The 288,358-nt window shown below is 38.2% G+C and overlaps 6 protein-coding genes across 13 annotated transcripts; 4 read left to right on the top strand and 2 right to left on the bottom strand.

Annotated features, from left to right (window-relative positions):
• Positions 1-30,061: 30,061 nt before the first annotated feature.
• On the bottom strand, positions 30,062-32,714 carry her6 (hairy-related 6). Of its 2 annotated transcripts, none has more exons than XM_053242269.1 (4): positions 32,301-32,714; positions 32,033-32,128; positions 31,799-31,904; positions 30,062-31,496 (listed from the first exon to the last, which is right to left on the bottom strand). In XM_053242269.1, the coding sequence occupies exons 1-4, from the start codon at positions 32,406-32,408 to the stop codon at positions 30,976-30,978; spliced, it is 831 nt and encodes a 276-aa protein (XP_053098244.1). In that variant the 5' UTR covers positions 32,409-32,714; the 3' UTR covers positions 30,062-30,975. The 2 variants fall into 2 exon arrangements, with proteins under 2 accessions (XP_053098244.1, XP_026801234.3); XM_026945433.3 differs by having other exon boundaries at positions 30,087-31,496; positions 31,799-31,886; positions 32,301-32,470.
• A 95,100-nt stretch (positions 32,715-127,814) lies between these two features.
• opa1 (OPA1 mitochondrial dynamin like GTPase) lies at positions 127,815-182,220 on the bottom strand. 6 transcript variants are annotated; one of them, XM_053230963.1, is made up of 31 exons: positions 182,017-182,220; positions 180,289-180,595; positions 178,856-178,952; positions 178,645-178,752; positions 177,314-177,361; positions 174,580-174,662; positions 170,480-170,626; positions 168,077-168,130; positions 167,782-167,886; positions 166,130-166,216; positions 165,872-165,985; positions 165,211-165,291; positions 165,039-165,113; positions 164,840-164,911; positions 163,399-163,498; positions 163,166-163,296; positions 162,005-162,077; positions 161,832-161,904; positions 159,668-159,783; positions 156,727-156,791; positions 156,538-156,614; positions 155,041-155,206; positions 153,306-153,458; positions 152,016-152,124; positions 150,522-150,601; positions 150,110-150,250; positions 149,905-150,021; positions 148,450-148,543; positions 148,211-148,321; positions 130,038-130,110; positions 127,815-129,918 (listed from the first exon to the last, which is right to left on the bottom strand). In XM_053230963.1, the coding sequence occupies exons 1-30, from the start codon at positions 182,043-182,045 to the stop codon at positions 130,046-130,048; spliced, it is 3,078 nt and encodes a 1,025-aa protein (XP_053086938.1). In that variant the 5' UTR covers positions 182,046-182,220; the 3' UTR covers positions 127,815-129,918; positions 130,038-130,045. The 6 variants fall into 6 exon arrangements, with proteins under 6 accessions (XP_053086938.1, XP_053086944.1, XP_053086949.1 ...); XM_053230969.1 differs by having other exon boundaries at positions 170,480-170,623; XM_053230974.1 differs by lacking the exon at positions 177,314-177,361.
• A 5,256-nt stretch (positions 182,221-187,476) lies between these two features.
• Positions 187,477-192,436, top strand: lnp1 (leukemia NUP98 fusion partner 1). Its single transcript, XM_034299462.2, has 4 exons — positions 187,477-188,065; positions 189,793-190,020; positions 190,442-190,552; positions 191,224-192,436. Exons 1-4 carry the CDS (start codon positions 187,952-187,954, stop codon positions 191,365-191,367), a joined length of 597 nt encoding a protein of 198 aa, XP_034155353.1. The 5' UTR covers positions 187,477-187,951; the 3' UTR covers positions 191,368-192,436.
• A 3,548-nt stretch (positions 192,437-195,984) lies between these two features.
• Positions 195,985-211,485, top strand: tmem45a (transmembrane protein 45a). Of its 2 annotated transcripts, none has more exons than XM_053232209.1 (6): positions 195,985-196,136; positions 202,306-202,513; positions 204,442-204,654; positions 205,314-205,498; positions 206,787-206,929; positions 208,029-211,485. In XM_053232209.1, the coding sequence occupies exons 2-6, from the start codon at positions 202,318-202,320 to the stop codon at positions 208,123-208,125; spliced, it is 834 nt and encodes a 277-aa protein (XP_053088184.1). In that variant the 5' UTR covers positions 195,985-196,136; positions 202,306-202,317; the 3' UTR covers positions 208,126-211,485. The 2 variants fall into 2 exon arrangements, with proteins under 2 accessions (XP_053088184.1, XP_026801396.1); XM_026945595.3 differs by having other exon boundaries at positions 202,302-202,513; positions 208,029-211,458.
• Positions 211,486-215,327: 3,842 nt separating this feature from the next.
• sft2d2a (SFT2 domain containing 2a) lies at positions 215,328-222,544 on the top strand. The gene is made up of 8 exons (XM_034311228.2): positions 215,328-215,574; positions 215,996-216,085; positions 218,644-218,729; positions 218,807-218,888; positions 221,078-221,113; positions 221,313-221,371; positions 221,480-221,509; positions 222,058-222,544. The coding sequence occupies exons 1-8, from the start codon at positions 215,506-215,508 to the stop codon at positions 222,119-222,121; spliced, it is 516 nt and encodes a 171-aa protein (XP_034167119.1). The 5' UTR covers positions 215,328-215,505; the 3' UTR covers positions 222,122-222,544.
• Positions 222,545-222,810: 266 nt separating this feature from the next.
• Positions 222,811-260,621, top strand: chd1l (chromodomain helicase DNA binding protein 1-like). Its single transcript, XM_026945643.3, has 27 exons — positions 222,811-222,985; positions 224,232-224,344; positions 225,996-226,102; positions 226,190-226,301; positions 226,406-226,437; positions 226,531-226,612; positions 227,686-227,848; positions 228,594-228,749; positions 230,361-230,453; positions 231,660-231,756; positions 232,439-232,512; positions 233,922-234,032; positions 234,143-234,257; positions 235,481-235,631; positions 236,348-236,522; positions 236,604-236,749; positions 238,735-238,898; positions 240,513-240,724; positions 242,008-242,106; positions 242,185-242,255; positions 243,838-243,952; positions 244,273-244,381; positions 245,303-245,599; positions 246,707-246,788; positions 247,818-247,904; positions 259,388-259,489; positions 260,453-260,621. The coding sequence occupies exons 1-27, from the start codon at positions 222,892-222,894 to the stop codon at positions 260,471-260,473; spliced, it is 3,180 nt and encodes a 1,059-aa protein (XP_026801444.3). The 5' UTR covers positions 222,811-222,891; the 3' UTR covers positions 260,474-260,621.
• The last annotated feature ends 27,737 nt before the right edge of the window (positions 260,622-288,358 follow it).

The raw sequence follows: 288,358 nt of genomic DNA, 5'->3' as shown, positions 1-288,358 counted from the left end.
CCGTCAGGGAGTCAGGGAGTCAGGGAGTAAAATGATACCGTGGCACACGGCATTTTGCACATGCCTTTCCGCAGAGTTCCCACACTCGCAGCCATCTTGGACTGTCTGACCTTTGCCAAGATCCCTCGTTCCAGCACTCGTTTCTCCTCCTCCCCTTCCTCAGGCCCTGCGGTTTGGACAGCTGCGGCTCGTGGAAAACATCCGCCACACATGGAGGCACATCCATCGGCCTCTGCCAGACTCTGGGAGAGGGAGATGATATGCATGCATGTGTGTGTGTGTGTGTGTGCGTGTGTGTGTGTATTTGATGTGTGTCTATGTGATGTGTGTGGGTAGCACTTTTTCCCAACCCCTCAGGACACATGTCTGCTTGCTTCCCTCCGTCCCACACCATCCAAACTCCTTAAACACTGACACACACACACACACACACACACACACACACACACACACACGTCCCAGGGTTCATAGGCCTAATCCCCTGCAGCATGGATCCAATTTAAGGCCTCCCCGCCGTCAGAATGTGGAACATAAACAGGGCCAAGGTTACACACTGCAACCCTGCCTCTCCCTGTGCCCCGTGCCTCAGTCTGGGCCTTCAGCCAACACTCTCCTTCTGAGACTCGTTCACTCCTGGAGCTGGATTCACTCCATCAGCTCTTTTTTCTCCTTTCGGTTAGGTAGCACAGCCCTGACTGTTTTTTTTTTTTCCACTCTTTTCTTTTACAGACTCTGACTGCTTTAGAAGATGACTTGGTGTCGTAAATCCCCCTCACGGCTTCTCTGTTTCAGTTCCTCACCTCTGCTTGTTCAATAAAAACATGGAGCTGAATAGAAAAGAAGGTTATTTAGAGGAAGAGAGTGAGAAATCAGGATTCGAACATTGTAACACAATCATGCTTTTATGGATGCAGTTAAATGATCTCGCACATGATCAATACACAATCTTAGAGCACATCCACATGCTGGACACAGATAAATAGAAACGTATATAATATGAATATATAATATATATAATATATAATATGAACATGTTCTTTGGTTGTCTCTTAAAGATGTCTCTATGTAGAACAATACAGCTGTTATTAGACAGTGTTGCAAAAGTAAGATTTTTTTGTCAAACAAACAAACAAACAAGCAAATGAATGAATGAATAAATAAATTTGGAAAGAATTTTAGAAAATGAAAAAAGGGGTTATAGTTTTCAAATGGTGCTCTTTTTAACCTTTTAAAAAGTTTTTGTCGTTTTTTTTATCTGTTTATTCTCAAAACATTGCCTGTTTGTGATCAGTCTTGAATCGGGAAAACATGGGGAACAATTAAGGAAAATTGGGAAAGAAATTGAGGAATAAATTGCGTTGAAGTGGCAACAATGAGGGAGGAAAAAATGGTTATATTTTTCAAATAGTGTTCTTCAAAGGAACATTTAAAAAAGGATTTGTAGGTTTTTATCTGTTTATTCTCAAAATTGGAAAAAAAGGAAAAAAATTTGGGAAAACTGGAGAAAGAAATTGGGGAAAATGGTAAAAAAAAAAATTGGGACAAATTTGGCAGAAATCTTTGGGGAAAATATTTGGAAGAAATTTGGGGAAAAACTACAAAAAAAAAAAGAAAAAAAAACAGGGGAATTGGAAAAAATAGTGGAAAATAAGTAAGGGGCTATAGGTTTCAAATGGTGCTCTTCTAGGAACCTTTTTTTGTAAGGGTTTGATAGATTTGTATCTGTTTATTCTCAAAATACATTTTGGATTTTTTGTTATTAAGCTTAAATTGGGAAAGTGTTGGAAACAATTGGGGAAAATTGCAGAAATTGTGGGAAAATTTGGAAAATTCAAAAAATGCATTTGACTAGGTTTATTATTCGCCTTAAATTGGAAAACAGTTGGGACGAATATTAGGGGGAAACACTGGGGAAAAAAATTCGGAAATAATTGGAACAATTAGGGGGAAGATAAGAAAATTTTTTTGAAAATGTTTTGTATTTTTGTTTCTTTGTGCATAAATTGCTTTGTTAATGGTAATCCATAGCACAAGATATTACATTATAATGCTAGGTATGTAATGCAACATGAGAGCGAGTTTTAGTGCCCAATTTATTTAAGACCATTTTCATTATTTACTATTCATTTCTTTGTATTGCAAATTTGCCTTTTTTGTTATACAAATGTGCTGAGAAATATAAAGGCTTTGATTCAGATTGCTTGAAGAGGAAAGAAGGAATGAAGGTCACTGCTTTTTGACACACCACCTCTTCCTATCCAGAGATCTGCCTTATTCTAAAGACTCGCTGAACATGAAACCGAAAGGTGATAAAGGCTTGTTAAAAAAAAAGCTGTCGAGAGGAGAAGGCAGCGCTGCGATTTGTTGATATAAAAAGATCAAACTGATGACTTGTGAGAGCGCTTCTCTCCTCCGCGTGGCCTCTCTGAAGTGCGGGTCATATCGCATCGAGGCTGCAGCAGTCCCGCTGGATCAGATACAAACTACTCGAACACAACCCCATCAAAAAGCAGCCTCATCCCTACCACTGTATTCCTGCACAGCCGCACCGGGAGCCTTCACCCCGGGGTGCTGAACTCCTAAACCTCGCCCGTCTCTCTGAGATTGCCTGGAAAAAAAAAAATGTTAAGTTGAAAAGCAGGCTGCAGCTTTTTCGCTCAGAGCTCTCGGCTTAAGCCTCCCCTGTGCCAAGCGCTTTCATCATTCAGAAGTCTGGCGCTTGGATCGTACCTCCTGGCCGTGGGCAGCTGAAACATCCCGCCTTTTCCACCACACAGTACTCTGCTTTCATGCAAAACAACCTCTGGAGTAAATCACGTCCAGGTTTTAAAGTTCTGTTCGCTTTTTTTGTCCAAGCGCTCGTCCTTAAAAATAATACTTTTATTATATAATCTCTAGTGTACTGTATAAAGGTGGTTGAAGTTTTCGTGTGTGAGTCTCGCATCACTGGTGATATCATCTCTGAGCAGAAGAAGACATATCTAAATATACTGATTTTAGCATTCATTTCTCAAATTCATTTATTATAAAGTAAGAAATAAACCACTCTGTGTCATGCTGTTATAGGAAAATAATCAACGACAGAGTGGTGTGATATAGCGGAGTTACTTTTATCAGCCGGAAGTTGATTATTTTCCTATAACAGCGCTCCGCATACCGTGATTGTGTGTCATAGGGTGACATCACGTTATTGCTAGCGCCGTTACAATGGAGTTTAACAAGAGAAAAAATTTCAACAATCGCAAACATGAGAAGTGAGAACAGTCGGGTTTTACTGTCAGCTCCTCAAAACAAAACAGCAAGAGCTTCTTTTCTCAGTCGCCATTTTCCAAAAGACGTTCAACATCATATTAATTAGAAATCCAACGTAGAAGTCGGAGAAAATGCTGGACTCAAAGTCCCAGAATGCAATGCAGCTATACGACGCTGAGTTACGGGAGATACTCGGCTAGTTAACGATCCACGAGATGATGAAAATGATGGCGATGATATGGTGTTAAACTGGGTGCAATATAAGCAACTCTAATAAACAACAAAACCTTCAGTTAATCTAAATGAACTCTCGTAGTGTTTATTGGTGTCCAGCTTGAGTGTGACCACAGAGGGTGAAGATGAAGATGAAGATGTTTAGTAAATGAAAACAGGGAAAGAGACATTATAAATGCAAGCAGGGTGAAGGCCAGAGTTGGCGTCAGCACTGAATTAACACATACGGTGTAGAATTTATTCTTATGTAGTGTGTTGGTGTGGACTGCTTTGACCTCTGTACATGTTGATTCAGCACTGGAGTTTTTGGGTCAACAAAAGGGCTGAAGTTTGACAGCAGATGCCTTTATAATGTATATCTGAAGCCGCAGGGCTCTAGAAAGGGTTAAGAGCATGCAGAAAGTTTAATAACATGGATCTGCAAGAGTGGCTGCGTGAAACCAGAAGGTCTACAACCTAGTAACACTTATGAGGTTCGCCAAAACTAGACAATTGAATACTAGAGAAACATCACCTGGGCTTTTTTCCAATTTTCAACTATCTAGTTTGGATTAGCCTGTGCCCTCTGTGGCCTCAGAATCTTCTTCTTGGCTGACAAGCTTGAAACCCAGTGTGGTCTGCTACCCCAGGATTCGACATGTTGTGAATTGAGATGCTTTTCTGCTCATCACGGTTGTAAAGAGTGGTTATTTGAGTTACCATAGCCTCCCAGTCTGCCCTCTCTCATCAACAAGGTGTTTCCACCCTCAGAACTACCACTCATTGGATGTTTTGTGTTTTTTCACCACTCTGAGTTGTTGTGAAAACCTCAGGAGATCAGCAGTCTCTGAAATACTCAAACCAACAGCCGGCTGCAATACTGCAAGGTCTGCATGAACTTAAAAGAACGTTTTATTAACTGTTTTCTCTGAATTAAACCCCAAACTTTACTTCCAAAATAAGATTTGCAAAGCTCGGATATTTTCCTGTTTTTTTTTTTCCCATCTAGGCCAGATTCCCTGGGTACCTGGGCGTAATTGACTTTAAGGGCTTGATAATTAGATGTTAAACAGATGTATAACAGCTGATGGTGTAGTGTTACTGCTCTCTGGAACTGAAGCTGGGAAACTCTCGAAGAAGGTTTGACTTTTTCATTAGTCAAATATTTTCATAAGGAAAATCCAACTCAGTCATTCTTACAGGTGAGATACGACTGAACTGGCTACAGTGTTATCTACAAAGTATGGACAGTTCAAATCCATAATCAGAGTTGTTTTTCTATAAATTGTAAAATTGCATATTATAAAATATATTACATGTTACAATATGCTTTGTCACAATATCATAATTTTGACTTCAACATGGTAGCAAGTAGAACTGCAATTCCTGAAACCAAATAAATACTGTGACCAAAACACAAAATCCTACTGTTTAAAACAAAATATTAAATGAATTATATGGAATACATTTTGCATTTCTGTTTCTGTGTACGTTGTTTCCTGGCTCTATTGCTAGAAAGCGAATTTTCCTCACTTTGCCCTGCAACAAATCACATGACCCTGTCACATGCCTTCCTGATGACTCTCACCTGTTTTGTGTTTCCCTTAATTAGTACCACTACTTACTGTAGGTTCTGAGTTTTCTGTGTGTACTTGCTAAACCTTTTGTTGTTTAAAGCCTGTTGTTGTGTGTTTCTGATACCCAATGGGTCACCTTAAATGGCGTGATATTTTTAGATTTAAGGTGTAATTCTCCCGGTCACACAAGTGCTTTAAACACCAAGAATTAGACGATAGAATCATTTAAGAGTGCTTTTGTTAAAAAAGACTTTTTGTTGCTCAAGCTTTACAGATGTCACATAAGAATTCCTAAATTGTCTTAGAAGTGACTGTTGAGCAGATGCCCCATGGTCTGATTTAATGCAGATGGGATCGTTGAAAGGACGAGCTTTAATTTCTGATTAAAAAGTCATCTATTGTCTTGCTAATGAAGGATGTGGTGATCTAAGCAACGGTTGAGACACCTGGGCTCCCGGAGACGTCGTAGAGTTAGATATGATGAATGTTCTTATTTCTCATGACTTAGAGGAGATAGATTGGCATGTCAGTGACTTCACAGCAGGGACTCCATGGCACCCTGCTAGGAGGTTCTGGGAACCCACCACATGCTGCTCATCTGTGTCTGTGTTTCCCCTCACCTGGTGATAAAGCCAAACTGATCTCATGAGAAAGTCATATGAATTTGAACAAACGAGAGCGCCGTGGCTGGATTTCATTTGTTTTCATGTGGAATGAGACTGAAGCTATAACCTTGATGTTTATGACAAATGCTTTTTTTTTTCTAGGCTTGACATTAAAGGAAAAATCCACCTTTCATGTTAATCTTTATTATGACGTCCATTTGACGTCCAAGACTTATATTGTAACAAAATTGACTGTTTTTTTTTTAGTTTAAACCTCTTTTGTTGACGTGTTGGTCTATGGTAACCTACATTACCCACAATGCCATTCAATTACCTGCTCATAGTGGTGCAGTAAGATTTAGCCCTTGCATCATCTCTACCTAAAGAGAGTGATGCAGCAGTGCTTTAGTCCTTTAGTCTGTCCAGCTTTCTCACCTCCTCGTCTGAACTCTCTGCTTAAACAGATCAGCTTCCAAAACTTCATATGCTAATATCTTCGACAGCGCCATCAGCTAGCCAAGCTGAATCACTGCTGTAATGCCGCATTCATGACAACTCAGCATTTTCCAACTCAGAACTTTCCATATTAGAGCGTCCCAGTATTTAGAGATTATAAACAGAAACTTAAAAGACTTAAAACCTTAAATCACGCTATTATTACATGTTCTTACTTTTCACTATGAGCGCCGCCATGTTGAAGTGATGTCACAAAATCACAACTCGTCAAAGTCTCAAAAAACTTATACTCTGGAAGAGTTTTATACTGGGAGGTCGGAAATGTCCCAGTTCCCACTTGGTCATGAACGCAGCATAACTCTGCTGTAACTCTGTACAACTGCATCATTTAGCTGCATTGCATTCTGGGACTTTGAGTCCAACATTTGCACCATATCGTCTCCACCATTTCTATGCTGGATTTCATTAATATGATGTTGAACATTGCTGGAAAATGGTGAGTGAGAAAAGAAGCTCTTGCTCTTTTGTTTCAGGTGCTAACCGTAAAACCTGAACATTGTTCTTTATGTTTGAGCTCATTAGCATTAGCACCACAATCACTACACACGTCACAAATATTTCAGTATGAACATATTTAATGTATGTCAGGATGGAGTTTAACCTTTGTATATACATAAATAAACCTTTTCAGAAGGACATAATCAGTCTTGAAGCTCTAGATTAATAAAACCAAACCAGTTTATCAATCTAGCTCATTTAACACACTTGATTCGGCTTATTATTATTATTTCATATGCAAAATATGGTGCGTTAGGAGAGGAAAATTACATTTCATTCTCACAGAAACTCAGTTTGAGGCTCCTGTTCTAGATTTAGACAGAATGTCTGGGTCACACACCAAATACAATGAATAATGAGTAATGAAATGATGGCTCAAACTATCACAAGAGTTATCAAACATGACATAACCAAAAGACTTCCAACTAAAAGGTTCCTCAAGTACCTTAAGGAGTTAAAGGTTCTCCACTGTCTAAAAGTGTTCTCCTTAAAACTCTGTCTGTGAAGGAAACACTCTGTTGTAGAGATCTACATAAAATTTTAAGGGTTATCCCAAAAAGACAAACTGAGTAATCAGATAGCTAACAGAACCTAGCTAACGCAGAATGTATATAGTTAAAAAAAAAAGTTGTAATATTTCGAAAATAATGTTTGTGCAAGTTCTTAAATGTCATAAATATAGTTTTCTTCACAATTTCATTAGAAGGTTCTTTCATTAGATGGTTTTCATGAAAACTAACATTAAGGAAACGTTGCGCAACAGACTGTTTACAGAACTGCAGATTTTTAAATGTTATGTTAAATATTAAGAACGGTTCTAAATGTTAGATACAAATATTTTCAGAACACTCAGAAAGATCGAATGTTTGTAGAAGGCTGCGTTTCTAAAACAGTAACGTTAAGAAAACGTTCTGCTAACCTGAAATTGAATGTACGTAGAGCCATACATATCTTGAACAGTAATGTTAAGTTAAGAAAAAATTCTGCTAACCTAAAATTGAATTTTCTAAGAAGAATACGTTTGTAGATCAGACTAACTGAATAATGAAACTGAATATTCTTAGAACAAAACATATCTAGAATAGTAACGTCTTTGCTCTCACAAAGCTAACATTGTGGAAATGTTAACATTATAAAAAACGAATATATTCCGGATTCTTAGAATCATATGTTTCCAGAAATGTAACAGTAAGGTAACTTTTGGTAATCTGAAATTGATTATTCTTTGAATGATACGTTTCCAGAACAGTAATATTATTAAAATGTCCTGCTAACCTGATATTTCATTTTCTTAGAACCATTTTTTCTAGAACAGAAAACATTAAGAAAATATTCTGCTAACTGGAATTATAATGTTCTTAGTACAATATTCTAAAATTCTAATTTCTAAATAAATAACACAAAGGAACCATTCTGCATTTTTCTAAAATGTATGCTAGCCCTGAGTTAGAGCTAAGAAATGGAACCATCATGGAACATCTCATATTATACAATATTTGCTCATTGAAGTAACTTAGTGAAAGCCATTATGATGTTCTATTAGTCTGTTCCTAAAACTCAAACATGAGCTGAAAGTTTTAAAAAATTGTAAGCTATATAACGTTGAAGTATTTCTGTGTGACCTTCACTGCCTGTAGAACGTTCACCTTTGCTGCTTAATTGTTGTCAGCTGGTCAGTGGGACATTTTTGATTAATGGTCCATTTCATCAATCTATGCGATACCTGCCACAATCAAGAGTGGACAAAAACGGAGGGCTGTGGCAGAACTAACTTAATTCTTGTCGTCCGCCCCTTTGCAAGGTATGGGAAAAATAGCGAGGTCTGAAGTTTTGTGGATGAGAGAAGTGTCCTGAATGGTGAAAAAGGAGAAAGGAGCTGAAAGGAAAAGGAACTTAGTCAATGGAAAGGGGTTGGAATGGATGAATAAACTGATCCCCCCATCCACAGTGTTGATATTTCCCTCAATGGCTCCTTCTAAAGTGAGCATTTTAAGCCATCCCGACACACTAAATTTGCCCATTGTGCTGACAGAGGCCTCTGGCTGTCGAGAGGCTAGGTGAGGAGGCAATGGGGGGCAGATGGAACCTGCCCATCACCTCAATGGCCTCTTTCTACCCCAGAGTCTACCCCCATGTCCCCTCGCTGCCATTCACTGGGTCCAGTGGGAATGTCTCTGGACCCAGAGCTTTGGGAGCAGTCCCATATAATGAGCCCCTCAGCGAGGTTGAATGTGGCCCCATTGTTCTGACCAGGGCCATTAAACCACCTCCTGGGCAAACAAGAGCGTCCCTTTTCCTTTATGGAGGCTAAGAAGGCAACAAAGAGAGGAGCCATCGAGACAGAAAGGGGCTGGCCTTTGTTGGATGGCTTCAATGGCCAGGCTTGGAAAGAGGAGGCTCCTGTTTGGTCTTTAGAGCACACATATTGCCGGACACTGTTGTTTGGCAAAACGGAGATGTGAACTTAATTGACTGAGTGGCCCCTGAACACCATGCCACAAATAACCTGTGGAGAGACAGACGTATTGTGTATCAGCAAGGTAGCGCTGAAATTTTTGGTCATAGAATAGTGTATAGAAAGTGATATGCTTTCTATATGGTAGGTATAATGGATGACAGAAGACAACAAAACTAGTTTCTTTATTTTAGCATAATGGTTTTCCATTTCCCACCAACGCAATCTACTCTATCATGTTTTACCATCCAAGACATCAGGTTACCCTGAGTGCCTAAACCTGTTGAGGTCAAGTTGTAGGCTTTCTCCAGAAGACCCATGGGCAGAAGATCGAGATCAGGGCCTCCCTGGTCTCTGCTGGTTTTCTGTCACCCCGTCCTACACACTGAGGCCTAATCAAGTTATCATATCAACAAATCTCTCATCAGGGACCCACGCCTGACATGAGCAGAAAGAGAGGCCAGCCGACGACTAATTTCCAGCAGCAGGATGCTGGAGCTCGCCTGCTAGGAGGCTTGAAAGGTACCTGCAATCTCTGGTCGGAGCTGCCCAGTGCGACAGCTCTCATGCTGGGCACCATGCTGGGGCTGTTATTCGATTAGCAGCAGCACTAAGTGGGGAGCTTCATTCTCCGGCTAGCTTGTCTCCCACAGTGCTGTCGCTCTTGCTAACTGCAATGGAAAGATGAGGGGAAATCAAAGGGAACAGGGCACAGCGCTATAAATAATGCAGCTGTCGAGAAAAGTGAAACAGGCCCGGTGGTATCACCACAGGCAGCAGCTTTTTTATCGGGTGACAGCGGCACAGTGCCACCCTGCCAGGATCAAACCGATGCCTTGATGTCAAATCGCTACTGGAGTGAGTAAAGCAACACATCTCCTCATATATATGTGTGTATTATGCAAAAACTGCAGCCTTCATCATTACAGTTGATAGATATATTGGTGACTGGTACTCAAATCTACTGCCAGTCTTGACTAAATAGTGACATAAGAGTCCATAAACTGAGGGATCTGTCCTCGGTTCCTCAGTACCCCCAAGCAGGTGGAATGAAGAACGGGTTGGTAAGGAAGGGGGGGTGAACCCTCAGTTTGACCTGACACTCCACTGCTACCTGCTGTGATACACAAAAGGAGCCAATCCCAAAGTTCTCCGGAGAAGGCCGTGCAGATAATGAGAAGGCGAGATCTCTAGAAAGAGCTCAGTCTCTCGCTTCTAATCGGCCTCTCACCACTTTGTGTGCCATGAATAAGATTTATGCTCTTTATTTGAGCCATTATTTGACACTTCTTTTTTTTTTTTACACCCCCCCCACACTTGCCTCACTCATTCTCATTCTCTTTGTGAAATCGTTGGATTCGCTCTGTCTTTAAAAACAAAGTGAATTCAAGAAATGCTCCTGAGAAATGCATTGCAAATTGATTAAACCCTCAAACATTTATTAGATTGCCACAGCCAGGGATGAAACTCAAGAGGGCGAGAGCTGTCAAGTGGTGCTGCCATGCCACTTCTTATTGGGTAGACATTTTAGATTTGGGGTTCAATAACTTTACACCTAGTGGAGCGGTCACAGAAGACCTGCAAATCTGGAAAGAGAGCTATTTTGGATGATGTATCTCAACCGAACTACAGTATGTACCCACATGTCATCTTTCCCGTACTAACATCTCATTCCTCCATGTAGCCTGAGATGTCATAAACATTTTTCTGCCTCTATAATCTTTAATTTTAATCCCATTTGTGGCACTTCTCTGAAGTACAAAGAGAGACGGCCTGTCAAAAGCATCAGGCTTTCTTCCTAAACATCCATAGCATTGAGGTTATGATTAGAAAGTCACAGCAGAGCTCGTGCTCACCAGGACGCCAGCATACTGACTCTATAGCAACTCGAAAGCTCTAAAAACAAGAATGAATATTCAGGAATTTTTTTTAAAAAAAGCACTTAATCTTAAGAAACCAACAGTTGGCCAACTGTTCCTTTTTCTCAAGCTTCATTATCCACTTTGGTTCAAAAAAAGATGCCGAGCTCTGCAATTCCGTCACCTTGAAAAGGTCAGGCTAAATGGATTGGCATGCGCTTGCAAGAAAAGAATTGGTCACAGCTCGCATGCGGAGGTGCTTCGTCCGTCAAAAAGAGTGGCACAGCCCAGGCTTGTGACAAAATGTTAGCAGCTAATCCCTAATGAGCTGAATCAGCAGGAAAAAATAAAACAAGGGCAACAATTATTAGTTTAGAGAGTTAGCGGGACTGAAAAGGAAAGTCCAAATAGAGTCATTACACATTGACTCGAGACCGGGAGGTCAGGTGTGGTTCAGGATTTAACAAATAGAGAGCACTAAAATAATTAACCAGGAAAAACCATTAATCTCATGATTAGACAAGTGGGAAAAAAGAAAGACGAACACTCCATCACAATCCGCTCAACAGCGTTTACACGCATCCTTATCTCCTTTCAGAGCTTCGGGAGTTGACGAAAAGATGTTTTTAAAAATAAATAATGAATTAAAAATGATATATTTTGAATATTATTATTTAATATCATAAGCATTTATTATCATTTATTAAATAAAGAAGAAGATGAGTGCATAGAAATAATGATAATTGTTGTAATTGTATGTAGAACTATCTGTTACTATGTTGGTTACATTTTTTGCAATGATTTTAAAATTAATGTTGAAAACAGTGAATAAAATTAAAGTACAGCGCTGCTGAATTCTGGATCCCGATTGGTCAGAAGGTGGGTGTTGATTAATTTTCTATAACAGCAGCTCTGACAGTAGCGCGGCTGCAAAACACACGTTTATATTAATGCACTCATTCTAATACGTTATTATTTCTATATATTTCTGTGTGTGTGTGTGTATATATATATATGTATGTATATAGTAATAATAGTGTATATTTCTATAGGAGCTTGTACAGCGAACGCTCTACATAAACAGATAAACAAAAAAAATGTGTCATTGTTTATATGTTGAAGTTTTCTGTATTTATTTACTATAACTCTCATTAACTGAATGAGAGAGAAAAATTGAAAGGATAGTGAGGAAACGATTGTTTATAGCTGCCCTAACAGGAACTAAACCGTTTGATAACACTAACTATAAAAGGACAAATGTATAACAAGTTTAATACAAAATATAAATGTTGTCAATTTGCTTTGGTATAAGAGGAATAAAACACTTCGGGGCATGCTGTTATAGGAATGTTGATTAAAGTTGATTTAAAAAAGTTGATTATTTTCCAGTAACAGTACATCCTGAAGTGTTTTATTCCTTATTTGGTTGTAGATGGATGTACAAATAAAATTATTTGAATGTAATTATTATTATTATTATTATTATTGTTATTGTATGATGAGTCCATGTTCTGTATTAAACTTTTTAAATTGCCTATTTTTAACATTGAGAGCTCACTGAGGTGTCAAAGCCATAGATCACACTTATCACTCCGACCTAAAGAGAAGCTCGAGGTTTCTCAGTTCTCAGATCCCGAGGCGTTGGAATGTAGCCCGTCTGAACGAGGGGAGGATGCGGGGGAGACGTCGGCTAACACTCACGTCAGTATATACGCATACATTCTTGACTGCTGGTGGGAAAGCTATGCCTAGCTTGGCGTGGGACAGGAGGGGGTGAGTGGAGCCTCTTTGAGTCTTTGTGCCAAATCTTTGTGCTCTTTCTTGAATGAGACAGAGCACCCACCTCGCAGAGACAGCCCAGGCAGCCGGCCCATGAAAGACGGGTTGGCAGCCGCGCAGCGTGGAACCAAAGCTGCTGTAAAAAGGGGGCAGCGTGGTGAGGATACGATATGTGGCAGAGCCCCCCTGGCATCTCACGCCAGCTCAGCTTTCCACGCCACTCACTCTTCTCCCCTTCGTCTGCCACCGGCAAGAGCCCCGACCAGCCAGCACACACATCCCGGATAATCCAGTAGGAAAATGAGGGCTACGCAGGTGGTCCCGCCCCCGACAGCCTCCGCCGCGCTACGCATCTTTACCCACTGTCTCTCTTCCACATTTACAGTCAGCAGGAAACAAAAGAGTGTTTAAATATCAGAAATCTGTTTTTTTTTAAGGATGATATGGGGGAGATTCGTTCTCCTGGGGGTTCCACTGATCTTTTTCACCCTGATGTTGGTTCTGATAGTCAAGCGAGGAGGTTCAAGCCTCTTTTTCAGCTGAGGTGCCCCAACTGCCCCCCCACCCACCCACCCACCGAGTGAGCCCTAAAAGTTTCCATGTAAAACCTTTAGAAGAAAGTTTTTCCCATCAGGGTAAAACAAGGGTGCGAAGTAGAATCTTTTTTTAGAAGGTCCCTTAATTCTCCAAAGAATAAGGGACACTCCTAAAGGTTCTTTAAGGGTTCGTTAAGATTTTACTTGATGTATAATACAAAGAGTGTACACTGTATACTATAAATTCATTAATTACAAAAAGTAAACATTTCAATCTAGACCTTTAAAAGGTTCCTGGGATTTTCCCACTGAGGGAACCCTCTGAAAGTTCCATGCATAACAACATAATTAAGCATTGTTGATGTAGAACCCTTAACAGTTCTAAATTATTTACAAAAAGAGGGGGAAAAAAATGTAAAAACTAGCTCCCTAAATGGTTCTTGTTTTTCTTCCAGAGAAGGAAATCTCGATGGTTCTATGTAAATCCATATAATAAATTGTTTTCCAATCAGAAAGGCTTCCAAGTAGGTTCCTTTTTCTTTATTTAGATACTAAGAACCTTTTTTTTTTAAGTTCGTTTGTGTGCAATACAAACTCCACATTATTGCTTTTTATTTTGTCTGAATTTCTAGAACCTGTCAGGAGTTTAATATTTAGGTTTTTTTATTTATTTATTTATTTTTTGCAATGGAATTGCAATGGAATATTTGAGTTTTTTACCCTTTCTGAACAAGTTTCAGCCCATGAATCCATGAAGAACCCATTTTTTTTTTGAAGAATGTTGTTTTTCTGTATCATTAATAAGGATGTACACGTACACGTTCTAAAAGCCCCCCGAAAAAGTCCCAAGTTCCCCTTGGAGTTCACGACTCAATCAAAACTTCAAAGTTGTGCTGGAAAGTATGTTAAAATGGAAACCATTAGCGGTAATTACTCAGCTCCTATGCAGAGAACCTGTGGCCAAGTGTGTGTGTGTGTGTGTGTGTGTGTGTGTGTGTGTGTGTTCAGAGGGAAGTTTCTCAGGATGGTGGGAAAGACAGTAGACCTGCATCTTTGTTTTTTGTATGTGATGAAAGAGGCTCATTCTCCTAGCTCATGCTCCACAGGCATTCTTCAGGCTCACTTGAGCAGAACCACACACACACACACACACACACACACACACACACACACCACCCTCGCTCCTGTCTCTGCATTTACCCCAAATCTAATAACACCCACAAACTACCCCTCCATCAGGGCAAAGCTTTATCTTGAAGTACCTGAAGCATTTTCTACATCCACCATCTGAGTTTTTTTTTTTTTTTTTTGCAGTGTGTCATCAGCAGTGTGAATAAACACCTGCATAATCCCAAAAAAAACAAAGCATTTTCCTCAGAAAGGGTTCCCTGTAGAACCTTTATGGAACATAAGAACATAACACACTACTTAACACACTAAGTAGAACCAATGGAGGGTTCTACAAAGAACCTTAGAACATTGTATAATAAAAAATGCTTTAATTACAGAAAGAAAATGTTAGATCCTGATCCCTAGAAAGGTTCTACATAGAACCCTATATCAAAGGTTTTTATTATTAGTAAGCACTCCAAGTATAACCCTTTCAGGAGGTAAAGAACCCTTGAAGAACCCTTGAAGAACCCTTGAAGAACCCTTGTTGTAAGAGTGTATGTAGAAACTGGGTAAGTATGTGGTACAAACTCCAAATGATTGGTAATGAAACTGTCAGGATTTAAAATTTAGCTACTTGGTGCTTTGTGCACTAGAAAAAAGGGTTCTTTAAGGGTTCATTGGATAATTACGGGTTCTTAGAGGTTTTAAAAGGGTTCTACTTGGAATTTTTTCTGATAGAGACTCTGTAGAGACAACCGAAGTGCATGAAAAACAGAAGTTTTAAGGGTTCTCCCAGGTGGACAAGCTGAAGAACCTTTAAGGATGATCATGTATGTAATATGTAAGAAAAAAAAACCAATCAGTGTTGCGCATTTGGGGGAAAATAATCAACGATGGAGTGGTTTGATGAAGAGGAGTCACTGACACTCAGCCAGGAGACAGGTTTAGTTTGGTGGAAAATGATCTGGTCTCACACACACACACACACACACACACACCACACGGAAACGATACCTATGCCATTGCTATCCTTCACATAAAGATGTGCTGAGTGATTTCCTTCTCCCGCTGCAATTTTCCCTCCTTAACCAGCCCGAGGTCATGCAGGCACGAGTCACGGAGCTTCGGAATCTTTTAATACTTCCGCAGGAGCAGCGAGGGAAAACAATCGATGGGATCGTATCAGTGAAATCGACACCAGATGATGCTCGCTGTGCGTTTGCGATGACCACCTGTTCGAGCCGCAAGGAATCAGCCGGTTCTTTTGTGGCGCGTTTCCACACATTCTTTACTCCTCCTTCAGCCTCAGAAACTTAACCTTTTCTTTTTTTTTTTTTTTTAAACAGATTTCTCTCCCTGTGTGTTGGTACACCATACACCTTGTCATGGTTACCTCGTCACTTTTCTGCACAACAAACAATTTAAGGGAGAATTCTATAAGTCTGGTCCAGACAGACACTAAAGACGCTTACAGGATCTACTCAGAGCGTTTGGCTCCGCTATAACAAAAGGCTTCGATTTAAAGGTTTTACAGGACGCTCTTTTTAAAAAAAAAACTCCAGAATTAACTGTAGCATTGAAAGGTTTATGGAAAGAAGCTTCACTTTAACAAGGTGATCTGAAAAGAAGTTCTCATAGACCGTAGATTCCCTTGAACGTCCATAAAACTGGCTTTAGTGAACAGTATTAAAATGCAGACTACAGCCAGACAGTGTACTTATTAAAAGAAAGGATACAGGATGCAAATATATTCTTTGGATTTATCCCCTTGTGGGGACGGATGATCTGGAATTAAGGAATACAACGCAATTTTAACCTTGCGAGGACATCTCGTTTTCAAAAAATTTTCAAAAAGGTCTTGATTACTTTTCTGTAACAGTGATGCAGCTCCAAATCACAGGTTTATATTAATTAATGCACTCGTTCTAATACGTTATCGTTTCTATGGTAACAGCTCATTCGTATGGACTTGTACAGTGGACGCTCATTCATGAAAGGATCGATAAAAAATCGTTGATGTGGTGAAGTTTTCCGTAAGGAGATGTTTATTCATTTATTCATTTATGGAAGGAGTCTCCAGTGTCAGAGGTAAAGCTGTAACTTTAAGTTCTCCAACGTCTTCAGGACAGAGGAGTTTACGTTTTGCGGTTTCTAACATAACAAGCTGAGGTTTCTTTTTTTGTCTATTAAATTAAATTCAAGAGAGAGAGGCTTGTTATAACTGCTATAACGGAAGTGACATTTGTTTTGGGGATATTCCACACCATTAAATATAACTATAAATGGATAAAAAGTATGACACAACTTCATTTAATAAAGAAAAATTGTAATCATTGGCGAACTGATGTGCTATAAAGGGAATAAAACACATTGTGACATGCTTTTGTTCTGAAATAATCAACTTCAGGGAGGTGACAGTAACTCCGCTTCATCACACCACTCCATCGTTGATTAGTTTCTTATAACAGCATGACGCTGAGTGTTTTACGCCTTACTTAGTAAATAAACACTTAAGGATTCAATTATTTAAGAATTAAATACAAATGAACAGCTATTAGAATTAAATTATTCTCATTTGCAACCTTGTAGTAGTCTCTTGTTTATATTTCTTATTAATTTACTTGTCGAATGGCGTAATATCTAATATCATTAGTAAATATTGATGTAAATGTATTTCCATCCAATAAGAAATAATAACTATGCATTATGCTAAGCTTATGTAATATTCAACTACTCCATAAAATACATTTTATTTAAAGAAATCAGAAATATAAGTTAAATTAGTACAATAAGCACTATTTTTTTTTTACTGAAATAAGTAAAAATAAATGGAACCAGAAATCAAAGAAGAGCCAGAAGCATGAAAAAAAAAACATGAAGTTACACAAAGATGATCATATTAATGATTAAAATTATGAATATTATTAATATTCTGCCTTGTCTAAAGAACAGAGACAATTCAAACGTGTTCACAGGGACAGACTTTGACCTGCGAAGGTTAAAACACAAACTGAATAGCCGCGATGACGCTATGAGACCACGATCACCTCAAAGACGCATTATAAAGCCATTAGTCACAGGGTGCAAGTCTGAATGAAGCTGCATACTTCCAGTCAGTGGAGATTATTCTGAGGCCATTCGTGGAAGTCCAACACTTTCAGGGACACATGAGACAAAAATGTGTGACCTCAGTTCCCAGCATTGGTCGTTCGAGATGCTTTCTCATTTCCAATAAAACTTTTGTGCAGTAAACTTTCTAAACTTTCTAAATTAGGAATAAATTACAGGAAAAAAAAAATCACAAAATCTCTAGTTGTGTATCAGATTATGTAATACTTCATCATTACCTCGGTGAAAGATATCCTGCCCCTAAGGTTACAGTAATCTCCATTCTATCACTGAACTCTGCATTCTGATTGGTCAGAAGATGTTCTATAATTATAATCTTTGATATGGTGACGCTTGCTGTAAGGAGACATTTATATAACGTTTATGGAAGGAGTCTCCAGTGTCAGTGCTTTGTAACAGTCAGAGGTAAAGCTGTAACATTTTCCCCGAATCTTTTTTTTGTTCTACAAGGAAAATATATACAATGACCAAGATTGGCATTATTTCTACAATGATACAAGAACATTAATATGGTTACAATATGTGTATATTAATATGTTTATCATCAATCCTGGATACAAAATTCCTTGATTTTCCAAATGTTTTGTATATATATATATATATATATATATATATATATATATATATATATAACATTGCATTTCATTTTCCATCAAATGCCTTTTTTTCCAATTCAATAAAAGCCTGATTGTATAGGTTTCACATATTCAGTCCATTTATTCCAAATCAAAAAAAAAAAAACATCTATTCTATCTGGATCTTTAAAGAAAAAGAAAGTCTTTCCATCACATATATCTTGTATATTATATCTATCCATTCATCAAGCCTAGGTGGCTCCATTTTCTTGTAACCATTTTAACCATTTTGTAACCCAAATATATGGATTTTTCCCGACATCTTCAGGACAGAAGAGGTTACGCTTTGTTGTTTCTAAATAACACGACAAGCTGTGTTGTCTTCTTAACTTCATGAGAAAGAAAAAACTGGTTGAGGGAACGACTCTTTATAGCTGCTAGCGAGAACTTGTTTCATGGTCATTTCACAAGACTAAATGTAACTATAAATGGAAATAAAAGTTTGTATAATAATTGTTGCACAATTTACTGTGGTATGAGAGGAATAAAACACTTCAGAACATGGGGTTATTGGAAAACAATCAACTATGGGGTGAAAAACGATAACTTTGCTTCATCGTACCATTCGGTTGTTGGTTATTTTCCTCAAAAACACACCCCATCATGTTTTATTCCTTGCACACCAAGTTGTCCAGACATCATTAGAACATTTGATATTGTTATAGTATGTAAATGATATCTTGTTCACGTCACATCGATTCTACTCTGCTGTTCACCTCGGGTCAACCAAGGAATCCAATCCAAGCAATCCAAAACTCTGAAGGTGCTGGAGAGCTCCACAGATCAGATTAGAGAAGATGTTCACATGACAGACACAAAGCTGAGCTTTACAGAAGAGGGAAAATCACAGAATTGTTAAACTGCACTGTAGATGTAGAAGATGTAGATGATATAAGCACAATTTGTTTTCTTCACCTTAGATGATTAGCTTGCTTTTAAATCTCCTCATTGACTGTAAGCAACTCTAGAACTCAGTAAATGATACACACAACACATTTGGTGTGTTTGTTCACTGCAAAATACCTGATTTCTCATTTCTGATGCAAAAGAAGACTGTCATGACAGCAACCTGTGGGTGTGAGACTAAATTCCTCAACAAAATAACAAAAGGCAACAAAAATGCCCAGACACAAATACATTGAATGTCTTTTTCCTCTCTCTCTCTAACACACACACAAAGGTAGCATGCACAGCGCTTTAGACGCTCTAGCTGCTCGTCACAGTGGTGTGTTATCGCTCCAGCCAGCGATGTTAGCGGCCGTGCCATGACGTTTCCTCAGGAAAGCAGATTAAGCCATGGCCCACAGAAGCCATGGCATTGCTTAGGCTGTTTTGTATGGATGGTGAGAGAGGCGGTGAGATAAAAACGTTTCACAGCCCTGTTTTAAAGGTTCTCCAAAAACTGGAGTTGCAACGTCTACTGTAACAGCACGAAATCTATCAAATATGCTCCTCGGATTGTACGCAACCTCAAAGTGAAATGTGTAAACTGCTGCTTTTATTTTGAAAAACTAAAAGGGACAATGTTAAGGTTAGGTTTAAATTTAGGTTATGTTGACCGACTATTTATTTATATATTTATTTATTTATGGGCTCAGACAGTGTCTGCGATGTCTAAACAGCCCAATCCTGCAATCCTGAAGTGGCAGTTTCTGGTGCATCTCATGAGAAGGTTGATGGGGCTGGATCAGCAACAGCTTTGCTCTTTTTCTGCAGTCTTTGGCCAGTGATGTTTGCTATGTGCTGCTCTTCTGCTTGTCTAATGCCTTCCTGCACCATCTCACTCCAGAGGTTGCAATCCTCTGCAATGTTCTTCCACTTGCCCACATCAATCGCAGCAGCAACAATGTCTCTGTTGCAAATGTCTCTGTAGTGGGGATAGGGATGGCCTATAGGCCAGGGATCATATTCCAGCTGACGACAAAGGAGGACTTTTTGGATAAGTCCACTCTCCATCCTTCAGATGTGATTGAACCATCTGAGACGTTGCTTACCGTCAGTACCTCAGTGTTTGGGACATGAACCTGCCAGGATATATTGAGGATATGCCAGAGGCTTCGCAAGTGGAAGAAGTTGAGCTTCTTTTCTTGCCAAGAGTAGGTAGTCCAGCTTGCACTGCTGTACAGAAATTGGCTGAGTATGCACCTCTGGTAGACCTTCAGCTTGCTGTTTGCTGTGAGGGAGCTGTTCTGCTCTCTTGCTGAGCTTCCCCACAACAGTAGCAGCCTTTCCAATTCAGGTGTTTATCTCAGCATCAAGGCAGAGGTTGGCAGAGATGATGGAGCCCAGGTATGTAAAGTTAGTGACAACCATGAGCAGGAGCTGTTGATAGAGAGCATATTTTCAGCATCTTGGCCCATAAACATTGTCTTATAGGTGCTGATTTTTGATCAAAACTCAGACCTTGGATAATCTGTCCATAAGATGCTGAAGTCCCTCTTGCATGTGAGTGGCAAGCAGCATAGGACGGAAATCAAAAAATGTCCCATACAGTGTCGGACCTATGACACAACCTTGTGTAACTCCACTGGCAATGCAGAGGACATCTGATGTTTTTTTTCGTAGAAGATGATCATGCTCAGGAGTTTTGAGGGTCAGTGAATAATCCACTCCTAATGATGAGGTTGAAGGCCATGTTGAGGTAAACAAAGGCCAGATACAGAGGTCTCCTCTGTTCCTGGCATTTCTCCTGGAGTTGTCTGATGGAGAAAGTCAGGTCAGCAGTGGACATTTCTGCCCTGAAGCCACACTGTGATTCTGGATAGATGTGGTCTGCCAGTGTCTGCAGGCTGGGAAGGATGACTCGAGTAATCCTAGGGACTGATATCCCCCAGTAGTTGGTGCAGTCGCTGTGGTTGCCCTTTTGGTTAAGCAAAGTGAGGATCTTTTCATGTGCTGGGAGACAGGGCCTTTTTTCCAGCAGATCCAGAGGAGTTCATGCAGGTGGCGCAGCAGAGCTGATTTCCATGCCTTAATAACCTCTGGTGGGATGGCGCCATTTCCCCGGATGCTTTACCTTTGGCTAGTGCCTTAATAGCTTTCTGAAGGTCTGCTGCAGTTGGTTCCTCATCCAGCACCTTCATGACAGGCAGCCAAGTGATGTGTGCAGTCTACTCCACTTTGTTTCTGCACTGTTTGAGGTAGAGATAGATGGAATCAAGTTGACCATGCAGACGAACTGCTTTGTCTTCGCAACATCAGCTATGATGACGAGATCCAGCTGGTGCCAGTGTCCTGACCTGGGGTGCATCCATTTATTACACATAGGTCGTGGCTGCAGCATCGCTCCAGTAGCCTCTGCCCATTTTCACTGATGGTTCAAATTCCATAGCATCCAAGGCAGGATGGCCAAGTCTTGTGGTACACTCCCACCCTGGTGTTGAAGTCACTGTGCAGGTACAGATCTGGGGACAATGGGTATCTTGCTGATGGAGGTTGCTGTAGAACTATATTTTACTCTCTGGGTTTGACAAGTGGGTTGGAGCATATGCAGATATGATGTTCACTATCAAGACTTGCACTTCCGGGTCAGTGGCCATTTTAGGAGGAGCACTTCCTGTGGTGGCCATTTTGTATCTCCAGCACTATATAAGGCCTCTACCAGCATGCGCTCATCTCCAGATGGTCTCCTCAGTTTACCTCGTGTGCCTGAGTAGCTATCCTGCCCTGTTTCCTGTGTTAATCTTGACGGTTTTGACCCTGCCTGTCTTCGGTATTTCAGTTAAATCTGCCCTGCATTATCGTTTGTCTGCCTGTTGGTTTTTGGATTATTTGGAACTGTTGCACTTGGATTTCTGCCTCCTCCTTTGGATTTGGGGATTAGCCCTGCTGCCGCTAGGGAGTCAGCCATTAGCGCTACGGAACTCTGTAATCTGTTTCATACAGTTCATTTGGATATTGAGTACCATGTTTGTGAGTAATGACTGTGAACCTGCTATTGTTTATCTGCCTGTTGCTGGTTGGTTGGATCCGACTCCGGCTTTCTGACAGTTCACCATTTATGAGATGTTTGAAAGGCAAAAGAGGAGGATTCCCTCAGAATGATTTGTCAGGGGCTCCACTGCAGTGAGCAAGGAGTTCTTTACAGAAACTCCTACACCATGCTAAAGTTTTTCCTTGTCAGAAAAAGGTGTTAAATTTTTTTCATGAAGAAGCTATTATTTGCTACTCTTGTGTCCTGCAAAGCAACAATGTTGATGTTTAGTCTGTTGAGTTTAGCATTTATTATGGCTGTTTTGTGGGATCCATCACTCTGTCAATCTTTTGAAGGTCGCTCTTCAGGCCCATGGTCATGGTACACTACACTACACTGACTCCCAAGGCTGTTCACAAGGTAGTTTTATTTGATTATTTAATTTATTTTTATTTTATTTATTTATTTAGCCAGGAAAGTTCCAATGAGATACAAGATCTCTTCTTCCAGGGGGTCCTGGTCAAGATGGCCACACAACCAGTTTCATAGAAAAGAACAATTTCACGCAGAAAAACATATACAATTCATAAAAGAGGCCATACCAGCAATATCCATAACATATACTATGCGTTGTGGCTTATTATTTTATTTATTTATTTAGTTATTTTTCATTTATTTGTCTCATATTCTGTTCTTCTCTCTCTCTTTATTTACTGGTCTATTTATTTATTTATATGCTATTCACTTTTTTTTTTTTTACATTTACATAAGAATTGTGTGTGTGTGTGTTTGTGTGTACATCCTATTCACATTTTGTATTTCAGTCAGGATTTCTTTCTTTTTTTTTTTTTTAAACACAAACTGCTTGACTCTGCCACTCAAACGTCTCCTTGCTCCTTGTTACTTGTTTCAGAATAAAGACACTTGACAGAGCAGCATTCTTCTATTAAACAGTGAGAAACTTGTTTACTGCCTCTGAGCTTGACCTGGAAGCACAGAGTGAGAAAGGATTAGAGGTGATGAGAGGAGAAAAGACGCCTGTATAGGAAATGATTTTATCTGGTGTTTGGTGAGAAACTTGGCAGCGGTTGATGCTGATTAGCATTATTAGCCTGGTGTTTAATTGAACGTCTCTGTACAGTGAAACTTTGTGGTGCTGAAACGTGTGTTAGTACTGAGATGATGGCGATTAAAAGAAAAAAGCGATAAAAGGATAGAGTGAAAAAGATAGGAAGAAAAAGGAAAAAAGAAAATAAAGGGAAAAGGAAAAAATGTAAAGAAGTGAAACAAAACGATATGAGAAGAAACAAACTTGGGGAAATTCTAGATAAAGAAAAGAAAAAACTCAGGAAAAGGATTAGAGTTTACTAAAAGAAAAGATGAGAAAAAAGAAAAGTAATGGAAAAGGAAATAAGTCAAATGAAAAGAAAAAGAACAAACTTGAGAAAAAAAATTCTAGCTTCGGAAAAGAAATGTATGGGAAAAAAAGTAAAGAAAAAAAGAAATGAACAGAAAAAAAACAGAAAAAAGAAAAGACTGGATAAAAGGACAGGCAAAAGAAAAAGGAAAAAAATGAAAAGAAAGAAAAACAATAAAAGGAAAAGAAAAAAGAAAAGGAAGGGAAAAAGGAAAACAGTAAAAGGAAAAGAGAAGGAAAGGAAAAACAAAAGAAATGATAACAAAAATGAAAGAAAAGGAGAAAAGGAAAGGAAAGCAATTAAAAAAAAGAAAAGAAAAAATGAAATATCTTTCAGAATCCGTTAGAAACGTTACTGTCATTTGGAAGGATCTTTGTGGTAGAAAAGAATTATTCATGTTAATATGCCACTCACAAAAAAACTGGCTCAAGAAAACCAAAAAAATTTTTGTTTACAGTAATGTTATGAATTTACGGGGTTAATAACGCTGATCTCCGCTCGGTGTGAAGATGTGGAATTCCTCCCGCTTTTCCCCGAGCTGTGGAACGTGAGCTGTGGAACGTGCCGAGTGTGTGAGTGCTAACATTCAGAGGAAGAATGAGGAGAATCCGGCCTACGCTTCCTTCTGACACAGAGCACCTGTGCAGTCACGGGCGTGTAGGTACACGTGTAATGTGTGTGTGTGTGTGTGAGTGTGTGTGAGTGCGTCTGTGAGAGCATGTTTATTGTGTTATGGCGTCTGAGTGAATGTATACTCCTCCTTGTGTGAGCCTGTACACACTCTCCGGTCGACCCTGCTTTGCCCTGCTTGGCTCGGGCCATGTGTGCGTGCGTGCGTGTGTGCATGTGTGTTTGAGTGTGTGTGTGTGTGTGTGTGTGTGAGTGTGTGTGGCAGCGGGCTGCTCGTCCAGGCAGCAGGAGAGTTGATGCGTGTGTCAGTGAGGCGCTCTCCCACATTCCCCCGGCGGCTGGCAGCGCGCCGGCTGCAGGAGGGGGGATCGCCTCTTTCTCACGACCTCTCAGGTTCCTGTGCTCATCTGGGAGCTATTCATTTCCTGCCAGAAAACAGCCTTTCCTCTGCAACTGCAGGAGGGAGAGCGAGAGAGAGAGAGAGGTGGAGTAGAGTGGAAGAGAGGATAAGGAGGGGGTTTTGGCTGCAGAGCGAGTCTGGGCCTTGGTACAGCAAGCCCTGGGCTTAAATCATAAAGCCCTGACTTGTCTGAGCTGCAGTCAGCGTGGTAGTGACTGAGCCAGAGGAGAGAGCAAGAATGAGACAGAGATAGATGGATGGAGAGAGAGAGGGAGAGATTATGCCATATGGTAGCACTTAAGAGCTGAGGAGGAAGCAAAGAGGGCTCTTTGGTCTTTTTCCCCGCTTTCCTCTCAGTGCGCGTGGTGGAGTGTGGGAAAAGTTCATCGACACGCATGCTGGCTAACCCCACAGCCGTGTTGTGACATGTGCACGGTCAGCACGCTCGTAACCTGACACACTCATAAAGCTGTTTTTCAGCTCTAACGTTGAGGTTGAGAGGTGTGTGTCAACATCTGCACACACACACACACACACACACACACACTCGGTGATACAATACTGTGATACAGAGAACTGGTCCATGCTTCAATACATTCCATTTATATAGTAACTTTCTAACATAAGCAGGGAGGAGTATTAGATGATAGGACGTGTACTTGAAGATCATAATTTTAGGAAATTGAGGATTCATTCAGGAAAAAAACAAGGAAAACGCCTCGTCAACTCGGAATTCCTACTCGGGAACTCAGGAAGGTCTCCTCGACCCTGAGTTCAGCAAGTGACGTCAACAGCATGGACAGTAAACACAGCAGCACTTCTTACCTTTAAATAATTAGTAATACTCGAATAGCTCGAATGCATGGGGTCAGGTAAGTCGAATGCAGCATAAAGATCTACCTATCATTGATGTCAGTCTGATCTTACACACCACCAGTCTGATCTTACACACCACCAGACTGATCTTACACACCACCAGTTCAAGTCTCACGTCGACATAAACAACAAATCAACTCTCAGAAAAGTAGAAACTAAACACTACCCTTCCTTGCCCCTCAGGTGCTACTCTCAAATATACCACCGGTTCTACCTTTAATACACATCTTTCACCTGAAAATGTGATTCGAATGAACCTTTAAAAATAAATTCATATACATAAATACACTTTAGAGTAAATATTAGAGATATTAGAGAAAACATGATACCATGTTTTCTTTTCTGATACTGATATTATCGTAAAACTATTATAAACGATATTGAGTATCAGTCAGAAAAATTCCAAATCCAATTCCAATCTTTGCCGTTTGGTAACAAAATCCAAAATCGATATGTTTTCTCCAATCTACCCTTTTTTTTTTTTTTTTTTTTTTTTTTTTTTTCTGAGTATCGGATCAGTGCCATCTCTGGTAAATAATACCAATTTGCAAATGCAGTGACTCACTAAAATAAACACCAACTTGTATCAGAGTCTCAAAAATGCGCATGTAAAGAAATAATAAACTATAAAACAAGCTGTTTTGCTTTATTATGAATATGTCATATATTATTTATACTAAACTATACTTTTAACTTTTCACGTCGCTAAGCTGTAGTACATCTTTTGCACCTTTAAAATGATTTAACATCGTTTAGTTTGTAGAGTAAAGCTTTAAAGGTACAGCGACAATGAAAAGTATAGTGTAGCAGCAAACTAGTGATAAACACACACCATTTTACATTTACGTTTAATTCTGTTGCAAAATGGCTTCCAGGAAGTGACTAGCGCAAGAGGCTAAATCTCAAAAACGATGAAATATACTGTATATGAAATTTATTATTATTGTTATTATGCAAAATAGCATAATATTAAAGGATTTGAAGGATAATGGATTTAAAGGACTGTAATCTGGATAATGGATTTAAAGCTGTTTTAGTAGTTTTAATAATGCAACAACTTATTAAGCAAAATATTGGAATATTAAGCAAAATTTGGTCTGATAAAATAGTACTTTAACGCTGGTTTACAAAAATGGTTTAACGTGTTACATGAACGGACTGTAATTAAAGCTTTAAAGATACACCACAAGCATCTTTCTAGGCAAACGATACACTGGGATCTGAAAGTCTAGTAGAGTGCTAATGGAAATGCTTCCATTTTGCATTCTTTTCTAATTTAACACATACGCCTGCGTTTGTGTTAATGACTCGAGCTGGCGTGGACTCCACAAGTTTGCGTCAGATCATTGTTAGATCAGATCGTCCGAGTGTGCGCGTGTACGAAGACTCAACGACAATCTGATCTTCTGTGAAAAGGAGTTAACATGGCCGATGTTACAGAATTCAAATTTTAATTGAAATACCGATCTCGATTCTTAAATCTGTTCAATATCCTTTTTATTTCTTTTCTTAAACATTGTTTTCGTTGCAGACTTTTGGAGCCTACTTCCCATACCAGCCGTACAAAACGTGTGCTTTTGAGATAAGGGAAGTTATACTTTAGTGACGTTTTATTTCTCCAACACTGTGTGAACGAACGTAGCAGAACGTCCCACTCTGTTCGCTCAGTCCAGGGTCTTTTCAATGCAAGGCTTCCCTCACACACACACACACACACACACATACACACAAACACACATATGGTTTCTATCTCCCTCATCCTGGAACCATAAAAGGTGTGATGGAAATTTGAAATGAACACACTCAGCCATGAGCCTCTTAGCAGATTGGTAATTGCAAACAACTGGACGGAGACTTCCCCGATTCTCTGGAAAGGACGGCCACACTGGAATGGCTGAAGGCGACGAACACCTGGTTTCACTCAAAACGTTCTTTTTAGCCATAATTCTATAATAAAATTGAATAGAATTGTTCCTCATGCACCATACTCCAGAAGAAATGAGATGCAATGAATAGATGCTATAATATCATCCACTTCCATGAAAAAAAGTATTAAACTGTATCTTTCCTTGTCACTAGGGTCAGGGATCCATCAAGACCGATTTGTTTCAGACGGAGTACAAGTACGAGTGAATGTTCGATAGTGATACTGAAATTGAACAAACTTACTTAAGTAGCAATTAAGGACTTCGCAAGAAACGTTATTTAGCTCTGTTTACGTTTTCCTCGGTTTAAATAGCAGCAATGAAAAACACTCAAGTGTGCGTATTCATGCACTAGCTAACACTAGCTAGTCGATTTTAAATGAAGTTTATGAGCTAGCTACGTGAATTAGCTTGGATTGAGCCGGGTTGCACTACAGATTGGGTTGTGTTTTAATTCGTAAAAGCGTTAAAATTAAAGTGTTTTTTGTTTTCATCGCATCCGAATCCCTCGTTGTCGATGACCGATAGCTGCAGGTTGTCAAGAACAACATACTGGCGAAGAGCTAGCATAGATATCGTTTTCTCACCTAGCCAGCGTTTGGTGCTAGCGATGAACTCCTCGTGCTGAGTTTTATGTTTAAGGTGTTTTACCAGGTGACTTGTATTATACAAAGATGCTGTAGTTCCTCCTCTTAAGTTTTCACAGAGCACAGTTTGCAGTTTGCTTTGCTTTGATTGTCATTGCTAATCATTAAAATACGTCCAGATCGCTGTCATTTCATGTCGTCTGTTAATTAGTGTGACAACGTACACTATGATTACATCACATAGCATCACCTGATATCTGATGCTTGTATATTGGTTTATATATTTAAACTTTTTTTAGATTTCATCTTTCAAAAAAAAAATATTAGAAGTTATTTTGCTCACCCTTACGGAAAAAAATCACATACATTGTACATTTTAAAAAAATCATGTTTTTCACATATGAGTAATATGTGATTTCTCCATCTTATGCCTTTATGTGGATAATATGATATAAAATGAACACATGAAAACAAATGAATCATGTGAAAAGGGTCATTCCACCATTAGAGTACTACTGATGCGTCAACAGTCTTCAAAAATCAGCTTTCAACATCATGACAAACGCACTTTTTTCTCCAATAAATAAAGAAATTTTTGAATTAATATTCTTTATAGCTATAATCTTAGTAACGCAGTTGTTGAGCTCAGCAATGCTGACAATATTTTTTAAAAATATACCAAAGGGGTCTTGAGGGGCCTTACTTTCCTCTCTTCTGTCAGAAAGGGTCTTGATGATGACACTTCCTGTTTGTCATGTGACTTATTGGTTTCACTCTTCCTCTAAATGGGTAACTGGGTTTCAGTAACAGGGTGGGACGTACATTATGGGTATACAGAGATGCTTAAATGTATAATTATTATTACTTAAGATAAGTTAATAATGAATGCGAAGGAAGGTTGAACTTAAATGACACATATGATAAAAAAAATTGTTTTAATTTAAAAATGTTTTATTTTTATTATTATAAATAAATAGATGCAAAATGATTGTCAAGAAGGCGGGACAAGAGAAAACACTCTCACTAAGGTTATTGGCATTATATATATATATATATATATATATATATATATATATATATATATATATATATATATATATATATACATATGTATATGTATATATGTGTATACACACACACACACACACACACATATACATATATATATATATATATATATATATATATAGTTTTATTTGGATTTTGCAGTAGGACAACTGCAGTTTATACAACTCTCCCTCTCTCTCTCTCTCTCTCTCTCTCTATATATATATATACATATATATATATATATATATATATATATATATATATATATATATATATGTATATATTCTGTGCAAGTATTCTTTGGAAATTTTATGGTGGGCCACAAATGGAATGAACGCAAATGAAAGTTGAACTTAAAAGACACATATGACAATTGACACATGTGATAAAAAATAAAAATTGAAAATTGAAAAATAAATAGATGTAAAATAAATAAGAAGGTGGGACAGGAGAAAACAGCTTTCAGGGGTTCACTAAGGTTATTGGTATTAAATATATCTATTTAAATATATATATAGTTTTATTTGGATTTTTATTTATTTATATTTTTTTATATTTATTTTTTTATTTTATTTTTTGTTCATACAACTCTCTGTCTCTCTCTGTATGTATATATATATATATATATATATTCATATTCTGTGCAAGTATTCTTTGGAAATTTTATGGTGGGCCACAAATGGAATGTCCCCAAAATTATGTCCTGTGGATAAAACAAAAAAAATACACACATGCACTACATTTGCAAAGTCCACATGTGATAAAAGTGTGCAATAGTCCTAAAAAAAAAAAAAAAGTCTGACAAGTGTGTGCCTTTTCTAAATGTAAAATATAAGTTTGTAAGTGTGTTTATCCCCAGTCCGCTGCTAGATGGCGCTGTCTGTTCGTGTCATCCAGCCAAAAGTGTAACGCAGCACCCCTGCCTCTGGATCTGTGTGGTTTTGGACGCGATGGCATCCTCGGTTGGTTAAATCGGCTCATTTTGGTGGCTTGGCTGATTTCCCGTTTCCGGGTCTCTCTCTCTCTCTCTCTCTCTCTCTCACACACACACACACACACCCACTCTGTGATTGTGTGTGTGTGTGTGTGTGTGTGTGTCTCTTTCCGCTAATTATCCAGCTCTAAATATACACACTCCGAATTGTTTACTTTCCTTTTACTTTTAATAAGCCATGCTTTGTGGATTTTTTTTTAGAAACTTTAGATTGCTTCTACACTCTGATCCATCTAATTTAATGAATGAATGAATGGATGGATTGACTTTTAAAGCTTATCTGGAAATGAGTTGATGAGTTTTGTTGTGCGTATTTGCGCATTAATCCATGCGTAAAGTACCTAAAAAAATCTATTTTTCTTTCTCCAAATAACAAAAGCTAATTAAGGTACTGCATGCATATTGCTCTGCCTAAACAGACATGTTACAGTCTGGCTGAATTTGGGAGATGTCTGTCCTGTCTGTGCTTGTTGATATTTAATCATCTTTACACCCTGTTCCGCAGCGCGTGATTAACCACTAATCCCCGGGTTTATTTTAGTCCTCTGTCTCGGCTTAATGAGTTTCCAGTCTTGTCAGTTGCGGTTCTGAGTTTGGCAACTGATCCCAAGTTTCCCAGATACACTTTAGAAAGCGGGAATATTACATCATCATGACATTTTTTTTTTTTTAAACAAATTTATTAGTCTTCCAAAAAGAAGAATCTCGCAAAAAAAAAAGCATTCCACATATCTTTGGCATCACCTTTAGAAAAAAAAGATACCGCAAATATAAAAAATGCAACCAACAGACATTAGCTATAAGTATAAATCTCATTTCAATATGAACTTCTCTCCCTTTCGAGCTGTACAAATATAGTGCATAAAAAATCTCTTCGTAAAACACATTTCCATACAAAAAAAAAGAAAAAAAAAACACAAGTGAAAGTTTATCAGACGAAACACATAGCATATGAACAGTGTAAAAGTCTTTCAGAAGTGTCTCTCTCTCTCTCTCTTTCTCTCTCTCTGTTTTTCTACCAAGGCCTCCAGACGGAGTCTGAAGTGAGCGACGCCTCGCGCGGAGACGCGGCGGCTGCAGGGAGGGGCGTGGCCGCGCCGCTCGCGTACACCGGGATCACGGGGCCGCCGGGCGTGAACGCGCCGCTGGGGATCAAGAAGGCAAACTGTCCGTCTGTGGCTGGGACGAGCTGGAAGCCGCCGTATACCTTGGCAGCGTCGGACGGTGACGCACCGGATGGAGGCGCGCTCTTACACGCCGGCACTGAGACAGGCACGGGCACGTGCGTCGCGCCGGGGATCTGCACCACGGGCTGGCCGAAGGTCGGAGGAGGCGGCGCGGGTCCGGCGTGCGCCTGCGTCGGGTAGTTCATCGCGTTCAGCTGGGTCATGCAGTTGGCCAGGTGGCCGAGCAGCCGCGTGCGCACTTCAGCGTTCACGCCCTCGCACGTGGACAGAAAACGGGTCACCTCGTTCATGCACTCGCTGAAGCCCGCGCGGTACTTGCCGAGCACGGTGGGGTCCGCGTTCAGAGCGGCTGCAGAGACGAGAAACGGAGATCTGAGTTTCATCTTAACACAACCATCATCACAACATCATCACGACAGCATCCGCACCTAGCGCGCGCTCCTAGCATAACTTCTAACCAGTAAGTTATCTTCTACACTGTGCGCTTTACTACAGTGACCTGGCTCGTGCTTATCATACACTTTTCTCAAGATATGAGTGTAATGTCGGACATTAAAGCGTGCGCGCGGACACTGTTATCTGTTCGCGCATGCACATCAAAAGCCTGCAAAAAAAAAAAAAATGTATTGCTTGCAATGAGCGGACACTCACCGGTCATCTGCGCGCGCTGCATGTTCCTGAGGTGCTTCACGGTCATCTCCAGGATGTCCGCCTTCTCCAGCTTGGAGTGTCTGGAGCTCTGTGGGTGAAAACAGCGCTGAAATGATCAGTAAAGGGAATTTCAAATTCCATAAATCCGATAAAGCCGTGCAAGTATGCACGTGCAATCTCTAGGCTATGTGTGTGTGTGTGTGTGTGTGTGTTGTGATGTAGTCTGCTACTTACGTCTTTTTTCAGTGCGTCCAGGATGAGCGTTTTGAGCTGACCCAAGCTTTCGTTGATCCTGGCTCGTCTCCTTTTCTCCATGATGGGTTTTGATGACTAAAAAAAAAAAAAGAAAGAAAGATAGAGTGAGTGAGTGAGTGAGAGAGAGAAAAGGTGTAAAATGCAATTGCAATATCTCTAGGATTGCAATGTTGTGCTTCCGGAATATTAAAGAGAGAGAGAGTGAGAGAAGAAGGAGAAGATCATAGTTAGGGGGATAAAAATCTACCTTTCTGTGCTCGGAGGCTGTCTTGGGTTTGTCCGGGACGGTGTTCATGCTCGCCGGGGTCGCAGCCACCGGGGAAGACGAGTTCTTTTCCATCATATCAGCAGGCATCTTTTTGTTTTTGTTTTTTTTTTTTGCGTAAAATATCCACGTGAAAAAAAAATGCAAAAGTTGTCCTTAAAGAGGAAAAAAAGAAAGGACCGTGCGCAGTAAAAGTCCAGAGTGAAGTTATCCCCGTCGCAGTGTTTATCCCGAGTTTTAACGAGTTTCAGTGTCACGCGCGCGCGCTCTCTGTGATAGTCGCCGACAGACGCAAGCGGTTGACTGTCTGCCCGCGCGCTGCCTCGCTGCCTTATTTATATCCCCGGCCGCACGCGAACGGCTCGTGTGAAACTTCCCAAACTTTCTTTCCCACACTAACTTTCTACCAATCAGCGCGAGGGACACGCGGCCCGGACGGAGGACGGCTCGTGGTCGGCGCAGCGCCATTGGTTGTTTGGCTCTCGAGCGGGTGGCCAATGGCGCGCGGCCGGCCGGGTTTAGGGCACGAACCGGGACTGCCTTCCGTCATCCCAGTTACACATTAACACTTCAGATCCATGGTGAAAAAAAAAACAAAAAAAAACACAACTTACACGCTCACGCACTCACGCACAGCGCAATAAACATCTAAAGTCGCTGAAACCAACCGCAATAAACATTTTATTTAAATCATGAAGGTTTCACTCGGGATATTTTGGGGCTTAGGATTATTTTATTATCATTATTATTATTTATAGATGTTTTAAAGCCATGCAACTTCTAAGGATGAGACAATCCTAAGGAAAGTTGTACATATTTAGGAGTTTGTTGTTGTTGTTGTTGTTGTTGATGATGATGATATAGAAAGCTCAGATGAAATCTAGGGACATTGCAGGGATTTTATTACAATTTTATGAAATTCTTAAAAAAAAAAAAAAAACAATGAACTTTTAAGAAAAGTGAAATATTGTATATATTCGAGCTGCTATAATATTATAACTAACTAATGACCTCCGCGTGAGCTGTGAGATTTAAATTTCATGCTATGAGCGACTTTATTTATAGACTGATTTTTATGTATTAAGAAATGAAAGAAGGAAAGGAGGTGAAAGTTAATAACTGTGTTTATGCAGCTCAGGAGTTGCAAGTCAGACATGTGCAGAGTTCAGGAGTGCAGAATTATTCCTCCTCCAGTCGTGCAAGTCATGCAGCAGCGCTTTAAATTGCCCTTCAGTCATAAGCGATTTAGCAGCGCGACTGCTGCGCGAGCTCTGGCATCCTGACATGGGTCGGCGTGCATGCGAGCGCCGCCGTGAATGTGGAGCACGTGCCAGGATGTTTTATGAGCCGCAGTGGTTGAGGTTTGGCCGCCTGGTGGGCTCTCTCTCTCTCTCTCTCTCTCTCTGTGTGTGTGTGTGTGTGTGTGTGTGTGGAGGAGGAGGGTAGTAGTGTGTGTGCGGCGGCGGTGCTGGTTTACATTAGAGGGAAGGTAAATAGCAGCTGCTGTTCTGAGAGCCTGGGAAAACCACGCCCACCGAGAAGCTCGCGCGCCCTTACCGGGAACGCGAGCCAGCGCGGAGAGAGTTCAGCGGGAGAGCGCGCGCTCACCGCGGCGCTTAATCTAACGTACAGTTTCCGAAGCGTGACTCTGCACTGAGATACTGAGATAGTGAGATAGTGAGATACTGAAACCCTGGCACCGCACTGTTTACAAGAAACCAGAAAGCAGAAATGATTATTGTTGTTCGAGCATTATGATTATTTAATGCGAAATCCATTTCCAGCACTTTGTTCACGCGCGAGCGTTTTTTTTTTTTTTTTTATGTGCACCACTCTCTCCCAAAGTGTGTGCGCATGTGTGTGTGTGTTCATCAACAGTATGCTTTTGTGTCTTTTAAGTGAGAAATGCATACACACACGCACGCGCACACGCACACACACACACATAAACACATACTTTTTTTTTTTTGCATGAGTCAGATAGATTAAAAATCAGACCATTCTCTCTCTCTCTCTCTCTCTCTCTCTCTCTCTCTGTGTGTGTGTGTGTGTGTGTGTTCATCAACAGTATGCTTTTGTGTCTTTTAAGTGAGAGAAATGCATACACACGCGCACACGCACACACACACATAAACACGCACATTTTTTTTTTGCATGGGTCAGATAGATTAAAAATCAGACCATTCTCTCTCTCTCTCTCTCTCTCTCTCTCTCTCTCTGTGTGTGTGTGTGTGTTGGTTGTGTTAAAAGTCACACAAAAATGAATGTTGCTCGCTTAACCAAACACACTGTAGTGTTAAAAGTAACACACTCCGTGTCGTGTTTAACACCCGTAGTGTGTGTCCGTTGTTTTATCAGCTCTACCATGGAGAAAAAAAAAAAAATCGTGCACGCGCACTAATGGGGGGTTGGGGGGGGGGGGAGGGGGCCGGTGTTGCTCGCGCTCGTGAACTGAGAAGCCGTGCTGAAGACTGAAGTCGCCGCCGCCGCTGCACGCACGCGCTCAGATAAGGGAGGAAGGGAGGGAGGAAGTGGTGGCGCGCGCGCTCTCTCTGTGCAGGCGCGATCTCCAGCCGCTACCGAAACCCCGAGACACGTGGCGCGCGCTGCGCCTGCATGTCACGTCACGTCACGTCATGTCATATATATATATCACTTTGCACGACACTAGGAGCTGTCACGAATCCTGGATTCTGGATTCTGATTGGTCAGAAGGTGTTGATTAATTCTCTATAACTGTAGCTCTGGCAGTAGTGCAGCTTCAAATCACAGGTTTATATTAATGCACTCATTCTAATCAATTATTGTTTCTATAGTAACAGCTCATTCACAGGGACGTGTTACGGAGGACGCTTCACGTCATCGGTTCACGTCTTCTTTGGTCCACGTCCCGGCACTGCATCCAGGTTCTCCTACGGCCGCTTTCAGCCATTTCTTCGGAGATCTGTTCAAACATGGAGCGGTTGCGTCCTGTTTGTACAGCAACATCACCTCAGATGTTCACGAGGTCCGTTACCTCACCTCGATATCCCGCCTCTGAAATCCTCCTTCACCGTTATCCTCCATCGTTCCTTCCCGGAAGCGTGCGATTATTAGGAACGTCAAGTTGGATTGACGTAAAGGATGCATGAATTGGAATGAAATGAATGAAAATATCAGCATCAGTGTGTTTTTTTGCTGTTTACACAGACATGCAAGTAACAAATTGGAGTCACATTTGAAGAAAAAGATTCGGATTCGGGACACTTTTGCCTGCTGTAGATTTTGCCTGCAGATTTTTATCACTTTTCCGACATGTTAAAAAGTCAGGAATGAGTTTTTTTTCACTTCCTGGTTTCTCTGTCACATGATACTTCATTTTTAACCTCAATGTAGACAATGCTCGCCATGCTGATGCTTCAGGTCGGGTGTTTCGTCTCAGGACAGACGTGGATGCTGATTGGCAGACGACGGCATTCTTATGTTCATCCTGAATGATGGTGGAACCTTATAAATCCAGGTTTATCTCTGAGTTTGGAGATAGAACATAGATTTCTTTCAAATACTTTCCAAACCAAATCACCACAGGGGTGTTACAGAACCTTATAATAATGAGGTCACGCTATTTAAAGGCCTCCGTTCTCCACATGAGGGACTTTCCCATGCTCGGGTTGCAGGAGGGATGTGGAAGGAGCAGCGGCGTGTCCCGAGCTCTCTCTCTCTCTCTCTCTCTCCCTGCCTTTATCTCTACACCTGGCTACTACCTGAGCCAAGACTTTTCAAATCCGAGTCTGATTCAGATTCAGTTTGACGAGTGGAGTGAGGATTAATAAAATAAAGCGCTGTGTTAAAACGAGGAAGTAGCTGAACGGATCGTACAGCTCTTTCACGATGGAGATAGATCAGTCTTCTAGAGCAGCTGGTGCTAAATGCCATTCATTTTGACAGTTATCTCTATATCCGCTCTCTCTCACTCTCTCTCTCTCTCACACACACACACACACACACAGGCCACTCTAACAGATTTCACACCCTCTCCCACACTCATATCTTTATTGACGCTCCTGAACGGACCTCCACACTGCAATAATGCAATCAGGTCCCCGATTGCAGGGCTAAAGTACGTGAGAAAGTCAGAGATTATACGCTCCCAAACAATCAAACCCTCAATCACAGACGTAACCTACGCTTAATGTGTAAGCTATTGATGGACACTGGCTTCTTGTGAGCCGCCGGAGAACGTGACCAGAGTGTGACCGGTATCATGTGAGGGATTGTGTTACGACCGCATGAAACGACAGTTTTATTGATTGTCTGGTGGACCGAGTTAGTTTTAAAACAGCGCCGCAGAATTCTAGATTCTGATTGGTCAGAAGGTAGGTGTTGATTCGTTTTCTATAACAGCAGCTGCAAATCACAGGTTTATATTAATGCCCTCGTTGTAACATGTTATCGTTTCTATAGTAACAGCTCATTCACAGGGCAGAAGCTCTTTTCTTCTTCTTCTTATTTAACATTTATGGAAGGAGTCTCCAGTGTCAGCGCTTTGTAACAGTCAGAAGTAAAGCAGTTTAAGTTTGAGTTTTCCATCGTTTTTTGTCTAAATAAATTCAAAACAAAAAAAAAAGAGATGCTGGTTTAACCAATAGGAACGCCTATTTAAATCTGATGTGAGAATAGAAAATATCTTGCTTCATGGACGTTCCACGGGTTTAAATGTAACAATAAATGGATAAAAAAAAAGCATGTCATGCTTTTCGAATTAATAAAAATTGTAATCATTGGCATGTTGCTGTAGTATAAAAGGAATAAAACACTTTTGACATGCTGTTATAGGAAACTAATCAACACAGGTGTGGTAACAGTAACTCTGCTTTATAAATCAAGATGTATGAAGGGTTCTTCATCTTGCTTAACTGGAGGAACCCTTCAAAGGAACCCCACAACAGTGTTTTCCTCCAAGATAGAGTTTCAAGTTGAATATTTTTAGGACCCTAAGATTAATTTGTGAATTATAGGCAATAGGGAAACACTCAGTTGTAGACTTTAATATAGAATGTTTAAGGATTCTCCAAGAGGAACAACTAAAGAACCCTTGTAGATACTTTCCCTTCATTCTAGTTCAAGATCATCAAGATCTGCCAGTCACCTACTCCTGGAATTCCTATGTTCATACACACTTAGGACAAAAAAAAGGTAAACGTCATGCTTGAAGGGTTCTTCAGCTCTGTGGAGAACCCTATAAAAGAGGTTTCAAGTAGTATTTACAAACTGAAGAACGGTTTGTAATAAAGAAACACTCGTTTGTAGGATTCTACCTAGAACCATTAAAGGTTCCTACAGAGAGATAACTGAAGAACCGAAGAAAAAAAAGGTGTGTAACGTTGATGATGGTGTTTCACTTCTTTCTTCTTTCTGTTATTATTATTATTATTTTTTATTTCTTATATGTTTTATGTTTCTTCGCCGTTTCTTCACTTATATAAATATATTAGTAACGCTTTTTCATACAAATACAAACTAGCTCTCGACTAGCTAAACTTGGCGGCTTGTTCCTGAGTGCATTCATTTGCGTGGGCATCGACAATATAAATTTATGCACTCAAGCCAAACGGGCAGCGAACAGAAAATAAAACGTGCAAGAGCGAGCGAAAAGAGCGAGCGAAAAAAAAAAAACAAATCAAAGTTGGAACTGTTTTGCAAGCAAGTGATCCTTCAAGGAGTGAGAGAGAGAGAGAGAAAGAGAGAGGAAGATGAACGAGTGGCTTTGGAGGCCCTCCAGGAGTCTTCCCATGAAGCAGACGCTGTGCCGCCTCCCCACGTTGGAGCGGGCTGTGGAACACACACCACACACACACACACACACACACACACACACACACATACGCACACAGATAAATATGACTAGTCCAGCTCATCAAGGGCCTGAGGGGATCAGAGGCAGGGGAGTGCTAAAGCATTGATTCATAGTCGACTTCACACACACACGCGCTCATCACACAAACACAGATCACTCAGGGTCACCAGCAGCCTTGCAGACATTATCGCTCGGTGGATGTTCAGCTCAATAGCGGCTAGGGAGCTTTTCAAAACCTAACGCGTTGGTGATTCAGGCCTTTTCCAGCTCTGGCTGCTTGGGAGGCTGGGGAGAAGTGTGTGCCCTGGAGGAAGAGCACTACTGAAGAGCTGCTACGCTCTTTCTCTCTCTCTCTCTCTCTCTCTCTCTCTCTCTCGCTCTCTCCTGTGGCTTGTTGTGAAGCCGGCCCTACCGGGGGCTGTGTGCTCCTGTGGAGGAGGCTGTGGAGACCGGGTCACAGGTCACACAGGATGTGCATCCGGCTGCCAGACTCGGCTGGTTTGGTTGGTTTTTGAGTTAACAAGCCCGGGGCACTGTATCTACCCGAGTAGCCCAATGCTCACAACAACAACAACAACAACAACAACAACAACAACTGCGTCTTCTCCTCCTTCTTCTTCTTCTTCTTCTTCTTTGCAGTAAAAGTTCTGTCTTAATCAATACATTTCATTTGGTATCAAATCAATGGGACCACACTCAGTTACACAGCAAAATCCCCACGCGTAGGTGTTTAAATTAACACCTCCGTTGTTCATGCATGTCCGGCTGGACTTATATAACCAGTGTAGGTGTTAAAACAGTTTTTACATCACATTCCTGCTTTCTGAATGCGAATATGGTCCTGCTCCTGTGCAAGATATTCGATCTCTATTTGACTTACAGGAGCGTTTCTATTGCCTCCTCATCAGGCCACTTTGTTTACAGGAGATAAGGGCGGCGCTTTGAAGATGTGGATCCGCTACAGTGATCAGCAATGTCTGGAATAATTGTCTCTAATAGGGCTTGGTTTAGTGTAAACAAACCGAGAACGGCAATCAAGATTAGCGGCTATTTTCTTCCTTTCTGTCTCCGTAGCTGCAAATTATAGGTTCATTTGCAAAGCTCTTGAGGAAAATTCAAGACAAATAAATTCCTGAAGTCTTTCCAGGTCCCAACATTTACAAAATCTTTACACATCTTTACAAATTACTGCATTTAACATCAGGCCTGAGACAAAACCTATATTTCTGACCAGTATATTTACATCTAATAAACCTGTTCTGGTCAACATGGGACCATGGAATGGTAACACACGTCTAAGTAAGTCAGGAATGAAACATTGTGTTGTGCTTTTATAGGAAAATAATCAGTGATGAGGTGGTGTGATGAACCGGAGTGAAGTTTTACCTCTAAGTGGATTATTTTCTAATAGTATTTTATTCCTTTATTCCTTACACCACTAAAAGATGTGTACTCTGACTGTTACAAAGCAATGACACTGGAGACTCCTTCCAGTAATGTTAAAAAATAACATCTCCTTACAGAAAACCTCACCATATCAACGATTACACATTTTTTTTAATCCATTTCTGTGGAGCGTCTATCGTACAAGTCCCTATGAATGGGCTGTTACTATGGAAACGATAACGTATTAGAACAGACACATTAATATAAACCTGTGGCTTGCTCATTAGGGATCTACGTCTACATCCAGATTTCTGTAAAGCTGCTTTGTCGAATCGAATTGAATTCAGAGGAGGAGAACTTTAAAACCGTGGCTAGAGCTGTACCAGGAACCTGAAAGAGTTTTCTCTGTGTCTCTTTTCACTCACCGGCCCATGATGACCCCAACATTAATCTATTAAACCTTATCCCTTTTCCACTCGGTGTCATTTTCTAACCAATTATGCATATGTATCTCCTTATTTCTCTCTCGCTCGCTGTCTGCGATGGCTTAAAAATCCTCACCATTCACATCTCCCATGAAGCACGCTGTTATCTGTAGACTGTCGAGCTGCCAATTTCAATTTTACTCCCCTGTTATCAGGCCCCGAAATAAATGCCTCATTTGAAAAGTGGAAATCAAACTGTCTCCACCGAAGCGATGAGTGACGTTGATTGCAAACTAACTATTTAGCACCAGGAAGCACTTCTGTGTGGCTTTTGTCTCTCGCTACCCCTTTTTTTTTCTCGAGCTTCACGGATGTCATATTGCTTTAGCGCTCAGGGAAGGTCAAGTGCTGCTGCCTGAAAGATCTAAAGCATTGGAAATGACTCAGCGCAACAATGCATCTTGTTCCTCTACCCTGCCGGAGCGTCTATATGCATCCGTGTACGTTATCAGCATGTTATCTCTTGGCAAAAAAGGTAAATCAATCCTGTATATATCAGTTAAGGGTGTAACCAAATAGAGATACATTATAAGAACGGGTAATGTAGTCTAAACAAATACAAACACGAATAGCAGGCGTATTATTCATTGCTTTTTTTTTTTTTTTTTTTTTCCAGAATTTGTCTCAAGTACACAACTAGAGCATGGGATGAAGCAAAAGAGTTGCAAAAAAGTGGGAGGTTTTTACTTTCATACAAGCGCAAGTGTGTGGTCGGGTATGAAGCTTATGGAACAAAGAAAGACTAAGTTTATTAACCTTAATGTTTGACACTGCACATTTACAGCATTCTTAGTAACTGCCTGGTCAGGGTCGTAGTGGGGGTTGAAACAAAACCAACGGGATCAATAAAACAGTCCCATGCACATCTTTAGTTGTTGGACCAATTATGAATTAGAGTGCTGTAGCTCTAAGGGTTGTAGTCAAGACCACCATCGTCAAGTCCAAGACCAGGACTAGCCAAGATCGAGCCAAGTCTTAAGGGGGTCAAGGCCAAATCAAGATCAAGTTGAGAATGATTCAAGATTCTTTTCAAATTCTTGGGCCAAGTTGGATTGGGCCAATGATTAAGCTGTTTTCTAGAAGAATGAATTACTTCTGGTCACACTTTGTCCATGCAAAAAGAAACGACAACACGGACAGTATTTTTACGGACTCTCAGTTGAGACCCAGACCACAACTAGCAAGACCAATGCCCAAGACTGAGAAAATTCCAAGTACAAATGCCAATAAAATGGAGTTGACTTCTACAGACCTGGGTTGGGGAATTATCAAAGCCACAATTCAAACACCAGGCTTCTACATTTCAGGTTTTTTCCCAGGGTTTTTCAGTGCTTCCAGGGGCAGAGTGGTAGCTGGTAGGGTACATATTTAATTAAAAACGAAAAAAAATACCCTTCTGGTTTAAGCCACTTCTTAACAGATACAGAGTCAGATAGTGTCACTGTGTTACACCCATAATATCAGTGAACAGTGGCATTTATTAATAGCTATAGATGTTAACGGTGAACCAGTGCTTTGATAATAGCTTAACCACTTACACGCACCCGAAACAAGACAAAAAAACACAAACAAGTAAGGCACAGCTTTCTCACACTGCCTCCTGTTCTTTCTCTACCCATCTATTATTCTGAAGTTCCCATGCCATCATATGCCACCTTTCACTGCCTTGTGTGATCTTTTTTTGTGGCACGGGCCATTCATACGCACACAAATACACACACATGACCTCATCGCTGGCACATTCTCTCCTGGTTTCACCTTGCACCTGCCATGCATTCGCTCAATTCGCGTTCCCCTCCAGCTATATTAACATTGAATCTGCTTGCTCTCTCTCTTTCACCCCACCCATTCACAAGCTATTGTTCTGCACCAGCACAACGTTTGGCTTAGACCTGATCCAGCATCAACTTTCACCCTCAGCACTTGCCACCGAGACACACAGCCTGCTCTTAACTAATGGCCCAACAGCTAATGGTTGGTTTCACTCTGTGGTTTCACTCATGTTGCCCATCAGGGACAGATCTGAATTGGATAATACTCTGCGATATTGTTAAAATAACAAAGCATGTATGAGGATACTACACTCTGCGTACAGGAGATAGCTCTGCTTAAAAGACAATCTGACAGCAAATTTAAATTAGGAAGTAAACAGTTACTGTTAACACCCTGAAGTAGATTATTTTCCCATAACAGAACATCCCAAAGTGTTTTATTCTGATTACGGCACAGCAATTTGCCAATGCAAACAATTTTGCTGTCAGAGATTTTGCATGTGTTTGGATGCAAATGCAGGGTTTTATTAAAAAATGTTCAGCAAACAATCCAAAAATCCAATATCGTGGTCCAACAGGCAAAAAAGTCAGGCAATCCGATCCAGGCAAAACAAGAACTGTAGTGGCAAAACACGTAGACAATAAACATAAGCCTTGGAATCGTCACAAGAGCAAAGATGGGAGACTTCTCAATGAACTTTAATTTAAAATTAGCGTGTAAAGATGAACAGGGCTGTGAATAGTTAGTAATCCAGTGACCGTGCTCAGGGATACGTGTAATGTGACAGGTCACATGGTAGAGGTTGTAGACTCAGCTGTTGGGAAGTGATTCAGAAGTTGAATCTGGTGGCGCCAAGGATTTCTGGGAATTTGTGAATTTACAGTGGGAGAGGATAGAAAAATGGTGGCTCTACATTGCTAGCTGATTTATTCATTCATTCATCCATCTTCAGTAGGCTTATTTTCCTGGGCCAGGTCATGATGGATCCAAACTCTATCCTGGGAACACTGTACGTGAGGTGGGAATACACCATGGATAGGAGGCACACACAATTCACACGTTTATTCACACCTTGCGGCAATTTAAAGTCGCCAGTTTACCAACTGGCATGTTTTTGGGAGGTGAGAGGAAACCGGAGAACCTGGAGCAAACCCACACAAGCACGAGTAGAACATATAAACCTCCACACAGACAGTAACCCGAGCTCAGGATCAAACCGGGAACCCTGGAGCTGTGAGGCGGCAATGATACCATGCAGCGTGGTGCCAGCATGTCCTGGCATGACCTTCCCTTTTCTCGTATGAGATCATCAACTCAAGATTGTCTCTTCCAGGATCAAATGTGACTGATCCTCCTTTTCATAGCTCTCTTTGATAGAAGTACAGCAGCGCACATTGTGTCCCAAAGAATTACAAAGTGTATCACCCCCCTGCTTTTCATCAGCAAAGTTCAAGCACCCGGGAAAGAGTGAAAGAGTCAGTGTGACAGTCATGTGTAGCAATGAGATTTGGTACGTCTCCTAAATTGGATTACAACACCGCTTTAACGACATCTGTCAAGTCAGGTCCTTCTCTGATAAGGAGGGATTCACTATCTCAAAGATCATCAGTCCACTCGCTATCTTACACGGATCACACCTTTCCCATAATAGTGCAATAGGCCCTTAGGGATTTGAGCTGGTGATAGTGGAGATAGTAATTGGGGCGAGCTTGGAAGAAGAACAGGTCCAGAAACACTGATCAAAAGTCAGGATTGTCCATTGACAATTGCCTACTCTCCTGCCCCCAGTCACGGCTCACCAAATGTGTATTAGCAGGCAGCTTGGACCCACTCGGATAGGATTTAGCAACTCAGCGGCCTATTAAATCAAGCAGACAGCAGCAGAAGATTATTGGGGTCGATTTTTCCCACACATCAGCCAATTAGCCCCCTGAGAAAACTGGCAGTACACCTCCATCTGCCAGCTGTACCATATCTAGAGAAGTCCAGGCATCCTTTCCTCCCTCTACCCTCCCTCCCACACCCTCCCTCTCGTCTTTGCCCAGCGGCCCCACCTCTTTCCTTTTCTTCAACTAAGTAACTTTAATTGTCCTGGGAAAGTCAAGGCTGGTCCTCGGGGCTCAAAGCTCGAGCCGCTAATGAACGTTCCAGCCGAGGGATTAGGTGGAGTCGTGGGCAGCCAAAATGAGAGGGGTTGTGACAGGGAGAGTGTGTAATCTTCCTGACTAATGTGTGCATGTCTTAGCATTATCACAGTGTGCTTTCTGAGCCTGTGTTGGCATGTGAAAGTTCAATAGGACATAATGAAACAGATTTATCTAAATACACAGATACCAATCACGAGGATCTAGCAAGATCTAGGAAGTGTATTGAGAAACCAGTTGATCTTCCTAAGCATGATTACAATCAGATGTATTTAGAAATGGTTCAGTGGCCTTTAGCTATTGTCATCAGTAGCCTTTGATAAAGGTACCAGCAGTAACATAGTCAGAAATACATTACCCACTGCTTACACTTGCAAGCCTCATGTTAATTGCAGTAATGCAGTAAAATGCAGTAAAGCAACAAATCCAAACGATTGCCAGTAATATGGCACGTGTGGTCCAACATTTCTTTTCCCCAGTTCCCCACTCACAGCTTTAGTTCCTACCTGGAATTAGTTCCCATTTACAGTTTGACTTATAACTATGGTTTCGTCTTATATACGACCTTTCATTACCTTTTAAATACGAAGAAAAATAAAGCTTGAAAGGAAGCAGCAGAGATCACCAGGATGAATCTGGTGAGTGTACATAGCTACTGCTGTTAGCTTGATTTGCTAACAAAGCTACTATGAAGGAACCTACACAGTTCCTGAATGAGTTTGCGTTTTCACTTAAAGGCAGGAAAAGTGATCAGTATAAAACAAAACAAAAAAAAACCTAAGCTAAAGACACAAACTGAGTAACTTATCAACTATCCTGCATGTGGCTAAGGTCTTGCAAACATGGAGGAGATTGGTCTTGCAAATGATGGTAACTGAAATGCAATTTCACACTTCAATCCTTTTTAATCTTGTTATTTACTTGCCAACAAAAGTCTCGTGCAAACTTTGCTAGTCATTTTCCGTGGCCTCTTGTAGCTTGTAGCAAACAGTTAAACGTCTCGCTAAGATTTTGTTTGAGCCATTAGCACCGTTTAGTATGGAAGGCCCACCCCTGATTGCTCTTAATAAAAGAAAAAGTGTAAAAAAATTGGCCATAGGTCCTGATTTCCTGAACCGTTAAGTTCCTGAAAAGGTTCCTGTAGCAGAAACACAGCTCTAGTCTTTTGCTATTAGGATCCTATAGCATGCAGACCTAAATTACATTCAATCCTAATTGTAAGTAAGGTATAAATAGGAAAATAATCAACAATGTGGTGGCGTGATGAAGCAGGGCTACTGTTACCATCCCGAAGATGATTAATTTTCTGTAAGAACAGCATGTTTTTCCTCTTATATCCATATATTTGCCAACAATTACAGATCATTATTATTATTATTATTAATGAACAACGTTCTTGCATTTTAAGCCTGTCTTAGTTTGTGTGGGAAGTTTTCATGCTGGTGTTAGGGAATGAGTCAGAACAGCCCAGGCATCCCTTATTTCTCTCTCTCTCTCTCTCTCTCTCTGTGAGGTATGAAGCAGACCACAGGGAAATGAAATCAGTATCGACGCTATGCAGAGGCAGACACTCGTTCTGAGTGGACGGAGGGTCAGCGTCAGATTGACCCTGAGATTGCCCTGCTTTCTTTTTCTTTCTTTGCTGTCCATGCAAGACATCCTCCATCTCACATCCTTCCCTCCCACACATACACACACACACACACACACACACACACACACACACAGTGACACACATATACACACACACACCATTATTCCACCCCCTTCTTTTTCTCTTCTGCTACGTGCAGGTTCCCTCACTGTAATCTGTGCTGTGCTACTGAGTAATCTGTCCTTGAGCTACTTTTGTGCAAAAAAAAAAAAAAAAAAAAAAATCTGGACATAAATTGCAGCTATGTTGAATAGCGTGCAATAATAGCGATGTATTAGACACTCTTTGTGTTTCTGCTGTCTGGATTTTTAAATTTTAGACCTGTTAGACCTGGAGGTTGTGGGGTGTAGACTAGTGATAAGAGTATAATCTAAGAGTATAATCTAATAATCTAGTGCTTATTACATAATCACCTAATCATAAAATTGGCAAAATACTTCTAGAAATTTGCTAATTCATTTCCTTTAACATGCAAACTATTGAAACCCTGCAAGTTTTAACACTATTAGCACCCAATTAAATCAAACCAACTGAAGCCAAGGGTGCCAATACTTTAATCTCAGTGATAACAGAGTGCAAACTTTAACAAGACTTGAAAATACAACAAAGAAACTCATTTTCTGTGGCTGAATCTGAAAGGTGTCTGTTCATCTCTATGAAAGTGTGTGATACCCCATGTAGGGAGCAAACACAGTGAACAGGAAGCAAGATTTCACCTTGAATTTGGAAGATTTTTTTAAAAAACACAAAAAGAAATGTAAAATCTAAGCTATATATATATATCAGAGACGAGAAAACATTAGTGTGGATCAATTAAATAAAAAGAAATCTGAAGCAATTGATTATAAGATAAAATCGTGATTGTCGTAAGAAAAATTAGATTTGAAAAGAGAAATAAACTTTGGCAGACAGTCGCTACGTTACTGAAGACCGTTGTACTGTCCTGTAGAAAATCTGTGACAATCTAGGACAAGCAATGGTCGTCACTTTTCCTAGCTCCGCCCACATATCCTTATTGGCTCGTGTTCTACCTAAGCAATACACCAAACCAAATTCCTCACTACTAAGCAAATTGAAAACATTCTTGTTTAACAAAGATAACGCGTAATTGTTTGCTATGGTGAAGTTTTCTGTAAGGAGATGTTTGTTTATCATATAAGGAAGGAGTCTCCAGTGTCAGCGCGTTGCTGTGCGTTTTCAGAACAGAAGACGTTGTATTTTGCGGTTTCTTGGCAACAAGTTGGATTATTTTTCTTGTATTATTTGTTCAAGAGGAAGTAAGCAAAGCAAGTTTTTATAGTAGCTATAACATGATAACGTTATAACTTTTGTTTTCGTGGACGTTTCACAACGTTAACTCTAAATGGATAAAAAATACGATGTCTTGTTCTTTAACAAATAAAGGATTGTAATCGTTGGCAAATTGTCGTGGTGTAAGAGGAATAAAACACTTCAGTAGGTGCTGTTATAGGAAAATACGTCATGACTTCGTTGTGGTAACATTGATTATTTTCCTATAACCACATGACACTGAGTGGTTTATTCCTTACATAGAATCATTTTTTTAACCACACCGTTATTGCCAGATTATGTGTTTTATATATAGCAGATAATGAAGGACTTCAAAGATCACGCAGATGAAAGATTTCAGCACTAAAGGCAAACACTCGACAAGGACACGACCGCCTCCCAAAGTACTTACCCGAGTAGGCGGCACTTGTTACGTTTTGGACGTGTGAAAAATAAGTTTCAATGAGCTGTGAGTCAGTGCATCAAAGCGGGATACCCACACAGAGAAGGACCTCGAGAGCTCTTTTGAGTGTAGGCTCTCTCCAGGAGTCTGGCTCCAGTGTAGAGGCCGGTCTCAGCGTGACACCGCCATAAAGCCCGCATTCACCCACACACCCAGGCCACCATTTTGATCTCGCAAATATGTCAGAAATGTTTTCATACTAGCCATTCGCGGGAGCACCGGGGCCGAGCGACCTAATTGCATAAGACATGGAATTAAAGAGAGAAGCATGGAGGTGCTTTTTCAAAAAAGGGAGGAAGGTAAAGGAATGAAGTGGATGAAGAGAAGGAGGGAGGGAGCGGGCCGATGAAAAGCGTTAAAATGTCTCAGTGTGAGAGAGAAACTGTATTGACGGGGAAAAAAAAAAAAAAAAAAAGCAGAGGGGTGCTATGTCACGGCTGTCAAGTCCATGTAATGTTGACAGGCCAGGGCTTTCTGCTGCGTTCCTCCCTCTTTTCCTTCCTCCCTCCCTCTCTCGCTTTCTTTTTTTTTTTTCCTTCTTTCTCCGTTTGGCAGAGCGTCGTGCAGAGTGTGGGAAAAGACGGCCCAGGCACGCGCCAGATAAGATCGCACAACAAACCGCCATGGCCTCTCCAGGGAGCGCCGCGCATGCTTTCCGAGGCAAACAAGCCCTCACTGGCACGCAGAGGAGAGGAGAGGAGAGGAGAAGAGAAGAGAGGAGAGGAGAGGAGAGAGAACACCCCCCACCCCATCCCTCCAGGGCCTGGACACACACACACACACACACAAACATACTCAATCACCCACACACACACACACAAACCCGCCACTGTGTGATCCAGCCACGAGGGATGAGTGTGTCATCCTCTGTTTCCTCTCTCTCACTCTGTCTGATTCATTCCTGCTAGCTCGCCACTCTATTTTCTGACTCTTATATTTTTTTTCCCCTTTCACACACACACTCTATCACTTCCCACCTTCACAATTTCGTCAGTTTTGGGTGATTTGTTCTCGTTACCAGCCTGATTCGTTTTCGGCACCCTTATTATCTCGTAAGGATTATAACGCAATTCCTCTGTCTACGTACATCTGGATCTGGATCCGGATCCGTATTCGGATTTAAACCCAAAGTGGGTGTGGCTTAAACCGGAAGTCGTCTTCTTTCTTTCGTTTCTTTTTTTAGTTAAATATACATTCATATTCATTTACATCCTTATTATCTAACACTTATGGAATTTCAGTGTGTCACTCTTTGTGTAATAAGGTTGGTTTTATTTTACGTATTTTACGTTTTTATTATTAGAATTGCGTACGTTTGGTGAAATATTGGTGCTGAAATGCTGTTTCCGATCCCTGGTCCTCTTAAGCGCAGTGGTCCGGGGCTTGCTTCAAGCGAACCTTGGTACAGTCCGGTATCAGGTGTGGAAGCTATAAGCTTGATGCTTGAAGCAGCATCCCGAATAATATGATTGGCTCAACTTGCCATGTTACTTCCTGTTTCTGGTTATTAAGGTTATTGATATATAAAACCAGACATCCATAATTAGCTCTCTTAGCTTTATGGCATGAGCGCTTGCACTGAGAGCGTGGTGATGCATGCATGCATCTAAAACACCTTTCTCTTTGCGTTTGAGCTACAGAAAAAGAATGACGCAAACTGGTGAATATAAGCCCCGCCCCCAAACAAACCCAGAATCGGTCCCGAGTGAGGACTCAAGTATTTGGACCAAGTGCATTTTTTTTTTCTTTTTCATCGCACATCCAAATACAAAGTTTAACTTCTTTATTGTCTAATTACTGTATTCCAGGAACGACTGAACAACAACGCCAACAATACGACACGCTTTTTCCCCCTAAAAAAAAAGATAAAAATAAGATTAATTATCAAACAGTATCAAAAACGTTCTATCATGTTTAATCGTGACGCAATTGGATGCAACGTAACCCCTAAGAAATAGAGCAAGCTGACTAGAAGAGGTGTCACACACACATACACACACATACACACACACACACAAGTACACCCATATCAACACATTTCACCACACAGTTGAGGATTCACCATTATGCCGTATGGGGTGTGTGATGCGTTCGTCAGAGAAGGAGAGATCAGCCCATCTGTCAGCGTGAGCCTCCCTCCATCGCTCGTTATCCCTCCTCGCTGTTTCACAGAAACACACACGACACACACACACACACACACCTCGACGTGCTGAAGTATTTTGTCATCGTTCTCGATTTCGCGTGAGCAACACAGAAGCTGAGACGATTTCCATCCTGTCCTACTGGTCACCGTTTATCATCTCAAAAATGAGAAAAGAAACAAGCTAGTGTGTTTCTTTAGCAAGGAAACGGAATATATGAATAATATATATGAATATATATGAATACCTACTGCTGTGTGTGTGTGTGTGTGTGTGTGTGTGTGTGTTTAATATTATGAATACCTAAACACTCTGAAGTAGCAGAGGTCAAGTCAAGAAACACTGTTGTTTCTTGAAAAGACTGTGTCCTTTTCCCACACACACACACACACACACACACACACAAAAGAGGTTTTACACACTATTCTCCCAGGTACCTGGTCCTTATGACAAACAAAGCACACCCACACACACGCCTACTCACTCAGATACACACAGTGAGAAAAGTCCTGAGAGACAGCCCCACACACACACACACACACACACACACACACACAAAGCTTCATTGACCTAATGCAAACATAACATATTCACTCATGTACACGCTCTTGCTCCTGCTATACCCACCCGACCCAACCACACACACACACACACACACACACACACACTCACACACACACACACACACACACACATATAGACTGCACTTTTATCCAAAGCCTTCATATCCCAAAGTGCTGTATAGAGTCTTTTAAAGGTTCCTTTGTACCAACTTGTTCAGGTGTTTTAATAATTTTTTTAGAACATCTTAAATGTTAAATTCTGGATTCTGATTGGTCAGAAAGTGTTGATTAATTTTCTATAACAGCAGCTCTGACATTAGTGTAGCTGCAAATCACACTCTGTCATTGATTATTTTCCTATAACAGCACAACATGGAGTGTTTTATTCCTTTCTTATATACAGCAACGTAATAATTACACACATTGATGAATGAGGAATTTAGACGAGATTTGAGAAACAGATTCAGAATGAAACTGAGTTTGCGTGTGTGTGTGTGTGTGTGTGTGTGTGTGGGTGTGTGTGTGTGGGTGTGTGTGTGTGACAGGGTCAGGGTCACTGGCAGGTCTGTACTGATGGGTGATCCTGCGCAGGGTAATTGGGGCCCTGAAGATCAAACGGGTGCCATCATTAGCAGCTCTTGAGCAGTCACTAATCCAGCCGCGTTCTCACACAAAAGGAACGGGAGGGGGAGCAGGATGGTGCTGACGTGTGTGTATGTATGTGTGTGTGTGTGTGTGTGTGTGTGAAGGGTGTGGGTGTGGGTGCACCGCCTGGCGCCCGCCAAGTTGAGCAAAACATCTCACCCACAGATCAAAGGGCCTCAACATCTCCGAGCCATCCAAGGAGAGAAAAAGAAGCAGAGAAGGAGGGAGAGGCTGTGGGAGAGACAGAGAGAGAGAGAGAGAGAGAGAGAGAGAGAGAGAGAGGAGGGGAATGGTGCTTCCCGTGGCTGGCACAGAGAAACTCATCTTGTGTCTGCGCCAGTGAGGGACTTTTGAACGTGAGTCAGTGAGCATGGTTACTGCTTTGCTCTTTGCAAGATCTTATGAATCATATCGTTAAAAAAAAAAAAAAAGAAAGGTGCAAGGATTCCGGGTCAATACCATTCTCCTCTCTCTCTCTCTCTCTCTCTCTCTCTCTCATCCACAAACACATACAAGAAAAGGAAGTCAGGGCCTAGTTAGAACATAGCCTAGATAATTTACCAGGCAAAGTGACTTGTTATAAAGAGTTAGAGTTATTCCACCCCAGACAGACAGACAGACAGACAGACAGACAGACGTTAGTGCAGACAACAGGATCCTGTTACAGGAAAATAATCAACATCAGGGTGGTGTCATGAAGAGGAGTTCCGACTACCACCGTGAAGTTGATTATTTTCCTACACCAACACACCCCAAAGTATTTTATTCCTCTTAAACCACAGCAAAAACAAATTCATTCACTGAATTTGTATCCATTTATAGTTACATTTAATACTGCGGAACATCCACGAAAGCTATTTCCTGTTATCGCGACTCCTCTACGCTGAAGATAAAGATCAGAAAAAGTAACGTTACAGGGTTCTGAAACCTTCCATAAATGTTAAATCAACATCTACATGTAGAAACGATAACATTCGAATGAGCGCATTCATAAATCATTGAAGCTGCACCACTGTTGAAAATGAATCACCTTCTGACCAATCAGAATCCAGAATCTAACAGCGCTGTGGATTGATATCATGTAGTGAGAATGTGTGATATCCTAAGGATTAGTGAGGCAAGTGAGGGACACGATAAGAGGACGAGAGGGACTAATTATTCAGGAAGTTCCCGGGTCAGAGGGTCGAACCAGGGATCCAGTTCCAACCCCTTTATCACTTTTCTCCCTTCGTTGATGTTTAGGAGCTACTTAAAATTAGCACTGAAAATATTTTAAGCTTTAAACGCTTTTTTTTTTCCCCATCTGTTCATCTGGAGATGTTTTAATCTTGACCCCGAGCGGTGGAGAGGTGACAGAGGGGTCCACGGGGGTTCATTGCAATTTGCGATTCATTCAAAGGCAATAGCAGAAATGATTTTAATCATCAGCGCCACTTTTCTCCTTTCTGTTGGGTGTCGGTTCTCGCTCTGCTCCTGTCCTGAATCTTGTCCTAACCCTGTGTTTTAAATCACAGCTGTATGGGTGGTCTGTCTGTCTGCCTGTCTGTCTGTCTGTCTGTCTGTCATCTGACGAGGCAGGTCGAGTTTTCCCAAGCCCTCATCTGCCCAAGCCCGGATTCTAATTGCCAGGAGGCTGACCTCCCGGTTCCTTTAAAATCACACCATGCAGAACGTTTATTTAGGGAAGTGCAGGGGAGAAGGAAGAGGCTGATCCATGCGGCCTTGGCTGCCGCTTCAAAGCCTGGTCACGGACAACGAGAAAACGAAAAAAAAAAAGACAGAAGAGCTGAAATAGCTTTCAAAAGTGGGTTGACAACTGAAAGAAGAGTGACATTGGGATTCCCAAACATCTGAGGCATTTGAGAAGAAATGGAACGTGTGCACATGTACGACGCGTGTTTTCAGGACACTCATTGGACACACGTTTACATCCAACATCCTCCTTGACGTTCATACCAGATGAGCTGAGGAAAAAAAAAAAGAGAGACAGGATGTGGAGCTCAGAGATCAGCTGTCGAACAGGAACCTCGGTCGACTCTGGAAAAGTGATCATGGGGGAAAAAAGTGGTGTAGATCGTAGATGGCAGTAAGTACTAAAAGGAAAGAAATGATAGAAAAGAAAATCGAACGCGTTAACGTTTCTATAGCGACGTCTCAGTCACAGGGACGCGTACGGCGAACGCCGCGTTAAAACACGTGTCGTCATTGATATGGTGACGTTTTCTGGAAGGAGGCGCTTATTTAACATTTATTTATTTAGAGGTGAAGCTGTATCTTGGGAACGTCTTCAGAACAGACGACAAGAACTACGTTTTTTCATTTAAAAGTAAAATTCGCTGAGGTATAAAAGGAATAAAACACTGCTGTTAGAGGAAACGAATCAACTCTGAGGTGGTAACAGTGACTCTATATCTTCACTCCACCCTGTCGTTGATTATTTTCCTGTAACGACATGCTCATGTTAGTGTTTTCTTTAAAAAAAAAAAAACATCCTGTAGACAGGAAGTTTGTTTGATACGGAATACGCCTAAGATTCATTTGATTGGCTGTTGCTCATTCCTGAACACACCTCATGTGTGCATAAATAACTCATCCGCTGTGTTCACTCCCACATGCTGGAAAAATGTGTTTCACATCAGTTGTTTGCTTGAAAGAGCACACACACACACACACACACACACACACACACACATCTATCATGTGGTCATATGAGGGTTAAGAGCACTACATGAGATACACGCGAGCTTCTCCTGCTTGACTCCACACTGCTGCAAATGCCAAGGGTTGACCCCCTCCTTCTTTTCACCCCCCTCTCTCCCTCTCTCTCTCTCTCTCTCTCTCTTTCCTCTCTTCTCTTCGGCCTGGCCCGGGCTGTGCTGCGGTCCTGGCTCAGGCCCTGTAGGCCACAAGCTGTGGAATGTGTGAGAGCCATGTGTCAAATCCCCAGACTGTGGGAAAGTGTTGCTCTCTGCTGAACTCTCCCCCTTTCCTCCTCCCTTACAGCACTGCTTGCTTCCACTCTCCCTCCCTCGCTCCCTCCCTCCCTCCCTCCCTCCCTCCTTCGCTCCGGCACTCTCCCGGCGACTGCCCTGCCCCGCGCCGGCCGCACACAGGAAACTGAAGGGGCTGCCAGAAGCGCGTCGCCTGGAACTACGACTTCCGAAGAACATTTTCACGCCAATAACTCCCTCCTGCCACCACCGCCTCCCCCTCTCACATCCCTCGCCTTTTTTTTTTTTTTTTTTTTTTTTTTTTTTATACCTCCCACCCAATCAGTGTTTTTGCAGACATGGACTGTGCATCAGGAAAAGAAAAGAGCCTTGTCTGTTCTTTAAAATCTGTACTTCTGTGCATGGAACGATTTATAAACTTGTGCTTTAAACTATTTATATCTGGATTCTGATTGGTCAGAAGGTGTTGATTCATTTTCTATAACCGCAGCTCCAAATCACAGGTTAATATTAATACACTCATTCTATTACGTTATTGTTTCTATAGTAACGATTTGTATGTTGTAAGGAGATGTTTATTTAATATTAATATTTATGGAAGGAGTCTCCAGTGTGAGTGCTTTATAACAGGCAAAGATAAAGCTGTAACTTTTTTACTGTTTCCAGTTTTTTTTTTTTTTGGTTGTTTCTTTGTTTTTTTTGTCTTATTAACTAAACTTCAGTGTAATAACAATAACTCTGCTTCCTCACACCACTCCATTATTGATTATTTTCCTATAACAGCATGTCACATTGTGTTTAATTCCTTACTTAAGGCATGCGTACTAAAAAGTCTCCATGCCTAGGCCATGAGTCACGTAGTAACTAAAACTAAAACTGATTTATTTCTTATGAATAAAGTTCTAAGGAAATTTACAAACACTAATCCCACGACAAATTCCGCTCCTAACCCTAACCTTAAGCTTCATACTGTTTTTACTTTAAGTTGATCAAATTGTTAGAACTTTAAAAATGTGATACAATGTTGGAGGAACAATAAGGAACAATATTTTATGATCTATGTAATGTAATGTAAAGTTGTAAAGCTTGAAGTATTGGCTTTTCCTGCATGTCTTTGAAAGGAACCTTTTGGTTTCAAGTAGAGCGTTCTGAAGAATGCATGACTCAGAGCTTGTGTAAGGGTTTGGAACTCTGGACTTTCTCTCTTCTGCTCGTTTGACCTCAGTAATGCTGACCAGGCAACAGATGCAACAGATGAATTGCAAAAGACAGTGTTTATGCTTTAGCCTCTTCCAGACCATTCTAAAAATACCCACACACACCTGCTACGGGTCGGCCAAACAACCTCCATAAGCTCCGGTCCCTCAAACACAGAGAAAGTCCAGAGCTCCAGACACAAGCTGTGAGTCATGCATTCTCCAAATCGCTCTACGTGAAGCCAAAAGGTTCCATTTTAATGAGTCTTGGTTTCTCACAGACATGCAGAAGACCCTCACGTTTGTAGAACATACTTTCCAATTTTACAATACTGTTCCTACAACAATATCGTTCTCCAACAACGCTTCAAGTTATTTGAAGTCTAGAAGGTTCTCGATTTAACTTTGTTCAGGTTTGTTTTCAAATAATCAAGGGTTCTTAGCTTCTTAAAAAGGTTCTACTCAAGGTTTTCTGAGGTTCCTCTGAGATTCAACATAGAACCTGAAGAAGTTCACCCAAAGTGATGACTAAAGACCCTTTACAGGTTATAGATTTAACCTTTTTCCTGATTTAGAAGCTAACACACACATGGTGTGTGGTACACTCTTGAAAAAGGTTGAATCCTAAATGTTCTATGTAGAATTTTCCTAGCAGAAAAAGGTTCCTCTTGAAGCATCTTCTTAAGCATCTACATGCTCAGAAAGAAAGGTTCAATCTTTAAGGGTTCTTAAGTTGTTCTTAAGATGTTTCTGTCAGAAAAGGTTCTGTGCTGAACTCTTTTAGGAAGTCTAAAACCTTTAACTATCAAAGGAACCCTCGAAGAACCTTTGAAATGATGGTTTTGTTGTTGTTGTTGTTGTTGTTGTTGAGTGTATGCAATTTTTAAAAAATGTCTTAGACGAAGCCTAAAACTAATAACTAAATCTCACAAACAGTTTTTTTTTGGTTTATTATCAGTTCTGAATGACAGTTTGCTGTAGGTTCTAGCATCTTTGACTAGAACCTTATTGAAGGGCTACAGAAGAATTATATGAGCTTAAAAGACCTTTGGTGCAAATTTGTGCCAACATAGTGGGAATACTGTTGCTAAGCAACTAATGACTGATGCCACCTTCACGTGATGTGGGAGAATTCAGGTGGAACTTCCCGATATTCCAACTTGAAAGTGTTTCCACATTGCTATTTTGTATACAACATAAAAATGGTGGATGTGGTTGTTTATTTAACGTTAGCTAGCATTATATAGTATATAGTTATGTTTATGTTAAACATTAGCACATCTCTTCCTTATCTTTAATAGACCTGAAGCAGGTTGTGCAATTGTAAAGTTAAATATGAACTAAAATTCCTATTAACACTGCTTGTTTATGTAGTCAAGTCCCTCTGGAAACTCGAGGCTGTCAGAGATCATTTAAAATTCTGATTGGAAATTTCCACTCGGCATTCGACTTGAGATGTTTTTTCCAATCAGAAGGTGGGGTTTCAATGGTTTTTTCCCATATGACAGGAATACCAAATTAGTCTACTGAGTTAGCTAGCTAGTAGCTATTAAAACTTGTATTATGCTTTCATACAAACAACATAAAGGCACAGAAAATGAGGCAGAACCATTGAGAATATCAACATTTTCCTCAGATGTGTTGGTAAATTAATACGTAAAGCTCTACACCTAAAATTACACTCTGACTACATTTACCTGAGCTTCATATACCTGAGCTTGCCATATTAAGAAAAGTGAACATCACAAAAATATGAATCCAAGGTGTCATGGGATCTATAATTTGTCAACAAGAACTATTATGAGGTGCAAAGGAAGCTTTTGAGCAGCAAAGAAATGTTTATCTTCCTTCGAATATAATAGGTTTTGCCTAGAACCATCCAAAGATCCCCTTGAGAAACCTTTTTTTCCTAAGAGTGTCTGATTGTAGTACGTCTTGAATGTTTGGTGTCTGCCCTCCTGCCTGGGAGTGTGGCATTTCAAAGGCTATAAAACTGGCACAGCAAGAATCAGCTCTCTGTGAGAGTTTGAACAGAAGCCCACCAGTCTAACGTTCTCCACTGACCCCAGAGTTCACACTGGTAACTTCATCACCACTCCTTCTGCATGGGAAAGACTCAACATAAACCCTTGCATATTGTGTAGTGCACTAATATCTACCATCTGCCAAGTGGAGAACCATTTTAATGTCTCTCTCTGTCTCTCTTATACCTGGGACTTTATTGTGAGAACATTACAATTGAGATTTGATTGGCATATCGCTTTGGAGAACATACAAAAAGAAAAATGTGAATGGTTCTCTGAGTTAATCGCTAGACAGATAAATATACAAGAAGGTTCTCTTGGAGGAGATCTGATGTTTAATGTTGGAGGTCAATCTCCAGGGTGGTGGTATTTCTCAAGGAACACAAGAACCAGATGCCAACCACAAGAAAACCTTCAGCACTGACCATGACCATGCAGAAGTTCTTCACAGAATCCAAATGAATAAACTGAAGAACACTTTACAGTGTTGAATCACCCCTTTTTAGTGCAGTCCCCACCAAACATACTCTGAAAATAAATGGGATCACCAAGATCTGCAATCTTAAATAGAGTTCTTCAAAGGTTCTTTGTATAGTTAAGGGTTCTTAGCTTCCTCAGAGGGTTCTACTTGACTCTTGACTCTACTTAACTCTTTCTGAGAGGGAAACACCATTGTAGGGCTCTTCACAGAATTCAAATGAATACACAAATAAATAAAGAATACTTTATGGTTTTAAAAGGAGACTTTTATTTAGTGTTGTCTCTACCAAACAGCACCATTTATATTCTGTAACTTATGGGTAATCAACAAGATCTGCACGCTTCAAGGGTTCTTTGGATTTTATATGGAACTCTACAAATGGAATGTTTCAGAAAAGTGGCCAAATAAAACCACTTTAGAAAGCTAGAACTATTAACTATTTTTTAAAAAAAAAACTCTTAAGGAACGATTTCCTTGAGCGATTTTGGCTAAAGATGATTTATTCGAACCGTGAAGAACTGAAGAACACTTTAGAGTGTTACATAGAAGTGTTTTAGTGAAATCTCCACCAACCAGAACCATTTGTATTCTGGAAATAGACATAACAAGATCTGCACTCTGCACTTCAAGGGTTCTTTGGATAACTAAGGCAAGGGTTCTACTTTAAACTCTGATAGAGAAACATCTTTAAGGGTTCTTAGGAGTGTGGTATTCCTTTATGTAGACTTTTTAAAGACTACATCGTTTAGTTCACCTGTAGTTAGCGCCTCATCTAAGAGGCCATCTGCTCCACTGGGCAGCAGCCAGTGAGAGGAGGGGTAGCTCCGGGGCAGTCCGGAGCGCAGTGTGAACCTTCAACTTGCGCCCGAGAAGTTGAATAACCACCATATGCTTGACGTTGGCTTGGCATTCTGTCACTAGCTCAGGCCTTGTCATGGTGTGCCAGCTTTCAGCCACTTTTCCCACACTCTCTCCCAGGAGAGGGGCCAGTGGGCATTCCCATAGGTCGCCCGCCTGGTCTGCCACCAGCCAACCCACCCCCTTCCCCATTCCCACACACCTCCTGGTGTAATCCTTTTCAGTCCTCTTGGCTGGGTGCAATTCAGCCTCAGTGACTGCTTCACAAAAAGGGTCGGGCTGGCCGAAGACACGGAGCCAACGGCGGGGCATTGAACTCTCCACAGACGGAACGCAAGCGCCCGTCATACAATGGCTGAGAAACAGAGAGGAACGAAACGCTTGTCAGCCTTGAGTGAATGCATGCAAGTGTGTGGATTTGGATTTTTCCATGCCACCAGTGAACTCCATGTTCTCAGCAAGACACAAGACAATGCTTTTAATAAGACAGAAAAATAAACTTCTCCTGAATAGGTCTGAACATAGTGAACACCACAAAATTACAGCATGTCCCTGAGAATAAGAGGACTAACAGAACCCTGTGTATCAGGTGGAACAGGAAGTGTACAAGGAATGGTTAAGAAGCAAGGCTTAGGATGTGGCAGGATGCCAGACTGCCCTTATCAGCACCCGGGCTTGGATCATGACCACGCACCAGGGGAGAGAGGAGTGCCTTTGTTGTGCGCTCAGATCTACAGCCGGCCTTTATGGCACGCTCCAGATGCTTATCAGTGTGGGAAAGTCTCAGCTAAGTTCCAGCGAGGGTATGTGTGTGTGTGTGTGTGTGTATGAGAATGTGCTCAGTGAGATTACTGACTCTAACACAGCTAGTCCTATCATAGGAGCCTCGCTGCCTCTCTTGATAAAGACCATAAACAAGGGCAGGGAGGTGGTCCAGAGATAATGGTGAACCTTGACCTCTTAGTTTCACCACGAACGAAAACAAAGCACCAATCAGAAACAGAGACGAGTTGTCAAGTGTTTGCACAGACACGAAGCGCATACGAGCAGGAAGCGAAGAGCACATTGCAAGACATGAGAGTACGTGAGAGGCTCCATGTTTATCTAATCATCTAAACTGTACCATCATGCCAGGTTAAAAGCAAATGAAAGAGGGACTGCAACTCCTGCGGCACTTCACCTGCACTGGCATGCCATTAAAACAGGTTTAATAACTAATGAGAGACTAAAAGACAGGGTCATGAGGGCAAGGTTGGTCCTACTACTTCATTTCTTTCTGAGTTTGTGTTATTGGAAACTATTTGATTCAGTAGCTGAAACAACTGTAGCAAGACAAAAACAAAATGTCTATCAACGGTCTTGATACCATAAAAACCAAACAAGCGTTCCGAAATTATTTTATGGAACGTCAATTTCATTCTTTCGGTGCTTAATTAACATGCACCATAAAGCCCTAAAGCCCTCAAGATTATTACACGCGCCTCGACACGGACTACTGCTAGATGTTTGATGGTCTGGAAAAACCTTTGTATACACATGAGAGCAAAAGTTTGTACACCCCCCTTTTTTAAAAATAGAAAAAATGAAAACCGTTCCTCCATTTTCCAATAAATTTATTTTAAATAGAATTTTACTTCCTTGGCTCCAGACCACAGATGGCTCATTGTAATTGCATCATTGTGATTTGAACTCACAATCTCCTGGCGAGAATTCTTTCCTGTTGCGCAACTCTGTTACGCAGAACAGCATGGGTGTCAGGTGTCTCCCCTATCGCCATAAGCAAGGGATCAAAATTCATAAATGCTACAGCAAAACTGTAAATGTTTGGACCTCTGAAATTGTCTGAAAAACACCAGGAAGGATTAAGCGTACGATTGGGACAAAGGACAGGTTACTGAAAAATTGCAAATGTCTTTACTATTGGTAAACAAGCCACGATGTAGCTTGTACAAAGCACTTGAGTGCTATCTGTTTGGGTTTTTACAAGAATATACGTCTCCATACATCACATAGATAAAGGAATTTTGCTGTAGAGCGTCTCATGCTGGAGTAAAAAGACGTGAGGAAGCCAGCCAGACTAGACGCACTTTCCTCAGCCTATAAAACCAAATATAAAGTCCTCATTGCTCTGAGGTCATGAGTTAATCTATGGCAGCTTGGGCTGTTAGCTGAGTCACGGATGAGTTCATGGAGACACTGCGAGTGGGTCCCTGTAAATCACCATCCACTCGAGCCCTACGATGCCTAAAACACTCAATTAGAGACCTTGTGAGTCAAGCAGGTTAGGCACTCAGTGAATTAACAGAGCAGACTGAGCAAGGGTCTGGCACCAGTGATATCACAGCCATTAGAAAACACAATACGGTCATCAGACAACCAAGGACCTGATGGTGAAGATGGGGTTCTTCTTTGACCCGTGGAACGACGGGATGCTCTGATCCCTCCATTGCTTTGCTGTATTTAAACTTTTAAGTGATTCTCAGAGGGATGCGGGACAGCGGAAATTTACCATCACACGCCTCACACACATGCGAAGAGAACGAGATTTGTCTTACCGAGTAGATTTCAGTGACCTGAAATAAACCAACCTGCGCTTGAGTCACGGCGTAAATCAGACACATGAGCGATGACACAACTGGGTACATTTTATAAGACCTTTTGTGAGCACATTAATAAATAGGGGGAGAGACGGTGTTTTATTACACCTTTAGATACAGAAATGTACAGTACAAATATAGTAATAAATGAAAAATAACAAAAAAATGTAGATCAGTCACCTTTAACATTTATATGTAACACTTACATACACATTTCATATATACATATATCATCAGGGTTGCCAGATTGGGCTGCTCTCCACTTCCTGTTATTTGGTTTGAGATTGGATTTTTACACACTTTAGATTAATTCTCTCGACATTTTTATATGAATAGCTGATTATTTTCCTATAACACCATGTTTCAAAGTGTTTTATTCCTCTTATACCACAGCAATTTACCATAAGTTTCAATTTTTACTGATTAAAGAATGACATGTACTTTATAACTATTTATAGTTATAATTAATATTGTGGAACGTCCGCAAAACAAATTAATTCCTGTTCTCACTTACATTATAGCAGCTATACACAATCGCTCCCTCACCAGCCTCTGTTTCTCTCTCTCTCTCTCTCTCTCTCTCTCGTCAAGTTAATAAAGGTTGCGGCTTTAGCTCGGACTGTTGCAAAGCGCTAACACTGGAGACTCCTTCCATAAATGTTAAATAAACGTCTCCTCACAGAACATCCTTATGAATGTACAAATCCCTGCGAATGAGCTGTTACTATAGAAACGATAATGTATTAGAAGGAGCGCATTAATATAAACCTGTGATTACTGTCGGAAAATTCATCAACACCCTCTGACCAATCAGAATCCAGAATTCAACAGCGCCATGGTGTTTTAGTAAATGGATATAAAATAAAAGCTGTAAATTGCTTGTTGTCGTTCTCATAGACATTCCAAGGCCTTGATGTTTTGGGAAAAATGTCTGCTTCTAATGCTTCTTTATTAAACTGTATCACTTGGTAAATATTGCAATATATCTGGCTTTGATCAGGGTTAGATTTTGGATTTGGACTAGTGTTATTGACCATTAGGATGAACCTGGCAACCCTGCACATCACACCTTTTCCTCTAGTGCATGCTCATGAGCAGGATGTGATTTTTTTTTGCCATTTTTGTAGCAAGCAAAAATACCATGCACATACAAGAGTGTGTGTTCTGTGGGTCTGGCTGCAGGTTTCGCATCAGTCCAGCGGGTTTCGGGAGCGAAGCCCAGGAAGAGAAGACGATAGTGATGCGCTATCTGATGGAAGCGTTATCTCTGGGAGGTTTGGGAAATTAACACATCCTGACCACACACGAAAAGGCCACCCAGGTCATGCTACGGCACAAAATCAGCAAACATTATAAAAAAAAAATTAAAAAAAAACCTCATCCACTAGTGCATCATAAATCTCCACGCTAACTGCAGCACATGTCCGCTTTACACGGCGTCACGTTTCACACGATGCGGCCGTGCAGCTGTAGAGAAGCAATTTCCTTTCACAAACAGTCTCATCGGTCACACCCGTGTCCTCAGGCAGTGTGTTTCAGAAATGACTTAGCAAGAAGGAGACATGCTTTCGTCAAACGAATTCCCAAGAAACCATGTGACATCATCATCATATCACCATATTATCATATCAGATATTCATTTATTTGCTTGTTTAAGTTGGATTAAATATTTATTTTTTTCTGAGCTGTTATTTCTTTCTTTCTTTCTTTCTTTCTTTCTCTAAATGTGTATTAAATATTTAATTTTAATGGATTACAGTGTTATTTCTGACTCTTACTCTAATTATTTATTATTTGTTTGTTTGATTGTTTGTATGTATGTATGTATGTTTTTAATTTATATTAAATACTTACATTTTTGTTTTTTTATTCCTGAGCTATAATTCTATAAAAAAAATTTCTTTCTTTCTTTCTTTCTTTCTTTCTTTCTCTAAATGTATATTAAATATTTAATTTTAATGGTTAAAAGTAATTTTAATGGTGACTCTAACTCTAAATATAATTTAATGTAAATTTGAATTTAATATAAATTAAAAACATTCATACAAACAAATAAATAATTATTTATTGGTTCCTTTTTCTGAGCAAATATTTTCTTGTTTATTTATTTATTTAATTAATTACTTATTTATTTATTTATTTATTGCTTACTTAATTTAATTTATTTAAATATATATTAAATATGTAATGATTTTATTTATTTATTTGTTTGTTTGTTTGTTTGTTTACTTAATTATTATTATTAGAATTATTTTAAAGGTTGATAATAATAATAATAATAATAATAATAATAATAAGCCTAGAAATACAGAGGAAGGAAGTAAATTCTCACAGACATCCACAAGATGAGGAACTGTACATTGATATCTAATAAATCTTTCAGTGTAGTTATTGTACGTAGTCAGGACTGACACTGTAATAAGTCATAGTTAGGGACATGGAGACGTTTGAAAAACAAGATCATGATTTACTGTCATTGTAAAAAAAAAAAAAAGAAAAAAAAAAGACCTCTGGAACTCGAATGCTCCTGTCACTGCCTCCAGCTCAGCTCGTGGTCTTTTGTAATTCGTACCGAGTCGTAACACGTGGCGTCTCAGGCCTGACCCAGATCAGACGACGTTATCTGCGCCTCAAATCAGTGGCAGAAGATAGCAGTTGGAAGCAAAGTCTGTTTGCTCTAAACAAACTTCAGGATGTAGAGATGTTTTAAGGAAGTGCTGATGTTATTTGGGTACGAATGTCCTCGCACTGACATCAGACACGGCAGTTAAAGTGATGCTCCGCCACCTCTCGTTTACACCAACGGCAAGCGGAGTCAAACCTCAGGACTATTATTTTAATCCACAACATGCCATAAAGGCATTAATAACAATAATAGATGAGTGCTTTTATTTCAAAACTGTAAGTTAAATGTACTACCACACAATACTGTATGTACACAGCTTGGAGTTTATACCACACTGCAGTAGAATTCACAAATCTGATTGGTCAGAAGATGTTGATTAATTCTCTATAACAGCAGCTCTAACAGTAGTGCGGATGCAAATCACAGATTTATATTATTACACTCATTCTAATACATCATCGTTTCTATAGTAACAGCTCATTCACATGTATGACAGACGCTTGACATTTTCTATAAGGAGATGTTTATTTAACATTTATGGAAGGAGTCTCCAGTGTCAGTGCTTTGTAACAGTCAGAGTTAAAGCTCTAATTTGAAGTTTTCCGGCATCTTCAGGACAGAAGAGTTTACACTATGACAGAGAGAGAGAGAAGTAAAAGAGAGAGTGGTGACTGTTTATAGCTGCTATAATGTAATGAGAACAGGAACTAACTTGTTTCATAGACTTTAAATTGAACTATAAATGGATAAAAAGTATGATGTGTCATTCTATAAAAAAGGTTGGGTTATAAGAGGAATTATACACACACAAACACACACACATAATAAAATAAAAAAACGTCTGCTGTGGTAACAGAAAGTCTACATTATACCGTCATGCCATCCTTAATTACTTTCCAATGACTGCACAACACTGAGTGTTTGATTCCTTACTTAAAATGCTAGTTTAATGGCTTTACTGTCGTGCGTCACGATATCAGGCTTCCAAATAACAGCTGTATTCACTACTTCCAGCTGACTTCACTATTGTTTTCAGGGTAGTCACTAAATAATTTGTTGTAGTTACTGAATAAACTGCGTTCTGATTCACCGAATAATAAACCCAATCTTTAAAGATGAGCTATTCTTCATCTTTAACCTGACACCCACAGCTGGAAACAACTGCAAGCAGACTGTATCATTACAGACCGAGTTAGTAATGTCATTCAGACAAGACTCGACACTCTGATTCATTCATGACACATCAGGAAGAGACAAAAGAAAAATGCTCTTGTGGCTTTTTGAAATGTTGGTATAAGATTCAATGGCGGGACAAAAGAGCAGAGCCAGAAGATTCGTAAACATCCAAATCATCTCAATGTACTTTCCGGAGTACGATTATGGACGAAAATTGGCGTATATACTGTACAAATATACAAAATAGGATGTATCAGTGCATCAATGCAGACTGTACGTCGCTCCTACGAAGCAGGATCTTTACATTTTCATTATTTCATACATTACATTATTTAAATGATTACTATAGATTATAATCAGACTCTTCCATTGACAATGGAGTCTTAATATAGTGTTATTAACTAAGCATGAGTTCTCCTTATTGTACTGGAATAAGGGAAAGAGTCATGTTCATAGTGTTCATAGTGCTACATGACACCTACATAAGCCTGTCATAGCATCTGATATGATATGAAACCTGCGTAATCATGTAGAAGTCTTATTTCATACTGTGTGTGAATTGAAATAACATCTGAGTCATGTGACGGATTTTTAGAACAGGTTGTGTGTGACACTTTGACATACATTAGCATGCTACGACAGCTGACTTTGTAGCTCAGTGCACTTCTGGTATGTCATAATATCCCGTAATGGCGGTGACGTGATGTAGCTTGCCAAGTGAGGATTAAACTGAAAAAACAAACAAAGAGATGTGTCTAAAGAAGTTGACACTAATGTCATATTATGTCATATGTCATAATGATGTCATAATAACATCAAAATGAAAACCTGCTATATAAAACAGTTACGTAGTGAAAGTAATCGATGTTATTGTTTCTATAGTAACAACTCATTCACAGGGACGTGAACAGCAGACGCTTGACACAATGATAAATGGATTTTTTTTAAAAATGTGTTGTTATTTAACAAAGAAAAAATGTGTAATTGTTGATGTGGTGATGTTTTCTGTGTCTTTATCTAACGTATATGGAAGGAGTCTCCAGTGTCAGTATAAGACGTAAAGCTGTATCTTAAGTTATCAAGTGTATTAAGTGTTAAATTTTGAGGATGAAGGACATCGTGTTGTGGTTTTTCACTGTTCTGTTTTTTTAAAAATTATTATTAACTTTAAGAGAAAATGAAGGAACGACTGTTTATAGCTGCTAATGTAAGTGATAAGTATGACATCATATTTTAATTAAAAAAATTATTTGGCAAACTACTGTAGTATAAGGTGAATAAAACAGTTCAGGATGCGCTGTTATTGGAAAATAAACTTTGGGGTGCTTACTTCTAACATGTTACGCAAGATGTTTATGAACACTTATGAAAACTTTACGACACTATAATGTCTGTATGAGTTTTCTTATGATTTCTAAAATCTAGTGCATGTCTATAACAAAGACACTCATAAATAAATATAGATATTTACTGTATATTCTAACTTAGAATAGAAATACATAGAGATACTATAGACTTTAGACTTTTACTATAGACTTTTGATTTTAATGTTTGATGCGTCACATCATCGCTATTACAAAGTCAGTTGCCAACAAATAAAGTATGTCACTTGACTTAGGCATTATGTCAACTTGACAGCGAAATGAACAGCAGTCCTTATGACATCTCATGCAAGAATAAGCCTTTCTACATTTACAGTATATCAGTTGTCATAAAGGGCTTATGCAGGTGTCATGAAGCTCTATGAATGCGACCCTTAAGCGAAATGTTAATGTTTAATATCAGTGTTTGTCCACATGAACAAACTGGGCTTGCAAACTATTTTCACAGAAAATCGAACTGAAAAGCAACAATGCTCTACATGATGTTGTTGGATCGTGGGTTTAATACTGAACCATGTGTTAAACCGTCAAACAACAGACTGCAACAGTTCTTTAAATGAACAGAAATCCAAGCCCGAGACTAAAGCAGAGCGCGCATACGACTGATCGGCAAACACCGTGTTCAATCAGTCCTGAGGAGGCCGAGTGTGTAGTGTTCATCAAAGACAAAGCCTCGACGCTGTTTAAAAAGAAGGCTGAAGCACAGAAATAGAGCCGTGTGTTGACCGAGAGGATCGGGACAGCAAATAGAGAGCAGCTTGGCCCTGATCCCACATCTGTCCCCCTCTGCACTGGCTATTGGGCCAGCAGATTTGAAGGATTGGCCTCTCTCAAGTGGGCTGAAGCTGGCCTTTAGCCTGCGCTGACACAATGTGATAAAAGGTTGTCATTAGCAATGCGGCCAGCATCAAAACCAGAGCTGAACATAGTGAAACCGGGGCTATTTGGGGAATCACAAGGACAGATTAGATGTGTGCATATTTGCGTATCTGTGTGTGTGTGTGTGTGTGTGTGTGTGTGTGTCCTATCAACCCTAGCTCAGTCTGTGCTACTAATCCGAAACACCAAGAAAAAAAAAAAACACAGGATTATCGGGTGTGTGAAAGAGAGAAAGAGGTGCAATAATGTAGCACCTGTCTGGTTTAAAGTCAGATCCTTTACTACAGTGAAGAATTAAAATGTTAATGTTAGCTTCCTGAGATGAAATACACCCTTCTAATCTGCTCATAAGTGGCTTAACAGTCTCTGATTACTGAATCGTGGACTCTTATAAAGTTTATTATAAGGTATGAAGATAAAAGAGTTCATTGTAAAAACTACAAATTGTTACAAATTGTTTATATTTACACTGCTTTTTATATATATTGAGGTCTCAATGAAGGCCATATGTATAATGAGCTATGAATGCATATACATTGCATGTACATTATTCAGCATTATAGTTTATAGCAGTGTTTATAATGCATTATAAGGTTTAGATTACATATGTTTAGCCGTACACACACTGACTTTGTATTTTTCAGAAGTGGTAACCTTGTGTACTATGATTTGTCTGGTATTTTTCATTAAAATATGTTAAAAATCAAAATCAAACCATGTCTCGTGATGCTCCATACAAAGGTGCTCGGTTTCTATGTTATTGGTGTTATAATGCGTTATGAACACTACTTATAATATACTGTATTATGTTAATAATTTATAATGCGTATTAAAGATAGCTAGAAACGATGCATTTGTGAAGCATTTTCATTTATGATTATAATGATCTGTATAATGCCTTATAACTGCATTATAACACTGTCTGAATATGTTCATAGTTAAACTTTGTAGAAAGTTTTTTTATGCTTAATTACAGCTCACACATTATCACCAGTTAAATGCAGAAATATTAACAATTTCTATGAAAATCATACCTATAATAAATTATGAACACATCCACATCATGTCATAATGAATTCATAAGGCATTAGAAACATTCTTATAATTAATTCATGAAAATAAATTACGCTTTGTGTACACTTTCTTTATTATGCATTATGAATTGTTAATACATAATCAATCGCATTATATCACCGAGCCCCACTTGACATAATGCTTTATGAGAAGACATAATGGTGATATAATGTGCTATAAGCACTACTTATACCAGTTTGTAAATACATTACAAACAATGCTACAATCTGTAATGCTTTTTTCAGAAATAATAAGAAGGATGAGCGTAATGCCTTATGAATTCATTATAACACATTATGAAGGATAAGTCATTATATTTATGGAAAGTCTTTGTGGAAAGTGTTACTGAAAAATTAAATAATTTTCCTTAGGACTTTTTCTTCATCCACTCTCAGACTGGAAAGAGATTCTTGTTTAGAGTCTAGAGATCAGGACTGGGATCCTATGGGACGCAACACGTCGCTTAAGTGTGACATATAAAGCTCGCAGGACATTTACATCTGTACATTTAACTTTAACTAATGTTACTAGTCTTGCTTACTTTTAATATTTGAAAGTACTTCACTGAAAAACAGAAAAAAATTTTGACTTCAAACAAGTTAGGGTGTTGTGTTTAGATTTTATTCAGTTTTATACAAAAAGGTATAAACACTAACCCTACCCCATGACTCCGCCCCTAATCTTAATCATAATCTTAATCTTAACATTTGTATCATTTCTATCAAACTGACATGTGTAAACTGTTACAAGCTTCCAACTGTGCACAAAAAGTTACACCTACCTGAGCAAACTTGACCTATGTGTTCAACCGAAAAGCAAATCCAAACAAAGTTAAACAAATTTGCATTCAAAGACAAGTGAGGAAAACTTGAGTACATGTAAGAGCTAACACTTTTTACCTAGCTACAGGTTATCTTCTATTTAACATTAAGTAAAATTTCATTTTTACACCCATAAAACAAATACACAACACAAACCCATTTGCATACCATAATCGACAAGTGATGAATTTCTGATGCGATGTTATAACAAATTATGTGCTATATACATAGCAGTCCTTTCACATACATGAGTACATTTGCTCTTTTAAGGTAACTGAAGTATGTATTCTCAAAACGATTGGCCACTTTTCGAGAAAATGAGTTGCTAAATGTGAACTAGATAAAGTGTTGAAGAGGGGCTCTTGTGGCCTGAGGGTCTTTGAGTACCCCGGGTCTCTCTAGGACCTGTTGCTGGAGGTTCGTCGAGTAAAGGGGCTCCTCTTTAAAAACAGAAACCAGAAGGAGAAAGGAGGGAAATCGAACAAAAGCCTCTTTCGCTCAACAGCCTGATCGAAAAGTTGCCCTGTAATGCTACGATCTGCCTCTGCAATAATCTGCCCCTGAAACCCGACTGTCCTCAGGATGAATTAGCATACGGACAAAGGTGGTGCGGTGTAGAACGTGAGCTGCACCCACTTTACAGTCTATCAGCCCTGAGCAGAGGGGCAATCGCTTTCCCTAAAGACCCTCCTCTTTACATCTCTATGGGACAACTCATTAGCTAAGTAGAATCCCCTCTTTTCTCCCTGCACCCGGCCTTTTGTGCCACTCTCGGCCTTTGTCTCTTTTAAATGATCCCAAACAAGGCCCATTTTCTGGTTAATACATATTTACAGCCATGTAAGGTTTTTGTGAGGATCCTGTAGTTTTATTTTGCACGGCGTCATTCCTCGAGCCATAAAATCATTAACAAGCTGTTAGGGAGCAATTGTGGATCTATTTGAAATGGAGCTTTTGAAGAGTTCAATGAGTCAGTAACTCTCGGGGCAGACAGATGGTCGGACAACACCATCGCCGTGAATTCCTGAATTAGGTGCGTCAGGATGAAGCCACACCCAGAATTTTTCATCTGATCCCGAGCTTACTTTATTTTTATCCAGATTGTATTTTTAGCTCACTTCTTAAATGCTTTGAGACAGGCAGAGTCAATATATTTGAGAAGTGTGAGGGATGCAAGCTGTATATATATATATATATATATATATATATATATATATATATACATGATTACAAATGATTAAATTGAACAGCAGACTGTATAACATCCAATGTTTGGAGGAATATGTCTTTATACATTCCTGTCAGTCTTTGTCACTTCTCATAAAGGGCTTATGCAGGTGCTATGTAGCCCTATGAACACTGCTCTTAAGCAAAGTGTTAGCACAAGATTCTCTACTGTTAGTTCATATTGACAAACTGGGGTTCTGTAGTTCACAAATTTCACAGAAAACTGAACTATGAAAGTGCAAAATAACTGAATACAGGAAGTAAATTTAAAAAAAGAACTATGAAGGAACTATGGAGTTCCATGATGTGGGAAAACTGTATTGACTGGCGTCAATTTGAAGGCCGCTAGCTGCACATTGCTAATTTTGCGTTTGGAAAATAATTTTATTAATTATTCTTGCATGTTTTCATTTCTTCTCTTTACAAATGCACATTCCTGTCACTGGCTTCTCAAACCCCTTTCTCCGTCTCTAATGTGTGTCAGCTAATGAAAGCTGACCAGTAGCTAAAACATGCTAGCATATAGCTATGACTGTGGCTCTTACATGGAGCATTTAGTACTTTTATTAGCATTACTCTGGTGAGAATATTTTTTTTACTCTGCATTCATTTGATAAATTCATTTCAGTGACTTTGAAATTGAAACAAAATGTCATCATGTATGCTAGTACTAACTAGCTCGTATTATATTAGCTTAACAAGATGGATAATAAAAGCATTTGGATTATGGATAATAAAAAGCATTTATTTTCAAGGGATAAAACATTTTATGACAAAAGTAACATCACAAACAAGTTAGAAAGTGTTAACGTTAGCATGGTTGTGTAGATCAGAGAAGCTAGCATTACTGATTAAACTGAATCCGAACATATAGCTAAGAGCTAATTACTTAAAAATGAACAAAAATTAAGCATAAAGTGAGCATAAAATGGATATTCTAGTCATAAACTGTTGGAATATTTAAAGTTGTGAAGTGTAATAAAAACCAATTTAATGTTATGAGGGTGTCCATTATGTAAATGGTGCTTAAGGATGTTTTCAGACTGAATAGTGTATCATATCCAAGGTTTATTTTCTCTTTTTTGTTTGTCAGAATTTCCAGAAAAAGTGATATTTCTGCATTTTAATAGCACTGCTATATCAGCACGATCAAAACAAGATCCATCATGATCCCTACATGGCATTTCCCACAGATTCCCAGTAAAAAAAAAGCCATAAACAAGACAAACCAATGGTTCTTGATTAAAGGGTCTTCTCCTGCCCCTCCTCTTTACAGTAGACCCGGGGTGAGGGGTCATCAGCCGAATGAAAAGGGCATCTGTGGTGATCCATGAAAGGGGACGAGAGGAGAACAAAAGACAGAATCCCCTCGCCAGCAAAGACAAAAGAGCCAGGCACAAGACCCGAAAAGATCACCCAAATCATCTCCCGTCAACAATGACTAGCAAAGTCAGGACAAGAAGGGATCAGGCGGGGGATCGGAGGGAGATAAGCCCAAGGTCTCGCTTGGAGATTTGAGCATGAGCTGCTAATTCCACTCTGCTTAGCACACAATTCATTTCCCTCTCGGCCAGTGCAGTGTGGGAACAAACGAGGCTGCGGAAAATCAGCAGCAGCTTAAGCGATGAAGAGGTGGAAAGGAAAACTGAACAGATGCTATCATATGAGACGGAAGACACGGCACATACCGTCATAGCTACGAGAACTTTGGAGGAAAAAAAAAATACAAAACAGTAATACTCATATCAGGGCTGAGCAATAAGTAAAGGATAAAACATGACAGTGTGGGTTGTTACAGGAAAATAATCATGAAAATGTTTTATTCTTTATTTACTTTATTCTTTATTTACCTTTATTTCTTTATTATTTATTTACCACAGCAATTTGCCAGCAATTACAACATATTTTTTAAATATTTTAATCTTTTTTTATAAAGATATACTTTATTAAAGAACAATGCATCACACTTTTTATCCATTTATAGTTACATTTAATGCTGTAGAACATCAGCTAAACAAGTTCATTCCTGTTCTAGCACTTATGTTATAGCAACTATAAACCATCACTGATGTCAAATTTTTTTCTCACTTGTAGTTAATAAGACAAAAATCGCAGCTTGTTATGTTAAAGAAAAAGCACAATGCATGACCTCCTGCCTCTCTGTCCTGAAAATGTCAGAAAACTTAAAGCTACAGCTTTACTTCTGACTGTTCCAAATCCCTGACACTGGAGACTCCTTCCATTAATGTTACATAAACGTCTCCTAGAATTTATTTATTCACATAGAAACAATAACGTATTAGTTAAGTGCATTAATTAATATAAAACTGAGATTTGTAGCTGCACTACTGTCAGAGCTGCTGTTATGGAAAATTAATCAACACCTTCTAACCAATCAGAATCCAGAATTCAACATTCGCCAAAATGATCATGATATGATTTCTCCTCCGTTTATGATGTAAAATTTAGTAGTGACACCAAAACTGAGAAACACTCAATTCAATAATACTTTTATTTAACTGTTATGAAAACAAATGATTTAAAGCAGAAATGGACGAAAATATTAAACATTCATCAAAATTGACATTTTTACACCCAATTAGCAGCTAAAAACGTGGTGAAAATAAAACAAAGTGAAAATATCTTAAATGCACATGAAATTGACACATTTAATCAGAGATTATTATTAAATAATTATAAAAAGATTATATAATAATTATAAAAATTAAGCCTATCTCTAGACATGTTTATTAATTTTAAAGTTCAAAATAGTCTAATTAAAATGACAATTTTTTTTTTATTTTATTTTAAACTTTCCTGCCAATTTCAAATTAGTAAAATTTCTAGAAATAGGCTTAATAACATTATAATTTTAATTTTCACAATGAGGAATATTTTTTTTTTTACTGTGTTGCATGTGTTAAAAGTACTGACAATACCTGCAATATAAGTGTATCGTGATTGCGAATTTACCATGATATCGATATTAAATTCTCATATCACGCAGAATGGCATTGTCATATGTGTCATTAATGTAGAAACCTGGATTTTAAAAATAAATTAACATCTATTTTAAGGTCTCATTGGTCATGTTGCTCTGAATTTTCAGTTTATCCACCAAACATGGAGAAATGATGGCTGCCCAAAGGAATTTTCCATCCAGTTAACATTAATTCTCTTACTTATCATTTCCTCTCCAGGTATAATTAGCAAGTTAGCTTTGCTTTGTGAGTGGCTTCATTCACTGGGATTTTAAGTCTATACAATTCAAGCACGTAGTGTGATAATGTTACTTTTGTTTTAAAAAAAAAAAAAACGGTTTGTTGACATGCATTGGGTCTAAATCCAGACTTTCAGGAAGAGAGGAAATTCTTTCCCACAACAAAAAGGGAACAATATAGCTATCCAAGCCGAAAACGATGCCCCTGCTGACTTTTACATTAGGGCCAATGTAGCAAGAGGCTAATGCCCGAATAGGCTTAGCTAGTAACAAAAGTATCCAACCTCTGGGAGAGCCAGACAGTGGTTTGGGTTCTATTAGAGCACCTGCCAGTGAGCTCAGTGGCCCAGGATCTCCTCTTTTCCGGTACACAGCTCAGGAGGACTAGATTAGGCTCCTGGAGGGTAGCCACTCCCCCCCGCCCCATGCTCCCCTAGTGCTTTTCCATAATGGCCGCCCTACGGGGCATCAGGTCCTGCATCCACAGCCCTGCAGCTACGCTCAAAGCCAAAGAGGATCTGACTCTCCAACCCTTCAATTACCTCACTCTGGAGTCTGGAGTCCAGATCACGCCAACGTCCACAGCACTTCTCATTCACCATAGATGTCTAAAGAGTTTCGAGATCTATTCAACAATGTCTTTTATTTTTGAAATACCAGTGTTAATTGGATTTAGTTTTAGTCCTTTTGTCTTTTGACAAAAAAGTACATTATAATTGTTGTTATATTTTAGGAATTTTATTATTATTCATTCTAATCAACTTAAGAGGTTTTAGTTCATTTCAATCTAACACATTTTTTTACAAATCACTAGAAGGTGCATTTCTCCGTCTGTGATGTTCATCTGCTAAATGAAAGCCGTGCACTAAACATGCTAACGTACGACTACGACTGTGTCTCTAACATGCAGCATTTAGCACATCTAGTAACATTACCTTTCTGAGCAGTTTAGCTAGCTTTAAATACTCTTTAAAACTCATTTAATATGAGGTAAATAGTTCCTATAAGTTTGTTGAGGTGTGAGACATCAGCTATGCTAGTTCTAGCTAGCTAGCATTGTACTAGCTTTATATGATAGGCACTAAATAAATCTATTTTCAAGGAAGAGAAAATTTTATCACAAAAAGAATCATAAAGAAAGTAGAAGAACAAAGATTTTGCACCCAGAACGCTGTAAAATTAGCATGGCTACGCAGAACAGAAAACCTAGCATTACTGATTAAAGGGATTGCAATCATACAGGAAGTTTTGCTCACCTTTCTCGATCTAGGTTGAGTTTCACAAAAGATCATTATTAAATGGCAGAGGGAGCATCAAATTAAACACTCTCTGTCCCAGTTAAGGTTGAGATCTTAACGTTACGATGCTTTTAGGAAACTCAGTCCTGCTCATTTTTGAAAATTTTGACAGTTCATCATAGATTTTGAGTGAATTTTTACTTAGAATAAAAAGAGCGACACTGAAGTGCGACAAGTGCGAGTCGAATCAAATTTGTTTCTAAAGGAATCCGAACACTTGGAAAAATGACACCTTTTAGAAAAAAAAAGCGAAATAAAAAGATCAAGGTTTTTCATTTGACTCACTCTCAAAGTTATCAGTTGGTTTTGTTTACAGTTTTTGACGAATTTTGAGTTTGTGTCAACAAAACGAACTTTCCATTTGACCAGTGATGATGTTTTTAGTTTCTTAATTATTTTCTTTTCTTGCTTTCTTGCTTTTACATCTTCCTCCCCTCTCCTCTTTTATAAACGAGTTTATATAAAGCGTATGAATGCATGGATATAGCCTGCTCTGGCCTCTGATCCTCCGGCACGTGACGAAAAGCTTCAGCCCTGGAGTATGAGTGATCGTCTAAAGCAAATCGATTGCCCGCCGGTCACACATAAGTTAGTGGTAGTTTCAGCAGGCAGCAGAAATGACCTGATCTCCATTAATCTCTGTCCTCTCGTTCCTTCAGGATACACATGCTGTCGGATTCCTCCATCCAACTCTCCTCACACAACAAAGACGGCAGATGCTACCATCAGCACTCTTTATGAAAGAGGCCACTCAACCCTGCGCCAAGGCTTTTTAATCTTCACTTAACACTGAAAACATCTGACAAAAATATGGACTGACTTCAGATGAACACTGGCCTGAAGATGTCAAAGGTTCATATGGTCTTATAAGCATGTCATAATCCCTATGTACCAAAGCTGTTTGATGTTCGCTCAGTGTTCATAAAGTTTTAATTGATAATCCCAATAATATTGAATACTTCTGTAAAATGTTATCTAAGTGTGATGTTCATAAAGCTACATAACACTTACATAAGCCTTTCAAGACTACTGACATAAACCTACATAAACATTTAAACATTCTTATTCCAACAGTAGACCTAAAAATTGCTTTTCTATATTTTGATGTTAATTTGACATAAGGTTGTTATGACTGACTTATGTCAATGTGACATATCCAAAAGATGCCAAAACACTTGGTGGTAATAACATGTACAGGAAATTTGATGTGTAAAGCATGCCATAATGATGTTTCATTCATACGGCTACATGACATGTACATAAGCCCCTTATGGCACCTGACATAAACCCACATAAGGCTTATTACAATAGATGTCAGATGACATGAAACCTACTTTCTTAATATACAAGTCATATCACAGATTTCTGGTGACATGACACTTGCATTAGAATATCACATGATGGTTATAATGAGACATAACTTGCCCAATCAGTTTGATTTAAAAAAAAACAAGACGTCTAAAAATTGCTTTACTTCATCTAAGGCTGATGTTCATAAAAGTACATAGTATCATAAGCCCCTCGTGACTACTGACATAAGCTTACGTGTGATGTAGCAAGGCAGTGAGTTTGACTGGGGAAAAAAATGCTTTACTTTACTTATGGGTGACATTCATAAAGCTACATAACATCTGCATAAGCCCCTTATGACTACTGACATAACCCTATATATAACATTTACAAAGATCTGTTCCAACAGACTCCAGCAGTCCTAAAATCTGCTTTCCTTTGTCCTATGTATTTCCAAAGTCCGAGTCAAGTCACAGATTAGGGTTGTTATAACTGACTTATGTCAATGTGCCATGTCTGAAAGATGGTATAACACTTCATAATAATAATATGTATATGGAAAAGAACTGTGGCATAGTGATGGTTTTATTAGTATTAATTGATACATAACTATTGTAACATCAGAGTTATGTATGAATGTTTTCTCTGGCTAAAGTTAATAAAATGTAATATATATGTTTTGGTTTATAAGATTAATATGAATCTTTATAATAATGTCATAACAGGTAATTATGTATAATTTATCTGTTCCTAAATTAGAGTTTATTTTACTATTTATAGGGTTTTAATATGAAGAAATGGTAACCATGTCTAGGAAGATATCATATCTACAGTATAATAACCTATGAACATATTCATATCATGTTATAATGCATTTATAAGACATTATAAGTATTGTTATAATTATTTATGAAAATGCATGTTTTAGAGCTATCTTTATGATGTATTATGAATTGTTAACATGAACATTATAAGTGGTGTTCATAGCACATTATATCATCAAGCCCCATTGGCATATTGCATTATGAGAAGATATATTATATGTAGGTTATATAATGTGTTATAAGCACTAGTTTTATCATTTTTAATAATTCATAAATGCATTGGAAAACAATGCTACAAACTGTAATGCCTTTTCATAAATAATTATAACAATGTATATAATGCCTTATGAACGCATTGTAACATGTTATGAATGTACTCATATGTTATTATACATGTGGCCTTCATAGAAAGTGTTCTTACATAAAACCTACATAAGGACCAACGTAGATTGTAAGGAAATGTAAGGACTAGAGCTAAAAATTTTTAGAGCTAACCTTTACTTAAGGGTGATGTTCATAAAGCTATATAACATCTGCATAAGCCCCTTATGACTACTGACATATGTATATAATGCCTAATGAACGGATTGTAACATTATGAATGTACTCATAAGTTATTATGCATGTGGCCTTCATAGAAAGTGTTAAAAAAGAGATCTTTGAATGTTGGTTTATGTCAGTTGTCATAAAGGTCTTATGAACACTTTTAACACCCTTAAAGTGCAATTTGAGGATGAAGAAATTTAAACAATAACAGATATAAGACTGCAGAGCAGCTTATTTTGTGTTCAAGGTTTATTTTCTGTGTAAACCAGGTGGAATGCGATTGTGATATCAAGGCAGGGGTCCGTGGGACAGGGGGAAGAGCACCTGCATCCATACCTACACACACACACACACACACACACACACACACACATACCTTAAGGACAGGACGCAGGGGGTTGAGCGCCATGCTGGTAGGGTCCTGCAGGGCTATTCACAATTAGATTTAATTGTTGTAATTACGCTGCCAGCATGCGGCTACGGCTACAAACAACACAACTGACAGATAAGCTGAGGTTTTAAACAGCTCACAGATGGACGGCTTTACAAACGGTGAGGAAAATTGTTCAAATCAATATTTTAGAACGGACATATTCAAAGATTCAAAATACTTTATCACATTTTATATGTTGCTCTATTTGGATTTATATTTATTTACTTTGTCAGTTTTCCTCATATAGCCAATTCTCTCCAATTCTCTCCATTTATTATTTACTGCATAAACATATTGCCAAACAACTTCCTGGAAATCTCATTAGAGACGAGCCGTCATTAATGTTAAACCCCAATTAACAAGTGCATCACATGACCATTCGGGTTCTTCATGACTCCTAAAAAAAAAAAGACAGCAGTGGTTTATTCATACTCTTTTTTAAATAGATATTACTGTCAATTGTCACAATAATTGGTAAATTGGAAAATGTAAACAGTGTGTTTTTAGAGCTGGAGCAGTTTTAAATGGTGACTTTAACAAATAAGGACTATAGTCTTTAATACTGGACCTTTTATTTATGTTCTAGTCATATTGGATTGTATTGAACTGAATATTATATACATTTGAAATTGTGCAAAAAACTTGTAGCTCAATAAAATTCAATAAAATCTATGGAAGTGCTTATGTAGGTCTTATGTAGCCCAAAAAAATAAAATCATAACTATGTCACACTGTTATACAGCATGTTATTACACTTTGTATTCGTTTCACATTAATGCCTGTTATTACTCCTAAATGTTGAACATCTTAAATCAATCTCAGTTGGTATAAGTGCTATGTCACATTATAACTGTCATAGTCCTGTGAAATACGTAGAAGAACCGCCCTGGGAAAGTCATTTAACATGACGTTCTAATGTAAGTCAGTCATAACAGCCTTATGTCAGCGAAAATCTGTGACGTGACTCTGGTATTGTGTCAAGTCACATGACATCAAACTTGAAAAAGGTTTTTAAGTCAGCTGACATTTCTTGTAACATAAGCCTTATGTAGGTTTATGTCAGTTGTTATGTGGGGCCTGTGTAGGTGTCATGTAGCCCTATGTATAAATCATACAGATACATAAAACCTACATAAGCACCTACGTAGACTGTAATGAAATGTAAGGACAAGAGTTAAAACTTTTAGAACGAACCTTTACTTAAGAGTGATGTTCATTAAGCTACATAACATCTGCATAATCCCCTTATGACTACTGACATATGTATATAACGCCTAATGAACGGATTGTAACATTATGAATGTACAGTTATTATGCATGTGGCCTTCATAGAAAGTGTTATCAAAGAGATCTTTGAATGTTTATGTAGGTTTATGTCAGTTGTCATAAAGGTTTTATGTAGCCATATGAACACTTTTTTTTTTTTACAAATTTTCACATTTTCTTCATTTACATATTAAGTCTACATAGCTTTCGAGTCAATAAGACTAATACATAAATGAAAGCTCCAAAATTCCAAAAATATATTCCTTATTTTTTAATTGTACCATAAAAACATGTTTTTCAGTTACAAATTTATAGTTTCCAATACAGGATGAGAAAAATAATATTAGTCAAAGGATCAAAGGAAATTTAGACTAGTCAAAGTCCAAACTGAAATGATTAAAATGCATCACTGAAGCGGCAGATGTGTTCAAACTGAAAAAGCCTTGATCTTCCTTGGCCTTTTGTAGAAAGGAATCCCACTATCGGAAATGAACCCACAAAGTCGTCCATGAGCATAAAAAAAATAAAAGAACGTCCTTTTTTCTGCAGCGCTGTCACAGAGCTCCTTGCGTGGCCGTGTGTAGTGGTCATTAGTGATGTTGGTGGAGTGGTCAGCATTGCAAATCTGCTGTCCTCCATCATCTTGAAAGCTGTGTCCAATCGTATTCATCCTCAGCAGCAGGTAGCCCACTCGCCTCGGACACTGCATTACGATTGGTCCGAGCTCTCGGACCAGGCCATGGGTCATCGGCCTGGCCGCACAGAGGCCACGTTCCTGACTGAAGTGCTCCAGCGTGGCTGAGAGAGTGATTAATGAGCGGTCAAGGCAGAGTGGCACGACACACCCGCTGGGCATGAGACCGCAAAACAGCGAGGTCTTTGTCCGGCGACGTTTGCTCTGTTCCTGATGTGCAATATGTTCCTATAAACCTGTAGTAATACACTCCACTTCAACTCCGAGCTAAACGAGTGTCAGGTTGTACGTTTTGGCTTCAGGAATCACTCTGAAGGTGATTATTTTCCTATAACAGCATGCTCTGAAGTGTTTTATTCTTCTTATACCACAGCAATTTACCAACGATCACAATTCTTTATTAATCAAAGAACAACTTTTTAACTGTTTATGATTACTTTATGTTTAACATTGTGTTACATCCATGAAACAAGATAGTTCTTTGTTACTTGTACTTATGTCATAGCAGATATAAACAGTCATTCCTTCACTAATCTCTATTTCTCTCTCTCTCTCTCTCTCTCTCTCTCTTCAAGTTAATAAGACTTAAAAAATGCAGCTGGTTACCAAGAAACCGCAAAATGCAGCATCCTGTTCCAGATGTGCAGTCTATGTCAGAATTAAAAGGCGTCTTTTTTTTTTTTTTTTTTTTTTTTTTTTTTTGGACGTACGTTAACATCGTATGTTGCGGAGACAAATTGCCTTTGAAGTTGTAAAGCTAGATTTTCATCATATGGTGTAGAAATCTACCCAAAGGCTAAGGGTGTATCTCATACAATGTTATTAAGCATAATTTATCTACTGCCAAGTGAATCCGTGGTGTTAGTGCGGTATTAGAGCAGTATTAGTGTAGCATTAACGCACTTCAGAAGCAGCTAAAACCGAGCAAACTGTGATTGCCCTAAAGGCTGTAGGATATTAAGACCAGATGTTTTGTTTTCACTCATTTTTCACGTTAAAGCACACGTTCCTAGCAAGAAAAATCTTTTTTCAATTATCGCACATGAAAATTAAATTCACTGCTTTCCAGTCTTTTGTGATTTTATTCACATTACGCAACTTCGAATGATGAAATCCTGTCTATATCTTTGTGACAAACCTCTTGACGACTTGCAATGAATAAAATCACCACGGCTCTCATGAATCTCTACATACTGCAAACTTTCGGAGCTCAGTAAGCCCTCTGCAGCTGCTTGAGTGTGTGGGTGGACTGCTTGTCTCCGGTGGACCTCAGAAACAGGCCTCGAAAGCTCCGCGCCCTTTCAGCTAATTGGCCGTGGGATGGCCTTAAAAATTATTGACAGTTGTGTGATATACTGCCTGCATTGTGTCTTTGGGCCATTGTGTGTCACAGTAAATAATCCCCCTGCTCCGAGTATGGCGTGCATCCTGCCTGTGGAGCAGCATGGTTCCTCGGGTGACAGAGACTCTCTGCGGGGAATCGGGGTCCTCGACAGCATCCTGCTGCTGGAAATTAGCCGTCGCCTGGCCTCTCTTTCTGCCGCTGTCAGGCGCAGGCCCCTGATGAGAGATTTGTTGATATGATAACTTGATTAGGCCTCATGTCTGAAGAACAGGGTGACAGAGAACCAGCAGAGCACAGAGAGGCACAGGTCCTGCTCCTAAAACTCTACTCAGGAGAGCAACACTTGCCCTAAACATTTAATAAGTAAAGTATAAAACACTCCATGTTTTGCTGTTATAGAAAAATATAATAATCACAATATTTTCCCGTTAAAGCACATCCATCCTGAAGGCTTTTTCCTTTAATAACACATCAATTTACCAAGACTAACCATTTTTATTCATTATAGAATGACATATTGTACTTTTTATAGATTTACACTTACATTTACATTTCATATTTCTATTCCTCGATATTTTTATCATCCTCTTGTAACATCACTGATCATTTAACATATAGCCTCTGCTCACACGAGCTCTTAACTGTCAAGAACCCGCACTGAAGGAACGCTTCGGAGGAACGCTTTAATGATCGCCGCACCTACAACCTGGAACAATCTTCAGGAAGTTTGGAAGCTAAATTCTTTCATTCCTCTTAATGCCTTTAAATACAGAGCCACTGAAAATGTAACTAATACCTTGGGATACTGTTTCAACACATGAATTTATAACCCTGTTGCACTTTTTTCTTACCTAATGTATATGTGGTACTTTTTAAGTCTGTATTTTACTTTACTAATGTGTATATCTTAGTGTGTATTGTTTTTGTGTCATGGGATGTATGTAATTGTCAGGCCATTTTGTCCTAGACTCTCTCACAAAAGAGACATTGCTAATCTCAAGAGACCTCCTGGTTAAATAAAGGTTATATATATATATATATATATATGTATGTATGTATATATATCATATCATAAGCATAAGTTCTTAGTTCTATAACAAATTCTCACTTATGTTATAGCAGCTATAAACAATCGTTCTCTCCCCAGTCTCTCTTTTTGCTCTCTCTCTCTCTCTCTCTCTCTCGGATAAGACAAAAAAAATGCAGATGTCAGGAAGATGTTACCTCTGAATTTTACAAAGCGCTAACATTGGAGACTCCTTCTCTTAATATTAACTAAACGTTCCCTTAGAGACAACTATGCCATATCAACAATCATATAAAAGTTTTTCTTTGTTATATAACAGCAGTTTTTGATGCGTTACCAGGCAACAAGTCACTCATGTCATGACTGCTATTGCTGTCGCTTTTTTTAAGCTATGGAAGTAGTAGCTATATATATATATATATATATATATATATATATATATATATATATATATATATATATATATATATATATATATATATATATAGTTTCTAAAGCTGACTAGTTAAATTAAATAAAACTTATCTGACTATAAACTAGCAGAGTGGGATTGGATAGTGATGCGCAACCCGCGGCTCAAAATTGGTTCTTTGATTTACATGTTCGGATTCATATTAGCTTTGTTGGCAACTAGCTTTATTTTTCTTCTTAATGTCTCTACATATGTTTAATAACTGGATAAGATGAAACCACAGTTAAAGATTTTTTTGCATTTTTGTGCATTAAAGAGGAAATGGAAACTAAAGTTGTGAGTGGGGAACTGAAGAAATGTCACACCATAAGATGGGTCCGAGGAATCATTCGAGCAAATCGTTTGGATTTGTCACTGCGTCATATGTAATTTGCATAAAATTGAAAAAAATCTCAATTCAAATGTTGCTTGTCACTGTCACTGTAATCACGGCTCCGTGTCGCTCATGTGCATAGAAAATGAACCTCTAGTGTGAACCTTGGTTTAGATCTGTCTCAGTCTTGGATAGTGAAAGAGCTATGGCTTTAAAATAACAGATAAAACTCTTCACACACTTTTCTCTCAGACTAATCTGGTCCTGTTAGTGTCAGGAGGAGGTTTTTTTTCCTCTTATCCTGCTCATTAAATTGGAATCTGAGAAGATTTATATCAAAATCCGGGATGAAACAGTCACGGAGAAGCTCTTGTGCAACGGAGGGGCATATCCCACTTAATTAAAAAAAAATAAAAAAAAAAAAGAAGAAAGAAATAGGAGTTAATGTACAGGCAAAACTGGCATAATGAGCTATACATTCACTGATCTGCATCACATTCAGGCCACGCCCATGAATAGCTGTCCATGAACGCACACACACACACACACACACACACACACACACGTTAACCTGACCCTGTGGCTCCTAGCTGCCCCGAAAACACACGCGAGCCCCAGACAGGATGTAGCACATGTGTATCATATTAAGGACGTCTCTTCCCAGGACCTGTAGGTGCTATTGGATAAACAGCTGCCCCGCTCTGAGGGCTCAGACTCCCTGAGCTGATATTTCACACATCTGTACCAGGCCCAGCACAGGTGCGAATGCCTTCAGACATGATAAGCACAAGTCACTGTTGTTTCTTTCCACACAGTGAACGACAACAGAGGAAGCCATTCAGCTAGTAGAAGGTCCGTGTGGTCACACTGGGTCAGGACACGGACGTAGACGCTGAGGTGCTTCGAAAACACACAAAGCTGGACGAGCAAGAAATTTGGAGATTCCTTACAAAGGCTGTAAATCATATATTAGCTAGATCTCTGAACTACAGGATTACAGTCATTTCCTTAGATCCAAAATACTGCACACTGATTTGCTTGTGCAATAACAAATTGTGTGTGTGTATTAGAGGCTGCACGACTAGTAATTCAAAAAAGTAGTCGACTAGTCAACTAATCTTTTCCATAATTAAAACAAAAACTGTTTAGGGACCTCGCTATTTTTAGGTTGTTTTATTCGTGCAGCAAAGAATGCATCAATCCACACTTCAACAGCTGTACACAGGTGGCAAAACACATCTCCAGCTTGAGTGCATGTTTTTTTGGTTAAAAATAATGAAATTGTTGTATTTTTTTTTTGCAGAATAATAAATCCGTGTATCATATTACACTATTTAAGGATGCACCAGTTCTAGCACCAGCTAAAATCATTAGCCCTAGTGGGATTGGATTAGTTTACACATGGACGTCTGTGATTAATTTTTTTACGCTTCCTCAATGATAAAACTCTTGCGTCCGGCCAGCCATAAAAGGACCACAGGAGGAGTGATTTTTTTTAGCAAACCTGGATGTTTGCGTCGCATGGTCATGTGATCATGCAACATTCACAACATGGCGTCCAAGCAGTCGAAGAGGCGCTGGATAAGAGAAGAGACGCTGGCTCTTATTACAGTTTGGGGGTGAACCATGGTTACAGCAACAATTTGAAAATAATAATAATAATAATAATAATAATAATCACAACGTATAGCAGAACCATCCATTTTTCGGTTCGTGACTTGAGGAACTGTTTAATATCTGGCAGAGGGTCACTGATATGTGCACTATGAGACTGAATGCATCAAGTAAGACATCAATTTTTTTCAATGCGAAGCGACGTCTGCATAATTTTCTCAGAGGAGGACAGAGAAAAACACCGACATGACCAATCTGGACAGAAATAAAATCACAGAGGAGCTTCAGTATAACAGGAAATTACCCCAGGACTCTATGTACCCTATATGGATAGAGTTATTGAATACGAAGCTCCTTATAGCTTAATATTGGATGGATTCTATGATGTCTACAGCAGCGTCTGGAAGGTTTTTCCGGCCATGTTCAACTCCAGCCTCAGTAGCATCTGAAAACAATTCTGGATCCGTGTGTTTGAGCCAGTATGCACCGCTGATCTGACTGTAAACTAGCTGAGTAGGATTGGATAGTGATGCGCAACCCGCGGCTCAGGACACGCACTCTTTCACACAATGCTGGTCAGAATTCAGTCTGGTATAGAGCGTGGGTTTAAGTTACAATATATCTAGGTCCTTTATTGTGTAGTTCATGGGATGTTTTGTGGATTATTTAAAAGGAATAACTGTGTAAATGACATTATGTGCAAAAATTATGTTCCACTAAATGTCCTGCTACACTGTTTATGATTCATTTCATTAAAAGAAATGGTAAGACAAGTTGGAACTTGCCTGGGCATGGACAGCCTGGGCCATGTCCTCTATTGTCCAGGATGATCCTTTGGTAGCAGCTGAGTTCAATACAAACTGTCAGCATTTCCCTGCTTGCTGTCACACCCTCCCGAATGATGGGTCTGACAAACAAAAGGGGGTCAGGGCAGATTGGCAAGGGGACTTTCCAAGGGGTTGCATTGTAAATTAACACTGCATGGAGGTTAGAGGACTCGACAAGCGCTGTAAACATTACTGCTTACTGTCAGATCCTCACACGATCCTTACTGCCAGAAGGATCCACATCCCTACAATACGTCTCAGTGGGAGGAATAACAGATGAGACAGAATACTCTCTGTCTGTCATTGGGTTTTCATTTCAGGGCACAATTTGGTAATCCGAGTCCAGAACTATGCACTCTGATTGAGCTCCTGTGTCTGTTTCCCTTCACGTAACAATACCCGTAAAAATAGGAGTGTTTGTGGAGGATTAGTGATGGGCACGATTAGTAAAAACTTTGACCGTATATATTTCCATTACATATGTTCTCTGTTCGTGTAAAAGCAGGAGATATTGACCTATTTTATTTGTACTCCTGACAATAAAAGCATTCTGTTCTCTTCTATTATCATTAATGAGCACAAGATACAGCGACACAAACAAAGCCAAGGGTGCCAATACTTTATTAACAATAAAAATAGAGATGTTAAAAAGACGAAATGGAAGAGAAACACAATAACAGCAGAAGATGCTAACCTGATTTATTTGTATTCTTGACAATAAAAGCATTCTATTTTGTTCTATATCATTAATGAGCACAAGATACAGCGACACAAACAAAGCCAAGGGTGCCAATACTTTATTAACAATAAAAATAGAGATGTTAAATATCCAAATGCAAGAAAAACACAAGACGTCATGCATCTTGTGTGGCTGAATCTCAATAGGCATTCCACTCTGAATGTAGTGCACTAAGTAGTGTGTACATCACAGTTCTGTAATATACCATGTAGTGAGCACATATAGTGAGCATATGTAGTGAATAGAAAGCAATTTGGGATTCTGCCCTAACCTGAGGATGGTTGATTTTTTATGTGGATCATGAGAAAGAAATGTAAAGTTGTCCTAAATAGCAATGATAAGAAAATAAAAATGGAAAATATACAATTTTATAATGAAATTGTAATTTTTTTTACTCCTAAAGCTACCAGATGTAGGAGATTAGAAAAGAGAATAAAATCTTGGACAGACTGTCAATACAGTTCTAAAGGTTGAGTGTTGATTAAAGTTCTATACAATTCTATAGTACATTCTATAGAAACTTTCTCATTGTTTCTATGGTAACAACTTACACACGGACTTGTACAGCAGACGCTCCACATAAACACATTGAAAAAAACGTGTATACTTGTTGAAATGGTGTAGTTTTTTTGTAGGAAGATGTTTATTTCACATTCATGGAAGGAGTCTCCAGTGTCAGGGCTTTGCAACAGTTTTCAGGACTTTACAGTTTACAGTTTCTGGGTGACATGACAAGCTGCGAGAGTGTGTGTCTAACTGCTATAACCTAAGTGAGAACAGTTCACGGACATTCCACAACAATAAACGGATAAAAACTATGACTTGCATTCTTTAATATGTGACAGTTGTTATCACTGGCAAATTACTGTCATGTACGAGGAATAAAACAATGCTGTTAGGAAAATAATTTCAACAACTTATTTGACAGTATTTCCTGTCATGTTTTAGCCTTTACCAGTTTCTGGCTCCGCCCACTTTTTCCTGTTCCAGACTGTATTAGACACGTGAGTCTGAAAAACAAGTGTGATGATGACAGATGTGTGTCAGCCCCTTGTGTTAGACTTACTGAGTTTGTGACCTGGGTTTCCTTTTGTGTCTCTACCCAGGACTGTGTGTGTGTGTGTGTGTGTGTGTGTGTGTGTAGGAACAGACACACTGGCATCATGGTGGGAGACTGACAGGCTGACCAAGTGGACAAGGACACAAAATCTGTTTTATCACTCTCTGTAAGGCATCTGTTGCTTTTCATCAGAGGAACATCCCAACTCAACATGTCTGAACAAGTTAGAAATCAGTCATTCATTATAAAATCATCACTTTATAACACGGGACACCTTTTATTTTACGATTATACATAAAAACCCTGAATTGTGTAATTAGGGTTAATTAAAGCACTAAAGCACTTAAGGATGTGCGTTATAGTTATTATATCACGTGTACGTCTGTTCTTAGGCATGACGAAAAGTGTAAAATAAAATCTTAATTATATTAATATTAATCATTTTTGCAGTAAAACAATTCTTCCTCTATGCAATGTTTGGTTTTAACAGTAAGCTTTGGTTGCTAAGCAACATATCAGGCAAAGATTATGGTACACTATGGACACAAGCGTACCGTTTATTGATTTAAAACCTGCCACATTAATACAGAATTCAGTTATTGTGATGCGCTCACAGGTGTGTGTTGAGAATTTACACACACGGATCAGATTTTATTAATGTTGATTTTTACCATAATGACTAAAATCCAAGTAATGTTGCTGGAAATGTTGATTATTTAAGTGGACTGAAATAATGTCTATTTTATAATAAAAACATATCAAACATAATAATAATTTAGAATAAAATGCACCAATTTACCTATTTAATTTGATTAAAATTTAAGGTTTAATATAAACACTATGTATTATGTATATATGTATGTCAATTATATATATATATATATATATATATATATATATATATATATATATATATATATAAAATTGACAAAGTTAACTATATATACTGAATCAAATAAATGATAAACACATCTATAAAAGAAGTCTTTACATATAAATGTGTTTGTGTATCACGAAATATAAACCAAAACAGTACGACTGATTAATATCCAGGTAACACAATATCTATTAATGGCTTATTCATACTTTATTAATAATTATAAAAAGTATAATTCCTTTCGTGTACAGGTTGCTAATTATTAACTAATAGTGAGCGAATGGTTTATAATCAGAATTGTATCATTATTAAATGATTAACTCATTATAAGATAAAGTTATTATAAATTATAAATTATTGTCCAAAACTCTTCAGCATCAATGAGCATTAAATGAAACCAGAAAGAATGCTTTATGACTGGCTAAGCGCATGACTTACATGGATCCTTATTAATATCGTAATAAAAATGTTTTGCGAATGGTTATTAAAGAATAAAATCCTTATTGACTAGTAATACACTAATAGCATACAAATGCTTTGTAACTAGGTTAAAGTATGACTAAAAAGTAAATATGGCATCTATTAATAGTTTATAAACACTTCATAAGGTGAGAAAATCTACAATTCTGCTTCTTTACCAATCGAGTACAGATGATTTGTAACATAATTTAGTCATTAATACATTAAAATTACATCATGTATTACAGGCTTATGATTGTATTAATATTGTAATAAAGTTTGTATGGGTGGTTATGTAAACTTAACACACCATCTATTAATGGTTTATGAACACTTTATAAGGTGAGATTGTTACTGAAATGTAGAATTTCAATTTCAACGTTTGTAAATGTGTTACTGCTTTTTTGTAGTCTTTTACATTATAAATTGCCTAGTACGTATGACCTATATGTATTCTTATTCATACTGTAATAAAGCGTTTATGAATGGTTTTGTAAACTTAATTAAATAAATGCTACTTGTTAATAAGAATAAAATCTCTAGGTGTAAATTTTTGTATATGGGAACATGTTATAAAGTTATTATGAAGCATTACTAAAAGATTTATGAGTCTTTAGATAAATGGCTAGTCCATGACTTATATGAATCTTTATTCATACTGTAATAAAGGGTGTATGAATGGTTATGTAAACTCAATCACCTAAATTATACTTGTTAATAAGAATAAAATTTTTAGGTATGAATGAATGAACGTTATAAAATGATGTTGTTACTAAAAAAAATGTTAAAAATAGTATAATACGTATATGAATCCTTATTAATAGTGTAATAAAGGGTTTAAATATGTATGTAAACTGAATTAGATCATTTATGCACTGGTTATGAAAGTCTTTAGTACAAAAAATATATATAGTTTATATAGTTTGTATACAGGTCACTAATGATGTAATAAAAGTCTTGTAACTTGGTTTTAAGCTTGCCTGAATTTTTGAACGTTAATAAAGGCTTATGAACATGTCATAAGGTGAAACATTCTTAAGAACCATCAGCTCATTGTTTCTATTATTTCAAATTTGGAGAGTTGAGAGAAAATTTTGAGAGAAAAAAGTTTGAGAGAAAATTTTTGCAAAAACCTTAGACTTTATATGAAGAGAAAACATAAACTGAAACGAGCGAGCTTGTGTGTGAGTGCTTTGTGCTGTGGGGAAGGGCAGTAATGTGAGTGGGCGTGTCTGTCTGTCCATTTTACAACATGCAACAGATGAGTGTAGCTGCGAGCAGGGGAGTTGACCGGGGTGTGGGAGTGATTGATGGGCGACAGGAGCTGAGCGGTGGAGAGCCGTCACTCACTACAGTGCCTCCGACAGCCTCCGGGGCTCACCTGGGTGTTTGCGCATTTTCATGCAATTAACCCTCTGTAACAGGAGGTCAGCATGCGGCGGTGGAGAGAAAACCCAGGGCTGGTCCGGGCTGAGGACTTTACTACACTTTACAGCAGGGGCTAATTGTGGCCTCCTCCCTCACCTGCATGTTGTCTAACTTCAAACACATCTCTTCATCCATCAGATTAGACTTGCACTTACTTTTATTAAAAGAGATAAGAGATGATAAGCTTGCAGTGTTTTCTAACCATATCAAACGCACCAAAGAATCTAAAGTCAACTTCAGACAAAAATATACAATTCAATTATATTTTATTATTATTTATATTTAACGCATATCTAATTTTAACAGTTTTTAATCATATTTTTAGCACATGTAGGTTGATGACACACACACACCTGTAGCTGCATGCCCGGATTTCTAATAGGTATTGATAGGAATTGAAAAAAAAAAGGTCTGTGGGACGTCTGTTTAAAGCACAACTAACTTCTACTGTTAAAAATCGAATAGTGAATAAATAAAAACAAAAACTTTGTGACTTTTTTTCCACATTAAGCTACAGATCTGGGGAAGAAGACACAATTTAAAGTACTCCAGATGCTCCGTAATTATTAAGCAGTATGTTAGACATGACCTTTCCTGGTTTTCGTAGACATTTAAGGGTTAAGGAACACATATAAGGGGTTAATTAATGTTCTATTATTTGTCCAATAAATACATAACTAGACATCTGATAGGTGAAAATGAGTATTTATTGTATTATTAGTTGTGATAATGGTTGTGATTATTGAAAATGAATCAATAAGCTAAGATGTTTTCAATAAACGCCAGTCACGTGACACAACCTCGAACTTAAAGGTCAAACATGGACATTAAAGCGTAATAAGATCTGAATTTCGGTTATTAATTCATGCACAATATCACAAGTTGTATCACAAGTTTTTTTAACTGTTTATTGTTTATTGTAATTTTGCAACTTAGTGCTCCAAATCTATATACAGCTGCAAAGTAGTTGTGAGAAATAAAACATTGGAAATGCCACTGTTTTTAAAAAAAAAAAAAACCCTTAAACTTAATACAGTATGCAAACTGGGGCTGTACGTCTTTGGGATTTGCGATTGTAAGTGTTATAAATGTTGCTTATAATGCATTATGATAATAATTATTAAAAGCATCATACACATGGTTATAATCTGTAGAGCCTTTTCATAAATAATTATGACAGTGTGTATAATGCCTTATTATGTTAATGCATCATGACATGTTCAGATGTGCCTTTTATACAACGAAGTCCAGGTCACAAAAGCATAGATAAGGAAAAAAAAAAAAACAGGAGTGTTATGATTCATTTGTTTTCCTGATTCGTCCATTAAAACTCCTCACAATGCATCAAAATGAAACGAAATTCATTCATTAATGCTAAATTTTAAAAATGGTCAAAAATAAAATCCATAACAGATCATATGCCTGAGAAAAACTAGTGGAACTCTTTTAAGAATGACTGAAATGCTTTATAATATTTCAGCGATTCAAGAAGCATGACTCACTGAATCGATTCAATGTTTAATGTATTGAAGTGAATCAAATTGTTTCGGAATTGAATCAGTAAATCAGTTAATTGTGAATCGAATCAATTCGCCGTCAAAGTCTTACATGGATATTCCTGCATAGATTCATTAATGAGCTGAAGGTGGAACAGGTGTGTGTGCGTGTGTGTGTGCGTGTGTGTGCGTGTGTGTGTGTGTGTGTGTGAAGTCACCAGGATGTGTGAGAACCACGTGTTTAGATATGAGTAAGTAACACACAACACGGTGTTGTCCACCAGTTCTGGCTTTAATACACCACTTTCCCGAAGAGCAGCTGTTTGAGTCCGAGCTCCCGCCTCTCTGCAACACTCTTCCTCTGTACAACACACTGCGTCTGTACAACACGCTTCCGTTAGCCAGCGTAAAAAAAAAAGAAAGAAAGAAAGAAAAGGCTGAGCCGAGTGGGAACAGATCCTGACAGGAATTATTTGGGTTTGTATTAACAAAATAAACAGCAGCCTGTGCAGCTGCAGGGGTCTATCTCTCTCTTTCTGTCTTCCTCTCTCTCTCTCGGTTTCCCGCCGTCTGTCTCTCTGTCTTTTGCTCTCTTTCTTGTCTGTCTCTTAGTGTGTCACTCACTCCTTCTCTCTATTTACTGTCTATCTCTGTTTCTGTCTGTCTCAGTCTGTTTCTCTCTCTCTCTTTGCTTCTGTCTTTTTCTTTCTGTCTGTCTCTCTCTTTCTGTCTGTCTTTCTCTCTGCCTCTCTTTCTGTCTGTCTGTCTCCGTCTTTCTGTCTCTCTCTCTCTCTCTGTCTGTCTGTCTCTCTCTGTCTGTCTGTCTCTCTCTCTGTCTGTCTGTCTATCTCTTTCTGTCTGTCTCTCTTTCTGTCTGTCTCTGTCTGTCTGTCTGTCTGTCTCTCTCTTTCTTTCTGTCTCTCTCTGTCTTTCTCTCTGTCTCTCTTTCTGTCTGTCTGTCTCTCTGTCTTCTGTCTGTCTGTCTGTCTCTCTCTTTCTGTCTGTCTTTCTCTCTGTCTCTCTTTCTGTCTGTCTGTCTGTCTCTCTGTCTTTCTGTCTGTCTGTCTCTGTCTTTCTGTCTGTCTCTCTCTGTCTTTCTGTCTGTCTCTCTCTCTCTCTCTCTCTCTCTCTGTCTTTCTGTCTGTCTCTCTCTCTCTCTTTCTGTCTGTCTGTCTCTCTCTCTCTTTCTGTCTGTCTCTTTCTCTGCCTCTCAGTTTCTCTCTCTCTCTGTCTTTCTCTCAGTCACTCTCTGTCAAAAAAGTCAAAAGTCTCTCTCTCTGTCTCCCTCTCTGTCTCTCTCTCACCCTCTCTCTCTCTGTCTCTCTCTCTCTCTCGTCCAGTCATGAGGGATCATGGGAAGGGTCCAGCACGGCATTGTGAGCACTGAGTTAGAGCTGCTTATTGTCAGATGGACGTCTTTCCCACAGCTGAGCTCTGACTCACAGCTTACACAGCTCCAAGTGTTGAAATGATCCACCACTCGACAGTTCCCTCCCTCCTGCGCTCCATGACAGAAAAGCACAAAGTTTTGCCAAAATTTCCAGTTCCTGGAATCTGATTAGCAGCTGATGTGCTACTGGGTCCAATATTTATGGCTCTCACAACCAGATGCTGCAACAAGAATGAACTCTTTGGATAGAAAAGCATGCTGGAACAAAATTACAGCAAATTATATCGACTTTTACTCTTTTTTTTTTAGCTAGTTAGGCAATCCAGGGCCTTGCCGTTAACTGACCATCTCATTAAAAATGATTTAAAACAGTGTTACATCCACTCCCTCTCTTTTCTTCCTTCCTTCCTTCCTTCCTTAGTTAGTTCCTGCGATGATCTCCGTTTCCTCCCTTAGCCACGGCTACCAATTTCTGCCTAAACTGGACAGATGGGGTGAGAGAGTCCCTGGGCAGGTAGGCATCTCCAGAATGCGTGGGTGGCTTGGGGGGTCTTTGCGTGGGCTGAATTGCGAATAAGTGCCTCCCACCCACACCCACGGAGAGGAGCAGGATGGGGTCATTGTTCCCAGTCTCCCTGCATCCCTTCCTCCTCAGATCTCTCCGGCCCAGCCCAACATGCTGAGTGGGTGAATTCTGGGGGTCCTAACGCCTACACACACCTGCATGTTCACACACACACACACACATGACTCATTCCTGTGACATTTCTCACGGCTTTTGTGTTCAAATCCCCAAAGGTAATCCCAAAGTTCTGAGAAGAAAAACAAAAGATCTGCGGACAGATGTCAAGGCATTAAAACAAAAAATGCTACAATTCTCATATCAAAAATGTGCCTAAGAAGTGATACAGCATAAATAAGGAAATAATGCTATAAGGATGGGGTGTGCTGTTATAGGAAAATAATCAATGACACAAAGTGGAGTGTGTGTTATCACCTTGAAGTTGATTATTTTCCTGGACTGAAATAATGTCTTGATTAACAACAAGTCCTGAAATGTTTTATTGCTCTTACACCGCTGCAAATTGCCAGCACTAACTATTTTTATTCATTTCACAATAAAACATCACACTTTTTATCCATTTATAGTTACATTTAATGCTGTGGAACATCCACAAAACAAGTTAGTTCTTTATATCCTTCCCTCACTAGCCTTTCTTTTTCTATCTCTTGAAGTTAAGCCAAAAAGAAGCAGCTTGTCGTGTTACCGAAAAATCGCAAACTCCTCCGTCCTCCGCAAACACCTTTGACTGTGACAAAGCACTGACACTGGAGACTCCTTCCATAAATGTTAAATAAATAAACATCTCTTTACAGAAAACTTCACCAGATCAACAATTACTTATGTTTTTAATCCATTCATGTGGAACTTCCATCATACCAATCCCTGCGTATGTTCTTAGAAACAATACCGTATTAGAACGAGCACATTCATAGAAACCTGTGATTTGCAGCTGCGTTACTTTCAAAGCTGCTGTTATAGAAAATTCATCAACAGCTCACGACCAATCAGATTCGAGCATTCAACAGCTCTGTAGCCCTGACAGATTACTGCAGTCTGGGCTACATAAACAGCGCTCATTTTTTTTGGCCATCTCAACCGAACATGTTTCCAAGAGTGCAATTTCCTGCACATAAAGAATCCTTGCAGAACATCTGACATCGGACCACAAACACCAAAATCTTGGACTGTGTTTTAATGCCTTTTTTTTTTTTTTTTTGCGGAGGACGTTCATGAGCACATATGATTAGGTCCAAAAGAAATGGAGGGGCTTTTAATCTTGGTGCAAATGGCCTGTCATCACCTCAGAACCATTTGAATGCAGGTCTAAATTACATATCTGGCCCATAAGCAGGCAATTACAGAGGTGCTAGCGGGGTTATGTGCAACGGCACGGAGTGCGTGCGACTGCTGCTTACGATCAGGGCTCGCCACAAAGCACTTGGCAATTTGCACTTCCATTTTTTATTCCTCAGCTCCCATTTTGCAATGGCACACCCTCGGTTAGATTCCCAAGCCTCGCATAAAACAGAATGATTTAGAAACTGGGCCCAAACGTTTCAGGGTAGGAAAGAGGAGTGAGGAAACGGGATGAGGGCTTGTGCCAGAGGCTCCGTCTGGGCGCGGAGGCTGGCTCACTTGGCGCGACAGACAGTGGCGTTATGTGGGCGCTTCCCAGGAACTAGGCTGGGTGCCCTTTGCCAGGCCAGACGGCTCGAGAGATGTGATGGGTGCACCCACGCATGGCACACGAGTTTGTCATGGGAAAAGGAGAATGAATGTGGTTACCAAGCCTGGAGCGAACAAGTCAAGAGGTGAGAGATGAGGAGGCTAAGTGTTTTACTCTATCACCTCGCCTCCACCTTCTGCACCTTCCCTAACATCTAACATGCTTCCTCACCAGACACACACCATGCCAAGTGAGTCTGTTGGCTTGAATCTTGAAGCATTTTAGGCCACCATGAGTCTCCAGAACAGTCGGTCCTACACATCGAAATTGAGCACCATTCTTCCAAAATATGTTCCCTCAGTTGGGATTTTGTTGAGCGTTGCTGCTCCAAAATCTCCCACGGGTTTTCAATAAGGTTGCGATCTGCTGAGTTTCAAGGCCATAGCATCACTGATCATTATTTTTATCAGTTTCATCCTCATAAACCCATTCTGTGAGACCTCGTGCCCTGTGGATGGGGGCGGAGACATCACGGAAAAGCCACACCCATCCATCAGGATAGTAATGTTTCATAGTAGGATGAAGGTGATCATTCAGAAGAACTTTGCATTGATTTGCTGTAACGCTTACCACTAATCCAAGGAAAGCCAGCAAAAAAAATAAATGCACTCCCCTACACACATACACACACAGCATAATAGCATATATTCTCTTTAAAATATGAATTGTCAATGGCAGCATGGGGTGTGTCATTTTTTTTCAGGTCTCATCAAACCTTTGCTGCTATTTTTTTCCACGTACACAAGACAAAGACAGACAGAGAACAATCAAAGATCCTGTTGGAAAGATCTGCTAATCTCAACACATCACAGCTGCGGTTAGAGAACTAAAATCCGTCATCCCCCCTCCCGGAAAACCCTGGTTTAAGGTAAAGTAAAAGTAAAAACCCTGATTTAGAGCATGAACATTGCTAACACCTCCAGCTCCGGGCTCAGGAGAAGACATGTGACCCTGGAGCACAATACTTTTGCCTTGATCCCTCTGGCCTTGCCCAGACCTGTGCCCTAGAGTGACGTGACAAACGGGATTATCTCTTGTCGACAAGAAGCTGATCCGAGCCTGGCTACTCTCTCTCTCTGTCTCTCTCTCTCTCTCTTCTTTTGGAGGGAACTTCTTCCATGGCATGTCCCTCCCCCCTCCTGACCTGAGCTCTAATCAGTCAGAGGGAGTCTTGCTGCTCCGCCCCGCTCACAGGTCGGCATTAGCCTAATCCTCTGCATGCGTAGCCCACGGCAGTGGAGCTCCATCACAGAGACGGCCTGCCCTGTTTACTCTGCACATCTGAGTCAACAGGAGTAGCGCCACATGCAGCTCTCATCTCATTAAGGCCTGGAATCGGTTTGCGTTTGACATTTACAAGTGTGCAGCTCTATAACCGAGGCTTACGGTTTGGCTGTAATGTGTTAATGTCCTTTGTGGTTACTTTTTGGTGAATCATTGTGTAAATGTTGTGTTACTTACTGAATTACTGTAGCATTGACGAGATTAATGATCATCAAGCACAGAATTTAAGACAGATAAAGAACAAGAGGTTTGTAAAATTCCTTGTAAAACTTATTTAATCCTAAATTATTTACAGCTTAGTTATGTGAGTAGACAGATTTTACTCAACAACATAAACTTTGGAACATTTATCGGACAATTTATGAAAACTTCATAGTCAAAACTTGCACTCGTTCTATTCGACGCATTTGAACAATAAAAAGAAATGATTTTAATTATTTAAAGTCTTCCAAAACGAAAGTGTGAAGATTTAAACTTTCCTCCACCCTCTTGTAGATCTTACAATAGGACACTGTTATCCCAGCGCTCACAGCTGTGACCTTTGACACGTTTCCATCTCCTGTGAACGTGATATAAACGCTGAAGGACAATGTCATTAACATATCATCAGTAGACCATTTAAAGATTGGATGTACCAAATATGGCTGCTGTATCTGTATTATAACATTTTATTTCCTTCTTTTTATCTCAGAAATCTAAAAATTTTTTTACTTTTTCCTAAGGTACAAGCTGGACCTCAATGGCTGTGGTCATGTGACTTTTTGTATCACTTATATCATTGTTTAAATGAAATTAAGACAATGTCTATGTGTATCTATAGTTTGCATTTCAACATGAAATACATCAACAACTTTTTTAAAGGTTTACTAATTCAAAACAGTTACAGCTGTAGAATAAATGCATTTTAATTGAACTGAACTAAACTTTTCAGACATCGTCCACCATTTTCTTAATCATTACCCAAGTTCTTAGTCATTAATCTGGTTTGAATGAAACTGTTTTAAAGAGTGACGTGTCTGGCTAGTGATGGAACCACTGGATTTATCCTCAGGAGAAAAAAAAAGCCAGTTGAGATCACCAAAAACCGCAGGAACATGTTTCCCTCCTACTTCTCTATTGTACATTGTAGTTCAGTGTACTGGAGTTTCCTCCATGTGGTTGCACTTTCCGCACTGTATTGAGCCTTAAAGAGACGACAGCTCCCTCTTGTGGTGAGTTGGCAAACCCATATCAAATTCAAGCATGTCTGGCAAACAGAGGTTTTTATAGTATCTTCTAATCTGCAGTCTTCATTTCTTCAGCGTTATTCGTACACCGCTTTTAACAGTAGACAATGTCAAAAAGGAGCTTAGCAAAAAATCCAGATGATTTAGATCCCTAACAAACAAGCCACATGTGACGTTCTTGAGGAAAATATTTTTCTGAGATGGCATGAAGAAGAAACCTCGAGAGGAACCAGACTCAAAAGTAACCCTCTTCTGATTATAAATCATTCCAGTATACAGATGTGAGTGTGTTGAAAGGAAATATAGGTACCAAACCTGTCACTGGGGTGCTACCATCAAAGGGGACATATTTTGTACCTACAGTGTGTATAATCTTACCTGAAAAACTTTAAGGTATCTAACTGGACATTAAGGACCATTCATCTAAAAGCTAATTAAAGCTACTTAATATTAATAATAGACCCAGTAAAAGATAAAGGTACAAAACATGCACCCTTGATGGTACCACCCCAGGAAAAAAGTACAGATACCTTTATTTCTAAGAGTGTATGAGCAGATTGTGTATAAGAGTCCTGGGTATGAGCAAGGGACAGTCTTTAGGATTAAAAAAAGCAGTTCTTAGGTTCAAATCTGCAGTATCCAGGCTGAGATTTGGGAATTTATTTTAAAACTATCCAGTGACCAGATTCTGCCTGAGTCATCATTCATGTCAAGTCCAAAAAAACCAAGAAACCAACCAAGGACCTGCCACAAGAGGCTTTATTAACTGCAGACATGTCCAATTACTAAGACACAATATGTGTGTTATGAGCAAGATTGCAGAAATATTGAAATATTGATCTGAAGCGATTCTGAGCATTTACACTCCTCCTCTCACTTGTGACAGGATCTTTATGGTGAAAAATGATTATTAAATCCTTTTTTAACCCAAAAAAGGTTCTTCTATAGTGTTGCTCCAAAGACCTTTTTCTTGCACCTTTCATTTTTAAGAGAGTACTTCATTAATAGTAATGATTAAATACTGTACATATATGACATGTTTGAAATAATTGGTTGATATGTTGTTGAGAATCGCTTATACCTGCTTCATGACAGTCTATAGATCGCTTATTGACTGTACAATTATTGACAATTGAGTTCTTCAACTGGGGAATCTGGGGGAACAATTCTTTGTAGATCCCTACAATAGATCAAGTAGAACCAAGTAGAACTGGTTTAGGAAGCTAAAAAGCCTTAATTATCCATTAAACCCTTAAGGAACCTTTGAAGAACCCTTAAATATTACTATTATGAAATAATTAATGAATGAATGGATGAATGAATGATGTTTATGCACATACAAATAGTTTACAAATAAATGAAAAATGAAGTGCCATGTCAGCAGCAGGTCTTTGGACCATCTATGAAAAGTACTTCTCCAAATCCTGAAGTGTAGGAACAAAGTGCTTGACTGCTCTTATGGACTTTTGACCATGAAACCAAGCAGGACAACTCAGGATCACCTTACACACTTAGCCATGCTACCAAGAAAACAAGCTACCAGGTAAAAACAAGCCTCCTTGTAACACAAGAAGGTGTGTAAAAGAGAGGATATGGACTGTGGGCCACTTTAGCCCAGCTAGAGCTCTCAGCATACTTCAGGTGAAGATGAAGAACAAACAATATGTACAAGACGTAGCCGCTGAGCAAACCAGGCATGCCCAAGCTGATTCATTCCAAGATGAGAAGCTGCAGTCTCCTTCCTGATAACATATCAGAACGAGTGCATTAATATAAAGCTGTGTTTTGACCAATCAGAATCCAGAATTCAACAGCACTGTGGTATAAAAATTAAATAATGTCATGATGCTGCTCTCAGCCTCTTAGAAAGCTTTCTCGAATTCCTTTTGATGATAGTTCCTCTTTTATCTCCACGGATTAGGCAATGGACTTATTTCATTTTTGGTCTCCAGGTGGTCGAGATCTCAGTGTGCGTCTCATTTCCCGTCCTCTCCTCCTCTCACCCTTTCCTCATTTGTAGAGTATCTAAGTGTCATAAACGGAGCAGCCATGCTGTGTTCGCTATTCTGGAGGCCACAGAGAGCCTTTAATCCCTCAATACATATCCCATAAAGCTGCCTCATGTTGTGTAGTGTGTGTGTGTCTGTGAGTGAGAAAGAACCCACAAACAAAAAAAAAAGAACGCTTTAGTGATGGTAACCGGGCCTCCCTGGACCTTCATCTCCACTCCCAGTGCTGATTGCATAATCCATTAAAGAATTTCTTTTGTACATTTTCATTATCTTCTTTTAATTTTCAAAGAAACAGGTTACGATCTTCTCTCACACACACTCCGTGATATACAGCGTATGACATGTGCCCAACGACAAAGGACCAAAACACACACGCTTATGTCTGAGAGCCGTTATATGGCCTTCAAATGAACAAAGAAAAGATCATATCAGTGGATCTTAATTCAAGGTCATAGCTTTTTATTCAGCTGGACATCAAGGCTCTGATTTACTAAAGAGTCATGCGTGTAAAATCACGAGCTAAAATTGAAACACCCGCAAAAATTATATAATTGGTTATATAATTGGGTCTATGGAGATTCAGGTATTTCAGCACATCTGTCTGTTTTGTGTGTTTGCTGAATTTAATATGTAATATGAAGCTTTTCTACCTAGAAGTGTAAAATATGGGGCGGGGCCTATGCAAATTTGTGTATTTTGTAAACATTCAAACATATAAAAACAGTTTCACGAATGATGTGTTACAATAATGAGAAAGTTTCTCGAAATGAAATTAAAAACAAGCATCCAAAATTCTACAATTCTCAATTATTTTGAGTTTTTTTTTTTTTTACATCCCCCTTTCCCAGAAGACAATAAGGACTTTATTAGCAGTAGATAATGCTAATTTTGTTTTTGACTGATAAAGTCCCCAGTAGAGAGGGAGAAAAAAAATACAAAAAGAGAAGGAAAATGAATAGAGATAGAAAAAATGGATAAAAAAGTTTTAAAGAAAGTTTTAAATTAAAAAATATAAGTGAGGAATGAAATCAAGAGATATTAAGCACATTATTTCTGCAGATTATTTTGAGTTAATGTTTTTGTGTTTGTGTGTCACTGCTTTTTATACATTTTATACATGATTAAACATAGGCTAGTCTCAGTTTTTCAAACTTCAAACACTAAGGACATGCAAAAACTTTATTTACATGTTGCTCCCTCCCCCTAATTTGCATATGATGTCATTACACAGTTATTCTTTGTAAAGGAGTCACAACACTCCTACTAACTGCATACACATATTAGTACTTGTCATTTGGCACTTTATTATTCACAAATGCACAATTACTGTAGATCTGAAACCAGGTGTACACAGCTCTACTTTGTAAAGACTGAATGATGACGATTACCTTCGGATACCTAACTTTGGCTACTTAACCATTAATGATTAGTTTAAAGCTATAAATAAGACATTTCGAGGTGGTTAGTGCTTGTACCTGCCTGTGATATTTTCCAATAAACTTAGTTGGCACCAATCATAAATCGATTATAAGTCATTATAAAATTATTTCATATTGTATATATTTTAAATCATTCATATTTGCATTTATTAGTGTGTAAATAATTTAATAGGCTAGCAAGGTGATTTGCACGATACTTTTAAAATAGTCCTTCACCACATCATCATCATTATTTGTGAATTAATGGTAGGTCTACCCCAGATTCTGAACAAAGTTGGTCAAATGTATGATATGGTAGCAGATTTGGTGGTATCATCAAATATCAAATATCAAATATCAAATATCGAATATCGAATCACTGCCTTATAATCATATTGTGAGGTTTATACTCCTAGCAGTTAATGAAGATGAATGAATGAATGAATGAATGCAGTAACTACGTCTCACAGTGCCGCACAAGCAACCTGTACATTCCCGTGTCAATGAACACGGTCTTTCTTTGTCCCGCAAGCTTCATATCTAGCCATCTGTATTAAAGTAAAAACCATCCATGCATTTTCATCATAAACCTGTACTTCTCTATTTGTTCGTTTTTTTTAAAAAAAAAAAGTCTTGTTAAAAAAATCATCAATAATCAGACCAGAAAATGTGAACGAAATTTAAAAAAAAACCATTTCTATCCTCTCTAGCTCTCTCTGTAGGTCTGACCTGATGAGCCGCCTTCAGGTAAATAATTTACATAAATGTATATGATTTTTTTAATCAGCCGTAACAGAAGCTGTGCTAGGTCATGTTTTGAAACCTGGGGTCACGGAACTGCGTACGCATTTTCTACACACATCCACGGAATGATATGGAAATCTCCAGAAAAGAAAAGAAAGTACAGAAAATTTTCATAGAGCAATATTATTTGATAGGACATTGTTTTTCCTTGACGAAGGATATTTCTTGGAAATATAACCATGATGCTCGACTCCCTGAAGAAGTGCTTATGATGATATTCAAGTTAAGGGCCAGATTAAGCAAGTCAAGTGAAAGTTGAAGAAGCTGAGCTCCGGCCGTCGTGTGTAAGTGAGAAGCCGTGGATGAGTACGGCTGAGCCACCCTGAGGGCCAGACAAAGAAAAGAGCCACTCTGGTTAATGTGCCTCTCGAGTCAGGAGAAGAGCTCAGAGAGGCAGCAGCATGGGGGTCCATCGAGCTAGCGAGCCATCGAGCCACCGCTCCATCACTCCGCTGGCCCCCTATTGTCAGCGTGGCAGGGTAGAGGAGCAACACGGCCTCCATTAGGATGGCTAGAAAAGAGCTTTACTATGAGGATGGCAGACCAGATGTGGTGACGAGTAAGATAGAAGATGGTGGACAAAAAAAATAAAAAAGAAGAAGAGTAGGGAGGGCAGTTTCAGTGTATTCAGAAAGAGAGAGGAGGGGGAATCTTTTCTTTTCCCGCACCACTTCCTTTTAAGAGGGCTTTTCCGAATGCTGTCTTCTGTCCTCCCATAGCAACCTGTGTGGCAGCCGTGCACTTTTTTTTTTTTCTTCTTTAGCCTCCCTGGTAGGCCAACCTCCCCGTTCTGGCTAGTAGCTAAAGTTTCTGCTCCAGTAGGCATGGACAAGGCTACCATTAACTGCGGCCCTGTGTGAGGAGCACGTGGGACAAAAGGCGCAACACGGCATCCCAGCCCTCAGACAAGGCTGGAAACAAATGTTACAGGGCCTCGGCAGAATAGAATCATCCGGCCGATGTCACTGAATACATTTACCTACCTCAGAGCGCTTTCAGGCGCCTGCCTTTGTTTTACGCTGAGAAGAAGGGGAGGTGTGAATGACGGGGTGGGATAAGGGGGCCGGCGAACGATGAGAAATAGCACGCATCTCCACAGTGACCATCCGAAATGTTCCAGATGACAAAAAAAAATCCCTTCCACTCTCACGTCACTCTCAAGACACAAGAGCTGCCGTTTCTCCAAAACAAGCCCTTTTTTTCCAGAAGTTTTGTCCATTGTTTTGTCTCATCTTGTTGTTTTTACGTCCTCTCCTAACGTGAGCTTTACACTAATTACGCGTTTTAAGAGGAAGTGTAAACTCTCCATCTCAAACTCTCAAAGCTTCTGTGAAGAGTTTGGACAAATCATTACGATCCATGAAACCAGTTTTGTCAACAAACTGATCAAAAGCTTCTCATGTGCCGTTGTTCTGTCAGTGTTTATAAGCCTAAAGAATATCAGGATCATAAGAATAAGACAAAACAAGGACCTTAATGAAGGAAGGAATGTGTTACGTCTTGTGCAGATCTGATTGTTTGTAAAGAATTTACACTTTTAAAGACTTTAAAGACTTACATCCAATCAGCAGCTTACATTCAGTGTGTATTTACTAAAAGCATAAAAATGTTAGAAAAAGTTATCACAATACTAACAATATCTCAGAAAAGTGTATCACATTATTGCTATTATATTGTCATATCACCTAACGTCAACTTATGCTTATGAGTGTGTAATGAAGGCCCGGTTTAGGTCCCCTTTAAACAAATCAAATAATCAAATTTCTTTTGATTTCTGATCATATGACAAAGCTGTAATAAATATCAGTTTTACTTTTTAGTACATAAGAAATTAATGATCGCCAATCCCCTGGAAAGTCATTACTTTGTACTTTCGACTGTGAGATTTTTTTTTTTTTTGTCCTGGTAATCTCCACAATCCACTGGCTTTGATTCAGTCATCTTTTCACTGATATTCTAATCCATTTGCTCTTTGAGGCTTTGTAGAAGTCACAGTCTGCAGTCGGACGCACAATGACAACTTGCTGGTGTATGACATTAAAGGTTTTGTGAGTCGCGCCATACTTGAATGGGTCGCTATTCTGCGCTTTAGCCTGTGGAAGTGTGTGTTTTCAGCCTGGTTGTCATGGCAATTTCGTTTCCTCGTCCTCCTCGTCCTCCTCCTCGTCCTCCTCCTCCTCCTCCCGCCATCACATGCATCCTTGCGCCCAATTTGGAGGATATGAATTCCAACAAATTCGAAATAAATCCAATTGTAAACTTCGAAAGAAAGCAGTATGTTATTTTGGTTTAATAAGCTGTAGTAATGTTTCGAGAGCAAAAATAATAAAAGTGTAACATTATATATTATTAGTATTATTAGTATATTAATATTGCTGGATTCTGATTGGACAGAAGATGTTGCTTAATTGTCTATAACAGCAGCTCTGACCATAGTGTAGCTGCAAATCACAGGTTTATATTAATGCCCTCGTTCTAATACGTTCTTTTTTCTAAGAACATACACACATCTGTAACTACGTACTTTGCTCCTTTTAATTACAGATAAAATAATTCGGTTTTATGTAGTTAGTGGACGTAAAGCTTATAGAAGCTCTAGTGTTAGCAATCCTGCAATACTGTAGAAATATTATGAAAAAAAAACCTCTCAGAAGGTTCAAAAACATTTTGCTAGCATAAATTTGTTAGCTGGGATGCTATTTAAACCTAAAATTAAAATGCAATGCAACTATCTGTATCTGCATCTATATTCAGATTTAAACCCAAAGTGGGCGTGGCTTAAACCAATCATGCAGTTATTATTTTTGTTTGTACCAACCCATGATATTTACTACTAGTAGCCAAATGTAAACTATCATGACTCTGACCAGGCAGTTACTAAGGATGAATGAATGAATAAATGAATGAATGAATGAATGCTGTAAATGTAAGACATGTTAATGAACGTGGTCTTTCTTTGTCCTAAGAGTTTCATATTTTATGAAAGTAAAAACTTCACGTGACTTTTCAAAATCCCAGAAGTGATACAAACTTATAGTCTCAACCTGATGCCGTATAAAAACAACTAATGTACCTACTATTAATATCTGTATTTATATGTGATCAGAACACATTATTGGTTCATTCTGGATAATGTATTCATATTCAGTTACGTCTCTAATCTGTATATATGCTGCATTGGATTTAAAAGGACGAAAGTGTTCTACTCTTCTCATACAAACCACAATCAGAAAACCTTTTCAGTCAAAACACTGTCATCAAACTGGCGTCGACAATATTAATGGGACGGGACGCGTAAGCATAATCAGGCATAATTAACATGCTAAATGAGACGTCTTTTATGCTTCTGGCACCTGCATTGTAGCTGCACGTTGCCTAACTAGATTAGGTTGTAGATTTTTCCAGTTTTCCCAACGCACATAAAAGTTGTGTTTGACGTATCTGAAAAGGACCGACTTGTCACCGTGTCAACAAAAGGCAGACAAGGCCTGGCCTGGTGTACTGAGAAAAGGGACAGAGCCTCAAGCAGACGGCGTCCTTTCCTCCCTCAATGGGCTGGTGTCACTTCTGACAAATTGGGCCCTTTAACCAGACTACCTGTGTGGGTTCTGAATGTAGTCCCTAACTGACTTCACACCCATATCCCCCCTACATTTTTTTTTTTTTTGCTTGTTTTCTTTAGGCCTGCCTCTCTGCTCTTTTCTGTCTCTTTCTGACGTCGCTCTGTCTCAAGTGGGCTGGATGTTTCCTGGGAACCTGGCAAGCGGCTCTGCGGTGCTCCGAAGTCGGCTTGTGAATTAGCCCTTATTAGTCTGCAACCTGACATCCAGACCAGCAGCGACTTGTCAGAGGAGCTGCAGCTGACAATGAGAGTGCTCTTAACAAGGCAAATAAAGCAGGAAGGAAGGTTTGCCAAGCAAGTGGAGTTAAGTGCACCCTCACACACACACACACACACACACGTTGTCTTACTATCCTTGAGAGAACATTCCACTGCATAATTATTAATGAGGCTAATTTGTGCTTTGTTACACCTAAATCTAACTATAACCTCAGAAACCAAAAAGAAACCTGTTTTCCCCACAAGGACAAAATTGTCAGATATTCCTGTCTGACACAAACTATATATTATTCAGATACACTAAAAATGCCATTGCACAATGGGATTCATTAGAGCTAATATAACGATTTGATGTACAGCATAAACAATAATGGGATTTAATTTAAAATGCGATTCTTATCAGGGCATTTGAAGATTTTGCTACAACTTACAACGAATATTAGACTCAAAAAGGGGTTTCATCCAATCTCCAAAGTTCCATTCATTTACTTAAACAGACTTCATGTGTGAGTAAATTTTGCAGGCAGAACCAAAGACAGTCAGTTAGACCAAGACTCAGCATGTCTGTTGCCTGTGGGACAAAAAGTGTAACAGTTCCACTCTAAATAAAGAGCAAATAAAGGTCCCTAAGGCTCTCGCCAAAATACCAGAGCATTGGGGGACTTTATTTGCGCTTTATTTAGAAAATGCCAGTTCACTGTAAACTTTTTTTTTGAATGAATGAATGGGGAAATCCTGTCTATTGGTTGATGATGGGGAATTTGCATCATCCACCAGTAGGCAGACATGAGATTTTTTATTATACTTTCCCATCTGACTATAAATTACCTAAAATAAAATGTACACAGTCACCAAGAAATCTGGATTTCACTGTAGATGAGATTACACTGTAATGTTTATGGTTGGTGAGTTAGCTAGCTTCCTAGCAACCAGGTTGCTAGGTTGGCAGGCAAGTGAAAAACTATGCATACGTAAGACTTACTTGAAGTGCATTTATGAAACTGAAAAAAAGCAGAGTTAATTAATAGCCACAGCCAAAATGCTAAGTCATGGCTAAATGGCTATGTATAACCCAATAGAGGACCAATCTTGGCCTGTGTTTTTATACCTACTTTTCATGAAGATTGCTACGTTGGTTTAATATTTCAGGAAAAAAAAAAAAAAAAAAAACTTAAAAGTACAGCTCATTTAGAAAGTTATCCTCTTAGAAAAATGGTTCCTCAACAGTTCTTGGGATAGTTACGAGTTCTTAGCTTCATAGAGGAGTTGTACTTGAATAAAGAAATCAATGGTTCTAGGTTTCTACAAGGAACCCCTTTAAGGGTTCCCCTGTGAAACAAAGGGAATACCTGAATATCATCTAGGGCTCTGGGAAACTTCTTAGACTGCTCACTTTAAAAAGGTTCAGGCTAGAACCCTAAAGAGTCAACAGTTTGTCTCTTTGGAGAAACCTTGAAAGGGTCTATGTAGAACCTTACAACCAAGGATTTCCCTGTCAAAGACAGGTCCAAGTAGAGCCCATTTATACAGCTTCACTTTCTAAGATTCTTGAAACATTTAAGAGTCCATAGCTTCTACAGGGGTTCTACTTGGAGCACTCTATGATAGGGGTTGTAAGGTCCTACATAGAAGCCTTAATGGTTACCCCAAAAAGACAAAATGAAGATCTTTTGGGTTCTAGATTTAAACATTGTTAAGACTGTAGAACTATTCAAAATACAATCCAAAAAAACCCTGTCAAACCTTTTTGTTCAACAATCTTAGAATAGGGTTATCCCTCTGGGTAACCATTAAAGGTTCTGTATAGAACACTACAACAGAGGGTTTCCCTTTCAGAAATCTCCTAATCTCCTAATAGAACCCCTTTATAAAAAAGGTTGACTATCTAATAAACCCTTGAGGAACATTGTTTTTTTTTTTCTAAAAGTGTACCTGGCACTGACAAAAGGATAAAAGGTTCTTGCAAATGAAGCAGTGAAACCTAGACAACTTTCGCTCTCACATAAACTCATTACCCAGAAATTCACTGTTCCACCCTCTACCACCTCCAACTTCCTGTCCTCCCTCCACACAGCATCCTGGACCAGAGCCACATGTGGTTCTCAACAACAACCCCACATTTTTCCTGCTGAAGCAGCAGTTGAGGTATTCAAGTTTAGTGGTTTGTTTGCTTTTAAGTCCTTTTCCCAGCAGTTCATTAACACCAGAGAATAGGAGGAGCCTGACAGGAGCCACCTTCATTCCTGTACGATGCTGCCACTGCAGGAGGCCAGGGTTTCATTTCAGATGACTCACTCGCTCATAAAGCACGGTACCCAGCAGGGGATATGACGCCTCCTCCACACGGCAGAAATGATGTCACGACTCTGTCACTGCACACAATTGATTTGACTCCAAGCTTTGCTAATTCTTACTTTAGTGTGGGCTGTGTGAGGTTAACCAGACTTGCAAGCTGGTTTTACCAGTCAGGACAGAATCAGTACAAAATTGCTGATACTCGTGAGGTTGCTGGTTGTATATGAGCTCAGATTCTAGTATCTTACACTGTTCCAATAATTTTTTGGATGAGCTTGAGTTTATGTTTCAGGAAGTGGCTTTGTTTTTACAACCAGATGGGGTGGCCAGGTTATGGTGGCCAGGTTATGGTGGCCAGACTTTATTTCGTGGCAATCAAGGGTGGGGAAAAAATACTAATCTGCATCCATAGAAAATGAGATAATGTAGCAACCCAGTCTGTCCCTGGCCTGAGTAGGATCCTGATCAGACTTAAAACGTACACACCTAAGCAACATTTCTTTGTTGTCTAGCTAGCTACAAAAAAGTCACAGCTAAAATAACATTAGGTTATATCTTGTGAAGTATGCCAATGAACAATGATGAAATGAAATTTCCCTGAGATGTTGTAGTGGCCATGCTGTTATTGTACAAACGAGGCAATCACAGTGAGATTTATCAAGTTTCCCAACATATGACATTGGTAATTAAGCATAAGAATTAGAATTGGCCACCCCTTAGCTACAGTACGTCCATGCTGGTATCCTGTTGGTAAACACACAGATTTACTTGTTTACTCAATATGAACTGTTTCAACTAAAATCCAGTAACTTTTAAAGATGGGATTCTGTGAACCTTTTCAAGTCTAGTCTTATCTTCAGCAGGTGATTTATCCTGGTCAGGGTCTCAGGATATCTAGAGCCCATCCCAGGAACTCTTGCCGAGATGCGGGAATACATCCCGGATGGAACTCCTGTCCATCACAGGGAAGTTCCTGAAAGTGCAGTGAGCCAATCAGATTGCCTCCTTCAAGAGTCTGGAGCTGGAGAAAGCTTATGAAAGACAGAAGCTCTGTGAATGACAGATGGCATGGAATTCCACAGAGCAAACAGGTTGTCCTGATCACACTCGGCAGCGAGATCCATCACAGCTCTGCCACGCTTCTTCTCCACCACCTGCATCACATTAGCAGATCTCTGTCTTCACTCCGCGTGCTGAACAGAGGGCTGCCTTCCATCAGCAAACATATAGGTTCACTGATTTCCATCTGTTCTACCAGCTGGAGCAGGAGAACAGCAAGGCTGTGCATGGCGAGGGTGAAAAGTGCGCTAGAAGACCCCACTCTTGAAGAAAAAGTGTTCATTAAGGGTTCTTTGAAGCTTTTCTGAAAGAGAAACACTGTTTGGTTTAAAGGGAGAAACCAAAAAGTCCTTAAGAGTTTAGAAGTTTCCTCAAAAAGGTTCGTCAAAAATGGATGATTAATGTCTCTATGCTATTAAAAGGGAAAACTTAAGGTTGTGTTCTCCCTAACTTCATTAGGTAGCTCAGAGCCTTTAATTCTTTAAAGAATCCACAAGGAACTTTCTTTTTTCTAAGAATGTAGCTTTTGAGTCTTGAATCCTTGGGTTGCATCCCAAACTGGATAATCATGTACTTCGGTGACTAAATGGTATTTTAGCACACCAGTGGTGTCATTACTATTAAGACTATGGAGATGGAGATGGAAAAGAATGCAGCACAACTCATATTAAGATATCCTCTTCTCTAAGTAGCTCCCAGTACCATTTTTCAAATCTCGAATATCTCCAAATCTTTCATTCAACAGCTTTAAGTTGTTCCACTTAGAAGCTCTTTAAGCAGCTCAGAGCTCTTAACTCCCCAAAGAATCTGAAAGGAACTTCTCTTTTTTCCTCTAATTGTGTAGCTTTTGAGTCTAAAATACTTGGGTTGTGTCCCAAACTGCAACTGGATGCTACCATACATCATTCATTCATCTTCAGTAACCACTTCCAGGGTCAGGGTGGCGGAGAGGGTCAGAGTGGCCAGAGCCCATGCCAGGACCACAGGGTGCAAGGCGGGAGTATCCCCCCATGCAAAATCCCCAAATCTTACCTCCAGCAGCATTCAGTAATAAATATAGATAAATTGCACCAAATTTACACCAAATGCAGGATTTTGCTCATCTTCAGTTTGGTCCCAACCTTTTATTTCACATGGAGATGGTGACTTCATGCTCTTCTGCACAACACGGTTGTAAAGAGTGGTTAATTGAGTTATATTAACGTCAGCTTGAACCAGTCTGGCCATTCTCCTCTGACTTCTCTCAGTAACTAGGTGTTTCCACCCACAGAACTGACTTTCACTGGATGAGTTTTGTTTTTCACACCATTCTGTGTGAACTCTAGAGACTGTTTTGTGAAAATCAGCAGTTTCTGAAATGCTCAAAGAACTTACTTGCAACAGTCAAAGTCACTGAGCTCACATTTTTCCCCATTCTGATGTTTGAAGTGAACATTAACTGAAGCTCTTGACCTGTATAGGCATGATTCGGAGCATTGCATTTCTGCTGCATGATTGGCTGATTGGCTGATTGGATGATTGCTTGAATGATCAGGTGTACATGTGTTCCTAAAAAAAAGTGGCCAGTGAATTGACAAAGAGATTGTCAAGGGTGTATTGAGGAGTCCTGGTGTGTGTGGCAATGTCTAAATGCTTATCAGGTGCAGATGGCGGCTGGAGAGGTCTGAATGACTGCAGAAAAGATCTCCACAAACATCATTGTGCTGCCAAGTTTCAGAGGGAAAATGGCCAGCACGGGCATCCTGCCAAATTAGGCTCTAACAGTGGGGAGTGCGCATTCTCGCCTTTCATTCCTCTGCCTTCTCGTCTTGACCGTTCGGTCCCATGGGGCCTTTTGTCACTGGTCAGAATCGTGCACAATAAGAACCGACCGAGGTGCCCAGGAACCGCAGGAGAGCAGCGAGGGTGATGGAAGTAAGTGCTGCGGCTTCTCAGTGGGGCTGTTGACACATAGCTGTGACCCTGGCCTGAGGCTCAGGAGGTCAGCGCTGCTCTGTTCAGAGGAGAGAAAGGAAAGATCAGCGCACACTCGTTTGTGCACTGACCACCCAGGGGACGACGGGTCATTTGGGTTAGAGATGTGCCATATTCCTATTAATGCCATAGAGCTTAGAAAAGAATATGAATCCAAAAAAAAGAAGCTTTGGAGCTGCACAATTATTCAAATGATCACGCGAAACATGATGACAATATGATCCTGGTCCTGGTTCTTCACTTGTATGGAAAGTTTAATAATATCAAGTTCATCCATTTGAGCTCCATAGACCTTTTTACACACTTCTGGGTTCTACAAGATATCATACCAGGGAAAAAATGAGCGCAATGGAATAAAATTACACACAAGGACATGAGGATATTTTTCAATCTCATGAACTCTTTCGCCAAAAACTCGGTAACTCAGAAGAACTTTGTTGTGTTTTTGATTTTAATAATATTTGAATTTCAATGATTGATATTTTATACCACAGCGCTGTGGAATTCTCCATTCTGATTGGTCAGACGGTGTGGATTAATTTTCTATAACAGCAGCTCTCGCTCTAATACGTTATTGTTTCTATAGTAGCAGCTCATTCACAGGGAATCGTACGAAGGTGCTCCACACAAACGTGAGTAATGGTTGATACAGTGACGTTTTCTGTGAGGAGATGTTTATTTAACATTTATGGAAGGAGTCTCCAGTGTCAGTACTTTGTAACAGTCAGAGGTAAAGCTGCAACTTGAAGTTTTTCTGATATCTTCAGGACAGAGGAGGTTACACTTTGTGGTTTCTCGGTAACTGAGACAAGCTGCGTTTTTTTTTTTTTAACTTCCTGAGAGAGAAGAAAGACAGGCTGGTGAGGGAACGACTGTTTGGAGCTGCTATAACATAAATAAGAACAGGAACTAACTTGATCTAACATGATGTTCCACAACACTGGAGGTCACTTTTGACTATTCTAGATGTTGCTTCCGGCGTCTGCAGCTTTTCCCTCGTTTTAGTCCTTTCCCCGATGATTAATCAAACCCGTGACTTTTTGAGATGAATGTCTTCCTTCCTGTTTATCTGAGCCCAGCGCTCTCATCTCCTCAGCATGGGGCTGATAAGGTTCCTGACATGAGAAACCTGTCCTTCTCCATAATCAGCTCTGGTGTCCTGCTGAAGAAGGGCTGTGTGATAAGAGTACAGAGGGCAGCTGATTGCCTTTAACCTCCCCATCAATCCTTCTCTCATCCATCCTCTCTGACAGTGTGTGACTGCTCTCAAACGTTTGAGGAAGCCCTGCTGGAGATACAGGCCTTATCACGAGCCAGCCGAGCTGCCATCTCGTACTCATCCATCCATCACCTGCTCAACAGCCTGGAAGAACGCCTCTCTTTTATTTCTCTCATTCACTGCTTTGTCCTGTCTTTCTCTCACACACACCTACACACATGTACACACACCTTGGACCACACGGTAGATCTACTTTCTGTATTTATGCTCAATTCTTTTTAAGGCTTGAATGTCCTAAAAAAAAAAAAAAAAGAACTGTCAGACTTCTTAATTTTTAAATGTTTAAAGATTTAAAATTTTGAAAATTTAAAGAAAGAAAGAAAGCAAGCAAGAAAGAAAGATAGAAGAGTGGGTGAAATGAGAGAAAGGAGGACAACAGAAAAAAAGGCAACTATAGAAAGTGACAGTGGTAAAAGCAAAAGAGATATTTAATGACAAAAGAAAGAAAGAAAGAATATGGAGTAAGAAAGTAAAGAAAGAATATGGAGAAAGAAAGAAAGAAAGAAAGAATAACAGGAAAAAAATCAACTAGAGAAAGTGACAGTGGTAAAAGCAAAAGAGAAGAGAAAGAAAGAAAAGAAAGAAGCTAGCAAGAAAGAGTGAAAGAAAGAATGAAAGAAAGAATATGGAGTAAGAAAGTAAAGAAAGAATATGGAGAAAGAAAGAAAGAAAGAAAGAATATGGAGTGAAAGAAAGAAAATATGGAGTAAGAAAGTAAAGAAAGAAAGAGAAAGAAGAGTGGGTGAAAAGAAAGAAAGGAGGATAACAGGAAAAAAATCAACTAGAGAAAGTGACAGTGGTAAAAGCAAAAGAGAAGAGAAAGAAAGAAAAAGAAGCTAGCAAGAAAGAAAGAAAGAAAAAAGAAAGAAAGAATATGGAGAAAGAAAAAGAAAGAAAGAAAGAAAGAAAGAAAGAAAGAATATGGAGAAAGAATATGGAGAAAGAAAGAAAGAAAGAAAGAAAGAATATGGAGTGAAAGAAAGAAAGAAAATATGGAGTAAGAAAGTAAAGAAAGAAAGAAAGAAAGAAGAGTGGGTGAAAAGAAAGAAAGGAGGATAACAGGAAAAAAATCAACTAGAGAAAGTGACAGTGGTAAAAGCAAAAGAGAAGAGAAAGAAAGAAAAAGAAGCTAGCAAGAAAGAAAGAAAGAAAAAAGAAAGAAAGAAAGAAAGAATATGGAGAAAGAAAGAAAGAATATGGAGAAAGAAAGAAAGAAAGAATATGGAGAAAGAAAGAAAGAAAGAAAGAAAGAAAGAAAGAAAAGAGAGTGGGTGAAAAGAGAGAAAGGAGGACAACAGATAAAAAAATCAACTGAAGAAAGGCACTGTTACAGTCGTTGTGTGTATGAAGTCCACTAGAAAGCGTAGGGTCCCTAGAGAGGGAGCATGCAGAAGTATAAAGTCTAGAGATCTATGTGACTTTCAGCTCGTCGGAGTTTTTTTGCTAAATCACTGGGCTAATTAACACAGAATAACACACTGAGCTGCTGAACTGTCTCAGATTAATGACCAGTCGCGAGTTTCACTCCATGAGGCCATTCATCAGACCGCACATGTAGGTCGGTTCAACAGCGAACACACACTCCAACACACACTCCCACACACACTCCCACACACACTCGGGCACACACACTCGGGCCTGCTGAGACCCCGTCCACCTGAACCACAGAGTTCGGCTGCATTTAATTTCCACTCCGAGTTTGTGACCTGAAAAAGCTCTTTACTCATCACGCCTGATCAGTGAGACTGAAAAGCTCACGCTGCCTCACACACACGTAACACGATCAGGGGAGCAGAATGTTTACTCTGTGTTAGCGTTTTCCCCGAAGAGCTGAGAATATTTTTACATAATAATTATAATGTATGACACAACAGCTGCGACATTTTTAATTTTAGAAATATTAATACTAATAGAGTTTCTAGCTCATTATAGCTTTTAAAAGGAGGGAAGGAAGGAAGGAAGGAAGGAAGGAAGGAAAGAAGGAAGGAAGGAAATGGTGAAATAGAAAGAAAGAAAGAATATCGAAGGAAGGAAGGAAATGGTGAAATAGAAAGAAAGAAAGAATATCGAAGGAAGGAAGGAAAGGAAGGAAGGAAGGAAATGGTGAAATAGAAAGAAAGAAAGAAACAAAGAAAGAAAGGAAGAATATGGAAGGAAGACAATAAGGAAGACAACAGGAAAAAAATCAACTGGAGAAAGTGACAGTGGTAAAAGCAAAAGAGATATTTAATGACGAAAGAAAGAAAGAAACAAAGAAAGAAAGAATATGGAGTAAGAAAGTAAAGAAAGAAAGAAGGAAAGAAAGAAAGAAAGAAAAGAGAGTGGGTTAAAAGAGAGAAAGGAAGACAACAGGAAAAAATCAACTAGAGAAAGTGACAGTGGTAAAAGCAAAAGAGATATTTAATGACGAAAGAAAGAAAGGAAGAATATGGAGAAAGAAAGAAAGAAAGAAAGAAAGAATATGGAGTAAGAAAGAAAGAAAGTTTAAAGAAAGAAAAGAAGTTTAATTTTGTCCTTTACTTTTAAAAGCTATTTTGTTTTTTTTATGGGTTCTACACATTATCAGAAAAAATATGGATTGAAAATGCTGTTTAGATGTGTTTACATGTGTGTGTGTGTGTGTGTGTGTGTGTGTGTGTGTGTGTGTGTGTATCTTTACGGTGAACATGTGATGAAATGATCAGTGTTTCAGGGCCGACAGTTGAATCCGAGTGACTGGGTTTGCGAGTCCTCAGAGAAAAGAGGCTAACAGCATTAGCAGCACTTGTTCACTCACTTGGCCTCGACATTTATTAGCTCTAATTGAGCGCTGCGTCAACAAGCTGACACTGTCGGGTGGAGAAAAAAAACTCCCGACTGCTACAACACAACGGTTAAACTGAACAACAGCCTCAGAGTGGTTTAGAAATATACAATTCAATTCGATTTATAAAGAGCTTTTATATAGTGTTTTTAGCAGGTTGAGTGTGTTTAGTGTGGTCAGTGTAGTCAGTGTTTTCAGCATGTTCAGTGTGTTTAGCGTGGAGTGTCTTTAGTGTGGTCAGCATGTTCAGTGTCTTTAGTGTGTTGAATGTGTTTAGTGTGGTCAGTGTGTTCAGTGTGTTCAGCATGTTCAGTATGTTTAGCGTGGACAGTGTGTTTAGTGTGTTCAGTGTCTTTAGCATGGACAGTGTGTTCAGCGTGGTCAGTGTCTTTAGTGTGTTCAGTGTGTTCAGTGTGTTCAGCGTGTTTAGTGTAGTCAGTGTAGTCAATGTGTTCAGTGTCTTTAGTGTGTTCAGCGTGTTCAGTATGTTTAGCGTGGACAGTGTGTTTAGTGTGTTCAGTGTCTTTAGTGTGTTCAGTGTTGTCAGTGTCTTTAGTGTGTTCAGTGTGTTCAGCGTGGTCAGTGTCTTTAGTGTGTTCAGCGTGGACAGTGTGTTTAGTGTGTTCAGCGTGGACAGTGTGTTTAGTGTGTTCAGTGTCTTTAGTGTGTTCAGTGTGTTCAGCGTGGACAGTGTGTTTAGTGTGTTCAGTGTCTTTAGTGTGTTCAGTGTTGTCAGTGTCTTTAGTGTGTTCAGCGTGGTCAGTGTCTTTAGTGTGTTCAGCGTGGTCAGTGTCTTTAGTGTGTTCAGCGTGGTCAGTGTCTTTAGTGTGTTCAGCGTGGTCAGTGTCTTTAGTGTGTTCAGTGTGTTCAGTGTCTTTAGTGTGTTCAGTGTGTTCAGCATGGACAGTGTGTTCAGCGTGGTCAGTGTCTTTAGTGTGTTCAGCGTGGTCAGTGTCTTTAGTGTGTTCAGCGTGGTCAGTGTCTTTAGTGTGTTCAGTGTGTTCAGCATGGACAGTGTGTTCAGTGTGTTCAGTGTCTTTAGTGTGTTCAGCGTGGTCAGTGTCTTTAGTGTGTTCAGTGTGTTCAGCGTGTTTAGTGTAGTCAGTGTAGTCTATGTGTTCAGTGTCTTTAGTGTGTTCAGCGTGGTCAGTATGTTTAGCGTGGACAGTGTGTTCAGTGTCTTTAGTGTGTTCAGTGTGTTCAGTGTCTTTAGTGTGTTCAGCGTGGTCAGTGTCTTTAGTGTGTTCAGCGTGGTCAGTGTCTTTAGTGTGTTCAGCGTGTTCAGTATGTTTAGCGTGGACAGTGTGTTCAGTGTTGTCAGTGTCTTTAGTGTGTTCAGCGTGGTCAGTGTCTTTAGTGTGTTCAGCGTGGTCAGTGTCTTTAGTGTGGACAGTGTGTTCAGCGTGGTCAGTGTCTTTAGTGTGTTCAGTGTGTTCAGTGTGTACAGAGTGTTCAGTGAGGAAAGCATGTCTTTACCATTCTGCCTCTGGAGCTCTAATTTCTAATCCCTGGTGCAGTGGATAACATTTCAAAGCTGTGGTCAGTCTGACCTTTACACTTCTCATCCTTTCAGCGTGTGTCCTGCGTCCGAGTCCTGGACAAAGCACACAGAGCTCAGACTTCTGAGCTGATTAGAGTAGAGTCCCCTGTACCGCCCCACTCTAATACCCCCCCCCCCCCCCCAAAAAAAAAAACCCCACCCCCCACGACCCCATCACCACCCCAACACTCACCACGCACTGGGCTTCTCGGGGGCCAAGGTCACCGTCCAGCGTGACCCCGGCCAACTCCAGCCATGTTTGGACACGTCTGAGCACAAAGCAGCACCAGCGCTAATCCATCAGATTAGCATACGGGACAGGACAGAGGAGGGCAGAGGGCTCCGGACCACTGTGTCCAGCGTTGGCATGGAGACGGGCGCATTGTCCGAGCAGGGACGCACCGTCTCGCTGTTATGCCGGGGATGATCCGCGTTCTGCTGCCGGTTAATCTGGGTTCAGTCTTCATCCTCACAGCTAGATGATCCGCTTTCATCTTCTGCCACACACAGACTGCTCCGAAGGTGTTGATTAGTTCTCTATAACAGCAGCTCTGACCGTACGTCCAGCTGGAACTCGTATCACAGCTTTATATCAATGCACGCGTTCAAATACCTTCTCTTATCTTCTCAGAATGTTTAGAGCTGCTGTAACGTAAGTGAGAACGGGAGCTAACTCGTTTCACAGACATTCCATAACATTAAATGGAACTGTAAATGGATAAAAAAAATACAAAGTGAAAAGAAAGAAAAGATGGAAAGAAAGAGTATTTAAGGAAGGAAGGAAGGAAGGAAGAAAGAAGGAAGGAAGGAAAGGGGAAATGCTGCAGAAAGAAAGAAAGAATATTTAAGGAAAGAAGGAAGGAAGAAGGAAATGCTGAGAGAAAGAAAGAAAGAATATTTAAGGAAGGAAGGAAAGAAGGAAGGAAGGAAAGGGGAAATGCTGCATAAAGAAAGAAAGAAAGAATATTTAAAAAAAGAAAGAAGGAAGAAGGAAGTGCTGAAAAAGAAAGAAAGAAAGAAAGAAAGAAAGAAAGAATATTTAAGGAAAGAAGGAAGGAAGAAGGAAATGCTGAAAAAGAAAGGAAGGAAGAAAAGAAAGAAGGAAGGAAGCAAGGAAGGAAGGAAAGGGGAAATGCTGCAGAAAGAAAGAAAGAAAGAATATTTAAGGAAAGAAGGAAGGAAGAAGGAAATGCTGAAAAAGAAAGGAAGGAAGAAAAGAAAGAAGGAAGGAAGCAAGGAAGGAAGGAAAGGGGAAATGCTGCAGAAAGAAAGAAAGAATATTTAAGGAAAGAAGGAAGGAAGAAGGAAATGCTGAAAAAGGAAGAAAGAAAGAAAGAAAGAAAGAAAGAAAGAACATTGAAGGAAGGAAGGAAGGAAGGAAGGAAAGGGGAAATGCTGCAAAAAGAAAAAAAGAAAGAAACATTTAAGTAAGGAAGAAAAGAGGAAGCACTCCAGATAGATAGATAGATAGATAGATAGATAGATAGATAGATAGATAGAGTGACTGTTTATAGCTGCTATAACGTAAGCGAGAACAGGAACTAACTTGTTTTGAGGACCTTCTACAACATTAAATGTAACTATAAATGGATAAAAACTACAATGTGCATTCGTTACTAAATGAAAGAGTTGGAATCACTGGCAGATTGCTGCAGTATAAGAGGAATAAAACACGCTGGGACTCGCTGTTACTTTACTGTTAACTCACACCACTCTGTGGTTGATTCCTTTCCTATTACAGCACGACACCAAGTGATTTCTTCCTTAAAGTCGCTGACGGTTTATTAACGATATTCGTGTAAATCGTTAGCAATAAATGTAATAAAATGGATTAGCGTGTTGTTTTATTAATAATGTCTGGTCTAGTGAATAATCTGCGCACAAATCCACAGAATATCCACAGAACTTTTTTTTTTTCAAACTACACTGAGAGCATTTAATCATTAATAAATAATTATTAATAATAAGTGCAGGCTGATGGTGGACCACCAACCTCGCTCTCCTCCCGAGTCCTGAGCCGATCGTCCACCAGCTCATTTCCTGTCAGGCATGCAGGGTGTGTGTGTGTGAGTAGTGGGGGGGTAGAGTGTGTGTGTGTGTGGGGGGGGGGGGGGGGGGAGTCAGGCGGTGTCTCGCTCTGACGATCCTGTGTGTTCTCATTCAGCACCGAGGTCGTGTGTCAGGGGTGAGAGTTCACGCCGGAGGGTGTGCAGGGGTTACGGTGGCCTCGGGCAGGTAGACTCCTAATTGGCCCGTGGAGAATTTCTGTGCTTTTGGCAGGCTGGTTGAGGAACAGACTCGGGCAGACTCGCACTGAACGGGTGAGAAATATCATCGGGTTAAACGTTTATCCTCTGAATAGACTGTTGAAGGAAAATGGAAAACTGGCAGTGATAAATGAGATGTCCAGAGGAACATCCTGATCAGTGCAGGGTTATATAAAACAATAAAAAGTCTTCATCCAACTAAACATTAGGAAAATATTACGAGAGAAGGCCATGGGTTAAATTAAAGAGCAGGGCAGAGTGCAGCGCTGGTGCTCTAATTTAAAAACCCTTCCACGTTAACTCTTTATACTGTCCTCATCACTAACTAAAGAATAATCCACTTCATGTTGTGCTGATACGGGAAAATAATCAACGACGTGGTGGAACGAAGAGGCAGAGTTACTGTCATGGCTCATAAGTTGATTATTTGATTCCTCTTATCACAGCAATTTGTCAAAAGTGTGTTAAAGAATGTACTTTTTATCCATTTATAGTTCCATTTAATGTTTTGGAACGTCCTTGAAAGAAGTTAGTTCCTGTTTTCACTTACGTCATAGCAGCTATATTTTCTCTTTCTTGAAGTTAATAAGACAAAAAAAAAAGGCATATTCATGAGAAATGTCAGTCCTGAAGAAAGAAAGAAAGAAAGAGTTGAACTTCAGTCCTGAAGAAAATGAATCAACACCTTCTGACCAATCAGATTCGAGAACTGAACAGCACTGTGGTACGAAGTGTGTAAAAATGTGTTCGTTTTACATGTTTAATGGTTTTATGGCATAATAAACCATTAAATTATGCCATAAATATATTATTATGCCAAAACTGACAAACCTCACAATCTTTCCAATCAATTTGACCTAATTGCGTTAGAAAATATTGACAACTTGTTTTAATTTCCATAAACATAAAGATTTTCGGCAATAATTAAAATTAAAGGCAATATTTAAAAAATTTTTTATAATGAATATGCTTAAATTGAGATTTATTTAACATTGTTCAGCCAAACAATAAGCCAATAACTTCTAACATTCCTACAACCCTTCCTACACACACACACCCACACACACACACACACACACACACACACACACGCACACCCTATAAAGCCTCCTTATCCATCCGTGCCAATTTGTTGACATAACTCTGCCATTACCTCAGCGGAGAGCCATCACAGAGAGCTAGCTAATTTCATTAACAAGAGAAGAGCTGCAGCTGGAGAGTAGGAGAGCAAACGATAGAAAAAAGGGAGGGAGCGATAGAGGGAGAGGGAGGACTCCCTGCATTTTTTCCCCTGAGTGAATGACAGGAATGTGTTGAGTAGTGTGTGTGTGTGTGTGTGTGTGTAAAAGGCAGAATATGCAGCTGTATGGAGTAGCAGCAGCTCTGAGAGAGAGAGAGAGGGAGAGAGAGAGAGAGAGAGAGAGAGAGAAAGAGAGAGAGAGTAATAAATATTGTCACATTGCTCCATAATGCACTCTGTAAGTGCTCAGTAAGTGCAGGCCGTGGGTCAGACATCAAGCCATTCCCATCTCCGAGTCCTGGGAACGCCGGCTGATCCGATTCCCAGCTACACAACACGGAAAGTTCAGGAAAAAATTAATTGATTAAAATTTCAAAAAATAAATAAAAATTTTTCTGTCATTTTTAAGATCTTTAAAGAGGGTTTGTGGTTGTAGCTTAACTGTTTTTTTTTAATCCTGCCTGAAAAGTGCTATACCTTTTCACTTTTTTCAATATTTTACATCCTAATAATCCTCTATGTACTGTGTCTGTAGTGCGTGTGTGTGTGTGTGTGTGTGTGTGTGTGTGATTACCACAGATAACAATTTCATCACGTTTCATCACAGAAACCCTGTTCACTCAAAAATCACTTCTATTTAAAATCTAAGGGCAGATGTTGTACTCTCTCAATAAAGGTTTTTTTAGCTGACTACAAAACATGGAATTTTTATTCTTATGGAATTTTATCCAACTTTCCAACACCGAAGCAACACAATAACAAAGTAGTTCCGGGTTTATGGCATCCATCCACCATCACTAAGTAGTAATTTTATCATAACCTCTGAAAGGATTAAGTTTACAGAATTAGATTTATTCACAAAAACCTTTGACATATGGAGTTCGACGTCTGCCCTTAAACTTGCACTATACGTCAATTTGTAGTAAACAGACTTTCTGTTATTTTCTCAGTGCAGGGAAATGTACAAATCCATGTCTGAGATAATGACTGACACACACACACACACACACACACGTTACAGATTTCTACAGCGGGTAGTAATTAGTCTGGAGTACCCCTTTAAGATGACAGAAATACAATCCATTTCCTTAGATATTATTTACAATGCTAAGTCGGTGGTTAGTACTTTGGATCTATTGAGACCTGGGACATATAAGAGTATGTTGTGGCAGTGGATTGTCCTGTTTGCTCAGGGTGAGTCCCGGCACCCGGGGAGCACATTATCCATCTATTAAAGCCTAGTAATTATTTACCTTCCTCCTCTTAAAAAAAAAAGGGCAACGTCAGCCGGATAAAGAAGAGCCTCTCGCCTCACAAGTGCTGTTTAATTTGAGGCAGGAGAGGACTCAGGCCAGAGTGACTACAGTTGCTCGGTATTGTCAGAGCAAACATTCCTGAGCGTAAGATCACAGCCATGCATACACACACTCACAGTCTGCTAACCCTCCTCCCACACACACACACACACACACACACACACATTCTCGTCCTGGTCTGGCAGAGGCCAAACAGTCAGTGTGGACAATAAGGACAATGCCCATCAAGCAGCAACTGTCAAAGGCCACAGGGTGTGTACCATCCAGTCCCAAGGCTTTGAGACAATATTTGAGCAGATTCGTGGGCGTGTTGGACGCAATAGGGGCAGCCTCAGGGGGCAGGAAGGGCAAGAAAAGTGACCTAACAAGTGACAGGCAGGTGAGCAAACAGTTACAAGAAATGACGTTTAACTCGTGCGTAGAGAGAGAGAGAGAGAGAGTAGCTGTTTCAGTGCTGAGATTTTTTTGTTTGTTTCGTGAGTACTTGGACTAATCTAGTGTTGGCTCATCTGAATCAAACATGGGCTTCAGTTTAGAGGAAACCTGATCTCACGAGGAAACTGTACAAAGTGAAATAATAAAGAGCGGACATGGTGTTCAAGTCATAAAAAAAATGCTACGAACCTTTGCACTCTTTCATACTGTTAAAAATTTGCATGTTGTAATGCAGTACTATGCAGTACTGAGCTATAACATTAAAATACAACAAACTGACAACAAATTTCATTTTACAACAAACAACCCCAAGAAAATACTGACTACTACCATAGCTACTGATCTCACGAGAAATGAGAAAGTCGAACCAAAATTCGAATCAAAAAGCGTTAGTATGCTGTGGTGTGAAGTCATAAAACAAAGCCACAAATCTTTGTCATGCGAATTGTAACGCATCTGCAAGATGTAAGACGTTAAATCTTGCATCTTGCGTATACTGTCCACGTAAAGAAAATAGATAGATGACAAGAAATGTTAATATTTGCGTAAATAAAATAACCGTGTCTAAGGGAGATGTGGAGTATTGTGTGCAATTCCGCAAACTACTAAAAGCCCAAACAAATACTGATTACTACGAGAGCTACTATCTCTTTACTATCCCATTTGTTCTATTTTGTGAAATTTGTACGATTTGTAACCAAAATGTCTGAGCATGGATTCGACTTTCCTCGATTTCATATCAGTCATAAAAAAAAAACTTTTCGTAACGTATCTTTTGAATTGAGTCGGGTGAATTGTTAAAATTTGCAAATTTGCAAATCTAAGACATTGCAATGTTGTATATTGTTTGTATAGATGAAAGCGAGAGATGACATTAAAATAAAAAAAAATTACAACGAATTATGCGGTTACGTTTAAACCTGCGTAAAAAAAAAGCGATTGCATCTTAAAGATGTAATGATATTGTATGCAATTCTGCAAACAGCCCCAACACCTACTTGCTACCTCTACAGCTACAGTATTTTATCCCGCTTCTTTCTAAGCGTCAGCGCTTCTGATGTTTAAAGGCCCCGGAATCAACGCAAAAGCTCTGAGCTTGTTTGCGAAGGGTTTTAGCAACTGCTAAGATACCATTCTTGCCAGTCAAGTAATGTCACCAGACTCTGTTTGGTGCAGCCACGCTATCCCACTTACAGAGTGAATGTGGCCCTTGGATTCGCTCATGCTGGAACAAGTGGCAGGACCCTAGAGGAACCACTCTGCGGGGAGGGATCAACAAGCCCGTGGATACACTTTCATCCTGGCAACGGATTCCTCAGCCTTCTCTGCTCGGTCCCAAACAGCCGTGTTTACCCAAAGGATAAGGAAAGCTGAGGGGGACCTCACCTGCTGGCCCTGAGGTTGCTATGAATACCCCAGTAATCCCCCTAAGTCCATGCAAACTCACCCAGCCTGGAGTTGCCAGGGCCAAAAAAAAGAAGGACTCTGTTGCGGATCTGTCTTCCATGGCAACAGGCCTTATCTTTGTCATCGTCTGTTTCAAAGCCTTGCTGTGTTTACCTCCCTTGCTGGAGCACGGCTGGCGTGTTAAATTAAACCTCCCTAACAGTGAAGCTTTAACGTTCCTTTATGAGCGACATAAAACAGACGTGTTTTGTCTTGCGCGAAAACAGCCGTGGTCGAGGGATTAGCGAGACGAAATATAGATTTGCCATCGGGAATCCATTAAATCGCCTCGTTCCAGCAACAAAGGGCCTAATTCATTTATGGCATTCCAGTCCATGAGACGGTGAGGTCATCTTATTGATTTTTCCCACTTTACCCATTCAGATGAAGGGTGAGGAAGAAAGGAGCTCCTGGCCCAGTCAGGATCACATGAGCCTACCACATGAGAAAGTACTGCATCCACAGGACGACCATTCAACTCTTCCCCCTTACGTATTCAAGAGTGAATGCTCCAAGTGGGGGCTAATATCAACGCTAAATGGTTATAGTAATTTATGGTGTACGTCGAGTTGCAGGACAGGGGGATGGGGAAGGGAGATAACTGACCTTTTGTGACTCAGCCAAAATCCCCATGGGCCTAATTCAGCAGAGGGAATTGGACCCCACAGCAGCAATGGGAAGATGCCTCAAACATAATGCACACAATAGACAATTGTGCTATGGGTTTCTCTCTGTCCTTTAGAGCATCCAGCCCATGGGACAGTAAAGTAAAGGGAGAATTCAGCCTGTTGCTTTCTCAGGCAGGACAACAGTGCAATGGAAAGGAAAAAAAGTGTCGACTCAGCCATCAAGAGAGGTACTGATGAAATCTCATTAGTCTTTTCAAGCTCGGAGGAGAGCGAAGGAATTGTACTGAGACACAGGGTAACTCTCTGAGACACAAGTAACTCATATAATGGAAAATCTGGCACAGATGATTCATCATTTGAAGGTTGTTCCAAAAAAGATTGGAATTGGAAAACCACTTTTTTTCTTTGAAAAAAGTTGAATTCTTCACCTTGCTCTTGTGTAGATCCCTACTACAGACAGTTTCCCGATCTGGAGGTTCCAAAGAGAACCTAAGTCGCATAAGTGTTGCTAAAAAATGATGTAATTCTAAGCAAAATAGGCAACTTTTGTCAAAAGTGCTGGCTTAAATTTCACTCATGGCTTTCGTTCTGGTATTGATAAACCATATTTGTTGTAAGTGCCACAGAAACTAGCACAGGACAGTTATTGCATTTATTGGAATATGACAATAATTTTTTTTGTCTAAGGATATCAGACTAAAGGTCAGACCTTCCTGAGCATTAAAAAAGACTTGCCATTTTGCTACATTCATATCCAAGTGAGTACTTGGAAATGGGAAGTTTCCAACCTACGAGAAGGACAAATCATTACTGTGGCCTACATCCTGCTTTTAAAGGAAATAAACAAATATTTCCGAGTGTTTGTAAAGCTATTTAAGAGTTTTTAACATCCACTCATAAGTCCATTGAGAGCGAGGTTGCTCTGAACATCCAATCTTACGTTCCCAACAGTCTGCATGAACGAGTCAAAGAAGAGTTCCCAAGGGTCACGAGGGCAGCATTTGATGCAGTGTACGGCATAAATACATACAGTATCTGCCGAAATACCAGAAAGAGGAATGAGTAATTGATATTTGAAAAAGAAATCCCAGACATGTCAAATCCTTGCATTGTTACCTTGGATAACACACGATATTCACACTAATCCTGCTTGATCACTTCATTGTGGTTGATATTTTAGCGTAAGATCTGAAATTAAAACTAAACAAATAAGAATAAAAATGTGGTGCAGTTAACAAGTCAATCCCAGTTATCTGCTTTTGATCCTATCTTTGTGGGTGGCGTATAAAACACTGAACCCTGCCCTCACATGGCCCTTCATCAACTGCCGTCTGCATGGGACGGAGACACAGCAAAGCCCGAGGGGGAAGACCCGCTGCCAAAGACAAGCCTGCGAACAAATGGTAACATGACCAAAACTGCCCGAGCACTACTGAATTTATTTCTTTTTCCCAAGCTTTATTCACCGACTGACTCACTCTGCCCACCCTGAACGCAACCCCCTGGATAAAAAAAAAGGGTGGGAGGAAAGTGAAAGAAAGAGTCAGAAAAAGAACAAGTCCGTCCTTTTGGGCGAGGAAGAAATAAAGCTTTGTGAGCGTCGGCAGCGGTGGCACATTTGACAGGTCTTTACCAGTCTTCGGCTCTTTTGTGTCGCTCATATAATGGAGCAAAACACAAACTGAGCCAGTGTAGCGTTGTGGCCCGGGCTATTAGTCAACGTGACGGCCTTTGGAGATGCTAATGGCCATATAGTGTGTCCTCCCCCTCCTCAGAAGCCGGTTATCTGATAGCACAAAGGCATTCTGCTGGAGGTTGACTTCTCTTTCTCTGGTCTATTGAGACCGTACAGAGTCATTAGGTTAAGGTCTCTTTCTCGAAAAATGCCTCCAGTTCCTCACTTTTACTCCCAAACTGGGAGTATTAGCATTCTCTGGAGGAGCACAAGCATCCAATCAAGGCTAGCTGAACCATATATGTACAGGATGTATGTATATATGTATGTACTGTATATGGCCCCTCAGGTGCTGGAGATACAAAGTCAGGAAGACTAGAAAGGAGGAAACAGAAATCCCCCCGTCACGTCCCACCCCCTCGATTCCCTCTGCCCCCCTCCAGCCATGTTGCGATGCCAGTAACAATCAAATCCTTGTGAAACGCGAGAGGATGCCCAGGAGTTAAAGACCTCTCAGCCCCCTGTTTTATTCAGCAACCCCACACTTACACACACCACGGCTCATATTCGCGCCGCTTCATTAGCTGCAGGACATGTACCTCAATAACACGGACCTCTGCACACACACACACACACACACACACACACACATAATCCCTTTCAATAACTAGGCAAGCTTCTCATCACGAACGTCCAACCCTAATAAGATTTTATACATTTTTAAATATGTACCAAACTTTTAAGAGGTAGGTCTGCAATTCAAAGTCATTTCTACAAAATCAAGATAACATGTAAGGAGGAAGACACTCAGCGTCACGTTGTTATACGGAAAGTAATCAACGACGGTGAGGTGTGACGAAGCCGAATTACTGTCACCACTCGAAGTTAACGATTTTTCATTAACAGCACATTCCGAAGTGTTTTATTCCTCTTATAGCACAGCAACTCACCAATATGTAAAGTCTTTAGTTGTTGAGAACAATACAATGTCCTTTTTTTATCCAATTATAGTTACAGTTAACATCCAGACCATCCAGGAATGTATATTTTTTCATTTCGACAGTGGGCAGTGGGCAGTGGGGGCTCAATGGTTAAGGCTCTGTGTTGCTGAACAGAAGGTTTGGGGTTCAAGCCCCAGCACTACCAAGCTGCTACTGTTGGGCCCTTGAGCCAGGCCCTTAACCCTCTCTATTCCAGGGGTGTTCATTGCCAGTTCATTGTCAAGCATCTCACACACTCATTCTATTCAGCATACACCTGAATTTAAAGGGTTCTAATATAATAAACAAGCAAACAAATAAATACAAAAATGTTCTCAGGTACTGGGGGAATTTTCCAAAACATGGTCAGTTTCATGGTCGTGAAATCGCAACTAGTCACGTGACTTAAACACGTATGAAAAGTTGGTGGTTAATGACAGTTTAATGATGGATAAGGTTAGGGAAAGGATTAATATCACGACCTTTAAATATAACTGACCAATAAAATTATTGGAAATCTAAATGGAATATATACTCATGTATATATACATTGTATATATATATATGAGTTGTGACAAGCTCTTAGAAGATTGGAGTGAAACATTCTAATTAGGTCATATGTATAATGACCTATGAATGTATTCATAACATGTTAGGATGCATTTATAAGTCATTATACACACTGTTAAATATTGATGAGAATGCATTGTACTTTATAGCAATCAACTATATATATATATATATATATATATATATATATATATATACATACAGCAGTTGTGTTTATAATGCATTTATTTGTTATCAGAATGCATTATGAGCAGTGTTTATAACATTTACAATCACTGAGTTCAGCTCTAGTTTGCTTAGTGTTATGTTTAATCTGACTATTGTCTTTTTTTTTCCCCCATTCGAAATATTGGCCTGGATTTCTTCGATATAAGTGACAATGTGTTATGAATTCGTCACGTTGACCATTCATAATGTATAATAACAATGTATATATATATATATATATATATATATATATATATATATATATATATATATATATGTATGTATGTATGTATGTGTATATGCCTTAGGAAGGCATTATAGCATGATATGAATGTGTTCATCAAAAGTGTTACCAATTTTTTTTTTTTTTTTTTATAGAAATGTAATTGCAAGGACACATATTACTTTTTTTGAATTTCACTAATAAACATTATAAAATAAAATGATAGTTATACTAATATTTTCTTGGAATAGCGACTACGTGTGACTAATATGACTAGTCTCCTTTTCTCGTATGGGAAAAGCCGAGTTTAAACAAGGCTGAAATGGAGCAAAAAGGCAGAGAGACGTATTTTTAGACAAATTTTACCTCAGAAAGGAAAAAAGTTCAAATATTTTCACGTTTTTATTTCCATGAATCAAATCAAAAAGCATTGAATTAATATCCATTTTATTTCACCTTCAACACCAATTTAATAAATAAACCGATGGAACATGACATGCAAACATTACAATCTACACCAGAGGAGAAATAATGTTAGAGCTGCAGAACGTTTCTGGATATTTTCAGTTGTGTTATGAGCATCACGGTGATACGAGCCCCTCGCTGCGATCGCTGATCCATGATTTCATAAACTTCTACATGTATACAATGTATATTGACCTGTTTATACATACAGAGTGTTTGGAATAAATAATATTCCTCCATGTAGTTAGGATGAATGTTAGCGAGAGATTATAAAAATGTGCAGAATGGCTGGGAATGAAGGGAAAAAAATAAGAACAGCAATGACGCGGGTAAAGCAGGGCGAATTTATCTCATAAGCGCCGCGTTAAGAGAGATTGTTGTAGAAATAAGGGCTTAGAAACGTTTCTGAACAACAGAATCATAACACAATGACACACTGTGTGTGAAATTCTGCAGAAAGCATGAAACTCTTGTGTTTAAGTGCTTGTTTTTGTTTTTAAATAAAGGACATGCTAATTACACGAACCTCACACTAGCGTTACAGCTCGGTGTTATTTCACCTACAGTGTGGGTCTGAGGTCACAATAATGATCGCTCGCTCATTAACCAAGGAGCGAACGCTGGCCAAAAAGTGCACGAGGTCTGAAATAAAGAGAAAAATGTGGAACGCTCCAGCTGGGATATGAACAGCGTGTGAGGTGAAGCACGAGGGCTCGTAATAAACAGCGCTGCAAATTAAAGAAGCAAAGACGAGGAGAAGAACAGTACGAGAGCCGGACTTACGGGAAATGAGGGAAGAGACAACACACAAAAGCTGTCTGTCTGTATCTATCTGTGTGTGTGTGTGTGTGTGTGTGTGTGTGTGTGTGTATATATATATATATATATCTGTCTGTCTGTCTGTATCTGTTTGTCTGTGTGTATCTATCTATCTGTCTGTCTGTCTGTATCTATCTGTCTGTATGTCTCTGTCTGTCTGTGTGTGTGTTTCTATCTGTCTGTATCTGTCTGTGTGTATATATCTATCTATCTATCTATCTGTCTGTCTGTCTGTGTGTATATATCTATCTATCTATCTGTCTGTCTGTCTGTCTGTGTGTATATATCTATCTATCTGTCTGTCTGTCTGTCTGTGTGTATATATCTATCTATCTATCTATCTATCTATCTGTCTGTCTGTCTGTGTGTATATATCTATCTATCTGTCTGTATCTGTCTGTCTGTCTGTGTGTATATCTATCTGTCTGTCTGTCTGTGTGTATATATATCTGTCTGTCTGTGTGTCTCCATTTGTAAATCTATCTATGTGTGTATGTGTGTGTGTGTGTGTGTGTGTGTGTGTGTGTGTGTGTGCGCGAGTGCACGCTTTGGTTCCTCTGTCTGTGTGTGTGCATATGTTTGCACACCTGTGGTTGAGTGTATGTACGTTTGTACGTCTGTCTGTGTGTGTTTATGTTTGTGTGTCTCTGTCTGCCTGTGTGAGTGTAAGTTTGTACGTCTGTCTGTCTGTGTGTGTCTCCCTGTCCATCAGTGTGTGTGTGTGTGCATGTTTGTCTAGCTATCTGTGTGTACATTTGTATTTCTCTGTCTATCTGTGTGTGTATATTTTTGTACATCTTTGTCTGTGTGTGTATGTTTGTACGTCTGTCTATGTTTATGTAATTTTTTATCAACCGTGTGCACTTTTGTACATATGTGTGTGTGTGTGTGTGTGTGTGTGTGTGTGCGTGTGTCTATCTGTACATCTATCTGCCTGTCTCTGTGTTTGTCTTTCTCACCTGTCTGTGCTGTATAACATGTCTGATGATCGGATCAGACGCTGGTGATCAGATGCTGCGGCAGGACAGAATGAAGCAGAGTTGTGAGTTGTGAGATGGAACCTAAACAGGCTTACACATGTGTGTGTGTATGTGTGTGTGTGTGTGTGTGTGTGGCAAAGTTTAAAAGCAGGAAAAAAAGCAGCAAAATGAATGGGTCTTCTTGGATCAGTGCGTCTCTCTCCGAGGGCTTTAATGGCGTCTGCAGTTTCTGTAAAAGAGAGCGACTTGATCAATATTTCATATTTAACTGTTGAACGTTATTCTGATATATCAGTGCGTGTGTGTGTGTGTGTGTGTGTGTGTGTGTGTGTGAAATAAACCACGGACCTGCTGCACTACTTCTCCTTGTGAAGAGCTTCTATGAAGGCTTCAAGTTTCTCCTGGATTTCTCGTACTTTTTCTGCAAAACAGAAATATTTCATTACAGCTCCAGCTCCACATTACCCAGCACACACACACACACACACACACACACACACACCCCTGACCTTTACTGTCTTTACCCTCAGTGACTGCCAACATGCTGCTCACCAATTAGTTTATTTGTTGAATCATAGTGAAGCGGATCTGTTTTTGCTCGTGGTCCATTTGGCCAATTAGGATTCACACTATGCTAATTAGAGCCGAGGAGAAAAAGTTAAATAGGAAGGAGGAGTGTGAGCCGAGACCGGGCTGGGAACACACTCCAGAAAAGTATTTTACTATAAATCAGTGGCACTATCTGTATCTGTTTAGTGATGAAAATATCGGGATTCAGATTTAAAGAGCGCCTCCTGACCACGGTACGCGCTAAATCTTCCAGTAATGCAGCTCAGCCACCGCAGCGCATCTGCTATCACAGACACACGCTAATGCTTCCTCCTTATTACTTTTTCAACTGGAATGTCTAGTCTTATTTCGCTCAGTTTATGGATTTAGACTTCTTTCTTTCAAGTCAGTAATATGAAATGACTAAAATATAAAAAAATATATATTTAATATAAAAGTTTGGCTGTTAGAGACGTTTGTCAGCCATTTTAGTCGTTTTTTTGGGCCGTAAAAAATAATTTATTAAAATAGACACTTTATAGTGCTCAGGAAAAGAGTCTATGCATGTTATTGCCGGACATAAAGCAACCACAGTGGTTCAACTTGGCTTTTCGCATGGACGATCAGTTCGTGTGTGTGTGTGTGTGTGTGTGTGTAATGTAATATGGTGGTGCGAGGCTCGTGCAGCCGCTTTATAACTGTTATGGTCCCGGGGTTCCCCTTTCTGCTGAGAGGTGAGGGATGAAAGGAGTAAGACAGCCTTTGTGGACGCTCTGACACCTCTGTGGTCTGAAATTCAACACTCTGAGCCCTCACGCGCACCCACGCATGCACGTGTGCAGAAAAAAAAAAGAAAGAAAGAAAAAAGAAAAACAAGTCCCGAGCTCTGAAACACAACTCCACACACTTACACGCGGACACTTTTCTGGCAGGTAGCAGTAAAAGGCTGGGCTTTGATACGGTGCTGCGAGCAGATGAAAGAGGGAGATGGTGGAGATTAGGGAGGGTAATGAAGGCATTAAGGACCGAGAGGGGACACGCCGACGCGACAGGTGCGGAGCTGAAACTCAAGCTGGATAAAGATTCTCCCCAGAGAACGACAGGACGACAAAATTCCCGACACCTTAAGCTTGGGAAAAGCGGGTTAAACACCGTTACATTCTCACCACACGATAATGAAACGTGAGCGTTGCTTAAAAACGACTTAGACGTAAAAACGTACCACGGCACGCTTACAATCTCAATTCCGATTGGTCAGAACGTGCACTCGCTCTAACATGTTATCGTTTCTATAGCAACAGCTCATTCATGTTGACTTGTACGGTCCACTAATAATAAACTGATGTTAAAAAAAAAAAAATGTCTGTAATCATTGATACGATGAAAGAGACATTTCTGGAAGGAGTCTCCAGCGTCAGCTTCTTGTAACAGAATTAAAGCTGTAACTTTAACATTTCGGACATCTTCAGGATAGAGGAGGTTACGCTTTGTGTTTCTCGGTAACACGACAAGCTAACCTTTTTTTTATTATTCAAAAAATGAAATAAATAAATAACTGAACACTGTAAAAGAGGAAAAATATATATTAGAAAATCATGTTATGTTATGACAATTGGGGGAAAAAAAATTAATTTAAAAGTGAAAAAGAGGGAAAAAAAAATTAAGAAAACAATAATTTAACACTCAAAAGGAGAAAAAAATTAAATAAAAAATTAAATAGGAGGAAAATTTTTTTAAAAATTAACTGTGAAAAAGGGGAAAATAAACAAATTAAACTCTGAAAAAAAAAAAAAGTTTTTTTTATACCAAAAAGGGAGAAAATAATAAAATAAATCATTTAACAATAAAAAGGAAAAAAATAACACTGAAAAGGATTAAAATATTGTGTAAAAATTGAGAACAAAATTTTAATATCAAATTTTTGTCAGTCAGAACCTCACCTCTGACCCTGAACAACCATCACCCTCTCTCTTTTTCTCTCTTTACGTGAGAGAGAAAAGAAAAGAGGCTGATTAGTTTCCAATAACAGCGCAACACCAGGTTACTTAACATATGGTTTAGGAACAACTTTACACTTTGACTTGTGTTTGACTGGCTGAAGATACTTCCTAATGCTTAACACACGCACACACACACACACACACACACACACACACACTCACACACACACACACACACCGTCAGCACATTTTAGACACCAAACTCTTCCAATCTGGAAAAAAAAAAAAAGAAAGAAATCGCACTGAAGGATGGCAGACACATTTGCGTGTGTGCAGTTTGGCTTAATGCGTCTGTGAGAAACAGACATTTATTTCTTTTCACCATCTGTTTGTCCCGAACGTGAGACGTAGGACGGCGCTTTTTCTTTTCAGCCTGACGGAAACGTGACACAGGAGCGAGAAGCGAACGGTCGGACGGTCCTGCGCGTCCGGGAGCAGGATCTAAACTCCATTTACGCTGCTGTTTACCTAAGAGATGAGCTGCTGGACACATCCATTCATGAGTCCCATCTCTTTATCTGGTCATGAATATTCCCATAATCCTTTGGCCTGTATCCCAGAAGCCCCCACTCTCTTTTTTTTTTTTTTTTTTTTTTTCCTCTTTCAGGGTTCTTCCTCAATCCCTTCTTTGAAAAGAGGCTCTCGCCTGATCTCCACATGAAATGATATCTCTTTCAGCGGCGCTCTTACGGAGCTCTAAGCCTCGTGGGCCGGCACGGCGAGAAGGCCGGAGAAAGCCTTTAATTGACCTGTAATTAGACTGTGAAACAGTGTGGCCGAAAAGAATGCACAAACACGAGAAAAGAAAGAAAGAAAGAAAGAAGAAGGAAAGAAAGAGAGAGTCAGGGCATGTGGGATACCGCCCAGGAGCTGGACGAGGAGACTCTGGTGAAGTGAAGTGAAGGAAACTCAATCTCAATCGTCTGTGCTCTAGAGCAGCTTCTCTTCAGAGTTTGCCATCCAACAGGGAGAAGAAAGAAGAAAGAAAATAAAAAAAGAAATGAAAATGTGGCAACAGCACAGGCTATTGCGAAATCTCAAACAAGGTGGACGAGAGAGAAAGCTCTGGAAGTCAGAAACGGGCGTCTGAGACAGATCTCGAATTTGTGATTTCTGAAAATCCAGTCAATAAAATTAGCTAGAGACGACAGCGGTAGTAGCAGCAGGGAGGGAGGGAGGGAGGGATGGATGGATGGATGGAGGGATGAAGGGATGAAGGGGGCGACACGATGATGGAACATAAACCAACACGTCGTCAGCACGACACTGTAGCAGCGACAGCGCTACAAATCAGCACGCAGACTTTATCTCTAAAACAGATGCTGATGAGGCGACTCAACGCGACGAGTTCAACAGGAGGGGAGGGGAGGAAGAAAAAAAAAAAAAAAAAAAAAAAAAAAAAAACCTCTCTGGACTCGGTCAAAAGAAGATGAAAAGATTCCTGATGGAAAAAAAAAAAGACTTGAAGTGTAGAGATTATTTTGCTATTTATAAACACACCTATTATTATTATTATACGCTTCCTTTATTTCGTTATGGGATGAGGGCTGGGTCATGTGACCAAAAATATCATATCCTGATACCTCATAAGAAATTTCTACGATATGCAACAATAATCACAATATATACGAAATTGCTAACGAACTGACAGCAGAACGGTAGCGGTGCAATTATTTGAAGAAAAAAAAAAAGAAAAAAAATAACGGATTCGATGATATTTTTTAATTGAACGTCCCTTAAGACTGAAAAAAAAATAAATAAATAAATAACACTGTTAAAGAGGAAAAATATATATTTGAAAATCATGTTAAAAAAAATTCATTTAAAACTGAAAAAAAAGGGAAAAAAAATTAAGAAAAGAACAATTTAACACTGAAAAGGAGGGAAACAAATAAAATAAATAATTTAATAGGAGGAAAATTTAAAAAAAAATTAACAGTGAAAAGAGGGGAAAAAATTGTTTAAAATATTGAATTTAACACTGAAAAGGAGAGAAAAAAAAATAACAGTGAAAAGGGGCAAAAATAAACAAATCAAACGCTGAAAATAAAAAAAGCTTTTTTTTTTTAATGCCAAAAAGGGAGAAAATAATAAAATAAATCATTTAACACTAAAAAAAAGGGAACATTGAAAAGGATTAAAATATTGTGTAAAAATTGGGAAAATTTTAATATCAAATTTTTGTGTCAGTCAAAACCTCAGACACTGAACAGCCATCTCCTCTCTCTCTTTCTCTCTCTCTTTCTCTCTTTCTTCTCTCTTTCTTCTCTCTTTCTCTCTCTCACCCTCTCTTTCTCCTTCTCCTTCTCTCTTTCTCTCTTTCTCTCTCACCCTCTCTTTCTCTGGGCACGCCCCATCACTGAGAGCCATAAACATGAAATGGTGTCTGAAAACATAATACTCTCTCACACACTAACACACTCCCAAATATTCCCCTTCACACTCACACACACACACACACACACACACACACTGCCGTGAGCCCAGGTGTGTAACTCCTTACCTGAGTCTCACTCCTGTCCTTTAATAAACACTTAATTACACACTCAACATCGCTGTCAGCTCAGGAGGCGAGTGAATCGCCAAGAGACAGCCTGAGGGACAAAAAAGAGCTGTGTGTGTGTGTGTGTGTGTGTGTGTGTGTGTGTGTGTGTGTGTGTGTGTCATAGTGAAGGTTTCAAAAAAAAAAAAAAAAAAAAAGTGCATGTGTGAGGCATCATATCTTCACCGGAGGGAGTGTTCCAATAATCACACGTCAGTCAAAACCCCACCTCTGACCTTGAACATTCCACACACACACACACACACACACACACACACACACCCACACGCGCACACACGCGCACACACACCACGTCATGCCATTACAGGAGTTGCTGTTACCATCCCGGTGTTAATTACTTTCCTGTAACAGCTCATCTCAAAGTGTTTTATTCCTCTTACACCACAGAAATTTTCCAACAATTACAATCTTTAAAAAAAAAAAAAAAAAAAAAAAAAAAACGACACTTCATACTTTTTATCCATTTATAGTTACATTTAATGTTGTGGAGCATCCAAGAAACGAGTGAGTTCTTGTTCTCAGTTACGTTATAGCTTATAAACAGTCGCTCCCTCACCTCTTTATTTCTCTCTCTTGAAGTTAATAAGAAAAAAAAAAAAAAGAGAAAATCTTGTCACGTTACAAAGAAACTGCGAAGAAGCGGAAACTCGTCTGACGCTGAAACGCTGGAGACTCCTTCCGTAACCGTTAAATAAACATCTCCTTACAGAAGAAAGATCACGTTAATATAACCTTGTGATTTTTAAACTGTCTGATGCTGATGATGATGATGATGATGATTAGAATGATTATTAAAATTTATCAAGATTTTTAAGGACAACTCTTCGATAAAATCTTTGACACTGTCAGTATTTAACACGTTGTTATAAGCTGAAAGAGAGGCTTGTGTTTTGATTTTCTTTAATAAACTTATTGAATTAAAGGTGAGATTCCTCTCATATTTCTCTCTCTCTTTTTTTTTTTTTTTTTTTAAAAAAATTCCAACTCACGTACAAACGTGACATGAATTCGATAGAGAAAAAGTTCTCTCTTTTGCGCAGGGGTTTTCAGAAAATGCTCAAACCAGACACGCTAAAACAAAACAAAACAAAACAAAAAAAAGCAAGAGAAAAACGGAACGTGAGCTGCAGAACGCCTGACGTGATAGACGAGTGCGTGTACGCGAGACTGCTCTATTTTTACCCTGCTGAACAGGAAGTGTATGGTTTTGATATTACCTCATAGCAGGAAACATGACAGATAAATGATGGACTGTGGAAGAGTCTCTGTTTGAACAGCTCTCTGGTGTGTGTGTGTGGGTGTGTGTGTGTGTGTGTGTGTGTGTGGAAGCGGGGGGGGAGAATCACAGAGGTCTGAAAACCCTGGCGCTGGTTCATATGAGTTTGTGCTTCGTTTCCTAGCGTTTCCAAGCAAACAGAGAGCGAGATGAATCGGGACAGAGATAGACTGAGATCCTCCCTGAGTTCTTCTCCTTCATGGGGCAGATGGACGCTGAGAGATTTATACGCATGGCTGAGATTTATAAGCTGTGCTGCTGAGAGCCGCGAGGGAGAGACGGGGGACGTGATGAGGACGTGTCAGACAGAGAGAGAGAGAGAGAGAGAGAGAGAGAGAGGGAGAGAGAGATAGAGGACGAACAACAAGGTTTTTCCTCCAGCTGAAGCACAGACGTCTTCCTGCGACCGAATCCGACACATGCTTTTCCCATCAGAGGGCCGGAAAAAAATGGTGGGAGTGAAAGAGATGGAGGGAAAAAGAAAAAGAACGAGCGAGACAGATGAGGCCAAAAGGCTGGACAGGGATCAAACACGGGATCTGAATTTAATATCTCCGAGTGTGCTGTTTGTGTTTGGCCTTTCCGGATGAAACGCAGTAAATTTACAATAGAGGATAAATCCATTAAAAAAAAATTCCCTTTTACGAGACAATAATTCCGGATGTTTCTCTCCACAAATGCAGACACGGGCCTTGGAAGAGAAAAGCCTGGATTTATTTATAGCACGGATTTATTTATAGCCCTAAAGCCTAACGCTTTTGTCGTATTCCTTCACGTAAACACGAACAACGTCAGTTAAGATCTTACTTAAGAAAGAGAGGAAAAAAAAAATCTGATACGGCGTCCAACAAGGCTCTGTTTTAGGACCTGTATTGTTTTCCACTTTTTCCAATTTCCACAAAAAGGCAGACTAAACTAAAGTTACTGAAGTAAATGCACTAAACACAATGCATTATGGGTATTCTGGGGTCATTAGGATACATTCACTACATCCCAATTTGCCTACTTATACAATGTACTAAAAGTATGTACTTATTTTGTGAAGAAAAAGTACATACTTTTGAGTGTGTAGCAAAAAAAAGTACGTAAGTACTGGTACACACTAACACGTAACGGAAGAGAGCGTTGTTGCCTAGTTACGCACACCGTCATCGTAAAGCTTTCAGCTTTTCTTCCTTCATTATTGCGTACATAATTTATACGATATAATTTAATTTCCCTTGATTTATTTTCCCACGTTTCATTTACACCTCTCTAAAAAGGAAAAAAAGAGTCGCAAAATGGCGGCGCGCCGTTTTATTAGTCGCTCGGTCTTTTCGTCTGACCGTACCAGATAAACGTGGTACTCTTTTAAAAACAACATCCAGCCGTTAATGTTACGTGACAATAAAAAACTTCGGTTGGCGCTTAACATTTACGCATTCTTACGCTTAAATACTGAAAACGCATCACCGAAGTTTCACTCGTCCGCCATGTTTGCAGGTTGAATTCGGAGAAGCAAACCGTCACAAAACTCCTCCTCCCTCGCGCAAGGAGTCGTGGGTAATATTAGCTGAAAAAGTGGCCACGCATAAACACTTCGAAAATTTACCGTAAATAGTAGACCATCTGGGTACCTTTGAGATCCTCATTTCAACAAGCTACGATTTGGGACACACTAATTCTAATCTCGGATACTATTTAGGACGGATAGGTGGATTGGGACTACCCCTGTCCATCACGGTGCATTATGGGATTTGAAGAGTGCACTGGATTAATGCTTCAGGATAAAAAACGGACGACTCGAAACTAAAAATAAAAATAGCGCACTATATAGCGAACATTACGTAGTACAGCTATCAGAGGCAATAAAAACAAACAAACAAACAAAAAAACAAACAAAAAACCCTTCAACTCCATAAACTATCATTTGTTTGTCGATCGAGGAATTTAATAGCATCACTGCTTTTTTTTTTTTTCTGCCACAAGCTACCAAAGCTAACCTTCCCAAAGCATTTCCTGTATAACAACATTATAGTTGTATGAAGTGTTTTATTTCCCTAATTCCACAGACATTTTCCAACAATTACAATTTTTATGTATTAAAGAAAGACAGATTGTGCTTTTTGCGTGTTTATAGTTACATTTAATGTTGAGAAAAGTCCGAGAAACAGGTTAGTTCCTGTTCTCACTTACGTTATAGTAGCTATAAATGGCTGTTCCCTCACCAGCCTCTCTTTATTTCTCTCTCTTGAAGTTAATAAGCCAAAAATTTACTTCGCAAAGTGTAAACTCCTACCTAATGAAAATATCGGAAAACTTAAAGTTCCAGCTTTACCTCTGACTGTTCAAAGCGCTGACACTGGAGACTCCTTCCATATAAACCTGTGATTTGAAGCTGCACTACTACTACTGAAAATTAATCAACACCTATTGACCAATCAGATTCCAGAATTTAAAGAACCGAAACGTTTTTTTTGTTTGGTTTTTACAATTTTCGTCATCAATGCAGCGAATGTAAGAAAAGTTACTGTTTGAACAAATTGGAAATCCCGTTTTTTTTTTTTGTTGTTTTTTTTTTGGAGCGGTCATGGCTAGGTCAGCAGACAGAGAAATAAAAGCGTCTCTGAAACGCTGGGCGGTTCGGGGAACTCTGTGATGTATCCGCCCTGTCGAATTCACGTCCAGAAGATAAGACACGCGCAGTCAACAGTCCACATCTGATTCATTCTCCGCACTGCGCTCTGATAAGACGCGTACAGTCGGGTCCCTCAGCAGCCGCTGATTAGATAGAGGGATATAAAAACTCAAAAACTGGAAAATGCAGAGGAGGTGCGTGCCGAGTCGAGGCGCGAATGGAAGCACAAACACGCTCGAACCCTGAGTACACACAGAGCTGAGGTCGTGCACACACTGAGCCGTCACCGGCCCAGGCGCAGGAAGTGGAGGAGACAAAGGCAAAGAAAGTAACCTTTCTTCTGTCGTGCTTTCGCGTGGAAAAAGGAAGGAGAGCAGGTTCAGGCAGTGCCACGTCTCGGAGAAGAGCAAGTCTTCAAAGTATCTCAGGATTTATAATCACTGCTGTGTGTTTATTCATGAGTAATAAAAGTGGAATAAAATCTCCTAGAAGGACGTTGAATAAATATTGTTCTACTGGTGCAATATCACTGAAAATATATATATACATAGACATAATACATACACACACACACACACACACACACACACACACACAAGCCAGACTACAGCTAAGAATAGAAGCACATACATAGAATAAATGTTATACTTTTTAATAATAATAATAATAATAATAATAATATATTATACCCCAGCTTCATTGAATTCTTGATTCTGATTGGTCGGAAATTTTCTGACAGTAGTACAGCCTCTACAGTCGTTTCTATAGCAACGACTCCTTCACAAACAGATCGTAAACGCGTGTAATCCTTCACACGGTGACGTTTTCTTAACTTAATTGACGGAAGGAGTCTCCAGTGTCAGCGCTTTCTAAAAGTAAATCTGCGACTTTATGTTTTTTTTTTTTTTCGAAAGCTTCAGGACAGAGCAGTTTGCGTTTCTTTGCGGTTGCTTGGTAACATAACAAGCTGCGTTTTTTTTTTTTTTATTTATTATTGACTTCAAAAGAAAGAGAGAAAAAAAAAGACAGGGTGGTGATAGAACGACTGTTTATAGCTGATAAACAGATAAAAGTATGACACGTGATTCATTAATACACCGTTAGAAACATTTTAATTGTTGGTAAATTGCTGCAGTGTAAGAAGAATAAAACGTTTTCCGATGTGCTGTTATAGGAAAACAATCCACTTAGGAGACGTAACGGTGACTCCGCTTCATTACACGACAACGTCGTTGATTATTTTACTATAACTGCATGCCACGGAGTGTTTCATTCCTTACAGAATCGCTCCAACTCATTTCATACAAAGAAATGACACTTAAAAGGCATCGTTTCAGTGTGTGGATAATTACGAAGGCAGTTTACGCAACAACTTTACAACACAAAAGCAGGAAAGAGCCAATGTCACAAGGACTAATGTGATCTAAAATGAAATAAAAAAAAAAAAAAAAGTGTGTGGTTGTGCGGCGTGCTCCGATAATTAAATCAGGTTCATTAGGAGAATTAAAGGAGCCTTTTTTTTTAAAAAAAAAAAAAAAAAAAAAAAAAAAAAGCTCCTCCTGACATGCCTGAGGTCACATATTAGCAGCACAAGCTGCGCTCCAGCACAGGCTCGGTGCCATGCAGCTGCCCTGGCACACGCCACACACACACACACACACACACACACACGGCATGTCGATCCACCCACCCACAGCGGGCTGCGAAAGTGGCAAGCCTGAACGCAGCCCAGCTTGCGCAACTACACCAATGTATTCAGTCTCACACACATACACACTGTCTCACACACTTACACACCCACACTTACACACTCCCCTGCGGTCTGAAACAGGAGCAGCTCTTTACCTGCCTGGCTGCGAGTAAGGGCAAATCGCTCTTAACACCAGACTGAGCCGCAGGGGGTGGATTTTTCTCTTTGTTAAGGGAAGTACCCCTGTTCCCCCTGTCCCCCCTCCCCCTGCCCCCACCCGCCCAACCTCCTTTTACCCCTCCTCCCGCCTCCTCTTTAAACACTCAGCCAGGTGAGTACGAGGTCATCCACTCAGCTCCATGCACCTGTGACGGGATTGGCCCCGGTGGCCCGCTGTGCGCCGGGTTCGACACCGCTGGCCCTGCCTCGGGCCGTCTGCCCCATAAATCTCTCGCTCGGTGACTCATCGGCGTTTGTCGCCCACTTCCACGGGGCGAAATACCGGGGAGAGGGTGGGAGGGGGGATGAAAGAGCATGTTCCAACAGCTCCGAGGTGATTCACTGCCCCTCTCTTCAACCCTGCTGGCTCGAGAGCAATTTTATTACTACGTTTTTTTTATTTATTTTTTTTTCCTCCCACATCGGCTTGTTGTGTTAACGTGCCGACCCAGAACTTCTCTGATAAACTACGACGTGAGATTTATTAGCTTTGGCTTCTGTGTGCGTGCAAAAAAAATGACGTCTTTACAAGCGAAAAGAGCTTGAGTATAAACAAACTGATCTATTATTTCCTATTATAAGATTACACTAAACATTAAATAAAGGATTTTCAACCCTATTTCTAGACATTTCTTACTAATTTCAAGCTTGGAATAGTCTTGTTCTCTTGTTCTCTTGGCAACTGATCTTTTATTTACTTCTGGAAAGAAGAAATTATCTGCTAAAGGAATAAGAAAATGGAAAGTCTGAAATGTGGAAAAGCTTCTAAAAACAGGCTTCAGATTGAGGTAGAACGAACTCATAAGAAACATGAGACCACTTTCCCTATATTCAAGATATTTTTTTTTTTTTTTTTTTTTTTTTTTGCAGTAAAAACAAATCACTTGTGCTTCTACGCTTCTTTCGCCGTTGATCTGCTCGAAATTTCAGGGCAAAAAGTGTTTTAATTATGGTTTTTTTTTTTAAAATGTTAATTGTTTCTAATTATCATTACCACTAAAATCATTTGAAAATTGTTAGATTTTTACTTTGTTTCCTCTAATTTTTTTTTCCATTCAAGATTTTCTGTCTTTTGTTTTTTTTTTTGGACCATTTATGGCTGAAATGTTTTGATGGCATCTCTAAAAAATAAAGATATATAACTGATGTTTACTATACACTTGTTTAATGTTAGCTCAGTCGATCACACGTTGATGAATCTTATTTCACGTTCTCAAAAAAAAAAAAAAAGAAAAAAACAAAACTCAAAACGTTTTGGACAGAAATCGAAGACGGCGCGTCAGAGCGTCTCTCAAGCAGGAAAAATCCAGTCGAAAAGATTACGAATTTGAGTTTGGGGAAGGGGGCGGGGCTTCCAAGGTGTCCGTTATGCTGCGTTCAACGTACCTCGGAAGCTGGAACTGCGTCACTTTCAACCTCGAGCTACAAAGGTGGAGAAAAAACATGGACGCCTCCGTGTTCGTCTTTTGTTAGCAAAAGTTACTGCTCATGCTGTGAGCAGCCATGTTGATTTGACGTCACTTGCTGAACTCGGGGTTGAGGAGACCATCCCAAGTCGAGGGGGCGTTTTCTTTGGATTTCTTTTTTAGTCTGAGGTAGAAAATTTTTGAGTTTATGAATTATAAGTTTTAGTTAAGAGCTCAAAAACACCTGTCAATCATTCCACATTCATATATCAACTGATTCCTCCGCTGTTTTTTTCTGGGAAAAAAAACGATGGCTAATTTGGCGTATTTTTCAGCGATAACTCGTAGCAGCGTGCTCTGGTGTTAACATACGCAGCTCCTACGCAAAACACATGAAGGCTGACAGCTCTAGCTCTGATCAGAAATCGTAGCTAGTCTACTGATATAATTTATACGCGTGAACATGTTACAGCCGTTGATGTATTTCGAAACTGTATCAAAACCAATGAAAAGAAACGTACGATTAGTCAAAAACCTGTGCCATTGGATTCAGTCCAAGGAATTTAAATGTCTATACGCACACAATAAATTAAACTAAATGTCTTTAAATAACCTCAGATGACAGGATGTGTGATATTAATGATTGGTTATGTATTTACACTTTCAAATAAAGGCCTGTGGAATTTGCTGCTTGTGTCGTAACAAATTTGCATAAAAATCTCAGTGTAAGTCTTGCTAGTGTGAATGTGGGTTAATAACAGCGTCAAAAAGCCAAAATCTACACCAGAGTGACTCTGAATTTAAACCAATCCTTTAAACCTTCCTGATTATTTTCCTCATTTTAGTTCTCCAAGAGTCCTTCGTTCAGCCAATTTTTACGGGCTCACATCGAAACATCAAAACATCAAACCCCGGGCTTCAGCTGTGATTACTGGAGCAAGACCGCGAGCACGCCGACGCCGCTGAATAATAAGGCAGACTTTTAAAACTCTGAAGAAAAAAAAAAGTCCTGCGCATGGGAGAAGCTTGTCTTAATGACACGAAAGACGCTCAAGTCTGGAAACATGTACAGACTCCGTGCCAAGTTTCTTACGCTTCTAAATCGCTCGACTCTGTTTGCTTGAAGTTCACCGAAGGATAAAGAATGTTAACCTGAGGCTTTCGTTCATAAAGACGTGCATGCTCTGGACCAAAGCGTCTGCTCAATGTCAATGATTTCTTAATGAAATATCCTCGTGTGATTAAACAAATAAGGAATAAAACATACCGTAAGTGTGCTGTTACAGGAAAACAATCAACAGCAGGGTGGGGTTAATGTTACCATCAGGAAGTTGATTAGTTTCCTATAACTACATGTCCAAGCAAGCGTTTTATTCCTCTTATACCACAGCAATTTGCAAAACGATGACAATTTCTCATTTATTATTAAAGAACGACAGTTTTTTTATCCATTTATAGCTACATTTAATGTTCGTAAATGTCAGCAAAACAAGTTACTTTTGTTGTGTGAGAACGTCCTAACAGCTATAAACAAACTTCCTTCACGTTTTTTCTCCGAGTTAAAGACAAAAAGAAACCAGAAAGCGTAAACTCCTTTGTCCTTAAGATGTCTGAAAACTTCTTTCTGACGCTTCCGAAAACGTTCAATAAACGTCTCCTTGTCAAAAAAAAACGTCACCATGTCTACAATTACAGATGTTGATATGGAGCGTCCCTGTGAATATAGTGTTTCGGCGAGGACTCGTTCGCACACCAGAAGCGACTCATTCATTCATTTTATTCATTCATTCATTAATTGTTGATTTTTTTAAAAAATTTTGATCGTTTAATATTCAGTAAACCTGAACTTTTTTTTGTTTTGGTTTTTACGTTGCCTTTCCTTTGATCAGCTGAAATATCTATTGAATAATATCTGATTCATTCATTCATTCATTAAATGACTCACTGATTCACTTGTTAATCTCACATTAAGGCTACGTTCACATGAGCAGGGTGAAATCTGATTTTCTGTCATATTGCGACATATTTTCAGAAATTACAAAAATCCGATGTTTTGGAATCAGACTTGAGCTTCTAGATTGGATACATATCCGATAAACGAATGAGAATGAACAGATCGGAATTTATGCAGCTTTTACACCAAATACATTTCACCATCGTCATCATCATCATCATCATCATCCAGTGTCGGCAAAACAACAACAGCAATAGCAGTGACTATATTCAGTAGAAAGATACGAAATTGGTGATTTACTTTATATTTCCAGAATCAATTCAAGCTAATTTAGAAAGAAACCGCCCAAAACTGCCCAAGAAACCAACGTACACATGCAGGGCGTTTCAAGAGACACGTGTGTTCACGTTAAAGACAGATACGAGTCAGCTGCAGTTCCGATCCGATCAGAATTGTTCAACAAAGCTGTAATGTGACGTGAGCGTGTACTTCATGTATCCTAAATCTGATCATTTTACAAACTGTCGCTCCTTATTCGAGTTCTGTAACACCTTCTCTTTGAGGTTATCATCCCTCGTTCAGGAAGCTGTCAGATCCGAGCATGCTGCAGCGCACAAACCTCTTCAGTCCCACGTCAACATCACCACGGCGGCGCGGCGGCACGTGCAGGACAGGCAGCAAGGCCGGGCAGGCCCAGGAATTCCTCCTGACTTTCTGATGAGCTCAGTTTAGGAAACGCGGCATGTCTCTCTAAAACAAGCGCCGAAGCCCTCGGGATGTGAGAGATGTCACAGTGTCAGGCTTCATCGTGATGTGTTAGGAGCGACGGAGGCGCTAAAAGTTCCCTAAACTTTCATTTAACATCTTAAATAAAGCAAACGGCAACGTTACCAAACGGCAACGATACTAATAATCCTAATCATCCTTCCTTATATTCACATATTACATAAAAGATTACAGTGAAATTATATCGGTTTATCATTTACTGTTGTTTTTTTTTGTTTTTTTTAACAACAATACATCAAAACACTACACTGATGCGATTAGTAGGTTTTTACACCACACTGCTGTTGAATTCTGGGCTCTGATTGGTCGGAAAGTGTTGATTAATTTTCTAGAACAGCAGTTCCTACACTAGCGCAAGTTTATATTAACGCGCCCGCTCTGATACGTCACCGTTTCTATAGTAACAGCTCATTCACGGGGACCACATTATTAAAAAAAAAATAAATAAAAAACATAATCGTTGCCATGGCGACGTTTTCTGTACGGAGAGGTTTATTTAACGTTTACGGAAGGAGTCTCCAGTGTCAGTGCTCTGTAACAGTCAGAGGAGTAACATGACAAGCTGCGTTTTTTGTCTCATTAACAGTAAAAGGAAGTCAGGAACAATTCCACAACAATAAATGTATCTATAAACGGATAAAAATGACAACAATGCACGTCTTTAAAATTGGTAAATTCCTGTAGAGTAAGTGGAATAAAACACTTCCGGCAATGCTGTTGTTAAAAAAATGAGCAACTTTAAGATGCTAACTGTAACTCCCCGCTTCATCACACCACCCCAGCGTTGATTATTTTCCCATAACTGCATTTAGACGTAGTGTTTTATTCATTACACGCCAAACACACCTACTGAAGAACACACGCTGTCACTACTAAACCCAGCCTGGAGGTCCAGGACCATCAGTCATCGGATCACTGGTCCGCAGCACACCCTCTTCTGTAAACACACACTAAAGAGAATGGCTGTGTGTGTGTGTGTGTGTGTATTGTGTGTATCGTGTGTAATCAACCACACACACGCGTAAGCATGCCTGAGCATGTTTCTTTGAGCTCAATGACCACCGCGGTTTGTCTTCTGGTCAGCGTCATGCCTTGAAGATCAGGATCCAGCATCCTGTGTGTGTGTGTGTGTGTGTGTGTGTTGTAAGTTCAGATGAGAAGTGTACAGGTGAACTGTCGGCACACGCTTGTTTGCGCATGCAAATCTTTCCTCTTACTCACGGCTCACAGCTAACCACGAGCTAACCACGAGCTAACCTGCGGCCGTGTTTCTGCACGATTAGCTACAAGCAGAATAAAATTTTAAATAAAAAATAAAAAATAATGTAAATTTGCCTATTAATAGATTTATCGTTCATTCATTCATTCATTCATATTTATAAATTGTTACAGTAATGTGTTTGCTGTATTAAGGAATACACCACTCTGTGTCACGCTGTTATAGGAAGCTAATCAACAACGTGCTGGAGTTGATGATTTTTCCTAAAACTGCACGTCCTGAAGCGTTTTATTCCTCTTACACTGCAGCAAATTGCTAACAAGTTCAGTTTTAAATTTTATTAAAACATAACATATATTTTTTTTTATCTGTAAACAGCTACATTTAATGTCTCGCTTACATTACGGCACTTTACAGGCTCTCTTGTATTTTCCTCTCTTGTAGTTAACGAGATTAAAAAAAAAACAAAACACGCACACACACACAGCTTGGGATGTTACACAGTAACCGCAAAGAAGCGTAAACTCTGTTACTATAGAAACGATAACGATAACGATAATGACACTTCGGCGCTGAACAGAGAGTCACGCTTTATGACTCACAGCTGTAAACACACCGATTATCTATTAGCTCACTTTCTGTTAGACAAAATGACACTCACATGGTCAGTTATGAATGTGTGTGTGTGTGTGTGTGTGTGTGGGTTCAAGCCTGGGCATGTTAGCTTTCACATCCATAAATTCCTTTCCTAATCATTACTGTGACCAAAGCTGTGAACTCTCTCTCTCTCTCTCTCTCTCTCTCTGTACTCTCGCTGTTAATCCCGATTAAGCCGCGTTTAGTTTTAATTTATTTTAAAAACGAGAAAATGAAACAGGAAGACTCGAAGCCAAAGACGAGTCAGACCTTATGAAGAATGAAGAATGAATGCTTCCTGTTGCATTTGTGCTGCAAATTCATTCTATTGATTTCATTAAACTCACACACACGAGTTCATCTGACAAGAATAAATCACTGTAACTGATAAAAGACGAGATCTTTTCAGAGTGTAACGTGATTATTGTGTAATCCGGAGAATAATCCGAGAGCGTCAGGATGAGGAGTGACTGATTTGCGGAATGTCATTGCCCTCTAGTGGTTTTCAATAAGTGACGCTCCGTCAGTCCAAACCTCCTGTAGCTTAACAGACTTTTTTTTTTTTAAACCTGGATGCACCAATAGATCTCTTTAATCTCTTAATTTAATCTTTAATCTCAGGATTCTGGTTTCTGATGGAGAGATTACAATTTGACAAAGGAAATCATTTACTTGTGTGTGTGTGTGTGTGTGTGTGTGTGTATAGTGCTGGAAATACATGTGCATTAATGTGTATGAATGTGTGTGTATTTATCCATGCTTTTAGACGTAACTTGTTTCGCAATTCTACGAAAAGTAACTGAAAACGGATAAAAAGTAAGACGTGTCGTTCTTTAATAAACGACACGTTTTTTTTTTCTTAAAATGTCATGTTTTATTCATCTTACACACTTAATTAATTAAATTAATTTCTTCTTATTATTTATTAATTATTATTTATTTATTTATTTATTTAAGAAAAACACGTCATACTTTTTATCCATTTATAGCTACATCTTATATTAGTTCCTGCTCACGCTTACATTACGGCAGATATAAAAAGTCGTTCCATCACCAGCCTCTGTTCTCTCTCTCTCTCTCTTTTACATCAATAACATGTCAATAATTAAAAAATAAAAAATAAAAAAACATCGCAACTTGTCATGTTTCCGAGAAACTTTACTCCTCTGACGTTCTTGCTGAACTAAACGCATCATCATCTTTTCTTTTTCTTGCTCACGTTATGAAACCGATCAAGGAGAGAAAAACTATTGAGTAACTAGCATTTATTTCCGTTTGTGACAGCTAAGACCAATGCGCTATCTGGCGATTAACCCGTTTTCTTTGAGTCCGATGCATCGTTGGTGTAGCTAGCTAGCCAAAAACGCACAACTTAGCTACAACGTAGCTAGCTAGCCAAAACGCACAACTTTTTGGCTAACTCTTGCTAACTCTTATGGTTACCACAAGGTTGATTATTTTCCTATAAGAGTATATCCTGAAGTGTTTTATTTCTGTTATACCGCAGCAATTTGCCATCATGGGAGAGAGAAAGAGAGAAAGAGAGCGTGTGTGTGTGTGTGTGTGTGTGTGTGTGCACATGTGTGTGTGTGTGTGTTGCACTTACTGAGGTCTTCAGCCAGCTGAACTCTCCTTCCCGTAATCAGCTGCACTTTCTTCTCGCTGTCCTCGCCGAAATCCTCCAGCACCTCCTTCACGTTCTTCTCCAAGCGCCGCACTGCGAGAGCGACAAAACCACATCACCTCTCTCGACATTCACAACCAAACCTCACGCACGCACTACACACACACACACACACACACACACACACCCGAGCGTGGCTTCTGCCTTTCTTCATCACGCACCTTCTGTATTGGTGAGCTGCTGGCGGAGAGTGTTGGCTGTGATGCCCAGCATCCGCTGAATTCTCCAGAACAAGACCACATCGTTGCACTCGAGCTGGAACACACACAGAAGAAATCTCAGTGCTGGAACCTTAAACGCTTAGAACCCTAAACGCTTAGAACCCTAGCTTGATATGAACATACACATCCTCTGATTCACACTTTACCACGTTTTGATAAAGTTTTTTTTTTTTTTAAACACTGGACCAATGAAAGAGAAGTGATTTTAGATATTTTTTTAAAAACATCCAGAAAAGATGTCTTTTTTCCCCCCTGAATGTTGCGATGACGTTCTGACACTAATCACGTAAATACACTCGCTTACAGAGAGACACAAAAACACACACACACACACACACACACACACACAAAACGAGAAGTGCTGTCAGGTCTACAGAGTGTGGTTTGAACACTTCCGTATTTTCAAAACTGGATTATTGGCTGATAGTTTATTACACAGCAGAGGTGCACGGAGGCTTATAAAGAGTAAATGCTTCTGTTTCTGATGATTTGTGTCGTGTTTCTGAGAGATAAACGGTTCCTGTGTTACGAAAACAAGAAAAAATGTACAAAACTGCACGCGAATTGTGTTCACAAGGTTGTAAGGGTTAAAACTAGGGCCGCACTGATACCGATACTGGTACTGATACTGGTACTGGTACTACTCTGCTCATTTCCTCGTAAAGTCTAGGTGGGCCTTGTGTATGTCATCACGCTGATGAACAGATGACATGAAATGACAGTATCTTTCACGATTAATAATGCCAATCAAATCAAATCTGACTGCGCTCTGCGAAAATATCAACGGCATTCGTTTTCTACAATACAAGCGATAAATCTTATACGATTAAAACATAAAACTCAGCACGAGGAGTTCTTCGCTAAGTGAGAAAAGATATCTACACACGACGCTACGCTAGTGACAATATCAGCTCTTCGCCAGTACGTTGTTCTTGACGATCAGCCGCTTTCGGTCATCGACGGCGAGGGACTCGGAGTGAAAACGAAACGAGGGACTTGGACGCGGTGAAAACGAAAACGTGCTTTGCTTCGAGCTGTAGAGAGACGCTTTTCCGAAGCCAAACAAACCTGCTCTTCTCCATCCGAGCTAACTAACATAGCTAGCTAATGCACGTCATTTAAAACGTTATGAAGAACGATCCGATAAACCAACGTGCATGGTTTTTTTTTAATGGCCATTTTTAAACCGGAGAAATGTAAACAGAGCTGAATAACATGTTCCCTGACGTCGCTGATTAATATTAGCATACGTAGGTTACTCGTTTTGGGATCACTGAGTACCAAAAAAACACTCTGAAGTAATATATTGAATTAAAGTCGGTTTTGCGAAACAGGTTCCTCAATTGAAAATAGTGTTTGTAAAGCAAGCAGACGCAGCGCATCTTTAATCCGTACCTCAGAATCTACAAAGTGCCTCTGGTAGTAGTGAAACCCTCGTCGACAGAGGTTACAGTGGAACAAGGCCTTCTGAAGGAAGTGACGTCGGTACAGCTGGTGCCACGTGTCCTTAATCTAGAGCAAATAAATCCGTTCAGCCCACAGACAGATGTTTCATTCAGTATGCAGTATTTCTAACAGGGTTGTGTAGGACGTCACTGACCAGCACCGGGTCCACCTCTACTCCCCGGGCCTCCAGGTTCTTGCGCACGGTGGTGACCTCGTCGTTGGCCAGGTACGCCGTGTGGTCCTCGTGCAGCTTCAGCAGACGCTCCAGCTCGTTTTTGGTTTCGTTACGGACGTGCTGGGAGAAAGGAATCAACATGTTTCACTATCTGTGTCTATTTAGTTTTCATATTTGGATTGAGAAATGAAAATGGGCGTGGTCTGCACTGGAATTTTTCCAGCTTTGCCCTGGAAAATTATAACAACAAATAGCAATTTGTGGAACATTATGTCTTCCACAGTACTGACCCATTAAACACGAAACTTATTTTTAATAGCTCAGGGCTTCGAGGAGTTTTGTGTGAATTCAGTAATAATGTTAGCAGATGCAGGAAAACTTTCTTTCTTACCTGTTCCGGTGTGCGATTCTTCCAGTTTAGCCATCTCTGCTTCCAGTCGGGTCCCACCATGTCGGCTATCACTGACTCAGCTGAGAGGCAAAGCAAAAAAAATATGTACATATATATATATATATATACACACACACACACACACACATACGTATATGTAACATCCTTCTAACTTCCTTCACGTTTCTCGGAAAACAGATCTCACATAAATAATAGTAATAATAAAAATTAATAAAATATAACGCCTCCACAGCGTTTTCTTTAAGTGCACAAAAGTACAAGTGTAAATAGCAATCATTTTAAAATCGATTTCGAAAAATACTTTTAAAATTAATAAAACCTAATGGACCCACAGATCGTCCTTTAAGTGCACACTGTACAAGTAAAAATAGTAATAACTTTTTTTAAATTACTTTTAAAATTAATACAACGTAACGGCGCCACAGATCTTCCATCAAGTGCAGACTATACAAGAATAAATAGCAAGAATCGAATTTTTTTAAAAAAGAAATGAAATTAAATATAATGGTCTCACAGAGCTACCTTCAAGAATAAATAGTAATAATTTTAAAAATTATTTGTAAAATTAATAAAATATAACGGCTCAACAGAGCATCCTCCAAGCACACATTGTACAAGTACAAATAGGAATAATTTTTGAAAAAATATTTTTAAAATTAGTCAAATATAATGGACCCACAGATTATTCTTCAAGCGCAGACTATACGGGTATAAATAGCAAGAATAAAAAATATTTTAAAATACATAAAATATAACAGTCCCATAGAGATACCTTCAGGTATAATAATTTTAAAAATTACTTTTAAAATTAATAAAATATAACGGCTCAATAGAGCATCCTCCAAGCACACACTGTACAAGTATAAATAGGAGTAATTTTTAAAAAATTACTTTTAAAATTAATAAAATATAACAGCTCCACAGATCTTTCTTCACACTGTACAAGCAAAAATAGCAATAATTTTTTTAAAATTACTTTTAAAATTAATAAAATATAACAGCTCCACAGATCTTTCTTCACACTGTACAAGCAAAAATAGCAATAATTTTTTTAAAATTACTTTTAAAATTAATAAAATATAACAGCTCCACAGATCTTTCTTCACACTGTACAAGCGAAAATAGCAATAATTTTTTTAAAATTACTTTTAAAATTAATAAAATATAACAGCTCCACAGATCTTTCTTCACATTGTACAAGCAAAAATAGCAATAATTTTTTTAAAATTACTTTTAAAATTAATAAAATATAACAGCTCCACAGATCTTTCTTCACACTGTACAAGCAAAAATAGCACTATATATATATATTTTTTAAATTAATAAAATAAAATGGTCCTACAGAGATTTCTTGAAATGCACACTGTAAAAAGTATAAATGAAAAGAATTTCGAAATGAAAAAGTGAAGCACAACTCGAGCAGGAACGCTCAGAAGAAGAAGGAGAATGGAAATAATCTGCTAACGGACGCACTGTCTTTAAGGCGAGACTGCAGCGTCTCCTCCATGAAGTGGATGGCGGCGTCCCACTGAGGTTTGTCCGTGATGGAGCGGTCCTCCAGTGCGTTGTGCTGGATCACTCGCTGTGGCCGGGGGGGGAAAAAGAGAAGAAATAAATAAGAAAAAAAAAAATAATTCTATGATACATGATACGCATCACGAGATTTATTAAAAAAAAAAAAAAAAAAAATCAGATGACAAAATAAAAGGTTAAAAATGACAAATATTTTAAATTGTACATATATTTATAACATTTATAACATTTGTGAATCATTTATAATATTGTGAACAATTTATACGATTATAAATAAAAAACAAAGTTTCATTTATTTGAAAAAAGTATTTTTTAACAATAATAATAAAAACACTTCTATAACTGCTTTATATTGTATATTATATATACATTTTAGATTCATTTAAATAAAAATAAGGGATTGCAAAAATAGAGGTCTATTTCGTCTGAAACTGCTGAACATTTATTAATTTTTTTATGTATTTGATTTTATTTCCAGTTTTAATTTTGTGCCCTTTTTTTTTTTTTTACCATTTTTGAGGATAATAATAATAAAAATAAAATAAAACATAAAAATAATAAAAAATATGACTGTTTTATGGCGTATTTTAATTTTATATTAATTTTAACTTTCCTGTGAAAACATTAGGTTATTTCTTCATTTATTTATTTATTTGTTTGTTTGTTTCCAGGTTTAATTTAGACGCCAATTTTTTTTTTTAATTTATTTAAAAAAAAATTTAATATTCTTTGGAAAACTAATAAAAACACGTCTATAACCAGTTTGTGGCTTATCTTAATATCTTAAATTTGATATTAATTTCAGTAAAAACAAAAAACTGCAAAACACAAACTTATGACTGTCCTTTCTTCTGAAAGTTATTATTAATTTTTTTAATTTCCAGTTTGAATTTTGTGTACACTATCATTTATAATTTTTTTCAGCTTCACTGAAACTCTCCAGTTGCTGAATTCTTTCCTTTTATTGGCTCACTGCTGCAACTCCTGCATAAATCAGGGCGTGTCCCATGCAAATGAGATGTATACTAAGGTAAATCGGGGCGTGTCGTATGCATATGATATGCTAATAGATCATTAGTGGGCGGAGTTTTTGTTTGTATGCAGGTTTGGTGAGTAAGAGCGGATAAATGTCAGGAATTGTTGATGATAGAGGAAGAAGGAGGACGTGATTGGGTGAGACGGCGGTGCAGGAGTAAAGACGCTCGTGTACGCAGTGTGTTGTGTGTTTACCAAACTGTCCATGGCTCTCTCGTTCCACTTGTGCCTCTTAATGCTCTCCTCCTTCACCGCTTCCTTCAGCTTGTCGAAGATGTCGTCCTGATCTTTCCCTTTGTACTCGGCCATGAAGCGAGCGAACTCCTCCTGCAGCGTCTCCCACGCTACCTGAGCACCGCCACAGCGAGGACACACAAGCACAGGTGACGCAGGTGACGCAGGTGACGCAGGTGATGCAGTGTTGTAGCGTGGTGCAGGACCGAACACTTCACACTCACACACAGCTTTAAACAGTGAACGTTAATAATAGAAAAGTACTCTCTTACTCTTCATAACTTAAAAAAAAAAAAAAAAAAAAAAAAAAACCCAAGCTCATATCATCAATATTTAAATTTATATTTATGCAGCTTACACTGCAGAATGTCTGGGGTTTTTCGTTTTGCTCAAAATGTTTTTTTTTGTTTAGTTTTTGTTTTGCTCGTAATGAGAAGCACAAAATTTCTAGCAATTTTTGCTGCATATTTTTTCTTTTTTTTTTGTTATGCTTAATTTATCCAGCAAAATGTTTTTCATTTAATTTTTTTATTCTCATATTATTATTTTTATTATTATTATTATTATTATTAATTTCTAACAAAAATATTTTGCTTTTGTTTTTTTTTTCTTTATTGTAATGCTCAATTTATGCTGAAATAATTTATTTTTCATTTTTTCTTTTTTTTTTTATGCTTAATTTATCTAGCAAAATGTTTTTCATTAAATTTTTTTTAATGCTCATATTATTATTATTATTATTATTATTATTATTAATGTCTAACAAAAATATTTTGCTTGTGCTTTTTTTTCTTTAGTGTAATGCTCAATTTACACTGAAATTATTTATTTTTCATTTTCTTTCCTCATATTACGAAACATTAACAATTTGTAACAAAAATATTTTGCTTGTGTTTTTGTTTTTTTTTTTCCTTTATTGCGATGCTCAATTTATGGTGATTTTTTTCCCCTTTTTTTCTCATTTTATGAAACAATTTCTAACAATTTCTGTGAAATGATTTTATTTTCGTTTTTTCGTACGATCATCAAACTTAATTTCTAATAGTTTACGCTTTTTTTTTTTTTTTTTTTTGCTCTCATATGATGATCAAACAAACAATTTATGCTGCAAAGATTTTAGGAATTTTTTTTTTGGCTGTTTGTTTTGTTGTTGTTGTTGTTTTGCTTATATTAACAAACTTTAACCTTTTCTAACAATTCCTGGTGCAATTGTTTTTGTTTGTTTGGTTTTTTTTCGTTATGCTGTTATGCTAATTTCCAACAACGCTTCACGCTTCAAATATTTGTTCTTGTTTTTTCTAAAAATCGCAAATTTTCTATTTTTTTTTTTCTTTTTAAATTGTATGCAAAGCACATTCTAACATTACTCATAACATTATCAAAGCTAACCTTAGACACGTTAATGAGCACGCTAACGTTTCGGACAGGAAGTTAATATTAGCCTTAAGTGAAATTTGCTAGCATGCGTGACTTTTATCGCAGGTTTGCATTTTTATAAAAGCGTCTATGTAGCTAGTGGTAGCTTATTTACACGAGTTTATTTTCAAAATAGTGATTATCTCTCGGGGTTGTGCAGCTACACGCTACAGGTTTATATCTGTAGCTATAGATTGTATCTTTATAGTTTATTTAAATAAGGAAAGATTTCTGACTTACGTAGAGAATACGCGTGTAAATATAGTGAGTGTGACGTTACCTCCAGCGCTTTGTGGGGCAGCTGTTTGTCCGTCCACTGCTTCAGTTTGATATCTACAGTGGTGTTGAAGGTGCCCGAGTCCATGGTCTGAGCGGCGGGAAGGTAGATGTTCTCAATGACGTGAGTGGAGACTCGTTCCCACAGCTTCTTCTGCAGGATGGACTCCCTGGATGGAGCGAAAGATCAACCCAGACATCAATCACTCAGCACCTCAGTAACACGAGCTGGTCTCCAGACAAACAGGAATACATTTTTACGTGTATGTGTGTGTGTGTGTGTGTGGGGCTCATTTATCATCAAGGACAGCTCATATTTCACCGTTTCCTGTTTGCTTTGTTCAACTTCGGCATGTCGATGCGCGCGACTCCGATGCGCAGAGAAAAGCAGCCTGCGGCTATTCATCATAGCATCGATCTGAGAGGATGATGAAGCTCAGAGGAGACGCTACACACTTCTGATCTATTCCGTTTAGCCGTTCCTCAGGGCTTTGGATTCAGGAGCTACACGTCCGCGCTTCGGGCTCAACGAATCCCGAGGTAGAAGCACAGACAGCTGGCTCTTTTCTTACGGAACAGAAAGTTCTGTCAGAACTCGCTGGATTTTAATAGCCGAGATATTTGATCATACATGTGGCTTTAATATGGGTGTGTGTGTGTGTGTGTGTGTGTGTGTGTGTGTGTGTGTGTGTGGGGCTGTACAAGGGATTAGCAGCAGGGTTGCCAGATCTGCAAGCTAACTATCAGCTTTTTAAAAAAAAAAAAAAAAAAAAAAACGCAATAACACACAAGCGAAGTTACTGTTACACACACCCTGAAGTTGATTATTTTCCTAAAACACCACGGCCCTAAGTGTGTTATTCCACTTACACCATTGAGACTTGCCAGCAATTACAACGTTTAATTTATAAAACAGTGACACGTCGCAATTTTTAGCCATTTATAGTTACTTTTAATGTTGCGGAAGGGCCACGAAACAAGTTTCTGTTCGTGTCAACGTATCACTCACGTTATAGCAGCTATAAACAGTCGTTCCCTCACCACCCTCTCTTTGGTGAGGAAAAAAAAAAAAAATTTAATAAACGCAGCTTGTCATGTTACCAAGCAACTACAAAGAAGATCATTTCCATAAACGTTAAATAAACATCTCTCAATGATTGGAACGTTTTTGTCTTTGGCTTTGATTGCATGAAGCGTTCGCCGTACGATTCCCTGTCAATGAGTCGTTACTATAGAAACGGATTAGAAAGTTCGTGTTTCTAATCAATATGTTGTGGAAATAGTGCAAGAGTAGAGGATTGTGGGTAATTTGCCAGCTCAGGCTGCTCCATCTGATGGGAAAACGGTATTCAAACAGCAGAAAGCTGTCAGCGTTGGAGCTCTGGTGACCCAAAAAATAAATAAATAAATAAATAAAAACAATAAAAAAAAAAGCAGCTCCAGATTTCTTGGGAAAAAACGAGATAAAAACGAGATAAAAACGAGATAAAAAGACACTCACCAGTGTTTCGGAGTGACTTGACTCAAGCTGATCACCTCATCCAGGATCTCGTTCTTGGCTTTTTCATACAGCTCGTTCTGTGGAATGAAGAGAAATAAAGATCTGATTTTCATCAACTTGTACAAAATAAATCAGCTCCTCTGTGTGTGTGTGTGTGTGTGTGTGTGTGTGCGTCGCTGACTCTCTCACCCTGTCCAGCTCTCGTAACCGGGGGTAATTATTTTTCCACTCGGTCTCCAGGTTAAAGCGAGATGCTGTTGGATGAGGAAAGCAGAGTTCACTATTAATATCTATTAATAAATATAAATAATAAAGAAATATAATTAATAAATTCACAATTATCATTCAAATCTAATTAGAAAGAAGAAAAAAAAAAAACATAGTCAGCAATCATGAGTTGAGTTTAGCGAGCATGGTCTGGCCACACGAGTTTAAATAAATAAATAAATAAATAAATAAATAAATAAATCAGTATTCAGAACTCGGATATTCTGATCTAATCTTGCTTTCTTCAAAAGAATTTTTTTCCACTTAATATTTGCTCACATTGTATTATTATTATTATTATTATTCATTACTGACTGCGTTGCTGTTCTGCTATTGTGATGAGGTGGAGTTACTGTAACCACCCTGACACTGATTAGTTTCCTAGAATTAGTACACCCTGGAGTGTTTTATTCCTCTTGCACCACAGCAGTTTTAACGATTACAATCCGTAATTTATTAAAAATCATTGCGTGTTTTTTTTTTTGTGTTTATAGTTACATGTAATGTTGTAAAACGCCTTTTAGTTAGCTAGTTCCTCTCACTTACGTTATAGCAGCTATAAACCTTTTTTTTTGTCTTTTGACGTTAGTAAAAATACAAAAACAAAAATAAACTCAGAAAACTTAATGTTACAGTTGTTACAAAGTCCTAAAACTGGAGACTCCTTCCACAAATCTTTATATATAAACGCCTCCTTACAGAAAACGCCAAAAAGTTTATCTGGAGTGTCCACTGTACACGGTTTAACGTTTTTTGGTCATAATTTCAGCACTGAATTTTTAAACTTTCTCAGAATTCTTATGATCTGAATATTTCTTGCGTGAGCTGTTACTATAGAAACGATTACGTATTAGAACGAGCGTGTTAATATAAACCCGCGATGTGCAGCTGCACTACTGTCAGAGCTGCTGTTATAGAAAACTAATCAACACCAGATTTGAGATTTGAGAATTCGAAATTATTTCATCGTAGTGCTCTTACTGTGCGTTATTTTTCAAGGCAAATCTGATAAAAACCCAGAAGGTGTGATGAAGTCGTGTCATTACTGTAATAATATCCTTCTGCTTCAAGTCGTTAACTGGGATTACAGTCTTGGTTTATTTGCTGTTGAAATAAAATAAACGCTAGAAGTAAGTAGGTCTAAAACTTCTTTAGGAAGGACAGGGGGATTATTTTTAGGTCTTTCCCCTCCTCTGCACGGCTCGTGTCCCTGAGGGCCTGCAGATGCAGCACTCTGGCCGTGATCAATGCCCCTGCAGTTGGACGTGCTCTATATCAGCGTCCCGTCTCGGCCCTGTGGGACCGCCGGCCCTGGGACACACAGGCTAAGCTGTCTGGCCTGCACAATGGAGCTGACGCTAATTGCTCTGGTTATTGGGCCGGCCTCCGGCACGGCGGCTCCCATCGATCGGCCACACAAAGGCTCGGGCGCGTCCCGCCATCAGGTAATAAATCTAGCAGCACGCCGTTAATAGGAGAAGCCGGCTAATTGGTGTGGAGGATTTTCTGAACCGTCCTGGATTGAGACAGCACAGCAAAGTGGACACTGTCCTGCTATCGGGACCCTAATGATAAAAAAAACCCTTTTATAATTATAGTACAATTAATCCGTCTGCATTCTGATTGGTCAGAAGGTGTGGATTCATTTTCTATATCGTTTCTGTAGTAACAGCATCTTTACAGATGCCTTTAATCAGAAATATGATGATGTTTTCTGTCACGTTTATTTAACGGAAGGAGTCTCCAGTGTCAGTGCTTTGTAACATTCCTGCAAAGTGAAGCTGCACTTGTACGTTTTCGGACATCTTCAGGACAGTTTTTCGTTTTTTAATAATTTATAGCTGCTATAACGTAAGTGAAAACTTGCTTCATAGACAATTCACAACATTAATTGTAACTACAAACGGATAAAATATGACGTTTCGTTCTTAAATTGCTGCATTATAAAATAAAAGGAATGAACCACTTCAGGACGTGCTGTTATAGGAAAATAATCAACGTCTGAGTGGTAATTGTGATCCCGCTTCATCACACCACCCTGTTGTTGATTATTTTCCTAAAACGGAACGACGCCGAGTGTTTTATTCCTTACTTAATAAATATGATCTAATCATGAATCATCATGTGTGTGTTATATTTGATTACACAGTAATATTTAATATAATGTCACTAAAATGATCCTTTTAGACACTAAAACATCTTAACAGAAGAGTAGTTTATTATTTATTTCTCCAGTTTATACTGCATCTGTTATTGTGCCTTGCTTTATTTTCCATCGATAAGTTTTAAGCTATAATTTACATCAATAAATGTCTCTTAATGCGCATATTTTATACATCCGAGTGGCACAACGTCAATAAAAAGACAATTCAAATGTAAATTTCATGAGAAATAAGCAGCCAAAATGTCGGAATAGGTCTAGACCTGAGCGGCTTCTGTGCTAATGCGTTATGAAGTCGGAATTAGATCGAGTTCTCCAAATGAGGCTCGTGAAGCTTAGTCAAAAGTTATAATTATTGCTATCAAAAGTTATTTATTATTGAGTTCTTATATTTATTAGCCTGTTTGACATGTCACATGGATTAAATGAGTATAATCCAAACCTCAGGAACATGCAGGCTTAAGAAAAATGTTCATTTAATAGCAAGTTAACATTATTTAATACAATTTAATAAAAACAAAATGTCTTCCGTCAGAGGAACGTTCAGGAACATAAAGCTCAAAGGCGCTCAATAAATATCCAAAACATTACTGTATATGTGTTTAATATCTGAAATGTTGACAGTTAAAGCCTCGCTGGCTGCGAACCGTTTGAGAACGCGCGAGATACGAAACTTAAAGCAGCAATGTGTTGTTTTTAAACCTTTAAACGCGTCCGCTTGCTGCTCCACAGACTCTCGCACCATTTTCCAGAAGCAGTCAGACACAGCCAGGCTCAGGTTCTTCGTCGTCACCTGGTGGGCCTTCAGCATCCCCTCTCTGCACACAGCCATGTTTCATTAGCATTCAGAGAGAAACTGATTCACCACAACGCTATAATACAGCAACGTCATATAGTTATATAATAAAATATAACAGCGCAATGTAACACGGGCTTCATTCACACTCTGCGTTTTTTTTTTTTCTTCTTCAAAACAGAAACGTTCCGGAGAGCCTTTTACACAAACAAACAAACAAAAAAAACCACGGTAACCATAACAACTCATTTATCAGTCCTCTTTAGTATCAGGTAACTAACTAGACGTGTAAAAGTTGTAAAGTTGTAAAAGTGTACGGTTGTAAATTTTTTAGAAAAACACAAAATAATGACGAGCGCTTTTTTCTTTTACATCCCATCCATCCAATCAGGTGTCAAGCTGGCAGACGAGCGAGAAAAACAAACATGGAGGACGATGTGACTAAAAAAAAAAAAAAAGAAAAAAAAAGACAAAAAAAAAAAAAAGAAAGAGCCTTGGACATTAGTGTGTCTTGTTTGTTTCATCTGCATTACTAATTACAATAATAATAATAATAATAATAATAATAATAAAAACAATAAGAATAAATGTAATCTAGAGAGTACAACTACCTAGTGTGTAGCTAGAGAGTAGCTAGAGCTGGCAAGAGCGTTGTCATGGTTACAGTGTGCACTTTGCGTGAGAGACAGTCCTGTTGTAAATAATAATATTAATAATAAGTGTAATGTTTTTAACTTTTATAAGACTCAAAGATCAAGACAGGCAGCAGGTCAACGTCTCTTGTCTTTGTTTCCAAAAAAAAAAAAAAAAAAACTCTTTTTTTTTTGTTATTCAGCTGCATAAAGTTTTGGCACCCCCGGTTGGTAATACATTCGAGGCACTGAGTCAGTTTGGTGAAATACATCTGAGTGTCATCGGCATAGCTGTGGAAAGATCTTCCTTGATCTTGTAGGATTTGGAGAAGCAGGAGAAGTATTCAGTACGTCCCTGGGAAACTATCATCCTGTTACTCCAAATATGTCCTGTCCTGATACTTTTGATCCTTTTCCATCTTCCATTTTGTTTAATAGCTAGAACTAAGACAGAAGCGATAGTGTCATTATTACCTGAGTATCTCTGGGCTTTTAGATTAAGTGAGAGCATCATGATATGGTTCTGCTTCTCTGCTACCGGTACCGCGGCATTACATTACATCATCATCGAAAGAAACATGGATAGAGAGATGTACGGGGACGTATTAGAGAAGAATTTAATCTCATCAGCCAAGAAACTGAATCTGAGGAGATGGACGCTTGAACAAGACAACAACCCCGAACATACAGCCAAAACAGCTCAAGATGGCCTTGCACGGCCGAGCCAGTCTCCTGAATCTCTGAAACAATTTACCTTCTGCGGAGAAAAACGGACCAGAACCAGAACCACAATGCTAATGCATAAAGCTAATTACTTCTCAAAGCTGTACCTGCCAACAAAGTACTAATGTTGGTCATTGGTGGTATACAAATTCTTTTCCCCCCTATCAATTTCATTTTTTTAAACATATCTTGGTTTATGCTTATGAATACATACAATCGTGTTCATATTTAATAAGTACAAAAGTCAAAAAACGTTATGTGTTACGTTAAATCTGAAATGAATATGCGCATATAGTATAAATATATTAAATAACAAAAACAAAAGGGTGTGAATACTTATTCCCCCTCAGTGAACTCTATATCGTCTAATTGGCATGTTGGTAGAAACTGCATTATATCCTGCGTTAATGGAGGTTTTGCGCTTTTTCTTCGGTATGAAGACGCTCCAAGAAGCGCTCATCTCTCGTAGAAAACAAAAAGCTTGGGTTTTAAACGCAAAACAATAAAATACAGATATTTTCAAATAACGTGTCGGAGACATTTTAGCTTTAAGATATCGAGCACAGGTAGAGAATAGATGCAAGCTATAGTCGTGTGACCTACTTGTGTGAATTTTCATCGTGATGACATGAAGACACGCCCACTTCGATTATAATTACTACCAGACTGGATGTCTGGAGAACTAAATCCCCTCTGAACAGAAAACACAACTCACCTTAACATTCTGGAGTTCCTAAAGAAGTCCTCTTCGTAGTCTTTAATAGAGTCGATGCTTTCACTGCTGCTGCCTAGCAACGCAAAAACAAAAAAAACAATATACATTTCACTTATATCATTTTTTTTAATATATATATATATATATAGGAACGCCTAGAAATGTTCACGTACCTTTTCCAGTCACTACAGCGAAGTAGCCCAGAGCTTTCATAGGAAACAGCTTGCCTTCAATGATCTGCTGGATCTACACAATCAGGAGAATCAGAACAGTGAATAAACAATTGTTTTTCTTTTAATTATTACGGATACACTCGACAACTAACGCCTCTCCTTTGACACACAAGTCTGAAGGCGATGAAAGGTCGCCACCTGGTGGATACACAGTGAATGCCATGTCTAAAAATGGAGTAAAGTCAGGAAAGTCTGTCGAACTCGATAAATATATTTTACAACCAAACTCTTCTATCAATTCAAACTTCCTAATTCTGATCGCAAAATTGATATTTTATCAATGATATTATGTTTGGTCATTCATGTTTCTACACTAAACTTAATAAACAGAATGCTAAAAGAGTCATAGTACTCTTAATTCAATCTTAATTTTAAATTTCTTGATAATGCTAATAAAAATATTTTATAAATCAGATTTAGCCTCAGATTCTTTACATTAAATATTCTAATATGTTATCACATTGACGTTCACAGGGACGTCTACAACCGATGTTCCACATAAACATAGTAAATTATGTTAAAAAAAAAAACATAAGGAGATGTTTATTTAACGTTTATGGAAGGAGTCTCCAGTGTCAGCGCTTTGTAACGGTCAGCGATAAAGCTGTAACTTTAGGTTTTCTGATATTTTCAGTTTACGCTTCTTTGCGGTTTCTCGGTCACATGACAACTGCGGGTTTTTTTTCATTGTATTAACTTCAAGAAGGAGATAAAAAAAAAAAAGAAAAAAGAAAAGGCTGGTAAGGGAACGACTGTTTAAAGACCAGGAACTGATTTGTTTCATGGACGTTCCGTAACATTTAACTACAAATGGACAGAAAGTTTGACGTGTTGTACTTTAATAAATAAAAATTGTACTCCTTAGCTAATTTCTGTAGCGTAAGATGAACAGATGAACACTTTGTTCTTCCCGAAATGCTGTCAAATCGACGCTTTATTTCAAAGAAATTGCGCTGAAAAGCGAGTTGTGATTTAAATACGTTTTGTGCAGTCCTGAGTAAACGTCTGATTTGTATTTCTGTAGCTAGTTGTGTAGTTTTCTGGTGCTAACAGTGAAACCGTGGCAACCCGAGCGATGAAACGTCGTAGCTGAGGACTCACTCGGCTCGGGCTCGCAAGGTTCTTCTCGGCCAGGTCCACTTTGGTCAAGACAAAAATGGTCCTCTTGCCCTGAGGGTCCATCTGACTGACCAGATCAGTGACTATACTGCGCTCTGCATCTACTGATCCATCTGAGAGAGAGAGAGAGAGACAGAGAGAGAGAGAGAGGAGCATTAATGAGGAATAACACACACAGGTCATCAGGAGGGTCATTGGAGTGTATGGAAGTTCACCTTGAATACACAGGATGATGGCGTTTGGGTTCTGCATGTACGCTTTACTGATGCTGAAGATGGTCTCCTTGGTGTCTGCAGCCATTCCAGTGGTCACCGTCTGTAACACACACACACACACACACACACACACACACACACACACACACACACAACATCGAACACAGGGTTTGGAACATGTGACCTCGTACAGTGGTTCTCAACAGGTTCTATATCAGTATGTGACCTACATCTGACCTTATGACCGTATGACCTTCTACATTAGTTCACAATATGAATAAAAGTCACTGGAAATCATCGAAAGTATAAACAAGCAATAAGATTAAAACTTCACCTGCTAAAACTCTTCTAATTTTGAGTAAAAATGGCAATAATTTGGTTAATATCTTAAAGAGGCCAGAATCGGGTATTAAAGTAAATTTTGAAAAAAGCTATAAAATGTAACAACAACAAAAATAAATAAATAAATTCACTGGCTGATAAAATTCACAAACTGTTCATAACTTCTGAAGCAAATCATGATTCCTTTTTTCTTGATTTTTTTTAAAAATTTTGTTCTTGATTAAACCCACTTGTGATTTTCCACGCAGGAAGTCAGCCATTTTGAGTTTCTGAGCTTCTCCTACAGATTTTGATCAATCACCGTTTGGAATTTGAATATTATATCATATTATTGCGAGACCAACCCAAACGAAACTTGTTCCTCAGATTTTTTTTTGCTACGTGGGACGTTTCGTCCAAAACACACAAATGAATTTGTCTACAAATTCACCAAACAAGCAGTGAAGCCATTCCTCAGCAAACTGTTTCCATACTGACACCAAACCTAAAGATATTAATAAAGATATTTAGCAATCTGGCCTGATGTTAAAAAAAACATGCTTCGAGTTCATTTGCAGATTACGAGGGCTACTGAAAACAGGAAGTGAGGCCATATCTCAGCAACAGCATAATATTTTCCTTCAAATTTAGCATATCTCCTGATTTTCCTAATGGCTTCTGGTCTTCCTGTAAAAGTGCTTGGCCCCCTTAATTGCTGCTTACATCTATTATTATTATTATTTCTTTATTAGGATTGATGAGTATAATTTTTTCATTAATGCAAGAAAATAACTGCTGTGTGTGATTTTTTTGCTAATGTCTGACATTTGATTTTTTTTTTTACACAAATTATGATTTACGTTATATTAATTATATTCAATATTATATTTTGTTCCTGATTATAAGATACTTTCTGAATGAAAAATACACTATAAAAAAGAAAAAACTAATATTTGTCTTTTGGATGGAGAAGTAGTAGGGGAACACACGCAGGACGCACGACCCATGACCCATGACCCATGACCCACTCCTTGCCGCTCACACCACACTCCGGGGTCTGGATCCCGCAGTTCAGAGCTTGTTATGGGTATTTCTGTAGATTTATAGAGGTACACCTTACACTGATCACTCCTGGTAAGTCCACTAGAACCATCCTTTGGATCCCCGGGCCTTTCACACTTAATGAGATCGTCTGCAGGGGAAAAAAAAATAAAAAATCATGGTTACAATATGATACATTCAAATTTAATCCCATATGTGGCTAAGTGTCTGTGTGTGTGTGTATGAGAGAGAGAGAGATAGAGAAAGAATCTCCTCGCCTCAGGACTGACTGTCTGGCCGTCCTTCACGCTCTTCCTCATCCTCAGCTCAATCTCACGCCTCAGTGCTGCCAGCTAAAGAACAACAACATTAGTCTCGCAATCCATTAAATCCACCAAACTCACTAAACTGTAATAATAATAATAATAATAATAATAATAATAATCCTACATCGTCTTCTTTTCCCAGGTCGAACTCACGGCTGCTGTCTTTGAACATGGCCACATGATGAGGGCCTTCACTCAGCGTCACCTACAGAACATACATACATAAATAAACAAATTATTAAATAAATAAATACGCATTTATACACGTGTAGAACACACTGAACACAACGTGACTACATGTAACAACAGCGTGCAACGTTCGCAAAAATGTTTTGCATCAACACCATTCACACCAAGTTTAATGTATATTCTTTCAATAACAAACTAATAGATAGATAGATAGACAGATAGATAGTTAGACAGATAGATAGATAGATAGATAGATAATTTGATTAGACAGAAGAGTTATCAACTCAGCCGTTGAAACTGTCTCTTACTTAAAATGCCCTGTATCACATGACTAAAACTCTACATCTGATTGGTTGATGAGATTTTCACTGTAACCAAAAAAATTCAGAAATCGAGACACGTAATGTATGTAATATTTTTAACGCATTTCCTGAACTAGGAAAAAAAACAACAACATCATTTCAAAGCCAGCTTTTATAGAAAAACTGTAATTCATCATCCTCCAGTGACATGGATCTAAAACTAGCTCCGCCCCCAGTGGGAACATCGCTGCTCGACCCCCGCCCCTTCTCCTTACAAGTGCGCGTGGTGCTCACCTTGACGGGAGACCTGGTCATCATCTCTCCCGAGCCTCGAGGGAAGATCCGAGCCTGAGCGATCATCTCCAACACGCTGGTCTTTCCTGCGCTCTGGTCGCCTACAACCACCACCTGAACACCACCGTTTAGGACACGCCCACTTTAGAATAAACACTGAGGTACTCTCAGCTCTGTTTAAGTGTATTATTTATTATTTATTATTTGCTATTTGCACACGAGAGGTGTGTTTAGGGTGTGTTTATGGTGAGCACTGACCCTTGGCAGGTGATCCTGAGTGTTGTAGTTGGAATCATAATCTGAAAGAATGTCCAGGACTTCAGAGTACATGTCAATCAACGACTTCTGCACAGAGGAAAAAAAAAAAGAAAAGGAAAAGAGACTCAGCATCATGGATTATCAGTAAGTGAGCTTTTACATACACAGTGTGTTTGAACAGAACTGAGTGAACTCTAGCTAGAAAGTGATTCGACTCTGATTTGACTCTGAATCGACTCGGCTCCAGGAAGTGAATCGAACCTGCTCTGTTACAGTATGTTTTGTTTTTTTTCTTCATAGATGTGAGCTGCTAAACTGAGCCAAAGGACAGAGCTGTAGAACTACAGAAATGCTATCTGTTCTGGAGAGATGTCCCGGTGAACAAAAAAGAGCATCAAATAAACTCTGGATGCAAAACAAAAAATGTTTTAAACTCTGTATTTATATAATTATATAGTCATTATATAGTTAGCACCGCCCCCAAATTCTCTATGCACGAGTGATTTTAGTGATTTCTACACTCAATTGGTAAAGATAGAAGGCAAAAATGTGGGTAATAAAACATGCCAATTAAAAAAAATAATAATAATTCAACATTTACACTCTCTGGCCACTTTATTAGGAACACCTATACAGCTATCATTCATGCTTTATGCACTTTATCCAGTCAGCCAATCATGTGGCAGCGGAGAACAAAACAAAAACACAAAATAATGTATAATACATGTGAAGAGCTTCCGTTAATTTTCATGTCAAACATTGGAATGAGGGAAAAAAATACGATCTCAGTGTCTTTTGACAGTTTGAGTCATTTAGAAACTGCTGATCTCCCGGGATTTTCGCTCACAACAGGCTTTACATAGAATGGTGCGAAAAATAAAAAAAACATCCAGCGAGGTGCAGTTCTGCAGGCGGAAACGCACTGCTGATGAGAAAGGTCAGAGGAGAATGGGCAGACTGGAAGAATCGAGCTGACAGGAAGGCTACGGAAACTCAAATATTCACTCTTTACAACCGTGCTGAGCAGAAAAGCATCGCAACACGTTGATCGGGAATGTTTGTGGACTCCGTATCATGAGGAACTGAGGCTGGTCTTGAGAGCAAAGTAAGGTGTTAGCATGGTGTTCTTAAAAAGTGACCTGAGAGCGTAGAAATAATTAAAAAACAAAGAAACTAGACGAGATTAGTTAGCAAGATTTAAAGAAATTTGGCTAGCTCGGTCAGTCAGTGAGTGAAAATTCCTCCTCTAGGCTTCACTAAATAACTTAATTCAACTGCGTACGTCGGTTTCACGTGAATGACTTGCGTGACATTAACGCAATTTGTTTGCATACATCCAACACGATTTGATCGTGTATTTTGAATACAATCGAACCTGGATCGCTGGGGGAGTGAGAGAGCGACGTTCAGCACTGTTCTACGACGATAATTTTAATACTATAGTTATTTCTTCCTGTCGGCGCTAACATCCTCGCTAGCTTTTATGACATCACCAGATCACGTTAATACTACGTAAACTAATTAGACACGCCCGCTGAACATAATTCAAACTAGTAAGTAGAAACTTGTTTGAATTAAAGCAATGAAACCACGTTTTGATGAGAAATATTTTACGTAAAATTTACGTAATATTAGACAGGATGAGATCTGACCTTGACTTTCCTCTGATGAATGCCTTTGTCATCTTTCTGCAGCACCACTTTCCTCAGCTCTTTATTCTCCTTCTCCAGGCGCTCCAACATCCGCTGATACTTCAGCTAAAGGGCGAAAGGACCGGTGTTAGGGCTGGGTTCATTTATTCGTTTATTATGCAGGAGTTAGTGTCTCTAAGCTTTGTCTTTACATCTCTAGTCCCTATATAAGTGCACTAAATATGTAAGGATGGTTAATAATGGTCTATCCACCCTATCTAGTGCACAGTGATATTTGGGATTTACCGAAACACACCTGTGTGCGAAGGAGCTCCTCTTGCAGCTGGTCGACTTTCTCTTTATCCGAAGACTACAAACAGACAAAAGAACACAGTTACACACCAACTCATTTCCTCACACAGGCCCTTGCTATCGTCTGTTCATCCTCATGCAGCGATCACCGGTCTGAATCAGCACCCGAGTGGAGTAAAGCCCGGTTAATGCAAAGATGGAATGCAGATGGAAAATTCATTTCAGTGATCATTTTTCAGTCTGGAGGAATCATGAGACCAAATGATGATGTTAGGGAAAAAAAAAAAAAAGGGAAAAGAGAAGAAGCCCTGTAAAGAAGGTTTAATTATCGATAATAAACTCATACCTTTAATGCATTTCTGACGTACACACAGAAATTACAGAAGAGTAAAAATGGTTATTATTATTATTATTATTATTATCCATGTAATACACCCCCACACACACGCACACACACTTGTACACATGTGAGACGCTGGTGGTAAGAGATATTGTGTTTTACATGTACTGAATATCACAAATTGTATTAAATATCATTGCAGGCTGATTAGGAAAAGCAGCAGGAAACACACTACTGCATGCAGTTAATGCCGTGTTAGGACCATGCTAGCTTTGAGTCTCACTGATTAAATGAAATAAAGAAAGAAAAAAAAGCAAGAGTGACTGAAATAACACTCGAGCGGAGACACTTCCTGACTCTCCTGATGCGAGTGATATGACAGAAAGCCATCAAAGCGACTCCAGGGACACTTTTAGCCCTTATCTGGGATCTAATGTGCTGTTTTCTAGCACGAAAAACAGTCAGCTCCGTCCAACGACTGTATACGACTGAGTGCAAAAGTTTTCACTCCCTATGGATTTAATTGTGAAAATGTTGCTTTATTTTCAATTTATCTACCAAAAAATCTGGAATCCAAATGGTTAAAAGTGTGTTGTATCCTGTAACACAACAACGATCCATGGTGTAAAGCAAAATCATCACAAAAAGTAAGAAGAACAAGCACCAGACTATTAATAACTTAAGTAGTATTTGATAATATTTATATCACATTTAAAAAAGGAGGTTGAAATTTTTGAACCTATTTTTCGTTATTAATATCTTTACACTACTCGACCGTTTGTGTTACTTTATTTCGTCGAAGTTCTGTACTAAGGGCGCACAAACTTTCGCACTCCATTAAAAGTGCTGCTGATCTGGAACCAGCCATAGCTCAGGACTTGTTTCAGGAATTAACCAGATGTTATAAGCAGGTAATAAGCGGTTTACTAACTAAAAGCCAATGATTAATTAATGAATAATAACCCTGTCTTTAATATTTATTCTATATCATAGATTAACATTTTAATAATTAATAATATAAATAGCAATTTTAAAAAAAACTGGAAAAAAATGTCAATCTTTGGAAGGGAGTGGGTCCCTAGGGCTATTAATTAATGAATTTAATTAATTTAATTACACAAACAAACAAACAAACAAATAACTAAACAAATAAAATTAAAAAGAAAATATGAAGTAAAAAAAAACAAATAAATAGAATAAACAAATAATTAAATACAACAATAAGTAAATAAGTAAGTAAATAAATAAGCAAGAAAATTATTAAACACACAAGAAAATAAATAAATAAATAAATAGGAAAGCAAATAAGTAAATATATAAGTTACGAAGTAAAAATAAATAAATAAGCAAGCAAATTAAAAATAAATAAATAAATAAATAAATAAATAGGAAAGTAAATAAGTAAATATATGTTACGAAGTAAAAATAAATAAAATAAATAAATAAACAAGCAAATTAAAATAAACAAATAAATAAATAAATAAATAGGAAAGTAAATAAGTAAATATACTAAGTAAAAATGTAAGAAAGTAAATAAATAAATAAGCAAACAAATTAAAAATAAATAAATAAATAAATACCACCTCCCAACCATTTTTTTCCAATTTTTTTCTAAATTGCTCAACCAACTTTCTTCGAACTATGCATTATTTGAATATAAATAATCTACTACCCAACCTTAAATAAAAGTAATAAAACCCTTCAAGGAATTATTAATAATACTGATATAAAGTGCTAATGAAGAGCTTATTAATAAAGGAGGAGCTCACATCACAGACTAAAGACGTAGCAGGGAGACGTCTGGTCTGAGACACTATTATAAATCAACGTTCTCGCGCCAGTCAGTAATTCTCCCGGGATTTAGCTTTTATCTAAGATTTGAGATTTTAATATAAACGTAAATGAATTATGGTGTAAATAATGCCTTAAGAAAAATAAGCAATAAGAGCGCAGGGAATTTATTCAGCTGATGAACAAATTCCCTGGTTTGTGTTCTTTTTTTTTTTTCATATAATACGACTGGCTTGAGAACGGCTGCAGTGGACGTGCTGGGAGATGGACCTTCACCTTGTGGGGGAATTTCGGGGCCTGGCTGGGGGGCGGAGTCTGAGCACGGCCTGGGCGGGGCTCGTTACTGGCCGCCGCCCGCCGAACTTCTTCCTCGTGCTGCTGGATCTGCTGCTGAATGAGAATGAGTTCTCCGAGCAGCCCCTGCTGAGGGACGGCACAGTGAGAGAGAGGCGGAGTCAGCTGTCAATCAACCTGATCACATGACGCTGGAGGAGGAGGAGGAGTTTACAGGAGGTAAAGAGGCAGCGGCGAGAAAAAAAAAAAAAAGAAAATCCGCACGCTGAGAACTCCTAAAATTTTATAAATTATCAGTGATGATGATGTATTTAAAAATAAATAAATAAATAAATAAATAAAAGTGCAACTCAAGCTATTTTTTTCCAAATAAATAAAGTAAGTATTGATGAAAAAAAAAAATTTAATAATTATTTTAATAATAAATTAAGTTTAATTAAAAGTTAAACCACAATACTGTAAATATTTTAATGTCAATTTTTATTTAATGTTTTAAGTATTTTTAATTAATGCCTGCATGTATTAATGTTAGAAAGGATTTTTTTTTATTTCCAGCTTTTTTTAATGAATCCTTTTAAATAAAAAAATTAAACTATGCTAAAACACAATAAATGAGTTAATTTTTTTAAATGAATTAATTTTAAAGTAGTTTTAAACAAACATATTTTAAATTAATTTATATATATATATAATTTTTAATAATGAATAAAGCATCCAAATAATAACTATCATATTAACCAACACTTCTTTCTTTCATCCAGGAGTTAAATTAAATTTTTTTGTATTTACCTGTCATTCGTGCAAATAGACACGTCTTTAAAAACCTTTTGTTTTTAAATTATTTTATTTATTTATTTTTTTAATCTCTGTGGTAGTGGAAACACTTCGGTCCTGATATCAGCTTAAAAAAATCAATGAGTTCAAACCATAAAGTGTAAATCAGCTACTGTTCAGTTCACACTGCAGCTGGAATAAATGCGTCTAATCTATTCGTTTGCTTTTGTTTTCTCTAAACGGCGACAGAAAGGAGAATTTCTGATAAGCAGTGAGACAGCTGAAGCATGTTAAAGCTTTTATACGAAGCGAATGATTATAAATGATGAAGCTTTATGAAGCTTGCTGAAGCCGAGCTCTCAGAAATCCCGTGTTATTACAGAATACACACTTATCACTAATACACACACTCACACACACACAGAGGTTCATTTACTCTAAAACACACTGCCAGTCTAAAGTTTTTCAACACCTGGAGTTTCTCATACGTTATCGTTTCCATAGTAACGGCTCATACACGGGTACAGCGGAAACTCCACATAATCGGATTTCATAACGTGAGTAATCGTTGATATGGTGAATTTTCTGTAAAGAGATGCTTATGTAACATTTGAGGAAGGAGTCTCCAGTGTCAGAGGCAAAGCTGTATCTTTAAGCTTTCTGACATCTTCAGGACACGTCATTTTTTTTTGTCTTAAGCTACGCAATTGCTCGCAGACGAGGTCTCGCTTTCTAACAAAAATAAACTCGAGAGCTGTCAATCATGTGATTGTCACTAATTTGGATGGAAACATGAAAAAAAAAAGAGAAGTAAGAGGGCGAAATATTGTTTTGGGAGACGCAGGTAGTGTATAATGAAACATATATTTTATACATTTTTGCTGTTCCTAACGACCATTTGGGTTTGACATAGCGAATAATTTCATGAAAACGCATTATTATTGTGCTTATGTTTTGGCCTCGTTCTCTCACACAAATAGACTGAAGATAACTGGATTCAGGGATCTGCTGCGCGGGACGGCAGAATGAATTTGATTTCCTCTCCGACTCTCACTGGCTGTTTCTCATCGTTGTACTTGTAACTAGTCGCAGAGGGGTTCAGACTACACGATTATCGAACATGCGTGAAAATATCGGAGGCTCAGCGGTCAGTCGCAGACTGAGAATATCAAGACGCTGAACCGTTCACACGACGAGTACGAGTCACCGAGCTGGATGGAGTAGCTGCCGAGCAACAATACGGACTATCAGGGGTAAAATCATGTACACTAAGCTTAAGAGTGAAGTAGACTATTTCTCTAATAAAAAAATATTCTTTGCTACATTTTAAAATTTTAGAGGTCATAATATCAGGGGTTCAATGACTTTTGAGTGGCAGTGTGTATATTACTTTGCGTTTCCTGTTTTAATCAATTTTGCTTTACAAATCCTCGCTGAATGAAAAAGACAAACAGGAAATGACATGACACGAAGCAGGCGCAGTACATGGGCTCACGAGGACGAGGAGCTGAAAAATGATCAGAAATGCATTCAAAGGCACAAAAGTAATCACAATTCTGCATTAGCATTACAGAACGGTGTAAAACCTCACACAGGAAGTGCCTCGGGGAAATCAAGAGCTTCGGAAGTTGTACTAAACATGTAAGTTCAATATACATCACATCATGTAGCTTTGGAATAAACAGAGAGAAGTTGCAATGGGGAAAATCCATAGCTTTATGCTGCGTTCGTGATGCTTTGTAAGCAGTAATGTTCAAGCTTACGTGTAATAACGTCATTTCTCACCTCAGGGAAAAAAACACGGACGCCTCGTCGAAAGCGTGTCTTTTGTTTGCTCAGTCAGAGCACGTGAAGCTCATAAAAAGCTACATTAAGTGTACTTTTACAGTTACAGGCCTGGGTGGCTACTGGTTCTGTTATTATAGTGACCTTCAAACATTCATGAAACATTTTGGACTGAAATTGCAGCACAGTAATAACAGCGGACGATAGCAAGTAGCTTAGTAACAAGCTAGCCAGCTAACATTGATGATTATCTTCTCAAAACAATGATTAGTATAGTCAGTGATATAGATTTAACCAAGTACTGTGTCTGTATATGAACTGACTGAAAGCTAATACTGCTATAAAGTCATTTAAATGTATAGAAGCGGTTCTTTACACTGTTAACAGTGTGAGCGGCCATGTTGATTTGACGTCACACGGTAAACAGGGAAGGAACCGGGAGTTGAGAAGACTATGCCAAGTTGACGAGTTGAAGTTTCAAGTTGAAGTGGTGTTTTAGTCTTTTAACCTTCGCCTCGAACGCAGCATAAGGTCCCGAACGCCTTAAAACGCTGCTAGCTAGAGTTGCGCAAGATTTTTTTTTTTTTTTTTACGTGTATTAGTTTATCTCAGTGCACAAAAATGCTGGTACGAGTTATAAACGTCAATATGTTATCGATTTCATTTAATCACTTTGTCCTCCATTTTGTTTGTTCCACACTCGCGTCCCAACTCGCGACCTGATTGGCCCGGAGTAGAGACGGCACGGAAATTGATCGGAAATTGAAAACAAGACTTGGAATTTGGAAAAGTTTTTTTTTTTTAAAACTGGAAATGTCTACATACAAAAAAGAGCCTTGATTGTATGTGTATATATATATTGTGTTAGGATTGATTTTTTTTTATATTTAGACTTTATACTTTTTTATTACATTGGCAACGCAATAGATTTTTAGATTTTTATTTGTTTTTAGCTACATATTTTTCCCTGTAGTTTTTAAGCTAGTTAACAAAAATCATTTTAAAGCTTAGCAGCTTTCAAATAAAAATATATCGGATTGGGATCGGTATCGCCTGATACTTTTGGTATCAGTATCGGAAAAGGAAGAACGCTCGACGTCACTCGGGCGCTTTTCTGAAACGTTGAACTTTTTTCAACTTTGGAAGTGTGTGAAAAAAACCCAAAGGTGTCTTATAAAGAGTTTCAGCCAGCATTCTTTCTGTAGGTTTACACTTAAAACATGAGCTGATGATGCGAAAGGTTTTTTTTTTCTCCCGTCCACCAAACGGTGAAAATAAAAACTGATTTTCGCGAAGCTTTGTTACTCGATGTGCAGGTTTAAACACGCTGTATTTGATTCAGATATTATATCATGGAGGAAAGCTGGCGTCTGCTAAACTGCACGCGTTCTGGTGATCGGTAGGAGCTATTTTTATCGACTGAAACTTTTGAATCGCGATGAAACGTGAGCATTTTTCAGGCATTCGAAACCAAATCGACATTGCCAGCAGGGAAGAAGCAGAGGAAATGCAGATGGACTTGCCTTCTTAAACTTGTCACTGCTTTCAGCGCCAGCTGCCGTCGGCTGGATGTCGGGTGCGTTCAGGTTTGGCTCACCTGGCGTTTCTGAGAAAACACACATCACCCAGCAAATGTGACAACTACTCACTATTCACCAACACACACACTGAACATGTAGTTCTGAACTAGCAACCAGAGTGACATCACTTCCTGTTTTTAATCCCTCATCACTACGTTCAAAACGGACTCGAAGGTTTAGAGCAGGGCGCTTAAACTTTTTACAGTCAGGGACTTCTTTTAATTTTTGAAAAATTATTTATCTGATCCACTTATTATAGATTTATTGTAGAAACAAAGCAGTAAAAGAATTAATCACGTCATTTAAACATGTACAATAATATTTTGTCTATTTATCGGAACTAGAAAATTTAATTTCTTAAATATCCAACCCATTTTTTATTAATAATTAAATATTTCCCAGTTGATATTATTTCGAGGCGTAGAGGTGAGTGATGTGATTAAAAAAAAAAATCATGATCACAATTTTCATTTCGATGAGCTACAGTACTGCTGCATTTAAAAAAAAAAACTGCTATGAATAATAATAATAATAATAATAATAATAATAATAATAATAATAATAATACATTTAGTTATTACTAATAAACAAATTATAATTTTTTGTATTTAAAAATATTTTATTTACATTTATTTTATAGATATTTTTTTTAACATTTATTTTTATTTATTTTTTTTTTTTTTTTTACAATTTTAAAAATTAATTGCAAAATTTTAACATTACATCAGCTGCTTCCAGTCAGTTTGTAACTATTAAAAATACTAATAATAATAATCCGAAAAAATGGTGAAGTATCCTTCAATTACGCTCAATTCACTGAGCTGCTCATTTTAGACTCCGTTTGGAGATCCCTGCTGTTACACTTTTGAGCCGTTAGTCTTTCAAACAGTCAGACGGAAAGACACCAAAAAAAAAGAAAACTAAGAAAGAATTTAGACGATTATCCTTTAGAGAAAAAGAGCAACTCATGCAGTCTAGTGAGGACAAAAAAAAAAAACAAGTCAAATCAAAAACAATTAGCAAAAAGTCAACTGATTTACATGAGATGAAAACTAAACGCATTTAAGGATTTCTGTTAGTCATTGAGCACTGAGTCATATTTACAGAAAACTTTTGCATCTTTAAAACATTTCATATTAAAGTTCAGTTCGCAGTGACAGGCTGAGAGTAATGTCTGGGGTCTACAGTTTGGCCATAAAGAGAATAATAAATATCAGGAATAATAAGAGAATTTAAGCGCAGTTACACTACTTCATTGTAGATGTTATAGGGAAAATTGAAGAGCAGCTCCTTCGCCTCACTCTCTGATGGATACGCTGAGAGCAATTTTATAACATCTGGCTTCTATTTCATTTTCACTCATATAAGCATTAGGAAAGGAAAATTTCCTTTAAAAACGCTAAAGTAATCGTAAAAGCTGCAGGATTGCAGTACAATTTATCGCTGAGGGTCTACGCCATTATCTTCGCCATTTTACCTCGTCTTATCATACGTTATTGTTCTCTTATTGCACTTAGCATTATTTATCTTATTGTATCTCATCTAACTTGGCTTTGTTTGACTTGCCTTGACTTTGATGTGATTTTACTGGACTTGACTTCGTCAGGCTTGATATAACTTGATTTGACTTGACTGTTTATTTAACTGATTTGACTTTAACATAACTTTATTTGACTTGACTGGATTTAACAGTATTATTTGACTTCACTTGACTGTCTTATTTGACTAGATTTCTGCTTTATTTGACTTTATTAGATTTGACTTGACTTCATCAGACTTGAAAAGACCTGATGTGACTTGACCGTTTATTTAACTTTGACAATTTTATTTGACTTGACAATTATATTTGACTATGAGATTTGACTTTATTAGACCTGATTTGACTTTATTTGACTGTTTTATTTGACCTGATTTTATTGGACTTGATTTGACTTGACAATTTTATTTGACTTATTTTTATTTGTTTTATTTTATCTGTTGGGGGGGGGGGGGGGTGTCTTCACTGTATATTTCTGCTTTTGGGTTTATGTAATTTGAATTTGAATCAGTAAAAACATCTTATATAAAAATGTGTTAAAAGGCGTTAACATGACACTGATTCTGGAAAGGAAAAACAATGAAAATGAAACAAAAGGGGTTAAAAAAAAAGCATTAACGCAGTCAGAACTCACATCCAGACGTGCAACAAGTATTAAGACAAATTCATTAGTTGCTTTTGTAGTTTGTCACTACTGGGGTAGAAACAGGATTTAAAAATCTCTGCTGGTTTGCACCGGTCTCTCATTTAAAACTTACACTTTAACCTTCCACCACTACCTGACTCTAAAAACTATACACGTGTGTTTGTGTCAGTTAGCGATGTATAATGGTGCCTGATAGCTTGTCAATTTGCTTCTCTAGTAACAAAACTTTTGCTTAAACCGTGACATGAGCGACTAAAAACTAATACAGTTTAAGATCATGTTACTTTTTTATATAAATAATTACTCTTTAATATCTGTAACTCAGTCTATTTAGAAAAAAAAAAAAGTCAGACCAATTATGTGCTAAAAGATACAAGACATCATTGTCAGGAGGCAACCAACCGAGTCCATTTAACATGGACGGGACGTCAGGACAGCGAGTGTCGGTGGGGGAATAAGAGGATGGGGGGCGGCACTGTGTGCTGTTTACACACCTAACAACAGACGCAGATCAGAAGCTCCAATGACTGCACTATTCACACCTGTGAAAACGTGGAAGGAAGGAAAGGGGGGAACAAGAGGAACACAAGAAATGTGAAAAAAAACAAACAAAAAAAAAAAAAACGATGGTAGTAAAAGGACTGATTTACTGCGGACAAGCAGCGTGTCAGTGTCACTGTACGTCCAGAACATCAGTGAACATCATCATCATCATCATCAACATTCAATACCAATAATGATCAGTATTACAGTACATCAATACACGGACATAGAAACTACAGAGTAATAGCACTGTTGAATTCTGGCATCTGATTGGTCAGCAGCTCTAACATTAGTGCAGATGCAAATCACAGGGTTATATTAATGCCCTCGTTCGGATAAGTTTCTATAGTAACAGCTCATTCAAGAAACATTGATTTAATAAAATCATAAGAACTCTGAGAAAGTTTAAAAATTCAGACTTCCTCTGTACTGTAATATTGACCAAAAAATGATTGCCCCGCCCTCTTTACGTTTTTTTTTTTTTCAAATCTCCGATCAGGAAATGCGTCATTACTGCCGCTTCTGTTACGATCACTTTACAACCGGTGAGAAATATAAATCCAGAAAGTTATATGTAGAGAGATGAACTTAATAGGACTAGAACTAACGCACCAGGATGCATTTCCTGAATGGAGCTTTCAGATAAAATGTCCACAACAAAATGTACACACTTACCCCAAATGCAATCCATCAGCCAGGACATGCCTCATGTTTACGAAAGTTCGCTACAAGGATAATGTTGCTAACAAGTAAAGGAAGCTCATAGCCACCAGATTAGCATTGTGTTAAGAAGAAAGAACGAAAGTATGAAAGTGTATTAATGGACTTAACTAGCTAGCTAGCTATACATTGTTACATTTCGTTATCACCTTTATAGCTCAGTCGATTTGGTTTCCGGGCCAAAACATGAGATTAGGGCGTCTAGTTGCCAGGTTGGCTCCGCCTTCTTTAGGCCACGCCCCTCTACTGGTGCAGTGGCGCTAAACTACGTGCTCAAGAAGATAGAGATTCGGCTTAGAGATGCAACATTCGTTCATTTTCACCATATTAGCAAGTCCAGAGATACTGGACAAGCTGTTTCAAGAGTGTGTGTGCGTGTGTGTGTGTGTGTGTGTGTGTGTGTGTGTGAGATGATGCTAAGACGGAAGCTATCAGCTTTCACCAAACATGTCGCAGATAATGGATGCCATTTTAGATAAAAGTGCACATATTTCATTCAGCTGCACTGTTATTATCACAGTGTGTGTGTGTGTGTGTGTGTGTGCATGTGTGCGAGACTCACCACTGGACAGCAGGCTCTTGAGGAAAGTGAAGTTCTCCCCAATCTTCTCGAAGTCCGGCAGCAGCTTAGCGATCTCCTCCATTTCAGGCAACGCGCTCGCTAGCTTCTCTTCAGTAAGGCGTAAACAACAAGGCGTGGGTGTTAACATTTACGTCAATGAACTGGAGATTAATTCATCTGAAAACACGTGAAGGTCGTTTCTCACACGTACCTAAATCGATATTTTCGCTGAGCTCCCACACGAAGTCAGGTACGATCCACGTGTACTCGCTCAGATCGGGAAGCATTTCCTTCCACTCGTCGTATGTCTGCGGGAAAACACGCAAGCGCACGCATTTTGGATAAAGAATCAGGAAATCGTGTCCATGTTTTCATGTAGAGGTGAGTGCAAAAGTTTGCGCACCCCCCCATGGATTTTGCATTATTAATCCACAAAATAAATTTAACGGAATTATAACATAATAAAAACGAAATCCTTCAACAAGAATCTAATGAATCGATACTGAAAATGGTATCGGGTATTGGTGTGAGAGGCCGGGATCTGCGCACACGCACAAAGATATCTGCGAATGTGGAGCAATGAAGTGACGTAAGCATGCGAAGTCATATGTAAGAGCACTTCACTTCAGCGAGCACTGAGCACTGAGCGACTTCATTCTGTGCAATACACAACACCTTGCGATCATTTTTAATGCTCACGCTCGCTGATAATGCTCTGCGCTCTCAGGTCAGCTGTCCTTACTCTCCCTGTTAAACACGCTATTTTTAAACAGCAATATAAAACACAGTACGAGGAGGTAACTGCTAGCAGCATGTCATGACATTCCTGATTGATCAATACTAAGCAGCTTAATCATTTCAGTATCAGTGTCAGTATAAACAAGTATAAAAAGACATGCACTTGTACTCTGGAAAGAAAAAAAAACAAAAACGTAATGGAGTGACCTGTATTGGTGTGGTGCAACAGAAAAGCATTCGCTCTATTATCCAACGATCACAAGTTCGAATTCCAACAATGCCACAGCCAGGCTGTGCTCTGTGCATGGGAGGGGCACACTCTCTCTCTCCTGTCAATCACAGTGACATGTGGGTATGTATGAGCTCGAGTATGTGGAAGAGGGCGGATAGCGCTTTCCCTCCGAATGTGTTACGCAGCTCAGATACACGCAGATTGCTTCACGTGTCTCTGAAAAAGCACGTGTCATGTGATAGGAATTGGCCAATACCAAATTAGAGAAAAATTGCGGGGCGGGGGAAATGGTACTGATGCATCGCTGAGCAAAAACAACCAAAATATTTTTAAAAAAATATGTATTTTAAAAAGAAGTTTTTCCCCACATTCCTCTCTATCCGTATCTATGGCCACTATTAATATCTTAAAATACACAATTTGACTCTTTTTGTTATTTTTATTTGCGCTAATCAACGTGTCCTAAGGGTGCGCAAACTTTTGCACTTGCACTTTTGTATATGTACAAATTTTATAGTGTAACTGCAATGTGAACACTGATATCTCAGAAACAGACCGGTGCAAAATTGCAACATGATTGAAACACAAAACATAAATATTGACACCCCCGGGCTAAAGTGAACGAGCCGAGCTGAATAAGAACGCGTGTGTGTGTGTGTAAAGATTCTCTGTACCTTCTTAGCGGTGTAGCCTCCTCCGACGGCGGATCCCAGCAGGATGTAGCGCAGCTTCAGCAGCCGAGCCGCCAGACGTGCCGCCCAGAAGGAGCGCTGCTGCTGGTAGCCGTGTCCCGACCGAGACCTCGGGGGCCGCACGGGGAGTCTGGAGAGGGAGGTGTAATGGCGGTGAGGGGGTCTCTGAGGGGTGGTGTTGGCAGAGTAGCACTGGTGGATGGCACGTGACAGGGGGTGTAGCTTCTGCAGCGGGACGCCGAACCGAATTCCCCCCAATCTGGAGGGGAGAAGATTCCTGCACGCCATGCTGACGAGAAAAAAAACAGGGCGTTAAAAACATCACAGTGAGACAAGAAGTTCTTGCTCTTTTTATTTTTTTAGGCGCTAACAGCAAAACCGGACTATGTTTGGGTTTGTTGGATATTTTTTCCAATTACGCACTGCGCTAGCAATAACGATGTCATCATCCGACATCGGAGCAGCACACAACCGCGAAGATCTCGCAGGAATAACACAGAAATACGCCAAACAACAATTTTGGTGGATGTCAGGAGAACGCTTTCTGTGGTGGAAGAGGGATTGATGGTCTGGGGCTGTTTTTTTTTTTTTTTTTTCAGGGTTTGGGTTCCTTAGTTCCAGCGTCCAGCGAAGGGGAATTTCCAGCGTACGAAGACAACCATATGCTTCCGAATGTGGACAAAACAAGGTCCATTAAGACATGATCTGAGGAGTTTGGTGTGGAGGATCTCTAGTGGCTTTGCCCAAGGGATTGGATTGGGATCTCCAACAAGCTCGTATAGACGTAATAGTCAGGTGTTTCCAGATGGTGTATATTGGAGTGAGGATTATAAAAGGAACCGAAGTTCCACTTCATAAAAAGAAAAAACCAAAGCAAGAAGGTGAAGAAGGTTTGACAAGACGTTTATACAATCACTGAAGATAATGAGACAGAGGAACTTGACCAGGTGAGACAGTCAGAGCTGTCAGTTACACACAAACTACACATAACTGGTTATTGGTCTCGGGTTAAAAGAAAACCGACTGAGGAGACACAGCGAGTGACCCGAGGACGCTTAAGGAACAGTGTGAACGCAAACAGAACCGAATTCTTCTCTCAGAACACTTCAAATGGACTGGATTTGGGTCTCGTACACAGTGCAATGTTTAAATGTTCTAAATGCTATCTAAATAAAACTAACCTGAGTATCTACACACTTGACCTGGTATACTTTCATTTTTAACACACTCCCTCAGGTAAAATATTCACACCACACCTGTGAAACAACACACTGCTTAGCTCAAGTCTTAGTCATCACCATTACTGTGAATGTTTAGGGTTGTTGTCGTTGTTGTTGTTGTTGTTGTAGTAAGACATCAGCCTGTTAGCCATTAGCTAGTTTACTCAGATTGGGACTGGGATTAGGATTAGGATTGGGATTAAGTTATCCTGTTATACCCATTAGAGGAACGAGAACTAGCCGGTTATGCTAACTCTGACTCTAAACTGAGTCTTAGCCTCCTTCCCTAGAAACAGTGGAAATAAGGCGCCCTAAATAGTGCACATTTTACTGCTACAGCTGTATTACGCTAGTTACACAGCAACATTAAAACCTAGCTAGCTTACTAGCTAGCTGGCAGCGGGCGCGCGCGTGCGCGTGCCTGTAAATACAGTATGTATGTATATATGTGTGTGTGCGCGCGCTCTCTCTCTCTCTCTCTCTCTCTTACCAGGCAACAGCAGGTCCGGCCCGTAACATCTTCTTTACAGGAAATTAAAGATGTTTATTCATGAATAAGGTCTAAGAAGATTTTTAAAAAAAATTTATTCCATGTTTTTTTCTTTCTCTTCCCCACTAATGGTCACTCACTAGACAGCCTGCTTTCTAACAAGGACATTGCAAGTGCTCTGTCAAACCCAAAAAGGTCATGACAAAAAAACATTTCCGGGTCACAACCGCGGCCAAAATAAAAGTCCTAATAATAAACGTTATTACAATAAAAGCCATTCATTAAAACTGCTTAGGCACTTTGCGTTTAAAGATTAAATTTAAATTTATTATAATGTGATTAAATTTATTATATTAATATAAAGAGTAAAAAAAATTAGATGGGACATAAATTTAAAAAGAGATGGATTTAAGCTATGGTTTAAAATAAAAGTCTTTAAAATAGCCAGTACTGTACATGATCACAAATCACACAAAATTCCTGTATCCACCTGTAAAATGGGGATTTGGGGCTGTACAACATCTGTACAATCTTCCAGTAGGTAATAATAATTATTAATGATGTTAATGATATTAATGATTGTTTATTTATTAGTTTATAATAAATAATCATTTACTTCTTTATTTTTATTATTATAATTATTATTATTATTGTACATTATTTAACTTAATAAATAATAATAATAATAATAATAATAAATGACTAATAATGTGGTTGTAAATATTATTGATCATTATGAATTAATAATATTAATTATCATTTATAAATATATTTTTAATATTAATAGTACTAATTAATAATACATAATTACATTGTAACTAGTACTACAACTTGTTGTTGGTGGTGGTGGTGGTGGTGTTGGTGGTGGTGTTGTTGTTGTTGTTGGTGGTGGTGTTGATGTTGTTATTGGTGTTGTTGTTGCTGTTGTTGTTGTTGGTGTTGTTGATGTTGGTGGTGGTGGTGGTGTTGATGTTGTTATTGGTGTTGTTGTTGCTGTTGTTGTTGTTGTTGGTGTTGTTGATGTTGGTGGTGGTGGTGGTGTTGTTGGTGTTGGTGTTGTTGATGTTGTTGGTGGTGGTGGTGTTGTTTGTGGTGTTGCTGTTGTTGTTGTTGTTGGTGTTGTTGTTGCTGTTGTTGTTGTTGGTGTTGATGTTGGTGGTGGTGGTGTTGTTGGTGTTGTTTTTGGTGTTGTTGGTGGTGGTGGTGTTATTGTTGTTGTTTTTGGTGGTGGTGGTGGTGTTATTGTTGTTGGTGGTGATGGTGTTGTTGCTTTTGGTGTAGGTTCTTGTTGGTGGTGGTGGTGGTGTTATTGTTGTTGGTGGTGTGGGTGGTGTTATTGTTGTTGTTGGTGGTGGTGGTGGTGGTTTTGCTGTTGTTGTTGGTGTTGTTGGTGGTGTTGGTGGTGGTGTTATTGTTGGTGGTGGTGGTGTTATTGTTGTTGTTGGTGGTGGTGTTATTGTTGTTGGTGGTGGTGTTATTGTTGTTGTTGGTGGTGGTGGTGGTGTTGGTGGTGGTGTTGTTATTGTTGTTGTTGGTGGTGGTGGTGTTGGTGGTTTTGCTGTTGTTGTTGTTGGTGTTGTTGGTGGTGTTGTTGGTGGTGTTGTTATTGTAAGGGTTGCATTACTTATTTCTTTGCTATGAATTATATCCTGAGTAATAGAGAGTAAAATAAATAAAATATGAAATGAAATGTGTAATAAATGTTGTAATAGAGCATCTTAGGACACACAGGATGTGTTTGCTCAGTAGTTTATGGTGTCGCGTGTGTTGTGTCTCCAGCCCGAGGCTGAATCATCACCCCTGAGTGACATCACGAGCTTCAGTCAATCTGCTGTCTGTTCACATTCCCGTATAACGCCAACCCAATAAACATACAAAACTGTACGTTTTAGCTCTACATTTATTACAATTAATTCAGTTTAGTGGCTGAAAAGTTCAGGAGAGAAGGAATAATAATGAACAAGAAAGAAAGAAAGAAAGAAAGAAGGAAAGAAAGAAAAAATTATATAGAAAGAAAGAAAGAAAAGTTTAAAATTAAGAAAGAAAAAGGACAAAAGAAAGTTTAAAACAAAGAAAAAGAAACATTTTTAAAGAAAAAAGTAAGACAGGAAAGAAAGAAGGAAAGAAAAAGGAAAGAAAAGAAAAAAGTTTATGAGAAAGAAAGAAAGAAAGAAAGAAAGAAAGAAAGAAAGAAAAAGGTTAAAAGAAAATGTTTTAAAGAAAGAAAGAAGGAAGGAAAAAAGAAAGAAAGGGTTTACTAGAAAGAAAGAAAGAAAGAAAGTTTTAAATTAAGAAAGAAAAAGTTAAAAAAAGAGAGAAAGTTTAAAAGAACGAAAAAAGTAAGACAGGAAAGAAAACATTTTAAAGAAAGAAATTAGGAAAGAAACAGGAAAGAAAAGAAAGATTTTACTAGAAAGAAAGAAAATGTTTTAAAGAAGCAAAGAAAGAAAAAGTTTAAAATTTAGAAAGTAAAAAGAAAGAAAGTTTAAAAGAAAAGGTTAGAAAGAAAGAAAGAAAGAAAGAAATTAGGAAAGAAATGGTGTACCTAAAAACATTTTTTTTAATTTAATTAATTCTAATAAATGTAGTGGAATTAATAAATCTTCCATCTTTGCTCATTTTTATGAAGAGGTCCAGTAATTGTGGAATAAACCACACTGTGTCATGCAGTTCCAGTAAAACAATCAGTGATGGAGTGATGAAGCGGAGTCACTGTTACCATCCTGGACTTGATTCAGTTCCTATAACATCCTGAAGTGGTTTATTCCTCTTATATCAGTCAGGATGTCTCTCTCTCTCTCTCTCTCTCTCTCTCTCTCTCTCTCACACCTCAGCACCTTGATTAGTTGTTTATTTATATCCTCCTGTGTCTTTGTTTTGTCGCGAAGTCTTGCCAGTCTTATCCTGCATTCCGAGCGCTGTTTTCCTGTTTTCCTGTTTTCCATCCTTCACTGATTTTGTATTTCTTGTTAAACTTCCTGGTTTTGACCCATGCCTGTTTTTTTTTTTTGTTTTTTTTTTATTAAAACCTGCCATGCTTTTAATCCACATAGTTACATTTAATGTTACATTTAAGAAACAGGTTAGTTCCTGTTATCGCTTACGTTATAGCAGCAATAAACAGTCGTTCTGTCATCAGCCTCTCTTCTCTCTCTCTCTCTCTCTCTCTCTCTCTCACGTAAAGTTAATAAGACAAAAAAAACCACAGTTCGTCATGTTATTGCGAAAGCACAAAGTGAAAACTCGTCCGTCCTGAAGACTTTCCCGTGCTGGAAACTGTTACAAAGCGCTGACACTGGAGACTCCTTCCATAAATGTTGAATAAACAGATTTTTTTCTTTACAGAAAACGTAACACTATGAAGACAGAAGGTGGTATTATAACAGCTTATGCCTGTTGAAATAAGCATTTACGTCAACTTATGGGCAAAATTGACTAAATTCATTCTTAGACATCTAATGCATGTTGGAATAAGCCTTTTAAAATGCCTTTATAAATGTGAACTTACAGTATGCATGCTTTATGAAGCCCTATGAAGACAGAATGTGGTATTATAACAGCTTAAGCCTGTTGAAATATGCATTTATGTCAACTTATTGGCAAAATTGACTGAATTCGTTCTTAGACATCTAATGCATGTTGGAATAAGCCTTTTAAAATCCTTTATAAATGTGAAATTACAGTATGCATGCTTTATGAAACCCTATGAAGACAGAACGTGGTATTATAACAGCTTATGTCTGTTGAAAGCATTTATATCACCTTAATGGCAAAATTAACTACATTCATCCTAAGACATCTAATGCCTGTTGGAATAAGCCTTTTTTAAGTGGCTTTATAAATGTGAACTTACAGTATGCATGCTTTACGAAGCCCTATGAAGACAGAACATGGTATTATAACAGCTTATGTCTGTTGAAAGCATTTATATCACCTTAATGGCAAAATTAACTACATTCATCCTAAGACATCTAATGCATGTTGGAATAAGCCTTTTTTAAGTGGCTTTATAAATGTGAACTTACAGTATGTATGCTTTACGAAGCCCTATGAAGACAGAACGTGGTATTATAACAGCTTATGTCTGTTGAAAGCATTTATATCACCTTAATGGCAAAATTAACTACATTCATCCTAAGACATCTAATGCCTGTTGGAATAAGCCTTTTTTAAGTGGCTTTATAAATGTGAACTTACAGTATGCATGCTTTACGAAGCCCCTATGAAGACAGAATGTGGTATTATAACAGCTTACGTCTGTTGAAATATGCATTTATGTCAACTTATCGGCAAAATTCATCCTTAGACATCTAATGCATGCTGAAATAAGCATTCATACACGTGAGCTTATGTATGCCATCTTGACCTTCTTCATGACAGTTTACACCTGTGTATGTAGCTTTATGTCAGTTGGAGGGCTTATGTAGCACTATGAACATAGGCCATGAGTTAAGTGTTATGAAAAAGTCTGACACGTGTAACATATAGTAAATGAATTTTACAGTTCATGAGACACAGACGTCACGATGTTCTGGTTTGGGTTTTTTTTTTCGCCCTGAGGGACGGTGTCATGAGCGACTGCACAAGCGGAGCAGGACAGTAGACAGAGGCGGAGGAAGTGTGTCCCAGATTACTCATTAATGAAACCTCGTCTGTTATAGTCTCCAAAAAACAGGGTCACAGCCCAGAATACAGTGGAGAGGTGTTCCTGAGTTACAGGTCAGTGAACACCCATGCACTCAGCACACACACACGCACACACACACACACATGAGTGCACACACACACACACACACACAGGTCAGTTATTTATCTTACACAGTAAAATCACTGTGTGTACACTAAAGCCTGAAACTGAGATGATTGTAGCAGAGTGTGTGATGCTGCAGGACGATCCCACAATCCCTCACTGCTGCAGTCTGTAACTATCGACAGCTTTCATCAGAGTGGAAAGTGTGTGTGTGTTTGTTTGTGTGTTTGTGTGTTTGTGTTTGTGTGTGTGTGTGTGTGTGCCCTCTAGGCTCTGCAATGGAAATATTTTAACAGCAGAGCCCCCACACTTCCAAACACACACACACACACACACACACACATATACGCACAAACACACACACACACACACACACACACACACTACCCAATTCAATTCCCACCTCACACATTGTTAGTCTCTCTCTCTCTCTCGCTCTCTCTTTCTCTCTCTATCTCACTTTTTCTCTGTCTGTCTGTCTCTCTATTCTTTTTTCTTTTTCTGTCTTTCTCTCTCTCTCTCTCTCTGTCTCTCTCTCACACACACACAAACACACACACACACACTCTCTTTCTCTCTTTCTCTCTTTTACACACACACTGTTTCTCTCTTTTACACTCTCTCTCTCTTTTACACACTCTCCCCCCCCCCTCTCTCTTTTACACACGCTCTCTCTCTCTCTCTCTCTTTCTCTCTTTTACACACACACTGTCTCTCTTTCTTTTACACACACTCTCTCTCTCTTTTACACTCTCTCACTCTCTCTTTTACACTCTCTCTCTCCCCCCTCTCTCTCAACCTCTCTCTTTTACTCTCTCTCTCTCTTTTAAACTCTCTCTCCCCCTCTCTCTCTCCCTCTCTCTCTCTCTCTCTCTCTCTCTCTTTACACCCCTCCCTCATTCTCTGATGCTAAACAGATTACAGAGGATTCGCTTATTTAAAGACTTCGTCCAAAACTCATGTGTCTTACAAATCTCACCTACACAAGCTCGGAGATCAGTCCTTCTGAACTCCACAGATCATCTGCAGAGCTTCAGAGCCTCAGAGCTCCTTTAGATTCTAGTTTTTAGGTTGGGAGCCCCAGCGAGAGCTCCACACACACCGGCCTCCAAGCTGTCTCTGCGTCTGCTCCCTGCCATCATCGTGGACAACGACGAGGACGACGATGGAAACTTCACCAAATGGATGAGCAGCTACTGGGGACACGGAGGCAGAGACGAGCGGGCTAAAGAGCGCAAGAGGAGCTTCAGGAGGTTCAGACACTCCACAGGCGACCGCCGAGCTTCACTGCCCTGCATGGTACGTATCAGAACCGTACACTCCAGACGAAGAAGTTAAAAATGAAGATGAAGAACATGGAACAAACTCATGATCAGAAAAACTGATGCGTTGTCTGTGTATTCCGCATTCTTTACAGAAAGCGCTCGTATTTCTCCTTTGCTTGTTTTTCATCATTTCAGATTCATTTTGCGGATAAAATTAATAAACGTTCCTGAATACACCAGGTGTATATCAGTGATTATTGCATATATTACAAATCTAAAGATGTCAATTTTATCACCCAAAATTGAATTGTGTATATGTTGATGGCATTTTTATCGAATCTTTTAAGAAAACAGAATTCCAGAGTACATATCTTCACTAGAGAAGAGTAAAATAACAAGCTGACTCACGCTATTCACGCTGAAATGTGCTGCAGTGGCGTTTTTTCAGATTTAAATTCATGAATATTTGATTTTCAAACCTCATACAGTGACACAATTCAGAAAAAAACAACTCAGTAGTTTATTTTTCATGTAGAAATGTAAAAACAAATGAACAAACATCTTTCACAAGGCCGTGTGTCAGTAGTGTCCTTTTAAGCTGAAACATGTGATGGCGAACATATTGTTTCAAAATTATTGGCACCCCACAATTAACATTGCACAATTATATTATACATTATTATCACAATTATTATAATACAAGTCTCTTCTCTGCTCCATTCACAACAATTCAAGCTCCTTTATATGTTTAGGTTTGTTCGTATGGACAGGTTTGTTTAATTCAGAGATCATCACAGATGATTTAGTGTCTCGCAACTAATTCTGTGTTGATGTGGATGTCAGTTTTTCACTCTCTCTGCAAGGGTGCCAATAATTCTGGATTTGGTCTTGGGATAGATTTATTATTAGTAGTAGTAGTATGTTAGTATCATAAGTAGATAGAGAAACGAGAAAGCAGAACTTTGACACCAAGCTGACTGACAGCTGAAAATAAATTAGATAGATAGATAGATAGATAGATAGAGAGAGAGAGAGACAGAGAGACAGACAGATAGTTAGGTGCAGTAGACAGACAGACAGAAAGATAGATAGATAGATAGATAGATAGATAGATAGATAGACAAGCAGACAGATAGATAGATAGATAGATAGATAGATAGACACAAAGATAGTTAGATACAGTAGATATTGTAGATGGATAGACAGATAGATAGATAGATAGATAGATAGATGGATAGACAGACAGACAGACAGAAAGATAGTTAGATACAGTAGATACTGTAGATAGATAGATAGATAAATAGACAGACAGATAGATAGATAGATAGATAGACAGACAGAATGATAGATAGATACAGTAGATACTGCAGATAGATAGATAGATAGATAGATAGATAGATAGATAGATAGATAGACATACAGAAAGATAGTTAGATACAGTAGATACTGCAGATACTGTAGATAGATAGATAGATAGATAGATAGATAGACAGAATGATAGTTAGATACAGTGGACAGATAGATCGATAGATACACAGGCTTTTTCTATTGTGCCAAGGGTGTGAAAACTTTTGCAGATGAACGTAGCGATCATCACACTACACACTCTCCTGCTAGAGTGCACTATGCTTTTTACATAAGTATAAAACCAGATGTACAGAACTTTAAAGGTAAAACTACTGTACTTTACGTGAGATTATTATTATTATTACACTAAATATTATATATTATAATTTTTCTGTTACATTTGAAATTTCTCAGTCCCAGCTGGAGGCCATGCGTCTGAAACATCCTTCGACTCCCACTCACTTCCAGAGCCATGAGGAGCAGAAGGAGGTGCGGTCACACCCTCACGCTCGCCGCGTCTCATCAGACGAATACAGAGGCAGTAAAGCTGGAGGAGTAGAGAGTCGCATCAGCACCGTCCCCGAGCTGACGGAGTCCTTCAAGAGGATGCTGCGCTTCCGCAACCACAGAGTCCCGTCACTGGTGAGTGCTGGTGTGTGTCAGAGACATCTGTATGAACATCTGTGTGGGGCTTGTGCTGGGAGAATGACGCTGACTTTGAGCCTGATGGACTAAAATGTTTGTAGAAAAGTCTCATGTGAATAATAACAAGATTCACATGCAAAATTTAAATGCATATAATAGTCTAATAATTTAAAATATTCCTGTAAAGAGACTATATTAAAGAAGTAAAGAAACATTTATTTTTAGCGTTTATGGAAGGAGTCTCCAGTGTCAGTGCTGTGATTTTTTTTGTCTTAACAGTAAATGTAACTATAAATGGATAAAATGTACGACCAGTCATTCTTTACTATAGAAAAATTGTAATTATTGGGAAGTTGTAGTATAAGAGGTGATATTTCGTTTTATTCAGGGTTAAAGCACTGATTTTATTCGTTTGTAGAATGATTCGGATAACATGTGTCTGATCTGCCATGAAGAAACGCTCAGGAGAGGTGGAGAAACAGGAAGAGGAGGCCAAGAACATCACTGTTCCCACCACTTCCATAAAGAGGTAAGAGAAATAAACACCTACGTCATGCATTAATGCGTATAGAAAAGTGCTATTCTTTGTACCGCTTTTATTTAATCCCCGTCTCATCCATCCTTTCAGGATCAAAATTTTAATGAGATCCACATTGTAGAAATGTAGAAACAGTGAATACATCACAATTCTCAATGTGTACTGCATCAAGTGCTATTCTATAATCTCCGTTATGTTATCCGACATATTCATTTTATAGCGTTTACAAGACAGACTCAGTTAGTGGTTGATTTCTGAATAACGCTACATGATACTATACCCTCAAAACAATCGTTAATAATAAGATTTATCATGCGCAAAGGATGTTATTAACGATTAACGTAACACAATACAACAACGGAAGATCAGCTACGTATTTATTTATTACAAGTTGACTTCCTACATCATATAAAAAGTCTGAGTCTGCTACAGAGCTCCATTTCACTTGAATCATTTACCAAAAACTGAAACAAAACAACGCGCCGTTCCTACAATGTTTGCATATCTTTTTTTACGTTTTTATTAGTACGATCTGATATATTTCACTGAAATATTCCCGCACGTGTAAATAATTTTTAGCCGTTCTTTTAGCTAGCCTGCTGTAGTTCCCTGATTCTTGTGAGTCTTTAGCGTTTTCTTTCTGATGTTGCGATATTGGGAAGGTGAGGACACTGGAGCAGGGTGTGCGTCCACGTAGCCGGAGTTCTGCTGCTGTGTGTGAAAACAGGAAGGAAGTACCATTCTGCAGCGAACAGGAAGAATACCGCCCTCCCCACCAACGCCGGTCTCTGCGCAGACAACGCTGAGACACACCGAGCATTTCAATCACTCGAGTATTACAAAATTTTTTAGCAAAAATCTTTCCTTCCTTGTTTTTTTTTTTTAGGGTTTTTTTCTCCCACCTTCCTTATACGGGCAAAGATTCCTATTCTTGTTTCCTGTTGCCGTGCCACTTAATTAGACTAATTAGACTAATTAAGTCAGGGATCGATTAGAGGCAGGATCTCAGCTACATTCCTGGTATAGGGGGAAAAAAATGGAAAAAAGGTCCGCATTTTCTATCCCAGTTTTCTTCATGTTTAAAGGTGAGTGCTTGTGTTTAAACGCAGGGGTTTAGACGTTACGGAGACGTTACAGAAACGTTCTCTGCGTAAACTACATGAACTACATGAAGCTGATTTTAACGATATGAATGCCGCGCCCTGAAAATCGACTTAAGCTGTTGCGTAACACGACTCTGAATACGCGCAACTTTCTCCATGCAAATATTAACATGATCTTTGGAGTCAAGTAGCCAACTCCGCAAATGCAGCATTTTCATGCAATAAATTCTGCAGATTAATAGGCAAGTATTCGTGCTTTGTAACCAAATATATGTATATACATGTATACAAGGGCCTTCTATGGTTATTGTTAAATCTGGACATACAAACGCCATATGATGGGATTTATATAAAATATTACAGTTAGATTTTTGGATCATGTAAAAAATCATTCGAATCATTTTCTACTTATCCTCATAACGAATTTCAGTCTCCTTCTTCTTCTCTTGCTCTTTTATACAGCTTCTTTTTCTCCTGACTATTAATAAACCTGCTGCCTCTTAACATCACGTCAACAAGGGTTGAAATTTATGTAAATTTTTTTTTGTATACAATTACAGCATCTAATACTGTACCGATTGTACATAATTATACTAAATGGGATTGTGTTCTTTTCTAAATATTCATAGGTTCATTTGTATATATTGTTTGTGATACCTTGAATGGTGCCAGCTTGCTGATTTAACCCTTTTCTCTACAATATATTTTAACTCATTGTTTCTTTTTACACAACCACTTGTTCATTGAGAAATAAAAGAGTTAAAACTAAGAGTCAGTGGTCCAGTGTACACTGTTTTCCCACTACAGTGCTTGAGAGTTTATTAACTCTAACTCATTTAATTCACCTGATTGTAAACCTCAGCTCATTCTAACAGCAATGATGGTAAAAGTACCCAAATTCCCTACTCAATTTTTAAAAAAAAAAAAAAAGCATAAACCTTTAAATACCACAGCTCTGTTGAATTCTCAAATCTGATTGGGCAGAAGATGTTGATTAATATTCTATAACTGCAGTTCTGACTGTAGTGAAGCTGTAAGTCACAGGTTTAATATTAACACAGTTTAACACAGACACAGATTCACCAAACATAATAGTTTGGAAAGATTGAAAAAAAAAAAAAAGACCAGGCGACATGTTCTCACATGATTAATTCATTATCACGTGCGAAATTTCACCTGGTTTTCTTACATGAATGCTTATTTTTCAAATAATGTTCACGTTTTCTTTGTAATTTCAGAATATAACACCTTGAAATGCACCTTCACATGTTTTTTTACATGTTGAAAATCTTGATGATATCTAAAAATGTATTTTTTCCCCCAAAAGAAATATTAACATGGTTATTAAAAAGACTTAACTGTATTGAGTTATGTACTACACACTTTATATGCATTTATATACATATATATATCTATCTATATAGTATATTATATTAAGGGTGTATTTAAATATGAATATATTATTCTGAATGAACAGATAACGTGACACAAATAGAAGGAGTCACATATGAATCTCACAGGACACACAAAGACCACGTTCGTTAACACAATCGTGTGCTGCTGCTCGATACATTTAAATACTAACTGCCTCATCGGGGTCACGACCGGTTAAAGTTAACTAGTTGTTTATAGGTTGGGAAATAGAACTAAATAAATTTGTAGAAAATATCACGATCAGGTACAAACTAATATCATAACTGCACAAGCAGGACTATAAAAAAAAAAAAGCACATCACACACACACACAGTGTTGGGTAAGTTACATCAAAAAAGTAATTCATTATTAATTACTAATGACATCCTCAAGGTTGTATTTAAATTACTGACTAATTACTCATTAGTCATTAGTAATGATTTAAATTCCGTATCAACCTTGACTACATGGACAATAGAAATGAAACTCTTCTTTCCATTCTTTAAATTTGAGTCAAACATGGAATTATAGTTTACGCATAGCTTTATTAAACCATTGTTTAATCAAAAATGTTGAAAAAATGATATAAACTGGCTTAACAATAAGACAAAACCAAACCTCCTCAGTAAAAATATAAAAACTCAGTTTAATTTTCAAAGAGAATTATTACACGAGATATCTGAATAACAAAAGAAAAAGAAAAAAAAAACAAGATTAACTTAATAAGTTAAACATTACTTGTAAAGCTATAATCATTCAACTTTTCAGCAAAGACTTATCTTTGATCTTATTCAATACATATATATTCATATGCATGTCAGAGAGAGGCTGATAGTGTTTTCCCCCAGGATATAACTTACATTTTACCGTGACGTTCTTGTCTATACGTGTCAAAAAAAATGAAGTAATAGGAATTTTTCCATTTTGCAAAACAGCCACTCGTCTCTGCTGACATCCTTGAACTCGAGTGACTTCACAGCTGCCTGGAGTGAACTCACGGGAACGCACGCTAGCCTACAGCTAACGAATATAAAGGGGCCTAAAGGAGTTAAATTCGAAAAGAAATTTCATCTTTAGGTGATAAATTTCGATTTTTAATTCTGTTTCATACAGAATTGTTGAAAGTCTATTGTTGAGAGTATGTAATGCAAGTACATCATAAGTGACTGTAATTAAATTACTTACAAATGAAACATTTTTCAGGGGAAAAGTAATTTAATTTAACGCATTACTGACTAACTGTTCCCAGCACTGCACTCATGTCTCTGAGGATGACGATCTGTTGACATTTCTACATCTGGGTTTCCTGCGGCATAGTGTCAGGGTTTCATATATTACTTATTATATAAAAAATATATATAGTGGTTTTAGGCCACACCCACTTCAGGTTTAACGCTGCATTCAACAATAACTCGCAATTTCGACCAGGAAAAAAATAAGAAAAAAACAAAAACGCCTTCTCAAGATGGAATTCCTACCCGGGAACTCGGGAGGGTCTTTCTCCGAACTCCTCCGTGACATCATATCAACATGGCTGCTCACAGCGCTAAGAGTGAACATAGTAGCTTTAAATGAATTCTGCTATATATGGTAATTAGTAATATTTGCTTAAAATCGATCAACATACAGTCATATTGTTCAATCTATAACACTGACTACGCAGTTCGCTGTTCTGAAGAGGAAAATACATCACACTCATCGCAGTTAGCTGGATAGTTTGTTGCTAACTAACAAACTCGGAGGAATTCGGAGAGTTCCAAGAAAGACCATCCTGAGTTCCCGATTAGGAATTCCGTCTTGAGGAGGCGTTTTCTTTTTTGTTTTCCTATTTGAAATTGCGAGTTATGACCTCTTGTTGAATGCAGCGTTAAATCTGAAGTGGGTGTGGCCTAAAACTACAATTTTTTAAAATAATAAGACGAACATGCAGGCATCCATGTTTTTTTTTTCTCTCTTTGTAGCTCGAATGCACGGAGATCATAAACGAGCCCCGACTTCCAACGTCCAAGGTATGTCAAACGCAGCACCCGAGTACGGATACAGATATGAATAGCTCGAGCACTAATCAGATACGGATACAGATACAGATAGTGTTACTGCATTAATTATATGTACAACTGTACAAACTTCTGATGTTTCAGTTTATAAACTCAGAAATATTAAAGCAACTCGTTGTTCTTAAGGCTGCTCTTTTGTTAAAGGTTCCAGTGCACAGTAATTTTTTTTTTCCTGTAAAAATGATGCTTTTTGTTTATTATAGGAGCATAAAAGTGTCATTTCTGCTTATTTATGTAAAGGGAATAAAATTATACTGACTTGTACACTCTGTAGTGCACTAAAATTCCAGGTCGTGACAATGTGCACGTACACACACCCACCCACACACCCCCACACAAACACACACACACACACACACACACAAACACACACACACACTACGTCATTTACAGCTTTTTCCATCCTATAGCTATGGAGTAAGGAATGTATGAATGAGTTCATTATGTACTTTAAGACCTTGTGTGTGTTTTTAAGTGTTTTTGATTTAGTCTAGAACACAATAAAGTTTTTTTTTAAACACAATCTGGGGCAGTTTATATTTAGGCAATTTTTCAAGGGCCCTCAAAAGTGTACAAGGGTGGAAAAAAAATAAAATGAAAGCAGAGATGAGTAAAAATTTCCCTTTTTTTTACAGCGATTTCTTTAGAGTGTGTGTGTGTGTGTGTGTGTGTGTGAAGAGGAGAGAAAGCAGGCGGGGTGAAAATGCACACGTGGAAGCCAGTCCAGCGTGTGATTGACATTCCGCTGAACCAATCAGAGAGCAGACGAGTGACGTCACGCCCAGGATTGAGCCAATCGCTGGTTTCAAGGGCGGTTTTTCTCAAATATAACGGGAGGGAAAAAAAAAGAAAAACTAAAGGAGAAAGAGAAGAAAAATCTGTGTGGAGCAGCTGGGAAGAAGTGAGCAGGTCGCGAATGAGCAGGAAAAGTGAAGAAGAAGAAGAAAGAAGAAAAGGATAATAAACACTCATCCCTCTTTCCTTCTTCTCCAGGCTCTAAGGTAAGTGGAAGAAAAAAAAAAAAAAAAAATCAGTGTTTATTTATGTTACTTAATAACTCATAATATTATATCAGGGATTTTTTCATTAAAAAAAGTTCATGAATTGAATATAGTTTATATGAATTAAAGAATTGAAAGTCTCCTGTTTGTAAGAAAAAGCTCATTGTAAGCACTCCATCATAATTACTGTAAATAAATAAATAAATAAATAAATAATATATATATTTACTGTTCCATATACAGTACTGTGCAAAAGTCTTACACTGTAGAGCAAAGATGCCTTCAAATATAATGAAATTAAATGTTTCTACATTACAAAATACTATAAAGATCAATAAACAGTAATAAATGAAAAAAAGTCAATATTTAGTGTGATGATCCTTCGCTTTTTAAAAAGAAAAATAGTAGTCTCAGGTGCAGTGTGTGCAGTTTTATAAGGAAATGAGCTGGAAGTGTTACTGAGCATCTTGCAGAAGCAGCCACAGTTCTTCTGGAGACTTTGACTGTCGACTCGCTTCTTATTTCTGCAGCGAAACCCAGCAGCCTTCATTCTGTTTTTATCTGAAAAGTGTCTCTTATGAAATCTGCTGCTTTCTTTACTGACCTACAAACATTTTTCTGTAACATTTAATTGTGTGCTGGAAAACTAATGTTTGGAATCTAAAATGTTTTTGTACTGAATCAATAATGTAGAAATCATAAAATAAAAATCTATAACAAAGTTTGTACTAAAAAAAAAATAGGGTGCCAAGACTTTTGCACAGTACTGTACATATATATAAATATATATATTTGTTTGTTTGTTTGCTTGTAACACAATTTAACATAATCTCATGAAATTATGCATACAGTGCCTTGCATAACTTTTCCATAACTGAAATGGACTTCTACACAAAATAATAAGACATATAATAAATATTGAAACAAGATGAAACGTCCGTACAGTTTGCCAAATTAAGTAAGGAATAAAAGACGACAGGGTCATGCTGGGATAGGAAAATAATCCATGATGAGGTACGCAAAACAGAGTTAATGTTACCTCTTTGTAAAAATATTTATAGGTTATTTTCAATAACAGCACGTCTCGGAGTGTTTTATCGATCTTCTACTACACATCATACTGTATATCTGTTTATAGTTAAAATGTCGGAAAAATTAACGTTACAGCTTTACCTCTGACTGTTCCAAAGCACTGACACTGGAGACTCCTTCCATAAATGTTAAACGAACATCTCCTCCCAAAAAAAAAAAACTGTATCAACCAATTGTATAACTTTTTAAAAATCTGTTTATTACGAGACTTACATGATGTGGAGCGTTTGTCGTACAAGTCCCTGTGAATGAGCGGTTACTATAGAAACGATAACGTATCAGAACAAGTGCATTAACCCTTTCTCACAGTACACTGGAATGGAAATCAACTCATCAGACATTTTCAATCGAATGAATTATTTTATCTCTGCAAGTCTGTTATAAGATTTAGTCAGGACACTGTTGGGTTTCTGTGTGTAGAGTATTGTGACTCAGTGTTTAGCTGCTTGTGAGCAGGGCGATTGGATATTTGGAGGGGTGTGAACCCGTTATTGGGCAAACGATTCACAAATCTCCACAATAACACTTGTACAGAGATAAAACAGACAGCACAACTACATTTTTTTGATAGTAAAACACAGTATACAATTTCCACAATAAAATTATAATATGTAAACCTAATAACATGTAGGCTAGGTTTAAAAAAAAATATGAAAAACTGCAAATTCTTAATTCCCTGAGTGTCTACTTTCATATGAGCCATATCATATCAACCACTCTGGAGTGTGACATCACAAATAAATTCAATGCTGAACACGGACACGCCCAAAACAGGAAGAAGAAACTCCATTTTTTTTGGCCTTTGGTAAAAAGAGTTAATGTAAACCTGTGATTTGAATTAGAGCCGGAACTACTTTAAGAGCTGCTGTTATAAAATGGCAATGAAATTTGAAAAATAATAATAATGATGAGGTTGAGAGTGCATAAGTATTCACGCCTGTTGCTGTGAAACCCCTAAATTATTTCTGATGTGATCAGTTACCATCAGAAGTCACGTAATTAGTTAAATGGAGTTGATCTCTGATCAAATTTTGTGCGTCCCAGAATGCACAAGTACACTGTACAGTATGGACAAACAACACAATGCGTCTGTGGTTACTATAGTAAAGCTTGTGACTTACTGTTTTGGTAATTATCATATTAGTTTAGTATGTAACTTGTAGTCTCTAAGGTGATTATTTGTGTAACAGACCCATCAGAGACCATGTTTCTATTCATTTTATATTTTTATGGCATCTGAGATGATCGAGCACAACATCACTGCTCATTTACATATGAAGGACGTGGTGAATATTTATCAGGCGGCGATTATAAATGAACACTACAATGGCAGCCAATCAGACGGCCGGCCCGCTCTCCACTGAAGGGCTCTCAGGAGTCATCTGGTCTCTATGGCGATGGATGGAGAGATAGAGGTCCTGCTGAAAACAGAATCAGAGAGGGAGGTTATGAGGTTTCCCAGCGCTTATCGCTGATCTCAGGGCATTAGTTTACAAATAATGCAGTAGTAATATAATTCTTTGGTCGTGAATTGATGTTGGTGGTCTTAGTATGCAACCAAAGACAGCCGACTACACAATTCTTTTCGATTATAATCTCTGAGTGGGAACGCTGCTACGACACTCGTCTAAAAGCCGCCAGTAACACGACGGCATAGGATGACGCCAAACTCAAAATGCGAAACAAAGTGTTTAAAATACTGACTTGCTCACCATCCTGCGTGCCTGGCCCCTCATACACTGAGATGCTAATCTTACGATCATTTTGAGTAATGGACATTCCATGTCGTTGTCTTTTCTCCCGCCACAAACAGTCTTCTTTTTTCCACAAATAACATTAGCAATATTGTAGCAAGAGCTTGTTTGCGTTTATACGAGTGAATACCCATATTCATCATTTCCTGATCGTGCTGGTTGATGACGTAAACATAACATAACAATTTTCCTTATGGTCTTCATCACATCGTTTTCTTTAAACGCAGGTCTATCGTTAGAAGATCTTCATCGTACCATTTTCTTTAAACGCAGGTCTATCGTTAGAAGATCTTCATCGTACCATTTTCTTTAAACGCAGGTCTATCGTTAGATCTTCATCATACCATTTTCTTTAAACGCAGGTCTATCGTTAGATCTTCATCATACCATTTTCTTTAAACGCAGGTCTATCGTTAGAAGATCTTCATCGTACCATTTTCTTTAATCGCAGGTCTATCGTTAGAAGATCTTCATCGTACCATTTTCTTTAATCGTAGGTCTATCATTAGAAGATCTTCATCGTACCATTTTCTTTAATCACAGGTCTATCGTTAGAAGATCTTCATCACATCATTTTCTTTAATCACAGGTCTATCGTTAGAACATCTTCATCACATCGTTTTCTTTAATCACAGGTCTATCGGTAGAAGATCTTCATCACATCGTTTTCTTTAATCGCATGTCTATCGTTAGAAGATCTTGATCATATCATTCTCTTTAATCGCAGGTCTATCGTTAGAAGATCTTCATCATCATTTTTTTTAATCACAGGTCTATCGTTAGAAGATCTTCATCATTATCATTTTTTTTAATCACAGGTCTATCGTTAGAAGATCTTCATCACATCATTTTTTATAAACGCAGATCTGACAAGCAACAGACATAAACGCTGTCACCAATTACATTGCATTCAAGCGGATGAGAGATGGTTTCAAGGCATATTGTATTGTTTTTACTTGAATGCTTCAGTTTTAAGTCAATAAATAAGTCTTCTTATCCTTAAATATGTTATTTCCATTAGTATCATTAGTAAGCAACAATTAATATCCTATTAACAAGAGCGAGCTAGTAAAATATAAGACTTTTACACACACATTTTTGGATGCAAAATATCATATACTTATCGTTATCGACAAAATCCCAGAATAAATTGTGATACAATTCTTTGTCACTATCGCACACCCCTACACTGTAATCCAGATTCGGGGGTTAAAACCCATGCTGGCAACATCAAACAAAGATAATCCATATTTTAAGTGTAAACGCAGATAACAAGGCTCAGAAACAGCTAAAGGTGTAATGATACATAGTGACACAGCACATCGCGAATGCAAAAATCTGACAATGTGCATCATGGGAATGTGCGATTCACATTGTACATATCAGCATTCTATTAATTATGCATCTAATGCAGTTGCACAGTTTGAACACCAGAGGTCCCCATCTGTCCAACCCATAAAATATATAGAGAGCACACTGGGCCCAATAGCTCCAGATCACAATGACCGACACGCATTGTAGGTTATATAGTTACACAACCACATTATCACAGTTAAAAAGAGCTCTTTAGCAGCTTTCAAGCAGCACCAGCTCCATGCCTCTGCAGTCTACAGTGCCCGAGGACGAGGCTGTGGGATTCTGGCATTTTTTAAATCAAATTTTTAATTTTAATCATATTTTTGGGAGAATTTATAAGTGTATTTATGTATTTTTAGGATGTGTTGAACCTGTAGAGCATTTATTTTGCAATATTAAACGTCTGTTTGTAGCAATTTTTAGTTTTATACAGACAAAAATGCACATTGTTTATTATACAGAAATAAAAATAAAAATCAAATCAAATCATGACCAGAGTGTATCATTACACTCCTAGAAACAACTGACAAGATTTCAAAGCATGAAGTAGAAACAGCGTGGAATAAAAACCGAACTAATCGAGGTGAAACACGGAACAGGTGAACACAGTAGGGTAATCAACCAGTGACAGGGCAGGGATGGAGACCAAAACCAAAACAAAGATCAACAATGACCATTAATACAATATGTAAAAGCACAGAAGAAAGACAGAATAATATCAAACAGTGGCTGTTTACGCGTCTGTGTGAATTTGTTACACGCTGAAATGATAACGGTATAAGGATGAGAGAAAGTCATACCAAAACTTCTTTTATCAAACTTCTACACTGGAGCAATACAGTAAAAAGTATTTCCTTGTACTTTACACTTTTTTTTTTGTATCTTTACACCATAAGAGCCACATGACTACAGATTCTACTACAAAAAATTAGTTCCTTCTCAGAGAGAATGAAATTTCATACCTTTTTCACTGAAGAAATGATGAAAGCTTTCTCTGTTTATTAACAACAACTATTTTTAGACTTTCATTTTACATGAGTTTTAGTCTGTTTTATAGTATCACCTATACTTTTTTTTTTTAAATTCCCTTATATAATCCTCGTAATAATAAATAGATGAACGTTAACAACAAAATGCGATAAAGTGCTATTTCTCATCTGTCTAGCTTATCTTTAGCATCATTTAAAAAAGATTTGGAGTTGTTGAAAGGACTTAGTCATGTGGGTGAATTTCTGTGTCGTGAAAACATTGCAGCATTCCTCGCCACAGGAACACACACACACACACACACACACACACATATACAAACAATATCTTCAAAGCCTTCATTTAGTCTGATTGCTTTCTCTCACCATAATCACTCACACGCACACGCAAACACACACACACAAACACACACACCCTGCCCTTTTCCTCCGCCTTTCATTTCTCTCTTTTCTCCCTCCTTGACTTCACCTAGTTGCTTTCAGATGCAGAAAAACAGCAGCCCGGTTGTTATTTCTTTACTATTCCCTGTTCTGTTTTCCGCTATTAGTGAGACTTGGTCATGTTTCCATAGTAAAGTCAGTAGAATTTTGTTAAAAAAACCTCGGCAGCTCGACAAACCAATTATGTCTTCCATTATATTTTCGTTCACGTACTTATTTTGTCTGTTAATCAGAGAGACGTGGCGCAGATGGATGAGATACAGTGCCGTACTTGAGTATTTTTCCAAATTTTGTAGCGCGAAAACTCAAAACCATTCCCGGTGTGAAACATGGTGGTGGTAGCATCGTGCTGTAGGAGGCTTTTTATTATCAACAAGGACTTGGAAACTGGGAAACAGGGTTGAGGGCTAGATGGATGGAGACAAACACGCAGCAATTGTAGTAGAAAACAACAGATTTGAGACTGGGGCGGAGCTTCGGGGTTAGATACTTATGCAAGACTCTACATATCTCTAAATATTTCCTTGGTGTTTCAGATAGCCGTAAGTCATCATGGGGAATTTTAAAGGCCACGCGCTACCTGGCAGCTTCTTTCTGATCAGCGGTGTGTGGTGGGCGGTGAAGTACTCGCTGTGGTACGCCACCCGCAGGAACAAGAGCGCCGGTGCGGCGAGGCTCACCACACGAGCCACACAGCACCGCCTCGAAATCATCGAAGGAGCCACGATGCTCTTCTTCTCTGTTGTCGGTAAGTTCCACTCCGACGTGTGTATAAAACACGCGTAACAGGAATTTTACAGGAAATTTAGTTGATTATTTTTCTATAACAGCTAGTCTTGTTTATTCCTCTTATACCACAGAAATGTGCTAATGATTACAGTTTATTTATTTATTAAACAATGTCACGTCTTACTTTTTATCAACTTATAGTTACATCTAATGTTGTCGAACGTCCAACACACAATCCAACCTCATCATCCGTAAGGACTTTTCTGGCTTCTTCTGCTGTTTTTATTTATTTTTTTTAGAATTAACGACACATCTCACAAATTTATTCATGTTTATTCTGAAACACATTTTTTGTATCAACAAACAATTTCAAGTTAAACGGAAAAGTGATTTCTTGATATATTTATCGTTAAACGTTACAAATAAATGCCGTTTTCATGGCAAACAAACTTGCGAAAGCTTTTTTTTTTTCAAAAAAACAAATCACTAAAACAAATAATGACGTTGATGGAAACCTGGTTAGTGAGTACTCATGCACAGTATTTGAGAATATTTTGAATTTCAGTCCTGATTTATAAAAGCAAAGCATGTTCAATACAATATATGATCAATATTGAGTTTGAAGGTAAATAAAACGAACAGGTTCAAACTTGCTCTGTTTTGGAGAAAAAATGATATAAATATCAATCTATTTGCTTAGACACTTTAAAAAACACTTTTGCAAGCTGTTTTAAATTGAATCTCGTTGTTTTTTGTAAAATATACGTAAGAATTTAAAAAAAAAAGTTTGCAGAGATTGAGAAAATCACAGCTGTGTTTGAGGAGTGGCAGTGTGAAGAAGTCAGACGCAGACTTTAGCACTTAATGATAATTGTTAGCTGCTGGAGAGAGGATCAGTTAAGTCGACTAACTACCGAGTGAAATGGCGGCACAGAAAAAAAAAAAAAACACAAAATTACAGTTTGAGATGTAGAAACCTCAAGACCATGTTTAAAATCATCAGTAAAGACAGCTTTACACTGTGTGTAAGGAATAAAAAACTCAGTGCCACGCTGTTATAGAACAATAATCGACAACAAAATCACAGAACGTCACGTCATACGTTTTATCCATTTATTGTTACTTTTTGTTTAGTGCTGTGGACTGTTCACGAGGCAAGTTATCACTTCCGTTATAACAATCTTTCTCTCACCAGCTTCTCCTGCTTGTCATGTTAAGAATAATAATTATTATTATATTAATAATTGACTATAAAATTGACCAACTATTTTGCCAAGATAAGTCACAACTATTATTAATAATAATTATTCTAAAATAGAATTATAATAATGAGAAATGAGCTGTATCGTGAATGCACTTGGAAATTTGTGGTATTTATCAGCCTACACATGTGAGTGTAAAGAAAATTTTGTAAATCTGGAAAGATTTTTTTAGTTTGGTTTGGATGATGCAAACTTTTACACACAATTTTATTAAAAGATTGCTAAATGAGACCCATTACATATTTACACTTGAACAGGAAATCTATTAACCTGAAAAGTAGATGATGGGTGAATAGTGTGTGTGTGTGTGTGTGTGTGTGTGTGTTATGTAAGCAAGTTATCACTTCCTTTATAACAGACTTTCTCTCACCAGCCTCTCCTGCTTGTCATGTTAAGAATAATAATTATTGTAAAATTGAGCAACTAGCTTGCCAAGATATGTCACAACTATTATTAATAATAATTATAATAATAATAATTATTATTAATTACAGCAAAATGAGCTGTATCATGAATGCACTTATAAAATATATATATATATATGTATATATATATATATATGTATATTTTATTAAAAGATTGCTAAATGAGACCCATTAAATATTTACACTTGAATAGGAAATCTATTAACCTGAAAAGTAGATGATGGGTGAATTGTGTGTGTGTGTGTGTGTGTGTGTGACAGGGATGCTAGCAGAACAGTTTACAGTGGACGGTCCGAAGCTCCACCTGTACGACTCGTCCACTCAGCACTGGGACAAACTGATGAACTGGCAGCACACAACCATGTACCTGTTCTTCGGCCTGGCCGGAGCCACGTCGCTCACCGTCCACAGCACGAGCGCAGCTCCTCTGGCCTTAGATCGCTTACTGCTGGGCCTCGCTTTCTTCAACGAAGGTAAAACAATTAACGACTTGGCCTTTGAAAATCATTAATGATCTCGGATGATGAGCTCACTCTGATCATATAGAGTTGCTAAAGTTGAAATAAAAGTATTTAAAATGGGTCAATACTTCTGCATAAACCTGATTTGGGGGCGGGGCTATATATGAGCTTGGTTTGTGATGTCACAATATAGGTTCTGATATGTAAATTATTAGTGCACACAGTAGAGCTACACAGAACCTCAGTGCTAAGCTAGCTAGTAGGACAAAATCGTGGTTGTTATGGTAACAGGTTTGTCTACGTTAAATAAATTGATAACACTTTTATTTGTCGCACAATAAATTAAAACACAATCATAAAAACAATACACTAACTGTTATATATAAATCAGTGATGGAGAATTTATGAAAAGGCTGATATCAAAACTTGCGAGGTGACGTTAGAGGTTTTACGTAACTCCATTTTCACGTAAAAGCGAAACCATGGCAACCAGTAATAAATGAAAGATAGCCACACCCACTAGCGACCAGCGTAAAATCGTAGAAATTCCTTACATTTCTATATGCTCCTTTGTTTTTTAGTAGTTTATTGGACAGTTGTTTTTTAAAAGTGTTAACGTTGAGAGGAAACAGGAAGTGTAACATTAGACTAAATGTCTTTGTCCTTTGCAGGATTTTTATTCCTCTATCACCTACACGGCAGAGACACGCTGGATGTCCACATCCACATGCTCCTGCTGTATGCCGTGTTCGGAGGAGCTCTCGTCTGCCTGCTGGAGGTCTTCCACAGAGGAAACGTGCTGCTGGAGCTGTTACGCGCCGCACTCTGTCTGCTGCAGGGCAGCTGGTTCTGGCAGGTCTGGCCAAATTTCCAAAAAATATTCATGCGTTCATTCTAATTCAACGTTATCGTTTCTATAGTAACAGCTCAATCACAGGGACGTGTATAGTCTACGATCCACATAAACGAAACGAAACTAATAATAAACAGATTGAAAAATATATCGTTGGTATGATGAAGGTGTTGATTTAACATTTACAGAAGGAGTCTCCAGTGTCAGCACTTTCTAACACTCAGAGTTAAAGCACTAAAAAAACAGCTAAAATCATATTTTTTCACTTTAGTTTTTTTTTAACTAGCTTATTATTTGCTTTACTTTTACTACAACGTAATTATTTAAATTATTGTACTTTTATTCTATTTTTACACACTTTATAATTTCTATAATTTGTGATCATTTTTTTCTTTCACTCCTATTATTTATGGCATTATTACTGCCTTATTATATTATTATATATAATATTTATTCTTATATTATATTATTATATTTGCCGATTTTACAATTTTATCATTTATTTTTTATCACTATTTCTGTTTTTATTGCACGCTGTAAACCACTTTAAAGCACTTTTAATCGTAAAAAAATTTAAGTTTGTTATTTATAATAATAAATAATACATATTTATTATTGTTATGATTATTATTATTAGAGATGACACTATATCAGTTTTTCTTTACCGATACTCGTACTGAAATCTTGAGTATCAGCCGATACCGATACTCATCCGTTTATTTGTTCTTTGAAAACTAGAACAAATAGCTGAACTGAAGCTGAACTGAAGCACTTTATGTAAAAAAAAATAAATAAATAAATAAAAATACAGGAAAAATGTGCAGGAATTCAGAATACACAAAAAAAATTTAGTTTTTTTTATTCAGGTAAACTCTTTCACACAAAAATCTCATATATAAATATAATAAATAAATAAATATAAATTTAAAATATATATATAAAATATATATAAATATAAATAAAAAATGTATAAATATAAAAATTTTTTTAAAAAATATAAAAAATATAAATATAAATTAAAAAAAATATTAATAGAAAAAAAATCAATCCTAACAAAAAATATGATCAAGTCTGTTTAAATATAAATATATATTTCTGGTTCCAAAACAACAAATCTTCAATTTTTTTTTTTGAAAGTTTCATTTTCTACAAGGAATTCTCTGATATTGCAGGCCAGGTTCGTTACAGGATTGGATGGAAATCATTCTTTTATTTTTCTTCTCCAGAATCTGATTCAGTGCCATCTCTAATGATGTTGCTGTAGTTGTGTAATTTCTGTTCTTTTACCCAGATTGCCTTTGTGCTGTATCCCCCCGGCGAGGCGAAGTGGGATCAGTCCGATCACGGCAACGTGATGTTCATCACCATGTGCTACAGCTGGCACCTGGCCTTCGCGCTCATCATCGTGGCTATAGCACACACCACTGTTATATGGTAAGTCTATTATTTGCACCATTATCAGCATTCAAGCTACAAAATGGGGAAAAAAAAAAACATGGACGCCTCTATGAAAGCATGTGTTCATTTTGTTCGCAACGAGCTAGCCAGCTAAAAGTAGCGATCATGAGTTTATGATGTAATAACTTTCTAAAAACAGTGAACTGTCCAGCCAGTGATAAGGATTTAACCAACTAATGTGTCTGTGTTCATTGATCTAAAGTAATCACTACTATAAACTCATTTTAACGAGTAAAATTTTATTTACGGTTGACGGTGTGAGCGGCCATGTTGGTATGATGTCATACACAGAACTCGGGATTCTTTCCAAGTAGGAATTCCAAGTCGGAGGTCGGAAATTCAGAGTTAAAAATGGCTTAAGCCCAATTTGGCGTGGACAATTAGTCGAAAAAGATTATATTTCAATACTTGAACATGATACGTATCGCTGTATTTAGCTTAGCTGACGATGTGCTAACAAAGCAGCAGCAAAACAGCGAAGCCATTTTAGAAAAGGTTCTGAGATTTTCTGCTTTAACAATTAATTATTTAACAGGGAAAAAGGATGAAAAAAACACATAACTGGTGCAAAAATTATATTAAAAATATACTTGATTAAAAAAAATTACTTGATTACACCAACTATTCTCAAGAAAATGACTCACGATGTTAAATTTAAAAGAATTTTAATGAAATTAGTTAAAAATATAAGCAATGAATGCTTGAGTATACAGATTTCCTTTAGATTTAACTTTTTAAGTATTTGTATGTTTAGAAATTTCTTAATTTTCAACATAAAAAGGACTTTAGTATATAGGACATGTTTTGTCCCATGTTTTATCTCAAGCATCAGATAAATTATTACAATATTGCCAATATATTTTATCACGTCATCACGTTTTCCAGCCCAATCAGATAAGGGTAATGTGCTATCATGACGGGAAATGGCGATGTAAGAGCTAGGTAGTCGGTGTGAATTGATCAAATTGGGAAGAAAAAATGGGGAAAACACCTAAAAAAAAAAAACCAGATTGTTAATATGCATTTTATTTTATTAGTGTATATACTAACTGATATTTTTGTTCTTTTTCCTCAGCGTGGTACGTTCCAAACTCAGGAGGATGCCACCAATGGAGATGGGTCTGCTGAAGCCACAGGAAAGAGAAGGAGACTCTGAAGATGAGGTTTTATAAGTATTTATCACCCATGTGCCGGGTTTTCTCAGTGAACCCACCTGTAGAGAGCCACCTGTAAAAGCCAGCACGATCAAAAACCAGTGACAGGGACAACGTTGACTTCCTGTAGTCTCAATCCACTACGCTGAGGGGGCGGGGCCAAATGTGGACGATGACAGTTTATCTTCGGCTGCCGTTATGTTCTGTCTAGTCGTCTGTCTTAAAAAGGAATACTCTAGTGTTTTTTAATCCTAATCTAATCCACTGTATCTGTAGTGTATCTGTGATACATGAATTTTATCATATATTCCCTGTACTGAAAAAGACCAGAAAACCTGTTAGCTGAAAACTCGCGTATAATGGAAAGTCTAAGTACATGGCAGGGGGTCAAAACACAAGCACATCAAGGTCAAAACACAGGCAAGTGTCAGAAAACATGGCTCGTAATTTACCGGTACAGAAATGCACAATAATAACGAAACATGATAACATCAGGGTATAAACAGACAAACTAATTAAAAGGGCTTAACACGAAACAGGTGCACACATTAGGAGAGCAAAGCAATGACGTGACGGGGATGGAGACAGGACCAAGACCAAAACCAAAACAAAGGCAGGAAACAAACAAAAGCACATGGGGAACATATAGCAAGAGCAAAACACCGGTCACGTCTCTGGGAATCACGCTGAGAGGGAAAATTCGTGAATTTTCACCAAAATTCATGAAAATTTACTGTAACAGTTTTAACAGTTCAACAGCTGCCCTTAAACTTCCATTAAGAATGAGTTTGGAGTAACTTACTCCAGGGAAACGTATTGAAATTACAGAGTTTATGATTTTAAAAAATGTCGGAGTATTCCTTTAAAGAGAGATGACAGGACTCACTCTGGTGCACTCATTCCTTTACTTTGTTAAAAAATACCAAAGAACCTGATATTTTAGCTAAAGATGTTGTGAGATTATGATGAGATACATATTTATACTTTATATGCATTTTATGTTTTCATGGTTAATACTTGTAACTCTAAGATAATACTTAGTTAATAACAGCCTTTTAAGATTCATAGACACAGCAGTAGCTATAATACTAGCTATTGATATGAGTTGATATGAGATTTGGCTTTTTTTGCTTTTGGACAACTCTACTTAGTAGAAATGTTGGATATCATTTCAAGTAGGAAGTTAAATGCCAGGGCTTTAATGTTTTGTGACATTATGTTGAAATTTTTTGGACTATCTAAGCAGAAACAGTGTGCAATCTGGGAAGAACCTTGAATTATGTTGCATCAACTATTTATTGATGTACATGAACAGTATATTTTGTAAAGATACTGCATATTTCATTAAGGATTTAAAACAGCTTTTTATTATTTAACAGAGATATTATAATGGCTACGCCTTAACAAAATGATGTGTGTAATTTTCTCTTTTTTTTTATCTTGTTAACTTAGTTAACTTTTGTTATTTTTTACTATACACTGATAGCTTTGTGATGGCTGTATTTATGAGAAAGCGTTGTGTAAAATGCTGCCATTACATAAATTTTCAGCTCTCCAAAAGGATCCTGTGGTCTCTTCTTTTAAAGTGAAGTTCTTACGTCCACAGAGTGACAAAGTTGACACTGTGAATTTATGAGAATGTCGCCCTGTCAATGATGGTGATGGCGTTGACTGACCACTTTATTAGGAACAGCTGTACACCGGCTCGTTCATGCATTTGATCCAACCAGAGCTTCAGTTAATGTTCACATCAGACATCTCAGCGACTTTGAGTATCTCCAGGTGAGTCAGACCCTGAAACGCCTCCTCTGGAATAGACGTTAGCGTGTTTTTCCTCAGGTCTAATAATTTCAGGGCTTTAAGAGGAGCAAGCAGGGATGAAGGGAGTGTATTTGGTTTGTTGTCTCTCAGAATCAGCTTCTCGAGTGACTGCAATTTCTGAAACAGGTCCTCTGGTAGAGAAGATAGCTCACTTACTGAAAGCGTTAAGCTGATTAGATGGTGAGTCTTGTTGCACCTCCCTTAATCCTTCAACCCCGTACTGCCAAATCAGAGATTTGATTAAATAGAAAACTCTTTGCTTTAGCGTAAATGTCCCAGAAGAGGTTGCTATGATAAGTTCTCTAATCTTGCTGCCAAGCTAACCCACTAAAGAATGGCAATTTAGCATTAATCACCAAGTTTGGATTAGCTTAGCAACAACCTAGCATTGTCTTCTTTTAATATGTGCTGTTGTGCTTTGTCAGTTGCACATTTCTTGGGATTTGAGCTCATTCTTGAACATTACGACCAGACGTGAATGATATTGTGAATGTGTATGTATGTGTATGATGCCCTGCAATGGACTGGCATCCCATCCACGGTGAATTCTCCTGCCTTGGACACAGTGTCACCATGATTGTTTCCAGATCCTCCATGACCCTGACCAGGATATAGCAGTTACTCATGATGTAACTGCCTCTATTACACATGTTAGCTGTTCAGCTTTATTAGGAGTGACATTGTAAACAACTAAAGTTTTTCCCATCCCTTTAATAGTAAAGTACACTTCATTAAATTTCCCGGAGTGAACATTCAGTACTACTAATACTATAATATCTAATACGCTACAGATTTATGTGATTTGCAGCTAAATATTTAAGATAGTATTGTGTTCTTCTTCCTTCTTATGAAACACCACCCCATCTGGTTGCACTCTCCATTTCACCCTGATGTTCTCTGCCATCCCGTTATCCTTCAGTGTCTGTTCGATCTAACGAATACGACTTTTAGTACTAAATAATTCAGGATGACGACACTAACCTCTTGTGAAACTTGTAGAAATGTGACAAAAACTGAACACGACAGTCAGATTCTGATTACAGTAGAGTGTGTATGTGTCAGAACTTGATGAAGACTCTGGTTGAACTAGTTCTAAAATGAGGAAGATAATTATAAGTCTCATCCTTGTGAAGGACGAGACCTACCTTCTCCAAGATGGCTGACTTTAACGCCCTGACATCCTGATTGGACCGCACCGTCACCCTTATGGTTTGTTGTTTCTTGATTACTGGATGTAGAGATGCAAAGACACATAGAAACACACACACGAACAAACTAATTAAACTAATATTGTAAATGCAGTTTAAATTTGTCTAGATATGAGACTCTGAGCACTGAGCATGAGCAGCTTGACTGTAATTTAAATAACCACAGATATTTAAAGAGTGATAGAGTGGTAGAGACATTGGTTTGGTCTATCCACTTCCAGGAGTCTCTGAACAAACCAAACCAAACCACATGTAAAGTGACAAAGGTGCTGCCAGTCCATTTATAACTGAGAATTCTGTTTCATCTTTTGTGCTGTCCGAGGTCTGTGTAATACTGTCTACAGTAACTCCGAGCTCCATACCATGTCATCTTATTAGAGCTGTAAATGTACCTCTAGGTGCCATTTTTCATTTCTGCGATAATTTAAATAAAAACACGATGATTAAACTTGAATATTCAGGAACTGGTAATGTGAAGTGAAAAGTAAAGAGGGTACAGTATAACATAAGAAGACTAAAAAGTTTCCCAGAAATAATAAAAGATCAAAATAGAGCAAATACACACGTCGGAATAGATATAGTGTTCCAGTAAATATTTTTAGTATTTAAAGAGCACACTTAACTTCACTTAGCTCTCTGAAAACCCAAATTTTACAATGTTCTTATGACAACAATCTCTCCTGACAAAATAGGAGTGGAGAATATGAAGCCTCTCACCATCGAAGCACACAAACGGGAATTTTTCTGTACAGGTTCTATCGCTCCAACCGTTTAGCGTTATTACACCACACGTTTGATTTCCGGGATCGTCATTTTGTCATATTTCCGCATGGTTCATTTCAAAGGGACCAGCGCCAGCTGTTGATGTCATCGTACAGCCCAATCCAAGCACTGGAAATGAATTGTTGTCTCTGCGCTTCATTCTGAAGTTGGACCATGCCGTCATCACTCCATGTTTTCCGCTCCTGGACCAGATAGTACCTATGAGAGAAAGACAAGACGAAGGGGGCGACTCCTGTGGAGGAAAGTTTTAAAGGTTTTATGCAATGTTAGGTCTGTGGCAGAAATTCTACTTATTCTTTAATTTTAATTTGTAATTTACCAAAGTGTCTATATTATTCATTAATCTTGGCATCATTTTGAATTCCGTTTGGATGCATGTCTACATTTTTTGGCACAAAATTGCAGACACTGCTAGGGTTGACCCTAGGATAGAAAAGTCTTTTGATGCTCTTAGCATCTTATTGTTGCTGACCATGTGCATCCCTTCATGACCACAATTTACCATCTTCTAATGGTTACTTCCAGCATGATAATGCACCATGTCACTAAGCAAAAGTCGTCTCAAACTGGTTTCATGAACATGACAATGAAACACAGTGTTCTTCAGTGGCCTTCCCAGTCACAAGCTCTGAATCCAATAGAACACCTTTGGGATGTGTTAGAACGGGAGATTCGCAGCATGAATGTGCACCTGAAACATCTGCAGGAATTGCGTGATGCAATCATGCAGTCAACATGGACCAGAATCTCAAAGGAACGTTTCCAACATCTTGTGGAATCCATGCCATGAAGACTTGAGGCTGTTTTGAGAGCAAAGGGAGTCCCCTGGGATAGGCTGAAGGCTCCTTGCGACTCTGCGTCAGATAAGTGGTACAGAAAATGGATGGATAGAGATGTGGTAAGCTGTTGCACACACACATGCACATGCACATTTTTTCTCTCGACTGTGAAAAACTGGATAATGAGCAGATGCTGATCCATCAATGATGTTGGGAAACTCACAAAATAAATGTAATTAAAATCCCTCAGGAGTCCTGATTAAAACTGCAGGTACCACATCACTATATTTGAAATTAAACGTTGATACAGTTTTACTACCACAACATATTAAAAGTCCCAGAATAACATTACTTTGTCTGATAATAACCGTGATTAAAAAATAATTGTTTTAGTAAATTACATGAATGTCCATTTTTGCATAACAAATCAAGTAGACACTTTTTTTTTAATCTCCAGGTAGAGTGATGTCCTGGATGAACCACCTTCACAGAAATGTATGTAATGCCAGTTCACCTCCATGCAGTTAACATTGCTAACATTGGAAATGATCATGGAAATAACCACCAAGTGCCTTCAGCTATGGATGCATGGATTTGGATGATGAATATGGATTTATCTACTGCATGACTCTGGAACTGAATCATGAAAATGACTGAATCATCACAATTACAAACGTATCTGTGGAAATGAGTTGTTATATTAGGTTATAGTTGCCTCATATACTGTATACTGTTAAAATGATTCAAAAGTGAGTCGAATGAAGCTGAAATTTGGACACAAACCATCAGTGTTAAAGTTTTATTTGGTCTCAGTGATCATTAAGAGACATTCTTCCATTCTGTGACAAACTGAGTTGCTTATTGTCTTCCTTCAGGCTAAATGGTTTATGCAAATCACTTCCTTTGCTACTTTACCTAAGAACCAATTTACATAAAAAAAAATACTTAAACCAAATCTGAGTGGCTGGAATTTCTGTCTTTCGTTAATTTACAAAATACTAAGAGTCTCAGTTCTTGGATTAATATTGTTTTTAATGTCGCATGGGATGTTAAAATTTTAGGATATTTTTGATATTTTTCCCAGAACTTTGTCCTGGACTTTGTTTTCATAGCTCCTTAGTGCTATCCTTCATGATGCTGTTTGAGTTAATGTGACTATGTTTTCTGTATTTATGCCAAAACGTCGATATTAAATCAATAATGAGTCGATCTTGTTATATTCTGTCACAAAATAGACCCAACCCTTGCTTTTAGAGGATCTTATGGATTATCAAGGTGAATATAAACATCTCCAACCAATACAGCCAGGTTTGAAAGGAAATCTGCACATTTCTGAAATATTACTGAATGTACATCAGAGAGTTAAAACAAATGTCAATATTTCACAATGAAATGAAACAATTTATAAAGTCACACAATTTATAAGCACACACACAAAGCACAGGTTTATATTAATGCACTTAGGGCTGTTTTTCAGAACACTATTGTATGGAGGACCCTCCACATAAACAGATTAAAATACAAACTTTATTCACGTCAAGAGACAGTAAAAAGAGAGGCTGGTGAATGACCGTTTATAGGAGAAAAAAAAAGAAAATGTCATCTTAGCAAGTGAAAATATCTTGAATATAGTCAAATTTATCTAGTAATTCTTATTATAAGATTAAAATAAACCACATATAAGATGACTAAATCTATTTCTAGGTATTATTACTTAGTTCAGGGTTCTTGTTCAACTGGCAGAAAATTTTGCTTCTTTCTAGAAATAAATGCTTACAATTAGCAAAAATTATCAACAAGACAAGAAAGTTTAAAAAAAAAATTAGAAATGGGTTAAATAATCTTATATTTGGTTTTATTGCAATCTTATAATAGGAAATACTAGATAAATGTGACTATATTCAAGATGTTCCACTTGCTAAGATCCCATTTTTATGCAGTGCAGAAACAAAGAAAGACTGGAAATGAATAAAAATGGGGGAAATTGAGGGTTTGGGGTGTTTTTTTTTTTTTTTAACACTGTAATACCGCCATCTAGTGGTTAAATTCAGCATCACACTCACCAAACACCTCAGTGTGTGTTATTAAGTTTCCTTTCAGCATCTAATAATTCAGCATATGTAATAACTATTAGATCTAGAAGTGATCTAAACCTAATCTTCCTATGATTATGATTATAACAGTACAATAAGTTATATTTTATAGTGAATAAAAGTGAATCATTTAAAGCCTATATTTTGTATAAAAGTTAATAATTCAGTTAAAAAATGATAGTAAATTATTTAATGATGTTTCTTTGTACGTTTGGACTTCATAAACAGATTATTTTTCATCATAAGGCGTGCTAAATAGTATGCAGAGATCTGGCTTAGTGTACTGTTTTGATATAATTGTATAGATTGATACTGGAATTTATTTATTGATTTATTTATTTATTTATTTATTTGTTAAGAAATACCTGGAGGTGTTTTATTGTGATTTTTTTTTACTTTAATCTGTTTCTACTGATTTTTTTTTCTTTTTTTAAATTTATTTATTTATTTATTTATTTATTTTGGACAGAAGGGTTCTCCAGGACCTGTGACCCAGGTAAAGCGCGCACCTGGAGCCTTCCCCGGTAATTACCGCTGTGTGGCGCCACGTGGGTGCGACATGTTCACTTCGTCTTTTTTCAGGTGTAGTGCATGTCATCATCACCACCACCACCATCATCATCCACCTGGCCTTCCATCGCTTCCCACTTTCACAGAGAAAATTTAAATAACTAATAACTCCAGGTGCGTCTTGGGGGTTGAACTTGAAGGTTTATGGATAAATTACGCGCGGTGCTGAGCGGTCGAGATGGAAACACTGACAGCACACCGAATATAATCGAGGTAAAGAAGTGATAAGTGATGTTTATTCTCACAGAAGCTGTACAGAAATCTTTATTAGCGATTTCAATCATTTCTTTTGATGAATTAAGGGATGTTTCCAAAATGGCGCACTGTGTAACCATGACGCACAGGGTTAGAGGAAGTAGGGAAGTTTCTTTTAGGTGAGATTATTTAAGATTTATGTGCTCTGGGTTAATATTCACCATTTGCTTTAGTCATAGGTGTTGATTTTTTTTTTTTTTTAAGCTCTTGAAACATAAAGGTTGTGAGTTCAAATCCCATTGCTGAGTCCTTATAATAAGGACAAACGCTTTATTTATTTATTTATTTATTCTATTACTTTTTGCTCTATATCTTGTCCTTATGGAGAACAATATCTACCCAATGAGTAAAACTAAAACTAGTCCTCTGTGTTTTGTAGGCAGCGAATGAAGCATCCACCTTGTCATGGCGCACAAGGGTGAGAGGGTTTGCTATCTGCATGGGCATTGGGATCTTCTGCTCAATCCTGGTTTGTATCTGGAGATATATTTATTTTTTTTTGGTTTGATTTTTTTTGGTTTGTTGCTTAAGGAAAGAGTCTGAAGCATGCTTTTCACTCTGGCATTTCAGTGGGAATGAGGTAGGGCAGTGTTGCAGGTCAGACCAGCTCTGAGGAATGTCACACAGAACAGGAATGCACTCAGATATGCATCGAGTCACTGACGAATCGGTTCTTTTCGAATGAATCTTTTACGCGAGTCGAATCTATATGTAGTCAAGGAACTGACTATTTTTTTTTAAAAAAAAAAACAATAATTCTCATATAAGTACAGTAGTCTGGCACTGAGTTTGAGTAAATGTTGTACAGTATACTGGCACTGTTAAACATTTCTTGCAGTAAATTATCAGCCAGTAATATTGAGGATTTGACAGTAATTTATAGAATTCTTATTAATATTTACAGCAGTGTGAGGCAAAGCTAGCTCTAAAATGTCAAGCATGTACATCATTTGTAATTTCATTGCTGTAAATTTACAGTATTTGTTATTCTATTAGTGTTGAGTAATGCATTATATCACAAAGTTTCATTGATGGTATTATAATAATAATAATAATAATAATAATAATAATAATAGTGGATCCAAACCTACATTCATTATTTATCCTTTTTTTCACGTCCCTAACGTTCGATTCGGTTCATGCCGTGTTTCCTATGAATACCAAACATGATAAACAGAAAAGTTGTAACTCTTTTGTTAAAAAAAAAAAAAAAAAAAAAGCACTAAAATTTCAGTCCCTTCATGTCCTTTTGTGTAATTTGTAAAATTGTGTTTAGTCTGTTTCCTTTCTCCTACAGACACATTTTAGGGGAAAAAAAAGGATAATTCAGTAAATAATCCACCTCTTTCACATGTTACAGATGTGTGTGAAAAATATCAGCTCAAATGGGAATCAGATCTAGGGGGCGTGTCACTCTGTGTAATCACCTGACATGGGCGTTTCTGATAGGCTGCATGAATCTACAGTCTGGGCTAGAAAGAAATCAGCCTCGCTTCTTAATACTTTTCTATGTGTTTTTTTTTTCTATGACTAGTGCTAATTGTTATTATTGTGTTCTGAGAAACATGTAAATATCTCAAGTAGCTTCTGAAAGGCAGTACTAAATGAAAAAATAAGATCTTTAAGCAAAATAATTTACACCGATCATCCAGTTCAAAAGTTTACATCCCCCTGGCTCTTGATGTATCGTGTTGCCTTCTTGAGCAGCAGTGAATGTTTGCACCTTTTGTAATAGTTGTGTACGAGTTCCTCAGTTGTCCTCAGTGTGAAACGATGGAAAGGGGTCGAAGATGCTGGAAAGGTAAATAATGTGCAGGACCTGGAGGATTTTTCTGAAGAACAGTGAGCAGTTTAACTGCTCAGGACAAACGAGGGACTCGAGAACAACTATCACGAAACATAAAAACAGTCGCTGATCATCCAGGTAACACGCACAGTATTAAGAATCGAGCGTATGGAAACTATTGAACTGGTTCGTTTGTGTAATTTCAGATGTGTCTTGTGGACTATATGTAAATATCTGCTATGTGAAATAGCTTATTCAGGGCATAACTAAGTAAAAAACAATGCAATTTTCATGATCTCTCTCTAAATTTAAATTTCTCTCACAACTAAATTATATACCATCAGCATGATTTTTTTTTAGAAAACTAGAACCAATTTAATGTTCATTTCAAGGCTAAACATATTTGATCAGGATTCAAATCAGATCCGTCAGTGATGGAGCAATCATGTAGACTTATTGGTTCGAAGGTGTGTGTATTGGATATCAAGCTGCACCAAGCTGAAGGCCAGCGACTGTGTGTTTGTGTGTGTGTGTGTGTGTGTGTGTGTGTGTGTGTGTGTGTGTGTTTGGTCTGTATGCCCGACATGTGGTTTATAAGGTTTGTAAAGAAAATTCATGCCATAATCACACATAACTTGACATATACGAGGAGATGAGCTTTTCAGGGATATATGACAAAGTGATGGTGTTTAGTGAGCAGAGCTTAAAGCCTTCCTCAGTGTCGCAATGTTTCTGTTAATGCTGTGGCTGTGAGTGGACAAAAAAATTGTGGTATTTATTACAACAGCGCAGGTGAAAACACGTTACAGATACAAAACCGTTTAACCCAAAATGATTATGAATTATTGAGGTGTCTATTTTTAAAACAAGGAATGAAACCATGTGAGAAACTGAGAAACCACAGAGTGTAAACTCTTCTGTCCTGAAGATATCTGAAAAGTTCCTGCTTTACCTCTGGGTGTTCTAAAGCACTGACACCGGAGACTCCTTTCGTAAATATCACATGCACGTCTACGTCCTTGTGAATGAGCTGTTACTATAGAAACGATAACGAATTAGAACGAGTGCATTAGCAGCTGCACTACTGTCAGAGCTGTGCTATTATAGAAAATGAATCAACACCTTTTCTGACCAATCAGAAATCTGACCAAACAGCACTGTGGTATATTTAAATCTGCTCATTTTAGTTGTTCAAGAAGCACGTTTAAGTGAGAAGTAACTTGATTTCCTGTGTGCATTAGGGCGTGTGCTGTTTGTTCCTCCCCAAGATAGGCCTGCTCCTCTTTATCGTCCTTTACACGTTCGGGAATATCTGCTCCTTAGCCAGGTGAGTGTCGGCTTATTTCCAGATCCACTCGTCAACTTGGAGTTAAAGTAACGGAGTTAAACTGCTCTCTTCCACAGCACCATGTTTCTGATGGGACCAATGCAGCAGCTGAAGAGGATGTTTGACAAAACCAGAGTCGTCGCAACAGTGGTCATGCTCGTGAGTTGGTTTTCATCACCTCCACCTGTGTTATAGAGCCTAAATAATCCTCACAGTGTGTCCAATAATCTTTTCATCCCTTCTAATCAAGCTAAAACCTTGCTTAGGCAAATAAATCTGTCACTTTTTAAAAAAAAAAAATAAATAAATAATAATAATAATTCTCTATACAGCTGAGTGCAAATGTTTGTGCACCCTTAGGGCGAATTAATGCTGATGTGTGAGATTCGCTCAGGCCGGAGGTGTACACAGGGTGTCTGATGGGCAGGGGAGAAATAAAATAAAAAGGGGGCGAAACAGGGGCACCTGGAGGGCATTAACTCATGTTTCTTCTACTAGAGGCACCCTAGCGGGCAGATTTTCTCGCGCAGGAGCACGTAGAAGGAACGGAATTGCATTTTTATTGCATTTAGGGGAGCCTATAGTCAAGTCAAGTGGGTCTTTATTGTCATTCCTCTATACAGCTTGTATACATTGGAACAAAATGTCGTTTCTCCAGGACCATGGTGCAACACAGAACAGTACACAAGACTATATAAAGTGCGAGATGAGTGCAGGACAATAAATATACAGGGCAATAAATACACAGAACATGGGTTGCAAGCTGTACACTATTGTGTCGTGTAGCAGCAGTAAGTATAGCAGCAATATTGGCAGCAAAAACGAGTTCCTTAATGAAAAGTGACTGCAGCTTTGTAAGGTGCATGTGCTCAGTGTCTTGAGTGTTTGACTAACCCTGGTGAGCGTTGGGAGGCAGCGGCGTGTTAAGTAATCTGACTGCCTCTGGGAAGAAACTGTCGCGGAAACTGCTGCTTGTCGTGGCTCGGATGCTCCTGTAGCTTCTGCCAGATGGCAGGAGGGTGAAGAGTCCATGAGAGGGGTGAGAGGGGTCGTCCGCAATACTACTGGCTTTGCAGATGCAGCGGTTGTTGTATGTCAGTTGTCGTATGAGATACTGGAAATCACAACATTTCTGAACGTGATTTACATAGTAGACAATTTGTATTGCTCATAGAGGCTCTAAAATATGCAGATTAGACCTGTGTACTGCTTTGTGCATTTACTATAGATGGAAAACTTACAGGTTCAGGCACTAACTGGCTGTGAAGAAAAAAACGAGCACAGAACCCACAGAAATTTCTGGTAGAAGGAGTCTGAGAGCAAATATCTGGTTAAATTGAAAAAGAAATAACTAACAACCAGGATAAGAACAGATGGCAATGCTTTCCTAATGTATTGTTTGTTGAATTTGTGCTACAAAGATAATAGTAGCTACAAGTTGCTTTGTAGATTATGATTTTAAATAAAGTGCACAGCATATAGAAAGTGTGTTTATGATTTCAGTGGATTTCTAAGGAGTTCGTGCTTCATTCATGCAAGCGAGTAGAAAAAATAGTAACAAGAGTAGCGTGACCCACAAGGTTGAGTTTGACGCACGCTGAACGCTCCTCTGATGTGGCTGGTGTGGTCCGAAATTATTATTATTTTTTTTTCTTGGAACTGAATGAGGTCTTTGCAAAGCATCCAGTGTGAACTAGCCTGGAATGATGTGTCATTCGCAAATGATTCAACTCTTTTAGATGACTAAGATTAGATTTAAGTTTAGATTCTTAACAAAGCACAGACACAGCAGCACATTAACATTAATGCATGCTTATTATTAATGCGTGCCTTGCCAATTTTACAATTATTTATATATAAAAAAAAAATACAATACAAAGTAATGTTATTGCGTTAATTAGAAGGTAGAATATTATTATAGGAACAGCCATAGTTAGGCAAAGAAGAACAATCACCAGTCAGAAATTTGTCTGGTTTAGAAGAAAAAAAATCCTCTTGAGTTGTCTTTTATAGGTGAGATGAGCCAAATGATCAGACTTGCTGAAAAGAGCCAGAATTCCCATCACTGCTAAGAATATGTATTGTCTAATATGCTTATCATTTGTGTTGTGCTGTATATTTGGGGGCGGAGCATTTGCAAATTGACCAGATACTTTAGGCCTCAGCCAATTAAACAGTTTTAAACCCCACTTGCCAAAATGTCAGTCAAGGAACTCTGGTAGATCAGCACAGTTAATAAAATTCAATAAAACACATGGTTATTTAAACAAAACTAACAAACCTGTCTATGTAAGATGTTCGAAATCATTATAGATCTCAAGTTGATTGATGTTGTATTTTGTCTATAGTTGTGCCTGGTGCTGACGCTGTGTGCAGCATTTTGGGTGAGCTATTTATTTATTTATTTATTTATTTAATATATAAAATAGCTTAAGCTTTAACTACTAATTCTGGTGCGTGTACTGAGATGATTTTTCGACTTGGTGAAGACAGTTTAGTTTGTCAGCAAGAAGATACGGTCTGAATTGTCTGGAAGTTTTGAACATCTTTTAAATCGTCTTTAACGCCTCGTCTTTTCCACAGTGGAAGATTTTCGCACTGACGTTGCTGTTTGTTATTATGCAAGCCATTGCGTTTGCTTGGTAAGTGTGTAAACTCTGGGAGCATTTTGGCTCATAATGTTTCACAGCATTAAAACAGGATGAGGTGCTTTACAACGATCTGTGTGGTTTATTTTTCCCTTTAAACAGGTACGGACTCTCGTACATCCCTTTTGCAAGGTATGTTCACTTTGGTCACTTTGGTTTGGTACAAAATTATAATTATGGAATGATACTGGATTTGAACTTGTGTACACACTTGCATATTTCTATAATAACTTGAATAAATCTAATTATATACAGTTACATTTATGAAAAGTTATACTAAATAGAATATGTATTTCCTGCATTTGAATATCTATTTATTAGTACATATTAAAAATGCTTAATTGGAAAAAAATAAAACAAATATTTCAACAGTTTAACTATTAGCTAAAAAAAAAATAATTGGTAAGTATTTTATTTAAATATTGATTAAATTTTAATTTATTGTATTTTAATTTAACCTTCAAAACGTCATGTGCAATTTCATAAACCCTGACTTCAGAATCCCAGTGGTGCAAATATCATTCAGTACATCACTACTGGATAAATAATAGAGGTAAAATTGTAAGGTGTTCAGAAGTTCAGTGTGAAAGAGGACTCGGATGTGTACAATATTCTAAAATCTATGCATTTATCAGGCAAACTGATTTCTTTTTCTTTTCTTTCCTCTCTGTCTTTAATAGAGATGCCATATTGAAGTTCTTTTCCATGATGTGCAAAATGTGCATAAAATGTCAGCGTGAATGAATTTCCTGAGGATTCTTCTGTACAAGTTTGATCCAGGTCCTGTGTATTTTAGAGCTTATTGACCACTAAAAATTTGCACTCGAACACGTCCCTCGGTCGTACGTCGTGCCCAACATGGTGGACGCCTGACGGATGCGGCACTGGTTTTATTTTTGCCTTTTTAAAGGTGAAAGAATTCTAAGATAAGAAAAAAGGATTGTGTTGGTGTTTGGGATCATTCTCCTGTTCTGTTTTAATCTAGTAGATCCATAAATCCCATGAACAGAGCATTGTTTTCTGTATTTAACTTTCGGGCCCGTTTTGTTTTTTCATTGTCGTCCTCAACATTGCAGAACTTAAAATGTCACAAGTGCCTTAACTGATGCAAATAATGTTGGCTTGGAAAATTCTGCTGTGCAATATTGTAAAAAAAAAAAAAGTAAATGTTTTTGGCATGTTTATGCCATGTTACACTTCAGTACTATTTAGGTTAACAGAGTGGGCGGGGCTTATAGCTGGGCAACAGTAATACGTTTTTAATGCATGCTCTACTTTAATAAAATGTGCATGTGAAATGTAATAAATAAAACGTGTATGTAAATAAAATATCTTCATCAAATTGAGATGTTTAATAATGTCGTTCTTTTATTTTGATAAATATCACACAGCCGGTTATCAAAGCACAACCCAGCGTGATGATTGGTCCGTTTCTGCTTGGCCACGCCCACATGCGGAAGTAAAGTCGCTCATGGCTTATGGCGCGCATTAAGGAAGCAGAAACACTTTAGAAAATGTCGAGGTTTCTCCGAGCGGTTCAGCGGGATATAGGGGAGAAAGAAAAGTCAGAACTGTCACAGAGAGACCTGCAGAAATGCGGACTAACAGGTGTGTGAGTTATAGAAACAGAAAAATAGCCATATTCTGTTCATTTAGCGCACTTTACGAGTTGCATAGCAACAATAACATTGTCTCAGCAAATCGCAGATTTATTAACATTGAACTAAATATAAAGTTATTGTTAGGGTTAAATTATAGGTCGAAGCCCAACATGATAAAACTTGTTTGGAAAACTGACTTCCGGTCCGGAATATTTATTTGTGTTTGGATGAGCCGACTGTCAGTCATTTTATAAACACTCTACGGGCCACCGTAGATCCTGGGGGGGCGGAGCTTCTTGAACATGGGCGGGAATTTGTTGGGGGGGGGGCTCAATGAGTTCAAAATAATAATAATAATTAAAATGTCAAACCCATCTAACCATCAGAGACCTAATCTTGGGGGAAAAAAACTACTGTTATAGGAAAATAATCAACGACGGAGTGGTGTGATGAAACAGAGTTACTGTTAGCAGCCTAGATATGATTATTTTCCCATGATGGCCCATCCTGAAACTTGTGTTTTATTCCTCTTATACCGCAGCAGTTCAATGCCAATGGTAATGATCACATCTTAACACATCGTTTGGCACAACTCCATATCATTAAATAAGAAGTGAAACACACTGTCTCATGCTGTTATAGGAAAATAATCACCGACAGGGTGGTGTGATGAAGCAGAGTTACTGTTACCACCTCAGTGTTGATTATTTTCCAATACCAGCATGTCCCAAAGTGTCAGTTTGCTGATGATTCATTTTGAAGATCATAAGATGAAAAAAACGAAGATTGTCATGTTGCAGAGAATCCGCAAAACGCCTGTCTTGGAGATGTCGGAAAGCCTAAATTTTCAGCTTTACTTCTGACACTGGAGACTCCTTCCTTCCTATATGTTAAATGAACTTCACCATTTAAAATTTTCTTTCTTTGGTAAATATCAAGACATATTTTTAATCAGTTTATTAATGTCCTGTTGGCTTTGGAGAACTGAAAGAGAGGTTGGTGAAGGAACGACTGTTTATAGCTGCTATAACGTAAGTGAGAACAGGAACTAACTTGTTCTACAACATTAAATGTACCCATAAATGGATAAAATGTACAACATGGAATTAAAAATTGTTGGCAGATTGCTGCGATAGAAGAGGAATGAATCTCTTCACTAAAGTGTTTTACTTCTTACTTATTATTATTATTATTATTATTATTATTATTATTATTGTTTTTATTATTATTACTGTGTGTATTGTTTCGAGCAGGAATTGAGCTGAGGTCGTACCAGCTGGACGGCGTGCGATGGCTCACTCAGTGTTTGAAGACTCTGGATGGCTGCATCCTGGGGGATGAAATGGGTTTGGGTAAAACCTGTCAGGTCAGTAATTCAGATGGTTTTATAACAGTAACTTCTCTCCAGCATCCACAGGGTTGTGTTATTTGCTGTAATTGAGAGCCTGTAGACACGCAGGGCATCGAGGCTCAGACTTGTCTTATGTAACGCAGTTCCAAAGACCAGAATAGATGAGACACGCAGAGATCGGGGTCAGACGGTGCACATTTTTACTCCAACTCAGCTTCCAGCACACCTGAGCCCAGCAAACACTGAGCGCTTTAGTGGCGCTGGTCTCTGAGAATTGCATTACTCTACATACTGCTCTCATGTAGCTCTGTTTCATTTTATTAACATTAATAATTACATTACTCTACATACTCCTCCCACGTAGCTGTTTCATTTTATTAACATTTAATTAACCAAATTACCCTAATTTTTTCTTCTAAATTTATGCTGTATAATCTATATTAAAAGAGTAGTTAGTAAACGAAAGCTAGCCTACATTACCCCAGACTAGTTAGCAAGTTACAGCTAACAAATACAAATGTGAATGCCCTCCAACTAGCTAGCGAAAGCTAACATAAATTACCTCAGACTAGTTAATGAATGCTAATGCAAATTACTTTAAAATAAGTAGTGAGTACTAACCTACATTACCTTAAACTAGCAGATGCTAACATAAAGTGTAACTCTGACTACATAAACAATGCTAAAGGCCAGCTATCAAATGAAAACCTAAATTTCCTTAGACTAGGTAGTGAAAGCTAAGTTAAAAGACCCCAGATTAGCTAGAAAAAACTAAGGTAAATTACCTTAGACAAGCTAGTAAATGTAAATCTACATTACCTCAGACTAGCTAGTGAAAGCTAAGTTAAATTACCTCAGACTAACTAGGGAAAGCTAAGGTAAATTACTTCATGCTAGCTAGGGAAAGCCAAGGTAGATGGGGAATGCTAATGTCAGTTACCTTATACTAGCTAGTCAAAGTTAAGTTAAATGACATCAGACTGGCTCATAGCAAATGCTAGCGTAAATTACCTCAGACTAACTAGTAAAAGTTAAGTTAAATGACCTCAGACTAGCTAGGGATTGCGAAGGTAAGTTATGTCAGGCTAGATAGGAAACAATAATGTAAAATACCTCAGACAAGCTAGCAAATACACACCTACATTACCTCAGATTAGCTAGGGAAAGCTAATGTAAATTACCTCAGATTAGCTAGGGAAAGCTAATGTAGATTACCTCAGACTAGCTAGGGAAAGCTAATGTAGATTACCTCAGATTAGCTAGGGAAAGCTAATGTAGATTACCTCAGATTAGCTAGGGAAAGCTAATGTAGATTACCTCAGATTAGCTAGGGAAAGCTAATGTAGATTACCTCAGATTAGCTAGGGAAAGCTAATGTAAATTACCTCAGATTAGCTAGGGAAAGCTAATGTAAATCATCTTAGATCACATAGCAAATGCTAGGGAAAGTTAGAGAATGTTAGCGGAAAATCATCAACTTCAGGATGGTAACAGTAACTCACTTCAATGCTTCATCACACTACTTCACCGCTGATTATTTTCCTATTACAGCACACCCCCATTTCTTACTTAAACATGAAGGAAATGTTCCTGATTGTTTATCGTGTCAGGACGCTGCGCTTAAATGATTTTGTGTGTATATCAGTCATGTTCTCCTCTTCCGCAGGCCATCTGTTTACTGCTGTACGCTCAAGGACATCTCCGCATGAAGGGCCCCTTTCTGGTGCTCTGTCCTCTGTCGGTTCTGGACAACTGGAAAATAGAGTTAAAGCGGTAAAACATTTATTCCTGCTAGATTTATTTTTTAATGAATTATTATTAAAGTATCTGATTTTCTTCCTATTTTCCGTCCTGCGTCAGTGTCTGCCCCAGTCTGTGTGTGGTGTGTTACAGTGGTGATAAAAAAGAAAGAGCCGAGCTGCAAAGAAAAATGGAGGACAAACCTTTCCACGTCTTGCTGACTAACTACGAGGTCAGGATACGAGCTGGATGACGGGATGGATCCTGTTTTTTTTTTTTCTGCATAATCAATATTTCGATTATAACTACATTATTCTCCTCTTCTTTTTTTCCTAGGTATGCCTTAAAGATGCATCAGCATTAAAAAGGTGATTTTTTTTTTTTTTTAATTATTTGTGAATATAAATAAATAAATCTAAAATCTGTTGTGTTGTGTAATTCATTAACGTTACTTCTCGCAGGTGGAAATGGAAGATTTTGGTTGTGGACGAGGCTCAACGGCTGAAGAACGAAAACTCTATGCTTCACCAAACCCTTACAGAGGTGAGCGGGAAAGAGCGTAGGAGTGTAGTGACTGCGTGTCAGTATTTTTCTCTTTCCTAATCTGCTTATTTTGGAGGATTTAAAATGCGACATCACAATTTAATCCCATGAGTTAATGCTTCAGGTTTGTTTTGAAAGTTGCTTCACCTTTAGTGATGTTTTTCTTCTTCAATGTCTTCTTCAAAATGGCTTCTTAGTCAAGTTTCAAGTTCAAGTTTCAAGTTTATTTGTCATATATACAAGTGTCAGTGACAGTGTACATTGAAATGCTTTTTGTGAGGCTTAGGCAGTCTACAGCAGTACAATAATAACAGAAATAAATAATAAATAATAAATAATCAGTTTGTTGCACCCTACATAGGGTATAATACAGTACTTTATAATGGAGCTGTATACACTACCTTGTGCCCTTATGCATAATCGTCGAGGGTGCCAATACTTTAATCTTCTGAGTGTTATGAATCTCAAATGGCTTTCTACACTATGCATAGTGGTTTATGGTGGACTTGCATCTATGAGGTGCAAGTTTACTTCTCTTTTTTACTAAAGTTTAAAGTGTTACTAGAGATGGTGCGATAACACTCATTTTCTTTTCCAATACCGAAACTACAGAAATACAGAAACTTCGAGTATCAGCAGATAGTGATACCCATCCGATATTCTTTTCTTTAAAAACCACTAACCTTTAAAATGTTTTTTTTTTTTGTTTTGTTTTTAACTGAAGTGCTTCTAAAATACTGGAACAAATACATAGCTAAAAACACAACTTACACAAAACCTCAGCAACCTCACACAAAAATCACTTACACTCCAAATAATAAAGTATAGAGTATAAATATAATAAAAATCCACCCTAACCAAAAATATAATCAAGTCTTTTTATATGGAAACATTTACAGTCCAAATTATTTTTGCGTTGGTTTGTGGTGCAGCGCCTTGTCGGCGTAAAGATGTTTTTTTTTTTTTTCTTTTCTTTTTTTGCTGGTTTCTTCATTACATTTTACACGACATGTGTTTCAAGACTCCAGTCGCTTGTTTGAGTTTTTTCCACTTTTTCCCCCTTCTGTTCTCAGTTCTCTGTGGGCTTCAGGCTTTTGCTAACCGGAACTCCCATCCAGAATAATCTGCAGGAGGTCTACTCGCTCCTCACCTTCATCCAGCCTGGTGTTTTCCCACCCGACGCTACGACAGAGTTTGTTAACGCGTATGCAGATGTACAGACCCGAAGCTCAAAAGGTATTACACCATCGTCCAAACATTGTTTATCTTGAAAAAAAAAAAAAGAACTGGTGATGAATTTCTGATAATCGCATAATATAGTATATATATTGTGTGTGTGTGTGTTAAATGTATACGTTTTTAATCAGAGTAAGTCAAATTAAGTGAGTTAATATACTATACATCTGTTTTAAATGAAGTAATACAATATCTATAATTTCATATGGTGAAGTTTTCTGTAAGGTAATATTTGCTTAACATTTATGGAAGGAGTCTCCAGTGTCAGTTCTTTGTAACAGTTAGAAGTAAAGCTGTAACTTAAGTTTTCCAAAATCTTCAGGACAGAGGAGCTTTCTGGTGACAAGCTGTGTTTTTGTTTTTGTTTGTTTTTTTTTTTGTTATTAACTTAAAGAAAGTGAGGGGAAAAAAGAGACTGGTGAAAGAACGACCGTTTATAGCTGCTATAACGTAAGCGAGAACAGGAACTTACTTGTTTACTGGATGTTCCACATCACATTAAATGCTACTATAAAAGGATAAAAAGTATGACATGTTGTTTGTTAATAAAAAAATATGTTTAATTATTGACAAATTTCTTTGGTATAAGAAGAATAAAACATTTCAGGACATGCTGTTATAGGAAAATAATCAACTCCATGGTGGTAACAGTAACTTCGCTTCATTACACTAATCCATTATTGATCATTTTCCTATTACAGCATGACAGAAAAATTTATTCCTTGCTTATTGACTGTGTGTGCAGCTGAGGAGCTCCACCAGGTTCTCCAGCCCTTCTTGCTGCGCAGGGTGAAGGCCGAGGTGGAGGCAGAACTGCCGAAGAAAGCGGAGGTGGTGGTGTATCACGGGATGTCTGCTCTCCAAAAGAAGTACTACAAAGCCATTCTGATGAAGGACCGGGGTAAGACACGCCCACATACACACAGAAAAAAGGCGCAAAAAGAAATAAAATAAGCCAGCCATCTCCAATACCATCTTGCCGAAGTCAAAGTCCCAAAGTCCACTTGGTGACAGCATTCAAGAAGCTGAACGATACACCACAAACACACCACATTAACTGAGAGACAGCCTGAATTCCTCAAACCTGAGTGTCACCTGTCTGCTTTACTCACAATTACACTCTTCTACCACTAAGGTACACTTCTGCATACGCATGGTCAGGAGTGTGCATAAATATGCGCACACATCCTCATGCACAAGAAGAACTTGATAAATCATAACTAGAACTGAGTAAAACTGTACATACACACGACTGATAAATGAGACAGTCAAGTTTCTTGTGTGAGGTGAATCATTGTGGAATCGCTGCCTGGAATCTGGGAATCAGGGAATTGACTCATTATATATACAACATACAGTTGAGGTCAAAAGTTTACATCCCCCTTTCAGAATCTGCAAAATGTTTATTATTTTACCAAAATAAGAGCGATCATACAAAATGCATGTTATTGTTTATTTAGTGCTGACCTGAATAAGATATTTCACATAAAAGATGTTTACATGTAGTCCACAAGAGAAAATAATAGTTGAATTTATAAAAATGACCCCTTCCAAAAGTTTACATCCCCTTTATTCTTAATACTGTGTTGTTACCTGAATGATCCACAGCTGTGTTTTTTTGTTTACTGATAGTTGTTCATGAGTCCCTTGTTTGTCCTGAACAGTTAAACTGCCTGCTGTTCTTCAGAAAAATCCTTCAGGTCCCACAAATTGTTTGGTTTTCCAGCATTTTTTGTGTATTTGAACCCTTTCCAACAATGACTGTATGATTTTGAGGTCCATCTTTTCACACTGAGGACAACTGAGGGACTCGTATGCAACTATTACAGAAGGTTCAAACGCTCACTGATGCTCCAGAAGGAAAAACCATGCATTAAGAGCCGGGGGGTGAAAACTTTTGAACAGAATACTAAATATCGTATTTTTTCACTTAGTACTGCCCTTCAGAGGCTACAGAAGATAGTTACATGTTTCCCAGAAGACAAAATCAGTTAAATTTACCCTGATCTTCAAATTCAAAAAAGGATCATTCAGGTAACAACACAGTATTAAGAATCAAGGGAATGTAAACTTTTGAACGGGGTCATTTTTATAAATTCAGCTATTATTTATGATGTTATGTAAACATCTTTTATGTGAAATATCTTATTCAGGTCAGCACTAAATAAAGAATAACATACATTTTGTATGATCCCTCTTATTTTGGTAAAATAATAAACATTTTGCAGATTCTGAAAGGGGGATGTAAACTTTTGACCTCAACTGTATATAAAATATATATTGCTCACTTTAATAAAATTAAACGATGTAGCATTTATGAATAAAAAAAAATCCATGACCAGATATTTTTATTATGGAATATTATATTATATTGAATATAATATTATGTACAATTTTGTTGATTAGTGCTTGCAGCCCTATTTAAAAGCACTCTGAGATGAAATGAACGTATGGTACATGCTTATAAATGACATGAATTTGAAATAATTTTACATGACTGTCTGAATTTCAGCTGTGTTTAGGAGCAATCAGGGCAATAAGAACCAGCTCCTGAATATTCTGATGCAGCTGAGGAAGTGTGTGAACCACCCCTACCTGTTCGACGGTAATGACCAACTTCGCTCTTAAATGCTTTAATGCTTTTAATTCTTTTCTTTTCTTATATACTTGAAGCCTGTTATTGATCATAATGATAATGTTTACAGTCAATTTCATGATGACTGACACCTGTACTGAATAGGGAAAATAAATGAAGTATGCAATAACTAATATTTTAAATGTCTAGCTTTATGAAGTAAAAGTTTAACCCGCCTCTAACAGGGGACCAATAATTTTGAAGCTGATTGTAAAGACAGATTAGGAAAACAGTCATTCTCAACATCACTAGTTTCTTTCTTTCAAGCTTCTGCTAATATTTTCCTGGCTTTAAAGTGTTAGCCCCGCCCTCAGTATGAGCTATGCTGCTCAGCTCCGCCCCTTTTTATTAAATAACAAAGGCCAGCTGTTAATGCAATTGTAATTCACCTTATGGGCAGCAGAGGGCACTAACAAACCACTTTTTTTTTTTTTTGCTGGTTTAATATCTAATACTATCTCTCTCTCTCTCTCTCTCTCTCTCTCTCTTGCTCTCCCTCCCTCCCTCTCTCTATCTCTTGCTCTCGCTCTCTCTCCTTCTCTTTGCTGTCTCTCTCCCCCCCCTCTCTTGCTCTCCCTCTCTCTCTCTCTCTCTCTCTCTCTCTCCTTCTCTCTTGCTGTCTCTCTCCCCCCCCTCTCTTGCTCTCCCTCTCTCTCTCTCTCTCTCCTTCTCTTTGCTGTCTCTCTCCCCCCCTCTCTTGCTCTCCCTCTCTCTCTCTCTTTCTCTCTCTCTCTCTCTCTCACTCTCTCCTTCTCTCTTGCTATCTCTCTCCCCCCCCTCTCTCTTGCTCATGCTCTCCCTCTCTCTCTCTCTCGCTCTCTCTCTCTGTCTCTCTCTCGTGTGACAGGGAAGCAGCGTGTTCTGTTTCAAAAGATCATTTTGTTTTTGCACTGGAGTTTGAATGAAAAGTTAAAAGAAAAGGTTTTAACTGACTTTTTAAACCAGCTTATTATTATGTTTTGATCAGTACATGTTTACATCTATCTATCTATCTATCTATCTATCTATCTATCTATCTATCTAATTGTATGTTTATCTATTTATTTAAGTAGATATTTAAAAAAATGCTATGGTGGAAACATCATGAATGGTTAAGATAAAGGATTGTCTAAATTCTAAGTCTCTCTCTCTCTCTCTCTCTCTCTCTCTCTCTCTGTGTCTGTCCGTCTGTATCAGGTGTGGAGCCGGAGCCGTTTGAGATTGGGGAACACTTGGTGGAGGCGAGTGGGAAGCTCTCTCTGCTCGACTCTATGCTTGCCTACCTGCTGGAAGAGTAAATCTTTCTCATTTAATGTTCAAAACACTTTCTATTAACCATTAAAACAGTAATTCTTTACTGTAGGGATGCATAGTATCGGCTATCCGTCCGCTACCGTGCTCATTTACTCGTACTCGTAAAAAAACACCTGATGCTATGAGATGCACTAGGCTTACATCACATAGTACATTATTATGTTCATGAAGCATCTTTATGGTGTTTAAATTGCATGCACACAAAGATATTCATGAATATGAAACTGTCGCATGTGAGAGCAGTTCAGTTCAGCGAGCACTGAGACACGCACGCTTCCACAACATCTTAAACGTAATATTCAGCACAAGGAATGCACTTGATTGAATTCACAATAGCTGTAGTTCGTCCTCTTGCTAACGCACAATAGCCACCAGTCTGCGAGTGAGAGGATGAACTCTAGCAACATTGTGTACTTTTATTTATCATGAAGAAAAACGCACAATACGAGCACAATGAAAGAGAAGTGCTGTCTAGGGATAGACAAGCCAGATATCAGAGGTTCTGGCTGGATTTAGAAGAAACTAGGATTAAAAATCCTTAAAATCTCCATAAAAGTCCGTATAGCAACATTCTTCATATCAGGGTTTGTGTGTTAAACATGTGACAGGTGACAGAAGGCCAGAAATGCAAAAGCACAAAATTTGTGTATGTTTGAATTCAGGGGTCACCGGGTTCTCCTGTTCTCTCAAATGTCCAGGATGTTGGACATTATGCAGGACTACCTGGAGTACAGAGGTAACACACACACACACACACACACACACTTAACCACAGCATACGACAATACACCGATACTCTCTCACACCGTCTCTGAACACCCGAAATTCACAAATTCATTATTGTACAGTCTCTTTCTGTCTCTTTTCAGAGACCCGCCCACTGCTAATTAATATTCATGAAGCAGTATTTCAATATTCATTAGTAACTTATACTTTTTAAATAAAATATTGTCCAGCCTTTTTCTCTCTTTTCAGAGACCCGCCCCCTGCTAATTAATATTCATGATGCAGTATTTCAATATTCATTAATAACTTGTACTTTTTAATCAGTTATTGTACTGTCTTTTACTGTCTCTTTTCACTGAAACCCGCCCCCTGCTAATTAATATTCACGAAGCAGTATTTTAATATTCATTAGTAACTTATACTTTTTTTTTAAATAAAATGTTGTACAGCCTTTTTCTGTCTCTCTTCACTGAGACCCGCCCCCTGCTAATTAATATTCATGAAGCAGTATTTTAGTATTCATTAATAACTTATACTTTTTAATCAATTATTATACAGTCTTTTTCTGTCTCTTTTCACTGAAACCCGCCCACTGTTAATTAATATTCATGAAGCAGTATTTAAATATTCATTAGTAACTTATACTTTTTTAAATAAAATATTGTCCAGCCTTTTCCTGTCTCTTTTCACTGAGACCTTTCTCACTCCTCATTAATATTCATGAGCTTGCTGCTGCCTTCATCAGTGAATAGAGAAGCATTTTGCGTTTTTCTTTAAAATCTGAAGGAAGTGCATTTGTTTTCTGACATCAGGACAGAAGAGTTTACGCTTTCTGATTTCTCAGTAACACGACAAATCAGTGGTTTTTTTTTTTTTTTTGTCTTCTTAACTTGAAGAGAGTTAAAAAAAGAAAGTGTGTATCGGTGCTAAACCCTAAGTGATAACAGGAACTTGTTTTGCATATGTTCCACAGCATATTGTTCTAAATAAAAGTTGTTAGCTTTTGCAAAGTGCTGCGGTACAAGAGGAAAAAAAAAACGTGTGCTCTTGTTGGAAAACAGTCAACATCAGGGTGGTAATGACAATCAGCAAGACAAACGTCTGTTAAAAATAAAAAAGTCTTGAGAAAGCTCATAGGAAAAAAATATTGATATCTTTGTTTACCTTTATCTTTGTTTGCACCTTTTTTTTTTTGCACATTAGCTTCAAAACATAAATGAAGAGTCAGTATGTGGTTTTACCTAGATTGTGTATTGTTGCATAACGTGGCACATTTATACCACTGCAGGCTGCATGCTCATGTTGTTATCAAGCTCTGTGATCTAGAAAAGTAGCTGTGGTTTAAAATCACATCCTGTCTTCTTCTATTTTTTGTCGTTTGTGTGTGCACACAAAGAATGCTCTCTTGACGTCTCTCAGGTTACAGCTATGAGCGTCTGGATGGCTCGGTGCGAGGAGAAGAGCGCCATCTCGCCATCAAGAACTTCAACAACAAAGACGTCTTCATCTTCCTGCTCAGCACCAAAGCTGGTGGGTTTATAGTAAAGCGTCTTTAAAAAAAAAAAATAAAGAAATACAGAGAGCTGGATCACGTTGTCCTGATTTACCTAGAATCCTGCGTGTGTGTGTGTGTTGTGTAGGCGGGGTTGGTTTGAACCTGATAGCAGCCGACACTGTAATCTTCTTGGACAGCGATTTTAATCCGCAGAACGACCTGCAAGCGGCAGCTCGAGCTCACCGGATCGGACAGACGAGGTAGCGCAGAGGAACAACACGACCATAAAATCTCTTCACCTCTGACTGTTACAAAGCGCCGAAACTGGAGACTCCTTCCATAAACACTAAATAAACGTCGCATTACAGAAAACTTACATCAACCATCTCGACGATTACAGGTCCCCGTGAATGAGCTGTTACCATAGAAACGATAACGTATTATAAATGAATCACCACCTTCTGACCAATCAGAATCGAGAATTTAACAGCGCTGTGGTGTAAAAAGAAAAAAGTATAATAAAACATGTTATTAACACAAAACAGTGCTTTAGGATGTGGTGTTTTAGGAAAATAATCAACTACGGTGTGGTAACAGTAACTCCGCTTTATTAGACCACCTCATCGTTGATTATTTTCCTATAACAGCACAACAGGGAGTGTGTTATTCCTTAGAAAAGTGCTTATTTTAGATTGAGATGATTCAGAATTTCTTTGTTAGGCTCAAAGACTATTTGGATATTTGTCGTTCCCAGTTTTTTAAATTTATTCTAGACATTTAGGAAAAGGAATTTCCTAATTCAGTTCACATTCGGATAATTCGGATAACATTTCCGTATATAAATGTTCTGTTTTATATCTTACCTGCACCTAATGCAGTTTAGAATAAAGAAACCAGGACGAGATTCAGGCTGGAAGTCAGAGTATTTGAGGTATATGGAGTATTTGAGGTATATGGAGTATTTGAGGTATATGGAGTATTTGAGGTATATGGAGTATTTGAGGTATATGGAGTATTTTGAGTATTTGAGCATTTGGAGTATTTGAGCATTTGAGTATGTGGAATATTTGAGTATTTGGAATATTTGAGTATGTGGAGTATTTGAGTATTTGGAATATTTGAGTATTTGAGTATGTGGAATATTTGAGCATTTGAGTATGTGGAATATTTGAGCATTTGGAGTATTTGAGTATTGAGTATGTGGAGTATTTGAGTATGTGGAGTATTTGAGTATTTGGAGTATTTGGAATATTTGAGTATTTGAGCATTTGGAGTATTAGAGTATTTGAGTATGTGGAATATTTGAGTGTTTGAGTATGTGGAGTATTTGAGTATGTGGAGTATTTGAGCATGTGGAGTATTTGAGCATGTGGAGTATTTGAGCATTTGGAGTATTTGAGCATTTGGAGTATTTGAGTATTTGAGCATTTGGAGTATTTGAGTATTGAGTATTCCTCTGTTTTGGTGGCTGCGATGTGGACAGGGCAGTGAAAGTGATCCGGCTGCTGGGGAGGGACACGGTGGAGGAGATCATTTACTCCCGCGCCGTATCCAAACTGCAGCTCACCAACACCGTGATCGAGGAGGGACGATTCTCTCTGCTGGAGAACAGTCAGGCTGCTGCTCAACTACAGGTACGCCTTTCACCTCCACCGCTTCACTCCTCCTGTCTGCGCTTCCTGCATTTTCTCTCATATTTCACTCCTTACATACTTCCATGTTGGAGCTCTGTCATGATCATAATACTTCAACTGAGGGTTAGTTTTATCATAAAATAATTGCACTTAAGTATTTAATCATATCATTCCTATAGTACGTAATAATATATAAGACAATAATCTTTGTTGGTTCTGATTCACTATATATGCTCACTACTAAAGGTATAAACAGCTGAGTATAGTGTAGCAAATGACACTAATATCTGCTTTAACCTTTTTCTCAAATCTCCAAATATTTTAAAATCTTTCTTTCTTTCTTTCATGTCTTCCTTGTTTCACCCTTCTACTTTTCCTGTTTTCTGTCTTTCTTCCTTTGTTTCACCTGTCTACCTTTCCTGTCTCTTTCTTTCTTTCTTTCTTTCTTTCTTTTGCTCTTTTACTTCCTCCTTTGTTTCACTTCTTGCTTTTTTTCACCCTTCTACCTTTCTTATATCTTCTTTCATTCTTTCTTTCTTTCTTTCTTTCACTTCATTTGTTTTACTTCTTCCTTTCTTTCACCTTTCTACTTTTCCTGTTTTCTTTCTTTCATGTCTTCCTTTCTTTCACTCTTCTTTCTTTATGTCTTCTGTCACCTGGTGATGTGAGTATTTTATCTGAGCTGTGTGTGTGTGTGTGTGCTTGTGTGTGTGCAGTTGAGTGAGATCCTGAAGTTTGGAGTCCACAAACTGCTGTCATCAGACGAGAGCTCGGTTCAGCACGTGGACCTTCGGCAGATCCTGGGACAGTCCCGAGACGGCCAGTGGCTGATGGACGAGGAGCAGGTCGGGCCTGCTGAGGAAGAGGAGGATGAAGAAGAGGAGAGACAGAGTAGGATACAGCAGCTCTCCTGACTGAGGTCATTTATACACCTCCGTAACGAGCTCCTTAACGATTTTACTTTCTCTCCAGGTCATATGTACTACTTTGAGGGGAAGGACTACTCCAAAATCCCGAGCACGGAGGACGAGAAAAGGTTCGAGCTCATGCTGGAGGAGCAATCAGCTGCCCTGGAGGACGCTGGGAAAGAAGGACCCAGTCTCCGCCACAAAGCCGGAGTGAGACATTTCATCTATAAAAATATACACATATTCAAAGAGGAAAACGTCTGTCAAACACATTTATATCTAAACATGATCTCTGAGGTCTGAATAAATCCGTGTTGTTATTATAATGTTTTATTTTTAATGATAATTTTTTTTTTTTAAAATATAAAAACCAACAAAATACGTCTTAAAGCTGAATCTCAAACTCAATCTCAAACACTGCTCTCTCAGGCACGAAGTGCACTAAATAGGGTAAACGTTATGCCCTATGTAGTGAGCATATATAGTGAACAGTAGCCATTTGTAATTCTGTGTCCCTTTTGCAGATTTTTCCTGCATGAAGATGAGTTAAAGAGATTAATTCAGTATAAACTTCTTATAACAGCTACTTATCTATAACAGGTAGAGTAGATATAAAAAGTCTACACGCCCCTGTTAAAATGGAAGCTTTTTGCTCTAAAGAAAAATGAAACCAAGATGAATCATGTCAGAACTTTTTCCACCTTTAATGTCATAAACAGCAGAATTCAAGTGAAAAACATATAGAAACATTTTAGGAGGGGGTAGAAAACAAAACTTGCAATTACCTGATTGCATAAGTATGCACACCCCTTGACCAATACTTTGTTAAAGCACCTTTTGCTTGTAATACATCACTCAGTGTCTTTGCACAAGAGTCTACCAGTTTAGCGCATCTTCATTCGGCAATTTTATTCCACTCTTCCTTACAAAAATTCTCCAGATCTATCAAATTTGCGAGCAGATCTCCTGTGCACAGCCCTCTTCAAGTCATTCCACTGGCTTTTCAATAGGATGTAGATCTGGGCTCTGACCGGACCATTCCAAAACGTTGAACTTTTTCATCTGAAGCTGTTGTTTTTTTGACTTGGATTTGTGCTTTGGGTCGTTATTGTGCTGGAAGAAGATTTTTCTCTTCCTTTTCAGCTGGGTTACAGGGGCCTGCAGGTTTTTGTGGCAAAATAGATTAGTATTTGGAGCTATCCTTGATTCCCTTTATGTGGTCTAAGCAGTTCCATAGCATGATGCTGCCACCACCATGCTTCACTGTCTGTATGATGATAGTTTTCTTCTCGTCCTTTCATCAATTTTGCAGGGACGTCCTGTTCTTGGTAACCTCGTTGGGGTGCCCCGTTTTATCCACTTGTTGTTGATGGCCTTCACATTGATCTAATGTTTTGGAAATTCTTTTCTACCCCTCTCTTGATTGATAAATTTTGACAGTGAGACCGCATACATGCTTTGTAAACTCTTTGTGGACCATGGCGTCGGCAGTCAGATGAAACCAAGTGGATGTCAAGAAAATCTTACAGAAAGAGCTGATCTTTATTTGGGGTTGATCAGAATCACTTCATTGTTGACGGGTGTAATTACTTTTGAGTTTGAATGTGATTGGTTCATCCTGAGTACAGTCATGTGCCTTGATATAAATGGGTTCACATACTTATGCAACCAGGTTATTGTAAGCTTTTTTTTTTTCCCCCCCTAAAACATTGTTTTTCACTTGAATTTTGTGGTTTAATTTTTATTTTGGTTTAATTTTTTACATCAAAAAAATCTACAGTTTGAATAGGAGTGTGTGGACTTTTTTTGTTAAATATACTGTTTGTATTTTTTAACCAAAATTAGTGATATTGTTTCATTTTACTCTACGTTTTGGATTGTTGACTAATTGCAGGATGCACCCAAAATTATATATTTAATTTCTGGAATTCTATGATATTTCAGATAAATGAAAATTTGGAGATACATATTCCCTTTTCTCCATTCAAAAACCATGGGGAGGGGTACAAACTTTTGCAATTAACCGTATAATATGCAGAAACCTTTTTGAAAAATGGTGTGTAAAACATTCCAACCACAATGGAGTAAGTTGAAACAGAGTTTGGTCTGATTTGTGTACAGTAATGTAGCTGTGCTCCAGACTTGTAGACGAATAGGACAGGAAGTCGTTTTACTTTAAATTTATTGCCCTGTAGGTTTTATTCTCTGGACATTTAGCAACGCCATCGAGAATAAAGAGGCCTCTGACGGAGTCCGAGCTGGAAGAGAGGCGTCAGAAGAGGCAGGAAGCTGCTGCTAAAAGAGCCAAGCTGCAGGAAGAGAAGAAGAGACAGCGCGAGGAGCAAAAATACAAGAAGAAGTAAGAATTGTTTAAGGACGTACTTCAGTAAAACAACGCAGCAGCTTTTTTTTTTTTCCCTCTCAAGTGCCTGGTGGTTATTGTAAATAATATATATAGTTAGGTTTGAGATAAATTTTGTTTATCCATTTAAATCCATTGTTGCCTGAATAGGAAGCTTGGTTTTTATTTGTGTTTATTTGCTTTTTTTGTCCTCTTCCACATATGTTGATCCTTATTATCATTCTTATTATTATCATTATTATTGATATCGTGAAGTACAGAGGGACCTTTGCCAAAAAAAAATACTAAATACAAAAAAAAATCTAGTGAAAATGGAAAATTATCACATGAGCACGAGATAATTTGTCATTTTCACAATTTTTTTTTTGTGAAGGAAAAACAAAAACTTGTGAAAATGGAATATGATCACATGAGCACGAGATAATTTGTCATTTTTACAAGATTTTTTTTTTGTGTGAAAGAAGACGAGATATTAAGTGGTGCACACAAGATAATAAATGGTGTGCGTGAGATAATTACCTAAAAAGACATCATGTCCTTTACTTTTAGGAAAAACAAAAACTTGTGAAAATGGATAATTATCGCATGAGCACGAGATAATTTGTCATTTTCACAAGATTTTTTTTTTCTTGAAAGAAAATGAGATAGTAAGTGGTGCACATGAGATAATATGTGGTGTGCATGAGATATTTACCAAAAAAGACATTACATCATGTCCTTTACTTTTAGGAAAACCAAAAACTTGTGAAAATGGAATATGATCACATGAGCACGAGATAATTTGTCATTTTCACAAGATTTTTTTTATGTGAAAGAAAATGAGATATTAAGTGGTGCACACAAGATAATAAGTGGTGTGCATGAGATAATTACCTAAAAAGACATCATGTCCTTTCCTTTTAGGAAAAACAAAAACTTGTGAAAATGGATAATTATCGCATGAGCACGAGATAATTTGTCATTTTCACAAGATTTTTTTTTTTCTTGAAAGAAAATGAGATAGTAAGTGGTGCACATGAGATAATATGTGGTGTGCATGAGATATTTACCAAAAAAGACATTACATCATGTCCTTTACTTTTAGGAAAAACAAAAACTTGTGAAAATGGATAATTATCGCATGAGCACGAGATAATTTGTCATTTTCACAAGATTTTTTTTTTTTTGAAAGAAAACAAGATAGTAAGTGATGCACATGAGATAATTAATGTAAAATTTTCTGAGGTGCACATGAAAATTTGTCTTAAAGAAAACTAAAAACTAGTGCTATAGTTTCGGCAGTGGTGGGTTGAACGCTTAAGGCTCTGGGTTACTGATCAGAAGGTCGGGGGTTCGAGCCCCAGCGCTGCCAAGCTGCCACTGTTGGGCCCTTGAGCAAGGCCCTTAACCCTCTCTGCTCTAAGGGCACCATATCATGGCTGACCCTGCGCTCTGACCCCAGCTTCCTAGCAAGCTGGGACATGTGAAAACACCGCGTTTCATTGGCTATGTACTCGTACTCTGCACAATGACAATCAAGTTAAATCTAATCTAATAAATTATTTACATGATATGTCAATCATTCAGATTTTACAGTGTGTCTGTATATATATGTGTGTGTGTGTTTGTCAGGATGGCCTGGTGGGCGTCATGTGGGTATAAATCGCTGTGCCTGCCCTCTGCTGATAGTGAAGGTGAGGATGTGGATGAAGAAGAAGAAGAAGAAGGAGACGTCAGCAGCGTGAACTCGACAGACTCGGATGACACGGCGATTCGTTATGTACTCGGCGATGTCACACATCCTCAGGCTGAGCGCGAGGACGCCATTATCGTTCACTGTGTGGGTATGTTAAAAGAAAAAAGAAAAAAAAAAAAAAACAGCCTTGCTAAAATGACTGGTACTGTCATGGCAACAATGCCCGTGATGAATCATCAGTGGAATTTGCAGAACCTGAAGTTTAGGTGTATCAAATATTCTGTTCTCTACTGGAGACAAAAACATGACTCAGTTTCACTGTTATACCGAGATCATATAAGTAAAAAAAATAAAACACTCGGTGTCGTGCGGGTATGGGAAAATAATCCACAACAGGGTCGTGTGATGAAGCAAAGTTCATTATTTTCCAATAACAGCATGTACTGAAGTGTTTAATTCCACCGATTTCAATTTTGGTTTATTACAGAATGAAGTGATACTTTTTACCTGTGTGTAGTTACTCTCTCTCTCTCTCTCTCTCTCTCTCTCTCTCTCTTCAAGGTAATAACAGAATAAACCGTAGCTTGTCATGTTACTGAGAAACCACAAAGTGTAAACTTCTCTGTCCTGAAGCTTTACCTCTGTTACAAAGCACTGACACTGGAGACTCCTTCCATAAATTTTGTGATGTTGAGTCATCATTATTTTTTTTTTTTTTATTAAGATTCAGTGAATTGTTTTATTTTGTCTTCAAACAGCAGAAACAAGGTTCTGCAAATTTAGTACCTGCCCTCCAGTCACACTAATTTACACACATACTAGCTTTAAGGTCACACTGCGGGTGCTAAATTAATCTATTTACACTGACTTCATCTTCTATACAACCAAAAATTGCATATTTATTAAAGAAAACACGCAAAAACATTGTTATTTTGCAAGATGCAATCCTCCAAAGAACCTGGAACGACCTGGTTAATGTCCCAAAATAATAGTTTTATTTTGTCTTCGCGTTTTGGGGAACTGCAAATTTAATACTGCCCTACAGTTGTACTGATTTACACACAAGGCTATGGTCAGTCACACGGCAGGTGATCAATTCATCTATTTGCATTAGCTCCACCCCTTGTTTTTGATTGGCTTTTAGGTAAAATGCCCCACATTGCAGCTTTATTAAGACAAACACACAATTTTATTCATTTGAAAGACACTATCCTCTGTAGACCCTGTTAAGATGTTGGCTGGATGTTTGTTGTGGACGTTTTTACACACACACAAGTCTTAATTTTGAATAAATTTGAATACATTTGAATATAAATAGATTTTAAACAAACATTTGCGAGGATGTGATGCGAGTTAATTTTTCCATTGAGACTGTATGTTCCATTTTTTTTTTTTTTTTTAAAGTGTGTATCTATCTCTACGTGTGCGTAGATGATTCTGGACATTGGGGACGAGGTGGCTTGTTCACAGCCCTGGAGATCCGATCCGACGAGGTGAAGAAACAGTATGAACTGGCAGGAGACATGGAAGGTGAGTAAATGTCCCGATCCATCAGCAGCCGATCGTCCGTCAGTTTTCCAGCTTAACGCATCCGACGCTCCGTTTTAGATTTGGACCTTGGGAACGTGCTGCTGTTTTCCATTGACGACAAGCAGTCGAGACTGAGCGGAAGAGACTACGTGAGTCATAACTCTACCAGCTCCTGTTTCTCACCTTCTGCTCTCCGTCCTCTACATTAGAGGTGTGCGTGGGATTTTAAAAATCTCTGCTGCTTGCTTTCAGTTTCTTGTGCATACTGTAAACCTCCCACCTTTGCCTGACCTCTAAACCAAGACATTTATGAGGCACGGCTTTTATTTATCGCTCTGTAGTGTGGGATTGATGAGTGTGCTTCTCTCAGATTTGTTTTGACTCCACGGGAATAAAAATAAGCCCCGCCCTCCAGAAATCACAGTCTATAACTATAGTTGCTAGGGGTCCAAGCACTGCATTTTTTTTTTTTTTTTTTTTTTTTTTTTTAAAGGAGAGATGCGCATATATTTTGTTATATTCTCATAAAGGTAATTACATTCTCCAGTTTGGGCCTTGTACCAAAATCTATACTTGTGTACTAAAGACAATTTGAGTGCAACAGTCTAGTCTTTACTATTTAGACTCCCTATTTAGTGACTAATGTGCAATTTGGGAAGGACTTTTCTTGAAACTGTATTGACTATTTAACATTAAAAGGGTAAAACGTTGCTACAGTGTCACGGTTAGTCATGGTATATGATCAGGCAGTTACCTTACTGCTGTTTTTTTTTTTAGGGTTTTTTTGTTGTTGTTTTTTTTAAAAATACTGATTAAAATGAATTTCCATCCATTTTTTTTTTACTTTCTTTCCCAGCCACTCTCTTAAATCACAACATCATTTTATGGAAATGTCATCCTCTGTAGAAATATCTTTCTAAAGCCCAATTTAGACTGGATTTTTTTCCCGTGTGGAAGTGGTGGAATGTAATTATTACCTTTACCGTATTATTTGGTATTTCCGTCCCAGCCAAATTCGTATTATCAGCAATTTTTTTTGGTGTAAAGACACTCCAGAAAGTGCTCGCTCTTTTCTCTGGCCAAAACCAAAAGTTTAAAATGCAGAGCAATTAAATTAGATGATGCTTAAAAGGACGTGTCAGAGAAACTTCTGAGCGTTCTGAGGTACAGCTACATATGTTATGGTCATGTGACATCCTCACGATCAAACGCAACATGCAAGGCCACGCCCCGCTACAAGAAGCGCTTATAATAAAGAACAAATAGTGTATTACAGTGAGGTGTGTAGTACGCATGGAATTTTCTAAGTGTGATGACCACATGAAGACACACCCATCTCGGTGATCTATAAAGAGATCACTTATCTCGTGCGAATAAGACATAATTACCACTACTTTCGACAACATTAATCAACAGACACATGTCCGGAAATCTGATCCTGCAGAAAGAACAAAGATTTAATTTGTTTCCTTTTGGTTTTTGCTATTATAAGGAAGTTTTTTTTTTACCAGCGGCCTATCTGTTTTTTTGAATGGTCGATTAATCCAATGATAGCATTGCCATTTTTAGGCATGCCGTGAACATTTCAAACCGTAACATCCCTAAAAGAAGATGTTTTAAGACAGAAATATGACTGCAATCGTCCAAACCAGGCCCACGCTATATGATATTCAACAGTATCATCAGCCAGTCCTAAAAGATCTGTACATTTCGCTCGTCATGTCGTTGTAGCTGGCTCTGATCGTCGCCCAGAGGAGAGATAAAGCCAACAAGCTGTCAGGGATTTACCTCACTGCTCTGGACGAGGGGCTCAAGAAGATCTACAGAGCTGCCAAGCAGAAGAAAGGTAAAGATCCCGCTCACGTTGACTCTCCGCTGATCGATGTTATCATAAAAACAGATATACATCTAAAGAATTAAAAAAAAATGCTTCCACAGGGAATGCTGAAGTTTCGTCTGAAGTTTTGTAATGAAAACATGAAACGAGATTTGACTTCGCAAGCTTGAAATTAGTAAAACGTGTAAAAATAAGGTGCCTCTTTGTAGTGCGTATCGTACAGATGAGTGCCAAATTAAACGAAAAAGTAATTGTGATATTAGATGGAAGGAGTATTGCGATTAGGAGTAGATTTGTGTATAATATTCTTTATTTGGTGATTTTTCCAGCAAGTGTCCACCTTCCACGAATCGGCCACGCCACCAAAGGTTTCAACTGGTACGGCACTGAGAGACTGATACGCAAGCACTTAGTCTCCCGAGGAGTTCCCACCTTCATGTATCCTTCCATACTTGCGTGTGTGTATATGTATATGTGTATACATACGTACATATATATTCCATATATATATATATATATATATATATATATATATATATTTACACATTGTGTTCACATGACAGCAGCTTTTATGAAATATAATCTCTGGAGCCACAAACTGTACACAGGAGAGAAAAAACCACAATGTGGACGATAAACATTCAACCAATAAAGACAAGCGACTCTCCTCACGTGTAAGTCGGATGCAGACCTGCTAACCTTCCGCATTTTGCAAAGAAGTTCCGCATTTTAATATCTGAATACGCTGTTTGGAGTAAAAAATAATGCCGGATTAAAAACAGCAGATGAGCCATTCGACAAACGAATCTGGAATGATTGACAGTTGCGTAGGGTTTTTACACTCTTCGATATTACCTGAACCCTTGTAAGCCCCGCCCCCTTCCCCACCATCCTAGATTAGTAATCTTTCAGCTGGTGCTCTCGTCTCTACTCGATTTCCTTGCTTCAGTGATGCCCTGATGTTTTCTGTCATGACAAATGAAGAGAAGTTTACATGCACTGTTTATTATGAATAGCCATACATAACAAATTTTTCCTAGAATTGAAATTGAACGTTTTTAGTGACTACATCTTAACTAAAACAGACAAACAGTAGCTTTTTCCTACCTTGTGGTTACCGTAAAACCCTGTATATACGCACTCTCCATGAGTAATTTGTGAAAGGACTACTCCTCTACGGTGTCAGCAGGTCTGCACATGGCCTTCATCTCATAAGCTCCGCCTCTTTCACTAGCATTTAGTGAGTTTATTTTGAATTTCCATAGCTAGCATAAGTTATGCCTTTAAGCACCCGGCATATATAATCCTAGCATGCGTCTAGAAACTATTGTTTGTGTACATGCTTGACTTCAATATTAGATACTACTACAAGCGTACGGCTTCATACGCCGCCACGACGGCTTCGTCTACGAACACGGCGATCCCGTCTACCTCACGCTCAGCATTCGCTCCTCCAGCACCAGTCTCTCCCAGCTCCTCATGTTCTCTCAGTCCTCCTGGTCCATCAGAAGAACAAGCCGAGTCTCCAGAAGGTTCCAGCACATCACAGCAGGGCGGAGAAGCTTCCGGTTTAGCCGACTTTATGAGAGGAGTCCGTGTGTTCTTCTACAACGTGGGGGCGACGGAGAGAAAGAAACTCGCACGATACCTCGTCACATATCCTTTAAACTCTATTCTTTTTTTTAATTTATGAGAAGTCACGCATTGAGAAGAAGCACACCCCAAACACATGCCTGTCAAGGACACGCACCAAATCTGTGACCTTGTGTAAACTTTTTCCTTCTTTGTCGCAAGATTTTTGTGGTTGTTCTCTGGCATGAGAACATTTTGCACATAATTACTTTTATTAAAGTAGAACAGGTTTGAAACAGGCTGAGCTGCCTTTAGCACATTTCCAGAAATAAGACAGAGAGACGTTCTTAAAGGAATACTGCGCTGTTTTGTGTTTTTAAACAACAAACAAGAATTATGTTATGTCTATGCTGAAAAATATGACAAGCACGATGTGTTGTTGTTTGGTAAATTTTAAAAAAAAGGCTCTTTGGCACTACGAACTATGACTACGTAGCTAACTTTGCCAGGCAAGTTCTATTCGCGTAATGGAGAACTAACATTAAGTAGCTGACTTTTAGAGATTTTTAAGCCAAGCAGCAGACTAACAACGTAAACTAATCACTACGAGTGTTGATTAGCTGACGAACTTAAAAACACAGCTATCTAACGTTAACAGTCAGTGACGATTTAATTAACCGTTTCATCCATCCACTATATATTTGATACGTGAACAAAATCACGTAAAAAAAGCTCATTATCATCTATGCTAACGTACGCTGGCGGTTCCATACCTGATCGTTCCGAAGAATTATTATAGAATGTTTATTTAAGCCTGACTTTAACGCAATCTTGACATTTGGTGAGATGAGTGAGCTGATAAGTGTCTCAGTGTTTATTAGGTTTTTAATTAACAACAAAAGGCACGACAGAAACTCTTTAACCCCGCGTCTGTTGTTGGGAAACAATATTGTAGTTGTATAACAGGAATAAAACTATTTAGAACTTGCTTTTATAGGAAAATCTTCAACTTCTGACTAACACCAGACTTTTGCCTCGTTGAAGAAAAAAAAAATCTACCATCACTGACTTTTTCTGGTAATTTGTCTTTTTCTGCTTGCTCAGATCCTTTTGGTTAGCAGCGTTAGCGTGTTTGGTTTAGACAGCGATAAGAAGCGTTTATCTACACATTTCTCCTTAACCCCTCTGTACGTATGATGGCGATGAAGAGGACATCATGAGCTCACTTGTTACGCACATTGTGGCAGAGGTAGAAAGTCCAGTTCATCTACAGGTACAAAGCTTTTTATGTGAAAACTTGCTAGAAAGTATGAGTATTATTTTCCCTTTTAGTATTTTGACACAGCTTTAATTATCATTACACTAAGCGTATAATTACAGTTAGAATACGAACATAAAATACTAACTCTTTACATTCATATTCTTTTTACTGACATTATTTAACGCGTCAGATAACGTGAACAAATCCTGAACGTCAGCGTTAATACACCATCTTTAACATTAACAACGTAGCTATTGCTTGTATTAATTGATGGTATTTTTTAAAATAATTCACAAATTAAGCCGAATAATCAACACCTGCATTAAGCAGTGTGCAAAACAACTAAATGAACACGTTTGTGTTTGTTAACTAGCAAAATTCAGCACTGAGGCTAAAAATGTTCCAATATTTACATTTAGAAACCCGAGTTGAGAAATTCATCCACGTAAATTCGGAATATTGTCCTTCAATTTTTGCTAATTTCTTTATGTAGATTTTTATTTATGGATTTAAACAACGCTCGTCAGTACAGCCGTAGTTCATTACCATGTAAACAAACATCAATTAATACGTGTTTACTTCTTTACAATTCGGGAAGGGATCAGTTTTCTTGACAGATTAATGTTAAGTAACGTTCCCAGAGGACATCTTTAGTAATTCTGATCACACGGGATTGATGATGTCAGTGTAAGTCACAGATGTGGGCGTGTCTTTACGACGTACGCATGCTCGTCACACTAAAAATGCCATGCGTCCTGCACACACCTCATTTTTTAAATAATTGGCTCATTCTAGGGGGCGTGGCCTCGCAAATTGTGCTTGATCCTCAGTAGGTCACATGACCCCAGCACATATGTACTCTGTACCTGTGCCAGGAACTCAAAACTTGGTTTCAGCGAGAGACGATAGAAAAGAGCGAGCGCTTCATGGAGCGTTTTTAGAGAAGTAACCGTTTTATACTCTTTACCACGGGTGCCAATATTTATGGCGCTGACGGTAAAGGGCGTTGACGAGTGTTATTTGTGTTTGCTCTCTCTGTAGGAATTACAGGATGTGTGTCAGCAGTATCCTCAGGCGATCCTTGTAAAGAAGACCTGGCTCGAGTCTTGCTTTGCCAAACAGAGAAAAGTCAGTGCTTCCAAGTATATCCATCATTTCAAATAAACGTATCATTTTTTTTTTTTTTTCAAGTCAAAAATTTCTCTGCGCTGGTCTATCCTGGGATTTGAAAAGAAAATAAAATCAAACGTTTATTTCTTTATTTCTCTCTTTTCTGTTTTGATTCTTAGCAGCTTGTCGCATTATGTCTATAAAATAATCATTAAGAAACCTGGAGGGGGGAAAAGATCTAATTTTTAAACATATATGGCAAAATTATTGACCGTATGCTTTACTTCTAAACCTGGTTGCCTCTGCCAGGAGGTTAAGCCAAGGATCAGATGGTTCTTCCAACATAAACACCCCAAACAAACTATTTCCACGTTTAGCATCCGACCATCTCAATCTCTAGCTTTAAACATTCACAAATTAATCAAACTTTATGGATCCAGATGGATTTATTTTTGTGTCTGCTTTCTCAAGACAATACAAATAACAATGAAAAGAAAGAAAGGGAAGAAAATTATAATGCTAATAATAAAAATAGAACTATTATTCTGTATTCTGTAATAACTGCACACATGCAACAACTACTGAGTTGTTATGTTTAAGTTGTTTTTTAGATTTTAGTTTTTTTCCTGTAGAAAAGAAAGGGAAAAAAACTGCTTTTTGGTTGTCTGAGTCTTTTTGCTGAAAAACCTATGAATATAAACGAGCTTAAAGTGTATATACAGGGTGTCTGCAAAGTCATTTAGTTAAACTAGATGTATATGAGTTAAACTAGATGTATATGATTTTTATATTTTTATTTATTTACACTTATTTTTATACATATTTTTTTCCATACAGGTGAAAAATGGTATTAACATTCTGTTGGATGAAAGTGGAGAAATAGTGCTTCTCATTGGTTCCTGCCTTTTCAGACACCCTGTATAAATTGTCAGGGTGCCAATAGTTTAGACTCAGACAAATAATACACTGTGCTGCAAAAAAATACTGTTAAAATAAACCTATAAATATTCGCATACGTATCAAGATATCGCTTCTCGTATTGTGTTATAAACGTTATCATTATTTTCAATGACGGGTGCCAATACTTTAGGATACGACTGTATATAACGTTATGCTGCGGACATTGTCGTTTGTATTTTCATACTCCAAACGGTTGTGAAAGCGGATTTACCTACACGCTTGCATCATTTTCAGCGTAAACACACGATCACGTGTCATTAAATAGCATGAGTCACGTTTTCATTCTGATCCAAGGAGCTAGAACACACACACACACAAAAACACACACAAAAAAAACATCTGAATGTGACCCCTTTACCTCTGACAGGATAACACTGATGGGCTGCACATGTAAAAACGTGTGCAAACGTGACAACGCCTGAGGAAGATTTAAAAAAAAAAAAAAAAAAAGAAAGAAAACACTAACAGGTTCTATGGAGCATTTCATCTTTCACATAACTCGTCTTGTTTAAACGTTTAATTGCGTTATTAAATATGTGACACTTCAGGAACCGAGACTGTGCGTGTAACGTAATACGTCTAAAGATCAGAAATGAAAAAAAAATACAAGTTTCTTAAAATTACAGCTTCATGTCTCATAATAATCGTGAATTTTTATCGAAATATTGACTACTAAATCTGTGGTAGCGTTTTTTTTTTTTTTATAGTCAATATTCGCCACACATTCGCAACTCTGATGCCAAGGAAGGAATAAAACACAGTGTCATGCTGTTCTAGGAAAATAATCAACGACGCGATTTTGCTATAACGCCAGTCCCGAAGTGTCGATGTTAACAATTTTATTGATCAAAGAACGACGCATCATAATTTTTACCTGTTTATAGTTACATTTAATGTTGTGAAATATCCACGAAACAAATTCGTTCCTGTTATCGCTTATGTTACAACAGCTATAAACAGTCATTTCCTCACCAGCCTGTCTTTTTTCTTTCTTTTAAAGTTAATTAAGAAAAAACACCATGCTTGTCACGTTACCGAGAAACTGCAAAGCGTAAACTCTACCTCTGACTGTTACGAAGCGCTGACACTGGAGACTCCTTCCATAAATGACTCCTTCCATAAACATCTCCTCAACATATCAACTTTAACCTTAACTTTTCAACATTTTCAACATGTTGTGCTGCAACTTTGAACTGAAATGGACTTCATTATGATTATATGTCGTGAATATACACAAAATGTCCTACAATATCAAAGTTTGGGGAAGATTTTAGCAAAAGTTTGCTAAAAGTTCTGGAAAAAGCATCAATCAGCATTTGGTTGTGAAAAAAAAAAATATTTGGAAAAGAAATATGGCACAACGACTCTGCTTAGAGGAGACCATCCACCAAAAGTCAGTGACCGGGTAAAGAGGGGATTAGTCAGAGATGCAAGAAAGAGACAAAGTGTAAGTTTGATGGGTGACGCTGTTCATGAAACGACCATAAACTCCACAGGAAACTCCACAAAGCCGGTCAGATTCAGACAAAAAGAAACATAGAAGTTTACCAAAATGCATGATGGAGACTCAGAAACATGTCAAAAAAATGGTTCTCCAGTCATATAAGACCTAAACTGCAAAATTTGACCTTGGCACGAAGTGCTTCATTGGGCGAAAACCCAACACATCGGCACTGTGAAGCATGGTGGTGGGAGCATCGTGTCGTATTTATCAGCAGGCAATGGGAAACTGGTCAGGATTGAAGGTGAGATGGTTAGACAGGGCAGTCTTAGCAGATAACTTGTTCCAGACACCTTTCAAAAGGACAATGACTCTAAGCATACCACCAAAGCTATACGCTGGAGTGTGTTTCAAAACCAAGAACCCGAATGTGTTAAGATACCTCGGTCAACGCTCAGACTTTAATCTGATTAAGAATCTGTGGCAAGACGTGAAAATTGCTGTACAGCATTTCAGGAGGTGGTGGTGGGGGGGGGGGGAAACTTATGCAACAGACTGTATGTTGTAATCACACACACACTACAGACGCAGAAGATAGACACTTCATGAAGATGAAGAGTATGAAGGACCGTTAAATCGTGTGTGAAACATTTGCGCAAACATAAATTTTGAAATTGTCATAGTAGCTGGTGTTGTTCAGCGTTCTAAGTTGTTTTTTTTTGTTTTTTTTTTTTGCTGTCAGGAAGCTTTTCTTTGACCTTCTTTTCCTTCCTGACGCGATCTGCTCAGACTGTTCCAACCTCAGCATCCTCAAACCACCGTCTCTATCATTAAAACTCGCTGCTTCTGCATTTCTCTGTCCTACTTTTTTTGTCGTTTTATTTCCCCATACTCCACATCTGAGATCTGCTTCAACGACAACTCTTGAGCCTACAGATCCACGTGTGACCTGTGAGTGTACGCGACTTTGCGTTTATTTATTTGCATGTTTGTTTCTGACGTTGTGATAGCGATCACACCACAGAGCTGTCTCAAATCTGATTGCTCAGTAGACAATTTTCCGTAACAGCCGCTCTGTCAGTAGTTGCACAGGTTTATATTAATGCGCTCATTCTAATGTTATAGTTTCTATAGTAACGACTTACTCAAGGCACTTATACGGTGGATGATAAACATTAATAAACCGATGTTGTTATTTATCAAATAATACCATACTATAGAAATATTGATATGTTCTGTTTGGAGATGTTTAACATTTATGGAAGGAGTCTCCAGTGTTAGAGGTGAAGCTGCACCTGTACGTTTTCCGACATCTTCAGGACTGCAGTTTTTTTTTTTTTTTTTTTTTATTATTTATTTATTTATTTATTTTGAACTATGTCTTATTAACGTCAGGAGAGAGAGAAGAAAGAGAGGCTGGTGACAGAATGACTGTTTATAGCTGCTATAACGTAAGTGAGAACAGGAAGTAACTTATGTCATGGGTGTCGTAATGAACGCGCATGCCCCGTGATCACGTTGCTAATTTAGTACGGAGCGCCTGAGCGTAACGACGTGACGTTTCTGTTCCGTTCCTTTTTGCTTGGCTCACAGGGACTCGTACTTACAGTGACCTGATTTATTGTTGTCGGACTTTTTATTTCTGTCTAGAGTGCTGAACATTAACTTTCTCACAAACTCTGCAACATTCTACATTAAATGTAACTATAAACAGATAAAAAAATGATTTGTGACATGTCAACTTCGAGAACTGACCGTTCACTTGCTGCCTAATATATCCCACCCCTTGTCAGGTGCCATCGTGAAGAGATAATAAAGAGATAATACACTGATCAGTGTATTATTATACAATAATAATAATAATAATAATAATAATAATAATAATACAATTATTCCTAATAACATTTAGCACCACACTGTTACAGTCACCCTAAGATTTGAGAAGTACAGGTGTTTTTTTTTAAAAAAAAAAAAAAAAAAAAAAAAGCCTAGTAATGAACAAGCCTCTGATTGGACAGTGAACCTGCCAATCATAGCTCAGGAGGCGGGACTTATCGGAATGCAGGTGGTGCGTAATGAGAGAGAGACAGAGAGAGAGAGAGAAAGCGAGAGACAAAGAGAGACAGTGTGTGAGAGTGTGTGTGTGTGAGTGAGTGTGTGGACTCAGGATTTAGGATTCATCAGCCTTTGAAGTCACTTTGGACCCCAAACTTTCCATCACTGATGTCACTCAGCTGTGTGTGTGTTGATGAGCTCAGAGGTAAGAGTGCATAGTTGAAGTCCTGGTGGTAACGTGAGCGCGCGCGCGTGTGTAGTGTGTGAGAAAGAGAGAGAGAGAGAGAGAGTGCACGCACGCGCGCGCGCTACACACCCAAAATGTCGGCTTGGAAGCAAAGTATCTGCGCAATGAAGTGAGCTGCTGATGAGTTTGGGTCACAGAGGCAGAAGTTTTAACAGGATGAATGTGTGAGACAGGAAAGGAAGGAAGTCAGGAAGGAAGTAAGGAAGGCGCGTGCAGGCGGAACCGGTAGCTTTTCTCTTGTCTTTCATGTCGCATCAGATGTTGTGATGTGGAAACACCAGTTCATCCTGCTTCAGTCTTCAGGTCACAGCACATCCTTCTCAGGTTATTACAGGGTTATTATACACGCCTGATACACACAGCAGTGGTTTATGAGCCAAAAGCTCTCAGTAATACACTCACACACACACACACCAATCATTCAACTTTACTTTTATTTATTCATCACTCTTAGGCACACCTCAGGAGAATCTAGAAAGCCATGTAGTGTAGCTTTCTAGCTTTCTAGCTTTAAAAAACAAACTAAGGTTCATTTATAAATACTATATTTATTAACATAAATATCATTTTTAAAAGTACAATATGTATATCCATATCTCCAGCAGAGATAAATATTAAAGGTACGAAAGATGTACCACCACAGTATATATATATATATACACACACACACACACATACACACACACACTAATCTGTACTTTGTATATATTTAGTACTATATATAATCTGTACTATATATATTTATATATATGAGGTACTAATCTGTACTCTATATATATATACACACACACACAAAATTTTACACACTTATATGATATGATTTTACACACTTATAGCATAATGTGTCACATATTGCATTACACACACACTAATCTGTATATATATACACACATACACACACTAATCTGAACTTTGTATATATTTAGATGAGTACTTCTATATATATATATATAGATACATACACACACACACACACTAAATTTTACACACTTACAGCATCATTGTGTCACATATTGCATTACACACACACACACACACACACACACACACACATATATATATATATATATATATACACACACACACACACACACTAAATCTTACACACTTACAGCATCATTGTGTCACATATTGCATTACACACACACACACACATATATATATATATATATATATATATATATATATATATATATATATATATATATATATTATATGTATATATTCACATTTCCAGGTGAAAGATGCATATCCAAAAGTTTAGCCAATCTCAGAAAAAAAAAAAGGGGAGACTAAACTGTACCTTTCCTTCTAGCCTTTCCGTGCACCTTTAAAGCTTTACTCTAACAACTAAATGCCTTGAATTATTTTTTAAGGTTCACTATATCCACATCTCCAGGTGAAAAATACATAATAAAGGTATCTAAACACTGTACTCTTGAAGGTACCACCACAGTGACAAGCCAAAGTACCGTTTAGTACCGTTGGATTTAGACTGACAAACAAAACACTTTGCTTAATGTTGTCCTAATTCTTAAACTTAGCGTTTCTATTTCCGTCAGTTGTTGCATGCTTTAAATCTGTTTCTATATGGATATATTTTTAAATCTAGGTATCAGGGCTGCACGGTATATCGAAATTATGGAAATATCGCGAATGGAAATATCGCCATAACTGAATGATTTTAATACTTCAAGAGTTATGAAAAGTCAAAGTTATAGGGTGATACAGACAGCAGAGAATGCTTTCTTTTCCTCAAAAGAACATGAAACGTGTATGTTGGTTATGTCATTTTCAGGTTTTAAATATATTAATATATATATATAAATATAATTTATTTTGATATTACACACTTATAGTATCATCGTGTCGCATATCGCATTTTTTCTTCAATATTGTGCATCCCTACTAGGCATTTACTACTACTACTACTACTACTAATAATAATAATAATAATAATAATAATAATAATGTATTTGATTATATATATTTCTTTATGGTTTAAGATTCCGCCTAATTTATCAGACGCTCTTTTGCAAAATAATTAAATGTAAATTTAGAAGGAAAAAAAAAAAGGGTACTAAACTGTACCTTTCCTTGTCACTGAGGCGAAACTCACCTATTCTACCTTTAGTGTGTATCTTTTCCCTAGAAAGGTATATGTAGTGTACCCTTTAAAGCTAAAAACTAAATGTCATTCTTAAAGGTGCGCTATATCAATATTTCCAGGTGTAAGATGCATATTAAAGATACAAAGGTACAATAGAGAGTTATTTTTTTTCCTGAACCATTCAGAGCTTTGTGTGTCATTAGCAAAACGTTGTAGATGATACAAAACTCAATAGGCGGGTAATGAAAACTGAACAAAACTGGAGTGATGTGAGTGGAGTGATTTTTTTTCCCGGTAAGGACGTGAATAAGGTAGAAATGACAAAAAAAAAAAAAAGTCTTTGGATCAATCTATAAAATTGACTTTTAATTATCGAGATAAAATAGCAAAAATAATCAGAAAGGTGTTTCTTTTACTGTTTTTATCCACCGCTCAAAACTTCTCTCATACTTATGAAACTAACATTGAAGGATTTAAGCTCCGCCCACTTCACAGTCACGTTATATCGTATATCCTTGAAAAGATTGTTTCCTGATATGGCAGTGTACGTGTCATTATGATCAACACAACGATTTCCTTTATAAACTTTATAAATCACGCTAACTAGAGTGGAAACACATTGCATGTTTTAAAACATTTTCCTCAAAACGTTTTTTTTTTTCATGTTCAGATCCAAAAATCTCTAGTTTCATGAAATTATTTCTTATTTATTATTTACAGTTTAATTATTTGTTTAATTCCTGTCCCTAATTAGAAGGATATCACAAATTTGAAAATGAAAATGTTGATTATTGTTGAATTTGTGTTCGATATTTTAAAAAAAACAAAAAAAAACAGAATTTTTATAACAGCATGTCATGTTTTTTTGATTAAACAACAAAGAAATGATTTTTCCAACCATTTTTTTCCGTAAAAGTCTTCCCCTTGAGAGCGTATTCACGGCGAAATAAACGTTTACGTTCTCACACCATTTACAGAGTAGATTTCTGAGGCATGAGAAGTAAAAAAAAAAAAAAAAGCCTTCAAAAAGTAATACAGAAAATATTGACCTTTCACAGAGTTGGAGAAGGAGATGAAAAGATATCAGAGTGTTTACGGAGACAGTCACCAGCACCGAAACTCATGATTCAGAAATGGAAGAAAAACAGGCATATAAAAGTGAGAATAAGAAGTGCAATAAATATCCAGATTTGTATCACAATTTAAAACCTATCTTTATTTTTGATTGTGCTTGTGGTAATGCAGCTGCAAAGTGAGGGTGTGCAAACTTTTGCAATCCAAAATGCTCAGAATAGGGTGGAGTATATAGGGTGACACTTTTATTTTTATTTTTTTTGATTTATGACACAAACGCTGTAGATTGTAAAACATTCCTAATTTTCTAATTTTGCCAGTTTATATATATATATAATTACTGTGAATTTTTTATTTATGCTTTTTTTTAGTTTCTTAGGAATTTGGTTTTCAGAGAATCCTGTGTTTTTGTGTGTTACATTTCATATGAAGATCTCTCTCTCTCTCTCTCTCTCTCCCTCTCCCTCTCTCTCTCTCTCTCTCCCTCTCTCTCTCTCTCTCTCTCTCTCCATATAAAGAAATTTGCCTAAGATACACATATAAATAATAGACATTTTGCATAAATAATATACATTAACTTCGTAAAGTTAATAAGACAAATATAGCAGCTTGTTCGAGAGAAACCGCAAAGCGTGAACTCGTCTGCCCTGAAGATCTGCCCTCCTCCATGTCGGAAAGATGACTGACTGTTACAAAGCGCTGACACTGGAGACTCCTTCCGTACGAGTCTCCTTACCGAAAACGGAAGCAGTGATGGTGAACATTTCTCATAGATGAAAGTCGACACCACAGAGTAATTAGTTGAGCGTTTGCCAGATTCTGTCATTTCAAGAACGCAGATAAAATGAAGCAGTGGTGAGGAGTCGAGAAATAATAGATATGAAGGAATAACTCCCTCGTATTACTGTAAATCTCACCAAGAAGAGAATTTAACACAAAATACATAGATGTGTGCAGGTGGATTAACAGCGGTGATCAGTGATTGGTTGCTAGCAGCAGTAGTGATCACTGATTGGTTGCTAGGAGCAATGGTGATCAGTGATTGGTTACTAGGGCCAATGTTGATCAGTGATTGGTTACTAGGAGCAGTAGTGATCACTGATTGGTTGCTAGGGCCAATGTTGATCAGTGATTGGTTACTAGGAGCAGTACTGATCAGGGATAGGGTTGTTAGGAGCAGTAGTGATCAGTGATTGGTTGCTAGGAGCAGTGGTGATCACTGATTGGTTGCTAGGAGCGGTAGTGATCAGTGATTGGTTACTAGGAGCAGTAGTGATCAGTGATTTGTCGCTGGAAATAAAGGTGATCAGTGATTGGTTGCTAGGAGCGGTAGTGATAAGTGATTGGTCACTGGAAACAATGGTGATCAGTGATTGGTTTCTAGAAGTAGTAGTGATCAGGGATTGGTTGCTAGGGCCAATGTTGATCAGTGATTGGTTACTAGGAGCGGTAGTGATCAGTGATTGGTTACTAGGAGCGGTAGTGATCAGTGATTGGTTGCTAGGAGAGGTAGTGATCAGTGATTGGTTACTAGGAGCGGTAGTGATCAGTGATTGGTTACTAGGAGTGGTAGTGATCAGTAATTGGTTGCTAGGAGTGGTATTGATCAGTAATTGGTTGCTAGGAGCGGTAGAGATCAGTGATTGGTTACTAGGAGCGGTAGTGATCAGTGATTGGTTACTAGGAGCGGTAGTGATCAGTGATTGGTTGCTAGGAGTGGTAGTGATCAGTGATTGGTCGCTAGGAGTGGTAGTGATCAGTAATTGGTTGCTAGGAGCGGTAGAGATCAGTAATTGGTTACTAGGAGTGGTATTGATCAGTAATTGGTTACTAGGAGCGGTAGTGATCAGTGATTGGTTGCTAGGAGTGGTAGTGATCAGTGATTGGTCGCTAGGAGCGGTAGTGATCAGTAATTGGTTGCTAGGAGCGGTAGAGATCAGTGATTGGTCGCTAGGAGCGGTAGTGATCAGTGATTGGTTGCTGGAAACAGTGGTGATCACACTAGTGATTTTTACACACTGGTGATGAGTTGACTGAACTTCATTACCAGAAGCTGTCTCATATTATCGCATCAACTGGTACCTATTACCAGAGCTGGAGAGCCATATAAGTGCAGGACAGTCTCTAATATCTGTTCCAAAACTTATAAAACCTTTTTATGACTATATTTTTTTAAATAAAGTTGCTTGTTGGCAGCACAGCTGTGGAAACTGTAGGTTTCCATGTTCAGTGGGACTGTAGTTCCTACTCAAGACCTCTGAAGCTTGACTGATTTACGTAGGCCTCAGCTCTCGTGGGCTCTCGTGGGCCCTCGTGACCTTGTTTACGGTGTTTGTGCTCTGCTTCTGTTCCTGACAGACACCATTATATAGCTTTAAGGTCACATTTGAGTTTCCACACGACCGAGGTGCTTTCCAGTGGCGTGGAGAGCTCTTCTGATATTGCACGCTACAAACAGAGCGAAGCAGGGAGAGAAATCCCCTCAGCCTCGCTCACTCATCACTTCTCACCCAGACTTTCACTGCTTTCCCTTCTGCAAGAAAAAGGTCAAGTGAAGCAGCTTGCACTGCGGCAGATTAATAACACTCTGCTGAGGATTACAGCTCGGGGGCCATGATACGATTAGAAATGCGTTCTTTAGTCATCTTTATTCATAATTCCTGTCTACACCTTACATTATATTCATTCGAATTGGACCATTTACTACTTTTTAAATATTCTCATTTTCACGCTTTATATTAAAAAAAAAAAACCACTGGGCTTAATTTATTTTATTGCAGCTGTCACAACAGATTTTACAGTTTACTCAGCAAATATTAGCTTTTTTTTAAAAGTAACATTTACATCTTTCCTGATTTCATATTCTACTCGTAGTCACTGAATGTAAACACACACTTCCTAAACTTTTTTTTTTTTTTGACTAAATGCATAACTGCATGTTATTTATGGTATACAAATATTTTAACCTATTTACAGTTAAGTATTGATTTTCCAGAAGAGTTTTTGAATCTGCTACAGTACCATACGATTCAGATTCTTAAGGCATTGATATTTTCAATATTATATTCCATATCTGACGATATCACTGAATCTGCTCTGATGCTATGCAGGTCTATTTAGTAGCCTCCGATTGATATGTGACCACCTTGCTAACCTTTTGAATTATTTATACATAATTAAATATATATATATATATATATATATATATATATATATATATATATATATATATATATATAAAAATACATTTTTTTACACTCCAGTTGTCTGTCCTTTTTCGATAATAATCCATTTGTAATCAGTTATGATCGCTAATAGTCGATTTATGATTGTTGCCTCAATTCATTTCACTTTTAAAACTGAAATTTGTAAAATGCTAAAGATAAAAATAATTAAAAAAAAAAAAAATAATAATAATAACTTTGGGTAGTTAGCTGAATATCTAACATTAGGTAGCGAGTTTGAATTTGAAATGAAAAACGAAGGCCTAATTAAAAATTCAAACCTTTAACAGCTTAATATTTCAGTAATGCAGAAAATCGGACGTGTGGTTTCACGTGTTGGTGTGGTTTCGCGTGTCGGTGTGGTTTCACAGAGTGGTCCTGTGTTTGCAGGTTCATGGACCCAGTGAGGCCCTGAGATGGCGTCGGCCTTTTAGTCACTGGCAAAATGATGCTGCGCAATCTGCTCTTCTCACCTACGGCAATAAATCCGAGGTAAAGACCATCACTTTCATCATTTCAGCCTCTTTTCAAGATAATCGATCATGTACAGTGATATATATGTCACGTTCACACTGGCAGCGAAACAAGCTTATGGAACAAGTGAAATAATTATCGCTTACGTTATAGCAGCTATAAACAGTCATTCCCTCACCAGCCTCTCTTTTTCCTCTGTCTCGGTTACGTTAAGGAGTAACACACAATGGACCAGGCTGTTATACACCGGGGTTTCGTGATACTGGATACATTAATGAGACAAAAAAAGAAAAAAACGCAGCTTATCATGTTACCTTGAAACCACGAAGTTTAAACTCCTGTATCCTGAAGACGTTCTGACGCTAGGAGACTTTACAAAGCGCTGTGACTGTTACAAAGCGCTGACACTCGAGACTCCGAAATTGTCTTTCTTTGTTAAAGAGCAACAACACAAATTAAAAAAAAAAAAAAAAGTATTTATTATTAGGTTTAGGTTACATGGAGCGTCCAAAGTACACTTCGCAGTGAATGAGCTGTTACTATAGAAACGATAACGTCGTTCATGTTACAGCCAGAACTACTGTTCAAGTTCGGTTATAGACGATTAAGCCACACCTTCTGACCAATCAGATTTGAGAATTCTAATGTATGTGGTTAAAAAAATAAAAGGTTTGTGCTTGACAGTTTCAAAATGTGAAGATGAACGTATTGGTAAGCTTGGCTTTGATCCCATCACTTTTTTTTGGAATGTAAAAAAAGCCACTCGTAAGAGAGGGAGAGAAAAAAAAACGAGAAGGAAAGAACAGAAAAGAAATAATTAAAAATAAAAATAAACAAGGCGTAAAGAAAAAATGTGCATGTCTTCATCAACGAATGAATGGAAGAAACAAATCACGCCATGTTTTATATTTACAGGATTTATATTAACTCTAAATTAAAAGAAAGGCCCGTTTTTTTTTGTGTGTGTGTGTGTTTTTTTAGCTCTCATTTCCAGTCACTTAACTTCCCAGAGGAGAACGACGAAACCATGAGTAAAAGCGACGAAGACTCCGTGCTCCGTTCAGATTCCGTCTCTGAGGTCAGCACCGTTGACCCGCAACGTTTACCTGCTACGACTCAGTCGCCTCCCAGCAGGTCTGCTGCTTTCCCCGACTTCTGCAGCAGCGTGAGCAGCAGCATGCAGTCCAGCTACGGACCGTACCAGCCTCGCCTGGGTCTGCCAGCGGGCTACAGCGCCCAGACGCCCTTCCCCAGCCAAGCCCAAAGCTCCTTCAGCACTCTGCAGCCTCATAAAGACCAGTGGCTCCATTCCAGCTCTTTTTCAGGCGGATTCTCCAGCAACGGACGTCCGTCCTGCCTCGTGTCTGGAGATTACTGTTCCTATCAGAGCAAGGCCTGCTGCTCGCACTCGCTGCCAGATGGCCACAGCTCTGACCCTGCCAGCTTGGAGCAGCCTCGCTCACTTCACTCCATCCCTATGGAATTAGCGCAGCACAGCTACTACCTGCCGCCGTGCTCCTCCCACGGTGCGCCGTGCTGCGGCCCGGGTCCAGGACACGCCTTCTGGATGAATCCGAGACCACATCCTGACATACGCTACCACGTGCCGTATTCATCTTCCTGTAAGTGCACGTAAAAGTCTTACTGCCAGCTTTCGGAAAAGGATATATAAGTTTGATAAGTTTAATACGTGTGATCGTGTTCTCAAACAATTCTATACGTGAATTTATTTATTTACACGATTGCGTTACGTTCCTGTTATAATTCTTTTTAGCTGTATTAATCCTTTAATTATATTGCTGTCCCTTCAGCTGTCAGGAAAAGTTGAGTGTTTTTAAATGTGTACAGGTAATTCTGAGATACACAAAGATGCTACTCATTTTTAAATATTTTCTGAATTATTAATAATGTCATATTAAACCAAGGTTAACGCAAATATTTCAAACATTTCTTTTTTTTGTTATTTGGACTAATTATTTGGAATAATTGGCCCAACTTGCAAGAGATTAGAAATACAGTAGGTAACCGCGAAAGATAAAGCGTTTCAAATCTCTGAACGCCGGACCGAACATCGGAGTGTGAACATGAGAAGTATTTCACCGTCGTTTCTTTCTTCCGGACATGTCACTGCTTGCGTTTAGAGGAAAAGAAAGTGCACTACTAAAGAGCAGCTCAGTAGATTTAACCTGCTGGTAACTAAAACCTGAAATATTCAACACTATTTACTAGTTCTTGGTGATTTCAGGTAAAATACTACAAATTTTAGATAACGTAGTTCATATTGCAAACGCCGTGGTCTTTGTTTGTTGGCAGGTTGATGACATTCAGAAATGTAGTACAAGACAAGCAGGAACAGAGTTCACTTTTTTTTTTTTTTTTCACTCTTTTTTTCATCTGTATGACCCAGAAGTCACTGTATTATAATGTGGCCTTTAAGGCAGAGTTTGGCTTTGACTCAGCTTGTCCCCATGCCAACCCATCATGTTTTTAATACAGTGAACTCACTTATAAGAAGCGTTTTTTTTTTCTCATTCTATAACAGTGTCATCTGATTGCATCACTTGATATATATAATGTATACAAATCCATGCTTAGTGATATTATTCTGCTATAAATCAAGTGCAGTATTATGCAGTTTTATCCCTTAGGATAAATTTATACCAAGATTCGGTTCCTTAGCCCAAAATGTGTCAATATTTACCCAGGGAAAGTTCCTCGTATTCAGAATCGGGTTACGCACCTGCTCGAGTTGATTTTTTTTTTGAGTGCATCTTTCAGATTACTCAAATCACCTCACGCCTCTGAGGTTACCAGATTTCTACCAGATGAGTAGAAGTGTCCGAGACGGAGTTTTTCAATATCTCATGCTTTAAAACATAAACCTCACCTTTAAGCAAGTGCTCTGCGAAAATATCAAATAACGATATTTGAAGGCTGTTCCTCCATTAAGAGGAATAAAAGATGAATAAAAAGATATTGTGATACTCATGATAGCTCAGCGAAGTGTTTTCTGACAAAACTTATCACGCTATCCATATTACATCATCATATCGCCCAGCCCATCATACTTTAAGCCATGATAACCTAAACTGGAATTCTATGGGGGGTGCAAACTTTTGCTCTTAAACATATATGTTGTATAATACCATATAATAAATTGCACTTAAGTGGCGGAGAAATGAAGTAGAAAACTAAACGTCATATCAAAACTATTGGCACTCTTCTTGAAAATGTGCAACTATTTATTTATTTACTTACTTACTTACAGTATTTCTTAGGGGTGCCAACACTTTTGCCACATACAGTACTGAGCAAAATTCTCCTACGCTACAGATGGGGTCATAATTTTGTGTGATGTAATAGTTTCTAGCTAGAAACTCTACAAAGTACAATATTCATGCTAGATTTTGCAAATTGTGCAATGCTTCTGCTTCTGCTAGCACGTATTCGTGGGAACCAGTTTTCACTGATCTTGTGTGCATTACATCAAAGTAACGATCTACTGTGAAGGAGGGAAAAAAGAAAAAAAAAAATCTGAGTCGAAATCTAGGTTGCGTGTTACAGCCGAGATAAGACGCACACTTCTGAGTACATCTCGAAACTTTGCTAAGCTGCAGTGCGCCGCGCAATCCCAGTCCTTTTATCAGTCCAGAGCACCTGCACTTGCACGCTCTGACACACACTCGTACGTAAAAGCAGTGTCGGAAGTAATTCAGACGAGTTTGCCTTAGATTTGAGTACTGTACACTTAACGTCCACTTTATTAGGAACACCCGTACACCTGCACATTCCTGCAGTTAGTCAGTTGTCAGCCAATCGTGTGGCAACAGCGCGGCGCATAAAATCATGCAGATACAAGTCGAGAGCTTGAGGCAATGTTTAGATCAAATATCAGAATGGGGGAAAAAAAAATAAAATGTGATCTCTATGAGTCTATGACTTTAACCGTGGCATTAACGTCAGTTCCAGATGGGTTGCGTTGCTTTTCTGCTCATCACGGTTGTAAAGAGTGATTATTTGAGGTACTATAGACTTCCTGTCTGCTCAGACCAGTCTGAGCTTTTTGTTTTTCGTACCATTCTGTGCAAACTCTAGAGAGTGTTTTGTGTGTGTGTGTGTGTAAATCCCAGGAGTGTCTGAAAATACTCAAACCAACCCATCGGGCACCAAGCCACGCCACAGTTAAAGTCACAGACGTCACACTTTTTCTTCATTCTGATGTTTGATGTGAACATTGACTGAAGCTCTTGACTTGCATCTGCATGATTTCCTTGTATAGCCGCATAAATGAGCAGGTGTACAGGCGTTCCTAATAAAGTGAACATTCAGCGTATGTTGTATTTCATGTTTAAAAACGAGTTCTTGCTTAATTTCCTGTCACAGGGGAAAGATTTCTCCGATAGATTTGAGCAGAAAATGTGAATGTGATTATGAGTAAAGAGTGCCAGATTACATTTGATGTGATGAATTACATCATTCAGTTTCTGATCCCGTCACTCACTTTATCTTTTTTTTTTTTTTTTTTTTTAATATATATATATATATATATATATATATATATATATATATATATATATATATATATATATATTTTTTTCCCCAGACTCCAGTAACAGCAAGCCGTCAGACCCCGAGCTCATTCCTAGGTAATATTTTCTTGTGCGTAAATTCGTCCCTGTTCTTTCTCACATCTTGTTCTCTGAGAGCGTAATTATTCTTTATTCATGCATCGAAACTCTTTTTATGTCTTCGTGATCATTTTGTGGTCTTCCTTCTGAAAGCAGGCGTGAATCATTTCACCCTCATCCAAAGAGCGTTCCCAGCACCGCACCCCTGTCATTAGAGCAGAGTAAGTTTCTCTACACTTCTCAGGAACAAATAAAGAAGAGCAACGTTCAGTGATACTCCAGAGCTTTGTGTGTGTGTGTGTGTGTGTGTGTGTGTGTGAGAGAGAGATTACCACAGATAAGAATTTCTTCATGTTTGCCTGCACTGAGAAATTAACAGGAAACCTGTTTACTCCGAACTCACTTATCACAGACGTCTAAGGACAGATGAACAGCATAAAAGTTTAAAATACACGACTATATAATATCGCAAATAGTCTGAGAATTGAGAGAAAGTCTTAAAATTGTGGAGTTTTTATCCACTCGTAAAGGTTTTTTTTTTCCCTTTGAAAAAGATGAGCAGATTCGGAGCATTTTCGAACATCTTTGGCTGAAAAATTCATGAAAAATGTTTTAATGCCCTTAGAGCTTCATTTTCTTGGAGTAAATGTGAATGTTTTTTTTTTTCTTTTCCTTTCTCAGTGCAGAGAAATATGATAAAATATGTGAAAAATGCTTGCATGTCATGCTATTATAGGAAAATAATCAACAACAGGATGGTGTGATGAAGCTTATTGATTTATTACTGTTGATTATTTCTCAAAGCGTTTTATTTCACTTCAATTTACCAATGCGTACGTTTCTTTTTTCCCTTTATTAAAGAACGACATTTTATACTTTTTATCCGATTATAGTTACGTTTAATGAATGTTGTGGAACGTCCACAAAACAAGTCAGTTCCTGTTCACACAGCTATAAACAGTCGTTCCATCATCATCCTTTTTTTTTTTTTTAAGACAAATAAACGCATCTTGTCTCGTTACGGAAGAACTGCAAAGTATAAACTCTTTCTCCGTCCTGAAAATGTCCGAAAATTAAGTTACAGCTTTAATTCTGACTGTTAAAAAGCACTGACACTGGAGACTCCTTCCATTTTTTTAAAAAAAATCCGTTTATGTGAAGCGTACGCCGTACAAGTCCCCGTGAATGAGTTGTTACTATAGAAACGATAACGTATTAGAACGAGCGTATTAATAGAAACCCGAGATTTGCAGCTGCTGTTATAGAGAATTAATCAACACACAGACCTGTGGTGTAAACAATTTTTTCCTTTTTTTTTTTTTTTTTTTTTTTTGCAGGGAAAGTGTTTGTGACGTACGAAGCCGACAACGAAAACCACGTTAAAGAGGTCATCAATTTTGTGGCACTGCTGAGGCACAACGGCTTCTACACCCACGTAAGAGAGAACTACTTCAGATTTCATAGTGCGAAGCTACGGAATGATTCATCTTTTTCATTCAAGAAGCCCGTTTTGTACTTGAGGTCATATTTTTTTTTTTTTGTCTCCAGATTGCATCAGCGTTAAGCTAATGATGGCCCAGAAAAACCAAAAAAAAAAAAATATATTGTAACCTTGGACTGACTTTCTGTCTGTATTCCTTGTTTAATTGCTGCAGGAAAAGCCAGTCGTTTGAATTCAGGGCAGTAACGTTGTTCTGTGCTCCGTATTTGCAGATTGACATGTTTGAACAGCAGTTCAGGAGCATAAGTAAGATCGACTTTATGGAAAGGTATATTACGGAGGTAAGTTTAGGTTTATTTTATTTCATTTGATTTAATATTGAGTTTGCACCTTTGATGGAACTTGACAGCAAGACTATCTCTAATTTCAGCTAATAGCAGCAGTTTTGCTATTTTGCTAGGATGCTACGTCCATGTGGTAAAAGACATTGTTCTAGTTCAGCATTTTCCGTTTTCACTCGTACTCAAATGCGAGGTTTAAACACACACTAGGTGTGTGTTTTTACACTTGGAGTCTATTGTGCTGATTTCTGTGAGCTGTATGCTACTAGTGTCTTGCTATTGACCCTACAATACACAACGTTCCCACTCTATTGTGCATTTAAAACCCAAAATCAGGGCTACTGCAGTTCCTATTTGATCATTTTGTGAAAATGCTTCCTCTTGCAAGTCTAAGTCGACTTCCAATCACAAGCTTTGCAGTCTGAGTTGAGTCTTGAGTCACATAATTTGAAGTGTTACTTGAGTTGTAAGTCGTAACCTTTGAAGTCTGAGGCCGGTAGTGAGTCGTACGCATTGAAGTTTGAGTTGAGTCATGAGCTTTGTAGTGGGAATCAGATTGAGAGTCACAAGCTTCAGAATCTGAGTCGAGTTGTGAGTCAAAAGCTTTGAATTTTGAGCCGAGCTGTGAGTCAGAAGCAGTGAACGTCTGAGTCGAGCTGTGAATCAGAAGCATTGAAATCTGAGTTGAGTTGTGAGTCGAGTTGTGAGTCAGAAGCATTGAAGTCTGATTCGAGTTGTGAGTCAGAAGCATTGAAGTCTGATTCGAGTTGTGAGTCAGAAGCATTGAAATCTGAGTCGAGTTGTGAGTCAAAAGCATTGAAGTCTGATTCGAGTTGCAAATCATAAGCTTTGAAATCTGAGTCGAGTTGTGAGTCAAGTTGTGAGTCAAAAGCATTGAAGTCTGAGTCGAGTTGTGAGTCAGAAGCATTGAAGTCTGAGTCGAGTTGTGAGTCGAGTTGTGAGTCAAAAGCATTGAAGTCCGAGTCGAGTTGCAAATCATAAGCTTTGAAATCTGAGTCGAGTTGTGAGTCAAGTTGTGAGTCAAAAGCATTGAAGTCTGAGTCGAGTTGTGAGTCAAAAGCATTGAAGTCTGAGTCAAGTTGTGAGTCAGAAGCATTGAAAACTGACTCGAGCTGTGAGTCAGCAGCATTGAAGTCTGAGTCAAACTGAGTCAGAAGCATTGAAGTCCAAGTTGAGTTGCAAATCATAAGCTTTGAAATCTGAATCGAGTTGTGAGTCAGAAGCATTGAAGTCTGAGTCTAGTTACAAGTATTAAGCTTTGAAATCTGAGTCAAGTTGTGAGTCGAGTTGTGAGCCAGAAGCTTTGAAATCTGAGTCGAGTTGTGAGTCAGAAGCATTGAAATCTGAGTCGAGTTGCCTGCCTTAAGCTTTGAAGTCTGATTCGAGTTGTGAGTCAGTAAATTTAAGATTTTTTATTTAAGATTCGAAGCATGAGTCTTCATCTCTATCACATCTCGTAGTCTTAGGGCTTTAGTCATCAATGGAATTCCTGTTATATTGTCTCACATATTTAATTTTTTTTTTTTTAGAAAGACTATCTGATCATCATCATCATCAGCCCAAAGTACTTCGAGACTGTAACTAATGCTTCATTATGCATAGAGAATGACGAAACACTCAACACTGTCTATATCCACAAACAGGTGGGTTTTCGTTCCTCCAAAGTACGTCTTAAGACATTTTTATATACATACAGTTCACTCATTTTGTATTCTGTACTGGTGATGTTTTTTTTTTTTTTTTTTTTATCTTACAGTTACAGAATGAATTCATTCAGAACGGCTGCAGGAATTTCAGATTCATCCCTGTGTTGTTTCCTGGTGCCAAGAGAGTAAGAGTTGTTCATTCATTTATTCATGTTTTTATTGCAATATTGGTACGTAGGTGAGTCTTTAAGAAGTAATTGGTGAAATTGTGGTTATTTTGTACCAAAGATCCCCAGCATCAGCACCAACAGGATGTAGTTTTGTTTCAATGGACATTTTTGTGCGTACTAAAATGTAAATTTTAAGATGAAACCGTTCAATTTTAGCTCGAATAGTGCAAGTCGCTACTGACGTACAAGGTTTTAGTTCATTGATCATATCTGTATAAAGTTATTTTGATTCATCATCTAGTCAGAAATTAAAATATTTCATTTTTGTCATGGTGACGATTTTTCGTCTTGTTGCTACAGGTGATGAAAATAATAAAAAAAACTCTTAATTTGCTTTCAGATTGAATAACAGTGTTAATTGAGGAACAATGTTAATGTTAATCTACAGTGTTAGGTCTTGTTCCATGTTGAATGGAACCACAGCTTTGTTTTGCAGTAATGGCGCTTTCGTTGTTTTTCCAGTTGTCTTGCAATTTGGTGGAAATTGAGAAAGTTGCAAATTTCAAATCATGGATTCATATCATATATCGTATCATATCGAGATCGATGATCACTATGAATCAGTAAAGCAACTCTATCATTGGGGAAAATATATAAGTTTAAATTGAACTCCTGGATAACACTGGCCTTAAATCCAAACTGTTCTTTCTGTCACCTTTGGGAAAAAAAGTGAAAATCTTCACACATGGCTCAGTGTCAGATCCACGAAAATAAATCGTTACTCCCTCCAGGCCTTCAGGTTTATCACTGGTTCTTCTGTCACCCTTATTTTATACATGGCACTGCTCAGAGCGAAACCTTCAAACCGACATCTTTATCGGTCCTGGAGTTCATTTTTATTTTCGATTTATTTTTTTCGACTCAGGATTAACCCTCATTAAGACAAATCTGACAATGTGTGTTTGTACTGTCAACGATTAGCACGAGGAGTGTTAGCGTCGTTAATCCCATCTAACCGTCTCGTCCTCAGTGCCATGTTCCTGCGTGGCTCCAGAACACGCACATCTTCAGCTGGCCCAGAGACAGAGACGACATCTTGCGACGGCTCATGCGGGTGGAGAAGTACAACCCTCCGCCCATAGGGGAGCTGCCCACCATCGTCTCCATCCCCATATAGTGAATGAAGCGTGGGACGGTGTTGATGGTGGAGTGTTACACCTGCAATCTGAGCCATGATTGCTTTTCAACAGGAAGTGGACTTTGGAGCCATTTGAACCAGGAATTGTAACCTTCTAGCTACTATTTATACCTTGGAACCTATAGAGTTTCTGTGATGTACATTTAACACTCTTTCGCACCTGTTAGTCTGTTTGTATCAGAGCGGCAAAATAACTTTGGCTGAGGTGTGTGTGTGGGGCTGAAAACGTCCTCGGAAAAATTCGTTCCTTCATTGTTCAGAAATACGGCGACGGAAAAAGAAACTTTTAACGACGTGTGCGTAGAAATCACAAAAATCACGTAGAGAGCACGGAGCCGAATGAGCTAAATAAATGATTCAGTGATAATACCTAGATTAAAACATGTTGTGTGTCAGATTTTGTGTGTTTATTTCTCTTTTTGTTCACCTGCTACAAATCTCATGAGCACATGGCTGCATTTCTGCAGCTCTACAGCTCTGTCCTTTGGCTCAAGTTCAAGTCTCAGTGCTCAGTTTAGCAGCTCGAAAAAAAAATCCACAAAAAATTCACTTCCTGCATTCGAGTCTAAACCGTTTCTCACTAGAGTTCACTTGGAGGCAGACTGAGACCCGTTCGCTCAGAGGTTCTCGGACCCGAGTGTCCATTCAAATGGACTACATGCTGTGAATGTGAAAGCACCATGAGATGAAACAAACTTAAAGATCTCAGCGTAGTTCAAGCAGAAATGAGATGTATGATGGTCACACAGAGACGAAACCACTTTCTCATGTATAAGTTCTCCAGTACTGCAGGGGGCGGTGTTAAAATGACATTTTATCTCACGTCATGACATTATCTACAACTGCACTGGAGACTCCTTCCATAAATGTTCAATAAACATCTCCTTACAGAAGATCAACAATTACACAAGTTCTTAGATCCATTCACGTAGAGCGTCCTCTGTACCAGTCGCTGTGAACGAGCTGTTACTATGGAAACGATAACATATTAACGAGCATATTAACATATTAACATATATGAATAGAACGAGTTTATTAACATAAACCTGCGATTTGCGGCTGCACGACTGTCCGAGCTGCTGCTATAGAGAATTCATCAACCAATCAGAATTCAGTTTTATTTAGTTAGTATTTGGTCGTCTGTTTATATTAAAAAAGTGAACACTTTGTAAGAAGGCGGTAAGAAGTGTTACAGGAAGTCGGGAAAACAGCATTATTTCGCTATTGTGTCTCCAATAAGTGAGGTCTCGCTATTATATAATTTTAGTGCAATTTTGGAGAAAAGTAGGTGAAAACCCAACGGTGTTCCTTTATTTCTGACTATGAAAGAAACAGCTAGGTGCAAACCAAAGAAAAATGAGCAATAACCCACAATTAAACCTGCAAATTATGCTTGTGCTTGCGTTACAATTCACCCCCGAGCACTGTATAGATGATTCAGCGCAAGTCATTCTGTGAGTCTTAACAGCTTTTGTATTTAAAAAAAAAAAAACTCCGCGACTCTCGGGAGTCTGTTCGCTGTGTGCGTGTCTGTGTGTGTGTGTGTGTGTGTGTGTGTGTGTGTGTGAAAAACTGCTCAGCTTGCTGTCTTGCCAATGTGGAGCGATAAGAAATTTGTTTTCTGTCTTCTCAGCCCCTTCCTTTTACATCCTGTCTGATAGCATCTTGTAATACTCTCCAAAAGATTAAAAAAAAAAAAAAAAAAGCGATGGTGAATATTCACTTGTCTGCTCATACGCTGTTGATGAGACAGACGTTAAAAAACTGACGTTTTCAACACGAAGTGTGTATTTCTATATAAAATAGAATCCAAAATGAGTCTAAGTGATGAGTTCCTGATGATTACTTGTAGTAGTATTATTTTTTTAAAAAATGTCATGACCACTGCCGGAGTGGAGCTTGGCTTTTTTTTTATACATCATAATAGACAAAATATATCATTAACAAGGGAAATCTGAACAGATGGAGAAATATGCGTCACTTGCAGCTACACTGAGACTTCTAAGCGATCCAGCAGCAGCAGCTCGTGACCATAGAGTTAACAAAGACATGGCTTTAAACTAAATAAAGTTGAGACGCGGTCACACTCATGCAATAAGCAACTATCTAATGAATTTTTAGAGTAACCTGTTGAGTTGACAATCAAAAACATAGTCGTAGTCATCCAACGCACACTCTAGCAGCTTGTTTTGAGCAGTTTTAAGCCAGCTAGGTGCACACAGAAGAGCTAATATCATAATTAGTCAGATTCCAGCTCAAATACATCTCAGGACCCTGAAATTTTTCCCAAAAAATTGGAAAAAGTTGACACTTTTTTCCTTCTTTTTCTCAGCCTTCATGTAGGGGAAACAAGGTCACAGTGGTGTGCACGCATTTCCATTATACAGACATTATCCACTCCTGCTTTCCGTCTCACTATATGGCCAAAAATATGCGGACACCTGACCATCATACTCATATGTGCTTGGTGAACATCTTCCCTTGCTGTTATAATGAGCTCCACTCTTCTGCGAAGGCTTTCCACTAGATGTTGGAGCGTGGCTGTGGGGATTTGTGTTCATTCAGCTACAAGAGCATTAGTGAGGTCAGGCACTGATGTTGGGATGTCGAGGAGGTCTGGGGTTCAGTCGGCGTTCCAGTTCATCCCAAAGGTGTTCAGTGGGGTTGAGGTCAGGGCTCTGTGCAGGACACTCGAGTTCTTCCACTCCAACCTTCACACACCATGTCTTCATGGAGCTCGCTTTGTGCACAGGAGCATACAAAGACATTCTAGACAATTATGTGCTTCTAACCATGTGGCAACATTTTAGAGAAGAATTTTACAATAGACATGGTTCTGTACACCATAGACACGCTTCCTGCACTTACACTTTGCCTTTGTTTGCAGAAATGTATTTGATTAGATTCTGATTATTTGATGAAAAACAAGATCTTGGCAGCCCTAGAGCAACTGGCAACCCTGTCAATCCTGTCTGCTGCTCCTCCCCCGAGCATGGGGCAGCATGATACCTGTCCCAATGGACTTCTATTAGAGCTTGTTGCAATTCCCATTTTTGACCACTAGGTGCAATAATAACTCTATGGAGCTAAATGGTGGCGTCAGCGCACTTATATCTGTCATATAGCTTTTTTTTTTTTTTTTTTTTTTTTTTTTCTTTCCAAAAAGATGAAATTTTAATGGAATTTAAAATGGATTGGGTTGCGAATGAGGACTTTGAGATTGATATTTGTTAAACAGCTGAGATAAATGTTAGGGCTGGACTCAAAACTGATCAGACATCCATCTAAAATGGATTTTTACAGAATTAAAAAAAAAAAAATTAGTATATTTCCTCATCCATTGCTGAAATTAATTCCACTGCTTCTGACCAATCAGAATCGAGAATTTCAGCTCTCTGTAGCATAAGCTCCTTTGAGACAGTATAACATGATGGTGGGTTAAATATTTTCCCAGAATTCCACACAAGCTTCTGTATCACGCGAAGGGTCATACTGCTTCGACTGTAGAAATTCATGGCATTCTTTACAGTGTAATAAAACCGAATTCCTCCCGCGCACGCGTCTAACAAGCGAATCACTTCGTCAGCTGTGCGTTCTCGGTTCTGCCGCGGGCAAATTCTTACTTCTTCGAAAGAACTTCTTAACATGTTCGGTCAGGGAGGAGAAGACTCCAGAACGAGGCTGAAGTGCACACCGTGTCTCTAAACACGTGCTCCTCTGCAGCATGCTGTTAGACCGGTGAAGCTTGCAGCATTTAGTTGTTGTTAAAGGTGGAGTTCTGTTGGAATACAGAAGAAACAAAAGCGCACCTTTGTGTGGACAGTTAAGAGTACGTAGCTACGTTAAAAAAAAAGGTTCTACTTAAAAGTAAAGTTAAAATACGTTTCCTTATTCATACAGAATCACTTTATGAAGCAAAGAACCCTACAATATATTAAAAACCACTGAATAACAGTGTTAGTGTCAACCCTTAAAGGTTCCTCGGTTGCTCCTCTGGGGAACCATTTTGAGGTTTTACATAATAAATAATAAAGTAAATAATAAGCAGAGCCTTTATGGGTTCTATGTATTTAAAAAAAAAAACTTGGAAATAGGATTTTAACTTTCTAAAGAAGAACGTCAGCATTTTTTAATTTATTTTTTTAAGAATATATTCTTTATGAAGCTAGAACCATATTTCAAGTTATGAACACAACCATATGCCACATTTGCCCTTTTAAGGTTCTGTAAGGTTCTGTGTAAATAAATAATAATCTAAATGCTAAGCAGAGCCTTTTTTTTTTTGGAAAAAAGTTCCAAGTAGAACCTCATTAGGACGATAGAACCCTCTTTTCCAAGATTTTGCAAGAATGCAACCAAATACTAAATGCATGAGGCTCTTTTCTGAGACATACCACACCCACACACACACACACACACACACACACACACACACACACACACACACACACACACACACACACACATACACACATTAAGCATTAAAATACAGAGTACTTAAGTTTGTGAACAGGTTCTACTTTTATTTAGAACCCTAAACAGTCCATAGAATCACTTTATAGAACAAAGAACCATAAACTATCCAAAGAACCACTGAATAAGAGTTGAAGTCATACACTGTGAGAAAGAAGGTTAAATCTAGAACCCTTATGGGTTCTTCGTAGTTGTTCCTCTGAGGAATCCCGTTGGAAATGGTTCCCCAGTTTCACGATTTGTTGTTCTTTGAAAAACGAAATGAAAATTTAGAAGAAAAGTAAAAGTTTTTCATTTCAATAATACTCAAGCAAAGTATAAACACAGCAAAATAATGAAATATTACGTATAGTAGCAAAGTAGGAAAATATGGAGCGTTTTTGCTTAAACAAACGTGAACATTATACTCTATGAAAAGAATATTATGTAGAGTTATTAATAATAAAGTGTGAGTGTAAAGTTTCCTAGCGTCGTTCTTATCTAAAACAGACTGGTGGTTACCGTAAAACCTGTAAAAAAAAATTTCTGAGACTACTGAGGACCGGACCTCGGGGTCCTCATAGCTAGCTACGGTCAGGATTATGAGAACCGTTCATTAAAAATAATTATTAATGCAGTTAATTAATGGTTTGGAATGGAAGATAGTGAATTAACGGTATGATAACTGGAATCTGACCGTAACCTCAATGAGCAAAGGAAAACTTTCAGTTTCACTCTTTTAGTTTGTACTAAAATAAAAGTTTTCTTTCTTCCTAGTGAGGACCATCCAAATGTCCCCACAAGTGCATACACACCCACACACACACACACACACACACAAGAACAGTGTTGCTGTGAGTCGGAGGAGCAGCTGAAGGTTGATTTGATGTCTAATCACAGTGTGACCTCATTGTGAGGATGATTAGGCCTGAATTATCCTAAATGAAGTGGAACATTGTCATAAAGATGACGGGCTAAACGAGACGCAATAAAATACTCCATAAAACGAACGTTATCACGTCCTACTCTCGCGAACCCTTCCGCACAAATGAAACGTGACGCCACGTGCTGAATAATAGATTTATTTTAAAGTACGACAGTGGTTTTTTTTTTTTTTTTTTTTTTTTTAAAAAATCCAGTCTCTTGTGTGTAATCTGACTCAGAGCTGATTAAACAGACTTCCTCTGACACACGATGATTTCAGTGGCTACGGTGGACGTTTCGCTTCAAAATATGAACTCAAGGACTTTTATCATGAAGGACGTGACCATTGCGTGAAATTCGGACATTTCAGAAGCAAATCAGAGCAAATCATTTTCTCCTGCTGGATCCTTTTTTTTTTGTTTTTTTCAAAGTATGAAAAGGGATCTAGTAGAACAGCACATTTAATATCTAAATAAATCTATATACTGATGTTGTTGGATTTTATAAAGGAACACTGAATGCAATAAATAAAAAAAATAATAAATAAACAAAAGCAACAAAAGTAATATCCATATTGGATTTTATAAATGAACATTGAATGCAATGCAAGTAAAATAATATATAATATATAATATACAGAATTAAACAAACAAACAAACAAACAGATAAATAAATAAATAAAAAGTGAATAAATAAATAAATGATAATATTTGTTATTTGATGTGGTTGGATTTTGTGAAGGCACACTGAATGCAATAAATAAAACTAACTAACTAACGAAATAAATAAATATTTATAGCCATAAATAAGCAAATTAGCAAACAAACAAACAAACAGATAGTTATAAGAAATATTGGGGTTTTTTTTATGTTGTTGGATTTTGTAAAGAGACTGCAATAAATAATTAAAAATCAATAAATAAACAAAACAAAAGTAATATTCATATTGGATTTTATAAATGAACATTGAATGCAATAAGTAAGTAAACAAGTAAATTGATATAAAATATAAAATATTAAATATATATAAACAAACAAACAACAAATACATGAATAAACGAATAAATAAATAATTTAATAAGTAAATAAATAAATCTGTTTTTTGATGTGGTTGGATTTTGTAAAGTAACTAACTAACTAACTATTTATTTATTTATTTATTTATTTATTTAATCAAATAATCAGATAATCAAATAATCAAATAAATAAATATTGTTGTTTTTAATGTGTTTTGACTATGGCACACTGAGTGCCATAAATAAGCAAATGAGTAAACAAACAAACAAACAAACAAACAAACAAACAGATAGTTATAAGAAATATTGTTTTTTTTTTTATGTGTTTGGATTTTATAAAGGCACACCAAATGCCATAATAAATAAATGAATAAATAAATAAATAAATAAATAAATAATCTGAATGAGATGTTTAGAAGACTGTTGTCAGTTCATTTGATTTCACTCTAAGACTTTTCCCCTAAATCAGTCAAACAAAACAGATTTATTGAATTTAGTCAACTCTGCTGTTCCTTCTCTAGGATATAAATGTCTAGAATATGATGTCGTACTTTCTATATCTGACCAAAAGCACACAGCACATCAGAGTGACACTAACGCTTATTTACTCCTTCAAAAGCACTGCTAAATTGATAGATGTGTTGATTTACCTTGTACCCGTAACTGAGTATAAAATCCAGACTCATTATTAAGCCAGTACTCCACTAGAGGGCAATGCCTCGCCAGATTATCCTGCACTCGTCCTCGTCTCACTTCTGAATTGGAGGATTCACACGCTCTATTTTTACTCCTCTGAATAATTCAGGGTGCTATATGATCAGTGACACCCCGTCTCACTCACCCCGCCTCGCCCCTGGCTTGCCTCGCCTCGCCCCGGCTCCAGCGCTCTGACTCTGCACTTGCATCATTTGATCTTTGATCTGAAGCCCAGAAACTGATATAGTATAGAAATAATAATAAAAAGTATTAGCCCTATGAATAGTGCGTGCAGGGTCAGAGTATGACATTGATGTATAATCTGTAACACACACTCTGACCTGGAAGATGTTTCGCTTCAGAAACGATGCCACACACTTCCCTGAGCAACATACTAATTATTCTTCCACGCAGTAATGCACGAGCGGCTGTGCTTTCAGCTTTAAGTTCAAATGTCACTGAGGTTTTAATGATGTGACAGTGAGAGTGAGGATAAAACACTCGTGGCGTGGTGCGAATCTCAAAGTGCTTGTGGGAAAAAGCATCATGTGGAAGCGCCGTACACCAGTCACTTCAGTGTGCGTCAGGGGAGTGATGGTGTGTATGAAATTTCCGCCGTGATCCTCCAGCTTGTGAAAGGGCCGTTGCCATGGAAACGTCACAGTTCATCAAGGTTTGGAACAATAAAAAGGAGTCAAAAGTCTCGGCTGAAGCCACACACACACACACACACACACACACACACACAAACACACACACAATTATTGGCACCATTAATAAAAACAACCCCAAACACACTTCCACGTTAACTCCGAAGTGATTACAGGACGGAAAATCAATGAGTCAGGATTTTAAACCCTACTAAAAACTGCAAGTGGTGGTCTGAGCTGAAAAAGGGTGTGCACACTGTTATTCTCTCCAAATACTAAACACAGGGGTGCCAATAATTTTGAATTTTGACTCACTACTTAAGAAAGCTTTCTGTGTTAATATATATATATATATATATATATATATATATATATATATATATATATATACACACACCACTGATATATTTATACCCATTTGTATTTGGATACGTTATTCATTGGATTAACGAGGGGTGCCAATACTTTTGGGGGAGCACTAAGGTTGCTTACTGTCTTAGAACGCCACGCCTCAAAATGTTTTATTCCTCTTATTCCACAGCAATTCGCCAGCGATTACAGTTTTTTATTTATAAAAGAACAACGCATCGTACATTTTTATCCGTTTATAGTTACATTAAATGTTATAAAAGTTAGCTCCTCGTTAGTCGTTAATTCACCACCCTTTTCTTTTTTCTCTCTCTTGAAGTTAATAAGACAAAAAAAAACGCAGCTTGTCATGTCAGAGAGAAAGCACGAGGCGTAAACCCCTCCGTCCTGAAGATGTCAGAAAGCTTAGCTTTACCTCTGACACTGGAGACTCCTTCCATGAATGTAAAATAAACATCTCCTTACAGAAAACTTCAACTATTATACACGAGTCCCCGGGAATGCGCTGAAACGATATTGTATTAGAGCGAGCGCATTAATATAAACCTGCACTACTGTCAGAGCTGCTGTAAAAAAATTAATCAACACCTTCTGACCAATCAGAATCCAGCGCCGTGGTGTAACGTCGCGTAATAAATACAAGAAATTAAGCTACTTTACATGTTCGCTTTTTTTCACGCATGACTCAATTCATATAAAAGTTTACAACGGTTACGGTTAGGGGTTAAGGACAGAGCCAGGCACCTAATTCTCATTCATATTAACCCTTTCATGCATAAAATGATTTGATCAGATGGTTCCTGAAAATTGCATATGAATTTTTAATTTCTTTATATTTAAAAAAAAAAGGGTTGTCCATGCGACATAAAAATCTAATCAAATATTATACATGAAATTTTAAAAAAAAACATCCAATATGTTTAGAATCAAAATTTGCTAATATTCAAATGAAATATTAATATTAATATTACAAATAAAATACCAATATTAAAATATTAATATTAAATATTAAAATATTTACTGGTGATGACCAAAAGTATTGATTTTTTTTTTTAAATAAAAAAAATTAGTATGCTTGATGTACAAAATGTATACAGATTAGGACTGTCTCATTTAACAAAAAAAAAAAAAAAAAAAAAAAAAAAAAAAAAAACTTCAATTTAATCAACAAAAAAGTAAAAAAAAAAAAAAGGCTAAAAAAAAGGTAAAAAAAAAAGTTAAATAAAATAAAAAAAGGCTAAAAAAAGGTAAAAAAAAAAAGGCTAAAAAAAAAGGTAAAAAAAGGAAAATAAAATTTTTTAAAAAAGGCTAAAAAAGTAAAAAAAAAAAAAAAAAAGGTAAAAAAAAAAGAAAAAGTAAAATAAAATTTAAAAAAGGCTAAAAAAAGTTTTAAAAATAATTTTTAAAAGGCTAATAGGTAAGTAGATATATGGTAGATATACAGTATATTTGAATTTAATTTGGGATTTTGTGGAGAAATCTTCTTCTTCATGTTGTTCATGTTCTTCAGGCGAGTCTTCATGAGTTTTTCTTCGCCACTTGGATCTAAATCTCCTTACGGATTTCTGGAAATCTGCTTACTGACATTCACATCGTTAAAAGAAATAAAAACTGAATAAAAACTGCTTTGTGTCTAATCCAGCATGAGGGTAAAAATCTCTCTCCATCTGTGATTCTTTCTTCAGCCAACTGTCAACAAAGCCAGAAGAAATACTTCGTTGTTTGTCCACCGCTACAGGTCTTTTCCAAGAAAATGACTTTGTCTCCGGCATGAGCGTTTTGGGAACGACCTCCATTTCAAGCACTGTAGGGCACAATAAACTCTTAAATGAGACAGAAATCGAAGTAGTCATCTTCTGAGACCTCTGGTTCACCAAGATATTAGAGTGAACCTCAACAAATTGAAAGGAAAAGAAAAAAAAAAGAAATCATGGTATACGTTTCCAATTGCAGGAAAAGCCTGAAGTTATAGAGAAAAGGGGAAATAACACATTAATCCTGAAACAACAATCTTCACTTAATGGAAGAAGAACATTTGAAAAACGTTTAAGTATCAATAAATGTTTGAGTAATGATTCAGAGCGCAGATTTCAGGCAAGCCAGGAAATTTCCTGGAGCCTTAACTGGAACTAAACGTACATGTAATCGAATGTAATCCTAAAATAGCTAATGTGATCCTAAGCTAGCTAATGTAATCCTAAACTAGCTAATGTGATCCTAAGCTAGCTAATGTGATCCTAAGCTAGCTAATGTGATCCTAAACTAGCTAATGTGATCCTAAGATAGCTAATGTGATCCTAAGCTAGTTAATGTAATCCTAAAATAGCTAATGTGATCCTAAGCTAGCTAATGTAACGTGATTCTCTAAACTAGCTAATGTGATCCTAAGATAGCTAATGTAATCCTAAAATAGCTAATGTAATCCTAAAATAGCTAATGTGATCCTAAGCTAGCTAATGTAATCCTAAACTAGCTAATGTGATCCTAAGATAGCTAATGTGATCCTAAAATAGCTAATGTGATCCTAAGCTAGTTAATGTAATCCTAAGCTAGCTAATGTGATCCTAAGCTAGCTAATGTAATCCTAAAATAGCTAATGTGATCCTACACTAGCTAATGTGATCCTAAAATAGCTAATGTAATCCTAAGCTAGCTAATGTGATCCTAAACTAGCTAAAGTGATCATAAAATAGCTAATGTGATCCTAAGATAGCTAATGTAATCCTAAGCTAGCTAATGTAATCCTAAAATAGCTAATGTGATCCTAAGCTAGCTAATGTGATCCTAAGCTAGCTAATGTGATCCTAAACTATCTAATGTGATCCTAAGATAGCTAATGTGATCCTAAGCTAGCTAATGTGATCCTAAACTAGCTAATGTGATCCTAAAATAGCTAATGTGATCCTAAGCTAGCTAATGTAATCCTAAACTAGCTAATGTGATCCTAAGCTAGCTAATGTAATCCTAAACTAGCTAATGTGATCCTAAACTAGCTAATGTGATCCTAAGATAGCTAATGTGATCCTAAGATAGCTAATGTGATCCTAACCTAGCTAATGTGATCCTAAGCTAGCTAATGTGATCCTAAACTAGCTAATGTAATCCTAAGATAGCTAATGTGATCCAAAAATAGCTAATGTGATCCTAAACTAGCTAATGTAATCCTAAGCTAGCTAATGTGATCCTAAAATAGCTAATGTGATCCTAAACTAGCTAATGTAATCCTAAACTAGCTAATGTGATCCTAAGCTAGCTAATGTGATCCTAAGCTAGCTAATGTAATCCTAAGCTAGCTAATGTGATCCTAAGCTAGCTAATGTAATCCTAAACTAGCTAATGTAATCCTAAACTAGCTAATGTGATCCTAAGATAGCTAATCCTAAATCATTTAAAACTAGCACGATGTAGAATTTCTGTTGCACCACAAACCTTAATGCTGCTTTCGACGAAAACCGGTAACTAATGCTACATTCGAGGTGAACTTGTAATTCTCCGCCTACGAGAATTTCAACTCGTCAACTACTATCAAGGAATTAAAAAAAAAAACAACTTCTGAAGGTGCAGAATATTGTTTTATTGTGACCCAAAGGTTAATTAACCAAAAAGCAGACATTTGTTGTGAGCGTAAGTATTCACCCCCTTGAGTCCATTCTTGGTGGAACCACCTTTGGCTGCAATTACAGCTGCAGGTCTTCTGGGATGTATCTCAATTTGGATCCTGATATGTTTTGCTCATTCTTCTTGGCACAAATGGCCAAGCTCTGTTAGATCGTTATAGAGAAAATAAGAAAAATATGTATCATTCGAAAAATAAAAAAAAACCTCATCTTTAATTTTGGCTCGGTTGGAAGTACGACATTTAAAATTCAGCTTACTTGGTAGACTTTGTTATTTTGCATGCCATGGCCTAAATTATCTTGATGGCTCATTAATTATAAATATCATGAACATAAAAGCTAAAATAATTATATAATAAATGTGTTCTTATTGAGCTTATGTGAAACATTAACCCTGGCTGGTTAACTCGTCATTTTGGAGTCGAATATCCTCCATGGATTAGTGACTTTATTACCTGAAAAGCCTTGAATAAACATTTTTTAAATGCAAATATTATATATATATATATATATATATATATATATATATATATATATATTGTATTAATGGCAATTTCTACATATATTTATACAGCGACATTAAATAAATATTCCTTTTAATACTGTATTGATTACAAACACAGAAATGAATCATGGTCAGTAAAAATGTTCAGAAGGAAGAACATTGAATTTAATTGTCAAAAATGGTTTCACACTCTGGAGGCCAAACGGCACGTCGCTCCATTGTGCACAGATCTTTTGAAGCACCAGTTGGAGTGCGTTTAATCTCCGAGATATACTGATACTGAGCGGCTTTACAGTCGCCTCTGGACTGCTCTCCAGAATAAATACGAAAATTGGGTTAATAAAAGTGAGGTCAAGGGTTATACATGATGGAAATCCACATGCAGGAGAAAAATATGGCACTTCTATTAAATATTTAGGAATGTGTCGTTATATAGTTTGTGTCTATTAGAGTTTAGAGCAATGCCATTATCACATGCCATGTTAGGAAATGTTGGGTGCCATTTTTTAATTTTTTTTTTTAATTCTTGCAACTAGATTAGTTTAGAATAAAATCTTAGAAAATCTAGAAAAACATCCAGTGCATGGATGCCTAGCTGTCTATCCGCATTGTCTTGACAATATTATGCCTGTTTATCTTATCACAAAAATTTCTAAAAATCATTTTATCAAAAATGAATCAATATTTCCTCCCATAAATATTAAAACATAAATCACCTTACCGGGAGGAGACGATTGAAGCGTCCCAGTCAAAATCATTCCAAAGACCAATCCAAGAAGAAATCAAAAACAATTTCATATTAATAAAAGCAATATCAAAAAGAATCTCTAAAGAATCAAAATTGTCATGGGACTACACTACCCATCAGCCCCTGCGCATCACATGACCTCACTGATTACCTACCTGTATCCTGTTTGCACCTAATTAGCACCTTTATTTAAGTCCTAGTCTCTGTGTTTTGTGTTTGTCGTGTGTTAGGTGTTTTCGGTACAGTGCTAATGTCGTGTTATTGGTTCATGTTTGTGCGTTTAAGTCTTGATATCGTTTGTTTTGTTTAATTTGAAATTCTTAATAAAATTGCTTGCAATTGCATCTGCCTCTGACGGCAATCCCTGACAAAAATAAAATGACTAAAATCTTATGAGAGATAAGGCTGGATCCGAAGCTAGACTACTATTCAGAGCAATTGTGTGTGTATGTGTGTGTGTGTGTGTGTGTGTGTGTGTATATATATATATATATATATATATATATATATATATATATAAAAAAACTCGGTCACCTTTGTATGTCTACTTTGTGTCTGTCTGCTTTCAGTCATGTACACACAGTCCCTTAACCTTTCCACTCAGTTCTTCAAAACCTGACGTCTCTACACCTTTATACCTTCCGCAGCTGTGGACAGAGTCTTCTTCCATTTCAACAACTGGAGAACTTTTCTCTTCTGTGTCTTTTTTTCACACTTCAGCTGTTGTCGTTCATGTGCTTCAGTTTTACTCAGAAACTGAATTAATCTCCTATTAAAGGAACTTGAGAAACAAGGTTCTAGGACTATGTGTATCAGTGAAGTGCTCGCAATATTCATATCAGTATTAATTTCAGGATTTAACCCGGAAGTAGACATGGTCTAAACCTGGACTAAACCCCTAATTTTCAGGACTGCTGGAAATAACAAGTCATTTTTTTTTCATTTGCAAATTATAGCACCAAATAGCAATCTGCAGAACATATCATGAGCAATCTCTCATCCATTCAGCTTGTACAGCTCCTCAGGTACTTCGCTGGAGTTTATAACTGGTTTCAACCAGACGCCCTGTGGAGCTCTCGGGCAAGCTTTCTATGAGCTACATGGAGCTTGATAAATAAAAGCTTTTCTGAATTTCAGCCCAGTCTGTATATATGGTAGAAACATGGTTCTATTCTGGAGCTCCAGAATCATGCAACTTTTATTCGTTGTCTTTGTCCTGTCAGCTCTCACGCCTTTAACGAGTCTGAAAGTATGAAAGCAAAAACTCTCGTACTTGCGCAACTATTTTGTTGCCTCCTGTGAGATCTCAGTCCTGACGCACACCTCTAGTCTCAACCAGATGCCCTGTGAATCATTCTAGCAAGCTGGTTTGAGAAACAAAACAATACAAACCAAAAAAAAAACCCTCACAATACTGGACATAGCATTTATATCTGTTCATTGTGAGTAATGAATTTGTATTCATTTACATCCCTAATGTCTATTAGTCACACAGTGCATATTTAACCCCTAACGAGAAAAAAAAAAAGCAGTGCTCTAAGGCCAGTTAACAACAGATGCGCTTCTGAGGCGTTTTACTGACACACGTGAGAGGCGAGTCACATGTTTCCGTTTTAATAAGCCTTTCATTCCCCACCAGCTGCGCCAGATGTGCGTGAAGGACATGTATTTTTGTGAGATGACCAAAAAAACCTCATCGAGGTCACTGTCTGAATTCTGGAAAACAGCCAAAAGTGAAAAAAAATCAGGTTTTGACCAAAACTATGGCATCTCTACGTTAAAAAAACAGAATTACCAAAATTAATAATGAATAAATGTTTTATTTAGGTAAATTTGCCTTGGCGTCTTCCTGCAAAGCCTCAAAAACATTGCGTAAGCATCCAGTTTAACAAACACAGCAATTAAAACAGTCGTTCTGCCTAAAGATGTCTAAAACCTTGATAGCTAAGTGTGATTTTTTTTCTCAGAAGAAAGAAGAAACAGATCAATACTACACACTCCTGTCTTCTTATTCGGTCTTAGCAAGCTAGCTTATATTAGGCTAGCTACTATATTGTGTTAATCAACGGCCAAGGTTGCTATCAGGCTAGCTCAGAGAGAGAGAGACTGAGCTACAGGGTGGGAATTAAAGAAGATTAGAAGAGATTTTCTCAATTTTATGCAAATTAGGTAAAGCAACAAATCCAAGGGATTGGCTTGAGAATGCCTCGGACCAATCCAATGGCGCGTGTGGTCTGACGTTAGTTCCCGTTTAGTCTTTGGCACACAAAATTGGAAGAAAAACTTAAAACTGGAAGAAAAAAAACAGTAGTTTCAACTTATCCTGTCATATACGACCTCGTTAAATGTGTATAGAGACATAAATAAGAAAAATAAAACGTGGAAGGAAGTAGCAGAGGTCGTTGGTGCCTCTGGTGTGAGTATGTCATAGCGAGTACAACTGGCTTGCGTCGTTAATCTGAGAACGAAGCTAGTATGAAGCCAAGCACATAACGTACAGTGTATCAATTAATTAAATTTCACACTGATTTGATTTGTGTTTAACAAGTTAGCTTTAGAAGCTGTATATAGCTACTACAGTTTCTCATCCAAACTAAAAAAACAAACAAACAACAAACAAAAAAAGGTCACAAAAGATAAAATTGGTATTTTTGGACCTGATATCATTTTCTGATGAGTCATCCTGTGCTACTCTTGTGTTCGTCCAATTAAATGCTCTCTGGAAGGTGTATGTCCCGCCCCCGGGGGCGTATCTTGCTCTACAGTAGCAGCTTGTTAGGAATGCTGTTACCTCAGACTGATGGAGATTTCTGTCTTTATTTATTGTCTGAGCTTCTCCATTAGTAAGAGTCAGTAATATCATTTTATCTACCAGTTGCATGTGTCAGATGTCTCCCGGTGACGAGTCCACGGCTCTCCATCACCATCGACAACAGTGACGCAAACGTGTACCGCAAAACTCCATAAACGCCCCGCATCTCATCGTCTAGGATATCATGGACTCTCGTCTCGTCAAACTCTTCACTGTTCTCCATATTTAGCTAGCTTGTTAAGCTACTGTCAGTTTGTTTAGATTGGGCGGCCATGTGGCGTACCTCAAAAGCAATTCTGTAAACTGTTGTGTAAATCAGTGAAACACTTCAACACGTCCTCACTCTGACTTCCTGTTTCAAAAGGAAATACATCAATCAAACCAAGCCACTTCATGGGGACTTTAAACAATAAACATGGCTAATTTTCACTTCCTGTAAAAGCCTACTGCAGGTTTAATTACTCCACTGCCATCTGTATCCTAGCAAAGGAAAATTTCACACACATACACAATCACACACTCAGACTTTTGCCTTGCGGTGACCTCGTTGCTCTGCAGAGCCGTGCTCAATCTGAGGGGGAAAGAAGAAAGAAGAAGATGGATTAGTTCTCAGCTTCGCTCTACACTCCGGGTCCAGGGGCGTTTGTGTAAGAGCGCAGGTCCAACACTGCTCCCTCCATCTGGCCAGATCAAAGGGCGTCTCGCTCGTGACGTCGTTTGACTTCGGAGAAAGAAAAGGTGCCTGGGAGGTTCTCTTTGCTCTGAAATATTGATCATCTTGACTGCGGAGTGCTTCCTCTTCTCTAACAGTATTATCCTGTATCAAAAGAAGCAGCATGATGGCACCAGAAAGCATCTCACCTTTAGTATGTCCTTTTCTCTAGACAAACATAACACAGGTTCTGAGAGTCTAAAATGTAAAATGTATTGATCCTAATACCCTTCGATTCTTCTTTAAGTCTACAAAAAAACATTCGACTTTGTGGATGAAGGGTTTAAAGCACCTAGCAACATGATTTCTAATATTTAAATGTGATAAATCATCCTGAAACACATTGAATATGTTTATATTGAAACATTTCTGATGTGTTTAATTTGTTGGTATTATTCCTGTTATTCCTTTGACAGGCAGATTGCTAGCTAGCGCAGTTACCGTGGTGTTTAACAAGAGAAAAAAATTTGGAAAAGCTAACTACGAAAACTGCATGACATACAGCATACAGCATATTGCGACTCCGCCTACCATTCACAGCTAGCTATTAGCCACGCCTCCACAGCTACATACTATATTAGTGCTATAGGTAACAATGTACAGCCACAAAGGTGATTCCTGCGTCTCAGCTCAACTTTACGAAGAACATTTTTAATAAAAGCCTGACTTTGTTTTGCGTAACATCATAGCCAGCCTGGAGACACGTAACTTGCTGTAATTTTAGTTTCCCGTGTCGTTCAAATAGATCCGCTAGGAATATAGCAGTGTGTATAAACGCTGGGATTTGAGAATGCTTCGTAATTTGCGTATACTAACGACAATACTGTCTACACTGCTCATTGTGCTTTAAGCCAAGCATGAGTTAAATTTGATCAATTCTGTCAACTACGCAATTTATCATTTCTCTTAATAATGTAATGCTTTTTTCGTTAAAAAAACCCCCAAGATCCTTTTCTCGTAATAACAAGATACTTTTCTTGTTATAATGACATGCTTTTCTCATAATAATGAAATGTTTCTTGTTATAATGAGATGCGTTTCTCATAATAATTACGTGTTCCATTTATTATGAGATGCTTTTCTCACGATAATGAGATGTTGAGATGTTTTTTTGTAATAATGAGATGTTTCTCTCGTAATAACGAGATGTTGAGATGTTTCCTTGTTCTAATCTGATGCTTTTCTCATAATAACGAGATATTTTCTTGTTATGACAAGATGTTTTTCTCATAACAATGATGTTTTTCTTGCAAAAGATGTTTTCTGATAATAAAGAGATGTTTTTCTGGCTTCAAAGCAGCACAGTCTACAAAAACTGCTCTTGTGGTTTTTACTGAAAAGCTTCGTGCTTTGTGATCATTGCATAGATCAGTGACATTTCAGCCGCCTTCAACATCTTTAAGCGCAGCAGTGGTTGGGTTCCTACCTGCAAGGATGGTCATATCAGGTGGACATGGAGGGGATCTACATCCTCTCCATGCAGACTCTCCACTGGTGTCCCACAAGGCTTAGTGCTGGGTCCTCTCCTGTTTCTCTGTACCACTCTCTTGGGTTTTCATACCACTGCTAGGCTGATGACCCTCAACTCATCTTCCATTTTCCTCCATCAGACACTCACATTTCATCATGGATAGCAGCTGATCAGCTGAAACTATACCCCAGCAAAACTGGATCAGCAAACTGGCTGTCAGGATCCTGTGACCTCCTTGGACAACTCTCAGATCATTCCATCTGTCACTGCATGCAACCTTCTTCTGTCCTTCTTACAGTCCACAAAAACTACTACACTAGTTTACATTAGATGCAGTTTTCTTAGGCACAACAAGGTCGAGAGATCAGGACAGAAGTCACTTTGGTTTCTGCGTTTGGGGTAAAAGGGGTTAAACATAGGCAGAAGGCTAATTCTGATTGGTTCTTTGGTAGTATTAATGGCACCACTACCAAATAAAGTCCTACATCAGATCGTCCAGATGAAAATAATGGAAAAAAAATATTATTTCTTTTGCAGTTGGTCGTAAATCCACCACAGAAGCTATAGCTAACAGTATGAAGCTCATTATGAAATGACAGATGGCCGCTTTAAAGATAACTGACACAAATTTGTAGCTATGTATGTGCCACGGGATAATGCGAACTAGATTAAACCTCGTAATTATGTATCAGCCATAAAGTAAAGCTCGGCCGTATCATTAATCGCAGATATTACACGGCTCTGTGGAATACTTCTTCCTGATTGGTCAGCCAAGGAATTCAGAGGTCTGTTAGTTCTTAAAGTGCTGAGTGTGTAGAATTGAATGCCTGGTCCTGCTACTGTTTCACTCTTTCACTCTTTCACATCTTCTCCTCAACATAACATATTTTGTGATTACGCCCCACTTCCTGTATTCATTCCTTATAATTTCTACACTCACACAATACAGTTTCAACTGATACGCATTTAAAAATAATAATAATAATAATAATACAAAAATGGAACGAACGTTTTGAGGTCAGGCATAAATGTAGATTTTTTTTTTTTTTTTTTTTCAAATTCCACGAATCCTGTATAACAGTTGTCATAAGACAATTCAGGAAGAATTAAATTATTTCTGGTCTGTCCTTTTGAATCACCCAGGCTATTTCATCGTATTTGCTCAACTGATGGTATGCGCCAGCAGAATGAGAGGATGTCTGATTGCGAGGAGCAGAAATAAGACCATTTGCACACATGAATAATCAAACTGAAAGGAGACTTTGTCTTCCTTATACACAGCCGGGCCAGAAAGAATGGAGACATTTTTCTACAGCGCACTAACTTAAATTGGTTTAGTGAATGTGCTTTACCACCCACTGCTGTTCTCCTCTTTCCTTTTTCTTCAGGAGTCTGAAGAATTGTCATTGCTTTGGGATCCGCCAAGGACAAACCCTAAGTGGGGAAATTTAAGAGAAAAATATCTGTACAA

The sequence above is a fragment of the Pangasianodon hypophthalmus genome, chromosome 2 (genome assembly GCF_027358585.1).
Source record: "Pangasianodon hypophthalmus isolate fPanHyp1 chromosome 2, fPanHyp1.pri, whole genome shotgun sequence".
Lineage (NCBI taxonomy): Eukaryota > Metazoa > Chordata > Actinopteri > Siluriformes > Pangasiidae > Pangasianodon > Pangasianodon hypophthalmus.
The sequence above is the reverse complement of the archived record's forward strand: the minus strand, read 5'-3'. Positions and strand labels throughout refer to the sequence as shown.

Excerpts from the sequence above, each read along its gene's own strand:
- her6 (XM_053242269.1), bottom strand. The coding sequence starts at position 32,408 with ATGCCTGCTGATATGATGGAAAAGAACTCGTCTTCCCCGGTGGCTGCG. Across the intron at positions 32,129-32,300 it reads CAGCCTCCGAGCACAGAAAG|TCATCAAAACCCATCATGGA; the intron begins GTAGATTTTTAT and ends TTTTTTTTTTAG. Across the intron at positions 31,497-31,798 it reads GCAGCGCGCGCAGATGACCG|CCGCTCTGAACGCGGACCCC; the intron begins GTGAGTGTCCGC and ends TCGTCTCTGCAG.
- opa1 (XM_053230963.1), bottom strand. The coding sequence starts at position 182,045 with ATGTTACGGGCCGGACCTGCTGTTGCCTG. Across the intron at positions 165,114-165,210 it reads ACCTGGGAAAAGAAGACGAT|CTGGCAGCACTGAGGCGTGA; the intron begins GTAGGATTATTA and ends GTTGTTCTTTAG. Across the intron at positions 152,125-153,305 it reads AGAGAGCCATGGACAGTTTG|CGAGTGATCCAGCACAACGC; the intron begins GTAAACACACAA and ends CCCCGGCCACAG.
- lnp1 (XM_034299462.2), top strand. The coding sequence starts at position 187,952 with ATGAGCAGCTACTGGGGACACGGAGGCAGAGACGAGCGGGCTAAAGAG. Across the intron at positions 188,066-189,792 it reads GAGCTTCACTGCCCTGCATG|TCCCAGCTGGAGGCCATGCG; the intron begins GTACGTATCAGA and ends GAAATTTCTCAG. Across the intron at positions 190,553-191,223 it reads CCCACCACTTCCATAAAGAG|GTGAGGACACTGGAGCAGGG; the intron begins GTAAGAGAAATA and ends GATATTGGGAAG.
- tmem45a (XM_053232209.1), top strand. The coding sequence starts at position 202,318 with ATGGGGAATTTTAAAGGCCACGCGCTACCTGGCAGCTTCTTTCTGATC. Across the intron at positions 205,499-206,786 it reads AGGGCAGCTGGTTCTGGCAG|ATTGCCTTTGTGCTGTATCC; the intron begins GTCTGGCCAAAT and ends TCTTTTACCCAG. Across the intron at positions 206,930-208,028 it reads GCACACACCACTGTTATATG|CGTGGTACGTTCCAAACTCA; the intron begins GTAAGTCTATTA and ends CTTTTTCCTCAG.
- sft2d2a (XM_034311228.2), top strand. The coding sequence starts at position 215,506 with ATGGATAAATTACGCGCGGTGCTGAGCGGTCGAGATGGAAACACTGAC. Across the intron at positions 218,730-218,806 it reads AATATCTGCTCCTTAGCCAG|CACCATGTTTCTGATGGGAC; the intron begins GTGAGTGTCGGC and ends TCTCTTCCACAG. Across the intron at positions 221,372-221,479 it reads CAAGCCATTGCGTTTGCTTG|GTACGGACTCTCGTACATCC; the intron begins GTAAGTGTGTAA and ends CCCTTTAAACAG.
- chd1l (XM_026945643.3), top strand. The coding sequence starts at position 222,892 with ATGTCGAGGTTTCTCCGAGCGGTTCAGCGGGATATAGGGGAGAAAGAA. Across the intron at positions 232,513-233,921 it reads GGACTACCTGGAGTACAGAG|GTTACAGCTATGAGCGTCTG; the intron begins GTAACACACACA and ends GACGTCTCTCAG. Across the intron at positions 247,905-259,387 it reads GCTTTGCCAAACAGAGAAAA|GTTCATGGACCCAGTGAGGC; the intron begins GTCAGTGCTTCC and ends CTGTGTTTGCAG.